Genomic DNA, 280,354 nt, shown 5'->3' with positions numbered 1-280,354 from the left:
TTCTTGATACTGAAACATTGAAGTTTCTTTTAAAGGAGACAAGCTTAAAAGCAGGCCAGTATTCCTGTGGTTTAATTTCAACTTTCTGGACAGTTAAATAGAATTTTGTACTTAAAATATTTTCATATGGCTTTGTTTTAAGAGCAAAAAAAATATGAATTTGCCTTACAAAATGTAAAAGTTTTAAATGCACTTTTTTTCCTCACTTGTCAAAGCAACCTTAAAATTAAACTCAAATGTCCTTATATATGTGTTTATCAACTCCATATAGTAATTTTAGGGTGTACATGGTCTTTCCTAGGTAAAATTTATATCTCCCTGTAAGTGAAACAGTAAATCCTGGACTTTCATATATGGACACTAAGTAATTTGTCAATATACCATCTAGTTCTGAACGCACTAATACGAAGCTTAATTTTGTTCTTTAGTCTTGATGTATTCACTGATAACGGTGGGCAAGACCTCAGCTTGGCAATCTACAGCAAGTTAGGAAAAGATAACATTATTCATACACACATGCTGAGAAAATGACAGAATGTAGGTACTTGAGTGGCCGGTGTCACTGCTGTTTATCTTGTATCAATCGCTCTAGTCCTGAGCTAGAAGTACATTTATAACATAACACTCAGAAGTTCACATTCAAAAGAAAAATGTTAGGGATTTCCCTGGTGGTCCAGTGCTTAAGACTCTGCACTTCCATTGGAGGGGCCCTGGGTTCAAGCCCTGGTTGGGGAACTAAGATCCCACAAGCCACATAGCATGGCCAAAATATATAGTCAAAAAGAAAAAGTTTATAAAAACTTTTTAAATGAAGTGATAACAAGCAGGAAACAGTTTGTGAAGTTGCCATTTGGTTTCCTGATCAGCTACTTTCAAACTCAGCGTTCTGCATCTGCAGTTGGTAATTTTGACTGAGTTCAAGATGATCAAGAATTATAGAACTGTTAACCTCATTTAGTATTTACAAGATGAGAGTTGTAAATAGGTACTACTTGACATCCTCCAGGCCTCTTTGCCGCCTTTGATTACTCTCTATTCCTTGGCAGTGACATTCACTTTATGATTTCAGTTATCATTTCCATATGTGTAGCTATATCTCCAGCCTCACATTTCCCATAAACTGCAACAAAGCTCAGCGTATCCTGCCAGTACATCAGATTCCAAACTGAAGTCATCATTTTCTGTCCTAAATCTTTTCTTTTTCTTTTTTCTTTACATTCTTTTTTAACCCATTATTGAGGGTGTTTTTTTTCTTTTTTTGTCCAGCCACTTGAATCAAAAAAGTGCTTATTATTCTACCATGCCAAGATTTCTCTCACATCCTTCCTCTCTTCTTTTCACCCTGCTACTATCCTATATCACTCAGGTTCTCATTTCCCTTCATATTTGGTCACATGGTTATGTCTCTTCCAAACCAGGACCCTTTTGAATGTAAAGGGACATTATGCAGAATGAAGAAGGCTGTTAATACATACAGTAGGACAACTGTTATACAAACTGTCCTTTGCAAATCTAGGTATATGATCACTGTTAATCTATTTCCTTCCTTCCTGTAACTAATCCATTAGTTTATAGCACTGCCAGATTTATCTTCTTTTTTTTAAATTGATGTATAGTTGACTTACAATATTGCATTAGTTTCAGGTGTATACAATACTGATTTGATTTTTTTTTGCAGATTATGCTGTATTATAGGTTATTACAAAATAATGGGTATAACTCCTATGCTATACAACATATCCTTGTTGCTTATCTTTTTATGTGTAATAGTTTGTATCAGATAATGCCATCACGTTAATTTGCCCCTCCCCTCTTCCCTATCCCCATAACCAAAAGGGACATTTTGGAAAGTGAAGAAGGCTCTTGTAATACTTAAACTAAGACATCTGTTACACACTCAGACTGTCCCTTGCAAACCTGGGACAGTTTTAATCACTGTACTCTGGTTAATCTATTTCCTTCCTTCCTGTAGTTAATCCATCTACTGCTTTGCTACCAGACTTATCTTCTTTTTTTGAATTGATGTATAGTTGTTTGTTTTCCGTGTCTCTGAGTCTGTTTCTGTTTTACATATAATCCATTTGTATTATTTTTTAGGTTCTATATATGAATGATATTATAAAATATTTATCTTTATTCCACTTTATTTCACTGAACTTAATATTCTCTAGATCTATTCACATTGCTGCAATGGCAGTATTTCATTCTTTTAATGGCTGAGTAATATTCCACTGCATATGTGTACCACATTTTTGTAATCTAGTCACCTGTTGATGGGCATGGGGCTTGCTTCCGTATCATGGCTGTACACATGGTGCTGCTATGAGCATTAGGATGTAAACATCTTTTTCAATTAGTGTTTTTGTTTTTCCAGATACATACCCAGGAATGAAATTGTTGGATCATACAGTAGTTCCACTTTTGTTTTTTTAAGTAATCTGCATACTGTTTTCCAAGGTGGCTGCACCAATTTACATTCCCCCCAACAAGATGAGCGTTCCTCATAGCTCAGTTGGTAAAGAATCTGCCTGCAATGCAGGAGACCTGGGTTTGATCCCTGGATTGGTAAGATCCCCTGGAGAAGGAAATGGTAACCACTCCAGTATTCTTGCCTGGAGAATCCCATGGACAGAGGAGCCTGGCAGGTCACAGTCCATGAGGTCACAAGAGCTGGACATGACTTAGCAACTAAATCACCACAGCACTATGTGAGGGTTCCCTTTTCACCACATCCTTTCTAACATTTATTTGTAGACTCACTGCTTTGCATTTCTCTAATAATTGATGATTTTGAGCACTTGTTAGCCATCTGTGTGTTTTGGGGGAAATGTCCAGCTCTTCTGCCTATATTTTGATTGTTTAGTTTTTTGATATTAAATTGTATGAATTGTTTGTCTATTTTGGACATTAACCCCTTGTTGATCACATTGTTTGTAAATATTTTCTCCCATTCTGGAGATTGTCTTTTCATTTTGTTGATGGTTTTCCTTTGCTGTGCAAAAGCTTTTAATTTTAATTAGGTCCTATTTGTTTATTTTTGCTTGTATTTGTTTTGCCTTAGGAGACTGATCCCAGAAACTATTGCTGTGATTTATGTTAAAAAGAGTTCTACTTGTGTTTTCATCTAGGAGTTTTATGGTTTCAGATCTTATATTTAGGTCTTCAAACAATTTTGAGTTTATTTTTTTTATATGCTGTGAGAGAATGTTCTCATTGTTTTACATTTGGCCTTCTAGTTTTCCCAGTACCACTTGTTGAAGAGACTATCTATTCTCCATTTTATAGTCTTACCTCCTTTGATATAGATTAATTGACCATTTTTGTGTAGCTTTATTTTTAAATTTATTTTATTCTGACTTTTCATTATTAGTATATAGAAATACACCAGATTTCTGTATATTAATCTTGTGCCCCACAACCTTGCTGAATTCATTAGTCCTGGAGACTTTAAGTTTTTCTATATAGAGAGTATTATGTCATCTGCAAATAGTGACAGTTGTATCTCTTCCCTTCCAATTTGGATACCTTTTATTTCTTTTTCTTGACTTACTACTGAGGCTAGGACTTCCAATACTGTTATATAGAAGCAACAAAAGTGGCCATTGTTGTTTTGTTCCTGGATTTATATGGAAGGCTTTCAGATTTTCACTGTTATTTTCGTTGTAGGTTTGTCATAAATGACCTTTGTTATGTTGAGATATATTCCCTCTGTACCTACTTTGCTGAGAATTTTTATCATTACTGGATGTTGAATATTGTCAAGTGCTTTTTCTGTCTATTGAGATAACCAAGTAATTTTTTATTTCCTTTGTTAATATGTTGTATCACATTGATTGATTTACATATGTTGAACCATCCTTGTGACCCAGGAATGAATCCAGCTTGATCATAGTATATGATCCTTTTTATCTATTGTTGCCAATATTCTGTAGAGGATTTTTGCCTCTATACTTATCAAAGATATTGGCTAGTAATTTTCTTTTTTGTAGTGTCCTTGGTTTTGGTATCAGGATACTAGTGGCCTCATAGAATGATTTATTTCTCTTTGAATTTTTAGGAATAGTGTGAGAAGGACAGGTGTTAGTTCTTCCTTGTATGTTTGATAGAATTCCCTTATGAAACTGTCTGGCCCTAGACTTTTGTATACAGATTCAACTTCACTTCTAGTGATTGTTGTTGTTCAGTCACTCAGTCATGTCTGACTCTTTTCAACCCCATGGACTGCAGCACGCGAGGCTTCCCTGTCCTTCACCATCTCCCAGAGCTTGCTCAAACTTATGTCCATCAAGTCGGTGATGCCATCCAACCATCTCTTCCTCTGTCATCCCCTTCTCCTCCTGCCTTCAGTCTTTGTGAGCATCAGGGTCTTTTCTAATGAGTCAGCTTTTCATATTAGGTAGCCAAAGTATTGGAGCTTTCATCTTCAGCATCAGTCCTTTCAATGAATCTCAGGATTGGTTTCCTTTAGGATTGACTGGTTTGATCTCCTTGACTCTCAAGTCTTCTCTAACACCACAGTTCAAGAGTATCAATTCTGTGCTTCCTTCTTTATAGTCCAACTCTCACATCCATACAGACAATGGGAAAACCATAGTTTTGACTATATGGACATTTGTTGGCAAAGTAATGTCTCTGTTTTTTATTATGCTGTTAGGTTGGTTATAGCTTTTCTTCCAAGGAGCAAGTGTCTTTTAATTTCATGGCTGCAATCACCATCTGCAGTGATTTTGGAGCCAGAAAAAATAACGTCTGTCACTGTTTCCATTGTTTCCCCATCTATTTGCCATGAAGTGATAGGACTGGATTCCATGATCTTAGTTTTTTGAATGCTGAGTTTTAAGCCAGCTTTTTAACTCTCCTCTTTCACTTTCATCAAGAGGCTCTCTAGTTCCTCTTCACTTTCTGCCAAAAGGGTGGTGTCATCTGCATGTCTGAGGTTATTGATATTTCTCCCAGCAATCTTGGTTCCAGCTTGTGCTTCATCCAGTCCAGCATTTCACATGATGTGCTCTGCATAGAAATTAAGTAAACAGGGCAACAATACACAGCCTTGATGTACTTCTTTCCCAGTTTGAAACCAGTCCATAGTTCCATGTCCAGTTCTAAGTGTTGCTTCTTGGCTTGCTTACAGATTTCTCAGGAGGCAGGTCAAGTGGTCTCGTATTCCTATCTCTTGAAGAATTTTCCAGTTTGTTGTGATCCACACAGTCAAAGGCTTTAGTGTAGTCAATGAAGCAGAAGTAAATGTTTTTCTGAAATTCTCTTGCTTTTTCTATGATTCAACAGATGTTGGCAATTTGATCTCTGGTTCCTCTGCCTTTTCTAAATCCAGCTTGAACATCTGGAAGCTCTTGGTTCACCTACTGTTTAAGCCTAGCTTAGAGAATTTTGAGCATTACTTTGCTAGTATATGAAATGAGTACAGTTGTTTGTAGTTTGAACATTCTTTGACAGTGCCTTTCTTTGTGATTGGAATCAAAACTGACCTTTTCCAGTCCTGTGGCCACTGCTGAGTCTTTTAAATTTGCTGACATATTGACTGCAACACTTTTGCAGTATCATCCTTTAGGATTTGAAATAGCTCAACTGGAATTCCATCACCTCCACTAGCTTTGTAGTGATGCTTCCTAAGGCCCACTTGACTTCACATTCCAGGATGTCTGGCTAGGTGAATGATCACACCATCATGGTTATCTGGATCATGAAGATCTTTTTTGTATAGTTCTTCTGTGTATTTTTGCCACCTCTTCTTAATATCTTCTGTTTCCTTTAGGGCCACACCGTTTCTGTCCTTTATTGTTCCCTTCTTTGCATGAAATGTTCCCTTGATATCTCTAATTTTCTTGAAGAGATATTGAGTCTTTCCCGTTCTATCATTTTCCTCTGTTTCTTTGCATTGATCATATAGGAAGGCTTTCTTATCTCTCCTTGCTATTCTTTGGAACTCTGGATTCAAATGGGTATATCTTTCCTTTTCTCCTTTGCCTTTTGCTTCCAATTTTTCTGTACTCTCACTTTCAGTCTATATGTGTCAGGTTTCTTGTAGGCAGCATATATACGGGTCTTGTTTTTGTATCCATTCAGCCATTCTGTTTCTTCTGGTTGGAGCATTTAATCCATTTATATTTAAAATAATTATTGATATATGTGTTCCTATTGCCATTTTCTTAATTGTTTATGGTTTGTTATTGTAGATCTTTTTCTTCTCTTGTATTTCCTGACTATGTAAGTCCCTTTAACATATGTTGTATATAGCTGGTTTGGTGGTACTGAATTCTCTTAACTTTTGCTTGTCTGTAAAGCTTTTGATTTCTCCATCAATTTTGAATGAGATCCTTGCTGGGTAGAGTAACACTGGTTGTACATTTTTCCCTTTCAATACTTTAAATATATCCTGTCATTCCCTTCTGGCCTGCAGAGTTTCTGCTGAAAGATCAGCTGTTAAAAAATCAGCTTTTAGTTGGATAAGTTAGGTTGTTTGAGATTTCTCTTGTTTCTTGAAGAAAGCCTTTATCACTGTGAAGTTCCCTCTTAAATGTGCTTTTCCTACATCCCATATATTTTGGAAAGTTATGTTTTCAATTTCATCTGTCCCAAAATATTTTCTGATTCTCTCTTTGACTTCATCGTTGATGCACTAGACTTTAGTAGCACATTGTTTAGTCTCCACATGTTTACTCTTCTCCTGCTTTCCTTTCTGTAGTTGATTTCTAGTTCATACTTCATGTGATTTCTATCCTCTTACGTTTGTTGAGACTTTTGTAATCTAGTATATGACCTACCCTGAAGAACATCCCATGTGCACATGAAAAGAATGTGTTTTTGAATGTCATGTCCTGTAGACATCAATTAAGTCCAACGGGTCTATTGTGTCCTTTAAGAACACTTGCCTTATTTTCTGTGTGTATGATCTGTGATTGATATCAGAGGAGCATTAAAGTCTCCAACTATTACTGTATTATTATCAATTTCTCCCTTTATGTCTGTTACTATTTGCTTCATATATTTAGGTGCTCCTGCGTATACATGTTAACAAGTGTAATATTATCTTCCTGTCCTGATCTCTCCTTTATCATTATATAGTGCCCTTCTTTGTCTTTTGTTATAGCACTTGATTTAAAGTCTAATTTGTCTGATATGAGTATTGCTAGCCCCCAGACTTATCTTCCTAAAACATTGTTTTAGTCATGTCTTCCATCTTCATAATTCTTTAGTGGTTCTAAATTATAAATTACCTACCAAATAGAATCTAAATGTTCAGGCATGATCTTCAAAGTTGTCTTTAGTCTAATTTCCGTTTCTCTCTCCTACATTATTTCTTTTACAGTTTTATTGAGATATAATTGACAGACAGCACTATATATGTTAAAGATGTAGAACATAATGACTTACATACGTTGTGAAATGGTTACAATGTTAGTTAACATCTGTCATCTCATTGATATAAAAAAAAAGTGAGGGAAATATTTTTTCATTGTGATGAGAAATCCTAGGATCTACTCTCTTAACAACTTTCAAACATACCATATATCAGTGTTACTGTAGTCATTGTGTCATACATTACAGTACATCCCCAGTACATATTTATCTTGTAACTGGAAATTTGCACCTTTTGACTACCTGTATCCAGTTTTTCCACCTCTGACTCTGGTAACCACAAATTTAATCTCTTTTTCTGTGAGTTTGGGATTTTTATTTATTTTTAGATTCCATTATTTATTTTTTAGCTGGAAAAGGAAATGGCAACCCACTCCAGTATTCCTGCCTGGAAAATCCCATGGACTGAGGAGCCTGGTAGGCTACAGTCCATGGGGTCACAAAGAGTCGGACATGACTGAGCAACTTCACTTTCATTTATTTTTAGAGTCTGTGTATAAGTGAGATCATACAAATATTTGTCTTTCTCTGTCTAACTTATTCCACTTACCATAATGCCCTCAAGGTCCATCCATGTTGCATTGTTATTATTTCCTCAGTCAAGCAACTCACAATGTTAAAACTTAACTTTCCTGATCCTGAGTTATCTCATTAGTAAAACGGAATTAAAATGTCTGTTCCTCACTTATGAAGCTGAAAGTGGTATTATATGTTAGAATGTAGCTTAGTACATAGATAGTACCTACTGCCAAGTACTTGGTACATGCACACTGAGGAACTGGTAACTACTATTACATACTATAATTTTGTATATCTTCTCTACCTTTTTCTGCTCTGTGAAATATTCTCATCCTCTTCTCTAGCCTCTCTATCTCCAAATTCCTTAATCCTTCTTATCCTTGATTATTCCAAAAGTGAATTCCCTTGAAACCACTTTTTTTTTTACATTTTTTTATTGAAGGATAATTGCTTTACAGAATTTTGTTGTTTTCTGTCAAACATCAGCATGAATCAGCCATAGGTATACATATATCCCCTCCCTTTGAACCTCCCTCCCATCTCCCTCCTCATCCACCCACCTAGGTTGATACAAAGGCCCTGTTTGAGTTTCCTTAGCCATACAGCAAATTCCCATTGGCTATCTATTTTATATATGGTAATGTAAGTTTCCATGTTACTCTTTCCATACATCTCGTCCTCTTCTCCCCTCTCCCCGTAAGTCTATTTTCTATGTCTGTTTCACCATTGCTGCCCTGTAAATCAATTCTTCAGAACCATTTTTCTAGATTCTATATATGTACGTTAGATTAGGATATTTATCTTTCTCTTTCTGACTCACTTCACTCTGCATAATAGGTTCTAGGTTCACCCACCTCATCAGAACTGACTCAAATGTGTTCCTTTTTACAGCTGAGTAATATTCCATTGTGTATATGCACCATAACTTCTTTATCCATTCATCTGTCTATGGACATCTAGGTTGCTTTCATGTTTTAGGTATTGTAAATAGTGCTGGAGTGAACAATCGGATGCTGCTGCTGCTGCTGCTGCTGCTAACTCGCTTCAGTCATGTCTGACTCTGTGCGACCCCATAGACGGCAGCCCACCAGGCTCCCCCGTCCCTGGGATTCTCCAGGCAAGAACACTGAAGTGGGTTGCCATTTTCCTTCTCCAATGCATGAAAGTGAAAAGTGAAAGTGAAGTCACTCAGTTGTGTCCTACTCTTCACAACCCCATGGGCTGCAGCCTACCAGGTTCCTCCATCCGTGGGGTTTTCCAGACAAGAGTACACCCGTGGTGGATTCGTGTTGATGTATGGCAAAACCAATACAATATTGTAAAGTAAAAAAAATAAATAAAATGAATGGATTCTCAAGCTACAAAAAATAAAAAAGAGTACAGGAGTGGGTTGCCATTGCCTTCTCCAAACAATGGGATGCATATGTCTTTTTCAATTTTTATTTCTGCAGGGTATATGCCTAGAAGTGGGATTACTAGGTCATGTGGTTGTTTTATTCCTAGTTTTTTAAGGAATCTCCATACTGTCTTTCACAGTGGCTGTATCAATTTACGTTCTCACCAACAGCACAAGAGCGTTCCCACTTCTCCACACCCCCTCCAACATTTATTGTTCGTAGACTTTTTGATGATGGCCATTCTGACCAGAGTGAGGTGATATCTCATTGGAGTTTTGATTTGCATTTCTCTAGTAATGAGCAATGTTGAGCATCTTTTCATGTGTTTGTTAGCCATCTGTATGACTTCTTTGGGGAAATGTCTGTTTAGGTCTTTTTCCCACTTTTTGATTGAGTTGTTTGTTTTCCTGGTATTAGTTATATGAGTTGTTTGTATATTTTGGAAATTAATCCTTTGTCAGTTGGTTCATTTGCTGTTATTTTTCCCCATTCTGAGGGTTGTCCTTTCACCTTGCTTATAGTTTCTTTTGCTGTGCAAAAGCTTTTGAGTTTAATCAGATCCCACTTGTTTACTTTTGTTTTTATTTCTGTTACTCTAGGACGTGGGGCATAGAGGATCCTGCTTTATGTTACCTAGTGTTCTGCCTATGTTTTCTGGTCTTACATTTAGGTCTTTAATCCATTTTGAGTTAATCTTTGTGTATGGTGTTAGGAAGTGTTCTAATTTCATTCTTTTACACATAGCTGTCCAGTTTTCCCAGCACCATTTATTGAAGAGGCTGTCTTTGCTCCATTGTATATTCTTGCCTCCTTTGTTAAAAAATAAGGTACCCATGGGTGCATGGGCTAATTTCTGGGCTTTCTATCTTGTTCCATTTGTCTATATTTCTGTTTTTGTGCCAGTATCATACTGTCTTGATGACTGTAGCTTTGTAGTATAATCTGAAATCCCAAAGGTTGGTTCCTCCAGCTCCATTCTTCTTTCTCAAGAGGGCTTTGGCTATTCAGGGTCTTTTGTGTTTCCATATGAATTGTGAAATTTTTTGTTCTAGTTCTGTGAAAAATGCCATTGGTAACTTGATAGGGATCACATTGAATTTGTAGATTGCATTTGGTATTTTCACAATACCAATTTTTTCATTTCACAATATTGATTCTTTATTTTCACAATATTGATTCTTTCTACCCAGGAACATGGAATATCTCTCCATCTGTTTATGGCATCTTTGATTTCTTTCATTAGTGTCTTATAATTTTCTGTGTACAGTTCTTTTGTCTCCTTTTGCTATTGCTAAGTCACTTCAGTCGTGTCCGACTCTGTGTGACCCCATAGACGGCAGCTCACCAGGCTCCCCTGTCCCTGGGATCCTCCAGGCAAGAACACTGGAGTGGGTTGCCATTTCCTTCTCCAATGCATGAAAGTGAAAAGTGAAAGTGAAGTTGCTCGGTCATGTCCAACTTAGCAACCCCATGGACTGCAGCCCACCAGGCTCCTCCATCCATGGGATTTTCCAGGCAAGAGTACTGGAGTGGGTTGCCATTGCCTTCTCCTTAGGTAAGTTTATTCCTAGATATTTAATTCTGTTTGTTGCAGTGGTGAATGGGATTGATTCCTTAATTGCTCTTTCTGATTTTTCATTGTTAGTATATAAAAATGCAAGTTATTTCTGTGTATTGATTTTATATCCTGCAACTTTGCTAAATTCACTGATTAGCTCTAGTAATTTTCTGATACTATCTTTAGGTTTTTCTATGTACAGTATCATGTCATCTACAAACAGTGAGAGCTTTGCTTCTTTTCCAATCTGAACTTTTTTGTTTCTTTCTTCTCTGATTGCTGTAGCTAGGACTTCCAGAACCATGTTGAATAATAGTGGTAAAAGTGGTCACCCTTGTCTTATTCCTGATCTTAGGGGGAATGCTTTCATTTTCTCACCATTGAGAATAATGTTTGCTGTTGGCTTATCATATACGGCCTTTACTGTGTTGAGGTAGCTTCCTTCTATGCACATTTTTTGAAGAGTTTTGATCATAAATGGGTGCTGAATTTTGTCAGAGGATTTTTATGCATCTATTGAGATTATTATATGGTTTTTATCTTTCAGTTTGTTAATATGGTGTGTCACCTTGATTGATTTGTGTATATTAAAGAATCCTTGCATCCCAGGAATAAACCCAACTTGATCATGGTGTGTGAGCTTTTTGATGTGTTGCTGAATTCTTTTTGCTAAAATTTTGTTAATGATTTTTGCATCCATGTTCATCAGTGATATTGGCCTGTAGTTTTTTTGTGTGTGTGTTGTCTTTGTCTGGTTTTGGTATCAGGGTGATGGTGGCCTAATAGAATGAGCTTGGAAGTGTTCCTTCCTCTGCCAATTTTTGAAAGAGTTTTAGAAGGATAGCGTAGCTCTTCTCTAAATGTTTGATAGAATTCTCCTGTGAAGCTATCTGGTCCTGGGCTTTTCTTTGCAGGGGGTGAGAGGGCAGTAGGGGGGGAGATTTTTGATCACAAAAAAGAATTACAATAGATTTCTCTGGTGAACAAAGGAAATCAAAAATTATGTTTACCAGTTAAGAATAAAACTAACTAAAGCACAAACTGGATAAAAAGCTAAAGCAAAGTGCCAATTGGGGAATAAAGCAATGAAAATAAAATTAACAAATACATTGAGAGGAAAGGAAAGAAAGAACAGATATGCAAAGTTAAATATAGGTAGATTAAAGAACATTTATATATATTAAAGACTAAGTGTAAGGGTAAAAGAACAGTAGGAAAAGCAAACAAAGGAATAAATGTAGAAAGAAGCCACTTTTTAATCCTCCCAACTGAGAGTGTAAAATTCATGTAGTGATTAATATATATGTCATTATACCTTGTCTATTCATGTGTGTATCTTTGCTTCCATAATAGAGTATTGTTTGCTTGAGGAAAGAACCTCTTATCACTCATTATAATGCATTCCCCACACCCTAGTGCTGGACTTTTAGGTAATGAATATTGTTAATTATTAAAATTTTTACAATTAAAGGGCTCATTCTTTTGGACTATGAAGCAACTGAGACCTACAGTACTATGGTTTTCAAATATGATACATTTGTATATGAAATATTATGCAGTTGTTTAAAAGAATGAAGTAGATTTTTCCATGTACTAGCATGAAAAGATAACCATGGTATTCTATTGAGTATTAAGAAAGAAGGCAATTATGAGACTGTTGAAAAGTATATATGTGTGTATGGAGTGGCTGTATCTGTATATTCCTTAAAAAAAAGATTTTAAAACTATATACTTGTTAACAAAAAAAAAAAACTATATACTTGTTAACAGTGTTTGTTGTATTTATGTAGTACATTTATAATTATAGTAGGAAGGGAATATAATTACAGAAAATTTTAACTTTCAGATTTTTTCTTTTTGCAGGTGTGTCAAAAAATAAATAAAAGTAATCCACAAAATACATACATTATATTTACCATTTTTAAGTGTTCTGTAGTGTTAAGTATGTTCACATTATTTTGCAACAGATAATATAAGTGTATTAATACAGTATGTGTATGTGTGATGATTATTTCTTAGCATAATGTTCTCCAGGTCCAGAAGTGGCATTGCTTCCCAGTTCAGTCAATCAGTTCAGTCACTCAGTCATGTCCGACTCTTTGCGACCCCATGAATTGCAGCACACCAGGCCTTCCTGTCCATCACCAACTCCCGGAGTTCACTCAGACTCACGTCCATCAAGTCAGTGATGCCGTTCAATCACCTCATCCTCTGTCGTCCCCTTCTCCTCCTACCCCCAATCCCTCCCAGCATCAGGGTCTTTTCCAATGAGTCAACTCTTCGCATGAGGTGACCAAAGTGTTGGAGTTCCAGCTTCAACTTCAGTCCTTCCAATGAATATTCAGGACTGATTTCCTTTAGGATGGACTGGTTGGATCTCCTTGCAGTCCAAGAGACTCTCAAGAGTCTTCTTCAACCACACAGTTCAAAAGCATGAATTCTTCAGCACGCAGCTTTCTTTACAGTCCAGCTCTCACATCTATACATGACTACTGGAAAAACCATAGCTTTGACTAGACGGACCTTTGCTGGCAACGTAATGTCTTTGCTTTTTAATATGCTGCTGTCTGCTGCTGCTGCTGCTACTAAGTCGCTTCAGTTGTGTCCGACTCTGTGAGATCCCATAGACAGAAGCCCACCAGGCTCCCGTCCCTGGGATTCTCCAGGCAAGAATACTGGAGTGGGTTGCCATTTCCTTCTCCAGTGCATGAAAGTGAAAAGTGAAAGTGAAGTCACTCAGTCATGACCGACTCTTCACGACCCCATGAACTGCAGCCCACCAGGCTCCTCCGTCCATGGGATTGCCCAGGCAAAAGTACTAGAGTGGGTTGCCATTGCCTTCTCCGTCATTTACAAGCTGGTGAAATATAATTTATATCTGAGGGTAGGACTTGAAAATATGCTGTCTAGGTTGGTCATAACTTTTCTTCCAACGAATAAGCATCTTTTAATTTCATGACTGCAGTCACCATCTGCAGTGATTTTGGAGCCCAAGAAAATAAAGTCTCTCACTGTTTCCATTGTTTCCCCAACTATTTGCCATGAAATGATGAGACCAGATGCCATGACCTTAGTTTTCTGAATGTTGAGTTTTAAGCCAAATTTTTCACTCTCCCCTTTCACTTTCATCAAGAAGCTCTTTGGTTCCTCTTCACTTTCTGCCATAAGGGTGATGTCATCTGCGTATCTGAGGTTATGATATTTCTCCTGGCAATCTTGATACTAGCTTGTGCTTCATCCAGCCTGGCATTTCACATAATGTACTCTGCATTGAAGTTAAATAAGCAGGGTGACAATACACAGCCTTGACATGCTCCTTTCCCAATTTGGAATCAGTCTGTTGTTCCATGTCCAATTCTGACTGTTGCTTCTTGACCTGCATACAGATTTCCCAGGAGGCAGGTCAGATGGTCTGGTATTCCCATCTCTTGAAGAATTTTCCACTGTTTGTTGTGATCCACACAGCCAAAGGCTTTAACATAGTCAACAGAGCATTGCTTAATCATATAGCAATTCTATGTTTGTTATATTCTGTTCTTTTGATAGTGATCATGCTAATGGGTGTGAGGTGATATAGTGGTTTTGATTTATATTTCTCTTATGATCATACATATATCTTCTATGGAGAATTGTCTTTTCAAGTTCTTTGCCCACTGTTTAGTCAAATTTTCTGTTTTTTTGTTATTGAGTTACAGAAGTTCCTTATATATTCTGGATATTAGCCTTTTTTCAGATGTGAGATTTGCAAATATTTTCTCCCATTCTGTTAGTTGCCTTTTCACTGTGTTGATTGTTTCCTTTGATGTACAGAATTTTTAAGCTTGATATAGTCTGTTTTGTTTATTTTTGTTTTTGTTGTTTGGGCTTTTGATGTTTATCTGAAAAATCACTGCCAATTCTAACGTCCTAAAGCTTTTCCCTTACCTTTCTCCTAGGAGTTGCAGCTCTAGGCCTATGGTTTAGGTCTTCCATCCATTTTGATGGATGGTCTTTCATCCATTGTTTTTAATATGGTATATGGTAAGTTTCCAAATTCACTTTTGGCATGTGGGTATCCAGTTTTCCCAACACTATTTATGAAGAGACTATTCTTTTCCTTTTGTGAAATCTTGTACAGATTCTATGGCCGTATATGCAAGGGTTTATTTCTGGACTGTCTCTTAGGATCCTTTGGCCTATATAACCTGTCTTTATTTCTGCACCACACCATCTTAATTGGTCATCTCATGTATTCTTCCTAACAACTATGTGAGCCAGGTACTATTATCCCCACATTCTATAAAAGGTAATTGAGTTCTAGAGAGGTTAAGAAAATGCCCCAAGGTCAAATAGCCAGTAAGTGTCAGAAGCAGAATGAAATCTCAGTCGGTTTTAAGGGTATTATTTTATGAATAGTTCTTTGTTCTTAACCTTAGCTAATATACTGTGGGGCTATTGTGATCACCAATCAACATTACTGTGATTTAATTAGAAGAATATCTGAGTCTATTTGACTACTCACTACTGGGCAATGGATTTGCAAGATGAATTAATTGGGCCAAGGCACAGTAGAGCCATTCAGAATGAATACTGAACCCTGGGACCCAAATGATCATGCAGCGATACCAGTGAACTCCTAAAGCAAAAGCTTGGCCATTTAATAAATCTATTTGTTCCATTCCTAGATCTATTCATTCATTCCTTTTCCATGTGACATTTCCCTCATAACAGTTCTTCTAACTATAACTTTTTAATTAGAATGATATGCTCTCATTATATATAGCATTTACTGTATGAAGCTGTTGTGCTTGCTTCACATAAACAACTTGTTGCTATAGAGTAATTCACTTAAAATCATTAGAAGAGAAGGCATCGGTATAGAAACTGACCACTTGGTTACTGTACCTTCTTGGCAATGACTTTAGTTCAGTCAAACATGGAGGGGAAAAGGTAGTCAAATCCCTCTAGCTGTGCCTTTGTTAAGCATCTCAACTTTTTCATTTATTCAACAAACACACAATTACTATGTACAAGCATTACACTAGGTGTTGGGGATATCAGAGGTGGAAACAAAACAAAACCCACCTGTCTTCATGAGGCCCCCATCTAATGAGGAAAATGGGCAAATAAATGGATGATTTTAATACATTAAAATAGAGAAATGTATGTACTCTATGAAAGCACATGAGGGAAGCACTTAGCTCAACAGAGAGGATCAAGAAGTAATCCCACAGATGTCTTCTTATAATAATACTGTAACCTAATCTCAAAGTTCAGAGGTACAGAAATATGAGCAAGCGTGGCTCATAGTTCAGTACAATTGAAACATTAAAAGAGGCATCATAGGAGATTTCTGATTTCATGGTTGAAAGCATTTCAGGCATGTACATGTGTGCCCAGTCATGTCCAACTCTTTGTGACCCTATAGACTGTAGCCCACAAGTTCCTCTGTCCATGGGATTTTCCAGGCAAAAATACTGGAGCAGGTTGCCATTTCCTACTCCAGGGGATCTTCCTGACTCAGGAATCAAATTCACATCTCTTGCCTCTCCTGCATTGACAGGTGAACTCTTTACCACTGGTGCCACCTGGGAAGGCCATTCTAGCAGATGAAGCAAAACTTTGTAGCCCAATTTGCTCAACTTTTGAAGTGTTGGTTGTGCGATGTGCAGTTGGGGGTTGCCGGGGGAGAACTGAGCGCTTTCTGTTGACCAATGCTGGCTGCAGGCATTGCCGTTTTCAGTGCATCTCATCCATTTGCTGAGCATACTTCTCAAATATAATGGTTTCACCAGGATTCAGAAAGCTGTAGTGGATCAGACTGTCAGCAAACCACTGAACAGTGACCATGACGCTTTTTTTGGTACAAGTTTGACTTGGGAAAGTGCTCTGGAGCCTCTTCTCAGTCCAGCGTCTAAGCTGGTAATTGCTGGTTGTTGTATACAATCCGCTTTCCATCTCACATCACAATCCAATTGAGAAATGGCTTGTTTTTGTTGCATAGACTAAGAGAAGATAACACTTCAAAATGACGATTTTTTTGATTTGTGGTTATCTCACGAGACACCCACTTAGCAAGCTTTTTCACCTTTCCAATTTGCTTCAAATGGCAAATGACTGTAGAATGGTCAACACTCAGTTCTTGGGTGTAGTTGTAAGAGAATCCACTTTGATAGTTGCTCTCAATTGGTCGTTGTCAACTTCCAATGGCTGGCCACTATGCTCCTCATCTTGAAGATTCTTGTCTCCTTTGCAAAATTTCTTGAACCACCACTGGCCTGTATGTTCATCAGCAGTTCCTTGGCCCAAATGCATTATTGATGTTGTGATTGTTTCTGCTGCTTTATGACCCATTTTAAATTCCAATAATAAAATCGCTCCAATTTACTTTTTATATAACATCATCCCCATACTCTAAAAGACATATAAAATAGATAGCAAATAATAATTCATTAGCAAAAAAATACTGCAAGAAATGTGCAAAATGATGTATAACATAACCACATTTAAGAATGTATTTCAATATCAAATGGCAAAGTTCAGCAATGCAAATCTGTAATTACTTTTGCACCGATTTAATAGTTTCTATCAACTGTGTAAGTCTTTCAACCATTTTCTTAGTTTTTTCTTTCTGAAAAATAGCAGAATGACATGGAGTTTAATATTTCCTGTAGATTGGAAACTGTTACTATTCATACATTTTGGAGTCCCATGTTTGAACATAAAAAGAAGAAATGTTTCTCTCCTTTTAACACAATTCCATCCTTGGCCCTCATACTTCTGCACAGATCACAAACTGACAAAAGCTGTATATCCCAAAACTGGATAAATAAGAAAGACGGGAATGGAAATTACCGAGAAGTCATGATTCCTTTCTTTTGGGGTCCCTGAAAATTGCCTCATGTCTGAGCACATTCATAGCCTCAGATGCCGCACTCAGTCTCCAGAAACCATATGAGCAAGGCCTGGCTGCCAGCATTAGTAAGGATTTCTTAAATCTGACCCAAAGCAGGTTGAAGAGTACAGAAGTGCAGGCACAAGGGCCCTCTTGGCCTTAGGAGTAAAAATTCATAGCCATTGTGTTATCCCTCTTCCTCCCCCAGCTGAATTGGAGTCTTTTTGCCAAGTGTTTTTTCCATCCATTTATAGACACTAGGGTATATGTGCATTGAAAAGTGTGGCTGATTTGGACTTGGGTAAATTTTTCCTTGGAATCTTTTAATTATATGATACAAATCACTAACAGCTTCCTTTTTATATTAAAGGAAAGCATGATAACACACTGGTGGCCCCAAAGCGGGATTGGCTGCTATTGCAAATTGTTGAGAGAGCAGAAACAAACAAATGTTACATAGATTAAAATATTGTTTAATTGGCACAGTATAAAATGCTCATGGGGATGAGGACATCTTTAACAACAAATGAACTGGACATTGAATCTTAAAGGAAAGTGGATATCAAATTAATACAGCTAGGATATAAAGCATAAACCTTGATAGCTCACCTGTCCCTGACAAAAACCCAAAATGTTTACTTTTATTCACTGGAAGTGTTGGAGAATTTTTGTATTCAGTATCTCAATCCTGGGAGTATATAATATATTCTGGCACAGATTCAAAGAATAAAAATAAAAATAATGTGTGAGATTAATATAGAAAACATTTAAAGAATTAAATGGAGGTTGGTTATGAATAGGATTAAGAACGAATGCCCTGCCTTTATTTCAGTTCTCCTTATTCCATGAAGGAGGTAAGCTGATCAGTCATTTAAATGACTGCTTCATGCCCAGGATATAGCTCATCTCAAATAGCTTTTGCGTTGCTTGGGAACTCACAAAAGAAAAAAAGAAGGATCCCGTGAGTTTTCTAGAGGCTGTGCACTAGTCTGAGTACACCATGCTCTCTTTGTACATAGTATCTGGGACAGTTCAAAGCAAATAGGCACCTAATAAATCATGCTGATGTGAATGGATTAACTAGATTTTTTACTGCAGTTTAAAGTTAATCTCTCTTCGGACAAATATCAGATTATCTTTCTTTAAATGATTCTAATGTAATATAATTTAAATCACAGTGTAAAAGTAAATAATCATAATTTCTTAGCTGTATACTAGCCAAAAAAAATTTGCTCACTGAAAAGCAAATTCAGAGGCACCCTTAAATCAACCCTTGCCCTAGATACTAAATTTCACTGCATCTTGTAAGAACTGATGAGCTAATATATTTTATTTATAGTTGATTCATATCCTCCATCATCAAATGGGTTCCAGGAGATAAGTGAGATGTTGTAACTATGTGTAGTAACATTTTACCATTCTCTAATTCACTTCATGGGAAATAGATGGAGAAACAGTAGAAACAGTGTCAGACTTTATTTTTGGGGGCTCCAAAATCATTGCAGATGATGACTGCAGCCATGAAATTAAAAGACGCTTACTCTTTGGAAGGAAAGTTATGACCAACCTAGATAGCATGTTGAAAAGCAGAGACATTACTTTGCCAACAAAGGTCCGTCTAGTCAAGGCTATGGTTTTTCCAGTGGTCCATGTATGGATGCGAGAGTTGGACTGTAAAGAAAGCTGAACGCCAAAGAATTGATGCTTTTGAACTGTGGTGTTGGAGAAGCCTCTTGAGAGTCCCTTGGACTGCAAGGAGATCCAACCAGTCCATCCTAAAGGAAATCAGTCCTGAATATTCATTGGAAGGACTGATGTTGAAGCTGAAACTCCAATACTTTGGTCACCTCATGTGAAGAGTTGACTCATTGGAAAAGACTCTGATGCTGGGAGGGATTGGGGGCAGGAGGAGAAGGAGACGACAGAGGATGAGATGGCTGGATGGTATCACCAACTCGATGGACATGAGTTTGGGTGAACTCCGGAGATGGTGATGGACAGGGAGGCCTGGCGTGCTGCGATTCATGGGGTTGCAAAGAGTCGGACACGACTGAGCAACTGAACTGAACTGAACTGAATTCATTAGAAGTGCCGATGAGAAATTTCTTTTCTTCCTCGTATTTCTACAAAAGCCTGAGTTGCAAGATTTTAAGCTCAGTGGTAAGAATACAGCTACATATTATCACCCTTGACATTTGCAGACTGAAAAGAATTCTTTTTTCCACTTGGTTTCTGGCTTCCCTCACTGACTCAATAAACAGGACTTATTTACTGGAGAAAGACTTAAAGACCAAACCCAGCATGCTGAAAATGGCAAGAGAATAGATTTTGTAGTAAAATAGCCCTTGTCACAAATCCTGACTATTCCCCTTAATAGCTTGATAATCTTGACCTCTAATCTTCCTCATCTAGAAAATGTGGAGAAAAAGATTTGTCCTGGGGATGCTGAGCTTTTGAAGAAGAAAATGCATGTGAAGCGCTTAACACAAAGCCTGACAGTTTATAACCGTCAGCTCCTTCCCTCTGTTTCTCTTTTCATGTTGTACAACATAACTCCAGAAGAAAAGATTCAGAATACATTTCTTCATCCTTTAAAATATGAACAATAAATTACAATAAAATATACAAATGATGGTGATTTTTATATGTACGTCTTCCAAGTTGTTTGCCACATATTGTAATAAACTTCAAAGGGCATGTTTCCCTCATATAACAGTTCTGGAGGAGGGCCATCATTAGGCCAGGCTTGATCTAGATGCTCAAAGGATGTTATCAAGAATCTGGTTTTGAAGTGTTTACATAATATACAGGCTGCATCCTCCCCTAGTGGCCTTGTTGATGAGGGAGAGAGGGGGGAATTCTTTGAGGGTGATATTGGAGAAAGCAAGAGACAGAGGCACTGAGCAGATTACCTGGTTGAAGGACACTCCAGGCAGCAGGAAATCAAATGCAAAAATAACGGAGAAAGGAGTTAATCAAGGGCCTCCCCGGCCATTGACAGATATATTAGCTTTTGCTCTGAGTAAGATGAATAACCACTGGAGGATTTAGGATGAAGGAGTGACACAATCTGACTTACATTTTAAAAGTTTCACTCTGGTTGCTGTGTTGAACTAGACCGAATGGAAATAAGAGAAAGGCAGGGAGATGGATCAGTAAATTTTCAGCAGGCCAGGTAGATGACTGTACCTTTGTCAAGAATACAGGGATAAGATATGGGGAAAGTTTGGATTCTGAATATATTTTGAAGATAGAACCCTCAGTATTTTCTCATAGACTCAATGAGGAATATGATGGGAAGCAAGCAATGAAGGATGTTAGATAAGTCTACAGGAGCAGGGATTTAAGGGAGAAAAAATGGAAATTTGGTTTTGAACATGTGATGTTTGGGACGCCTAGTAGACAATCAGCATGTTTATAGCTGATTGTTTAAGGTACTTACTGTGTTCTGACAGTTTTAAGCACCTATGCCCATTAATTTATTTAATCCTCATTACAACCGCATGATTTTATTCTTTGAGGCATCCTCAGTTATCAATAATATTTAAAGCCATAAGTCTGGATGAGATCACCAAGAAAGTGGGTGTAGATACAGAGAAGACCAAAGACTGAGCTCAGTGAACTCTAATAATTAGCTTTTAGAGACAGGAGCACCAAAGAATTGATGCTTTTGGACTGTGGTGTTGGAGAAGACTCTTGAGAGTCCCTTGGACTGCAAGGAGATCCAACCAGTCCATTCTGAAGGAGATCAGCCCTGGGATTTCTTTGGAGGGAATGATGCTGTAGCTGAAACTCCAGTACTTTGGCCACCTCATGCGAAAAGTTGACTCATTGGAAAAGACTCTGATGCTGGGAGGGATTGGGGGCAGGAGGAGAAGGGGACGACCCAGGATGAGATGGCTGGATGGATGGCATCACTGGCTCGATGGACATGAGTCTGAGTGAACTCCAAGATTTGGTGATGGACAGGGAGGCCTGGCGGGCTGCGATTTATGGGGTCGCAGAGAGTCGGACACGACTGAGAGACTGAACTGAACTGAACAAAGACAGGAGCTAAATGGGAGGGGCTTCCCAGGTGGCGCTAGTGGTAAAGAACCCGCCTCCCAATGCAAGAGACAGAAAAGGCAGGTTTGATCCCTGGGTCAGGAAGATCCCCTGGAGGAGGGCATGGCAATCACTCCAGTATTCTTGCCTGGAGAATACCACGGACAGAGGAGCCTCGTGGGCTACAGACCTTGGGGTCACAAAGAGTCGGACTCGACGGAAGCAATTTGGCACAAACGCGGAGACATGAGCAGAAACTAGCAAAGGAGATTAAGGAGTGGCCCACGGAGGAGGAGGGGAACATTAAAAATTAGCACCCAGGAAACAAGTAAGCCTGTCAAAAAAGATGAAATGATCACTGTGTCAACAGCTGCTCGTATTTCAGGTAACATGAGGACTGAGAATTGACCACATTTCAGTGGAATGCTGAGGACAAAAGCTTGGTGGGAATAGATCCAAGAGAGACAGGAAGAGGGGAAATAGAGGCAGCTAGTGAGCACAGCCAACACTTTGGAGGAGTTCTTCTCTAAAAGGGACCAGAGAAATAAAGTGGCAGCTGGAAGGCAATGTTAGGTCCAGGAAAGTTTTTTGGTTTTTGATTTGTTTTCAAATTGATTTTCTTTTTAGAGAAATTTTAGTTCAGAGCAAAATTGAGCAGGAGTAGGAAGATTTCACACATACCTACTGAGCACACATGTAGCCTCCCCCCACCCTCAAAATCCCACACTTGAAAGGTGCATTTGTTACAAGCAATGAACCTATATTGATACATCAGTATCACTCAAAGCCCATAGTTAACATTGGGGTTCACTCTTGGTATTGTACGTTCTATGGATTTTGACAAATGTACAATATGCATCCACCACTATAGTATTATACTTAGGAGCTTCACTGCCCTAAAAAGCCTGTACTCCACTTATTCACCACTCTGTCTCCCAGCCCTAGCACCGCTGATCCTATTACTTTCTCCATAGTTTTGCCTTTTCCAGAATCAAATTTTCTAAAAATCCTCAGAGCTCTGCCTATTCATATCCCCACTGCTACCCTACCCTCCAGCAACTGAACTTTTTATATGCTCTCCACAGTTCTGCCTATTCCAGAATGGAATATAGTTAGAATAGTACAATATGTAGCGTTTGGGGATTGGCTTCCTTCACTTAGTAAGTAATATGCATTTAAGAGTCCTCCATGTCTTTTCATGGCTTGATAATTCATCTCTGTTTAGCACAGAAAAATATTCCACTGTCTGAATGTACCACAGTTTATTTATCCATGAACTTACTGAAGGATATCTTGGTTGCTTCCATGTTTCAACAACTATGAATCAAACTGCTAGAAACATCTTTATGTGGAAGTTTTTATGTGGACACAACTTTTCAACTCATTTGAGTAAATACCAAGGAGCACAATTGCTGAATCTTATGGTGAGATATTGGAGAAGGCAATGGCACCCCACTCCAGTACTCTTGCCTGGAAGATCCCATGGACTGAGGAGCCTGGTGGGCTGCAGTCCATGGGGTCGCTGAGAGTCGACACGACTGAGTGACTTCACTTTCACTCTTCACTTTCATGCATTGGAGAAGGAAATGGCAACCCACTCCAGTGTTCTTGCCTGGAGAATCCCAGGGACGGGGGAGCCTGGTGGGCTGCCGTCGATGGGGTCGCACAGAGTCGGACATGACTGAAGCGACTTAGCAGCAGCAGCAGCAGCATGATGAGCTATGTTTAGTTCTGACAGAAATTGCTAAATTGTTTGCCAAAGTGGCTGTATTCTATTGCAGTCCCACCAACAATGACAGTCCTTATTGCTGCACATCTTCACTAGCATTTGGTGTTATTAGAGTTTTGGATTTTGGGCAAAGTGAATAGATACAGTGCTTTCTCATTGATATTTTAATTTGCAGTTTTCTAATGCCATATTATACTGAGCATCTTTTTGTATGCTTATTTGTTGTCTGTATGTATTCTTCGATAGAGTGTGTTCAGGTCTTTGGCTCATTTTAAAATGTAGTTGATTTTCTTATTTTTGAGTTTTAAGAGTTCTGTGTATGTTTTGGAAAACTGTCCTTTATATATAAGTCTTTGGGAAATATTTCCTCCCACTCTGAGGCTTATCTTCTCAGTCTCTTCCTGCTGTCTTTTGCAGAACAGAAGCTCTTAATTTTAATGAACTCTACTTTATAGTTCTTTCTTTCATGGATCATGCCTTTGGTGTTATATCTAAAAAGTAACTGCCATATCAGAGGTCATCTAGGCTTCCTATTATATTATCTTCTAGGAGTTTTATAATTTTGCAGTTTACATTTTGATACGATACATTTTGAGTTAATTTTTGTGAAGATTGTAATTATATTTAAATATTCATGGGATTTGTAGTGATGTACCTTCTTTTAATTCTCTCTTCTCCTCCTGGTATTCCCATTATGTATATGTTACTCCTTTTATCATTGTTCCACAGTTCTTGGATATTTTGTTCTGGGTTGTTTTTTGTTTGTTTTTGAAGTCTTTTTTTCTGTTTCTTTTTCAGTTTTGGAGGCTTCTAATAAGATTCATTTAAGTTCAAATATTCTTTTCTAAACTGTATCCAGTCTACCAACAAGCCCATCAAATGCCTTCCTCATTCCAATTACAGCTTTTTGATCTCTAGTATTTCCATTTTATTCTTTCTTAGAATTTCCATCTCTCTGCCCACACTGCCCATCTGTTCTTGCACACTGCCTGCTTATCTGTTAGGGAGTCCTTAGCATCTGGTCCGATTATTCCAACATCCCTGCAGTACCTGAATCTAGTTCTAGTGCTTGAAAGTGAGAGTGAAAGTCACTCAGTTGTGTTCGATTCTTTGCAACGCCATGGACTATACAGTCCATGGGAATTATCCAGGTCAAAATACTGGAATAGGTAGCTTTTCCTTTCTCCAGGGGATCTTCCCAACCCAGGGATTGAACCCAGGTCTCCCACATTGAAGAAGGATTCTTTACCGTTTGAGCCACAAGAGAAGCCCAAGAACACTGGAATGGATAACCTATCCCTTCTCCAGCGTATCTTCCCAACCCAGGAATCTAACCAGGGTCTCCTGCATTGCAGGCGGATTCTTTACCAGCTGAACTATCGGGGAAGCCCAGTTCTAGCGCTTACTGCCTCTCCAAACTGCATGTTTTGCCTTTTGGTATGCTTTTTAATTTTTTGCTTGACAATCAGGTATAATATATTGGTTAAAAGGCACTGTGGTAAAGACTTTTAGTAATGTGGTAATAAGGCATGAGAGAAGGGAAAGAGTTCTTAGGTCTCAGTCTTTTAGGGAGCATGTGCCTCTGAACTGTGAACTTCCCAAGTGCAACTTGGTATTTGCCCCTCAGGTGGGACAGAATGGATAGAGGAGGCTGGAGTTGGGTGTTTCCTTTCTCTCATATGGAAAGCTAGAGTGGGCTAGACTTGGTATTTCCCTTCTGATTAAAATCTCAATATTTAGGCTCTGTAAAATAGGCTTTCTTATGGACAGGACTTGTTAAGAAAAAAAAAAATGCTCCTACATATTTCAAAGTGATTTCTTTTCTCCTCCCCCTGCCATCAACCCAAGCAAATTTTCCTCTGATATTCATTGTAAGAACTAGGTCAAGCTCCTGGAGATAAAACTCACAAAATTGTGGGGACCTCCTGATAACTGGACCCCTCTAGAGTTTTTAATGCTCAGGCTTGTCCACATTGAGCCTCCAGCAATTTGTCAATTAAAGTTCAGGTTTTCCTACCCTTGCACTGGTTCTCATGAAGGTCTTTGCTCGTGCAAGTTCTGATTCTCTGTATTTACTTGTCTTTCCAAGTTTGGAGACAGTGGTTTGCCTGTGACCTCACTTCTCTGCTGGGTCTTAGAAAAGATGTTGATTTTTCAGTTTGTTCAGTTTTTTACTTGCTGTTAGGACAAAATAACAGTTGCCAAGCTCCTTACATGTGAGATCAGGAACCAGACACATGTTTTTGTTATTAAGATAGGAATATTACCTGACCTGCCTCCTGAGAAGCCTGTATGCAGGTCAAGAAGCAAGTTAGAACTGGACATGGAACTATGGACTGGTTCCAAATTAGGAAAGGAGTATGTCAAGGCTGTATATTGTCACCCTGCTTATTTAACTCATATGCAGAGTACATCATTTGAAATGCCAGGCTGGATGAAGTTCAAGCTGCAATAAAGATTGCCAGGAGAAATATCAAACCTCAGATACGCAGATGACACCACCCTTATGGCAGAAAGCGAAGCAGAACTAAAGACCCTCTGGATGAAGGTAAAAACTCAACGTTCAAAAAAAAAAAACTAAAATCATGGCATCCAGTCCCATCATTCATAGCAAATAGATGAGGAAAAAATGGAAATAGTGACAGATTTTATTTTCTTGGGCTCCAAAATGTCTACAAATGGTGACTACAGCCATGAAATTAAAAGATGCTTGCTCCTTGGAAGGAAAGCTATGACAAACTGAGACAGCATGTTAAAAAGCAGAGACATTATTTTCCCAACAAAGATCCATATAGTCAAAGCTATTTTTTTTTTCTGGTAATCATGTACAGAGGTGAAAGTTGGACCATAAAGAAGGCTGAGTTCTGAAAAATTGATTCTTTTGAACTGTGATGCTAGAAAAGACTCTTGAGAGTTTCTTGGACAGCAAAGAGATGAAATTGTTCAATCCTAAAGGAAATCAACCCTGAATATTCATTGGAAGGACTGTTGCTAAAGCTGAAGCTGCAATACTTTGGCCATCTGATGCGAAGAGCAGACTCATTGGAAAAGACCCTGATGCTGGGAAAGATTGAAGGCAAGAGAAGGAGACGACAGAGGATGAGATGATTAGATGGCCTCACCAATTCAATGCACATGAGTTTGAGCAAGCTCTGAGAGATAGAGAAGGACAGGGATACCAGGCGTGCTGCAGTCCATGGACTTGCAAAGGGTTGGACAAGACTGAGCAACTGAACAACAGCATTACAGAATATCTGTATACTGATGGGAAATGATTTACAAGGGTAGAACAATTGATGATACAGAAGAGAGGATATATTTGGAACAGAGAGATCCTGGAGAAGGTGAGGGAATGAGATCCAGTGGAGCTACTGGATTTAGATCAGCAGATAGACATTCATCCCTGGTGAAAGGTTAGGCAGGGTACATGGGGCCTGACGCAAGAAGGTCAGTAGTTGTGGTGTTAGGAGTATGTGGAAGTTCTCTTCTGACCGCTTCCATTTTCTCAGTGAAATGAGAAACAAGCCATTGGAGAAGTGGCAACAGAAGTCTGAAATGAGACGTGAAATAATTAATAAATGAACTGACTTAGAAAGTAGAGTAGGCTTTCAGGGCTATGCCATGGCATGAATTTGAAGGAAGTATAATCAGCATGGGTATTAGTCTTCAGCTTGTTCAGTTTCCCAAGGACAAGCAGGAGAAGTACAGAATTCAGTTTAACCAGAGAGGAGTTTGGCAGAAGTGCGTAAAGGCAGAGTATAGACTCTGGAGTCAGACTGCTCATATTTAAATCATGGTTCAAGCACTTGGCAACTAGCTGTCTTGAACAAACTGCTTGCTCTCTCTGTGCTTCGGATTCCTCAGCTGTAAAATGAGTCTGTTTCCCATTTACAGAGAAACTAGGACTATTTAGCGGAAATCTTTTAAATGCTTCCACCACCCTGTCTCCCAGCTTACCTGCTTCTGGGCCCATATACTCATAAGGTGTGGTTGAGTGTCTGGGTGGACAGTTCTGAGCACTGAAAAAAGAGGAGGGAAGGGTAAAGGATGGGGGAAGAGGGAAAGGACACATAGAAAGCACAATAGAAGTACTTCATTCTCTTCTAAGAGGGTAAGGTGGAGGAATAAAGTAGCAAGAAAGCTGAAGATGTATACAGTGCAATGATTAAGGTGATGAGTGGTGAGTGAGGAACTGAAATCCTGCTTCTTTAGATCTCAACAGAAGTGCAGGAAACTCCAGTTAACTTTAGGGAAACCCCTTCATCCAAAAGAACACTCTGGAATTTGATTTGAACCTAAATGAAAGTGAGGCAGACTTGAAACTCATGATCTCTCATACAGTTCTATGATAAAAGAAGAAATACATGCCAAGAAAATGACGAATTCTTAATGCAAATCAGAGAAATTCTGCTACTTCGTTGAAAATGGTCTTTCTCTTTCTACTGTAATTATTTTACTGGTGTAGGATTGACTATAATCCCTGCTCAAAAGCAGCCGTAGGGCAGTTTTTACGCCAGTTTCAGAAGTCTAGAGTTACATGTCAGCTTGCTGCATTTCTTAAGTATTTCATGTTCATTGGCCACAAAATTACTTCCATATTCTCATTTGTTTAAGAAAAGGCAGTGCCTTTTCATGTACTTATCCTTACAGAGTTCCACCAGAGTTTCTCTGGATTTCGTGTTAATTTAGTGACTGTATGATGTTTATCATGAGGACCTTTCTTTCCTAATGTATCTCAAGAGACTATTAGAGAAGAAAGAAGAGAACTATTTTAGGAGGTAGCAAGGCATTGGGCAGTCATACAAATGAGCAAGTGATGCCTAAGGCTTGAGAGTGTGGCCTCTGAAGACACATCGCCTGGGACCAGCACCTCCCTTCCTTCACTACTATTATATAGCAGTATATCCTTAGAGATTTCCCTTGGGGTTGTTATTTATAAAATAGGCATCATAATAGGGTTAGGTGTGAAGATTAAATAAGCCACTGTATAAAATGTTCACAATAGTACTTGATGCAGTAGGCACTCAATAAGTATTATATATCTCAACTTAAAAAAAAAATTAGACATGAATAGGTTGTAATTTTCTGTAGTTTTATTCCTAAGTCCCATAGTATGGGATTGAGTATGATGAGACCACATTTGAATACTCCCATCCTTTTTTTTTTTTTGGTTTTGGGTTTTCTTTCTCAAATAACCCTAGGATTGTCCCTACCCACCCCCCGCCCCAAAAAATCTGCTCTCTTAAAGATAGCTTTGTATATGAGGGACAGAAAAAGGCAAAGCAGAGATTTTTCAGGTAGGATCAAGTGTTCATATATCATACCATATACTCATTGGGTTATTGTTGAGTTAGACTTGAGTTAATATGTGTAAAGTGCTTGAAACAATGCCTAGCTCGAGTGTTATCTGCTAAGAAAGAAGAGGAGGAAAGTAGCAAGGAATCTGGAGAACTGGCTCCAGTTAGCCAGATCAATACGAAATCCTGTCTCTTTTCTCTTCACAACCTCAAGGGTTCATCCCCTTGCCTCCAGTTTTCCTGGACACACTGTGCACCCCTGCTGAAGGACCGTGGGAGAGCTAATTGTCCTGCCTGGAATGCTCTTCCCACATTCAACCCACGCCCTCTCTCAGTTTGCAACCTCTCTTCTTCCTTCAGACCTCTGCTCAGCATCTCAGCTCAGATGTTGGTTCTTCCTGGGAGAAGATTTTGTTTTTTGACTTCTCAGTTAGGTCTTGAGTTCTTTTATAAAGACACTTGTCTTCAGCCATAATCATTTGGCAGTCTGTCTACTTGTAGTTAGTAATCTGTGAATATTTATTAAACAATGAAAGAATAGTGCTCCCAGTCTCACACTTGGAAAGTTTTCTCCTCCTTCCTGACTCCTTCACTGTTCATGCCTGGCCTGTGACTTAGAGAAGTAACCAGAGGAGAAAAGGGGCTGGGACTGTATCATCCTGCGGCTGCACGATTGGGGCAAAGGCAAAACAGGCATGAAGCTCTTTAAAAAGTGCAGAGTACAAGAATTGGGAGTACTGGTAAAGACTTTCTAGTCCAGCTTCTTTGGTATTGACAATGCAGGAAAATTCAACATTTAGGGTTTTAGTCAAGGACTTTAGCCAGTTACCTTCCAGACCACAGCTTCATATACAAATAAAACAATGTGTTTGAAACTGTAAGAGCTTAAATGTGACTCATCAACATCTGCTTTCTTTAAGTAGTTTTTTCCTCAGAGACAAAAAACCACTTACAAGGACAGAAAAAATTCCCCCAGCTTAACACATGACAGAAGAAAAGCGTTTTATGCCACTTTTCTTTTTTAATTCCCTCATTTTCCATCTCAAATGACTTGATCATGAGACTCCTGTGAGGAACGTTTGAAAGGATCTATTGAATCATAGCTGTAGAACTCCATATTTAAGTTTCCTTTAATTAAGGGAACAATCAAAGTCACATCTACTTTCAGTAGAAAGTTATGACATTTTGATATTGACCTAAAGAGTAACCCAAATGTTAGAGGACTCTAGCTTCAGGGGAGAAAAGAAAAATCAAAGTTTGTTTTGAGAGTGTTCTCCTTTTGTCTTTCTCCTTTCTTTCTTCCTGACAAAGAGAAAAGTTACCTTGAAGCTACCTCCTTGCTACTCAAAGCCTCTATAATCATTACTCAAGCACATGGGCCATGCACTGTTTCAAACGTTCTTTACTTTGCTTGTACATCTCATTCCTTCTGATAAAAAGAAATGGCAAAACATTTCATCAGAGACCACAATGATTGTTAATAAACCAATGTCCTTTCTCAATGAGGTAATAACATCCTTTACACATTTAAAATCCAAGTTCCCAGAAAGTCCCTTGGGAATGACTCATTTGGGGAATTTCAGCCATGGCATTAGACTCATGGATTGAAATATATTTGAGCAGTTGAGTCTTTCTCTCCTTATTCTTTAAACAATTTTTTTTTTTTAACTGTACGATGTGGTATGTGGAATCTTAGTTCCCCTGACCAAGAATGAAAACTGCACGCCCTGCTGTGGAGGCAGTCTTAAACACTGGACCACCAGGGAAGTCCTGTCTTTCCCTATCCTTATGTTACATTGTGTGGAGGGCTTCCTATAATTGACTTTGGGCAGGGTTGACCCTGGAGAGTAAGTAACTGCCTGGTTACTGTCAGTAACTATGTTACTGCCAGAACAACCTAAGAAACTGACCAGTACAAAAAATTTGTTCAAATTAAAAGTTGCTTCCTATGATAGAAACCTTCAACAAAGCTAAAAGACAGAAGATAGTCAAAAATAGCAATCAAAGAATTGCTAGATAGCATCAAGACTATATGAGGAATTTCAACAAGGTAAAAAAACATGAACAACTCAATAGGAAACCAAGCAAAACTTATGAACAGGAAACTCATAGAAAATTAAGTGTACGTAACCCACAAACGTCCCTCGGACTGCAAGGAGATCCAACCAGTCCATTCTGAGGGAGATCAGCCCTGGGATTTCTTTGGAAGGAATGATGCTAAAGCTGAAAGTCCAGTACTTTGGCCACCTCATGCAAAGAGTTGATTCATTGGAAAAGACTTTGATGCTGGGAGGGGTTGGGGGCAGGAGAGGAAGGGGATGACAGAGGGTGAGATGGCTGGAGGGCATCACTGACTCAATGGATGTGAGTCTGAGTGAACTCCGGGAGTTGGTGATGGACAGGGAGGCCTGGCGTGCTGCGATTCATGGGGTCGCAAAGAGTCGGACACGACTGAGTGACTGAACTGAACTGAACCCACAAACATTTGAGAAACTAGTCAACTTCATTTGTAACCAGGAAAATGCACACTGAAAAAGCAAGGAGATACAGTTTTCATCTGGAAATATTTAAAAGTTTAATCTTACCAAACTTTGGATAAGAAGTAGGGAAATAATAATTTTTTTTTTCTGTACTGCTAATGAGAGTGTAAAGTGGTAATGACAGAATGGTAAGGGTCTGAGACACTTAAAATGAGCCCTCTGTGGAAGCAATCTGACATCTTTCTATTCATCCTGGAAAATACTTCACATATGCATGATGTAGCACAAGGATGCTCACTGTAGTATCATTTGTGTAGCTAAACGTTAGATGGTGTCTTATTCCCTAAACTGCAATCAATAGGTGCTAGTCCCCTCCTACTGTAGAGAGATCCCCTAAGGGTCCCTCAAACTCAGTGTCTAACAGTACCTGCTACGGCAGCCATTCTGTTGGGGCCATGACGATGGGAAATCACACAAGCGGACAAGTCAACAAGTAGAGAAAGCATCTGCATCTTTCAGGATATTGTTAAGCCAATGGCGGTGAACTTAGGAGCAGTTCTACCTGAGGATTTGTTGTTTTGAGGTAGTCAGTATTAAAGGCATTTTTAGCTAGCCTTTCTAACAGTTCTTACCCAATCATCCACTAACCTCTAAAACCGGGTATCTTTTTCATTGAATTCAGTATTCTATCCACTGTCTTCCTCTCCACTTTAAGCCCTGTCATCCTCCTAAGGATAGTCACTAAGGTAGGATTCATGAAAATGCTGAAAGCTAACACTAAATATTAATTTTAAATGTTATGAGCCCTTTTCAAATGTTAAACATGATCTGCTTTACTTATAGTATCCCATTTAGTTGCCCAACAATTCTAAAAGTTGGGAACTAATATGACCTCCCTTTCGCAGATGAGAAAAGAGATGAGGAAACATTTAGGAACTTGCACCGGATCAAGCAAGTCAAGAGTGAGAGAACTGGGGCTTGGAGCCCAGAGCACTCTGACTTACCCACTGGGTCACGTTCCTATGCCACCCTTCTCACAGCTTTCTGGACTTTGGAAGTGGAGTTTCTCTCCACTAGGTGACCCCCTGACAAGGCCTCTCTAGACTTCATCAGTGTTGCTCCATTTCTGAGATCTTAACCCCTGAAAATCCACATTCTAATCTCAGCTTCAAGTCCTTCCATTTCTTTATCATCACTTAACTTATTTTTTGATCCTAATGGTATCAATGTATGTCTTAAACTTTCTCTTTTCTTCAATATATTCTCTCTGTTCTGGGTTCATGTAATATGTAAGTAATATACCAAGCCATGTCAGTAATTTTTCACCACATGGTATCCCTTACCATTTTTTCCCTCCCTCATTTCTGCTTCAACAACATCAAGCTTACTATAACCCCAAATATGCTTTCCCTGCTCTTCCCTGACCATTGATCTTTTCTCGGGAAAGTTGATGGATTGGGTCTACATGATATCATTAAGCCAGTGAGACTAAACTAATTGTCTAATTTCAGCTAAGCTCTCATTATTGCTCCAGAAATTATTGAATTCAGCTACAGTCAATACTGTACAGCAGCCTTTCCATACAGCTCTCCTTATCTCTCAGTTCCCACCCACTCCCAGAAATCTCAGCATATAGTAGTCACTTTCTTATTTACCAGTAAGATCCAAAATACCTGATCAAGACTTCATGCAATTCCATTTGTTCCACCTCAGTATCTCTTGGTAATTTTAATCTGCCCACTCCTTTTGTCTTACTCTGGCCTCCAAGAGAGACCCATGTGCCTGCTTTTATAAAGTTCAACCAAGCCTCTATTCTTGTTCTTACCTATTTGCTCTAAGTTTTTTACCAAGATTTTCTTATTCCACAAAGGACTTCTCTTGATGGTGTTTTCATTTGCCTTCCTTATCTGGAAGAGTCTCTCTCCTTATAATGATCCTTCCCTTGACATTATTACTGCCTTGTTTTCTTGCCTATTCTTTGGAAAATATCTTTTAAAAGCAGGCTACCGTTGTAGCGTTCAATTTTCCTACTACTCAGTTCCTCAGAATCTGAACTCCCCCTTGATTCTCTTTCTGAAACGGTCCTCTAAAGATCATCAATTATCCCATAATTGGTAAAGCCTACAACTGTTCTTGAGTTTTTATGTGTCTTTTAGCAGTGTTGAACATCGCTGTCCTTCCTGCAAGTTTCTCATTCTTGGGACTCTGACAAGTATCATTCTGCTTCTGGATCACTCATCTTTTCTTATGTGTCCCTTCCTGGCCTCTCTTCCTCCTCCCATCTACAATAAACCAACACCCAGTAAGGTTCATCAGCCCTCCTTACTCCCTCAAGGTTCTCCATTATTATCTCTTTGTATATAATATCCTAAATCCATACCATAAGGCCCCAAACCTTATGGTTTTAATACACAGAGCAAACTGCCCTCTAGATATCTTCGATTTATATTTTAAAACATCTATCTATTTTCTTTCCTTAAAAAAATGTCTTTATTTATTTATGACTGTGCTGGGTCTCTGTTGCTGTGCATGGACTTTCTCTAGTTGCAGCGAGTGAGGGGCTACTCCACTGTGGTGCACAGGCTTCTCTTGTGGAGTGTGGGCGCTAGAGTGCAGGCTCCGCAGCTGTGGCACACGAGTGTTGTTACTCTATGACATGCGGAAGCTTCTCAGACCAGGGGTTGAACCTGTGTCCACTGCACTGGCAGGTGGATTCTTAACCACTGGACCACCAGGGAAGTCCTGTTTATCTATTTTCTAAGTGAAAGAGTATTGAGAAAATTCTTTAAAGAACCCACAATTAATAGAGAGGTTGACCACCAAATATCTACTGAATGCATTATAGTAGTAGTAGCAATGTAATTACAATAATAATACCTAACATTTAGAATCTTGGCTTAACATGTTGAATCTTCACAACAGCTCTGTTTTAGAGCTGCAAGTTCTATCCTCTATACATAAATCACCTCATACATCTTTACAACTATAGTTGTAGTTATTCTCATTATTTCCCTTTAAAGATGAGCAAACAAGATTTAAAAAAGATTTAACAATCGCGTAGCAAGTAAATGACTGAGCCAGTATTTGACCCTGACTCTGTAATGGTGATGGTGATGGTGATAGCTATCATTTCTTAGCACCTATTACATGTCAGGACCTGTGCAAGGTAGGTATGTACGCTATCTAATTTAAGAAGTCTATGAGGTTGGTTTTTCTTCTGACATATTAGGAAACTAAGGCTGAGAAAGATTAAGGTAAAAGCCCTAGGGTTACAGGGCTAAAAAACTGTACAGTTGATGTACTACATTCAAAATAGCAACAAATTCGTTGCAGAATTGGAGGTGGAGTCTGTTTCCCTACTAACTGAAGGATAGAATGGAGCCAGAAGTGACTAGAGGTATTCCCTTGAATGTCCCAGTGGCATTGCAAACTCAGTATCAGTTTGTGCTCATTGTCTTTTCCCTCTAACACAAATTTTTTTATATGCTTTCTTCTGATAAGTCAAGGCTTAGAGTCACACAAATAGGGAAGTAAATCTCAGTTTCCTTTCAGTCATTCCCATTCCCTGTTCTCTGAATTGAAATTGCCTTATGTACCATTGCCAGATTCACCTTCATTAAAGTGAGTGTCTTGTTCAAAAATTGTCCATGTGTTACCACAATATGGTGCAAGCACTTCCAGCCTCTTCCCCTGCTTCCTTACTTATTACTCTAAATTTCAGCCAGAATGACTTACTTGTTGGTTCTCTATAGAGGTCTCCTTGCTGCCACTCCCCTCCTGACACACATACTCACACTTTTCTGCCTTCTTGATGTTGTTGTTGTTGTTTTTGTTTAGTCACTAAGTCGTGTCCAACTCTTTTGCTACCCCATGGACTGTAGCCCACCAGGCTCCCCTCTCTATGCGTTTTCCCAGGCAAGAATACTGGAGTGGGTTGCCATTTCCTTCTTCAGGGGATCTTCCTCACCCACTCACTTCCTCACCTCCCTTCCTCACCTGTGTCTCCTGCATTGACAGGCTGATTTTTACCACTGAGCCACCAGGGAAACCCCTTTATGGCATTACTGTGTGTTTTAAATGCTCTCCACCACCCCCATTCAATCTGTCAAAGTAGTAAGTACATTAAATACTGTCTCTTCCATGAGTTTTTTCTTGATGCCTCTGGCGAGAAATGATTTCTCTCTCCTTTGAGTTGCCCATAAAATTTGCTTATTTTAATTATTCATTCTGTGATATGGTTATTTATGAAAAATTATCTCTCAGTTTACTAGATTTCAAGTTCCCTGAGGAAAAGAAGTTTCTTGGTCATTAATGTATCACCTACAGTAAGCTGTGGGCTTCCCTGGTGGTTCAGATGGTAAAGAATCTGCCTGCAATGCAGAATACCTCAGGGTTTGATCCCTGAGTCGGGAAGATCCCCTGGAGAAGGAAATGGCTACCCAGTCCAGTATTCTTGCCTGGAGAATTCCATGGACAGGGGAGCCTGGCTGGCTACAGTCCATGGGGTTGCAAAGGGTCAGACACAACTGAGAGACTAACACATACACACACACACACACACACACACACACACACACACACAAAATAACCTGCAATAACCTTATACACAGTAGGTTTTAAGAATTTGGGGGCCCAATAAATAAAGTATTATTCTCCCTCTGTGTCAAAGCTAACTGAGAAAAGACATCCCACTTGTAAGGTGGAGAACTATAAGCTTTATTACTGATAAAAACTAGATTGGAAAATAGGACCAAATAACTGATATCATAGCTCTAAAATAGTATACTTACCATCCACCTGCTGTGGAAGAGCTAGACAAAGTCAAGTCTTCTCCGCTGGGCCAGGCCTGACACTGGTGGTGGAGAGCCGGATCAGAATGACAGATCCACTGATCACACAACCCAGATTCTTCTCCCAAACCCTCCAAGGTGAGAAGTGAGTGACAAGGCAGAGACCTGGGGTATCTGTCTTGTTGAAGTCCCTCCACATGAAAACCTGAGGACTGGCTTTGATGAAACTGTGAAACCTTAAAGAAGAGTCTGTCTTCAACTAACACACAACCAGGTCAACCAGATTTATAGAACAAAGAATAGAAGAAAAATGATTTAATATAAAGAAATTTAGAGAGGTACATGAAAATAATAATAATGATAGGGCTGGGGCAATATATGATGAATTTTACAATGATTAGGACACTGTTCCAAGCCTTTTCCTTGTATTAACTCAGTTATCATCTCAATAGCTCTAGGAAGCATGTACTAATATTTACTCCCCTTTACAGACAAAGAAACTGGATCTAAAGAGCTTTAAAAATTCATGCAAGCTCACATAGCTAGTAGTGGTAAAGCTGGAATTCAAACAGAGTTTCCCTTTAGAATCCAACTATTTATAAACTGAAAAATATTAATGACCCTTTTCATATTGCTGTACTGCCTAAACTTCCCCAACTCACACTTCACTTTCCTACCCTTAGCAATGTAAATAACTCAGTTTCTCTTTGTCACAATTAGGTTACCATTGGTTTGGTGGTCTGCAAGTGAAGAGTACATGTTATTGTGTGATCAAACCATTGCATCAATAAAGAAACCCTAGATTGCTTTCCCAGAAGCTAGATGTCTTTCTGCAAGGACCAAAGGGCATCCTCCAGTCGTTCCACCTTTTTCTGCCCTGGTTTTTTTCCATCATAAAATGTAGATGAACTCTCTTATCAGGAGATACCTCTTCTTCTCCCTCACTCTCATTTCTCAACACATTCATATATTGAGTTTTTAGAAGTACAGTTTATGACTCAGATACTTTGCTTAGCTAAGAAAATGTGAGAGACTGTGTGGCATGAAGGCATTAGCCTGGGAATGAAAAATTCCTTGCTGATTAACTGCAGACCTGACAGACTAGACTGTCTCTTGGGACATGCTGAGTTAGCACTGCTCAGGATCAATTTGCTACGGAAAGAAGTTGGTGTGCACAGCACCCAGTTACTGAGGACGATTGCCTCCTATGATGCTACCAGCATGAAACTCCAGGAAGACACCGACACACAAGTCTAACACCATTTAACAAACTCTGCCTGGCCTTACTGCAAGCAGGGATGTGATTGCCTCCACTTGAAAGTCCCAGAATACCCTGGGGTGCTTGAGTAGAATGGGATGGGAAGGGGAAGGAGAAGATGAAAAGAACAATACACTTGACTGATTTTTATAGTGCCACAGTCATTCCATTGCCTTTTTTTCTTTAATTTCAGGAATTTACTTTTATTTTATTAGCACTTTATTTGGTTATATTTACTTTTAAATGACAGTATACTCTAAGCCCATAAAATAGAGAATATCCCTGTCTGCTGTATTGAATTTGACAATTCTATACAAATAAACTGGGAAGTATTTTAATACTACTTAACTTACATTCCCCATTTTGAATTGTCAAGGAAAAATTCTCTCTGATTCAAGTCAGCCAAAAATATATCAATCCAGTAATTAGCCCTTTTGTTTTGTTCAGTCACTCAGTCATGTCCAACTCTTTGCGACCCCACGGACTGCAGCATGTCAGGCTTCCCTGTCCTTCTCCATCTCCAGTTTGCTCAAACTTACATCCATTGAGTAGGTGATACCATCCAACCATCTCGTCCCCTTCTCCTTCTACCTTCAATCTTTCTCAGCATCAGGATCTTTTCCAATGAGTTGGTTTTTTGCATCAGGTGGCCAAAGTTCAAGATCCAGGATTAATTTTCTTTAGGATTGACTGGTTTGATCTCCTTGCTGTCCAGGGGACTTTCACAAGTCATCTCCAACACCACAGTCTGAAAGCATCAATTCTCCAGGACTCAGTCCTCTTTATGGTCCAGCTCTCACATCCGTACATGAATGAATGTCTTTGGGTTTCCAGGGGTGGTTCTGCTTCACGTAGTCTGCATCCTCCTCTTGGAGCCAGTAGCTAGTCCGAGTATATTCTTCTCATGGTGATGGCAAGGAGGTAGAGAGACAGCTTGGAATTTAAATCATTTTGGTTTCCCATCACTGTGAAACTTCACCTTTCAGTCTGAGGAACTTATCTCCAAAAAGCTGTCACCCGTCCGTGGTGCAGGTCTCACAAAAAGACAACAGTCCATTTCATTGCATTTTGATGGCTGCTTTAATGAAAAGCAAGGCTTAGGTTATCTTTGAAATGTGGACGCAAACTGGGTAGAAACTGATATGCCCTAACATCCTTAAACTTTTTTTTTTTGCGTTCATGCTCAGTCATGTCTGACTCTTTGCAACCCCATGGACTGTAGCCCACCAAGCTTCTCTGTCCATGGAATTTTCCAGGCAAGAATCCTGTAGTGAGTTGCCATTTTCTCCTCCAGGGGATCTTCCCAACTCAGGGATCAAACCCACGTCTCTTGCATTGGCAGGTGGAATCTTTACCACCGTGCCACCTAGGAAGCCCACATCTTTCAACAGCCCATCCTAAACCATAGTCAAGGCCTTGGACACCCTTTAGGAAGAGTCACAGTTTCACTTAACTACTCAGGGGATGTCTCTGTGTCTGCCTCTGACCCTCCACGCTTTGTACCACTGGCTTTGTTTTGGTCAATATGGTGTCTTTAGTATTCACAATATTTATTGAGCAAAGAAGGCCTCTCCATAAAATAATACAGTCCCTAATTTCATGAATTCATTAGCCTAGAGTAGAGGAGAATTCACATTTCTTTATAAAGTACTTAAAAATTCCTTACCTCATAGTCAGCGCTGTACTGGTATTTATTATTATTTCCAATTGTTCTTGCCTAGTCAGAGAATTCAGCTCTGCTTGTTCCTCTTAGATTCATATCTTGTTTGAACTCTGACTTTGCTTCCTATCACTTACTTATAGCACCCTGAACTCCAGTGTCTCACCATCTCTATCTCTCTGTCTCTCAGATATACACACACACACACACACACGCACACACACACACACACACACACACACACACACACCTCCTTGAGGAGCAGCGCTCAGGTTCAGTGCCTCAGATTTAAATGGATACTTCTCAGCCTTTAGATTGATGAAATTATGCCTTAATTCCAACTGAAAGAGGAAAAAAATGTTCTGTCCTGCCCTGGAAAAATTATCTGTGCTCCAAAGGATAATAGTATGGGGCTATCTGCTAAAAGGGCTTCCCTGGTAGCTCAGCTGATAAAGAATCCATCCACAATGCAAGGGACCGGGGTTCGATTACTGGGTCAAGAAGATCCCCTGGAGACAGGATAGGCTACCCACTCCAGTATTCTTGCCTAGAATCACCAGAGACAGAGGAGCCCGGTGGGCTACAGTCCATGGGGTCACAAAGAGTCGGACACGACTGAGCGACTAAGCACAGCACACAGCATTTGCTTAAAACAGATTGGTAAATGATTAAGACTAATTACTTGAAATTTTATTTCTATGTAAAATGTGAGTGGTGAATGAGCAATTGTTCTGTGGAGGGACTGTATACATCTTTCCAGTCAGCAGGATGTTGTTCAAATGTGTTTCTAAAGAACACGAGTTATAATGATTTCACACTTGCCAAAATGGATTATAATTCCTGTTTTGAAGTCAGTGGAAGCTCAAATGCTTCTGACTGTGTCAGATCTGACTGGAAACAGAGCCCTTAAGTGAATGAATCAGTGAATAAGTCATTTATTGATACTGACATTATGAGAGGCACCCAGCTAGACCCCCGCCTTCTAACAGCTTGCTGGGTAACAGGGAAACAAACTCAGTGATGATGAACATCATTGCCACTAAAAAACAGTCTGAATTATATCCAATGTGTAGGATCACCCAGTACTGCTAGGATTTTCTAAACTGGAATGTGGAACAATTACTGGTGCCCTTTAACCTCCAAGGGAGTTTCGTATCTAATACCAAAGCAAGGGTGTGTGTCTCAGGTTTCCCACTGTGTATAATACGGTAGCATTTAACAGTGCCTGTAACACCTGGCAAGAGAAAATAATGGGGAGTGCAATAATCATTTTTATCCTGGCTATCCACATCTATTTACCCTACTTCTGGTTAACAGCCCACAGTTTATGTTAGGGGATTAACCAGTCCTCCCCTCTTAGTCCATCTGGTTCCTATGGAACTCATTCCACTTTTAACTCTGGAAGGTGTCACATGACCCAGACTTGGCCTGAGCCAAGTGACTAATCCACAAGCAAGTTGGTCATGCTAATGAGCCTCGGGACTTTTGTTGAAGCTACTTTTAGGTGGTAGACTTTTTTCCTGCGGGACTCTAACCAGTAGTGTTGTGAGACTAGGGCTGCTGCAGCTCTCTTGTCACCAAGAGGAGACTTAAAATGAAGTATGAGCATGTAGCACATGAATCTTCATATGGAGAATAAAAAGACAAAAGCCAAGAACTTCCTACCTCCAGTTATGCAAGCCAGTAAATTCCTTTCTTAGTCTTTGAGAGTTTTGTGTGTTTTGGTTTTACCTAATGCAACTGGCAAGCGTGGTTAATTTTATCTTAGGCAAACAGCGGCTGCTTCAGGAGCTAGTCCTTAAGGAAACTCCCTTTGTCTCAAATCCACTGAGTCAGTGCTGTTTCTTCTCCAGAACGCATGACTCACATAGCTGCAGCCAAGGTTGTTGCACCCCATGAGAGGAAATGTTCAAGTCATATTTTCTTTACCACCCGCTTGACCTTGGAAGTTCCCCACAAGCAAGTATGGGTGGCATTCTATCACCTTCTCCCATCACCCCTCCTCATGGTACTGCCCCTCACTGGCTGTGCGACCTTGGAAAACCCTCTCCTTGCTTCCTCCCACCTCTCTTCTCTCACTGCTATGTCTGCTAGGGTCCTTCCTCTCAGCGGTTCTCTAGTGCACCCATCTTTGAGAAAGGGTCTTGCCTCCCCACGAAGAGTGTGAGCATCGTATTCTAACATGCTGTTCTGTGGACAAGCAGTAATTGTTAACATATGTTGAATGCACATCAGAAGTCATTACTGATAAAAGTTTTACTTAGATTATCTCACATACTCATTTCAACAACCCTGACCTGTCAGTTTATTATTTCCACTTTACTGGTTGGTAAATGGAGGCATAGATCAGTTAAATAAATTTCCCAAGGTCACACAGCCAGTAAGTAAGTATAAAATGGGAAGGAATATTACTTGTGATCACAAGAATCACAAGGAATTCTCTTGTGATTCTTGGCAATACCTTTCTGGCCTCCATTCAGATACTGATAATTCATGTATGTACAAGACTCGAAGGAAATGTGGGAGAAGGAGCTCAGGGTAAGGCAGAGACAAGATGATTCAGTTAAGGAAAGATAAAGTAAAAGAATATGTGTAAAAGTCTATCTTGGTGGAAAAGATCAGAATAGTAATGTATGGTTACAAGGAAACTGATGTCTTCCGATTTGTAATTGTTCATAGACTATTCTGGAAAGACGTGATGCCTCACCAATTCATGGATCTTTTATCTTTGAAAGATACCTTTCTAGGAACTTTATCTCATTATGTACTTGATCAGCTTTATTTACCTATCACAATGACCTTACATATTTATTTCAGCTTGGCAAATGTTTATTGATTATTTATTATGCACCATGCTGGGCATGACGATACAAAGCCTGCCAAAAAAAGAGTTAGTGTGCCTGCCTTAATGCAGCTACAGTATCAATCTATGTACTACACACATAGGTATTAGCTTACAGCTGAGGTGAAAGTGAAGTGAAAGTGAAGTCGCTCAGTCGTGTCCGACTCTTTGCGACCCTGTGGACGGTAGCCCACCAGGCTCTTCCGTCCATGGGATTCTCCAGGCAAGAATACTGGAGTGGGTTGCCATTTCCTTCTCCAGGGGATCTTCCCGACCCAGGGATCGAACCCAGGTCTCCCACACTGCAGGCAGATGCTTTAACCTCTGAGCCACCAGGGAAGTCATTTATAACTGAGGTAAGGGCTTCAAAAGAGAGACAGATGGCCACATCTGTGAGAGCCAAGGATGGGAGAAGTGGTCAGTGAAGGAAGCCAAGCAAAAGAGAAAGAAAAAAGATATATGTTTGGAGGACAATTTGTTCAGGCCCTTAGTCCTCAGTTTCAGTTGAGACACTCCCCGCCATGATTTTCTTTCTTATTCTTAACTTCTCAACACTTTTCTGTCCTTTGAACTGAATATCCACACTCTCCCAAAAGCACACTCATAGTGCCTGCTTTTCCATACTCTTTCCCAAGCTTTGAGTCTCCTACCTTGGTCCCAATCAAAATGCATATCTTGATGTCTTTGTCTCATTCCCCAAGGCTTGTTCTATTGTAAAGGCATACAGTTATGTTTTAAAATCACTGTAGAGATGTGGTAAAGACTGTCAACTAGCCAATGTCTGCCAGTCTCTTCTTTAGTACTAGAATTTTGACCTTTTTGATTTATTAATGTGCCTACTTGAAAATACTGCATTTTTCAACCTTCCTTGAAGCTAGATATGGCAAATGAGATATAAGCAGAAACGTTACAAGAAAGCATCCAGAAAACTTCCTGAAACGGCAGCAAATGTTGGGGGACTTCCTTGGCAGTCCAGTAGTTAAGACTCTGCACTTCCACTGCAGGGGCACAGGTTGGATCCCTGATCCAGGGACAAAAATCCCGAATGCCTCCTGCTGCCTGGCCAAAAAATTTTTTAAAAAGCAAAGCAGCAAGTGTGGGCTGTTTGCCTGTCTGTCTTTCATATCCCTTTCTCTCTTCACCAGATTATTGATACATTAAGAAACATTTTTGAAAAAACACACTCCCTATTCTCAATACTACTTAGAACACTTAACGCTTGTAACACCAGATGTGTGGGTTTTTCGCATGCTAAACAGTTCCGTGATACTGTAATGGAGTACTGCCATGTGCAGCCCTTAGCACAGGGCCGTTGCTGTGCACCATCACCCGCCACCCTGTTACTGGGCAACTGTTACCATGGGACCATTAGCGGTCCTGCTCAACCTTTGGTCAGCACTGCAGTGGGCTCCTCCCCCAAGCAAGCAACTCTCAATGAGCAGCAGTTGGTGATCCTGCTCAACCATTGGTTGGCGCCATAGTGGGCCCCTTCCCCAAATAAGCAACTGTCAAGGAGACACCGTTTGTGGCCCATTCAGCCAGCTCTCAGAGGAGTGGTGGTCACCAGGCAGATAATGAGGTAAGAGAGATCCTGGCCTTCTCCCCAGGACCCTCCAGCTGACCTAGCCTCGGGCCAGGGATCCCAGGGAACAGATTGGGGTCTGTGTCCTGCAGGGCTCCACCGCCCTCGCCAAGGCCACCCACTGGACAGGTCCAGGCCTTGAGGCAGAGGTGAACCTCTCCCCCATCCCTGTCTCTGCGACTTCATGACAGCAGCAGTCCACCTGGGTGGCAGTCTGTGGAACCTGCCCCAGATGTTTAGGTGGCCTGAGGAGCCTGCGGGCCAGCTGGGTCCTGGGCACCTGGCTCCTTCAGTGATGATGGCTGGACAGAGTCTGGGGAACTTGCCCTTTCTTATCAGAACAAAATAACATCTGTTTGGGGGAGATTTACAGGAACATCATTACCTGGCCATGACCTGACCTCAAGAACAAAGGATCTGACACTTTGAAGCTTACAACTAACCATGCTCCTTGCTCACATTTCCTAGGAAAGGGCTTTGCTGAGAGCTCTCTAGGAGTTTGGAGCTTTTAAGGGAGGAGCCAACCATCTCCTTGTAAACCTTTCTTCTTAACGGTTGGCCCTCAGTAAACCTTTCTCTGTTCTAAACTCCGATGTTTTGGCATCGCTGGCCTCATTGTGCTATGCGCACGTGGACTTACATTTCAGTAACAATTCCCAGCTGTGTGTCCTAAATGTAGCTCAATTCTGACACTGTCTACATGGAGATAGTGTCACATCCCACAGGTTAAAGGTTCAGTCCCACCAAACTGCTCACCCACTCCCCGTCCCTCCAACACCCCTGCTGCCAGGCAGAAGCCCATTTTGTCACCATCTGTGCTCTGACAGAGGCTATAAGTGACATGTTCCCACAGCTCACTTCATGGGTTCTGTTAATTTCTAGAGTGATTCACAGAAGTCAAACAGTGTACTACTGGATTACCAGTTATTATAAAAGGAAACATCTCAGGAACAGCCAGATGGAAGAGATACACAGAGCAGATATGTGGGAAGAGGGCTTTCATGCCTTCTCTAGAAAACACCTCTGTCCCAGCACCTAGGCAGGGTTGGTTATCCTGGCAACCAGCCTGTATCTTTAGGAGATTTCTGAAGTCACCTTGTTAACAGAAACAGATGTGGTTGAAAGGTGTTTGCTATGAATAACAAAAGATACCTTTATCTCTCTGATCACTTAGGAAATTCCAAAGGTTTAGGGGCTCTGTGCCAGAAACCAGGATGAAGACCAAATATATATACTTCTTATTATGAATCACAGCACCACGTGGTGGTGTAAGCTGGGGCAGCTATTTTGACCCTTGAGGTGATCTTGGAATGGAAGAAACTAAGAGACAGCCAACAAGAAAACAGGAGACTGAATTTTTGAGGCTGCTTTGGAGCAGCGTTGCCATCATGAACTTAGGTTGTGAAGCTCCCTAGGAAAGAACACTTTGCTCTTGTTTAAGTCACTGTTGTTTTACACTTCTGTTAAACTTCTAGCAACACCCCTTCAAAAGAGGACATGTCATTAGCATGCACCTTTCTGCTCTTCTTTACTTTTGCTTCCTGCCTGGGATGTGGACGCCAGAGCCAAAGCATTGGCGACTGTTTTAGCCAACTTTGAAGACGATAAATAGAAAGAGATGGGGGTGCCTGAAATGACTGGATCTGCCTTCCCAGCTCTGGACTTATTTTCTATGAGAAAAATACAAACTTCTCTCTTGCTGGAGCACTAGTATTTCAGTTCTTTGGTACTAGCAGATGAATCCAATTTATAACTGGTAAAATCTGTAATTCTGTAAAGAATCTCCTGTATCCACTTAAGACAGCAAAAGCTTTTTTTTTTTTTTTTTTTGGCAGTTTTATAACTTTATTTTATAGTTGGCTGTTAGTCCTCATCCACACTGGCTGCAGATTTTGGCCGTGGTGATGGGGACATAGGTAACCAACATATACAGCTTGCTTGTTTGGCAAATCTTCATCCTCATTACACTTCTTGGACAACCACACATGGAAACAGTATGGGACATTCCTATTCCTTTGGCTCAGACAGCTTTGTTGAGCCCGGTATGAAAATGCATATCTAGAGTTCCCATCTCCTCATGGCAGACTTCCAGATTTCTTTGAGTTCCTGAGGGCCAGGCTGCTTAGCCCACTTCATGTGTGTGCTGCTGTATGCCCATGATGTATTCTTTGGTCTCCACCTCCTTATGGCAGAACCGCCCTTCCGGCCACCCTTCCTTGCCTGAGCCTTCTCCAGGCCCAGGAGGCGAAGGAACAGTGAGGCATTGTGGGAGAGGGAAAGCAAGATGTCCAAAAGCATTTTTAAGTTACTGAAAACTCATTGTGGTTATCGTTGTTGTGCCAGAATTGTATGTCATCACACAGGTGCAGCGTGGTTTAAACATACAGGGCCCCATTTTCAGATATTCACAACTTTTTCTTTCATTTACTTGCTTTTCTAATCCATACTTAGAATATTTTTTCTATTATTCAAGTATGATTGAAACTCAAAGTTTTCATGTTTTCAGTTGTGTTATACCAGGCTACTTTATGAAGAAATTTAGATTGGGTCTGAATAAATGCAGGGCACTGACAGGTACCCCTCCACACACTGAGGGACGAGAGCTTGGGTAACCTATTAAAGGCAACACCATGCTCCTCCAAGAGCCGCGCAGCTCGTCTTTCCGTGATCTGCACATGTGTGCATTTCAAGGCTTCTGCTCTGGGATTCCCGATACCAGACTTTTTTTTAATATAAATTTATTTATTTTAATTGGAGGCTAATTACTTTACAGTATTGTAGTGGTTTTGCCATACATTGACATGAATCCTCCATGGGTATACATGTGTTCCCCATCCAGGATTTTCATTTTCCTTCAGATGCCATGTCTTTGCTGCATTTCCTATAGCCGGGGTGCCAGTCGCAGCCTGCTCCTGGGTCCAGCATGGGCCTTTCAGGTATAACATGAGGTAATCTCCCTGAGAACTCTTGTAGTATGTTTTACTTAACTTGGATGAATTTTGCTTGAGTGTCTCAGGTACTTGAATTTACCAGACTCTCAGGCCTTTAACTCCAGGCACGATTCCTCTTTTGGGGTGGGTGTCAGTGGTTTCCTATTGGCTGGGGAGATCCATATTCTATTTGTTCTGGTTGCTCGAAGCTACTTTCCTCTTTTCACACTCTGCTTTGCTGTCCTCTTTTCACACTCTGCTTTCCCTTGTTTTACAGATGAAATTTCTAGAATATTTGGACTCTGTATCCTATCTGACCATCGTTTATGCTCTGTACTTTGAACGCTTCATTCCCTCAAATATGACTTGGACTTGGACTTTCTGTAACTGGTTCTCCCCAGACTAAGTTTGCAATATCCGGATTTAGCTCCTGATAGTTGACCCTTGACCCTAGAGACTGAGGGCCTGTCCTAGTTTGCCACCAAATCTTGCTGGCTTCTTACTGATTCTCCTCCTTCCCTTGGGGTTCGCTTTCCTTACTCTGAGTTTGCCATCCTTAGGGAGAGAGAGACTGCTGGATCCTAATCCCCGGGTCTCTTCAGTTTGCTAGGAACCAAGCCTGCCAGCCAGGGCAGCTATTGCGTCTGGTGGGGGAACCCTCGCCAAGGCAACGTGCTGAAGTGCCGTCCCTCTGTCAAGTGGTTGTCCTCATGAAGTGTTAGCAGGCTGGACATCAATCCCTGGCAGCAGCCAGTCGGTAGATGCTTACATCATTCAGATTCTGCTATCGTTGGCTGTCTTCTTCTCCCTAACTATTCCACCAATCCTGACAAAACAGGTGGTTTATAGAGGATTACCACAAACTAAACAACGAAGGCAACTGAGAGTTTGCTCAGGTTTATTGTTCCAGGGGACTGTCAGTAAGCCGATTACAGAAACACTGTGACTCTGTGCCATATCCAGGTCATGGAGCTAGATATTTTCATATCAAGCTTTGCTTAGGAGGTTTGTTGGATTGGACATTTAACAAATACTCCATTGTTTTCCAGTAATACAGTTTCCAGTACAAGGACCTATAAAGGTTATTGTTAATGACAAATTCATTATTTTGCCCTTCTCGTAGATTAGCATTACTTTGCAGGTATTTCTCTCTGCATTCCCAGGATCTCAATGCAGCTATACTCACATTGTTTTTTCCCCACTTTTCGTTATGTCTCATGAAAGCCATTTCACGCATAAAGTGCTTAAAATGATAGTGAACACAAAGAACAGACTAAGAATTACATGGTTGGTGCCAGGTGGTAAACTGTAATGAAATGAACATGCTATATCTGTCCTTCTAACTAATCCTGATTACAGGGCAGATTGTCTCTCCTCTCCTACAGATATGCCAGATTCTTTGAAAAGGTGTTTATAAAATATGAATTATGCAACTGGGGATTTAAGTGATCTTACACAGCTTACAAGGACTGGTCTTGTGTTTTCCGCTTTTTTGTGTTTTCAGTGTGTGATTTGATTTTAGTTTTTGTCAGGCAACCAGAACCTACAAGGTTTAAGGGCACTGACTTAAGCTGGGCTGTCTATTTACTGCAGGACATGCTCAGTAACAGCACTAAGCTGATCATACAGATAAGCAGTTCTGGAAGAGTTTCCGCAGTTAGTCAGCCAACAAAAGAATGCAGTTTGGTCATCCTTTCAGGCCATAATTACATTCTATTCCAGTGACCAGTGGTAATTAATTGTACTTTGTGCCCAGTGTAAAAATAAACACATACAAGGAAAAGCACAGTGTCTGGTAAATGGCCTGGGCATTCTTGGAACTCAGGCTAGTTTTTCTGAATGGTGTAAAGGAAGTGGAAGCCTCATTTTCCTCCCAGAATAGTATCAAGTTGTAACAGGCAGCTGACCTGTAAAGGCTCCCTCCCCCAACCACAAAATGGCCTTCAATTTCTGTAACCTTTGATAACAAAAACAGAAGCTTTGCAAGGTAAAGCATTAACATGGCTTATGTTCTCTCAAAAAAGCATGTGAGGTGTACAGACCTGCACGAAGCTTCCCCAGGATGAGCACTTTGGAAGAAAGGTAAATAAATGTGCAGACCATTTCAGATACATTGTAGAAAGTTAGACTAAAAGAGTTAGAAGAAACAGTTTAATTTGATCTTTTATTTCTTTTTTTTTGAGATTTATTTATTTATTTATTTTTTACTTTATTTTACTTTACAATACTGTATTGGTTTGATCTTTTATTTCTTAATGGAGAAACTGATTTCAAGGACCTGCATAAGGTGAGTGGCAGAGCTTGGACACGAACTGTGCCTTCTGAAAGTTAATCAAGAGCTCTTTATACAGTGGAAAACAGCCTCATAGCAGGGAATGAGGAATAATTACGTTTTCTACAGTCTAGAACTCTAAAATCTGAAACCCAGGGAAATTCAAAAGCAGTTTTCTGTTTTCTTTATAGCTAGACTTTTCATTTCTTCCTTAATTCAGACATTTTCATGCAGCTAATAGAAACAAGACTGCAGAGTTTTTTGGGTTTTTTTCTTGTTGCCTCATTTAAAGTATTCTACTCTTTAGCCTTCAGGGTACATCAAGGCAGCCCAAGGCCTGCCCTTCTTTGTTAAAAAGAAAAATGAATACAAATTAGCACCAATCTAAAACTTCAAATAATCTCTTTAACCACTGGCTCAGTTGGGAGAAAACTAGTACAATGAATGCATTTACTTACTACCATTAATACTTAAAATAAGGGTCCTTTTGTTGTTCAGTCGCCAAGTCATGTCCGATTCTTTGTGATCCCATGGACTGCAGCACTCCGGGCTTCCCTGTCCTTTGCTGTGTACCAAAGTTTGCTCAAATTCATGTTCATTGAGTCAGTGACTGTTTAACCATCTCATCCTCTGCTGCCCTCTTCTCCTTTTGTCTTCTATGATTCCCAGCATCAGTTGCTCACTCGCTCAGTCGTGTCTGACTCCTTGTGACCACATGGACTGCAGCAGGCCAGGTTTCCCTGTCCTTCACTATCTCCCAGAGTTCGCTCACTCATGTCCATCGAATCAGTGATGCCATCCAACCGTCTCATCCTCTGTTGCCTCCTTCTCCTCCTGCCCTCAATCTTTCCCAGCATCAGGGTCTTTTCCAGTGAGTCGGATCTTCGCAACAGGTGGCCAAAGTATTGGAGCTTCAGCTTTAGCATCAATCCTTCCAATGACTATTTACAATTGATTTCTTTCAGCATTGACTGGCTTGATGTCCTTGCAGTCCAAGGGACTCTCGAATGTCTTCCCCAGCATCACAATTGCAAAGCATCAATTCTTTGGTGCTCAGCCTTCTTTATGGTCCAACTCACATATCCATACATAACTACTGGAAAAACTATAGCTTTGACTAGATGGACATTTGTCAGCAAAGTGATGCTTTTGCTTTTTAATATGAAGAAAATACACTGGTCATAGCAAACACCCTCTTCCAACAACACAAGAGAAGACTCTACACATGGACATCACCAGATGGTCAACACCGAAATCAGATTGATTATATTCTTTGCAGCCAAAGATGGAGAAGCTCTATACAGTCAACAAAAACAAGACCAGGAGCTGACTGTGGCTCAGATCATGAACTCCTTATTACCAAATTCAGACTTAAATTGAAGAAAGTATGGAAAACCACTAGACCATTCAGGTATGACCTAAATAAAATCCCTTATGATTATACAGTGGAAGTGAGAAATAGATTTAAGGGTCTAGATCTGATAGATAGAGTGCCTGATGAATTATGGACAGAGGTTCGTGACATTGTATAGGAGACAGGGATCAAGATCATCCCCATGAAAAAGAAATGCAAAAAAGCAAAATGCCTGTCTGAGGAGGCCTTACAAAGAACTGTGAAAAGAAGAGAGGTGAAAAGCAAAGGAGAAAAGGAAAGATATAAGCATCTGAATGCAGAGTTCCAAAGAATAGCAAGAAGAGATAAGAAACCCTTCCTCAGCAATCAATGCAAAGAAATAGAGGAAAACAACAGAATGGGAAAGACTAGAGATCTCTTCAAGAAAATTAGAGATACCAAGGGAACATTTCATGCAAAGATGGGCTCAATAACGTACAGGAATGGTATGACCCTAACAGAAGCAGAAGATATTAAGAAGAGGTGGCAAGAATACACAGAAGAACTGTACAAAAAAGATCTTCCCGACCAAGATAATCTCGATGGTGTGATCACTCACCTAGAGCCAGACATCCTGGAATGTGAAGTCAAGTGGGCCTTAGAAAGCATCACTATGAACAAAGCTAGTGGAGGTGCTGGAATTCCAGTTAAGCTGTTTCAAATCCTGAAAGATGATGCTGTGAAAGTGCTGCACTCAATATGACAGCACATTTGGAAAACTCAGCAGTGGCCACAGGACTGGAAAAGGTCAGTTTTCATTCCAATTCCAAAGAAAGGCAATGCCAAAGAATGCTCAAACTACCGCACAATTGCACTCATCTCACATGGTAGTAAAGTAATGCTCAAAATTCTCCAAGCCAGGCTTCAGCAATACATGAACCGTGAACTTCCAGATGTTCAAACTGGTTTTAGAAAAGGCAGAGGAACCAGAGATTAAATTGCCAACATCCACTGGATCATTGAAAAAGCAAGAGAGTTCCAGAAAAACATCTCTTTCTGCTTTATTGACTATGCCAAAGCCTTTGACTGTGTAGATCACAATAAACTGTGGAAAATTCTGAAAGAGATGGGGATACCAGACCACCTGACTTGCCTCTTGAGAAACTTATATGCAGGTCAGGAAGCAACAGTTAGAACTGGACATGGAACAACAGACTAGTCCCAAATAGGAAAAGGAGTACGTCAAGGCTGTATATTGTCACCCTGCTTACTTAACTTATATGCAGAGTACATCATGAGAAATGCTGGGTTGGATGAAGCACAAGCTGGAATCAAGATTGCTGGGAGAAATATCAGTAACCTCAGATATGCAGATGACACCACCCTTATGGCACAAAGTGAAAAGGAACTAAAGAGCTTCTTGATGAAAGTGAAAGTGGAGAGTGAAAAAGTTGGCGTAAAGCTCGACATTCAGAAAATGAAGATCATGGCATCTGGTCCCATCACTTCATGGGAAATAGATCGGGAACAGTGGAAACAGTGTCAGACTTTATTTTTGGGGGCTCCAAAATCACTGCAGATAGTGACTGCAGCCATGAAATGAAAAGACGCTTACTCCTTGGAAGAAAAGTTATGACCAACCTAGATAGTATATTCAAAAGCAGAGATATTACTTTGCCAACAAAGGTCCGTCTAATCAAGGCTATGGTTTTTCCTGTAGTCATGTATGGATGTGAGAGTTGGACTGTGAAGAAGGCTGAGCACCGAAGAATTGATGCTTTTGAACTGTGGTGTTGGAGAAGACTCTTGAGAGTCCCTTGGACTGCAAGGAGATCCAGCCAGTCTATTCTGAAGGAGATCAGCCCTGGGATTTCTTTGGAAGGAATGATGCTAAAGCTGAAGCTCCAGTACTTTGGCCACCTCATGTGAAGAGTTGACTCATTGGAAAAGACTCTGATGCTGGGAGGGATTAGGGGCAGGAGGAGAAGGGGATGACAGAGGATGAGCTGGCTGGATGGTATCACTGACTTGATAGACGTGAGTCTGAGTGAACTCTGGGATTTGGTGATGGACAGGGAGGCCTGGCGTGCTGCGATTCATGGGGTTGCAAAGAGTCGGACACGACTAAGCGGCTGAAGTGAACTGATGCCGTATAGATTTGTCATAGCTTTCCTCCAAGGAGCAAATGTCTTTTAATTTCATGGTTGCAGTCACTGTCCACAGTGATTTTGAGCCCAAGAAAATAAATTTTGCCAGTATTTCCATTCTTTCCCCATCTGTTTGGCATGAAGTAATGGGACTGGATGCCATGATCTTTGTTTTTTGAATGTTGAGTTTTTAAGGTAGCTTCTTCACTCTCCTCTTTCACCTTCATCAAGAGGCTCTTTAGTTCCTCTTCACTTTTTGTCGAGTGGTATCTGTGTATCTGAGGCTGTTGATATTTCTCCCAGCAGTCTTGACTCCAGCTTATGATTCATCCAGCCCAGCATTTCACATGATGTACTCTGAATAGAAGTTAAACAGGGTGACAATATACAGCCTTGTACTCCTTTCCCAATTTGGAACCAGTCCATTGTTCCATGTCCAGTTCTAACTGTTGCTTCTTGATCTGCATACAGGATTCTCAGGAGGCAGGTAAGGTGATCTGGTATTCCCATCTCTGTAAGAATTTTCCAAGTTTGTTGTGATCCACACATTGAAAGGCTTTAGCGTAGTCAATGAAATAAGCAAATAAACAAATAAAGGGTCCTTTAAGATCCTGTTATTCCCTGCAAGAACTTTCAGAAGCAATATCATATAGTGGAGGCCCGGATGTGTTCAGATGCATGGTAGCTAAGGTACATGCAGGGTTATGCCTTTAACTTGTTTTGTTTGGATTTATATCCTGGCTTTAAAACCAGTTATCTATGTGACGATGGCTACGTCATTGTCCTCGAAGCTGTAGCTTCCTCATCTTCAAAACTGGAGTAGTGGTAGTGCTCGTTAGATGGCTACAAAGATTTAAGGGTTTAATGCACATAAATACATATAGAGAGTGCTTAATAAATATTAGCCTAGTTATTGATTTATCAGATTGTACACTACCCTGCTAAACTACAGGCTCTGTAAGAAAATGTGTATAAACTTTTCATGGCACGTAGAGTAAATAAACTACCATGCTGCTGCTAAGTCACCTCAGTCGTGTCCGACTCCGTGTGACCCCATAGACGGCAGCCCACCATAGTTTAGAACAAAAACATTTTTAGGTAGCGACCTTTTTCGCAGGCCAGATCAGGTTAATTTCCTCCTCTCATGGGAGACATCTGCTGCCTAAGAGTCACTTTCTACTTTTCTCTCCCCTAAGCGGAAGTTCCCCAAAAGGGCACACGGAGAACCCACAGTTAAATGTCTGCACAGCAATTTGCCACCCACCCCTAATGGCTTTGTTTTACCTCTTCTGAGCTAAGATTTCATCTTGGCAGCCTTTCAACCTGCTGATGGGCCCACCCAGGAACAGGGGCATGTGTGTGATGCCTAGCGTTGTTTCCCAGGCGTGGTGACGACTATTGGCGTTGATGAGGGCTGCAGATCAAGTGAAGGTCTGGTCACAGATCCTAGAATGCTCAGGTAAAGAGCTGAGCGGAGCAGTGATGGAGGGTGTAGGCTAAGCATGAACAAGAGAAAATAATGCATGATGAATCAAGTGGACCAAAAAAAAAAAAAAAAAACCACAAAAACCCACTATTCCAAAAGAAAACCAAACAAACAAACAAAGCCACAAGATAAAATTTTAAAAGGGAAAAGATATCTGTGGGTAAAACTTCAGTGTAAGGTACAAGAAACCCAAAAAGCATTCTTCCAGCTAAACAATACTGCAGAAAAGATCGTGATTTAAGAAAGATGGCATAAAAATGGATGATGCTAAAGTGTGACACAATTAGAAGAAAAAAAGAGGAAGGTGTCTGGTTAAAAAGCAAGGCTTTAATAGACGCACTCCACAGTTAACTTTATGCCAGCACGTGTCTGTTTCGTGTAAACGTGTTATATATTAATACATGCAATATTCATGCAATATTCTTTTTTTTTATTGGTGGTTCCTGACTGATTCATGTGAATGTATGGCAAAAACCACTGCAATACTGTAAAGTAATTAGCCTCCAATTAAAATAAATCAATAAAAATATGTATATACATAACAATTTTAAAAAAGCAATAGTCTTATCAGTAGCTTTGAAGGCATGCTTTTATTTTTGTTGACATATCTTTGTGTGAAAAACAACAAGAACTTAAGGTTTGATTTTCTTTCTTAAGTCACATTCCTTGACTCTAGCCAAGCCTCACAAAGAGTAACAGACTATAAATTCCAGTCTTTTCCAAGCCAGACCGACTCTGAGGTGGTGGTTGTTTGGTTTCCATTAGAAACATTAAGAGAAATAAATTATTTTGGACCCATGGAAAAAATGTGTGTTACAGATATAAAATTTCCAAATTTGGAAAATATTTAGTGATCTACCAGTTAAAATAATAAATCTATTATTTTCCTCAATTGCTTAGAAAACGTAATTGAAAGTAGACACATTGAAAAGACCAAGGTGATTGACAAGATCATGGTGATAACCCTTCATACATCAGTCTCTCAAGATTACAATTAATGTGCAATAAAGCACCATGTCCATTTCTTTTTTAAAAAGCTTTGCCTCCCAGGAGCGTGCGTGTGTGTGTGTGCATGTGTAGTGAGTCGTGTCCGCCTCTTTGTGACCTGGTGGAATGTAGTCTGCCAGGTAGATGATAATAAACCTTAACCAGCATCAAAGGGAACTCATCAAAGACAGCAGTTCTCAACACTGGCTATACACTGGAAGCAACTGAGGAGCTTTAAAAAATACTGAATCCTGTCTCCCACCTCTCTGCAGTTCACCTAATTTGAATGGGACACAGTTTGGGCATCAAGAATTTTGAAAACTCCCTGGGTGATTCTAATGTGCAGCAAAGTTTGAGAAACTCTGCAAACGTTGTCACTGAAAAATGTGGTCCAGGGGCCAACAGCACTGGTGTCATCTGGGAACTTGTTAGAAATGCAGAATGTCAGGCCCACCTCAGGCTAGAGTTAGAATCTGAATTTTGCCAAGATCCCCACATGGTCTATATGTACATTAAAGTCTGAGGATTACTGCTCAAAGGAATTCTTGTATTTGATAATTTTTTTCTTTCTATGATGTTAGGTAGTAATCACATGATTAATAAAAGATGAAAGAAAAATAGCTTGACTTTTCTTCTCAAAAACTCAAGAAACAGACTTTCATCTCTCTGACATTCTGCAGATGATATGAAGTGAGATCCATGTTTGTAGGTTTGCCAGATAAAATATACGATGCCTAGTTAATGTGAATTTCAGATAAGCAATGCTTTTTTTTTTTCAAGTGAAAGTAGGTTACGAATATTTCATGGAGCATACATATACTAAAAAAAGTATTCATTGTTTATCTTGAAGTCTAAATTTAACTGAGCATCCTGTATTCTTATTTGCTAAATCTGGTAACCCTACACATATTCCCAGGAGTGTCTCTTTGCTCTCTAGGTTCTCAGTAGTAAAGGGGAAATGATACCATAAATGGCCAAGTGACTGTCTAGACTGATTGACTGTAATGTTGTTTGTCATCCCGCCCAGACAGCCAGGACTGTGACTTCCCTAAGCCGGGCTGATGACTCACCCAACTGGAAGAGTAATGGGAAATTTACTTGCTGATTCAGGGAGACATAAACCTTGGCAAACTTTTCCTCCAGTCTAAACCAGAAGAAAAAAATTTCCAAAGCAAACGTTCAATAGGGCACGATATACAGAACACTTTGCAGCCGACAGATTCGTGGGTTTATAATAGTATGTTTTCCATTCTTTGATTAAAAGACATTTTCATGATTTGTTCTGCCATGGCACTAAGAGGCTGGTATTTTTTCTTAAGAATTACTGCTACTTAAGCCCCCTCAGAGAACACTTTCCAAGAATACATTTTAGATCCGTTTTCTCAATACTGCCTGTAGTTTGCGAATAAAGTAGCACATTTTTGAACAGAGATGTGGGTGTGGATTGCACGGCTGCATTGCCTCTGTCACTGACTCACAACAGGCTTTCAGCTACAGGCAAAGCTGACAGCTCAGTCCTTCCTCCTGGGACGGTCCTTTAATCTTACACCCGATACCTAATTTCTCAGGTTGTCGTCAATCCTTCTGTATTCTGTCCTATAATTTTGTCATTTTTAATTAAGTCTACTTGTTACCAAAATCACTGAAGATTAGCTTTGGTAGAAGAGGAAACTAAATTTACATTACCCAATTCTGACCTTTTTTTTTTTTTTAATTTGGAAAATAACTGATCAGAAAAGTCTGGATAAAATAGCTGTGAAAATATGCAATCTTGTTATAGTAAAAAAAATAAGTCCATAATTGATTTTGAGTAGGTTGAAAATGTGAGTGTAGATACAACTCTTTTTTTGGCAATCTTCGTTTCAGGACCTGAAAGAAAACCAGCTTTTCTCTAGCAAATGAAGGCAGAAACTTCCATTTAAAAGGAAAGCCTATAGGGGCTTCTCTGGTGGCTCAGTGATAAAGAATCTGCCTGCCAATGCAGAAGACACGGGTTCGATCCAACATGGGTTTGGTCCATGATCTGGGAAGATCCCACGTGTCTTGGGGCAACTAAACCCCTGCACCGTAACCACTGAGCCTCTGCTTTAGAGCCCAGGAACCACAACTGCTGAGCCTACGTGTTGCAACGACCGAAGCCCAAGCAGCCTAGAGCGTGTGTTCTGCAAAAAGAGAAGCCACCAGAATGAGAAGCTCATGCATCACAACTAGAGAGTAGCACCTGTTTGCTGCAACTAGAGAAAAGCCTGCAGAGCAATGAAGACCCAGCACAGCTAAAAGTAAATAAACATTAAAAGAAACTCACAAATACCGTATTTCAGAAGTTTCAATTTCCACAGACATGGTGATGAAGGCTGAAAGTATTATACACTATAGTATGTTGGGAAATAAAGCTGTAAACGCTTTGTATCTCTTTCAGTCAAGAAATGGAATCAGTTTCCCATACTTTGAACCTGGTCTGACCTTGTAACTTGCTTTGACTAATAGAATATGGCAGAAATGACGTGTCCATAAAGTCTAGGTCTCCTGAGAGCTTTCGGTTTCCACCTTTGCCCTCTTGGAACATCGCCTTGAGAATGCCACTTGTAAGGAAGCCACCTCTGGTATCAGAGTCAAGTGAAGGATGAGAAACCACAAAAAGAACTGAGGCACCCCACTGACAGCCAGCACCAACTGACAAACATGTGAGTGAGGCCATTTTGGACCTTCTAGTCTAGAAAGATGTTGCAAGAGTGAGCCCAGGAGAAATTGCCAGTCAACCCACCTAGAATCATGTGAAGTAATAAATCATTGCTGGGATTTCCCTGGCAGTCCAGTGGTTAAGACTCCTTGCTTCCACTGCAGGAGGCACGGGTTGGATCCCTGATTGGGGAACTAAGATCCCCATGCTGCTTGGTGTGGCTAAAAAAGAAAAAGAAAATCACTGCTTTAAGCCACTATGTTTGGGGGTGAGGGGAGGATTGTTGTTTATTAACAGGTAACTAAAACTCCCAAAGGAAATCATTAACAAGGCACATGCAAAGTCCCCTCTCCAGAAATTCTGATTTCGTGCCTGGCTTGGGATTCTGATCACACTCTTCACGTGAAGACCCCAGATGAAGTGAACTTCAGACTGTCCTTTGGGAGAATATCCTAGTGAGATTTCCCTCGGCATATAGCAGGCGTGAGGCAGGTGGCCACATAATCTGCATCCCCCTGCAAATGGTGCTCCTGCATCTATGCAATGTACATTTGCATTGCCACGTGCAATGGCCAGGTACAGACAGAAGCTTTTCTTAATGTTTGCATAAAAAGACTAAATATATCTATAGAGAGAGACCATAAAATAGAAATCAAAAAGTTTATTTTGATGCTTCCACATTTGCCTGATAAAACTGATATGGGCTAAAGTCTTGAAATAAGAGGGTAGGTATTTTTTTTAAAGGCTGCAAAACTGAAGCAGAAAGAGAAAAAGAGTGTGCAAGTTTCTTTGAGCATTGTGAAAAGAGAAGGCAGGAAAATAAGAAAGGCAGATGCTCAGGAAGGTTATTTGAATGAAGAACAAGACCAACTACAGGTGAATATCCTGAAGCTCTAGAAAGATGAAATGTCAATCTGCTAGAGAGAAATAGCTGAGTTTTCTACTTATGTATACAACCCTTGATAGGTGTGTCATAAACTTTAACAGGTGTATCTTTAAAGCCATAGCTTTCTTATGTTGTGCTGGATGGTGACGTTCCGAGTGTCTGGGTCCTGCTTTTATCCATCTTGTATTTGTGATTTCTGCTAACCTGTCATTGGAAGAATGGGTTCCACTGCCAGGAAACATTTGAAAACCAAGGAATTAAAGCATGAAAGAAATATTATTTAATTGAAGAGAAAGATTATCACACCACTGATATTTTAGTTTCTGAGATCGCTGCTTTTCAGTGGCAGATGTAGTCAAATTCAGTCTTCTTGTGGTTCCCTTTTGTTCTCAGAAGGTGATGGAAGCCCATAAAGCTTTCAACAAATGCCATCTCCCTGGATCCTTTGGTGAGTCCAACCTGTATTTTCTTTTCCACGTGCTAAGTCTCTTGAGTCATGTCTGATTCTGTGATACCCCGTGGACTGTAGCCTTCCAGGCTCCTCTTCATGGGATTCTCCAGGCAAGAAATGCGAGTGGATTGCCATGCCCTCCTCCAGGGGATCTTCTTGACCCAGGGATCAAACCCACATCTCTTGAGTCTCCTGCACTGGCAGGTGGGTTCTTTATCATTTGTACCACCTGGGAAGCCCCAGTAGATATGAAATAACCTGTGAAAACCCCAACTTCTTATATAGTAATATGACTTATATTCGGAAGTTTCTCTTTTTTAGGAGCTGTTTGTGAAACTTAAATCACTGAAATAGAGTAAGAAAAAAAATCATAGATACCTACAGAAAGTTGGTGTTGATGATTCTTAAGTTTGACGGCTCTCTTGACACTCACCAAATTATGATTTTTCCCCATTTCTCTTGGGAAAAATGTAGACTTAACCGTCACTCTTAGGAAATCACACAGATATATGTATGTTTGCCTAGAACATAAATTATACACATTGTAATAAGGTAAAGTATATAGTGTTTGTCTAATTATAGTAAGAATCTTTTTATTTATAAATTATGCCTTGAAACTTAACACATCCATATTTATCAGGATTGGCTAGGATATATTTCAGATTATATTATACATTTTGTGACCTATCAAATTAGTTCACAAATCTCTGTGACTTAACCTAGGAAAAGCTTGTATTTCACTCTATCGCATGAAGCACATTGAGTAAAAATTCTTGATAACAGCATCAGGTTTTTAATTTCTATATACCTAGGCAACATGAGTAGAAAATAACACAAATTATGCTTTCTAGCCAATAAAATACTTATAAAAATAATAAGTTTTTCTGTCAAGGCTAAAATAGTCTCTAAATATGGTAGCAACCAAAGTGTGATGACGCCAAGACACTGTGTTCAGACTATCACAGCCACATAACTCAGATTAACTGGGGAAATGGCTTGTTAGATTGAGACAGTTTTCACATAAACAAATTTATCATTAATTATACCAGAAAAAGTTTTAAGCCAACATTGCCTTTTGACCACCACAAACATGTTACACCAATGAGCAAACAATTTTCACACGTAGTTTAAAACTAACAAAATCAGGTTTATATAATGGTAATAAAAACTGAAAGGATAGTTAAATTTTATAACTGAGATAACTGATTAATAATAGAAGTAAATATTGGAGGCCTGTGCAAGGGTATTTTCCCCTTTGATGTAATAAATACTAAGATTTACGTGGAACAAACTGCATACATTGTATTTGCATGCTTGGCGGCACCCCTTTCTTTGTACAACTACCAATCCTGCATCCTAAATCATTAAGAACCTCCTTTCTACAACAGCGTTGTGCCATATTCTCGCTGCAGAAGTGATTACCTGACTCAGGCATGGCCAGTCCTAACATCTCACTCCTCTGAACAGAGCGATCGGCTCAGCGGTAAGCAGTTATTACAAACAGAGACAACTCAAACGAATCATTGCCCGGAGTTGCTATAGTGCGATTTTAGCTAGAATGGAATTGCTAAATTCTGACACAGCGCCTGAGCTTACAGGTGGCTATCTTCTCGAGTCAGCTGGGAAACCTAGAACAGGGGAGAGGAGCCAGCTAAAAGCAGGAAGCAGAGCTGGAAGAGGAAGCGGGATCAAGCTATTTGTAGTTACTTTTTAAATCTATACAGCTTTCATTTTTACATGATTTTTCCCCCAGTGTCTGTTATGCCATTTTCTAGTGCTCATGACCTTTTTTCATTGGAGACAGTATTGTGAGTGGTTGTGAGAGTCTCATACTTGTTCACAAAATCTTATCTAACTCATTGTTTATGGCTATAATTTAACGAAAAGATAAATGCTCTTCAAGAGTTTCGCCTTCTAGTCCCCATAATGTCTTTTATTGATTTTAGGACCATGGCCAAGTCTTCTTTGAAGCTATAATAATATACAGTTATATAGTCACATGAAAAAGAGAAAATTTTACTTCAAAATCTGGAAGTAGAATCCTTTTTTTAGGGTAAGAAGTTTTTTTATACTTAGTTTTTTATTTGAAATTTTGAATCTGGCAAATAGGTCCCTGACATCTGGAAAATTAAGGTAGAGCAGAGAACTGTGGTGTTGGAGAAGACTCTTGAGAGTCCCTTGGACTGCAAGGAGATCCAACCAGTCCATTCTGAAGGAGATCAACCCTGGGATTTCTTTGGAAGGAATGATGCTAAAGCTGAAACTCCAGTACTTTGGCCACCTCATGCGAAGAGTTGACTCATTGGAAAAAACTCTGATGCTGGGAAGGATTGGGGGCAGGAGGAGAAGGGGACGACCCAGGCTGAGATGGCTGGATGGCATCACGGACTCGATGGACGTGAGTCTGAGTGTACTCCGGGAGATGGTGATGGACAGGGAGGCCTGGCGTGCTGCGATTCATGGGGTTGCAAAGAGTAGGACACAACTGAGTGACTGAACGAAACTGAACTGACAGATACAGAGTATTTCCATACTTACAGAAAGGTTTATTATATCCCTATCAAATAATCATCCAGCCTTAGCTTAAATTCTTTTCATGAATGTCATTCACTATTGCATTTTGGGTCAGATGTAATTGTTAGGTTGTCCTTGAAGCTTTCTTCCATGTATTTATCCTAGACATTTTACATGTATGAGAATACTTATTCTCTAATGGAAGCATTTTATTACAATCACTGTTCAAAAATGTTTACTTAATGATAAGGACATTCTGAACTGAAATAGAATAACTAACTTGAAATAGTTATAATAAAAAAGTTAATTCTGTTTCTTAGAGCATCTTATTTCTGGCTAAAGAGTAGCATTATTTTAACTATCTCCATAATAGTATTAATTTACTATTAATAATTACATAATAGTGTTTACATTTTCAAAACTCAAAAGAAAAACTATGGAAATGGTGTTCTGCTTCACAAAAATGCTGAATATGTACCAAACCTTTTATTTAATTCTTTTACATTTCTATGAGCTAAACCTAATACAATTGTGTGATTAAGAGCTCTGCATCTAACTCCTTTGTGAATGTAATAATTTCCTATTAAATCCAGGTATTTAACATATCATGAAAATCCCCTGCCATAATGATTGACAGATGGAAAACTTTAATTAATGTTCAAGTTTTAAGAAGTAAGAGTAGAGAGTTTAGAAGAAAAAAACCCTCTAATGACTCATTTAAAAGGAACAAACTAACCCATCTGAGAGTATCACTTCAGTTCAGTTCAGTTCAGTCGCTCAGTCGTGTCCGACTGTTTGCGATCCCATGAATCGCAGCACGCCAGGCCTCCCTGTCCATCACCAACTCCAGAAGTTCACTCAGACTCACGTCCATCAGGTCAGTGATGCCATCCAGCCATCTCATCCTCGGTCGTCCCCTTCTTCTCCTGCTCCCAATCCCTCCCAGCATCAGAGTCTTTTCCAATGAGTCAACTCTTCGCATGAGGTGACCAAAGTGCTGGAGTTTCAGCTCCAGCATCATTCCTTCCAAAGAAATCCCAGGGCTGATCTCCTTCAGAATGGACTGGTTGGATCTCGTTGCAGTCCAAGAGACTCTCAAGAGTCTTCTCCAACACCACAGTTCAAAAGCATCAATTCTTCGCTTAGCAGAACTTAATTCATACCTGGTTTATTTAATGCCAATAGTTGAATGAGCTTCCACAGGGCATATAAAACTCTATTAGGCACTAAAAAGTGGACTGACTCTCCTTTCTATAAATAATAATAAACTTGTATCATCAAGAAAACTGTCAATGCTTTTGTTTTAGCTACTTTAAAAAGTAGGAAGGGTGTTCAGTATATTGAGAAAAATTTCTACCAAAATAGAGTAAGTATACAAATGTTTGGTGCTGAAAACTTAAATCTATTGCTTGAGGAAATAAGGTGGGTATATCAATTAGGATTAGGTTAATCAAGGTATAAGTGAAAACCCTTGTAATATCTACTTAAACAAAGATAGAGGCATATTTTTTCTTTCACATAAGAGAAAAATTTACTAAGACAGAAATAATGGGGCCCTGGTTTGCAGAAGCCCAGACTTTCTGCTCTGTAATTTTATATCATGACCTTCATTACCAAGGATGCCTCCTCATGTTTGCAGTGAGGCTGCTGCAGCTACAACCAGCATATCCATGTTCCCAAGTGTCAGCAGGAAAGAAACTGAGAGGGAAAAAGGACTCCTGATAGTTAAGCTAGCCTTCTTCTAAGAGGTTTCTTAAGTAGCTCCACCTGATAACTTCTGCTGACATCTTCTGGTCATCTATAAGGGAGGTGGCAAATGCAGGGGGTTTTGTTTTTTTCTGGCTAGACACATTATTGGCATCACACAGTGTGGGAGTATTACCAAAGGCGACAATGAATATTTGGTAGGAGGCTAGTAGTCTCTGTCAGAGTACATGGTTTATACCTTCCCTGTGCTATATACTTCCATTGTTGGGTAAGTCACACTGTGTCCAGTAATTTATACAGAAGACAATGCTGTGTTGCAGTAAAGAGCATAGGCTGTATAGAGTGAGTCTATGTCCCAGTTTGCCCTACATAGTTCCAGTATATAGCTGTTGTACCAATATAATTATTATCACTATACCTGTTACTCTCTAAAGTGTCCCAGTTCGACAATAAATTACATGATTAGCTATAGTTGACTGGCTGACACATCTCTTACATTTCCTGGCTCTGTGACCTTAGCAAATTACATATCTGCTCTAAACTCTTTGTCTTAGTTATCTATTGCTGTATATCCCCAAAATGTACTGGCTTAAAGCGACAAATATTTATTATCTAACAATTATACCGTAGCTTAGATGGATAGTTTCTGGCTCAGCGTCTCTCTTCAGATTAGATTTTGGAGGGGGCTGCTAATATCTGAAGGCCTGACTGGGAAGAAGTAGCCACTTTGAAGAGGACTCACTCCCATGGCTGTTGGGAAGAGGACCCAGGTTCTCACCATGTGGACTTCTCCACAGGGCAGCTTGTAAGTTCCCACCTCAAGATATCTGGCCTCCCATCTGGAAGAGCGAAAGGACACCTTTTATGACCTAGACACTTCATGGGAAATAGATGGGCAAACAGTGAAAACAGTGTCAGACTTGGTTTTGGGGGGCTCCAAAATCACTGCAGATGGTGCTGCAGCCATGAAATTAAAAGACGCTTACTCCTTGGAAGAAAAGTTAGGACCAACCTAGATAGCATATTGAAAAGCAGAGACATTACTTTGCCAACAAAGGTCCGTCTGAGGACCTTTGTTTTTTTCCAGGCTATTTTTTTTCCAGTAGTCATATATGGATGTGAGAGTTGGACTGTGAAGAAGGCTGAGCGCCAAAGAATTGATGTGTTTGAACTGTGGTGTTGGAGAAGACTCTTGAGAGTCCCTTGGACTGCAACGAGATCCAACCAGTCCATTCTGAAGGAGATCAACTCTGGGATTTCTTTGGAAGGAATGATGCTAAAGCTGAAACTCCAGCACTTTGGCCACCTCAGGAGAAGAGTTGACTCATTGGAAAAGACTCTGATGCTGGAAGGGATTGGGGGCAGGAAGAGAAGGGGACGACCCAGGCTGAGATGGCTGGATGGCATCACGGACTCGATGGACGTGAGTCTGAGTGTACTCCGGGAGTTGGTGATGGACAAGGAGGCCTGGCGTGCTGCGATTTATGGGGTCACAAACAGCTGGACACGACTAAGTGACTGAACTGAACTGAACTGATGACCTAGTCAACAAAGTTGCACCGTTACATAATTTTTTAATCCTATTCGTTGAAAGCAACTCATGGGATCTAGTCCACACTCAAGGGAAGAGGAATTGGGCTCCACCTCTTGAAGGGAGCATACTTTAACATTTCCAAACTTACTGTTTTCATCTGAAAAATGGGATAAAATTACCCACATGTAGTAACTACATTGTTACAAAGAGGCTGCATCTGTATGACAAATAAATGAATGATTAACATATTCCTTAATAAGACTAGTTAAGTGGAGTGTTTCTGTAAGTAGAAAGAAAATGTAATGTGAATGAATTTATGTTGTATTTGAGTTATATATCAGATTGTTATAGCTGTTTATTTAATAGAACATAAATAAGTTTTATATATTAAAATTTCTTCTGCAAAATTGTGTTTTGTAGACATATGTTTAGCTATGTCTTTTGGGGACATGGAGATAAGTTTTTTCATTTTTTGGAGATAATTTTTTATAAGAAAATACTTTAATAATCATTTAGGTGACATAGTACTAAACAATAGTAAGATTAAATCATGTATCCAAGGAAAAATTTCAGGACCTATACATACATGTGTATTATACAAATGCTGTGTTTTGTCATTAATGACATTTTCTTGCCACTTTTTCCAAGGAAAAAATAAAAATATGCATGATTTTGTAGACTTTATTTTTTAAAAATCATCTGATTATGAGTATTTAAATTTATCATAAAGCTGAAGGAAAAAAGAATTAGAGGTTTTGGGAATTCCCTGGTGGGCTTGGATTTGATCACTCTTGATGAAGGTGAAAGAGGAGAGTGAAAAAGATAGCTTAAAACTCAGCATTCAAAAAATGAAGATCATGACATCTGGTTCCATCACTTCATGGCAAATAGATGGGAGAAAAAAAATGGTAACAATTACAGACTTTATTTTCTTGGGCTCCAAAATACTGTAGATGGTGACTGCAGCCATGAAATCAAGATGCTTACTCCTTAAAAGAAAAGCCATGACAAGCCTAGACAGCATATTAAAAAGCAGAGGCATTTCTTTGCCGACAAAGGTCTGTCTAGTGAAAGCTATGGTTTTCCAGTAGTCATGTATGGATGAGAGAGTTGGACTATAGAGAAATCTGAGTGCTGAAGAATTGATGCTTGATGTTAGATTTTGAGCTGTGATATTAGAGAAGACTCTTAAGAGTCCTTGGACTGCGCGGAGATCAAGCCAGTCCATCCTAAAGGAAATCAATCCTGAATATTCATTGGAAGGACTGATGCTAAAGCTGAAGCTCCAGTACTCTGGCCACCTGATGCAAAGAGCTAACTCACTGGAAAAGACCCTGATGCTGGGAAAGATAGAAGGCAGGAGGAGAAGGGGATGACAGAGGACGGGATGGTTGGATGGCATCACTGAGTCAATAGATCTGAGTTTGGGCAAACTCTGGGAGATGGTGATGGACAGGGAGGCCTGGTATTCTGAAGTTTATGGGGTTGCAAAGAGTTGGACATGATTGAGCAACTGAACAACAACAACTGGAGCCAAGATTCCACAAGCCGTGTGGTGTGACCAAAAAATTAGACGAAAAAGAGAAAGAATTAGAGGTTTTGATTTACAATCTCCAATAAAAGTAAAGCTACATTTATACAAAATGATTAGCAGGAGGAAAAGATTAATAATCATCTATCAAATGCCATAGACATTTAAAGTTATAACACATAATTCCCTTTATAACTCATGACACTAAAAGAATAGTGATTTTTAAAAATTTCTGTTTGTATTATTTTTTAAAGATTTGTTTGCTAATTCTGAATATATTACAGACATTTTGCTCTCTTTATCTAAGCTTCTAATTTGACTTTCCACGGATTAAAGAGTAACTTAGTATTATCCTCTTCCAAACATGGATTTTCTTTTATATATGCTATGTGATCGATCTATTAATATTGAGAAATGTGATCTATTAACATGGTCTATTAATATTTCTTAGTGCACATCAGAGTACACATCAACACTTTAAGCCTTTAAAACAAATTCAATCACCTTAAGTAGTTATATTACGAAAGGAGTCTGTAATATATAATTATTATGAATGGAATAATACATGTGATTTTCCTATTACATTTTAACAACATGTTGATCATTTGAAGGGAAACTCTGAAAACCAGGCATGTCCTTGGAGTAAAGAATGCTTACTGTGAAAGTAAAGTGGTTTTTTTACAATGAGATGTAGAGAATTCCGAGAGTGCACAGACTATTGCTATTCATGATTAATTTTTATCTCCTTCCTAAACTCCAAATCCTTATCCCAAATTGCAACAAGGAATGAAAAACAGGCACTTTTCTAGATGAAGTTAGTAACTTAATCCCATTTCTTTGCTAGTTATAAAATGAACCTATTAAGACATTCTTGAACTTATCTACTTCTTGAAAAGTACATTATTCACTCATTCATATATGAAAGATTATTGATTGAGTTATCATTTTCATGTTCTCAATTTAAGGTCATCAGTTCAGTTCAGTTCAGTCACTCGTGTCCAGCTTTTTTCGACTGACGGACTGCAGCATGCCAGGCCTCCCTGTCCATGGCCAACTCTCTCAGAGTTTACTCAAACTCATGTCCATTGAGTAGTGATGCCATCCAACCATCTCATCCTCTGTCACCCGCTTCTCCTCCTGCTTTCAATCTTTCCCAGCATCTGGGCCTTTTCAAATGAGTCAGTTCTTGGCACAGTCAGCTCTGATAGTCATCTTCAAATTGATCATCAGTGGTCTGACCAGCATCATCTTGATTGTTTTTGATACAGTTAGTCTTCAGTTTCAGGGTCCATTTGTTCCCATGTCTTTGCGGTCAATTCTTGAAATTGTGGCAGCTCATATCTGGGTACAGCCTGGTCATCATGGAGTTAACTTCACCTGGTGTTTTGGTGTCTATAAGACAGCTCACAGGATATGGCTCAGAATATTATCTATAGCCCTCGAGAAAGAGCTAAAGGGCCTTGACTGTGCTTAATGACTACATTATTATGATTTGGTCTCTTTTGACTATCTTTCTTTATTTCAGCATTTCTCACTTCTCTTTGACTAAAGTCTTCCACAGGCAAAAGGCAGACAGAAGACATGGTGGTGGGGCGGGGTGGTGGTTAAGGATCATAGAGTCCTGCTCCGTTTCAGTCAGATTCTATTTTAGTATTCTTTAGGTTTTTATACAAAAGTAATCAATATGGTCTTTTCAGTTTGATCTCCAAAGTCCCATGATATTAAAGAGAAAAGAGGAAAGTTTAAAACCCAGATTGTATAAGTGAGATGAATAAACTAAATGCATGGTGGAGAGAAAAAAAAAATCAGATAGTGAAATGTTACCTATTAATCAAGCCAGAGATAGAAAACTGTACATATTTTATTTGGCTTACCAACATACTCAGTCCTAAGGGGGAAAAATGCAAAGAAGTTTCCTGGATAGTTTTACTCAGCAATAATCCATTTAAGTTAAATCCTTTCAAAAACAGAGTTTAGAGAAGAGTTGCAATTTTGTTTTCGAAACTTAAAAATATTAGTTATCTATGTCTTGTTCTTTAAACAAAGGAATGAAGATATTTACACATTTCCCTGTATTTATCTGAAACAAGTTTGTAACTAACTTTTCCTAGTAAATGGGAAAAGCATCTCTTCTAAATGCTGCAAATAATTGATTTGCTACTGTTATGAAAATATAAATGTGTTACTTATAGATGAGGATGAGAAACATTTCCCTCCCTTGGTATATCCCTTGATATTTATGGATGTGAGCCAATTTCTCCTTAGAAGACATCATTATTCTGCCTAGTGTGGGGACAAGAGATTTGAAAGAGACCAGGTGACATTGTTCCATGGAAACTCGCGACAACCACCCTAGTTACTCTAGGGAGGTCCCTGAGGCCCCAGGTTCTCAGCAGGAGGTCAGAGGACATGAAGAGATTAGAAGATGGAATGTGTGTGTGCATGCTAAATCACTTCAGTTGCATCTGACTCTTTGTGACTGCAGCCCACCAGTCTCCTCTGTCCATGGGATTCTCCAAATAAGAATACTGGAGTGGGTAGCCATTCTCTTCTCAGTGGGTCTTCCCGACCCGGGGATCAAACCCTGATCTGCATTGCAGGTAAATTCTATACCATCTGAGCCAGAGAAACCCTTTTTCTGAGACAAACCTTACCAATTTAGTGATGAATACAAGCAATAATGAAGTTTGATTAAAATATTTTATTGGTAAAAAATTCAGATGGATTAAGATTAAAGGTAATTTAAGTAAATTTTCAGATCATTTTGAATATATTACTTGTTTATTTTAGCCTTGTATTGTTACATTATGTATGTTTATACTGTAAGAGGTAACTAGTGATAGTGGGTGTGAGCTTGCAGTTGGACAAACATGCATTTAAAATCTGTCTGAACACACTACTTTTGTGGACCTGGAAAAATGCAATCTAAGAATCAGTTTCTTCATCTTTCAGTTGGGCATACTAATAGAACCTATCTGATAGGAGTTTAGCACAGTGCCCAGCACATACTGAATATACTTAATAAAAACATTATTAATAAATATCTGCACAATGGAATAAATTCCATTTTTGTCCTCAGTATTGAGCTCTGCTGCTGCTAGTTCACTTCAGTCGTGTCTGACTCTGTGCAACCCCATAGATGGCAGCCCACCAGGCTCCTCTGTCCCTGGGATTCTCCAGGCAAGAACACTGGAGTGGGTTGCCATTTCCTTCTCCAATGCATGACAGTGAAAAGTGAAAGTGAAGTCGCTCAGTCGTGTCCGACTCTTAGCGACCCCATGGACTGCAGCCTACCAGGCTTCTTCATCCATTTCCAAGCAAGAGCGGGGTGCCATTGCCTTCTCCAGTACTGAGCTCAGAGGATACAAAAACAAAAGTCATGGTTCCTGATAGAAGGCTTCCTGAGAACATGATGATGACTGATACACATCTTGAAAGAGGTAGGAAACAGCCAGAGAGACGTTGTGTAGGCTGCAGTTGCAGAAGGATATAGGCTGGTTGATGAGGAGATCTATATGTTTTCTAGGAAGACAGAGACCCTGTGAACAAAGATGGCGCTTTGGGGACACTATGAGTAATTGATTTAATATAGCTAAAGCTACTTTGTGAGGTGTGGAGTGGTAAGATCATGACGAGTAAGATAATGTTAGCGATGTGTAGAATGAGAAACGCAGTGAATCAGAGACCTGGACAACCCTAACCCTGAGGGAGCAGATTAGGAAAGAAAGCCCAGAAAAACAAGTGTTTTGCCTTCCTTCTCTTCCACACACCCAAGTGCTAGCTGGGGATCGTTTGTGATACAGATAGGAAAAGGCAATTCTGTGGGGTATATAGGAGTAGAAATGTAATGTTGTACCCATAAAACTTGTATAATGTAATAAGCCGTTATCTCAATAAAAACAAATATGAAAAGAAATGAATGCCTTCACCCAGAAGGGAGTGAAGCTGGAAAGGCCAAGGCCAAGTTGATCTCCCTAATAAATAGCTGGAAAGCAATAGCAACAAACATTGTAGAGTTGGGTTTAGTGGATTAAGGGCTTGCGAAATGGAGGGCGGAAAAGGAGGATTTCGAAAGGGTTTCTGTGGATTATGAACTAAATCCTTCTTGATGTTGGTTGAAAGATAAAAATTTGAAATTCCTCTTATTTTATGGTAACAGAACTGAGCTTTCTTTGAAAAGAAAACTGAGGCACATAATGATTGGAGTGATTTGCCCAGCATCACACAACTAACTAGTATTTGGTGAAGCGAGGAGTTGAACTCAGGCACTTGAATTTACAGAAATCAGTGGACTCAGGATTTTAAGCATAGGACAAAGCAGTATGGGGTAAATTAAAAGTAAATATATTTTTACTATTTAATTTTCTTGATTTAAAAATGATTATACTTAATGTTGATATAGTTCTCTTAAGTTGGAAAATTGTTATTATGTAGTTTTAAAGAATGCCATGGGAATGGGGAATAGCACAGTTTTTCTTTGTAGCATAAAATATGCTCTTGCCCTCTCCTATGCACACAATACCTGGCACATTGTGGATTCTGAATAAGCATGGGCTGAATTGGTATACACACTTCTCAGGTGGTGCTAGTGGTCAAGAACCCCCTTGCCAATGCAGGTAGACGTTAGGAGACACAGGTTCGATCCCTGGGTTGGGATTCTCCTGGAGGAGGGCATGGCAACCCACTCCAGTGTTCTTGCCTGGAGAATCCCATGGACCGCCCGTGGGGTCGGAAAGTGTGAGACATGACTAAAGCAACTTAGTTGCTTCATTCACATAATAAACTTCCTCAGTCTGCAAGGTGCTGGATAGATCACTGGTCAAGCCTGACTACTCTGTAGTAAACATGTCTGCATTCACAACCCTGGGGGTTAAGGTACTGGCTTACCCTGTTTGTCCCCTCATAGAAATGTGGTCTTCATTCACTCAAGTTTCAGCTTCTCTCCCTATCTCGGTAGATTTCCAAGGGAACTGATTCACAGGCTTTTAAGGCATAGATGACCCTTTGGGTTTGTGTGTTATACATACCCATGGCCTGTTTTGTGTACCAGAGAACACGGCAAGGAAAAAGGTACATTTATATTTATGTACAAGTATGCAACACAACCATGTTTTATAACGTATGGTCCAACATTCGCCTAAAGGAAATTACTATGTGAGATTTCCTTTAGGCGAGTGTTGGACCATGCGTGATGAAACATGCCTAAGGTTGTGTTGCATAACTATTAGTCACATTTAAAAATCAAAGTATATGATGCAATTAAGTACTATACATTCAAATTAGATATTTCAGTTTACATACAGATCCCTGCACAGGATTAAGAGCTGTTAGGTTCAAATTCAAAATTACTGTTTTAATACTTTTAAAACTGTTTTAAAAATCCAAACAATGCATTTATACTCTTGTCTTGTGCACTAAATTCTTTAGCACTTGATACACAATATGAGGAAGTCATGTCTCTGGGCAAAGTTTGCTCTTGATTTCATCTCATCTCATTCATTGCTTCAACATTTTATTGATTGCTTACTAACTGCCTGGCAAGGTGCTAGGAGTTGTGAATACAAAAGAAAAGGTCAAGGTTCAGTCCTCAGTCCAGCTCCAGGGTCTGGGCGAGGTGGAAAACACCTGTAGGAAGCTAGCCCCAAGGGATCTCAGGTGCATATTCCTTCTTCCAAATCTAAAATCCTTCAGTTCAGTTCAGTTGCTCAGTAATGTCTGGCTATTTGCGACCCCATGAACAGCAGCACGCCAGGCCTCCCTGTCCATCACCAGCTCCTGGAGTCCACCCAAAGCCATGTCCATTGTGTCGGTGATGCCATCTAACCATCTCATCCTCTGTAATCCCCTTCTCCTCCTGCCCTCCATCTTTCCCAGCATCAGGGTCTTTCAAATGAGTCAGCTCTCTGCATCCGGTGGCCAAAGTATTGGAGTTTCAGCTTCAACATCAGTTCCTCTAATGAACACCCAGGACTGATCTCCTTTAGGATGGACTGGTTGGATCTCCTTCAAGTCCACGCACCACCATCAATTCTTCGGCGCTCAGCTTTCTTTATAGTCCCAACTCTCACATCCATACATGACTACTGGAAAAACCACAGCCTTGACTAGACGGACCTTTGTTGGCAAACTAATGTCTCCGCTTTTTAATATGCTGTCTCGGTTGGTGATAACTTGCCTTCCAAGGAGCAAGCGTCTTTTAATTTCATGGCTGCAATCACCATCCGCGGTGATTTTTGGAGCCCACAAAAATAAAGTCAGCCACTGTTTCCACTGTTTCCCCATCTATTTCCCATGAAGTGATGGGACTGGATGCCATGATCTTCGTTTTCTGAATGTTGAGCTTTAAGCCAACTTTTTCACTCTCCTCTTCACTTTCATCAAAAGGCTCTTTAGTTCTTCTTCACTTTCTGCCATAAAGGTGGTGTCATCTGCATATCTGAGGTTATTGATATTTCTCCTGGCAATCTTGATTCCAGCTTGTGCTTCCTCCAGCCCAGCGTTTCTCATGATGTACTCTGCATATAAATTAAATAAGCAGGGTGACAATATACAGCCTTGACGTACTCCTTTTCCTATTTGGAACCAGTCTGTTGTTCCATGTCCAGTTCTAACTGTTGCTTCCTGACCTGCATACAGGGTTCTCAAGAGGCAGATCAGGTGGTCTGGTATTCCCATCTCTTTCAGAATTTTCCACAGTTTATTGCGATCCACACAGTCAAAGGCTCTGACATAGTCAATAGCAGAAATAGATGTTTTTTTTTTGAACTCTCTTGCTTTTTCGATGATCCAGTGGATGTTGGCAATTTGATCTCTGGTTTCTCTGCCTTTTCTAAAACCAGCTTGAATATCTGGAAGTTCACGGTTCACGTATTGCTGAAGCCTGACTTGGAGAATTTTGAGCATTACTTTACTATCGTGTGAGATGAGTGCAATTGTGCGGTAGTTTGAGCATTCTTTGGCATTGCCTTTCTTTGGGATTGGAATGAAAACGGACCTTTTCCAGTCCTGTGGCCACTGCTGAGTTTTCCAAATTTGCTGGCATAATGAGTGCAGCACTTTCACAGCATCATCTTTTAGGATTTGAAACAGCTCAACTGGAATTCCATCACCTCCACTAGCGTTGTTCATAGTGATGCTTCCTAAGACCCACCTGACTTCACATTCCAGGATGTCTGGCTCTAGGTGAGTGAGAGATCACACCTTCGTACTTCTACACTAATAAACTAGGAATAAGATTTTGACTAATCGGACGTAATTTAAAACGATTATTGCGGTTCTTTGCCCTGCCCATCCTTTCGTGGTCGGCTGAAGATCAGTTTTAATACGACTCGCCTGCAAGAGGCTGTGCTAGCATTCTGAAAGTTTATAATTAAGTTCAGCGTTTGAGTGTGGGCTAGAATTGGGGAGAACGACCATTAATTAGAGTTTCGTCTGTGAGTGCCTGAGGGCTTTAAAGTGCCAGAAACACGAGACACGGACAAAGCTTTACTCATTTTTAAGTAAAAGTCGCACAAGAGTTGCCGGGGGAATCCGGCTGCCCTGGGCACTCCGTAGGGCGCGGGCGGGTTGGGACGCTCGAGCATCTCCTCCACCGACCATCGTTCACCCCCCACCCCCACTCCGGTTCTGGGTTTGAGGCCCTAGTCTAGGAGCGCTGCCGGTGACCCGGGCTCTGAGGGTCTGGGGCCTCGATCCTCGACCCCGTTCTTGGGACAGGGGGTGATAGCCAGCGCGCACGGAAGTGTGCTCGGCTCGTCCCAGTCCGAGGCTGACTCTCCTCCCCCACTTCCTCCTGCGAATTGGCTCAGCCTCTAGGGCGGCTCCTCCTCCTGCTCTGCCTCCTCCCACTTGGCCGAGGCAGGACCCGGGTCGGGGGTGCGGCGCCCGTCCCGGCAGTCCCGAGCCCGAGGCGCGACGCTGAGCGGCCGAGCGGGAGAGAGGCGGGGGCCGCCCGCGCTGCTGTCCCCGCCCCGCGCGCCCTGCGCCCCACTTCCCGGGCGGCCGCTCCGCAGCTCGGCCCTCCTTCCTCCCCCAGCGCTGTCCGGGACTCGCGGGGAAGCGAGCAGCTGGCAAGTTTCGGCGCGCGCAGGCGGCGGGCCGCGGGCTCCGTGCGCTCCGGGCCGGGTGGCCGCGGCTCCGGGCTCGGCGCCCCGCGCGCACTTCGACGATGGCTTCTCTGCCGCGGCGGCGACTGCGCCTTCGCCCCCGTCGCCTCCTGCTCCTTCTCCCCGGAATCCTGCTGCCTCTTTGCGGCGCCTTCAATCTAGATGTGGAGAGTCCTGCGGAGTACTCCGGCCCAGAGGGAAGTTACTTCGGCTTCGCGGTGGACTTCTTCGTGCCCAGCGCGTCTTCGTAAGTGGCCACACTTGGAAGGGGAGTTGGTCCCCTCCGCCATCAAGCGCACCCACCCTGTGATTTCCCACAGGGAGCGACCTCTGCAAAAGATCCCGGCGCCTATCCGTTCCTTCTAACCTTCCCTCCCCCTCACTGGGCGAGTTAGATTCTGGGTGGATGAAATACTTGGGGGAGGTGAGCCCCCGCACTGCTCATCACCCAGTCCCCCCTGCTCCCTTCTTCATAGGGAGCGCTTTGAAGCAGACCTGTGCTTAAAATTAGGGGAAAGAGGGAAATCAACAAAGGCTAGTCCGGCGGAACGCCGCGCAGCCTCTGCGGGCGCCCGGGACGTGGTCAGTTTCATCTCCGAACTTTTTTCTCTCCAATACCAGTTAGAGTTAGCCTTTCCTTTAGTCGCCTTTTTTGCTTCATAGCCTTACTTAAACACCCGTGTTTTTCGCTCTCCCCAAAGCCCTCCCTCATTCTTTACGCCTCTCAGTCTCATTCTGTCCCTCCTCGTCTGCTCCTTTTCCAGACATTCTGATGACTAAAATGACCATTCTGTTGTAGGAGATTCATTGTCTTACCTCTGAGACTGTCAAACCTGTGCACATTGGAGGCTGAACAGATGAATTGGATGTGTCATCTGTTCTTTTTATAGTGATCCATTATTTGGGTCATTGTTCAGAAAGAACAAGGGTGTTTGCTGAGTTTTCACTCACTACAGGTCGTTTCAGTTATGTTTCAAATTGCCAACGTTTCGCGTTGCACAGTATTTGGAACAGAGTTATTGTCATTATTGGATTAAAAGTTGTCTCTCACGTCACCAAACCGCTGACATCATTCTCACCACCTACCACCTTTTTTAGCGTTAGAAATACTGATTTAATCAGTGTTCACTGGCTGTCTTTTGATGTTTAAATCTTGTTTCCAACAGGGAGAACTGTTCTTAGCTCTTATAAATAGTAGCAAGATATTTTTGTGTTTTTTTTTTTTCCTGTATTTTAAAGTATTGCTTTTTGGGAAGGGGAGGAGGATAATTTTAATGGTCAGTGCTTTTTAGAACCATTTTTTCCTATTCATACATACCTAATTTGAGGATGATTAAGTATTTTTCCTTGACTCTTAATAATATTCATCAGGATTTATTCTTTCTGGGAGTTGTTGATTATCATTCATTTTAGTGACAACCTTTGCAGCAGTAAATCTGTTGGAAGCAGTTGGTGGAAACTAGACCTCGATCTCTGTAGTGAACTCAATTTTGCTTTCTCCAGTGTCATTGCTTTTTATGAGACCTGAGCACAGATTTTTCCAAAGTGATAAAAATAATCGTTAACTTCAGGAAGCATTTACTGCCTTCTCATTTGATGTAATCATATTTTCAGCCTTTTTTGTTATTTAAATTTCTTTTTGTCTCCAGATAGTTTTAAGTGTATGCCATTATATTCCAGAGGATTTTAGTTGCTCTCAGAGTGCTCTTGATAATTCTAATAATTTTGAAAATGCATGTTGTCTTTTGTCAAGAGTTACAGAAACAAGAATTAGCATTTAAATGCTTTCAGGTTGATGGAGTGTTTTGCAAATGTTGCTCTTAACTCTGTGGCAACCCTCTGAGCATAGTGGTGTAAAGATATGTGACAAAATGATAAACTTTAAGTGTTTTTACCATGGAAAATGCAGTAATGTTGACTGTTGGCATGACATATTTCCTATTTTTTGGTTGTGAGGCTGGATGTCTACTTGTGACTAGCCATTGTAGTTGTTGAATACACTGTGACCTCATGGGTTTACATGATCTCCCACTTGGGCCTTTAGTGGTAAGGTAAAATTGAAGTTGATTTGGTTTCATATAATAATTTGAAACTTTCTTCACTAACTTTGTTACTAATAGACTAGTGAGCTCTAGAAATAGCCTAACTTAAAAAAATATAAAATCATCTTTGAGATTAAAAAAACCCAAAATATATATAAACAAAGGTGTCTACTTCTGAGCATTTCAGATTTAAAAAAGATTGATGCAAACTTATGCTTTCCTGGTGGCTCAGTGGTAAAGAATCCGCTGCCAGTGCAGGAGATTGGGGTTCCATCCCTGGCTTGGAAAGATCTCCTGGAGAAGGGAATGGCAACCCGCTCCAGCATTCTTGCCTGGACAATCCCATGGACAGAGGAACCTGGTGGCTACAGTCCATGGGGTTGCAAAGAGTCAGACAGGACTGAAATGACTAAACAACAACAATGTGCTTAATTTTGTAGAAAGGTACTTTTAAAGTTTAACAAGCATTGGAATCCCAGATGCGTGAGAATGCCATTTACAGTATCAACAGCTGCATTTATTGTTGTCATTTGGTGTGATAATAAACATCTAGAGGGAAATAAAATTCATGTTAAAAAAAGTGCTAATTAAAAATTCCTTTCTTCTGAAGGAAGAGTGCCTGGATTAATGAGGAAGCAGTGAGGTCTCCTCCTGCTGCTTCTGGTTTCTGAAGGTGTCTAAATAACTTTGGCAGCTGAAGGACTGTTTTATGTCTCATTTTTCTTGTTACAGAAAACTGTTACCAAATTATATCCATACCCTAATGAAAACTAATGAATCAGTGTTCATAATAAGCAAAAATATTAGAGTGACTTCAGTAAAACTTCTCCAGAAATGTCTTAGGTTTAAAGTGAAAAGTCAGAAAAATTGTGATTTGAAAATTATGAAAAATATAGAAAACAAACTTACGATTACCAAAGGGGAAAGATTGTAGGGGAGAAGGATAAACTAGGAGTTTGAGATTAGCAGATGCAAATTACTATATATAAAATAAAGCAACAAGGATTTACTATATAGAACAGGGAACTATAGTCAATGTCTTGTAATAAGTTGTAATAAGCTATAATGGAAAAGAATAGATTACACACGCATACATATATAAAACTGAATCACTTTGCTGTACAGCAGAAACTAACACAGCATTGTAAATTAGCTATGATTCAGAAGAAAAGGAAAAGTAATTATGAAAAAATAAAACATTGGCACTCCTATTTTTTTTCCTGTATGCATTAATTTATGGTGACTATATTGCCAAACTTACTTAAAGTGTAAATAGTGTACACAGGCCAAGAGGCAAAGGCGTGTTTTTCTTATGGAGAGTAATCGAAGGAGTTAAAAATTACACCCTAGGCTTAGTTATAATAATGGTATTTTACATTGGTTGACCTATTTTGTGATTTACAAAGCACTTTTGCTGTGATTTCTCATTTTGCTCTACACCACAGACCCCTAGGGGAAGAAGGGAAGCAGATAAACTCATTGTTACAGATGAGGGAACTGAGGCCAGAAGCATTTGCAGCCTTTAGTTGTTTGAGTGGGATGCTGTAGGGTAAAATGATGGGGACAAAAGGCAAAACAAATGAAATTCAAATTCCATTTAATTTTTGTGTTCAAATTTTAAGAAGAAAATGAACAGTTTTCTTATTCTTAAGGTATGTTATACAATTCTCATTTTACATATATTTTGAAATAATGCTGTAATGAGCAACGCTAGATTATAAGGCTTGCTTTTCCCCCCATTAAACATGATTGGAGCCTTGCAGTTACTTCTTGTCCTGTGACCCCAAAGACAAGGTTTGGGTGAGTGTGCTGTCCTGCAAAATGATTCTCAGTCCTGACTTCCTGTTTGCAACACCTGGAGAGCTTTTAAAACCATACTGCTTCCCTGTCTGCATCTTCTATCTCAAAGCAGAGCTCAAGCTTTATATTCAACAGCCTCTGGATCATTTCTCCTTGACTAGACTGTCTTACCTCAATTTGACAAAAAAGAAAAGGAACTTTTTCACTAAGTGATGCCAGTAGCACCTGTTTCTATTATGGTACCTTCCTTCTCTCTGTCGCTCTGGAAAAAATTTCATATTCCTCCCTCTCATTTTCTATTTTTCTTTATCTCTCCTACTGCACACCCCTAATATTAGTCAGTGATTAGTCACCAGGCAGAAGGTCCTAGAAGTTTTTCTTGCATCCGTCCCTGCTTTCCGCTTGTACTTTGACGAGCTGTCACAAGCGTGGTCAGTGGTACTCAGGTCATCACCCTTTTGCTCATCATTTAGCTCTTAGACCTGCAAAACATCTTACGTGTTTCTAATAGTTTTCTCTTTCTGAAGCATCTTTTGATCCTGGTATTCTGCTGTTTAAATTTCCTCAGCAGTGTTCTCATGACCAGAGATGAAGTCCAAACTGCGTAACCTGGATGAAGGCCCCTTTCAGTCTGTCCCAGTCTGCATCTACATTTAAAAGCTTACATCCTATTTCTCCCTCATCTTTGTAACCATCTTCACAATCTTTTTGGAGAAGGCAATCGCACCCCACTCCTGTACTCTTCCCTGGAAAATCCCATGGACGAAGGAGCCTGGTAGGCTGCAGTCCATTGCGTTGCTAGGAGTCGGACACGACTGAGCGACTTCACAACCCTTTACCAAATAACACAGGTTATTTTCATGAACTGAATGTAGTGTGGCTCGGCTATATTGGTTCTTTTTTCTTATCATAAATAATATACATGCACAGATTCTGTCATTTTTATTTGGAAAGCAAGTCCTATGTTGATCTCTCCTGATGAAGGCCCAAAGTTTATAGGATAGATATTATGAAGGAAAAGAGCAAATACATAGAATTTATAGTTAATGCATCTGTTTTACATCATATAAATGTTGACTGTAACTGCTTTTTTTTTTTAAATGAAAAGCAAATGAGACTAGAATTATAGCTCTGAAATAACATTCAGACACTGTTATACACATTTCTTTCTGTATATGTATATGATCATTTTTCGGAAGTTCCTTTTGGTGAAACCTCACTGGTCAGCCAGAGTCAGCCAAAATATATTCAACATGCTTTATCATGGAGAAGTCAATGCCGAAAGCAGCCAAATAACTTAGTTCATTTGGAGAGTTTGAAAAGTGTTCTTGTCGTTGTTGGCTGGTTGTCTCTCGTGGGTGGTCAAGGTCCCAGTCCCTGAAGCAACTGCCCCTAAGGTATACTTTGGGTTAGAAGTGCATCCACAGGGCATCTTCCTGCTTGTCTGCTCACATCCTCTTGTCTCTCTCTCACATCCTCTTCCCCTCCCTCCCTCCTTCCCTTCCCTTTTTTAAGTCCCTCCCTGCCCCCCCAACGCGCTGCCTCCTCTCTTCCCTTCATCCTGTCCCTCCCTTTCTCCCTGCTCCTTTCCTGTCTGCTGGCCCTCCCTCTTGCTGCTTCACCTGCTTCCCCGGAACACACACTCTACTCTTTGTATTTTAGAATTTCTTGGCATGATATTAATAGCCTGCTCATATATGTAAACCTTAATTTTAAAGCCATTTAATGAAAATAAGTCATTGAGTGAAAATGGGGATTCTGATACTGTTTTGGGGCAAACTTTCTGGTGGGAGATGGATTCTGTCAGGAAATTGCAAGCATGTGAAACTAAGTTGCTCAAGTTCACATTTTTGCTGCTTATCAGAGAAATCTCTGTCAGCCTCAACTAACTCTGTGTATCTTCCCCAACTGTCCACCATTGTCAGGAAATGTTGCAAGCCAACTATTTTCTACCTTCTTTTTTACCTCTCTCCCGAGAGCTTGCCTTTGGGTTAATTAATGACCCTTTGAGAAAACTGAGGAAAGAAAAAGCTCTTTTAAAAAGAGATTTTAACTTTTTATTTCTTGTTTTATTAGGGAATAATTTTATTAATAGTTGTTTTCAGTTCTGATGTCATCATCTTGTATTTTTATGAAGTGGTCACATTTTCTAAGTTTGCTTTTATCTGTACACATTCAGAAAATTGCGCTTTTAAGTAATTGTGCTGGGCATTACTATTTCCATACAGTGTAAGTGGAAACTGAGACTGAGAGATTTACAGTGACTTTCTTGAATGATGTATATGGTGATTAGAACCTTTAGTCCCAAACTGCCCATTAGACAGTGCTGCTTACATCACACTTTTTTTTTTCTGGTCTGTCACTTCTTTTACTTTAATTAAGCTGTTGTAGACATTCATTAGATATTCCTAGATGAACTTAAGTAAAAATGATTTAATTATTTACAAGGTGTTTTATTAACAGGCTGTTTTTTGTTACTGGGGCAGAAAGACACATGACATAAACTTGTCCTCCCAGCACACTAGCGGGCTTTTCCTCTCTGTGATATGTGTTGCTCTTATAGTCTTAATTTTCTCATATAGTATCTTTTGTCATGCTGTCCTCTTTGTTCTCTACAAATGCTTAATTTTTTTCTCTCCCTTTTAGGACTTCACATTTGTCTAAGGCAGTCTTACTGTTTTTATCTCTCCATTTTTCTCTTTTAAAACTTTCTCTAACACTCTTACAAGTAACGCAAATATCATGTTGACACTTTGCACAAAGAACTGTATTTCTCAGCTTTTCTTCCCTCCCAGTCCTCCCGTTAACCTAGCACTTAGAAGCTGAGAATGCTCACGCATTCCTTTCACATTAGTCTACCGTTTCTGTGGCATTTCACCAGTGTGCAAGACTGCGCATGAAGGTATGCTTAGGAAAACTTGATGAACACCCTGGTTAGCACATCTAATTACTGTCATTTCATGCCCATAATGTGCAAATGGTCTGATGAAAAGCAGCAGCCTTGTTTCTGGTCTTATCCAAGGAACTCGAGCTCGGTGCTACCAAGAGTGAGTGCAGTTTCCATTCAGAACTCTCCTACAGTGCCCTTTTTTCTGTCTTTGCTGAAGCCTGTTTCCCCTATCAACTTCCCAGCCCTCAAATATCTGAAATCCAAGATTAAGAAGCGATATGTTACAGAAAGAAATTATATGAGGATAACTTAAATAATCAGATGTTTATTGGAGGATGATTTCTGCATTCTGCAGGGGTTGGTGATAGTGGAGGTGGCTTTTTATGTATGGCTGTTAAAACTGAGACTTGTAACTATCAAATTACTTGCCACTCAGTTGTCAATTTAAAAAGCTTTTTAAAGCGCTTATTATGTGGCAGTGCAAAGATGAATGAGGGTATCCTTCATTCATGGAAGCAGTTTATTATAAGGTAGGAAGAAGTGCTTTGCCAAAAAATTATTAAAGATACTGTAGTGTGCTGTGTGAGGACAGTTCAGAAATGAGTTTGCTTGTAGGTTTTTAGATAGATTCTGAGAACCGGCTCTTCTGTCCTGATGTCCTGGAACCTGTCCTTTATCCACAACACAAAAATCATAGCACAGCTTGTATTACCCTTATTAGGGCTACTGCAGGAATGATCCTATGCTTTTTTAGGTACAGATCTGAAAAGTATACTTCTCAGAAATACTTTTTTTCCCCCCTATCTTGTACTCAAGAATCATTTAATTCAGATGAGGAGGGGCAGTTTTATAATTTTGTAGCCAAATTTTTGACCTGTTGAAAGGCAGATTTCATATATATGTGTGTGTGTATGTGTGTGTAATTTAACTGTTAACCAGCTTTGCTGTAGAAAAGGAGGGTAGGATGATAACTGAGCTGCTCTCTTATTCATGGGGGTTAAAGGTTCTCTTACTCAGCTTTTTTTTTTTTTCCTTGCTGAATGAAAACTTAGCTGGCTGTGAGGACAAAGAGCCAGCATTGGTGTTCTACTGATGCCAAATATGACCGCATAAAACTTTATTCAGCAGGGTGTGGCTTGGTTGGGAATTTTGTCTTTTGAGTGTGGAGTTTTAAGATGAGTATCTGAAAGCAAGATTCAAGTAATTCATGCAGCCAGCTCTTGATTGATCTAAATAGGATTTGGCAGATACCATCCAGAAGAAACGAAATTGATAAATAAAAGTTAAAATCAAAGCATTCCAGTTCTTCTGCCAAATCAGTTTTATCACTTTTCCTTTGATGCCATGATTACCTTACAACCTTACAATAAAAATCTTTTAGCTCAAAAAAAAAAAAAAAGAAATCAGAGCATTCTATATTTAAGATGTAGTTTTGTTCATAATTTCACAAAAAAGTGAAAAGCAATTGTGAGTATTTTCTTTGTTGGAAGAATGTTTAAATGGCTTAGTGTGTAATAAGGAGATGAAATAATAGCGGTGGTACCATTTATCGAGGGCCTTCTGTGCTTGACTCTGTCCTGCTCAGCCTCTTTTACCCTGTCCTCTTTCTCTGCCTCCTAAGTGTTGTTGCTTCCTCTCTTTGGTCCTCCTCTCTGTGTGAAACTCTGCATTCCTAGTTGACATTCTCACCATGTTATCTCTAAGACAGAACTCTACTTAGAGCCACAGATCACCAAGTAGGTGTCTCACAGGTGTTGCAGGCTAACATGTTGGGAACTGAATTCTTGGTTTTCCTGGAAAATACTCAGTCTGCCTTTTGCTTCCCTGATCTCTCTGCTTTTCCAGCACAGTGTATGGTTCTCCCACTCCTGCGCTCCAGAAGGAAACTGAGGTATTATTCTTTCATCTCATCTTCTCTTTCTACCTTAGTCAAGCCATGCGCTCTTCCTGTTCATTCTACTCCAGATATTTTCCAAATCTGCCCATCCGTCTCTTTCTCCATCTACGCTCCCAATCTCAGTTACTGTCACCTCCTCCCTCCGCTGCTGAAAGTCTCTCACTTTTCTTGTTCCATTTTTGCCCCCCTCCCTCTTTATTTGTTTCCCCTAAGGCACCAAATTTCATTTTCTTTATTAGATTATGTCTTTCTATTGGTTTAAAAAAGAAACATTCAGAAGCTTCACATGGACCTCAGGAGAAAATCCGGAAGTTTTGCTCTGGCTGAAGGACCCTGCGTGATTTAGCTTTGGCCAAGCGCCCTTCACTTCACGAGCACCCTCCTTTTGTTTTGTGCCTTTTTCAGCTTGCTCTCCTTCAGCCGCTCCTCTTTCTAAGCTCTTTCCTGCCTTGTGTCTTTGTACCTCTGCCTGGGATGTTCCCTTCCACCTCTCCATTGTTGTTGTTCAGTCACAAAGTCGTGTCTGACTCTTGGTGACCTCATGGACTGCAGCACTCCAGGCTACTCTGTCCTCCACTGTCTCCTAGAGTTTACTCAAATTCATGTCCATTGAGTTGGTCATGCTATCTAACCATCTCTTCTTATGCCGCCCCCTTCTCTTTTTGCCTTCAGTCTTTCCCAGCATCAGGGTCTTTTCTACTGAGTTGGCTGTTCAGCAGAGCCACTCATCAGGTGGCCAAAGTATTGGAGGTTCAGCTTCAGCATCAGTCCGTCCAGTGAATATTCAGGGTTGATTTCTTTTAGGACTGACTGACTTGTTCAACCTCTGCATCTCACTCCCTTATTCCCAATACACAAGACACTGTTTGGCAACTTCCTTCTCATCATGTACACTTCAGTGTACTTAGAGGTAAATCCATTTGTGACTTTACCTACAAGAAGTCTTTTCTCCTAGTTCTGTTAAGATAACTTCCTTAGATATCCCTTTATCTGAAGAAAATCTCTCCCCTGCATTCCTTAGAGATAACTTTCCTTTATCTAAAAAAGGTGTCCTCTCCCCATACCCAAATAATGTCTCTCAGCCAATTGTTGGTTTCTTTCCTAGCACTTGTAACAGCTACTAATTTTCTTTGCTAGTTTCTTGATTTCCCCCCGAGGGAATGTAAGCTCCACTGAGAGCAGGAATCAGGATGGTTTTATTCACCTTGGTTTCTCTAGTGCCCAGATCTGTGCCTTAGTAGTGGAGACACTCAATCTGTCTTTTTCTGAATGAATAGAAAAACAGCTAAAGAAAAGACCTCTTTTACTTAAAAATCTGATTCCTGATTATTTTTATCTTTTGCTAATTTTACCCTTTTAGGAAATTGAATAGTGGTTTTGTTCTTTGACCAGAGGTTGATTAGATTAATCCAGTGAAAAGAGAAATTTATTAGTCGCTATAAAAAAAATTGAAGTATGTAGTTTTAAGACAAGATAAGTTTTCCCAGTGGAGAAATGATAATATTTAGATTTATCATACGTTAGAAATCATTTATTTTTTTTGAACATTTAGGATATAGAATGTATAAAGTAAATCATTTAAAAAAAACCCAAAACCCACAAATTAAAACAAAATGTCCCTGTCTTCAGCCAGCATATATTTTTAACAAATTTATTGAGTTATAATTGACATGATAAACTGTACCTATCTAAAGTGACAGTTTGGCTGGCATAAATTTTTAGTTGATATAACTTTGCCGACAAAGGTCCTATAGTCAAAGCTGTGGTTTTTCCAGTAGTCATGTACAGATGTGAGCGCTGGACCATGAAGAAGGCTGAGCGCCAAAGAACTGATGCTGAAGCTGAAGCTCCAGTCCTTTGGCCACCTGAGGCAGAGTCGACTCACTGGAAAAGACCCTGCTGCTGGGAAAGGTTGAGGGTAGGAGGGGAAGGGGCAGTAGAGGATGAGATGGTTGAATGGCAACACCGACTCATGGACATGCGTTTGAGCAAGATCTGGGAGATGGTGAGGGACAGGGAGGCCTGGCATGTTGCAGTCCATGGCATCGCAGCAGAGTCTGATACGACTTAGTGACTGAACAACAACAGCGACAACAAGCCTGAAGTTGCCCTGTAATGTGTTACTGGATTGAATAAACCGTACTGAATAATGTATGTATGTAAAAGAGCACCGAATGAATAAGGAAGATGGATTATGCTCTCGCTGAGTGGTTTTTAAAAAATATTTATGGATAAAATAAGGAGAATGATTGCTTTTCCTAAATCATAAGAGATGGGTTATGCTTTGTGTAACTTAAAGTCTTTGTCTTCCCATTTGTATTTTAGCAGGATGTTTCTTCTGGTGGGAGCGCCCAAAGCAAACACTACCCAGCCTGGGATTGTGGAAGGAGGGCAAGTCCTTAAGTGTGACTGGTCTTCTCACCGCAGGTGCCAGCCAATTGAGTTTGATGCCACAGGTAAGCATTTATATGGTGGCCCCTTTTCTTAATTTCTGTTATTTATATTTCCCTCTATCTTTTCCCCCTCTCCATTTGACATATTTTAAAACATTTAATTTTTGAAAATACTTGCATTAGCTTAAATGTAACAATTTAATGACGTATATAAGTACTTCAGATCCCCAGAGAGTTAAAGACAAATGACTTATTATATGATTTTTTTTTTGTACGGTTTTGTGGCATGTAAAAGCCTTAATACATTATGTTTCTATTGCTTTAGATGTCTCCAACTTTTACTGATAATGTTAACCTGCAGAAGCCTGGGGAAATCTATTAAAATTTTTTGCCAACAGAGAAAGGACAAAAAGCTTTCTCTGAAGAGGTGCAAAAAATTTTATCAAAAACCAGTTGAGGAATCTTTGTATTCAAGTAGATTCGGTTGACTTAAATTCTTTTCTAGAATTTATTGGGAAAATAATATGTTATGATTCTGATAACATTAAAGTTTTCTCTACAGGGACAATTCCACTGTGGTGGTAAGGAGAAAAATAGGATAAGATGAGAAATAAATAATTTTAAGTTTTTCACTTACATAGGTAAAATAAAATATGCGTGAAAGTGGTTGCTCAGTCGTGTTCGACTCTTTGCGACCCCATGGACTGTAGCCTATCAGGCTCCTCCATCCATGGGATTTTCCAGGCAAGAGTGCTGGTGTGGGGTGCCATTTCCTTCTCCAGGGGATCTTCCCGACCCAGGAATCGAACCTGGTCTCCTGCATTGCGGGCAGACGCTTTACCGTCTGAGCCACCAGGGAAGCCCAAAATTTGCATAATCCTATATATATTTGTGTTGGTATATTTATCTACATTTGTGAAAGCTTAGAGAAATAGTTTGACATTCTTCAGGTACAATAGTTTGCATACTTTTTTTAACAGTGTTGATTTGTTGGCTTTGACAGAATATTTTAAGATAAGCCTGAAAAAAATTAATGTTTTTTTCTATATTGTTATTTACTGCTAGTTCTAAAATATTCATTCTGGGAATTATACTATCAGTGAAACAGAAATCATGATATGGACTGTTCCCTTTGATATCATGATCAGTGCCAAAATGAATGTCAGTAAGCCAGTTCTTTATAGGAATCAGGTCACGTTTGCTTTTTTCCATTTGAAACCATCTGCATTAAACCTTGTTTTTTCCCCATAAATATGGCATTTGGAAAACTCTAGGAGTATGTAAAAGGTTCAGTGTTACCACAAATAGAGAAATATGTCTGAGGTTCAGGGTAGTATTGGTCAGAGCTTCTGTGTCTTCTAACAAAATATGCATGTTAATGAATAAAACTTGAACTGTTCAGATATAGTTCTGTATTCAACACCATAGGTTTTGTGCAGTGCAAGGTAATTTATTAACTGGTCTTTATTGAAATTTGTTTATTGAAAAAATTTCAAACAGTTTAAAAGAGTAGGCAGTGAAAAATAGATTTGCTCACATCAGCCTGCTTAGAGGCTACCACTTTAAACAATTTCTTTTATCTTCTTCTTAGAATTTTCTTATTCTTACATATCTATATATCCTTAAAAAAAAAAAGTAACTCTCGAAATAGTCTTCTATATATTACTAAGGTACCTGGGTCAACCCCCTCCACCTCCCAATATAATCTCTTATAGACATATATAGATTTACCTCATTCTTTGCCAATCATGGCGATTATTCAGTTTTACGTACATACAGTCCATATTGTTTATCTCGTGCCAGCAGGCAGGGCGGTCCATGCCCCAGTCAGCATCCTAGGCATCCACACAGTAGGGTGGGGAACGGTGGAGAGGAGGCCTGGAGGGGCAGATGGAAAAGAGCCAGCACCACCCTCAGCAGCTCTCTGCGCTTCTGCCCCTGGTACCTCCTGCTGTTTGCTCTCTAGAGCAGCCAGAGTGATTCTTTTAAAATAATATTCAGATTGTAACATTCCCATTCAGATTCCACTGAGTGGACAGATTCCACTTCCATCTGTCTCACAGTAGCTGAGAGGACTCTTGAGTATTCCCGCCCACCATTTCTGTCTTTACCTTCATGCTCTTCCAGCCTCACTGGGTCTCTCTGCAGAGGTTTGTAAACAGTAGGCACATTCTCACCTCATCTTTCCCTGGACTATTTCCACTGCCTGAAACATTGATTCCCCACATGTACATTGGGTGCCCCTCCATCACCTCCTCTAGGAATTCCTCAAATGTCATTTTCTCAGTTATCCACTGACCTTCTTATTTAAAATTCCAATTCCCCCCTTCCCACTTTGTGCTCCCATCATCTTCTCTGCTTTATTTTTTTCCTTAGTACTCACATTGCTGTACAATTTATTTTTAGTTAATTTGTTTTAGTTATCCTTTCCTTCAATTAGGATATGTATTCCATGGGGATTGTTTTTATCTGTTTTGTTCACTGCTGCAATCCCAGGGCCTAAAACAGTGCCTGGCACAAGTGGTACCCAATAAATTAAATAGATGAATGAATGAGTCGTAAGAAGTTTTCCTATAGTGAGGAAATTGCTAAAGTCCTTCAGTTGTACATTGACATGTATGGACTTTTTCTATTCTTTTTGTCCTTGGTTATGATAGTTCTCTAATCATTTTGTACAGCCTCTTAGACTTCTCTTATGAAAAAAATATACAAATTGCATTTTTTCCATTATAATTTTTATCCAAATAGTGTTTGAATTTAAGAAAACAGGACAATATGGTTTTCAGTAATCTAGTCATAAACATGGATGTCTATCTGGAACTAGCAGAGTGTATCTTGACTACGGAAGAAATGCTGACAACTTACAGCATCCTCCTGAACTTTCCTCACACCTCTGTCCCATCCTAGCCCAAATACATCACATCTCTGTACCATTGATGTGTTTTATCTTTTTCATTATCTCAAGAGAGATAGTGGCATTTCTGTTTCCCTCATCCTCAGTCTTGAGTCAGGGGAGAGAGTAGCTGAGAGGATAAATGTGATTTCTGGAAGCAAATCGCCTGGGGCTTAACCCAGCCCTGTCATTTACTGCTCCGCTTTTCAGAGTTTACTAACAGGTTACCACCCTCTCCCTGACACACTGCAGGAATGTGTTAAAAGGAATGAGTTGATTCCTATGGAGTTAAATGGAATGTTAAAACATGGGACCTGCTTAGTGCAGGGCCAGGCCTACTACAGTCACTCACTTAGTATCTGTTGTTGTTCTGTGGCTCAGCTGTTTCCAGCTCTGCGACTTGGTGGACTGCAGCACGCCAGGCTTCCTTGTCCTTCACCATCTCCTGGAGTTTGCTCAAACTCATGTCAGTTGAGTCGGTGATGCCATCTAACAGTCTTGTCCTCTGTCCGCCCCTTCACGTTGCTTTATATTGTTAATACTTCTCCCTTCTCAGGGACCCTGCTTACTTTCATTTGTCTCTATGATCCTGCCCTTCCCCCGTACTCCTTTTTTAAATTTTTTTTTTAAAAAGAAAACAACTTTCAAACATGCTTTACTTTTTCCTGCCTGAAAAATTAATCGAAACAGCTTTCCCTTGAGCTTGTGTCTTCTGTTAGCCATTTTCCTTTCTCCTTTTCTTCACAAGCAGGATATTGAACACTCTGCCTCCCTTTATCACCTCCCATGCTCAGCTACTTCAGTCTGGTGGCTCCCTGAACCTAACCTAGCATTGCCCAAACTGAAATCACTGGTGGCAGCTCTGCCTCAGTGGACACTTAATCCCTCGTCCACCACTGTCTTATTTAAAGTTGCCACTTTTTGCCTGTCTGAAACTATCTTGTCCTCTTATTTCTCCTGACCTTAAAGAAAAAAATTATTGAAGTGTAGTCGATTTATAATGTGTTAATTTCTTCTGTACGGCAGAGTGACTCAGTTATATATGTATTCTTTTCATTTCTTTTCTATCATGCTTTGTCATAGGACATTGAATATAGTTCCCTGCCTCCTAACCTTCTTGGTACTCTTGTGGAGTTTGCCCTTTGACTCTTCTTTCTTCACTCTCTCCATCTATATTTGCTGTGCATCATTGTGTCATGAAAAGGAAATAGACCGTGGAGTCACACAGACCTGTGTTCAAATCCAGGCTCTGCCATTTTTTCCAGTGTTGTTGTTGTCTAGTTGCTCAGGCATGTCCGACTCTTTGTGACCCCATGTACTGTAGCCAGCCAGGCTCCTCTGTTCATGGGGTTCCCCAGGCAAGAATATTGGAGTGGGTTGCCATTCCCTTTTCCAGGAGTTCCCATTGTTAACTTTGGGAAGATTGCCTACCTTTCCACAGCTGTACTATATTCCGGGGCTGATCATGAAACGTTTCAGTTACTTAATTTATTTTCTCTGCTTTATTGTGTTTCTGAGTCCAGAGGAGACTTCAGTGCTTTAAAGGGCTCCATCCTCATTTTTTTTTGAATATTTGGGAAATAAAATTTATTGTTGTTCAGTCACTAAGTTGTGTCCAGCTCTTTGCGACACCATATACCAGGCTTCCCTGTCCTCCACTGTGTCCTGGAGTTTGCTCAAATTCATGTCCATTGAGTTTGTGGTAGTATCTAATCGTTTCTTCTGCCGCCTTCTCCTTTTGCCTTCAATCTTTCCTAGCATCAAGGTCTTTCCCACTGAGGTGGCTCGTAGCATCAGGTGGCCAAATAATTGAAACTTCAACTTTAGCTTTAGTCCTTCCAGAGAATATTCAGGGTTGATTTCCTTTAGGATTGACTGACTTGATCTCCTTGCAGTCCAAGGGACTCTCAAGAGTCTTCTCAGTACCATAGTTTGAAAGCATCAGTTCTTTGGCGCTTAGCCTTCTTTATGGTCCAGCTCTCATAGCTACACATGACTCTTGGAAAAACCATAGCTTTGACTATATAGACCTTTTTTTTTTTGAAGTGAAAAGAAATCATTCTAGTATACACACTTTCACTTCAGTTAACTCAACAATGATTTCTGGTAGGCATGTTTATCATTTAGTTTTGCTTCAAGTTTATTTTTCAACATAGAACAACCTTCCTAATGAGATAGTTGAGTTGAACTATTTATTTTTAAAGAATACAATGTACCTTGTCTTCAAAGAGTTTTATCAACTTTAACATTTTCAGAGAGCCCTATGAGGCCGCTCATTATGGTGGTTTCCTCCTGAAACTTCCCATTTGGAAGACTGCAAAACAGACTAGGATCTTCCCCAGTCTATTGGTTGCTTATATACATAGCACATCCCAGGTGGGTAAGAGGTAGAGATTGAATGATATATAGATCATCTCCAATCCCAGCTGGGTGAGAAAGCTTCATTTTTAGAAAGGAAACCAAATCATGAAAACTTTCCTAATGGTGTGATTTATTCCAGGATTCTTTCGAACTTAAGAAGGGAATTTAATCCTTGTACACAGTACTACTCTTCTTTATGGCTTTCTCGCGTTTTCTTCTCCAGCCATCATTCTCTAGCCAGGTGACTGATTATACTTGCTGTAGAACTGAAAGCGTGAAGTCTCTTTCTCCTTTCATAATTAAAGGTGGTGATAGTCTTCTCATTTCCCACCAAACGGATCCAACCACGCTTTCAGCCATGGTGGCTTCTTAAACAATACCGGTTCGATTTGTGGCTTGTTGCTTCTGTTACTCCTACAGTTGCGTTAGGATCTGGAAGTAGATGAGGTAGAGGGGGCCACCAATCAGGGAGATGAAGCTCCCGAAAGTGAGAGCAGTGTGCAGATTCTGGGACACAGCTGTAGCTGGGGGCGGCCTGGATTTCTATATAGACCTTTGTTGGCAAACAGTCTCTGCTGTTTAGTATGCTGTCTATGTTTATCATAGCTTTCCTTTCAAGGAGTAAGCATCTTTTAGTTTCATGGCTGCAGTCACCATCTGCAGTGATTTTGGAACCCAGGAAAATAAAGTCAGCCACTGCTTCCACTTTTTCCCCTTCTATATGCCATGAAGTGATGGGACTGGATGCCCTTATCTTAATTTTTTGAATGTTGAGTTTTAAGCCAGCTTTTCGCTCTCCTCTTTCACCCTGTTTAGTTCCTCTTCACTTTCTGCCATTAGAGCGGTATCATCTGCATATCTGAGGTTGTTGATATTTTTCCCAGCTGTCTGGCTTCCAGCTTGTGCTTCATCCAGCCCAGCATTTCACTTTATGTACTCTGCATAAAAGTTAGATAAGCAAGGTGACAGTATATAGCTATGTTGTAGTCCTTTCCCAATTTGGAACCCTTTTGCCTTCTTGCGTTTCATTTTCTTTGGGATGTTTTGGTCACTGCCTCTTGTATAGTGTAGAACCTCTGTCCATAGTTCTTCAGGCACTCTGTCTACCAGATGTAATCCTTTGAATCTATTCATCACCTCTACTGTATAATCTTAGGGATTTTTTATTTAGGTCATGCCTGAATGGCCTAGTGGTTTTCCCTACTTCCTTCAGTTTAAGCCTGAATTTTGTAATAAGGAGCTCATGATCTGAGCCGCAGTCAGCTCCCGGTCTTTTTTTTGCAGACTGTATAGAGCTTCTTCATCTTTAGCTGCAAAGAATATAATCAATCTGATTTCTGTACTGACCATCTGGTGATGTCCATGTGTAGAGTCATCTCTTGTGTTATTGGGAAAGGGTGTTTGCTATGACCAGTGTGTTCTCTTGACAAAACTCTGTTCAAGGCTGCTTCATTTTGTCCTTGGAGGCCAAACTTGCCTGTTACTCCAGGTATCTCTTGACTTCTACGTTTGTACTTCAATCCCCTGTGATGAAAAGGACCGTCATAGAACTGGTCAGCTTCAGCTTCTTCAACATCAGTGATTGGGGCATAGGCTTGGATTATTGTTATGTTAAATGGTTGAATTTATAAAATTACTATGATGTTGAATTTATAAAATTATTTTATTACATTAGCTCTGAGATGATATATAGTAGATATTACAACTAGTGATTAGTATCATATTTCTAAAACTTCTAGGGATGCCCCTGCATTAGGTAAGCCCTTGTGACTTTTGCTAGCCAGTGAAACATGAGCAGCAGTGTAGGTGGAAGGGTTTAGGAGTTGGGACATTGTTCTTCTCCACCTCTTGCCAGACGGCACAGTGAGTGGTGATAGTTTAAATGATAGAGGCTCCCTCAGCATAGGTTCCTGAGTGAGGATGATGTGAAGCTTAGGCTCTTAATGACCCACAGTGTATGTATATAGAATAATTTTTTGTTATTTTTGACTAATAGATATTGGGGATGCTTGTTACTTTAGCATAATGCAGCCTAACTGAATAATACATGTAGGGATATTAAAACTAAGTAATATTATCAGTAGTCAGCTTTTGGAAAATGGTTATTAAAACCCTTTCCTACTCTGCATGCCAACCCGAGTTCCTGTTAAGTTTTCTTGTTCTATTTTATTGGGTCCTGAGTGGCTAAGTAAATAGATGTCGTTGCTTTGCTAAGAATGGCCCCTGGTTGGTAAATTGAATTTAGTTTAGGAGAAACTATAGACTGTTAGCAGCTGATGGGGAAGCCATAGCGTCAGCGTTCCCTGAGTGCATTGACTCTCATAACTGGCATGTCCTTTGTGGGAAGTCTGAAAGTGCTGGCTGTGGGGTTTTTATAGGAGATACTATTCCCATGGGGCCTGAGACCTGACACACTGGTAGCTGCTTTATCCACCAGATCTCATTCATGTCTGAGCTGTCTCCTGGTGAGGCAAAGAGAAGGGCTCTGGACAGCTGTGTGTACTGCTGCGCAGGAAAGTTCATGTGAGGACTCTCTTAGGGAGGTATGTCCGGTTCTGTTCTAAAGCCTCGAAATAGACTGGTGCTGAGTGTGGCCTCTGGTGGTTTTGTGAGTCTGACCATTAAACTGAATCCTGAGAATCCCTCCTGATAGTTGTATCAACATTTGAAGTTTTAACTGTATGAAGTACTTGCTTTAGGCTCATTTATTTCTTGGGCTGTTTCTCTTTAAAAACAGAATAGTGACTTATCCCTTTTTGTAATAAGAACAGACATCAGCTAGTTGCAGAATCACAATAATGTTTTTTACAGTAAGGTGCTTTTTGGAGGAAATACTTGGTGTTAGTGTATTATCAATGTCCTTTCCCAGTTCCCTTTGTCTGCTTTTTAGATCAGCTTCTGCTGTGCAGGCTGTCAATGCAGTAAGTACAGCTCTTTTTCTTTATTTAGCTAAAATTTACACTTCTTTTCTTTCTGGTTGTCTTATGATGTGTTTGTTTTCCAGACTAGGCTGTAAATTCTCCAGACAAATTTGTTTGTGCTCACCATTGCGTGCTAGTGAATAGAGAAGTGCTTGGCATATGGTTAGGCTGTGTGTGTGTATTTATTGCCTGCAGGTGTTGGGTTCTTCATGTAAAGCAATAAAAACTGACTTTGGCTAAATTTTGCTGAATAGGAATTTACTGGCAGAATATTGGTAACTCGATAGTTTTCTGAATAATGCGTAAGAGAAGCTAACAGGAACTAGTAGTGTAGGTAGGGTTTTATTGCTATTGGAATTGCTGTTACTGGCTATGGGACAGTACCATGAAGAATACCTTCTTACCCATCTCTGGCTTTTTGCATCACTTGCTAGAGATTCAAAGCTTTCATGGTAGTATCTGACTGAGTCTAAGACATATGCCTATGCCTATGTCAGAAAATCTGTCTTACTGGCACAGCTAAGAAATGATAGATTATGAGCTTGTTTAGAGAACTAAAACTTACAGTTCTTCAAGCGAAGAAAAAGAATAGCAGTAAGAGAGTACCTTTTTCTCTTTTGGGTTGGAAAACAAGGTCATAGCAAGAAAACATCCTTTACAAATCCAGTGTGTATCTGTGGTGGTTGTTCAGTTGCTAAGTCATGTCCAGCTCGTTGCAGCCCCATTGGCTGGAGCATGCCAGGCTTCCCTGTCCTCCACTATCTCCGGAGTTTGCTCAAGTTATTGTGTGTTTGTCGGGAAGATCCCCTGGAGAAGGAAATGGCAATCCACTCCAGCATTCTTGCCTGTAAAATCCCATGGATGGAGGAGCCTGATAGGTTACAGTCCATGGGGTCGCAAAGAGTCGGACACGACTGAGCGACTTCACTTTCACTTTCTCTTACTGATCAATAATTCATGAACTAATTTTATTTTCTGTTTACCAAAGATATACCTAGATATTAAACAGTGTATAATTTGTAGGCCATTTTAGTGTGACTTGTCACGTGCATTAAGACATGTAGCAGTAGCTAAGAAAGAAAATCTGGAGTTTGGTATTAGAATAGCGTAACACTTAGTTTCTTAGCTCTTAAAGGGGAAAGATGAATACTTGCAGTGTGCTTTTTTCTTATCTCAGGGCATGATTTTTGGTAGTGGAAGAGGAAGAAAGATTTTAAAAATTATGGTGGGAAGACCTGTCTAAACTTATGTCACTTTATGTCTGAGCAGTAGACACAAGTAGATTTATACTGAAATAAAGGAGGCAGACCCAGAAAGTCTTAACACTGCTTGAGGCCTTGGAGAAAAGCTTCCCAGATCAGTTTCTGGTATTTTAGGTAGCTAATAAGAGATAAGGTAGAATTCACCAGAGGCAAGAGACAGTTCCAGGGCAGAGGAAACAAAATATGCATAGATTGCTGCTAAGTCACTTCAGTCGTGTCCGACTCTGTGCGACCCCATAGACAGCAGCCCACCAGGCTCCGTCATCCCTGGGATTCTCCAGGCAAGGACACTGGAGTGGGTTGTCATTTCCTTCTCCAAAGCATGAAAGAGAAAAGTGAAAGAAGTTGCTCAGTCGTGTCCGACTGTTAGCGACCCCATGGACTGCAGCCTACCAGGCTCCTCCATCCATGGGATTTTCCAGGCAAGAGTACTGGAGTGGGGTGCCATTGCCTTCTCCATGCATAGATTAGTAAAAGTGTATTTCAAGGAAAATCAAATAATTCTATGTGACCTGCATGTGTACATTTTTCTATAAGATTTATATGCATAAGGTGAGTGTGTTGAGGGCATGTTGAGAAATTAAGCTGGAAGTAAATGGAGGGAGGATCTAAATGAACTTTAAAAAGATACTTCAAGCCAGCAGTCTAACCAAATAAATTCACCATTGAGCCTAACACACATAGAGCATTGTATGAAAAATAAAAGGATCTAGAACCCAGTGGGTAGAGCGCTTGGTTCTTTGCCATGCTAAGTAGATTTGATGTGAACTTTACAGAGAAAGTAATATTTTCAGTACCCATTCTATTAATTTTCTTAGTCATTATTTTTGGTAGAATTATACAGGTTACATGAAATGATGAATATTATATGGATAGCTCCAAAATATTGTAGACGTGTCTTTTAAACAAGGGACATGTAGGGTTCTGTGATGAAAAGTTTAATTTAGTAGAAAATTCAGTCTGAGATGGTAAGCTTATTTACTGCTTTGATTTTTGAATGATATTTGTGCATTACTGATCCTGCAGGAACAAAAAAAACCTCATTCTAAACTTTCTTATTTCATGGATTTGTGAAACTTAGTTCCTAAACATGCTCTCTTAATTTTCTTTTAAGCTTTTGACTTTTGCTTGTCTTCTTTGTTTTCTTTTGTTAACTTCTAAGCAAAACTGTATTATGTTTCTAGTTGTGTCCTTTTGTGTGATTTGTCTTCTTTTTCTTTTTCCTGCTGATTCCCTTGATGTAATATGTAAATAAAACCACAACTAGTATGTAAAAAGGAAAACCTCGTGTTTTATTTTACATACCTGTTCAGTGATTTCATCTACTTTGAAATGGTAGTTACCCACTTAGATTTTTAAACCCCTTCATCTAGTGACTCAGCAAAATTGGTAGGTTTTAACCAAGGTTTGCATAATGGTTGAAAACTGATTTTTCCCTAAATTGATAGAATAATCTGAACTTTGAGACATGGGTTGAATTACTGAAATTTAAAAGGTCATTTTGGGGTATGATTTGTTTGTTTTCTACTAACATGATTTTTTTAAAAAATTTTGAGATATAATTGATTTACAATATTTTATACATTTCAGGTGTACAACACAATGATTCACAATTTTTAAAGATTATGCTCCATTTATAGTTATTATAAAATAGTGCCTATATTTTCTGTGCTATACAGTATACCCTTGGAGATTGTTTATTTATACACAGTAGTTTGTTATCTCTTATTCCCCTACTTCTAAAAAAACAAAATGATTGTTATGTAGAAAACCCAATTTATCTGAATGTAGTTGGCAACCCGCTTGTATTCTTGCCTGGAGAATCCCATGGACAGAGGAGCCTGGCGGGCTGTATAGTCCATGGGGCCGCAAAGAGTCTGACACTGCAGCACACAGCACACAGATGTGGAAAAGTAGAACTTAAGCAAGTCTGCTTTAGTGTAAGGACTAATGATCTGTGTATTTTAAGAAGTAAAAATGTTCTAAAATTGTATTATGTTGGTATGCAAAACATTATCAAGAATATTTATGTAGCAAGATAGGGTTAATCTGTTATCTCAGTTTTGTCTTCATGCCTGATTAGTTTCTTATTTTTTTTTATCACAAGTTACTATAAATACATTTGGAGGCTTAAAAACAGCTCAAATTTGTTATCTTCAGTTTCAAAGGTCTGATGTCTCATTGGATCCAAATCAAGTGCTGTATTCCGCTTGGGGGCTCCAAGGAAGAAGCCATTTTCAGGCCTTTTCTAACTTGAAAAGGCCACTCATCTTCCCTGGCTTGTAGCCCCCTCCTCTGTTTTAAAAGCCAGGATTGACTGGTTGGCTCTTACTCAGGCTACATCACTGATACTGACTCTTCAGCCTCCCTGCTGTGACTACATCAGGCCTACTGAGATAATCCTGAGTAACTTTCCATTGCAAGGCCCTTAACTGAATCACACCTGCTAGGTTCCTTTTGCTGTGTAATGTCCTATATCCAGGTGTGACATTTCACCTGGTGTGAAGTTTCCAGGGATTAGGATTTGAATGCCTTTGGTGGTGGGGTGGGGTAGTGGGGATTATTCTGTTGTCACAGTGCCCTTTTAAATATTTTGTTTGATATTGGGTTGGGGCTTCCCTGGTGGCTCAGTGGTAAGCAATCTGCCTGGAATGCAGGAGACATAGATTTGATCTCTGAGTCAAAGATCCAGACATGGCAAGACATGGAAACATACTCCAGGATTCTTTTCTGTAGAATCCCATGGGCTGAGGAGCCTGGTGGGCTACAGTCCATAGGGTGGCAACGAGTTGCACACGACTGAAGCAACTGAACACGCATGCACACCTGTACTATAAGCTACTTTAAGGGCACAACCATGATTGTATAAGTCGGCCTTGTTTTCTCTTTCCTTGTTTTTGCTTTGGCTCTGTTGTTATGGAGAATGCAAACTAGAAGGTGAAGGCTCAAATTCCTGTCCTGACACTGACTAGATGTGACCTTGGGCAAGTGATTCAAGTTTGCCAGCCTCAAATTTTCCCATTTATCAAATAAGCATAAGACCTACGCCTCAAACTTGCATGTGGATCAAATGAGATAATGTCTGTGAAGAATGTCTTCATCCTTCTTCATAAATGATGAAGCAGTATACAAATGGAGAAAGAATAGTTGACATCATGCTCATACTGCAGCTGTGGGGAAGTGAGTGGTTATGGAAAAGGAATAAAATAAAGATAACTGGATATCCTTAACTGGATTATATCTTGGTCTGTGTTGTAATCTCTTACGATAACATTTAGGAAAATCTTTTCGCAACATGCTTTCCTTTTTCAGGAAGCAGATGTTACTGACAGATTGACCATTGCCCAGTTTTCTTAATAGTAAATCTTTCCTGAGAAGTTAAACAGATGATGATCACTGACAGAGGAGAACATGTAGCACCTGGCACTGTTGAAGTCTCTGTTTAGAAATGTGGACTTGGCTGCATGATTTGTTAAATACATCTCTTATAAAGGAGAAGCACCTACATTTATGTCCCACATTCAGTGAATTGGTGGCACCTCTCACCAACAATGTCTGTCCTAGAGAACATCATAAGGTCATTGCCCTCCACCCAAGTGACTTGCTGAAACACTTACCACCTGTTCCCAGAAGGGCTTGGCTGTGTAGACTGTGGGCAGACCCTGGCTATGCCATTTTTCCAGTCAAGAAAACTGCTGTGGAGTTTTTCTGAAAATTGCTATGCTTTGTATTTAATAGCAAATAGAAAACTGAGCTGCTCTCTGGCCTCTGTCATTCAGTTGCCAACTCACTGCAATTAAAACAATCAGGCTGACTCAGAAACGGCCTGAGTTTGCCTTTGTCCTCCTGGTGGATTTTCTGTCTCTCAGAGTGGTGTCGAGATACCTGTCCAGGTGCAAATTAGAAAGTTAAAAAACACAGAGAAAATAGTCTCCCTTCCCTTGTTAATACAAAATAAGTTTATACTAAAGAATTACATATATGTGTGTTTTTTCACTTTTTATTTAGCGTGTCTGTGTTGATTCACATATGTTGTTTTTTAATGAAACTGTTTCTCCTAATATACTCTCTTGTTCCCCAGTAGAGAATTACACAATTGAAGAACTGGCAGACAACCTAGAAATCAGTTAATCCAATTCTTTTATTACTAGCTGACTACCACTCATGCAGTTAGTTCATATTTTAACACTTTAAATATTTTACTGAAGCTGAGCACATGTAGTCCTTTAAAGACCATCCTCTTCCCAGCCCGTTTGGACCTGACTCGTCCCCATTATTTTAAGACTTAACGGTGACTTTTTAAATCTTTTTAATCTTTTTTTTAATCTTTGGTAAAGAGTTTTTGTTTTAAAATGTTAGACGCTTTCAGGATCATTTCCTTCTCATCTCTAGGAGGAAACAAACCAGCATTGATAGAGCACTGGGTGTTTTCAAAGGGCCTGTATTCTTTGTGCTGGCTCCGTCAGAAGCATCAGAATTGCTCATGGAAGGAGAGGGAGATTTTGATTCTCTGTTCCCTGTGATGGTAATAAATCAGTCAGTAAATAAATACCAATCCCCAGTGAAATGAGCTTTATCATATTTTCTTCTGGCTCTATTTTTCTGACACTTGTTTGCTTTTGAGAAGCAGCTGTACCTAATATATATAAAAGATATTCTTGGATAGCTCTGTGTAAATTAGTAACACTTGCTCGTGTTCATAGACTATGATTTATTTTTACATTCACAAGTGATTAGTTTTTCAGTAGTCTGTGGCCAAACACTGGATTTAGAGATCTTTATCTCTTGTCATTTTAAAGTCAGTACAATTACACTTTTAGAGACATTTAAAGACACTTTAAAGTTTATAAAGCAAATCATTCTTTCACTAATACTAAAGTATAACCATTGCATGTTGTCTTCCAGAGTTTCTTATATTAAGAAACTGTGTTTTCTTACTCAGTCACAGAAGTTTATTAGCCTCCATTTCGGTCATCAGTAATATCTGGAATTTTGTTTTTTTTAAATGAATTATTTTTCACAGCATTCTACTCCAGTAGTTTGAGTACTAGGAAATATAATGTTTAATGACTATATGAAGAATAATGCTTATATAAAAATTGCTAGGAGAGCATGTACAACTTAAATATTCTTGAATTTCATGAGCTGAAACTCTGTGTGTGGAAGATGAAAATGTAAACCTTAAGTTAATTAAAAGGGGATATATAAGCTCCTAACAGAGCTTTTGTAAATGAAGGTTTTTGAATACATACCCATGCTACTTTTTTTTTTTCACTTTTTGAAACATACAAACAATACATATTCATTGATTGAGAAAAATGAGAAAACTCCAAAGGGCAAAAAAGAAAAGAAAAATCTCCCAAATCCCACCACTGAGGAAATCGATAGCTATAGGATATGTTTGGTTGTGTGTGTATAACATGTTTGTGTATGTACCATGTGGCCTTTGTATATATACTGTGTGTGTGTGTGTGCGCGCAACTGTGTACATATAAATATGTAAAATTATAGTGCCAGGGTCCAGCCCCAGTGGATCCAGGGAATTCGAAGCAGAGATGGCGTTGGCGAGAAGAAACTTATTTATTTAGAAATATAAAGAGAGACTAGGAAAGAATAGTGTAGTAGGAAAATCAGTGGAGAAAAGAGGCTGAATAACTTAGTTTCTGTGGAAAACCAATAAAGTTCCAAGACAAGGAACTTGCACTGTCTACGTAGGCCACCGGCGCCTGCTTGCATAGCGGAGGGTGCCCCGCCTTGGGCTCCCTCTCACGTGGGTCTTAGAAGCCAGGGCAAATAAGTAGACTCGGTGAGCCTCCATGCTCCAAATGGGAATTCAGTCAGAAAAACGAGAAAAGAATGACATGGGGGAGCCAAGCATCGGTGCCAGACCCAAGACTTTATTTTCAAAAGCAGCTTATATATCCTAAGTTATACATAAAGAAATAATGGAATATGCAGAGTTATGCAGGGGCAGCAGTCCTGACCCTTATTGAGACCAGGCTTTCTTTTTGCATACCTTTTCGTATACAAAAGGTCTCAGGTAGCTTACATTATCTTCTGGCCAAGAGGCCTGTTAACATTTTTATGGCTGTCTTCCTAGATAAATGTCTATCAACCAGAAAACTCTTTTTCCCTTGAAGTGTTTTTTCTTTAATCTGCATCACCCTCAAAGTACTAAATAAAGTTACATTCCTGTAGAACAAAGGTACAGTGGGTTATAGCAAAGAAAGTACTTAACCCAAAGATCTAATGTTGCTAATGCCAGGGCTACCACCTGTTTTTTCTATATACCAACTATATCAACAAAAGATATGAAAACTTGGCAGCAAGTATTGGCTCAACAAATGAAACCCTTAATCAGTCCTATTCTAATGATTTTGACTCCTCGGAAGCCCCTGCATTCCTAGGATGTTTTAAGCTTCCTGTGCCTCTCGCGGTCGGGAGGCCACAAACAATCATATGCGCAGCTGTAAGAGTCTGACAGGCAGGCTAGAAAGCCATCAGAGGGGTTTTTGAATTGAAACACTCTTATTATGCCCAGGAGATTTATTATCTAAAAGCTCTAAATTAACTTTTTCCAGAAAAAGGTGGTGGGGAGCAGCCCCCTGTTAATGTCAGAAGAGTAGGTGGAAAGCATAACACAGTAAAGCAGGCAGACTCTGGTTTTTTGGGGTAGATGATCGGGAACCGGGAGGGGGGCTGGTCTCCTGAGGCTCAAACTCGCCTTTGCGTATGCCGAGCCTCCTTCCTCATGACCTTTGCCACGGGCAGAGTTCCTCATGCTGGCTCCTGGCATTAGAGCTTACTCAATTTACTCCTATTGTAGATAGGTTTTTTAGCTTTTTTTAAACTATTACAACAATGCTTTGAACATGTTTATTGTGTTTTTGTTCTTTTAAATTATTTATTTAGGGCTAATTTCTAAAAATGAAATTTGGAAATCAGAGGGATGTGTGTTTTTAACACTTGTTGTTATTTAGCCGCTAAGTCATGTCCAACTCTTTTGTGACCCCATGGACTGTAGCCCGCCAGGCTCCTCTGTCCATGGGATTTCCCAGGCAAGAAAACTGGAGTGGGTGGCCATTTCCTTCTGCAGGAGGACTTTCCCGAACCGGTGATTGAATCCGTGTTTCCTGCTTGTCAGACGGGTTCTTTACCAGGGAGCCACCAGGGAAGCTCCCTTTAACACATAACTTGATACATATTTGTGAAGTAGGAAAACATTCATAAAACTTGTCTCTAAACCAAATCTTTCTTAGTCTGGCAGATGAAGCAAATTGTTTTAATTTGCATTTCTTGTTTCTAGGGAGGTTACGTCTTTTCTCATGAAAAGAGGTTAGGTGAGGTTAGCTTCTAGTGAGGGTAAGGCTTTTCTCACTTTTCTAGTGAGATGGCAGCAAACAAAACCATCCCAAAGAGAAAGAAATGAAGGAAGGCAAAGTGGTTGTCTGAGGACGCTTTACAAAGAGCTGAGGAAAGAAGACTGTCTTTTCACCTTGCTTATAGTTTTAATTAGATCCCGTTTGTTTATTTTTGCTTTTATTTCCAATATTCTGGGAGGTGGATCATAGAGGATTCTGCTGTGATTTATGTTGGAGAGTGTTTTGCCTATGTTCTTCTCTAGGAGTTTTACAGTTTCTGGTCTTACGTTTAGATCTTTAATCCATTTTGAGTTTATTTTTGTGTATGGTGTTAGAAAGTGTTCTCGTTTCATTCTTTTACAAGTGGTTGACCAGTTTTCCCAACACAACTAATCTCAAAAATATACAAGCAACTAATGCACCTCAATTCCAGAAAAATAAATGACCCAATCAAAAAATGGGCCAAAGAACTAAGTAGACATTTCTCCAAAGAAGACATACAGATGGCTAACAAACACATGAAAAGATGCTCAACATTACTCATTATCAGAGAAATGCAAACCAAGACCACAATGAGATACCATTTCACGCCAGTCAGAATGGCTGCAATCCAAAAGTCTACAAGCAATAAATGCTGGAGAGGGTGTGGAGAAAAGGGAACCAACCCTCTTACACTGTTGGTGGGGATGCAAACTAGTACAGCCACTATGGAGAACAGTGTGGCGATTCCTTAAAGAACTGGAAATTGAACTGCCTTATAACCCAGCAATCCCACTGCTGGGCATACGCACTGAGGAAACCAGAATTGAAAGAGACACGTGTACCCCAGTGTTCATCACAGCACTGTTTATAATAGCCAGGACATGGAAGCAACCTAGATGTCCATCAGCAGATGAATGGATAAGAAAGCTGTGGTACATATATACACAATATACTCAGCCATTAAAAAGAATACATTTGAATCCATTCTAATGAGGTGGATAAAACTGGAGCCAATTATACAGAGTGAAGTAAGCCAGAAAGAAAAACACCAATACAGTATACTAACACATATATATGGAATTTAGAAAGATGGTAATGATAACCCTGTATGCGAGACAGCAAAGGAGACACAGATGTATAGAACAGTCTTTTGGATTCTGAGGGAGAGGGAGAGGGTGGGATGATTTGGGAGAATGGCATTGAAACATGTATACTATCATGTAAGAAACGAATCACCAGTCTAGGTTCGATACAGGATACAGGATGCTTGGGGCTGGTGCACTGGGATGACCCAGAGTTATGATATGGAGAGAGAGGAGGGAAGGGGAGTTCAGGATTGGGAACTCAAGTACACTCATCGTGGATTCATGTCAGTGTATGGCAAAACCGATACAGTATTGTAAAGTAAAATAAAAAATAAATAAATTAAAAAAAGAGAGAAGTGAAAAGCAAGGGAGAAAGGGAAAGGCACACTCAACTTCCCAGGTGGTGACAGTGGTAAAGAACTCACCTGCCAGTAAAGGAGACTTAAGAGACTCGGATTCAATCCCTGGGTTGGGGAGATCTCCTGGATATGGGCATTGCAACCCACTCTAGTATTCTTGCCTGGAGAATATCATGGACAGAGGAGCCTGGCAGGCTACATATCCATAGGGTCACAGAGCACTGGACATGACTGAAGCAGCTTAGCACAGCACACACCCAACTAAATGCAGAGTTCCAGAGGATAGCAAGGAGAGATAAGAAGGCCTTCTTCCATGAACAGTGCAAAGAAATAGAGGAAAACAACAGAAAGGCTAAGACTAGAGATCTCTTCAAGTAAATTTGAAATATCAAAGGAATATTTCATTCAAAGATGGGCACAATAAAGGACAGAAATGGTAAAGACCTTATACAAGCAGACAAGATCAAGAAGAGATGGAAAGAATACACAGAAGGACTATACAAAAAATATCCTTAATGACCCAGATAACCACGATGGTGTAGGTTCTAACTCAGAGCCAGACATTCTGGACTGTGAAGTCAAGTGGGCCTTAGGAAGCACTGCTTCCAGTTAAGCTAGTGGAGGTGATGGAATTCTAGCAGAGCTATTTAAAATCCTGAAAGATGATGCTACTAAAGTGCTGTACTCAATATGTCAGCAAATTTGGAAAACCCAGCAGTGGCCACAGGACTGGAAAAGGCCAGTCATCATCCCAGTTCCCAAGAAGGGCAGTACTAAAGAATGTTCAAACCACCAGACAATTGCACTCATCTTCCATGCTAGTAAGGCTTTGCTCAAAACCCTCCAAGCCAGGCTTCAACATTGCGTGAACTGAGAATGTCCAGATGTTTAAGCTAGGTTTAAAAAGGCAGGGGAAGCAGAGATCAAATTGCCAACATTCGCTGGTTCATAGACAAAGCAAAGGAATTCCAGAAAAACATCTACCTCTGTTTCATTGACTGTGCTAAAGCCTTTGACTGTGTGGATCATAACAAACTGTGGAAAACTCTTAAAGAGATGGAAATACCAGACCATCTTACGTGTCTCCAGAGAAACCTGTATGTAGATTAAGAGCCAAAAGTTAGAACACTGTATGGAACAACTGATGGGTTCAGGATTGACAAAGGAGTACAAGACTGTTTATTGTCACCTTGTTTATTTAACTTATACACAGAGCACACCGTGAGAAATGCCAGGCTGGATGAGTTACAAGCTGGAATCAAGATTGCCAGGAGAAATATCAACCACCTCAGATACGCGGATGATACTACTCTAAAGCAGTATGGCAGAAAGCAAAGAGAAATTAAAGAGAGTCTTGATGAGGCTGAAGGAGGAGAGTGAAAAATCCAGCTTAAAACTCATTGTTAAAAAAACTATGGTCATGGCATCTGGTCCCATCACTTCATGGCAAATAGAAGGGGAAAAGGTGGAAGCAGTGACAGATTTCCTCTTCTTGGGCTCTAAAATCACTGTGGATGGTGACTGCAGCCATGAAATTAGAAGGCGGTTGCTTCTTGGCAGGAAAGCTATGACAAACCTAGACAGTGTGTTAGAAAGCAAAGGCATCACTTGGCTGACAAAGGTCCATATAGTCAAGGCTATGATCTTTCCAGTAGTCATGTACGGATGTGAGAGCTAGACAAGAAATAAAGCAGAGTGCTGAAGAATTGATGCTTTCAAATTGTGGTGCTGAAGAAGACTCTTGAGAGTCCCTTGAAAAGCAAGGAGATCAGACCAGTCAGTCTTAAAAGGAAATCAACCCTGAATACTCTTTGGAAGGAATGATGCTGAAGCTCCAGTACTTTGGCCACTGATATGAATAGCTGACTCATTGGAAATGACTCTGAAGCTGGTTAAGATTGAAAGCAGGAGGAGAAGAGGGTGACAGAGGTTGAGATGGTTGGATGGCATCACTGATTCAATGGACATGAACTTGAGCAAACTCCGGGAGATGGTGAGGGACAGGGGCGCCTGACAGGCTGCAGTCCATGGGGTGGCAAAGAGTTGGACACGACTTGGTGACTGAACAACACCAACAGTTTGTGTTTCTGGTTTCTAGCAAGGTTAAGTCATATTAGGTTAAGCTAATGTGTTTATTAGCTCTTTCCGTGTTTTTGTTTTCTATTGTCTATTTGTATTCTTGGTCTGTTTCCCTGCTGATACATCTGGTTTTTTTTTGTTGATTTTGAAAAGTCTTTATTATACATACACATTTCTGTTGTGTGGCAGCTAATTTTCTGCCTGACAAGTTTGTCATTTTTTTAGGAACAATATTGAGATATAATTTTACATATTTATAGTGTTTTGCAGAAATTATTAAAATTGAATTCCAGAGCATTTCTATCACCCTTTATAAAGAAACATCATGTTCATTATCAGTCACTGCCCATTTGCACCCCCTTGATATTAAAATGTGCTCATTAGGTACTATTAAAAAATGCTGCTAATTATGTCACCATTGACTGTAATATACATTCATATTTCAAAGATGTTGATATCTGAATATTTGCAACTCTGAATCAATAAAATACATTATTTCCCAATAGTATTATCTTACTTATACAATATACAGTCAGTCAGTAGCTGTCTGATTACTTCATTTTCTTTCATATTCTTTTATAGTATTTGTAACTGTCTGAAAATATCTTATGTAATTGGTTATTATTTCTCTCCTTTGAAAGCAGGGATCTTATCTGCTCATTTAACTGTTACACTCCATGCATTTAGATGTAGGAATTGCCCATGATTTATTTATTTAACTGAATGATCAAAGAGATTTCTTTCTCTATCCTGTTGATTTCCACATAAATAAGCAAGCCATATTGGGAGATTTTTCTTTCAGGTAGATTTGTTACAGGAAACATGACTGAACAAAAGTAATATTTGAGGTAAAAAGCTACTTAAGAAAGACTCCAAATTGTCTCATTAAACAGTGAATATGAAGTGGCATTATTGTTTTTAATTGAGAAATAATTGACATATTAGTTTCAGGTGTACAATATAATGATTTGATATTTGTGTATATTGCAAAATGTTGACCATAATGTCTAATTAACATCCATTATCATATACAGTTACAAAATATTTTTTTCTTGTAGTGAGAACTTTTGAGATTTACCCTTTTAGCAACTTTCAAATATGCAGTATGTTACTATTGACTGTAATAAAGTCACTATGCTGTACATTATATTGTTTTAATAGCCACTTTTTAAGGGCAAAATGTAAACTCTGAGGACCCACATCATTTCATTATTTGTAAAGTAATGGAAACTAAATGACTAAATACACAGGTAACTTCGAAATAGGACTTCATTGGTTTGCTTTTCTAATGCTTTGGCATTCTTTTTGGCTTTGGCCTTTTCAGAAAAGGTGACATAATCTTTTTGTTCCCAAGGATATTCTTTAGGCATGAAAAGAAGAAACAAAATGTAGTTTCAGGGTGATAAGGTGACTGTCTTAAAAATAATCCTGATTCTCCTGAAGTTGAACAGTGTCTTTTCAAACACTTGGAGGAAATGAGAAAAAAAAAACCTGTTGGTTACTATAATCAGCAGGCCAACTCTAAAGCTATGATAGTTTGTGTTGTTCAGTATGCTTCTGTGCTGAAGTCCTCAATCATGGAAATCTGATAAAGTGCAATGGCAAGTTCAAAAGCCAACCAAAATAGACAGTAAATTTTCAAGTCTTAGGGGATGTACTTGCTAATTAACTTCAGGACTCTCTAGCAACATTTTCCTCTATGCATTTTTGAAAGTGACAGTGTAGAGTCTTAATTTACATAATATGGGGCAGTTTTTTCTCACTTTTGCCATTGCATGAGATTTTCGTTTTCCTTTTAATTTACTTGGGAGATCAGAGCTGATATTCCAAGGGGTTTTACAGAACTGTGGACAGAAATCGTTGTTCTTTCTTGACTGTTGCCTGAGGGAGCATTCCCTCCAGCACTGGAATTTCTGCAGTTTGTCTGTATTAGATTTCCCTTTCAAGGTTGGTGGCATGGTCCAAGCAGCCTGGGGAGTTCCGGCATCACTCGAAATGGTGACTCAGGGCCATGACTCAAAATATTTACTTCCCTCATGCGCCCTGGATTAGCTGCCAATTTCAGCCAGGTCATGAATGAACTTCTTGTCAGTGAGTTTAGAGAGCAGGCTTTCCTTTTCTTTCTCCCCACCCAATTCTATTCACTCTTCATCTGAGTTAAACTTCTGCCTGAGATTGAATTGCGTATTTTAAGAATTCGTCTCTGAAAAAAAAAAAAAAGTTCTGATTGGTAAAGACCTACTTCCCATTGAGCAAACTTCTTAAAGAAATGGTGATTTGAGGTTGTGAACCTGTTGAAGCTGGAGGCATTCAAAGCAGTGTGTGACATTAATACATATTTTTTGGAAAACTGTTGACTTAAGTTTTAGATGTTAATGCATGCTGATACATTATAGCCAAATATACTTGATTTCTTTTTTGTGGTAATATGATTGAAAACACAGTTGATAACTTGATGCCTTAAGATGTAATTATTGTCTTGGGGGAATATCTAAGTTTTAAATAAGCTCCAGGCTTTTCAAATGTGCTTTTTAATTTAAAAAATAAAAAGCCATATTGCCTGATGCTTTTTTACCTTTGACTAGTGTTTCTTACTTTTTTTAAAATCCTGTGGGCAAATTGCTTGCCAAATTGGAAAAAACTGTGGATTTTTATGTAGCATAATACTTGATGATAGAAATAAAATTGAAGTATATGTAATACTTATTTTCTTGGACATTTTTTAGCTTAAGCTTAATCTGGTGTCCACAAAAGCAGATATCCATAATCATAATGGTAGGGGTGCTATAGGAACTTTTTAAAAAAAAAAACAGGACACAGAACATGGTAGCAATGAGAAGTACATATTACTTAACAGTGCATTGCAGTGTCCTATGCTACCACTTATAAATTAAGAGAAAAGTCCATTGTTTAGGGAAAAAAATATATATGGAGGCAGTTTTTCAAAGTAGTAGGAAAAGAATTGGTATCATTTTACAAAGAAAACTTCTCTTCTATCTTTCAGGAGTATAATTGAAGAAAAATTGCTTAGCACAGTACGCAATTGAAAAATGCCATGCTCATTCTTAGCATTGTGTGAAAGCTCTTGACCACCTAGAGACCCTTTTCTCTAGTCACAGTGAACAACTTACGAGTCTCTAAAAATCCAAGAATACCCATTGCTCTCTTTGTTTGCACAGGGTTTTCTCTTGACCCAGAAGCATACCCTTCCCCTGTGCACTGCACCCTTTCCCCAGTGCTCTTTCTACGCCTCTGCCATCCCTCCACTGTAATTACTTGTTCCCATGGCTGGGCCTTGTGTGTCAGATATTTCCTGCAGCAAAGACTACCATTTCATCATATGTTAGAGTCATGGACAGTTTCAACTGAATTTTCAGTTAGGGTTAGGATCAAGCACGGAAGGAGTAAAGTATTCCAGGTCAGAGGGCCTTGGGTAAAAAGGCCTACAGGTGGGAATGAGTGGAGTTTGTATAAGGGACTAGAGGCTCGGAGTAAGGGAACTCTTACGTATAAGAATAAGTTTATCTGGGAAACTTAATAAAAATTTATCCATTAGAATAATATTCTATATTACATTCCATTTTCCAGAAGGATTCAGTTCAGTTCAGTTCAGTTCAGTTAAGTCGCTCAGTCGTGTCTGACTCTTTGCGACCCCATGAATCGCAGCACGCCAGGCCTCCCTGTCCATCACCATCTCCCGGAGTTCACTCAGACTCACGTCCATCGAGTCGGTGATGCCATCCAGCCATCTCATCCTCTGTTGTCCCCTTTTCCTCCTGCCCCCAATCCCACCCAGCATCAAAGTCTTTTCCAACGAGTCAACTCTTTGCATGAGGTGGCCAAAGTGCTGGAGTTTCAGCTTTAGCATCATTCCTTCCAAAGAACACCCAGGGATGATCTCCTTTAGAATGGACTGGTTGGATCTCCTTGCAGGAACCTTCATTTAGGAATGATCTTCACATAGGAATGAGGTCATGGTCAGTTAGCTTATGCTGAGCTTCTTGAAATTCAAGAGGAAGTGGATGTGACTTTGAGAGAATATGTAAGTCTCTTAAAATACAGATGTTACTGAACATGAAACTAAAGGAGATGTAGGGGGTGGATTAAATAAACTGCTGTGCAGCTGTATGATGTATTACACAACAATGAAAATGGTGCTATAGGTCTACTTTTATTGACATGTTGTGACATGGAAAAAAGTATATACATTTATATAGAATAATAGAATGTTTTTTCTTAACCTTTTATTTTTTTAATTGAAGGATAATTGCTTTATAGAGTTTTGCTGTTTTCTGTCAAACCTCAACATGAATCAGCCATCAGTTCAGTTCAGTCACTCAGTCATGTCCGACTCTTTGCGACCCCATGAATCACAGCGCGCCAGGCCTCCCTGTCCATCACCAACTCCCGGAGTTCACTCAGATTCGTGTCCATCGAGTCAGTGATGCCATCCAGCCATCTCATCCTCTATCGTTGCCTTTTCCTCCTCCCCCCAATCCCTCCCAACATCAGAATCTTTTTCCAATGAGTCAACTCTTCGCATGAGGTAGCCAAAGTACTGGAGTTTCAGCTTAAGCATCATTCCTTCCAAAGAAATCCCAGGGTTGATCTCCTTCAGAATGGACTGGTTGGATCTCCTTGCAGTCCAAAGGACTCTCAAGAGGCTTCTCCAACACCACAGTTCAAAAGCATCAATTCTTCGGCGTTCAGCCTTCTCCACAGTTCAACTCTCACATCCATACATGACTACTGGAAAAACCATAGCCTTGACTAGATGGACCTTAGTTGGCAAAGTAATGTCTCTGCTTTTGAATATGCTATCTAGGTTGGTCATAACTTTTCTTCCAAGGAGTAAGCATCTTTTAATTTCATGGCTGCAGTCATCATCTACAGTGATTTTGGAGCCCCCCAAAATAAAGTCTGACACTCTTTCCACTGTTTCCCCATCTATTTCCCATATACATATATCCCCTCCCTTTTGAACCTCCCTCCCATCTCCTGCCCCATCCCACCCCTCTAGGCTGATACAGAACCTTGTTTTGAGTTTCCTGAGCCACACAGCAAATTCCCGTTGGCTATCTGTTTTACATATGGTAATGTAAGTTTCCATGTTACTCTTTCCATACATCTCATTCTCTCCTCCCCTCACCCCATGTCATAAGTCTGTTCTGTTTCTCTATTGCTGCCCTGTAAATAAATTCTTCAGTACCATTTTTCTAGATTCCGTATATGTGCGTTAAAACACGATATTTATCTTTCTCTTTCTGAGTTACTTCACTCTGTGTAATAGATTCTAGGTTCATCCACCTCATTAGAACTGACTCAAATGTGTTCCTTTTTATGGCTGAGTAATATTCCACTGTGTATATGCACCACAACTTCTTTATCCATTCATCTCTCAATGGACACCTAGGTTGCTTCCATGTTCTAGCTATTGTAAATAGTGCTGGCGTGAACAATGGGATACATGTGTCTTTTTCAATTTTTATTTCCTCAGGGTATATGCCTAGGAGTGGGATTGCTGGGTCATATGGTGGTTTTATTCCTAGTTTTTAAAGGAATACCCATACCATCTTTCATAGGGGCTGTACTCTATCAGTTTACATTCCCACCAACAGTGCAAGAGTGTTCCCTTTTTTCCACACCCTCTCCAGTATTTATTGTTTCTAGACTTTTTGATGATGGCCATTCTGACTGGTGTGAGGTGATCCCTCATTGTAGTTTTGATTTGCATTTTTCTCATAATGAGCAGTGTTGAGCATCTTTTCATGTGTTTGTTAGCCATCTGTATGTCTTCTTTGAAGAAATGTCTGTTTAGGTCTCTTTTCTACTTTTTGATTGGGTTGTTTGTTTTCCTGATGTTGAGTTGTATGAGTTGCTTGTATATTTTGGAAGTTAATCCTTTGTCAGTTGTTTCATTTGCTAGTCTCCCATTCTGAGGGTTGTCTTTTCCCCTTGCTTTATAGTTTTCCTTTGTTGTGCAAAAGCTTTTAAGTTTAATCGGATCCCACTTGTTTAGTTTTGTTTTTATTTCTGTTACTCTAGGACGTGGGGCATAGAGGATCTTGCTTTGATTTATGTCATTGAGTATTCTGCCTATGTTTTCCTCTAAGAGTTTTATAGTTTCTGGTCTTATATTTAGGTCTTTAATCCATTTTGAGTTTATCTTTGTGTATGGTGTTAGAAAGTGTTCTAATTTCATTCTTTTACACATAGCCGTCCAGTTTTCCCAGCACCGTTTATTGAAGAGGCTGTCTTTGCCCCATTGTATATTCTTGCCTCCTTTGTCTATTCTTGCCTCCTTTGTCAAAAATAAGGTACCCATAGGTGCATGGGTTTATTTCTGGGCTTTCTGTTTTGTTCCATTGGTCTATATTTCTGTTTTTGTGCTGGTACCATATCGTCTTGATGACTGTAGCTTTGTAGTATAATCTGAAATCCTGAAGGTTGATTCCGCCAGCTCCATTCTCCTTTTTCAAGAGTGCTTTGGCTATTCGGGGTCCTTTGTGTTTCCATATGAATTGTGAATTTTTTTGTTCTAGTTCTGTGAAAAATGCTATTGGTAACTTGATAGGGATCACATTGAATTTGTAGATTGCATTTGGTAGTATAGTCATTTTCACAATATTGATTCTTCCTACCCAGGAACATGGCATATGTCTCCATCAGTTTATGTTGTCTTTGATTTCTTTCATTAGTATCGTATAATTTTCTGGGTAGAGTTCTTTTGTCTCCTTAGGTAAGTTTATTCCTAGATATTTAATTCTGTTTGTTGCAATGGTTAATGGGATTGATTCCTTAATTTCTCTTCTGATTTTTCATTATTAGTATATAGAAATGCAAGTGATTTCTGTGTAATAATTTTGTATCCTGCAACTTTGCTAAATTCACTGATTAGCTCTAGTAATTTTCTGATACTGTCTTTAGGGTTTTCTATGTACAGTATCATGTCATCTACAGTGAGAGCTTTACTTCTTTTCCAGTCTGGATTCCTTTTATTTCTTTTTCTTCTCTGATTCCTGTAGCTAGGACTTCCAGAACTATGTTGAATAATAGTGGTGAAAGTGAACACCCCTGTCTTGTTCCTGATCTTAGGGGGAATGCTTTCAGTTTTTCACCATTGAGAATAATGTTTGCTGGAGGCTCATCATATATGACCTGTACTATGTTGAGGTAGGTTCCTTCTGTGCACATTTTTTGAAGAGTTTTGGTCATAAATGGGTGCTGAATTTTGTCAAAGGCTTTTTCTGCATCTGTTGAGATTATCATATGGTTTTTATCTTTCAGTTTGTTAATATGGTATATCACCTTGGTTGATTTGCATATATTGAAGAATCATTGTATCCCAGGAATAAACCCAACTTGATCATGGTGTATGAGCTTTTTGATGTGTTGTTGAATTCTGTTTGCTAAAATTTTGTTGAGGATTTGTGCATCTTTGTTCATCAGTGATATTGGCCTGTAGTTTTCTTTTTTTGTGTTGTCTTTGTCTGGTTTTGGTATCAGGGTGATGGTGGCCTCGTAGAATGAGTTTGGAAATGTTCCTTCCTCTGCAATGTTTTGAAAGAGTTTTGGAAGGATAAGCATTAGCTCTTCTCTAAATGTTTCATAGAATACTCCTATGACGCCATCTGGTCCTGGGCTTTTTTTTGTGGGGGGAGATTTTTGATCACAGCTTCAATTTCAGTGCTTGTAATTGGGGTTGTTCATAATTTCTGTTTCTTCCTGGTTCAGTCATGAAAGATTGAACTTTTTTAAGAATCTGTCTCTTTCTTCCAGGTTATCCGTTGTATTGGCATATGGTTGTTCATAATAGTCTCTTATAATCCTTTGTATTTCTGCATTGTCTATTGTAATCTCTCCTTTTTTATTTCTAATTTTGTTGATTTGATTCTCCTCTCTTTTTTTCTTGATGAGTCTGGCTAAATGCTTGTCAATTTTGTTTTCTCAAAGAACCAGCTTTTAGTTTTATTAATCTTTACTATTGTTTCTTTCATTTCTTTTTCATTTATTTCTGCTCGGATGTTTATGATTTCTTTCCTTCTACAAATTTTGGGGTTTTTTTTTTGTTCTTCTTATAGTTGTTTCAGGTGTAAAGTTTGGTTGTCTATTTGATGTTTTTGTTTCTTGAGGTAGGGTTGTATTGCTGTAAACTGTCTACATAGAACCACTTTTGCTGCATCCCATAGGTTTTGAGTTGTATTTTCATTGTCATTTGTTTCTAGAGATTTTTTGATTTCCCCTTTAATGTCTTCAGTAACCTGTCGGTTATTTAGAAGTGTGTCTTTTAATCTGCATGTGTTTGTGTTTCTTGCAGTTTTTTTCTTATAGTTGATATCTAGTTGTGGTCAGAGAAGATACTTGATATGATCTCAATTTTCTTAAATTTACTGAGATTTGATTTGTGACCCAAGATGTGGCTTATCCTGGAGAATGTTCCATGTGCACTTGAGAAGAAGGTGTATTCTTCTGCATTTGAATGGAAATGTCCTGAAGATATCAATGAGATCCATCTCATCTAATATCATTTAAGACTTGTGTTTCCTTATTAATTTTCTGTTTTGATGATCTGTCCATTGTGAGAGTGGGGTATTAAAGTCTCCTACCATTAATGTGTTACTGTCAATTTCTCCTTTTATGTCTTGTGTGTCTTATATGTTTGTCTTATGTACTGAGGTGCTCCAGTGTTGGATGCATAGATATTTACAATTGTTATGTCTTCCTCTTGGATTGATCCCTTCATCATTATGTAGTGTCCTTCCTTATCTCTTGTAATCTTCTTTATTTTAAGGTCTGTTTTGTCTGATATGAGGATTGCTACTCCAGCTTTTTTTTGCTTCCCATTTGTATGGAATATATTTTTCCATCCTCTCACTTTCAGTCTATATGTGTCTTTAGGTCTGAAGTGAGTTTCTTGTAGACAGCACATATATGGGTCTTGTTTTTTGTATCCATTCAGCCAGTCTGTGTCCTTTGGTTGGAACATTGAATCCATTTACATTTAAAGTAAGTATTGATATATATGTTCCTATTGTCATTTTCTTAGTTATTTGGGGTTGGATTTGTAGATCTTTTTTCTTCTCTTGTATTTCTTGACTGTGTAAGTCCCTTTAACATTTGTTGTAAAGCTGGTTTTGTGGTATTGAACTCTTAACTTTTGCTGGTCTGAAAAGATTTTAATTTCTCCATCAATTTTGAATGAGATCCTTGCTGGGTAGAGTGATCTTGGTTGTAGATTTTTCCCTTTCAGTGCTTTAAGTATATCCTGCCATTCCCTTTTGGCCTGCAGAGTTTCTGCTGAAAGATCAGCCGTTAAGTGTATGTGGTTTCCCTTGTATGTTACTTGTCACTTTTCCCTTGCTGCTCTTAATATTCTTTCTCTGTGTTTAGTCTTTGTTAGTTTGATTAGTATGTGTCTTGGCATGTTTCTCCTTGGGTTTAACCTGTATGGGACTATTTGTGCCTCTTGGACTTGATTGACTATTTCCTTTTCCATGTTGGGGAAATTTTCACCTCTTCAAAAATTTTCTCATACCTTTTCTTTTTCTCTTCTTTTTCTGGGACCCCTATAATTCGAATGTTGGTGCGTTTGATATTGTCCCAGAGGTCTCTGAGACTATCCTCAGTTATTTTCCTTCTTTTGACTTTATTCTGCTCTTCAGAAGTTATTTCTACCATTTTATCTTCCAGCTCACTTATTCATTCTTCTGCTTCAGATATTCTGATTTTGATTCCTTCTAGAGTATTTTTGATTTCAATAATTGTGTTGTCTCTAAATGTTTATTTGTTAATAATTCTAGGTCTTTGTTAATTGATTCTTGCATTTTCTCCATTTTGTTTTCGAGGTTTTTGATTATCTTTACTATCATTATCCTGAATTCTTTTTCAGGAAGTTTGCTTATTTTCTCTTCATTTATTCGGACTTCTGGGTGTCTAGTTTGTTCCTTCATTTGTGTGGTATTTCTCTACTTTTTCATTATTTTTTTTTTTAACTTATTGTGTTTGAAGTCTCCTTCTCCCAGGCTTCAAGGTTGAATTCTTTCTTCATTTTGGTTTCTGTCCTCCTGGGCTTCCCTGGTAGCTAAATTGGTAAAGAATCCGCCTGCAATGTGGGAGGCCTGGGTTCGATCCCTGGGTTGGGAAGATCCCCTGGAGAAGGGCACGACAACCCACTCCAGTATTCTTGCCTGGAGAATCCCCAAGGACAGAGGAAGTTGGTAGACTGCAGTCCATGAGATTGCAGAGTCGGACACGACTGAGCGACCAAGCGCACATGCAAGTTTGGCCCAGTGGTTTGTGTCAGCTTTGTATAGGGTGAGATTTGTGCTGAGTTTTTGTTTGTTTTTCCTCTGATGGGCAAGACTGAGTGAGGTGGTAATCCTGTCTGCTGATGATTGGGTTTGTATTTTTGCTTTGTTTGTTTAGATTAGCATCCTGCACAGGGTCCTGCTGGTGGGTGGATGATGCCCGGTGTTGTATTCAAGTGGTTTCCTTTGTGTGAGTTCTCACTATTTGATACTCCCTAGCGTTTGCAGTTCTCTGGTAGTCTAGGGTCTTGGAGTCAGTGCTCCCACTCCAAAAGCTCAAGGCTTGATCTCTGGTCAGGAACAAAGATTCCACAAGTGGTTTGTTACATCACTGAGTGAGATTAAAACAAATACCCCAAGTGAGAAACCAAAGATGAACCCAGACAAATGGCAGTTACAAAATCAGGCAAATAATAATTAAAATAATGAGATATACACATGTACATATACACCCATGAGCAAAGTCAAAACAGCCCAACAAAAATGAAGTACAGTTGATTGCTCCAGCGAACAAAGGAAATAAGAAATTATGTTTACCAGTTAAGAACAAAACTAGCTAAAGCACAAAGTGGAAAGCAAAATTAAAGTAAGGTGCCAAGTGGGGAATAAAGCAATGAAAAAAAACTAACAAATATGTTGAGAGGAACTTAAAGAGAAGAAAGAATATATATGCAAAGTTAAATAGAGGTATATGAAGAAGATTTATATACATTAAAGATTAACTGCAAGGGGAAGAGAACAGTAGATAGGCAAACAAAGAAATAAATGTAGAAAAAAGGAAATAAGTTAAAAAAATTAAAATTACAAAAAAGAGAAAAAAAAAACTGAAGAAGAAAGAAAAAAAAAAAAAGGAAAACTCCACAGAATTGCAAAAGCCCAACGCAGAGGTAGAGGTTTATAACAATAATAACAAATGTGACTGAATATATACATATATATATCCACCCATAAGCAAAATCAAAACAGTCCAACAAAAATAAAGTACAGTAGATTGGCCTGGTGAACAAAAAGTTTCTCTACCAGGACAAAATTAACTGAAAAGCATAAATTGGATAACAAAACTAAAGCAAGGTGCCAACTGGGAAATAAAGCAATGAAAATAAAACTAACAAATATGTTGAGAGGAAAAGAAAAAAAGAAAAGAAAGAAAGAATAGATATGCAAAGTAAAGAAGATTTATTTTCGTTAAAGATTAAGTGCAAGGGGAAAAGAAGAGTAGGAAAAGCAAACGAGAATAAATTTAGAAAAAGTGTACTGGAGTGGGTTGCCATTTCCTTCTACAGAATAATAGGTTTAAAAAATTAAAATTTAAAATTAAAAAGAAAAGAAAAATTTGACTGACCTGATATCTGATTATCTTGAACTAGCAAGCAGAGCTTTGAGGTTAGTAACATGACTTTTTGCAACACATTTGAGAGCAAACATTGACATTTATATTGTTGATGTTAGAAAAAAAAAGAAACTGCATCTTTCAACTACTAACTAGGTCAAGCTTTGGCAATTTAACTTCTGTGAAACAGCATCTTTTATAACAGTGTATTAGTGTTCTAAATTTGAATTCTATTTTTCCTAATGTTTAATTTGTGCATTTATTGAGTTTTATAGCCATAAGAACTATAGTTTTATTGCCTAGTTAAATAATGTTATAATGAAAGTAGAGGCTTCCCCAGTGCTCAGTGCTAAAGAATCCTCCTATAATGCAGGAGCCACACAGACCTGAGTTCAATCCCTGGGTTGAAAAGATGTCCTGAAGGAGGGCATGGCAACCCACTCCAGTATTCTTGCCTGGAATTAAAATAGGTTTAATTAAAAAAAAAAAAAAAGAGAGAGAGAGAGAAAAGAAAAAAAGGGAAACCCCCCTCAGAACCACAAAACCCCAATGCAAAGGCAGAGGCTTATCACAACAATAAAAAATGTGACTGAGGGGGAAAAAAGCTCAGAAGCTTAATTACATAGTGCCAATAAAGTTGACAAGTACAACAGAGGGAGGGAAAAAAAATATTCAAAACAGTCTATAGAACAAGTCGAAACATAAGAATAATCAATGTTTTTCTTGAGTCACTGCTGTCAGCGTCCTTTCCCTTGCTGGGAGTCATAGTCCACCTTACTTCCCTAGGATGCCTTCCAACACTGTGCTGATCTCTGGACCTGTTGTAGGGGCAGCTTAGATTCTAATCTGGTCCTCATCCTCTGTGTTCTTGCCCCCAGTGTCCACAGCTATCAGAACTAGTGCATTTTCTTTTGTGGGAGCTCTCAAATGACCTTTTATATATTGCATAGACACAGAGCCTGCTTAGTTGATTGAGTCGATTTAATCTGCAACTTGTACAGCTGGTGGGAAGGTTTTGGGTCTTCTTCCTCAGTCACACTGCCCCTGGGTTTCAATTGTGGTTTTATTTCCACCTCTGCATGTGGGTGGTCCATTGGGGTTTGCTCCTGTGGCTGCCCTGGAAGGTCTTGGATTTGCCCCTGTGAGGGCCAGGTGTGGAGGTGGTGCAGCTGCTTGGGTGTCGAGTTCTGGCATCACCAAGTACTCAGGGGAGTTGGTGGCGAGGGCAGCTGGAAATATGGCGCTCTAGAAGGGTATGGCAACCAGTTTTGGCCAATACGCTCCAATATTCTTGCCTGGAGAACCCCCCTCCCTGACGGAGAAGCCTGGCACGCTGCAGTCCACAGGGTCACAAAGAGTTGGATAATACCAGAGTGACCCTGTGAGAACAGATGCAAGACTTTTTTCCTGTGGCAGCTCTGCCCCAGTGAGAGTTGAGTGAGAAGGTGGCGTAGCTGCTTGGCTTGCAGGGACCCTGGTGGTACCAAGTGTGCAGGGACAGGGACTGCCTCCACTGCAGGAGTTATGGCCCTGTCAGAGTCTTTTTTTCAAGCCTCTTGTAGCTGGCAGTCAGAAGTCCTCTTTGGCCAGTTTTTTCCCTTGCTCTGCCTGTTCAGGCAAGGCTCCCTTGCCTGGGGTCCTCTGTTCTGCACGTCAGGCACATAGAAGGGCCCCCCCGACTGGGGTCCTACCCTGTAGATCCATGGGTCAGGCACTTAAAGGGGCACCCCGGATGGGGTCCTGTGCTGTAGTTCTGTTTATCAGGCATTTGATGGGGCAGTCTCTGTATTGTTCAGCTGCTCATGCTGGTGTGTGGGGGGAAAGAGGCTATGGTGATGGCTCCATTCCCTACATGTGACTCAGCAGTATCACCTTGCTTCCATGGCTGCCTGGCTTTCTTCCACAGGCATTTCCCACCACGATCTCCTCCCTAGCATCCCCTCAATCCATCTCTCTGCAGTCAATGACAGCCCTTGCCCTGGGATTGCTCTGCAATCCCTAAACTCCAGCTGCCAGCCACTGCACCTTCGAGGGGATATATGTCCTTGTCTGGGGTATGTATGGCTGTGGCAAGGACTGTCTGATGCTCATTCCATTTAAGCTGCAGCGGATCAGCTGTTTCACTCTCAGCCTTAAATGTTTCTCCTCTGACTTAGACAGTTGCCATGATGTGGGGATCAGAGCCCTGCTTCCTTTCCCCTCCCCGCCGAGGGCAGGTCCAGTCCTACTAACCCTCCTGTTTCCCCCTAGTTCCTTCATCCTCCTGAGTTTTGCCTGGGTCTATGTATTCTTTTCCACTGGTCAGGCACTGCTGTCCACTCTCAGCTGATGTTCTGCATACACTTCTGTGTCTGAACGTGTATCCTGATGTATCCATGGAGAGAGATGAACTCCATGTCCACCTACTCCTCTGCCATCTTGTTCTCTGAGTGTTTTTTTAATACTGGCTTAAAATATCCATTTTACATAAAAGGATATGCATGTATTCCTAAAACAGATGTTTAGGAAAGATACCAAAATGTGCACAGAGGCTGTTTTGTTTCTTCGTGGTAGGATTGTAGTCTTTAGATTGGTCTTTGCATATGGCTTTATTTCGTATTTATTTTTTTCATTTGTTTTATAATACTTTTAATGGTGTTATTATAGTAAATGTGTGTGTGTGTTTGTGTGTGTGTGTATGTGTCTGCTTGGTCATGTCCAATTCTTTGCGAGTCCATGAACTGTAGCCTATCAGGCTCTTCTGTCCATGGAGTTTTCCAGGCAAGAACACTGGAGTGGGTTGCCATTTCCTCCTGCAGGGGATATTCGTTCAGAGATTGAACCTGCATCTCCTGTATTGGCGTGTGGATTCCTTACCATTAGCACCACCTGGGAAGCCCAGAGTAAATATGATAAAGAGAGGAAATAAAGAGAAATAAAAGATATTGTTGTTGGCCTATAGTACAAACAATTTGTATTTGCTAACTGCTGTACTTTTATTTTGCAAAATTTTAAACTTACAGAAAATTTGAAACTGTAATGTAATGAACAGTATCCCCTTCACCTAGATTCAAGTATTCTTGCAGACATTGTGAAACTTTACCCCCAGAATACTTCCCATAGCAGATAGTTCCCCATAACTAGGGCCTTCCCTTATATAACCAAAGCACTGTCATCATCACAGACTAGAAATGTGTCATTATTACAATATGGTTATCTAATAAAGTCCTATGTAACTTGAAAAATTTCTTCACACAAAAGAGTCAGTCAAGGATCATATCTTGCACTGGGTTGCCATGTCTCATTGTTCTCTTTTAATCTTTAATCTTACTGTTTTTCTTTTGTTTTTTATGACATTGACATTTTTGAGGAAGCTATACCAGATGTCTTTAGGCAGGAATACTTGTATTTGCAAGAATATAGTGATGTTGGGTCTGCATTTTTTTTAATTGAAGTTTTATTAAGGTATGAGGAACTATATAGAGCCATAATTTGAATTAATTTGAGTTACACCTCTCCAATGTGGTACTTTCGTTCATGAAAGAACAAAATACAGAAATACAGAAAAGTTGTGCTTCTGCTTAGATATCTTTAGGGTCTTGCTGAAAAGGCTATTTTAAATGAAAGCAGAAGTAGAAGGCAGCAATTGTGATAATGCCGTACCTTCTGTTCAGATACATAAATTCATAAAGTCAGTTCCCTCAGGCTAAGCTTACCTGAGTTGATCGTGATTCTTTTGGTGTCAAGTGATAGTGACTGGAAGTGTATCCCTCCAAGCACCAGCTGTTTCAGGTTCATACTATATTTCTCATTAATGTTAGGGGAGGGGCGATGCCTTTATTTCCTTCTCAGAAAAGAATAGAAAGCCAGTGAGAGAACTCAGCTTGCAGTGGAATTTTTAAAAATCCTATTATATAGCTTGTAATCATACATTTTATGGCTAAAATCCTAGAAAAAACTGTTAATTGAATCTAATTCTTCCAAGGGCAAAGCCTCTTTGCAGTTGTAGGTCAGGCCATTTTTAGCGTTTTGTTTTTAAAATATATGTTGCTCAAACTGTGGTAGGCTCTACTGCAGTAACAACATTTTTTTTTTCCCTTAAAACAAATACCCAGATCTTACTCACTTAAAAAAAGGATAATTTCTTGCTCATGTCATCATCTTGTATTGATCATTTGGCTGTTTTTGATGGTTTGGAAACTTGAACTACAGCTTCTTTTGTTAAGGAATTCCACACCATTTATTCTTTTCAGTTTCATAAATGGGACAAAGAAAACATGGAGAATTTATATCCACTGTTTTTGTTTTGCTTTGTTTTTTTAACATGAAATGACAATTTGAGATTTCACATATAAGTGATACAATGAAGCATTTGTTTTTCTGTGTCTGGCTTATTTCTCTTAAGATAATGCCTTCTAGATCTAACCATATTGGTGGACATGGCAGGATTTTTTTTTCTTAAGGTTGAATAATATTCCATTTTAATTATAGACTGTATTTTCTTTTTTTTAAAATTCATTCAACCATAGACATTTAAGTTGCTTCTATGTCTCGACTGTTGTTAATGATACTTCAGTGAACAAGGGAGTACAGATATTACCTTAAGATAGTGGTATATTTCCTTAAGGTGTATACCTAGAGTGGAATTGCCAGATCATACAATAATAGTCCTATCTTTAATTTCTTATGTATCGTCCATACCATTTTCCATAATGGCTGCACCAATTTACCTTGCCAGCCAGCAGTGTATCAGGGTTCCCTTTTCTCCACATCTGATAATAATAGCCTTCTTAACTGGTGTGAGATGACATCTTATTGTAGTTTTGATTTGTGTTTACTTGATGACTACTGAACTCATATCCACTCTTAACTGACTTGAGCTAGAAGGAACACATGCCACTTCTGCACTTAACTTATTGATTAAAATGAGTTGTATGGCTTTAACCTAACTGGGAGGATGGGAAATGTAAGGGAGCACATGGACTGTTGGGGGACCTTTAGGTCACTGATGTGTCTTGTTCCCAGTGAGGTCGGCATGTGAACATCGGCATCAAAGGCAAGCCAACCTCTGTTGGGAAACCTTGATTTACTTGGTAAAAGGCATATATTGGTTAGTTCATTCATCCTTCCTCCCTCCCTTTACCAATAAAAAGGTGCTTTGTGATCACTGACAAAAGTGAGTGGTGTTTAGACTACAGATAGAGGACTTTGGAGAGTGACAATTCAAATTATTTATTTTTTTTTTTGCAAAAACAACAAAAAAGTTCAAAGAATTGTACAGCTAATATGTCCTTCATCTTGCCTATGAAATGTCTGGCATTATTGAAATGATCATTAATTATTTATAATTCTTCAGTTGATCTTTAAAGTCCTCAGAATGGAATTGAATAACCAACCATAAGCACTGTCTTAGAAGGTTGAGATTTAGAGAATAGATTTAATCAAACCTTTTGATGATATTTACATATTGGCTGACATTCTTAAAGCTGACCCTGGTCTGTATATTGCTCCAGTATAGTTATTTAAATATATGTTTATAAGGAATGATTATTATAAGTAGATCTTAAGAGGAACAAACTAGTCTTTAAGAATAGTCTCTCTTGATACTTTATGAATTTATTTCTGTAATTTTTTTTTCATTGAGCCAATTAAGAACTTTCTTGTAGAAAAGATTTTTATCTTTTTCTTTTAAAATCTATAGTGCTTTACGAGTACTTGGTATACTGGAAATAATTTTTTCAATAATGTAGGCTGAAAAATAAATGTTTGCATATAGTGTGCCAACTCTAATTCTTTTTCCTACCAGCCAAATAATGTCTCCTGGATTCTGACTCGTGGTGTAACGTCATTCGCAGGATCTTAGTCTTTTACTTTAGTCTTTAACTGCTGGTGTTCTGTAAAGGAGTTTCATAGCCTTCTATTTTCAGAAATATCTTTATGCTACAGAAAGAACTTTGGGGAATACAGAAAGTATTTAATAGTTAATTATCATAATTTAGCAACTGGAAAATTTCACTTATTGTGACTTTTACACATCTGTATTATGGTCATTGATAAGACAAGTAACAAATCTGAGACACTTTCAAGTCATCTTGCATTTTATTTTTCTGATCAGTTGAAAGTATAAAGTATATAATGTTTTAAAGTGTATGAAATAAGTAGGCAAATTTGATTAATCAGAGGCATGCTATTTGTAAACCTGCGTTGAAATAAACTCTGTTATACAAATAAAGCATATTTTGATTCTCACCCTCATGCTTTTAAAAAATGTTTTAAATTTTATTTTATTTTATTTTAGGCAACAGAGATTATGCCAAAGATGATCCATTGGAGTTTAAGTCTCATCAGTGGTTTGGAGCATCTGTGAGGTCAAAACAGGATAAAATTTTGGTAAGTTTTGCGTATTTACTCACAGGTTAAATTTAGTCAATTTATGTGAAAACACAGAAAGTTTTCTCTTGGAAAGCTGATAGTAAAATTCAGTGTGCTCAGGGGCACAGAGTATTCCGATAACATAGCTCTAATTACTTTGTCCACAAAGGTCCGTCTAGTCAAGGCTATGGTTTTTCCAGCAATGTATGGATGTGAGAGTTGGGCTATAAAGAAAGCTTAGCACTGAAGAATTGATGCTTTTGAACTGTGGTGTTGGAGAAAACTCTTGAGAGTTCCTTGGACTGCAAGGAGATCCAGCCAATCCATCCTAAAGGAGATCAGTCCTGAGTGTTTGTTGGAAGGACTGATGTTGAAGCTGAAACTCCAATACTTTTGGCCACCTGATGTGAAGAACTGACTCATTGGAAAAGACCCTGATTCTGGGGAAGATTGAGGGCAGGAGGCAAAGGGGACGACAGAGGATGAGATGGCTGGATGGCATCACTGACTTGATGGACATGGGTTTGGGTGGACTCTGGGAGTTGGTGATGGACAGGGAGGCCTGGCGTGCTGCGGTTCATGTGGTCGCAGAGTCGGACACGACTGAGCGACTGAACTGAACTGAACCCCTTCTAAGGATACCTTCTCTTTCACCCTTCTTAGATTGGGCTTTTGCTACTTTCACTGTTATTCCTACATTGGACATTTTTTCTGCCCCACTTGGTAGTTCCCCGGGAGTTTGTTTCTCTCCAGCAAGGTTTAGGAATAATGTGGCTTTGATTACTCGAATGCCCTAGTACCTCCTTTCCTTAGAATAAAACACCCTCACCTTTGCCTCATCTTCTGCTTTGCTACAGTCTCCTTCCTTTGCTCATCTTTTCGAAGACTTGTTGAAATGTTTTCTGTAGTAACTGTCTCCACTCTCTCACTTTCTTTCCTCTTCCCAGCCCTTCCTGTCTGGCCCAGGTAGGCATGGGCAAGGTCACTTTTGACTTTCAGGTCAAGAATATTTTTCTTGGCCCCTCAACACTATTCAGCAAGGTCACTGGAGCCATACTTTTCTGAAATACTTTTCCTTGGCTCCTGGGACTGTATTCTTCCAGTTTCCCCTCTCACCGCTTGCTCCTTATGCCATCACCTTTAGTAGCTCTACTGCTTATTTTCTAAATGTTGGGGTGTCTGAGCTTTGGTCTGGGCTCCTGTTTTCTTGAACTGTACCTTTTATCTAGCAGTTCCTAACCTATCCTGTGACTATGAATACGATCTGTATATCATAATCCGCAAATCTACATCTCTAGCTCTTCAATTGTTCTTGTATCTTTCAAGTTGTATTTCCAAACTGCCAATTTGGCATTTTCATTGGGATATCTCATTATTACTCAAGATAAATGTGAACCGAAATAGAACTGTTACCCTCCATCATAAAGGAAAAACCGGGAAAGTAACTATTTCCATATAAAACATCCTCATCTTATAAGCATGACTCTACCCCGTTCCCCAGCAACCCCAGTCAGTTCTGCCTTCATCTTCCAGGATTCCACCCCTCAATAAATCATCATCTCCACTATTTCTGTCCTGTGCCAAGCCACCATCATTACTCTCCTGGGCCAGTGTAGTAGCCCCTCTCACTTCTCTGCTTCGTCTCTTGCCCTAGCTACAATGCATTCTTTATAGAGGGACCAGACTGAACCAGAGCATTTCACTTTCCTGATTCAAACAATTAAGCAGCTTTTCATCACTCTCAGAAAAAATATCTCCTGTTCATCCTGGCTTTCATCAGCATCTTCATAGTCCAGTCACTGGCTGCTGTCTCTTTGCCATCATCTCACTCCGTCTTACGTGTGGAGCTACACTAATTTTTTGATGCCTTCCACACCAAGTCATTTCAGTTAGTTTCTTAGTGTTTGTTCCCTCCGCTTATGTGTAACTTACTGCTTTTCGCTTGAGCTGGCTCCTTGTCAGTCTGATTTCAGCTCTACTTTCATTTCCTCAGAGAGCCCTTCCCTGTTTTAATTGGCGGTGTAGTATTTATTGTTTTCTTTCTTTCCCATTGGATTGTGGGGCATCCAGGAAGGGTTTATTTAGGAAGTAATAGTTCAGTGGCACTTAGGAATGTGTCAAATCACAGTTAAAGGTGAGGGGAGGAGTTGAGAGTAGTGGCATTCTAGGCAGAAAGAGATAGAGGGAAGAAGCAAAAGTACGCAGAAGTGGCAAATACTCCACCCTGGAAATCAGATACATGTAGAGAAGTAGTAGCAGTTGCTTACTTTCAGTTTTTTGGGTAAATATAGCCCAGTATTGTTTGCGGTGTTTGTTTTAAAATGTTTTGCTTCAAAGGATACAGCAAATTTATTGATTTTTTTTTTTTCCCAGCAAATTGAATTGTTATACTTTGGTAGATTACTATGCTATTAAAACATGCATTCTACCACTTTACATAGTGTTGAAATCTATAGCCCTGAAAGCAAAAAGGTTGTAGTTTATTTGAAAAGTAAATAAAATAAGTGCTTCAAATTCTTTTACTCCCTTCTTATTTGATAAATTATTTGTTTCATAGCTTAGAGATATGTTATTTAGTTTAAGTATTGAGTTGGTCTGTGACCTTCAGTTTAGTACCTAAAATCAAAAAAATACTGCATGAAATAATGATGTTGCTAACTATATTGGGAAAAACCCCCCCACAAAACCTAGACTACATATACGGCCTTTAGAAGCATGTGAGAAGAGTACTTATAAAAATCTTTATCTACTACTTTGATAAGGAATTTAAGAGTATAGGTTTGATTAATTTTTGTTAATGCTTATAAAAGAATGTTATATATTGTCTGAAACACTAATTTTTTTCAGAAAATGTTTATGCATGGACTCCCCTATTTGATTCCAGGCCTGTGCCCCACTGTATCACTGGAGGACTGAAATGAAGCAGGAAAGAGAGCCCGTGGGAACATGCTTCCTTCAGGATGGAACAAAGACTGTTGAGTATGCTCCATGCAGATCAAGTATGTGTTGGAAGTTGTACTAGCTTTTACCGAGAGGATTGGGAAGCCTAGGCTGTTAAAAATGTGTGTGTATGTATGTGTTAAAATTTGTAGACATACCATGATGTTTGAGAGGGCAAAATGAAAGCAGTTTTATTAATGTAAAGAAATGTCAAATATATAGTCAACAGGCTTATCTTTTCTTCCTAAGAACTGTTGTTTTGCTTTTCTTTGGTCAGTAACAATTAACATTTGATTTTGGAAACCTGCATTTTTAGTCACTATTAGTCAAAAGGTGCTCCCTTAAACTTCTCTATCAGAGATGCAGGCCCCACAGCTAACAATTCTGATTCAGCAGGTCTAGATCAGGCCTGGCTACCTGCATTTTTAACAAACTCTACGAGGTAATTCTGATGGAAACCAGAGTTTGAGAACTTACACCTTTGTATTAATAATGATGTTAAAAGTAAAAAAAAAAAAATTATATCTTAAGAAGCCAGATTTTTTATAGGAAGATAGAACACTGGGCTCAAGAGTCAGAGTCTGAATGTCCTTGCTTTAATCAGTCTCTGTCAGTCTGTTAACTAGACTAACTCCTCTTGATGATCTAAAAGACCTCACCCTGTTCTCTAATATTATTTGAAATTTCCAGTGAAATTTATATTGTGACTAAAGATGAGTTTGAGCGTTTATAATTTTAATGATGCTTTCCAAACACTGTATGTTTTTTCCTTCTTGGAGATTGCAATGCTTTTGGTTCTTCACCATCATTGAGTTGGCCACCACCCCAGATCTTCACATCAGAAACATAAAAATATCTTACTGAAATGCAGTATGGTGTTTATACCTGGAGCACTTTTTAGGCCTTTACTCTTTCTGCTTCACTGGTGACTAGGTAGTGTAGTAGAGAGAATTAATAACAAAAGCACATGTAAGATTCTTACTGCTAGACTCTTTTTTTCCCTTGTCAGGTGATTTCTGACATCTGGTCAAAGGATCAACTTAGTCTTCAAAATTCTAAGCAGTTGAACCTCTGAGAAGCTGCAAATCATTTTACTAAATGCTTGTTTTCTTGGCCTACTGCCTTGGTCCCACTTTTGTAAGTGGGAGGTAAACATGAGAAGAATGATATGTATCCAGAGCCACGCTGTTTATTATGGGAGGGCAGGAGGCACACAGTGCGTGGGATGGAGGGAATGGGCAGCTTTATCCTCACCTCCTGACACCATCTGCGTCACCACCTTTTGTTGGTGTTTTGGTCATGGTGCTGATTATCTGGTGGTGTGTGGAAAATGTGAGGACTAAATTTGTGTTTTTAATTTTTGTATTGCAAAAATATTCCTATTATGAAAAGATAATTTTGTTGCTCTCAAGGATGAACTAACCATTGTGTGCCATACTTGTAACTTACTGTTGTGTGTGAGCACACCTGTAAAATCATCCTTATTCTCCTCTGATACATGTGGAAACTGAGATCTAGACAATTGAAGTCACAGTTTTTTCCTGCATGTTATGATGCTGAGTGATCTAATGATGATATAAACCCAGGTCCATCTTATTCCAAAGGAACCTTTTCCCTGTATTATTAGCAATAGGAAATGTTTTCCATTTCAATTGCCTTTGTACGAAGCACAGCTTTTCTATAGAGAGTACATTCTGCTTTCACAAGTGCAAGTTTGGATTAATTCCTGATGTAAGAGGACAAGAAACCTTCTGAAAACAAGCATTCTAATGATGATGGTCCCTTGAGGATATACTGCGATGTTTGGCTAGTATTTTTCGTCATTTTGCCTCTTCGCTAATGACCAGTTCTTTTCTTAACATGTATTTAAAGGATTAAGACTGTTTGCATGATGTAGCTGCTGCATAGTGCCTTCACTTATTTGGTTTAAACACAGACATTTTAAACTTATTTTCCAAAGCATATAACATCCAAATCAGGTCAGCAAACTATGACTTGTGAGCCTGTTTTTGTAAATAAAGTTTGACTAGAACATAACCACACCCATTTGTTCACATGCTATTAATATCTACAATGGGAGAGTTGAATTCTTGCCACAGAGGCTGTCTAGCCCCTAAGCCCGAAACATTTATTACCTGGCCCTTTACCGATAATAATACAAGTATGAGAAAAAGCAGAGAAAAATCTCAAAAAAAAAAAAAAAATCAAAGTGAATGCCTTCTTCCTAGTAAGTCTGGCTTTCAGTATCTCTTGATCATTGTATGTACTTTTGGGCTCAACCTTTGAAATATTAAGCTACATGTAGGCCTAAAGTACAAAAGGCAAACTGCCCAGAGGAACACACTCAAGAGTGGGAATCTGAGAACTTGGGTTGTATTCTTATCTGCTTATCTACAGTCGTGGGTAATTGATCATTGATAAAACACTGATTTAGACAAAAGACTTCAGAGGCAATTTTTGTAGTTTATGGCTTCTTCATACTTCAATAAATTATGTAACCTAGCCCCATGACTGCTTTTACATGGGAATGCCAGTTTTGTAAGGCTACACTGCCACCTTCTTGATAACTGCTTGTCTTGGTGTGGTGGTAGTTTGTGGGTTTGTTGTTGTTGTTGGTCATTTGTTTGTTTATTTACTTTCGTTTTTATTGTGACCTGTGTGAATTTATGGAACCTTACTCTCTGTAAAAATTTACCTTATTACTGATTATGTTTGTTTTTGGCTTTTCATTATTACATCTATGACCATTCTTGGGCATTGCACAAAAGGCTGAATGTCTTTCTGTTCTAAAAGTGCCTGAACCACAAATCATATGATTTAAATAGTCTTTCAGCTTCATGCTCAGACTGAGTCTTTGTTCGTTCTACTTTCTGATGATAATATTATTTGCACATAGATTTTTCTCAGGTATCATTTCTAGTTTTCTTTTTCTTCCCCTTGATGGTTGCTCGGGAACACTGCTGGTTCGAGATACTGTAGCCTAATGGTATAGACACTCTTCACCTCAGATCCACTCTCTTTTATTTACTAGCAGGTTTGCCATGGTTAAATTCCTTAATTTCTGTGAGCCTTAGTTTCCTTAGATGTAAGTTGTGAATAATAATAGTATCTCTCATAGAGTAGGGCTACTGTTATTCGCATAGAATTTTGCTGTGTAAATTAGAAAAGAATTTAAATGCTTTAGTACAGTACTGGACTCACACTAAGGGCTTAATAAACATTAGCTGCTCTTACTATCATGATCAGTAACATTAAATATAATATTGTCAGGCTTAACAATTAGGAAAACTATTAACTGTCCATACAAATAAAAACAAAAGCCTTCCCTGAAATAGATTATAGTCAACAGAAAATTCTTTACATTTGCACTATTTAACATGTACCTGTTAAATTTTTAAAGGACAGTAATGTTTTCTAGTTAGATGTTCTGGGAAACCAAATAAAGTAGATAACTGTACAGTAAGATAATCGAAAAAGGATGTCTTTATAAATAGCTTAAAAGAGTTCCCCAGATGCAACTCGAATAAAGGAAATAAAAGGCTGACTTGAGGTCAGAGCAGAATTCCTTACTATGATTCACTAGATGCTGGAAACCCCAGCCTTACATTTTCCCATTCCCTCCTGGTTAGAAAAATTTTACATTGGGGGAGCATTATACTCTTGAGGCTATTTTCTGAAAAAATTTCTAAATTTAGATAGTAAGTGTGTAATCTTAGGGCAGTTCCCAGGTTTTAAAAATGGGTTCAAAAATTTTGATGGGAGTATTTGACAAAAATTCTTGCAAGCTGTCCTTATGACTAAAAGTAGATATTTTTGGTTACTGTATTTGGGTGGCAAATACAGGAATATTATATCATAATTATTTAGATATTGTGGCATTGACTACAATAATTCCTTGATGACTAAAGAGTAGTTGTATTTCATTGCTCTTACTGTCCTCAAAATAAAACAAGGAAAAGACTTGCTCACTGTTACCTCTGTTCTAGGTACAGTATTAGTCGTGATTAGAACTAATAAAAATTAATTGGCTAATTGTTCGCTTTTGTGAGAACTTTAGGAAAAGGGGTAATTGTAAAAGAGTAAAACAGTTGAGTCTGTCATCATTTGGAAAATACTTGAAAGTGTCACGTTTTTAAAAGTTGGCTTTCTAAATGTGTTTTAAGGGTATATTTTGCTCTTTGCAGAAAATTCAACTAGGTCATCTCCCAAAATTCTGAACTATGTTTTTTTCAGATTTGTTGTTGGCTATAAATGTATTGGAATGCAGGTATCTGCTTATTAGTCTTCATAATAACTTAGCAAAGAGCTAGCAACTGTAGGGGAATAATAGTAAGAATTAGAAATTTCAGATAGGAGTTTTTAACTCAAGGATGATGACTCATCATTGTTAAATGAAATCAAAGAATGGGCCATAACCAGTTTTTTAAAAGATGGAATGAAATACAATGTGTGTATATTGGGTTGTGTGAGCTATGATATAAACTATAATCTTTCTGTATAAAAATAAAGTTTGAAATCCACTATCTTAGGTGATCTTTCTGCCCCTTGCTGACTGGTCTAGTTACTTTCATCTCTCTGTGTTGCCATTTCTGATGAATGGGTGTTGATAAACATGAATACTAACTTTTTAAGAATGTGTTAATAACCCATTAAAAGCCTGAATGAATGAACACTCTCAGAGACTAGTACGTTATCTTACAGTGATATCAGATTTTTCTCATGTTTTGTTTTGTGTTATTTGTTTGTTTTTGGGTTTGTGTATATTTCCAATCTTTTTATTTTAGAAAATATTGATGCTGATGGACAGGGATTTTGTCAAGGAGGATTCAGCATTGATTTTACTAAAGTAAGTTCTCATTTAAGACTGAATGAGATTCAGATCTACCCTGTTATCTAAACCGTGGTTAAAAATTAATGGATAATACTTCACATTCTTTGTAACTGTTTTATGGAAACATCTAATAAAAATTACCCATGCATTTGATATCCTCTGCTTGATACTGTTCTCTCCCTAGGAAACATTGCTTATTTGAAATATTCATCAAAATGGGAATGGAAAATAGTAGAAAATCTCTGTAGCAGAAGACAGCTATTATGACTTAATATTAAAATTTCCAGTTGGATAGATTTACAGACTGTTTTTTTTAAAGCTTTCTATTTTTGCCTGAAATTGAGTTTTCATAAAAGCTATGAATGGGCACTTTTTACAAATCAGGGTTTAGTTACAAAAAAAGTTGAAAAACATGCATGTTTGTCATCTATTATATGCCTATGGGCAATAAATAAAGATGAAGCAGTTTAATTACTGTAAGAAATCTCATATATAGGGCTTTATGTATTTTTAACTAGGTTGATATGCTCTCTAGAGTTGATAATTTTTCATCATTTTTTAAAAAATAAGAATTCCATGTATATTTTCAAAGGAAATTTTTCTTAAATATTTTATATAATTTACTTTTGTCTTTGTGTGGTTTTTTGTGGGATATATGAACATTTTGAATAACAAATTGAGAAAATCTAATTACTCCTAGAGAAGTCTCAAAAACACATTGCTTGATTAAAAGTAGAGCTTTCCTAGAAAACTTAATATGACTTAGAAAATGCAAGCAAAAGTGCCTTAAATTTACTAAAAGCACAGAAACTAAAATCATGATTCAGAGAAACTAATAAAGCATTTTCTTATTTTTGTAAATTTATATTTTTAATCTTAAAATTAGGTACTAATAATTTTAGTTAACTCTCTTTATCAAGCAGTTAATTTTAATTCACTCAATTTGAAATTCATAATTCAAAATTTATTCATAATTACTCATAATTTAAAATTTAAGGAAGCAAAATAGAGGTAAAGTATATTAACACATAAAAGGTTTCAACTTGGATGATGTATTTTTAAATAAATGTATTAAAAACAAGAAGTGTTCACATTTTCTGTACTTAACACCAATACAACTATAACCCCAGAAATATTCCCATACCATGAATAGTCATTGCTAAATTAATTGATCTCTTCAACTCATTTCTGAAAAGTGGTGTCATTTTAAAGCAGACAACTTAGAAATATCTTTTACATAGCCAAGGCAGGAGATTGTTGAAAGCTTCAAAGCTATATTTGTATTTGGAGAGAGAAAGTTTTTCTCTTTTCTCCAGTGAGAAGAAATTTTAAAAATATGCTCAAAACACTAACTACCTTGAATGAGATACTTATAATTTGTTACAGATGTAAGAAATGCTAGTCAAGTGTAATTTGTATACATAAGATACCTGAAAAATGTACCCTCAAACCTCACTCCTGTTTAAATCTACATGACACTAAAAATTTTGCTTTAGCTTGAAAAGAATTTAATGATTATTAGAAAGGAAATTTGTCAGTGTAGTCACAAATGTAATAAAATTAAGGAGTGACTTTTCTTCTTACTGTAACTAATAATACTTTGCTGACAGTACTTCATACCAAGTGTGTGAAGCAAGCCAAGATCTACAGAATCTGTATGTGTATGTGTATATATATATATATTTTTTCATATATTAAATGAATATAGGCTTCCTTTTTGATACTTATTGTATTGTGTTTTAGAAAATGTACAGTTAAAAATATGGAATCAGCTGGGTTTCAGATTTATGATTTTGTTTGCTTTAATGTATATGCATATGGATATCATACATACATGAATATGTAGCTTTTACGTTTATTACATTGTTCTCAGTTTTTAAAGCTATCTGTTTTAAAATATATATATTTTTGTTTGATTTAATCTAGGCTGACAGAGTACTTCTTGGTGGTCCTGGTAGTTTTTATTGGCAAGGTAGGTTAATCTTTTTAAAATTACCCAATAATGACTTCAGACTCATCTGGCTTATCATGTACCTTTGAGACTTTTCAAATTATTTAAAAGAAAGAAATGAAAAAATTAAATTTAAATGTATAACCACTATCTATATATAATTTTTTTAAAAAGGACTGTAGCATCATATATAATAAGGTATATGTAAAGTATATAACATAATATATAACATATGCATTTCTAGTAGAAAATAAACTAAATATTTTAAAAGTAAATTATAAAGTAATTTAAAGTAATTAATTTTTATTGCTTAATACTTCATCTCTGTACTTTAGAGGAAATGATATAATTAATCATTAGGAAGTATGAGGAGCTGTAGGTAAATTGTGACCTTCCAAAAGCTCATGGTTTTAAAATTAATTTGCACATTAGAATATTGATGTGGTTATTTTCTCATTAATCACTGACATCAAGAATGATTTCTTTGTATTTAGGAAGTTGTAAAAATAGAGGATCTTATTAAGTTTCAAAAGAATATATTAAATTAGCATCAGTGATTGAAGTAAAAATCTGCATTTAGTCATTTCCAGAGGATTAATAAAATTACCATTTGAACAAATGTAAAATAGATCATTATTTTCTTATACTTTGAAAATTGGTAACTATATCTGCTTATTTGATTTATGTTTCATTTATAATTAGAAACATAATTATTTATTTAGTCAATATATTCATATGTTTATCTTCTGCTAGAAAGTACCATTTACCAAATCAAGGCTTTTTTGTTTATTGGTATTCTGTTATTCAAGCATTCAGTATTTGGAAGATCTGGAAAATCTCTGACTATATTGATTTGCAAGTACTTTCTGATTCTGAATTTTACTTCTGTATTCTGCACTGTGCTTTCTTTACTTGTTTCCTTGTGGGAAAACCTGTGCTTTTGCTTTATAGAAAAGGAACTAAAGAAAGAGATTTGCTGAAGAAAAACAAGGTGGAAGGAAAACAAGGAATGAAGAGTGGGAATAAGTGAGAAATTGGAAGGGATGGCAAAGGAGAAAAAGAAAAATCAGGCAAAGAGGATCAGTATGAGACATATTAACTAAAACTGAAAAATTTGAATTTCTGTGAATTATACCTCTATTGGAAGATGAAATGATGTAGGAAAATTATACTTGAGTTTTGCAGCCTTACAATAAAAATGAAAATAGCAGTTCTAATTATATGTAAGAAAATAGATATTAATGCTTTCTAGTTCGCTATAACACATGGGTTTATGTTCCTCTTTGCTGCTAGGTATATCATTCAGTGGAAGAGAAGGAAGTATCTCGTGGGCATGTGTGGGAACCAAAGATGGATTTTGTGATTCTCAGTCAGGACTCTTTAACTCTGCCTTTTTAAGAGACACAATTGTGAACATATTTAAGTTACTTGTTCTTTTAATACTTTGAGTATTGCATAATGCAGGCATTCCTGTTTACTATAAATTAGCACAGGTACAGATACTATTGATTTATTATAAATGGTATATAATATGTTACTAAAAACTCAGTGACTGGGCAGAGGATATTTTGTTTTAGTAAGATTAAAATCAACATGTTTCACTGGGGATACATAAGATGTTAGGATGAATTTTCCCATAAATCTTAGAATTGTCTCTATAAGAATAGAGAAAATGATAATGATGTTTTATTCCAAAGACATGATAAATTTTCCTGTGTTCTTTGATTCAACAAATATTTAAGGAATCCCTCCTATGTGTTAGATACCATTTAGGCAAGTGACTTCCCTGGTGGCTCAGACGGTAAAGCGTCTGTCTACAATGCGGGAAACCCGGGTTCGAACCCTGGTTTGGGAAGATCTCCTGGAGAAGGAACTGGCAATCCACTCCAGTACTATTGCCTGAAAAATTTCATGGACAGAGGAGCCTGGCAGGCTGCAGTCTATGGGGTTGCAAAGAGTTGGACACGTCTGAGCGACTTCACTTCAGGCAAGACGATAGGATTCCCCAATTGCTCAAGCAGTAAAGAATCCACCTGCAATGCAGGAGATGTGGGTTTGATTCCTGGGTTGAGAATATTCCCTGGAGAAGGAAATGGCAACCCACTCGAGTGTTCTTGCCTGGAAAACCCCATGGATAGAGGAGTCTGGTGGGCTGCAGTCCATGGGGTCACAAAGAGTCAAGACACAACTAAACACACACACACGCAGTCAAAGATAATAAATTAGTGATCCAGACAGAAAGTGTTCTGCCCTACAAATTCTGCGTATGTGACGGGAAAAATTGGAACCAGATTGATAATCTTTAGCTATTATGATTTTCTTTCTGAAATAGCAGAAATGAAGAGATTGTTTTCCATATGTTACAGAGATGGCATTTGATAAATCAAACAGCCTTTCCTTGGGGACAAGGAGGCAGTCTGATTTTTACGTAGGTATCTGGCTTTCTTGTGTACTCGATAACTTAAGGTTGTGAAGAAAATGCAATCTTCATAAAGGTGTCCAAATAGCTCATTAAGAAAAATGAGTTTAACCAATTATTATTAGAGTAAAAATAATTTCAGTAGATTTTTCAAGTTCTAATTTGAAATTTGGTTGGGAAACAATCCTTGGTTTTATGATTCTATTTATTTAATATTGACTTGTTAGTGAATTAAAACAAATTCTGCATTTATAAATCTTTGCTTTTTAGCAGAGACTAACTTTAAGTACTAGCCTTGAATAGAAATAATTGTGACTTAAAAATCAAATTTCAGATTTAGGATTATGAAGAGGTATTTAAGGCTAATAAGCAGAAAGATTTATGTCTAATCTATTTTCTTTCATGCAGGTGCTATCCATCATCTGCATCATAAGGTTCTGCTAGAAAATTGTCAATTATTTTATATATTGTTTTCAAGGCAGCTCATTTTAAATTATAATTTATTTTATGTATTTCTTTCAGGTCAACTCATTTCCGATCAAGTAGCAGAAATTGTATCTAAATATGACCCCAAAGTTTACAGCATCAAGTATAATAACCAGTTAGCAACTCGCACTGCACAGGCTATTTTTGATGACAGTTATTTGGGTAGGTAAAACCGAAATATGGATTCACTTTCTGGTATTGTAGTAGATTTGTCCTATATTTGCATATGCTGCTTTTAGTAGAAAAATCTTTTATGTGAAACAGATTAAGATTTTCTTAAAATATAAGGAACATATAATTTCAGATTGTTATTGAGTACCTAGATTATGTTGTATTTCAGTAGCTGAAATGTAAGAGCATGATTATTTACACAGTGATATTAATAATGGATAGTCTTTAAGATGTGCTTGCTGCATTCTGGATGTTGTTCTAAGAGCTTTATCTGTAATAACTCATTTGATCCTCACAAGTCTCTGACAGTGTACTGTTATTACTCCCATTTTATAGATAAAGATTCTGAGGCACAGAGAGGCAAAATAAAGTCTGAAGTCTTTGCCTAAAGTCCTTCACTTAACGACTTTGCTTTTTTCTCCGATTCCAACCCAAGCAGTCTGGTTATTGAACTTCTGTTCACTATGTTAAACTACAGTTTTGGTTTAGGATTTATTAACTTTTGTTCTAAGTTTCTCTTATTCATTAAACCAAGTATACATGACAGAAATAGTATTTTGCTGATTGAGAAAATCTGTTGTTTGTTACTCCTTTACGACAGATTGCAAATTTGCCCTGTTTTTAAATGACTCCTTTGTAAAGTCGATAAAACAGTCTTACATTTCTAACAGAGATATACTATTTGAGTGTTTAGCACCATTATTTTCTTCAAGTTTCATTTATCATACACATGTGAACCCATTTCTCCTAGAGGACAAAATATTACATAATTAAAGGAATTAGTTGAAGCTATTTTCCAGGAAAGCTTAATCTGCAAATAAGTTGAAGATAATCCGTTCTGCCCTGATGGCATTTTACCTTTGGTTCCTCTTTAGGTTACTCAGTGGCCGTCGGAGATTTCAACGGTGATGGCATAGATGGTATGATGTGCTTGAACTAGATTTAATCCTCTTTAAAAGATTTAGACTAAGCATTTGAAACAGGTGGCGCAGAAAAATTTCAGCAATTAAAGAGTTTTGAAACTGAACTTGGTCCATGGTAAACTTCTTTTAGCCAGCCAAGGGAGCTGAGAGCCTCAGTGACCTCTGTCTGCTCTCACTTCCAGCTGTTTCTTCACCTCTTTCATTCTTATGTGCGGTGGGTTCAGTTCTCTTGGGGAGGCACAGTTTAATAGTTTCTGCTTTCTTTGGACACATCATCTGTAACTTTCTGAGCTCTGTCTATAGCCCATCTTCTCTTTGTCTGTCTTCAGAGCTCAGTCTTGGGAGCCTAGACTAGGCCTGATTTGATCATGTTTCTGAATCATTGCAGCCTCAGCCCTGTTTCACTTGGCTCTGGATTTTTTTTATTACTGTATGTACAGCTTTTCTTCATCCTTAAGCCCTTTTCTCTTGCCTGCTCTCTTTTACAAGATTATAAATACCTTGAGGGCACACATGCATTTATTTGAAGTCTTCAAGAATCTTTCCATATTTTGTAAAGATTTGATTTTGTGGTTAAAATCAGTGCTTGGGTCATTTATTATGGAATCCCAAGTTTTTAAGATCTCATACTGTCTACTGAAATAACAAAACTTAAAGCTGTTTGACATAGCCACTTACTGTTGGAGTTGCCAGTATTGGTCTTAAAAATAAGTAATTTTTTTCTTTTCAGACTTTGTTTCAGGAGTTCCAAGAGCAGCGAGGACTTTGGGAATGGTAGGAAACTTAAAAGGTGTTTTCTAAAAAATCTCCGGGTTATTTCATATTTTACTCTATTTCATATGCTTTTGTTTTTCTTGCACAGGTTTATATTTATGATGGGAAAAACATGTCCTCCTTACACAATTTTACTGGTGAACAGGTATGCTTTGAAGTGTTGTGGGTTTTTTTTTTCCCCCACTTAACATTTTGACACCAACACTTCCTACTGTCTTTAACAACTTTTCTTGGTAATATTCTGATGGTTTAATATTCAATATATAGTAACTATTGGTTTAATAGTGGATATTGTAAATATATGAAATAGGCTTTAAATATTTCACCTTTGTTTTAACCAGAGTAATTTATTTAAGCAAAGCCTTTTGTAATTGTTGTAATAGTTTTTTATTTTTATTTTTTTTTAATTTTAATTTTAATTTTTTTTAGTTTTTTATTTTTTAAATTTTAAAATCTTTAATTCTTACATGCATTCCCAAACATGAACCCCCCTCCCACCTCCCTCCCCATAACATCTTTCTGGGTCATCCCCATGCACCAGCCCCAAAAAAGGAAATATAAAATCAAATTGAACACATACAAAACTAAAAAATTTCCTTTTTATTTGCTAATAACATTAAATTCCCTTTTAAAGAATGATCTATGCTTCTTTTTTAAAGAATGATCTCTCTAAAGAATGACTTTTTAATTTTATTAGATGTAAAACAAAGCATGGCCAAGATGTGTTTACTATATAAATTACAAGTAAACTTCATTTGTACTACATGAACTACAACATTCTTCAATTACTAATTAGTACTTTTAAGTACTAGACATTCTCTATAATTATGGGCATTTTACAATATTCTGTATTATTGTACGTCTCAAAGAATGAAATGGTAAGTTAGTATAGGTATACCATGTTTTACTGCATTTCATTATTAATACATTTCATAGTTTCTGCTTGTTTTTTTTACAAACTGAAAGTTTGTGACAACCCTGAGTTGTCAGATGATGGTTAGTATTTTTTAGTGATAAAGTGTTTCAAAATGAAGATATATACCTTGTTTTTTTTAGACATAATGATATTGCACACTTACAGACTATAGTAACGTATAAATGTTATATGTACGGGAAACCAAAAAATTTGTGTGACTCACTTTATTGCGCTGTTCAACCTGCTGCAGTGTTCTGGTCTGGAACTGAACTTGTAGCATCTCCGAGGTGTACCTGTAACGATAAAGGAAAACCTAATCAGTAGTAGAAAAAAGCATCTCCTAGTTTGCACATCTAGGATTCAAGCTCACTTGTTGTTCAGTTGAGACTGTTTGGCTTTGTGAGAGGATTGATAGGCTGGGAAACTAGACTCGAGGTCCCCAGGAACGTCCCGTTTGTGTGGCCGTCAGGGTTGACATGTGCGGTTGTCAGCTGTTAGGGCTGTGGCAGGGGCGGCCCTCCCTTCGTGCTATTGTGGCTTCTTGTCCTCAAGCAGCTTCTGCTGTTGGGTGCCCGTGTGTGTTTCTGGGTCTTGTACTTGGTCCTTGATGCTTTCTCTTTGTCCTCAGCTCTTTTGTGGAGAAAAGCAGGGTTTGCATTAGGACTGACCCGGGCTCTCACTGCTCAGTCTTATTGCATTGGATCTGGTGTTTACCATTGTCAATCTGACGGCTTATGTATAAAGATAAGGATCCTGGTAGCTTCCTTATGGGGACGTGGTGAAAATCCAAGGGAAACACTTCAGTGATGATAACGTAGGACAAGATTTTCTCAGTCAGTGACATCCTTTCTTTGCAGTTTCAGGCCCAGTAACCTGAGCGACCACAATCCAAGAGTAGTATTCTGTTAAATTCCAGCTAGCACTTTGTCACAGTACCCCTAATACAGTGCACTTTATTACACATGTTCTGACCTTGTGATTCAACACAGACTTTGTCTTTCATTTTCTCAGTTACACTGTATAAATTCGAAATAGATTAACCTGGGAATCTCCCATACTGTTCCCTCCTGATAGCTTAGCTAATCGAATTTTGGAAGATTTACTAACTTTACGGTTTTTGGTTTGTTGACTCATCTTTCACTTTGGTTCATCTTTAGTCTGTCCCCACTCCTGGTTTTGTTTTGTATGTTGGACTCTCTTTAGAACTGTTTTTTTTCGCATGTATTTCCAGCCAGACTGCTCTGTCTGTGATGGCCAGCAGTCTCCTGTGGTGAGGAGAGGACATTCCTTCTCTGCAAAACAAGCCCATGATAAACCCAAGCACATTTGTACTATGTGCAATTTAAAAGCAAAACCACTGGCACATAATTGATTGAGATGTGAAACAAAAAGGAACTCCATTCTGTGTCTTTCTTTCGAGTTGTAGTGGTTTCACATAGGAAGAACCACTTATGACCTATTAAAAAGTAGTATTTATTATTTCTACTGCGTCGGCATCATTTATAACTTCTTGTGAACAGTTGAAATGTCTTGCCTGTCTTTCTGGTAGTGTGTCTGGTGTCTTTGGGTAAGTAGAGAGGGCAGGAGATAGGAGGTGGAGCCTCAGGAGGAGCCTTGATTGTACTTGTGAATGGCATGTGTTGAAGACACTGAAATGTCTTGCAAGACACATTGCTGTCTTGCCAGTAAATCTAGGAAAGGACTGACGGTTATTGTTTTGGTAGAATAAACAAAAGAAGAAACTTAGATTGAAGCACTATATGCAGAGAAAAAAGTAATCCTTTCTATTTGGTAAATACACAACAAATATTAATTTTCTAAATTAGTTGAATGAAATGTAAACATTTCATTTTCATCTCATTATCCAGATGGCTGCATATTTTGGATTTTCTGTCGCTGCCACTGACATTAATGGGGATGAGTAAGTTTTAAAAAATGTTTCCAGAAACAGTTTTCCTCTCGTGTTTATGAATGCTTTACTAAAACTAAACATTTTTCCTTCTGTTTCTCTGTCTCCTTCCCGCTAATCTTCCTATTTAAGGAACCAATTTGATGCAACCTTAATCACGAATACTAGAAAACCTTTATGTTGTTAATAATTCCTTTCAATAGCTTTTATAGTATGAAGGAATAAAATAATCGTATAAATTACTCATAGTTTCTTAAAAGAACTGAAGGAAGGTTTGAATTAGAAATGGTCATTTCAAATGTGGCCTTAAGAGAGGCAGAAAGAGGAAAACTTGAGTTTCAACTAATAAAATGATTATTAATAGTCACATGCTGTTTGATCTTGCTCTTCGTGAAAACGGTTCTGTTCTTTTAGTTATGCAGATGTCTTTATCGGAGCGCCTCTCTACATGGATCGCGGTTCTGATGGCAAACTCCAGGAGGTGGGGCAGGTCTCGGTGGCTCTGCAGAAAGCTTCGGGAGACTTCCAGACCATCAAGCTGAATGGTTTTGAGGTCTTTGCAAGGTTCGGCAGCGCCATAGCCCCTTTGGGAGATCTAGACCAGGATGGCTTCAATGGTAAGGAGTGTGAGGAGCCGAAGATCCCTGATTTTCTGTGGCCACCTGAAAAAGTCCTATACCCTACTTAGAGAAGCTCACACGAGCAAACCTCTTTCCTGGAAGGAGGGATTTGAGGGACACGCTAGGTTCAGCGACAGGTTATTCATTTCCCTTAAAAATCAGAGGGGAATTTTCAAAAACTGACTCTCATGAGTTATTACACATGCAGCTCAAATTAGAGCATCAGAGTGGTTAATTTTTGAAAGGCACTTGCATTCCCAGGGAGCCCAGTGTGAGCTGGTGATTTTTTGCGTCTATGTCCTGCTTAGCGGCAGTGCCCTCTGCTGTCCATTTGGATACAAGTGTAAAAAATGCTCCCAGACCTATTGTCAAGGCAGTGCTGACTCTAATGCCTCCTTCAAAGGTATGATTTGATACTAATATTTTTAAAGCCATAATTTTGTTGTAGCTATCCAGAATATTCTGAGGGAGGTTGTATCTCCCTGCACAGGGACAGATAAAAAGATATACATTCACTTTTATAACAGTCCTACTTAATAATTTAACTAATAGCTAGCTGTTGATATCTTTAAAAATCAAAGTTGGCTTCTGCTATAGAGTGAAATGTAGATTACAGATTACCAAGAATTTTTTAAAAAAGGAGTGATACTAACAATCTTCCTGGAGGTCACAAAATGGAGAGTTGAACTATGGGTTTGTTGGTATAATCAGCAGCATAGAGGGATATCCCCCTGAAAATGACAAGAAAGTTATAAATTAAGATGAAAACCCCAAAAAAGACAGATGACTCTCAAATCTCCCAATTAGTAGTAGAAAAGGAAAATGTTTGGCCTCAAGACTCCATTCCTGCCACGTGGGTAGTGTTATTTCACGTGCTGACAGTGTCATCTCTCACCCTAGAAGTTTTCATTGTTAGTGGAAAAACTACTCAAGGGCACATTTTGCTTCCTAAAATAGTCTTAAAGGTTATTTTTTACTACCAGGGGAACATAAGTAGAATTCTAGTATAAAATTCAATATAGAACTTGAGAATAATACTATAGAACAGATCAAATCATTACTTTTTGATAACAGAAACTACCTAGAAAACAGGGCCAGATTCGAAGTTCTACCCTGAGTGAATTTAACAGGTTCTTTGCTGTGGATGGGCCTGTCTCCAGGCATTTTGGGAAAACCTGGACAGGTTTGTCTTCACCTTGTTTTGAGAATATTCCAGCCACTTTAAAGAATGTTTCCTTAATATCATACAGATAGCGTCTCATCCTGCTTTTCCTATTCTTATTAAAATGTACTTACTGTGAACACAAAAATTATAAGCAGTGATACCTAAAAAATATCAAAGTTTTATAACAGTTTTATAAGGAGATTTTACTTTTAGAGCTAGATACCATTGAGGATGATTTTTTTTTTTTTTTTTTTTGCTCCCAAAGTATCTCCTGAGGTCTTATTGTCCCATATAGTCTGTATGTGTATGTGTGTATTAGTTATAAGCTAGATCTTTTCCTTATTCAGACCTGATGACATTGACTCTTTTTTTATGTCTTTGCTCCTATTTTCCTCCCTTTCCACTTAACACCCACTGGGAAAACCCTAGGTATGATCAAGAGGGATACTGAAAACAAAATAGTAAAATTATGTTCCACAATTACGTGGAGTTTTTGTCAATACTTCCCCAGAAAGGCAGAGAGGGAAAGGCACAGAAAAAGAAAGTAAAATGATCAAAGGAGCAGATTGATTGCATGAAAAAGGAGGGCTCTCCAGACTAGACAGATACCAGCTAAGAGAAGATGTGATTAGAATATATAAAATAACAAAGGTTTAGGAAAGGTAAGGAGAATTTTTTTAAAACCATCTCTCATCTTCTGTTGGAAAATTGTATTTTAATAAAACTTCCTTAGTGTATATGTCAATTTAGAAGTTATATTTATCTTTTAAAACTTAAAGAAGGATTAAGAAGAACTTTTACCTAATTTAAAAACTACTTTTTATTTAAGGATAACAAATTCTTAGTTGGTGCTTATTGCAGGCTAAGCACTGTTGTAAGTGCTAAAAATGAGAGGATGAATTAGAGCCCATCCATGTCCTTAAGGAATTTAGCATCAATAGGAGCAAGTTTAATGTGAACAAGTAAACCCTAGAAAGTAGTCATCACAGTGTTTGAGATATTCCTGGGTATAACCATCTTAAAAAATGAGTGACGAGGTGTCTTTGATGTCTCGGGAGGTTACGTTGAAGGGGGTGAAACCGCTTTAGGTATATTAAGAAAATTGAGGCAGTTTATAATGGCTGGTATTTAAGGGCTGTTATAAGCAAGATGAACACATCTTTGTTCTTAGGAAATTTATGTTTTGTAGAGGAGCAATAGAGAAAACACATAAAGGGGAAATTCAGGCAGTGAGAAAGGCTGTGGGTTTAGACAAACAAAAGGCAAGGTGATTTGATAGAAAGTTCCTAGATAGGGGAAGGAGAGGGTATTACTCCACAGAAGAGCTAGGGAAGAACGCTCTGACAGTTTGGACAGTCAGAAAAGCTCTGGAGCAAGAGCCTATAAAGCAGAAGGCACAGCAAGTATAAATCCAGAGATGGGAGCTAACCTGGTGAGTTTAAGAAACAGAAAAGGCCAGGATTGGTAGGAAGATTTGGGATTGGGTTAGAGGTGGGGTGATGAATGGGCAAACTAGGTGGCATTTGAATACTTTGGGAAATAATTGAAGGATTTCTAAGAAGGAAGGTGACATGATATTAACATTTAGCAGTCTTGAGGAGAATGGATTACAGGGACAAGAGTAGAAGTGGGAGGCACTTAGACTCCTTTAGGGGTCCAGGCAAAGGATGAGAATGGCTTGTCCAGCGTGGGGCCAGCAAAGATAGAGGGAAGTGGACATAGTATTCATAATATATTCTGGAGTTAAGAAAGGTTATAGTCACCATTTAGTTGTTTTTTGTTGTTGTTCTATTTAAGAATTTCAAACTTTTAAAAAATTTGGTATAAATTGATTAAGATAGAGATGAAATCATAGCGTTCATGTCTCTGAACCAGATGGACTTCTCAAAAAAACAAAACAAAAAGCAACCTCCAAACCATGCCCAATTAAATTGACAAGAATTTTGAGAGCTAGAATGAACCTTAGATGATTTGGACATGTCCCCTCCTCTCTGTTTTAAGGATGAGTCATTTGAGGTCAAGAAAGGTTAAATGATTTGTCCAAGATCAGACCCAGAATATATGGCTTCAAGTTAATGTCATTTCCATACTGTTTGCTTGAATCTCCTTGAATTTGGTTTTTGCTTTTGAGTTAAGAGTACCCTACTGAAGTTTGATATTTATCATGGTATCAATACATGGATTCTAAAGATGTTAGGATCTTCTCCACGGAAATAATGATGAGTACTATGACTTATTTTCTCCATCTGTTTCCACCTCCCTCCCACTCTCATTTCCTCTTCACCTTCCCTACACCCCTTTCCCCCCTCCTTACTCTCCCCATCTTCCTTTTCCCCCTCAGATATTGCAATTGCTGCTCCATATGGGGGTGAAGATAAAAAAGGAATTGTTTATATTTTCAATGGAAGACCCACAGGCTTGAATGCAGTACCGTCTCAGATCCTTGAAGGGAAGTGGGCAGCTCGGAGCATGCCACCAAGCTTCGGCTATTCCATGAAAGGAGCCACGGATATAGACAAGAATGGATATCCAGGTGCTTCCTAGAAATAAACAGTGCATCTTAGATTTTTCAGTCCTAACAGCCAGTAGTAGTATGTTGGTGCAAATGTAATTGCAGTTTCAAACCGTGGACTTTAAATCATTATAACTAGGCTCAAACACATCTTTGTTAATCAAAATCAGAACCATTACAATAAACACATTTTTTGCCAGTGAGAAATAAATTTGTTTAATCCTGTAGTGTAAAAATCTGTGCTTCAGGATTTGATGAAGCTCTCGGAAAGCATTTTCTGCCTCCTGCTGGTTGTGGAATCATTTCGCTGCATTAAGTAGTCAAGATGCTTGAAGAGGTGGTAGTCAGTTGCTCAGGTGAATGTGGAAGATGAGGGAAAACTTGAAGCCCAATTTGTTCAACTTTAGAAGCGTTGATTGTGCAACATACAGTCAGGAGTTGTTGTGAAGAAGAATGGGGCCCTTTCTGTTGAGCAGTGCCTGCTGCAGGTGATGTAGTTCTCCATACATCTCATTGATTTGCTGAGCATGCTTCTCAGATATAATGGTTTCACTGGGATTTAGAAAGCTATAGTGGATCAGACCAGCAGCAGACCGCCAAATAGTGACCATAATCTTTTTTGGTGCAAATTCGGCTTTGGAAAGTGATTTGACGTTTCTTCTTAGTCTAACCACGGAGCTGGTCGTCACCAGTTTTGTATAAAATCCACTTTCTATCACAGGTCACAATATGATTAAGCAATGGTTCATTGTTGTTGCATAGAATAAGAGAAGATGATGCTTCAAAAGGACTATTATTTTGATTTTTGGTCAGCTCATGAGGCACGTACTTACCTAGCTTTTTCACCTTTCCAATTTGCTTCAAATGCCAGACAAGTATAGAATGGTCAGCGTTGAGTTCTTCAACTTCTTGTGTGGTTGTAAGAGGATCCGCTTTGATGATCCTTTCAGTTGGTGGTTGTCAACTTCTGATGGCCGGCCACTACGCTCCTCATCTTTAAGGCTCTCATCTCATTTTCAAAACTTCTTGAATTACCAACAGCCTGTATGTTCATCAGCAGTTCCTTGGCCAAATGCTTTGTTGATGTTGTGAATTGTCTCTGCTGCTGTCTGTGACCTACTTTGAACTTGAATAAGAAAGTCACTCAGTTTTGCTTTTTGTCTAACATGATTTCCATAGTCTAAAATAAATATAAAATACACAGCAAGTATTAAGTCATTAGCAAAAAAACGTAAAGCGAGAAATGCACATTGAAATGATGTATAACATAACTCCATTTATTTAAGGATGTATTCCAGTATCAAATGGCACCACCCTAATATTAATTACTTTTACACCAACCTAATATTAATTACTGCTCTATTGATTTTATGTTATAAGTCAGTTTAATTCAGTATTTCAGCTGCTGTTCAAGCCCTGCCATTGTTCAAGGCAGGTGGTCATCACTGAGGGGATACAAAGCACAGACAGCCCTGTTCCCTGTCATGTTTTCTTTGAGGGCATAAAAAAGTTCCTAATTCTTTTGTGATCCATTGTACCTGTCTGTATGGTTTCTCATGCAATTTTCTGCTTAGAAAGAGCTTTGTCAAATTAAGCCTGGGTAAGCCTATTGGGCTATAGTCCATGGGATCACAAAGTCAGACACAACTGAAGTGACTTAGCACAAACGCACGCATATAATATGAGATAGAGTTCTGATTTCATTTTTCCTGATTGTGAACCAGTGGTACCAGCTACGTGTGAAGACTAATGCATTCTGTTCTTGTTGATTTGGATGCTATCTGCTGTCATTCTAAGGATTCTAGGTACAGTTGATCCTTGGACAGTATATTAAGAGTGCTGACCCTCTGCACACTCAAAACTTCATCTATAACTAATTACACTTGACCTCTGTATCAACAGTTCTGGTTGTGAACCAACCTCAGGTTGTGTAGTGCTATAGTACTTTCTGTGGGGGAAAAAAAATCCATGTATAAGTAGATTTGCACAGTTCAAACCCATGTTGTTCAAGAGTCAACTGTGTTTGTATTTTGGTTTTGTTTCAAAAACAGAAAAAAGTGTTTTTTTTTTAGAGCACAAAATTCAAAAATTTTTTTGTTTCAGAAAAAGAGAAATTTAAAGGTCCACAGGCAACTGTATCCCTATGGCTGATTCATGTTGATATATGGCAGAAACGAACACAATATTATAGTTATCCTTCAATTAAGAATAAATAAATTTTAGAAAACTAAAAAAAAATCCACAGGCATCTATAAAGCTTTTACCTTTGGGAATGTGTGTTTGGGTGGTGTAGCCTTCTTCATTGGTGCTGATTTTTACTCAGTATTCATTCAGAAGATTCTTATCTACCTGGATGGATGAAAAAATTAGTGTTATGAAAGTGTTTGTCATTGATAATAGGGTAAAGTTTTCATATAAATTTTAGCCTTTTAGATGTTGTCTTAAAATCACTGGTGAAGAACTTTCAGTCTATGTCTAAATCTAATCCTTATTATGTACATGGAGAGCTTTATAGAATGGTATTTGAATTTTAAAAAACTATTACTATTAACATAGTTTTTCTATTCTCTTTTAAGACTTAATTGTAGGAGCTTTTGGTGTAGATAGAGCTGTATTATACAGGTAAGACTTTCCATATCTGTTAATACAGGAATGTTATGAATTATATGAAAGTTTTATAGTTAAGTACCAGTGCTTAAATTTCATTTTAATTTTCTTGAAGTAATGATAAAATTTGTTCTTTCTATTCAAGATTCACTTCAGGCAAGGAGTAGTGATACAAGGAGATCCTCAGAATAGAGAAAGCAGTAGATTTTTTTTTATTAGAAAAGCATTAAGAATTTTCCATCTTTGTTCTTTAAATTTGTTCAAAGATGTTCTCCTATGTTTATCGATTTTATGAATTTAAAAGTATACGAGTTACATTTAAAAGTATAAAAGTTACATTTTCCTCTAAGGGACAAGAAATTAACTTGGTATTTGTGCCACAGTATTCTGAGACCACCGGGGAAGGATGTAATGACTCCCAAAATAAACGTTTTTATCAGAGTAATGTGTGTAAATCTACATATCTCTAGTTCCCAGCTTCGTACGTATTTCCAATAATTCTCTGTGTTTCATCAGTTCCCCATGCCTTACGGTATCATCTGGCATCACAAGTAGATTAAGATGTTTACACTTCTATGGACTGTGTTTATACATGGTAGGAAAACTAACGCTCTTGCATAGTATAGGTCAACTTGATTGTGCCTCTCAGAGCAGCTTGGGACCATACAGATTCTAGGATTTGTCATGATTAGAAAAGCACACTGACCTGAGCCTGCTATATATTTTTACAGAGCATAAACATGTACATCTGAACTTTGGAAAACTATATTTATTTTAATTTATTGTTTAGTTTTAAAAATTGCTATTATAGTAATAGCAGTAATACAGGCAAATGGTAAAATGTCAAGCAATATAAAAAGGGCATACAATAAAAAATACATACTTCCTCTCACACCAGTTACTAGTTCATTAGTATATCCTACCAGAAACATTCTGTGCATTACAAAATTGTGTGTGTGTATGTGTGCATGCATGCTTTCACATTTTTTTTTTCTATCATAATAAAATTCTCTCCTGGCTCATATCATCCCATATTAGTGCAGATGGCTTTACAGCACTCATCTCCCTCTTGTATTGCAACTGCATTAGGTAGCTATCCCCCGACTTGTATAACCATCCTGCTTTAATGGGCTGTGTTTAGACAGGCTGTGACCAGTGGTCCTGCTTTGCTTGGAATTGAGGGGGCTTTACCAGGTCATGGAACTTTCACTGATAAAATCAAGACAGTCTGGGGATATTTGGTCTTTCTAAGTTTGATTGTTTCTGTTCTTTTTTCTGTTACAAACACTGCTTTAGTGAATATTGCACTGTATACACCATGAATGTGAACCTAAAGTACTTAGATCAATGTAACATTTTAAATAACTTTTTTCTTTTTTTTTTTGAAAACCAGGGCCAGACCAGTTATCACTGTAAATGCTGGCCTTGAAGTGTACCCTAGCATTTTAAATCAAGAAAATAAAACCTGCCCTCTGCCTGGGACAGATCTCAAAGTTTCCTGGTAAGGGTTTTTGTTTAATAATAGTTATAATTATTGGTTCAATCATCATAAAAATAATTGAAAATGGGGGAGTGGGCTGAAATATTACTAAAACAGTTTCTATGGATATACTCTATTTTCTTGTCATAGATTGAATTTACAAATATTGTTCCAAAGAGGGTACATATAAGCCTCTAGAAATATTCTATGAACTAGTATAAAACTAATTTTTGAAAAATGAATATATCAAAAGTAAAAAAGCCAGTGAACATTTTGATTTTGATTTTTAAAAGCTAATGATGTTTTTCAGATTTAGTATCTGTGACTAATTGTATGAAAATAATTATTTTGCTTGAAGGTATTGGTCTTCTGTTCTTTTACTAATTTCTGAAGAAAAATGTAACTTTTTTGGTAAGCTTAATGTCTGAAATTTTTCTCTATTTCTCAAGTTTCCATTTTTTATTACTTTTCACTATATTGTGTGATTTTTTTTTTGCTATTTTTTATTCTATTTGTATTTATAATTTTCTTAAGATTTTTTCCTTTAAACTGACTGATGTTTTACTTTAAAACATTAAAATAAAATGGAGAAACCAGTCTTTCTCATACATGTCAACATAAATATAAAATTAATAATGAAAAGTCCTGATTCATATAAACTGACTGTAAGTACCAAACTTTGGGAAACAATGCTCATGTTTCTTACTTACACAGAAAAATCAAAGAGAACTTATATATGAAAGGTAGAATGATTGGAAGCTGGGAAGATTTTACTTCAAATGATCTAATGGAAAGATATTTTTCCTGATTTTGTTTTTGAAGTATTTATTGTTGTTATTTTTCAAAATTTTGTTTATAATATATATATTAAACAAACATGTAGATAATAAAAATTTTATTTCTTTCATCAGAGTGCATTAAAATTTCAATAATATTTGGTCTTCATTTTCATTGATTGGCAGTGACATTTTCAAGGTTTTTGCTTATTCTGGTAACAATGTGAAGGCTTTGAATATGTTAACTAGAGCAGTAGCTTTCATGTGTTTTTGATTATAGGATGAAATACATTTTACATCATAATCCAGTAAACATACATTTTTAAAACTTAAGTTTCATGAAATCTTACCCTTGAAACTTACGTCAATTTTACACATATATTTTTTTAAAGATGCTGGCCACAACCCAGTAAACTGATGTCATGACCTAGTAATAAGCTGTGAAAAATGCTGTTCTAGAGGAGCTCACTAATTAAAGGGAGCTTTGTGGGGCTTTTAAATAAGTGAGATATTTATTTTAAATCTGGACTGTCATTTTCCTCATTTAGATTTATCAAAGAGATTCTATAAACTTCAGAGGTGGTTAGGAATTTTTTTTTCTTTTTTGTCTCATTAAAGTATCATGAGTGCCTAAATTACTTAAGAATAAGTTAAAATATTCTGTTTAGTTTCATATATAATAGTAATATTGATATAAAGAAAAATACAAGGCTTCATAATATAAGCCAAGTATTAGAAATGTAAGATTTAAAAAAGAAGAAATGTGAGATTTAGGTTATATTAAAAAATATTTAAACGATTATGGGATTTGTATGTATTTTTTATTTTTTTACAGTTTTAATGTCAGGTTTTGCTTAAAGGCAGATGGCAAAGGAGCACTTCCTACAAAGCTTGGTAAGTATTTTATGGAAAAATTATGTATAATGGTGCTGCATACGCGGCACTTAAAAAACGTTTTAGGATATTTGAATAACTATTCAGATAGTTGTTATTTTTTTTTAATTTGAATGTTTATGTTAAAGACGTTTAAAATTACAACAAAATTATTTTGTTTGGCAGCTGTTAAGCCAGTTCAGAGATAATACATTTACTTATTGGCATTCTGAAAAATCAGTGATAAGGCCTTGAGAAAGTTAAAGTTACCCATGTGAGAAAAATGAACTTCAGGAAAAATTAATCTCATTGTTTATAAAGTCAGTTACCTACTGAGAAGTTTATATTTTATGTGTTGGAGAAACCCTGGTAATTTCAGGAGTAGAGGTGATTTAGAAAGAGAGAAGGAGAAAAAGTTTTGACCACTAAATTTAACCCACAGAGAAAATACTAACTTCACTCTTTTTTTCCAAAAAATTGTTTATGTGATTCTGAAAGCAAGGTAGGAGAATTCAGTAACTGTTGTGGAGATTTGTCGGTGTAAATGCCAAGAAAGAACAGTGAAGCTCTTACTAGAGGACTGAGTCTGTTGGGAGGTGTGTTTGTCTGAAGTTCACACAGGGTAGCAAGGAAGGTAATTTTTCAGTTAAGACCTGAAGGAAATGAAGGAGCTACGGGATACCTGGACAAGAATTTTGCAGAGGAAATGGCAGTTTCAAGAGGCTAGAGGCAGGCGCTTGCTGTCTCTCAAAGAGCGGATGGAACAGAACTGGAAGCAAAATAATCCTGGGTTTTCACTCAGATTTGTTATGAAGTTCAGCATTTAGGGGACCTTGAAAGGAGACTTGTGGTTTTAAAGATCTGCATTCTTATCTCCTTTGAAGAACCTATTTAAGAAGAACTGAATCTTAAAAGCTAGTAATCTAGCAACTGTGCTTGATTCTTGGCTGCACATTCTTTTTAAGACGATTCCTGACCTAGTCAGCTTTGTTTAGGCATTTGCTTCACGAGAGACATATTTACCTGATAGTTTGATATGGGAGCTTCATTAGAAATAGGAGTTGGCAATTGATACAAACTGCTCATTCATCACGGTAGCGAATGTATGGGTGCAGATTAGTAAACATTTCTTACTCACAATCAGCAGGAATGCTGCTACCTGCATTAGTGGTGGAAGTCTTAATTATTCACATATCTCATTTCTGAACTTCCTCCTCTCAGCTTAAGTTAAAAGAAAAAAAGTTTCCTTCTGTCTGCTAGTTGTTTTATCATTATCTAGTGTCTGAATTATTAGATGATATTAAGTTGGGAATGGTTAGATTAATTATTAAATATTTATTCAGAATTAATATGTTGTGGTCTCACTATACCATATAGACTTTTTAAGAATGAATTAGAAGCAAGTTACTTCTTAAGAAATGTCTGTGTATCTGTCTTTACATGAAAACTTGAGATGTTTAGGACAGGTAGGTGTCCATAAAGATTATGTTGGTTATAAATCCTTTGGTTTGTATAGACTTCCAGGTGGAGCTTCTTTTGGATAAACTCAAGCAGAAAGGAGCAATTCGACGAGCACTCTTTCTCCATAACAGGTCCCCGGGTCACTCCAAGAACATGACCATCTCAAGGGGGGGACAGATGCAGTGTGAGGAGCTGATCGCATATCTGCGGGTAAGACATACTTTTATGTTCCTTATCTTTCTATGTATTATTTTTTCATCTGAATGATTTTTCCTTTCTGTAAAATGTTTTTGGTGGTGAATAAACAAGAAAACAGAAAAATGCAGTTGAGGAAACTGGGCTTTTTAAAGAGTCAGACTTGAGTAATGGACATTGACTCTTGTCAGACTGGATATCACACGTGGCCTTATTAAATTATGACATACGTATTACGGGACTCTCAAGACCATAAAAGAAATCCACGCCTACCCAATTAATCAATTAAAAACTCCATTGGCTAAACCTGACTTGTGAGTTGTAAGCAAGTGTGTGAGTCAGGGTAGCTAGGTGGGGAGGCATGGAATCTGGGGACGGGGGGTGGGGCGGCAATACTTGCAGACACCAGTATGGGGTTTCAGACTCACCCGGGGCCTGCTGCAAGCTAGGGGTCTGACCTGAACCTCCTGTATTAGGTCTAGATTTTTCCACAGGGCTAAAGTGTCCCCAAAACAAAGATGACCCTGACTCTTGCAAGAGTAAGTGCAAGTTTTCACCAGAACAATCTAGTACAGGTCGCACAGGTTAAGTTCAAATCAAATAGGAATTCATTTCTAAAGTACTAAAGAAACAGAAAGTAAGCCATTAGAAGACACAGCAAACAAATCTTAGTCCTAGAAAAGTGAAGTCAAAGTCGCTCATTTGTGTGTGCCGCTTTGCCACCCCATGGAAAGACTTGAGATTTAGAATTATCAGTTACAAAGTATAAATGTATATAAAATATTGAAAGAAATAAAGGGTGAAATTTGATTTAAAAGATAAAGGTATCAGTAAATATATAGAAGACTCAACATAATTAATAAACTCTATATAGAACTTGGCATCCAACATTTACAGAATATAAAAGTTCCCCATATACATATAGGAAGTCTGAACAAATTTGAGAAAATTGAAATCACAGAATATATTCTATTTGATTATAGTGCAATTTTAAGAAATCAGTAACAAATTTAAATTGAGAATTAGGAATTGTGATTTTAAGCAACTTATAGAAAAAAAAATCATACTAGAAATTTACTTAGAAGTGAATTATAATGAAAATATCAGTATATGTAGGATATCCCAAAAGCATAATGTAGAGGTAAATGTATGTAGCCTTAAATACTATTTAATTTAAATGAAAGCTTGAGGGAAAAAATGAAGGGGAAAATAAACCCAAAAAAACCTCCACAAAATTAAAAATTTAAAAAGGACATTCCTGGTGACTCAGCAGTAAAGAATCTGCCTAGAGTGTGGGAGACCCCGGGTTCAATCCCTGGGTTGGGAAGATGCTCAGGAGAAGAGAATGGCTACCCACTCTGGTATTCTTGCCTGGGAAATCCCATGAACAGAGGAATTTGGAGAGGTAGCAAATGGGGTAGCAAAGAGTTGGACATGACTGAAGCAACTTGGCTCGCAGGCACATAGATAATGGAGGAATTAAAATAATAGAATATTATGAACAACCTTGTACCAAGAAAACAAAAACATTCTTAGAAAAACATAACACAATTGTTACTTGAAGAAATAGAAAACCCAAACAATCCACTTAACCATATAAACCATTCTGAAAATTGAACTGGCAGTTTAAAAGTCTTTACAACAAACAGATCACAAGACCTAAATAGTTTTATAGGCAATATTGTCTAAGCTGTCAGGAATGAGACATTCCAATATTAAGCTCTTTAGAAAAACAAGATGCATTTCCAGTTTATTCTCTGAAGCTAATGTAATTGATACCTAGACTGGCCAAGGATAGTATAAACAAGAAGAATTCATGAGTCTTACACAAAGACAGAGATATAGAATTACTAACCAAATATAAGCAAACTCAATCCAAGCTGTTTATAAAGAAGATTAAAAAACATACCAGCTTACATGTATCCTAGAGTGGGTTAACATTAAAAGTATAGTGTAACTTCACACATGAGTAGACTGAAAACATGGCCATGTTACTTGAAGTGCAAGACAGGTTTTTGATTAGATAACTGTTCATGATATTTGCAAACAAGACAAATACCTCAAGCTTCAACTATGAAGAAATACCATTTTATACTCAAAGTCTACCAGTACCTATTGCTTGGTCCAGATGTGAATTAATGAGAATTCTTATGTGTTGCTGATGGCAGTGTAAATGCTGTAAAGATTTTGGAAGATAATACGATATTATCTTAGCTGACAAATCTCCTTTCCGCTGTGTAGAATGATACATTTTTTTTTGTAATAGCAAAAATAAACCAAAACCGCAAAGAAATCCAAAAAAGAATTGATAAACTGTGGATTTATTATAAATATTACTCAACATGGGCTTCCCTAATAGCTCAGTTGGTAAAGAATCTGCCTGCAACGCAGGAGACCCTGGTTCATTTCCTGGGTCGGGAAGATCCCCTGAGAAAGGGATGGGCCACCCCACTCCAGTATTCTTGGGTTTCCCTTGTGGCTCAGCTGGTAAAGAACCCTGCTGCAATGTGGGAGATCTGGCTTTGATCCTGGGTTGGGGAAATCCCTTTGAGAAGGGAAGGGCTACCCACTCCAGTTACTCAGCAATAAAAATTAACCTTGCTACATGCAATAATGCAAATGAATCTTCTAAAAAAGTGTTGAAGCAAATAACAGAAGAATACATATGATCTCATTTTAAAATAAACAGGAAAAGTAATCTGAAGAACGTGCTGTTATAGAGACATACACTAGAGTAAAACTACTGTGAGCAAGCTAATGGAATGATTACCTCTGGAAGGAAGACAAAGGGATGAAAAGAGCGTGTAGGTAGCTTAAGCAATATAGGTAATGTCCTGGTTATTATTTATATTGGGTGTGCGTTGGAGTCCTCATTTTATTAACAGGTCTCATATATTTTTGTGTGAATGAAATATTACATTGCAAAACAAAGTTGGTTAAGGATTCTCAGTGGATAATGATAGTCTTCTTTATGGATATCCTATTCTTATGTAAGTGTAGTTTTACAGAGAGTTTTGGTAGAATTGGATCAAGGGGTGAGTACAGCTGGCTTTGTATTGTGTGCTTACGGATTTCTATAGATAGCTTGATGTCTTAGGTTGATGTCATAATTAATTCAAAGCTTTTCCATTTTTAGGATGAATCTGAATTTAGAGATAAACTCACTCCAATTACTATTTTTATGGAGTATTGGTTGGATTATCGAACAGCTGCTGATGCAACAGGGTTGCAACCTATTCTTAACCAGTTTACCCCTGCCAATGTTAGTCGACAGGTACTGTACCTTATTATTTTGTTCTTTTATCTTTCTTTTTAACTTTACAATACTGTATTGGCTTGCCATACATCAACATGAATCAGCCACGGGTGTACATAAGTTCCCACTCCTGAATCCTCCTCCCACCTCCCTCCCCATACCATCCCTCTGGGTTATCCCAGTGCACCAACCCCAAGCATCCTGTATCCTGCATTGAACCTAGACTGGCGATTGGTTTCTTATATGATCTTATACATGTTTCAATGCCATTCTCCCAAATCATCCTGCCCTCTTCCTCTCCCACAGAGTCAAAAAGTCTGTTCTGTAATTCATTTTTTAATTAGCATAAAGGATTGCTTTTATTTTATATTTTTAATCTTTTTTACATTGGAGTATAGCAGATTAACAATGTTCAGATAGTTTCAGGTGCACAGCAAAGGGACTCAGCCGTACAAGGATTGCTTCTATAATGTTGCATTTTTAGTCAGAGAAGTCAGAGGGGAAGAGACATTCAAAGCCACTCAACTTATACGCAGAGGAAGACAGGTCACATTTTGAATACATAAAACAACAAAGTAATTCAAGGAAAACAACAAAATGCCAAGCAATATATAGAATTTTAGTATTTTGCTAAACAAGTTTATGTTATCTTTGATTTATATTTTAAAAACTAGTGTATATACACACATATACATATATAGTATATAAATCATTCTTTAGATAAAATCAAATACAGCGACAGAATTTTATAAGGAATATATTTTATATATGTTAGCTATATTTTATAGTTTTAATTTTATAATTTATAACTATCTTATATTTATTTTGCATGTAAATAGTATAGATGGTGCTTTCCACTACCCATTAGTATAGAACTTACAAACATTGTTCTTAGTTCATATTTTTTATAATTTATATTTTTAGGGGATGCACGGTCTTACTTTGATTAATAATGAACATATGAGCCTCTTATAGTCTGTTGTTCAGTTTTACAGTTTTTTCAAAAGTTAATTGTTACTTTTACATTATACATTTTGATATAGGAGTTATGATTATTTTCTGTTTATAATTCTGGAATTTTTTGGAGACTATTTATTAGTGTTAACATTAGTTTACTGGGATCACCAATCTCTTCAATACCAATATAATTTAAAGGCAGCTTATCAAATTGGCTAACTTTGGAACTGATTTGAGGGAAATAATAACTTTAATATTTGACTTTCTTCCCTTTCTCCACCTCCCCTTCTTCATCATTTGAGTCTTTGTTTCCTTTGTGTTCTACTTTTGTTTCAACAAGGACATTGTCTACTCTTAGGCATCTTTCTTTCTGTATTCTTAGTTTTATTATGGACTCTCATTTCTGTGTTAATTATCTACCCTAACATGCTTATTTACTTGTCTCTAAAATGGCGCTTTATTTCCCTGGTCATATTACTCACTTTTTTTTACTGTACACTCTTTAAAGTATTGCTTTCTAATAGAAATATAATGTGAGACACATTCGTAATTTAAATTTACTGATCAGTAACATTAAAAAAAATAGAAAACTGGTGACTGTAATTTTAATAATATATCTGTGTTAGTTTGCTAGGACTGCTGTTACAAAGTGCCACAGAATGGGTGGTGAAATAATAGAAATTTATCTTCTCACAATTCTGGAGGCTTAAAGTCGGAGATCAAAGTGTGGGCAGTATTGGTTTTCTCTGAAGCTTTTCCCACTGGCTTGTAGTGGTCACTTTCTCCCTGTGTCTTTATGTGATCTCCCTTCTGTGTCTGTGTTCTAATCTCCTTATAAAGTACCAGTCGTATTGGATTAGGGCTTCCCTCATAGCTCAGTCGGTAAAGAATCTGCTTGCAATGCAGGAGACCTGGGTTCGATCCTGGATTGGGAAGATCCCATGGAGAAGGCAATGGCATCCCACTCCAGTACTCTTGCCTGGAAAATCCCATGGATGGAGGAGCCTGGTAGGCTGCAGTCCATGGGGTCACAAAGAGTCGGACACGACTGAGCGACTTCACTTTCACTTTCATGCATTGGAGAAGGAAATGGCAACCCACTCCAGTGTTCTTGCCTGGAGAATCCCAGGGATGGGGGAGCCTGGTGGGCTGCCGTCTATGGGGTTGCACAGAGTCGGACACGACTGAAGCGACTTAGCAGCAGCAGCAGCATGCCCCACCCCCGCCTCCTGGTTGTTCATTGAAATGTGTATTAAGTTCTTACTCTGTAAGATACTAAGTATATAACTGTAGAGATTTAGTTCTCTGTGAATGAAAGATAGTGTTCTTTGTCCATTTCTGAAGCTATTCTTTCCTGAGAGTGTATTTTAATGCTGTAGTTGCACCAATGCCAGCTTAATCCTTTTTCTTCAGTGTAGAGTGGTAGTTAGTCAAATATCCCTCTATTGTAGTTTATTAATATTCATAATACTTCTCATTTCAAACTTCAGATACTCATCATTCTAGCTGGGACTTTTAATACACACCATATCACATATCATTAAATCCACTCTTAGTTCATGAACTAAGTTGGTAGTTGATTGTCTTTGGTATGACTTGTATAGTTACGTCAAAGTTCTTCTAATAATCCTGACCTTTTCCCCCCAACTTCTTGAAGCACATAGCAGCTGTTTACATCTAGGTCAGTGAATTAGTTAACGTGTATTGTTGGGTTTCATCCCAATTACATTGTCAGTTCAGATCTCTATCATTTAATTTTATTCTGGGAAGCCATATATCCCTGTAACTTGAAAGCATACAGTTTTGTTGTTATTGTTTTCAAGAAAGCCTGTCACTATTTTTCCCCTTTGAATCTTTTTCTTCTCTGTTTGCCTTAGGACCTGAAGCCCTTTGGATGTTAACAATAGACAAACCAATAATGGCTTAATCATTTTTTTCTTTCCTCTTTTATTAATTTTTAGGTTTCTTATTTCATATCCTGCCCAACTTCTGCTTCCTCCACTATGTCTTTCTGTTGGATTTTCCACAGTGTTCCGGCTGACACATCATATGGTTATATCTGGAGGGAGAAAGTGTTGAGGTCTTGCTTATTGTATCTGTCTTGGATCTGCTGACCTAATGCTTCTGGTTCCTTTTTCTTTCTCTCTTTCCAGATGGCCATGCCAATGCGGAACTCCTTGCATCCAATTTCTGTTCCGTTTGGTCTGTCTGTCTGAATTGCTGCTATGTATCCACAGGTCCTTATTCTGTGCTTCAGAGGCATAGTCTGTAATGAGAAATTCTGTAAAGGAGCTTCTTTGGCCCAAGATCACACAACTTAGCAGTAGCAGATTAAAGCCGAACTCTAATTTCAGTTTTATTTTCTATTCTACACTTCATTCCAAAGTGGTAACAGCTTAATTCGAGATAGACCTAAAAGGTTCCATCTAATTGTATTATATCCTATGAATCTTTCCCTTCCTTTTCATTCTTACTAGCTAACACTGACCTGTTTAAAAACAGGCAGCCATGATCCCTTTTGCATTCAAGTATATATATAAGTTGAGTGTATGTAAATATATACATGTATATTCATATACATCCATGTATATATTAATATACACTGTATGTGTGACCTGTATTGGTATCTATTCATGTAGAAAAAAATAAAAACTTTTTTCTAGGCTCATATTCTACTTGACTGTGGTGAAGACAATGTCTGTAAACCCAAACTGGAGGTTTCTGTAGATAGGTAAGTTTTGCTCCAAATAATAGACTGTATAATAAGAAATTGAAATGAAAGAGCACATTTTTCTATTAAAGTAATAGCAATGAGAATTAGTTAAGTTGGAGGATAATGCATGATTTTCAGTAAAGGAGTGAATATTGAGCTTTAGAAAAATAGGCTGTATGTTTCACCAGCTGCCTAGGTTAACAGATCTGTTTTCCTCAGTATGGAGTAGTGTCACAAAGTAGCATTGTATTCTCTTAAAGATTGTCTCTTAACTAAAGGATATATTACCATTTTATATGATGTATAAATTATAGCAAATATTGGAAGTATCATGACCAGGGGATTAGTTCAACTTTTAGAAAAAATCAGGAAATTAATAAGTACAAAGGGATATAAAATTATTTCCATAATAGATTTGAGTGATAGTGATAGGAGAAAGGCATCGGTATTTTCTTTTATTGGGAGAAACGTTGAGTTTGCACCCAGTGTGCTGTTTCCAGTTTGGTGTTGATCTGTGCAGTGGTCTCAAAATATCCTGAGACGCTGCTGAACATGTCAGTGCTTTGAACAGTCATGCTCTTGCTGCGTAGTCTTTCTTCATTGACTAGATGTATATTAACTTGTAGTGATCAAAAGAAGATCTATATTGGGGACGACAACCCTCTGACCTTGATTGTTAAAGCTCAGAATCAGGGAGAAGGTGCCTATGAAGCCGAGCTCATCGTTTCCATCCCACTGCAGGCTGATTTCATCGGTGTTGTCCGTAACAGTGAAGTAAGCAAGCTGCCTCTTTAAAAATCGAAATGCTCTCATGGTTCACATTAACATTAATGAGCAGCTACCCTATTTATTATACTACAGCTTAGCTGTTCTACCTAAGGCTAAATTGCTAGACAATAGAGTGCCTGTCTTACATAATTCTTTTCAAGCCTAGTACTTTGCATAATGCATTGATATGACGTTTTAAAAATTGCTAGCTAAGTGCCTGACACAAGGTCAGATGGATAAAGTGTCTAAGCCTGGCCATCCAGTAATTTGTCAGAAATAATATGGTATGTTTCTAAGTCCTCTAGGGATCATTCATAAACAATTTTGCATGTATTTGTGGCAACTGAACACAGTTCTGGTTCCCCCATATCCCTCATTACTCAAGTAGATCTGTTTGCTTTGTAAAACAAGAAACCCAAACATCCAACTGTATGATATTGTCTAGAAACTTTACAGTTTTAGTATGGCTTCTGCTTTTTTTTTTTTTTTTTAGTGATTAATTTATTTTCCCTTCAATACTCTTTCTTCATCTGTCAAAGGCCTTAGCAAGACTTTCCTGTGCGTTTAAGACAGAAAACCAAACCCGCCAGGTGGTTTGTGACCTTGGAAACCCAATGAAGGCTGGAACTCAAGTAAGACATTTTAATTAAATGGGTCTCTTTTGTTCTTTCATAGAGATTAGCATATTTTTCGGTGGGTTTGTCCACAGTCATTTGTTTGATTATTTTTAATTTATGTTTTGATTATGGTGGGTCTCTGTTGCTGCATGTGAGCCCTCTCCAGTTGTGAACAGAGGCCACTCCTTTCTGTGGTGCTCGGACTTCTTGCTGTGGTGGCTTCTGTCACGGACACGGGCTCCAGTAGTTGCAGCACGTGGGAGAAATAGTTGTGGCTCGTGGGCTCTGGAGCATGGGCTCAGCAGGTGGTGCCTAGGTCTAGCTTTGTAGCATATGGGATCTTTGGGACCTGGGATTGAACCGGTATCCCCTGCATTGCAAGGCAGAGTCTCAACCAGTGGACCACCAGGGAAGTCCCATAGTAATTTTTTTTTTTAATAAAAACTTCAAAATAGTTTTCCAGTTGCTTTTGATTTAGAATGTAACGATTATTAGAGCTTAGTTTTGATTAAGATACCAAAGTAGTGAGTTTTGCTATTACCTGTATTCAGTAAGCTGCTCTTTGCCTTCACTTTGGTGAATGGATCAGAGCATGGTTTAAGCTAAGGACTGAGATCGTAACTTTGATATTTTAAACTGATGCTTTAATGCATCCTCAAAGCTACTCTGACAAATACCGAGACTGTTGTTATTAGGTGAGTTAGAGTGATCTCATTAATTGGGGTTCCCTGGTGGCTCAGACTATAAAGAACCTGCCTGCAATGCATGAAGGCCCAAGTCCTTTCCCTGGGTTGGGAAGATCCCCTGGAGAAGGGAATGGCTACCCACGCCAGTATTCTTGCTTGCAGAATTCCATGGACAGAGGAGCCTGGTGAGCTACAGTACGTAGGGTTGCAAAGAGTCAGACACGACTGAATGACTAACACTTTCACTTCACACTTTATTAACGTGAAACCTGTAAGGTCATCCCATTAGGATCAAACTGCACATTGGTTGGATCAGACTCCTCTTTAGGTGGTGGAGAAGGGAGCTCAGAAGCTTGAGAAGAAGCACTCAGTGGATTGCTTCCCAAATCTTCTAAAAGAGGAGACAAAATATATCTTTTTGAATTGCTAGTATCAAGGGGGAAAAAAGCAGCAGCATATTTCTTGTTACCTTTTCAATAGAATTTAATTTATTAATAATGACACATCAGTTCAGTTCAGTTGCTCAGTCGTGTCCGACTCTTTGCGACCCCATGAATCACAGCATGCCAGGCCTCCCTGTCCATCACCAACTCCCGGAGTTCACCCATACTCATGTGTATTGAGTTGGTGATGCCATCCAGCCATCTCATCCTCTGTCATCCTGTTCTCTCCCTGCCCCCAATTCCTCCCAGGATCAGAGTCTTTTCCAATGAGTCAACTCTTCGCACGAGGTGGCCAAAGTATTGGAGTTTCAGCCTCAGCATCAGTCCTTCCAATGAATACCCAGGACTGATCTCCTTTCGGATGGACTGGTTGGATCTCCTTGCAGTCCAAGGGACTCTCAAGAGTCTTCTCCAACACCACAGTTCAAAAGCATCAATTCTTTGGTGCTCAGCTTTTTTCACAGTCCAACTCTCACATCCATACATGACCACAGGAAAAACCATAGCCTTGACTAGACAGACCTCTGTTTGGCAAAGTAATATCTCTGCTTTTTAATATGCAGTCTAGGTTCGTCATAACTTTCCTTCCAAGGAGCAAGCGTCTTTTAATTTCATGGCTGCAGTCATCATCTGCAGTGATTTTGGAGCCCCCAAAAATAAAGTCTGACACTGTTTCCACTGTTTCCCCATCTATTTCCCATGAAGTGATGGGACCAGATGCCATGATCTTAGTTTTCTGAATGTTGAGCTTTAAGCCAACTTTTTCACTCTCCTCTTTTACTTTCATCAAGAGGCTTTTTAGCTCCTCTTCACTTTCTGCCATAAGGGTGGTGTCATCTGCATATCTGAGGTTATTGATGTTTCTCCTGGCAATCTTGATTCCAGCTTGTGCTTCATCCAGCCCAGCATTTCTCATAATGTACTCTGCATATAAGTTAAATAAGCAGGGTGACAATATACAGCCTTGACGTACTCCTTTTCCTATTTGAAACAGTCTGTTGTTCCATGTCCAGTTCTAATTGTTGCTTCCTGACCTGCATATAGGTTTCTCAAGAGGCAGGTCAGGTGGTCTGGTATGCCCATCTCTTTCATAATTTTCTACAGTTTATTGTGATCCACACAGTCAAAGGCTTTGGCATAGTCAATAAAGCAGAAATAGATGTTTTTCTGGAACTCTCTTAGAAGATCTGTGATAATTGTTATTCAGTCACTCAGTCGTATCTGACTCTTTGCTACCCCATGGACTGCAGCATGCCGGGCTTCCCTGTCCTTCACTATCTCCTGGAGTTTACTCAAACTCATGTCCATTGAGTCACTGATGCCATCCAACCATCTTGTCCTCTGTCGTCCCCTTTTTCTCCTGCCTTAAGCCTTTCCCAGCATCATGGTCTTTTCCAGTGAGTTGGCCCTTCACATCAGGTGGCCAAAGTATTAGAGCTTTAGCTTCAGCATCAGTCCTTCCAATGAATATTCAGGGTTGATTTCCTTTAGGATTAACTGGTTTGGTCTCCTTGCTGTCCAAGGGACTCTCAAATCTTCTCCAGCACCACAGTTCAAAAGTAGCAATTCTTAGGTACTCAGCCGCCTTCATGGCCCAACTCTCGCATCCGTACACGACTCCTGGAAAAACTATAGCTTTGACAATAGGGACCTTTGTTGGCAAAGTGATGTGCCTGCTTTTTTAACATGCTTTCTAGGTTTGTTATAGCTTTTCTTCCAAGAAGCAAGTGTCTTAATTTCATGGTTACAGTCATTGTCTGAGTTGATTTTGGCACCGAAGGAAATAAAGTCTGTTACTGTTTCCATTTTTTTCTCATCTGTTCGCCGTGAAGTGGTAGGACTGGATGCGATCTTGATTCCTATTTGAGCTTCATCCAGCCTGGCATTATCTGTGAAAATACGGGACTATAAATTCCATATCTACCCTTATAGATAGTGTCCTATTAGATGTTATTTAAGGGTACAGACTTTCAATGACTAGTGAGTAAGTCTTAGAGAGCTAATGTGCAGTGTAATGATCACAGACAACAGTATGTGACAGAGTTGCCATTATTGCTGCAGTGGTAATCATGTAATGGTGCATGATTACATGCAGTGGTAATCATGTAATGTATGAAATCAACATGTTGTATACCTTAACTTTACACAGTGTTGTGTGTGAAATATTAATATATTTCAATAAAAAATAAATATTCCATATTTCTTTAAATATATCTCCCCTTAAAAGTCATAATTATTTCTAGATATATGGTCTCTTGGGGAAGATGGCTTGAACAGAGTCCTCAAAGTTACATTTGTCACTTGTATTTAATGCAGTGTTTTATTAAGGAGTGAACGTGCCTTTTATTTTCTCATACACTCATTCTCTCTAACTTTCTTACTCACTGTGTATTCAGGAAAGATAATTCCAGGTTAATTCTTACGGCTGGCTCCAGGCTGTGTAAAGTTAGAGGTGGTTTGATGAAGTCCCCTGGAAGGGCCATTTTTAGATGTCTTTTATATGACTTCCAAGAAGCCTGCTTTCTCTAACTTTGTAGCTCAGTTGTTTTCTTTAAAATAATTTTCTGCCTGCAGAAGTTAAGCTGTTTGTTGTTGATGGACTTGTGGGTGGCGTAGAGAAATTCTGCGTCTGGCCCTACTTCTTTTTAGTCAGGCTCTCTCAGTCTTGTAAACCGTCTGTTTCCTCCTGCTCTATTAACACAGGTTCAGGTGTTAGCTTCCTGTCAGTAAATCTTGTGCATAACTACTGTACTTTCATTGGATCAGTGGTTTCTCTTGCATTTTTCAGAAAGTTAATATTAGTTGACATTCTAAGGAGATAATAAGTTAATATTATAAGTAGATATGGTAATCACTGTTGTTAAACAGGCTCCATTATGGATTGGCCTGAGTATCTTAATTAATAGGGATTTGATAGAAGATCAGACTTAGGGCCTCCCTGGTGGCTCACTGGTAAAGAATCTGCCTGTAATGCAGGAGGCACAGACGCGGGTTCGATTCCTGGGTCAAGAAGATCCTATGGAGAAGGGCATGGCAACTCACTCCAGTATTCTTGCCTGGAGAATTCCACAGACATAGGACCCTGGCATGCTACAGCCCATGGGGTTGCAAAGGGTCGGACATGACTGACGTGACTGAACAGCAGCAGCAGCAGCAGGCTTTGTTATTTTTGCTAGAGTACTTTCAGTTTTAAGTTCAGAAATACCCTGTTTTAGAGCATTCTTTTTTCTTTGGAGATTGCATTTGAAATTTCCCTTGTTTGACATGTTCCTAACTAACATTAACCCTCTTTTTCTCCTTTAGCTCTTAGCTGGTCTCCGTTTCAGTGTGCACCAGCAATCAGAGATGGATACGTCTGTGAAATTTGATTTACAAATTCAAAGGTGTGAAGACAACTTTTTTTCTGTCTGTAATAACTTTTGAGGAAATAGTGTTTGTTATAAATATATTTTGCAGTATACTTCAGTATTATGGAATAGGATAGACTAAAATTTTAGTACTTAGTTATCAAATTTTAAGACCAATATTTACATGATAAGCATAATTTTATTATTTTGAATTTTAAGACAAAAATAAAAGTTAAATAAAAATCATCTTCTTAGAATGAAATGCTAATGAAATAACTATTTTGTGCAGTTTGTCATTTCTTTATTGCTTTTCATTTGTTCACTTTTAGTTTCACTGCATTTGCTTCTGTATGATTTTGATGATAATTGTGCTCATCAAATTCAGTCCTAAATTTATTTTTTTCTTTTTCAGCTCCAATCTTTTTGATAAAGTAAGCCCGGTTGTATCTTACAAAGTTGACCTTGCTGTTGTAGCTGCTGTTGAGATAAGAGGGTCAGTATGATTACCCAGTTGAGTATCTTATTTTCATGATTTAAACTACTTTGAAAAGTAGTTGCTTCTTTTTTTACATTAAAAAAATTTATTTATTTTTTAATTGAAGGATAATTACTTTACAGAATTTTGTGGTTTTCTGCCAAATATCAACATGAATCAGCCATAGGCATAGATGTGTCCAGGGCTTCCCTGGTGGCTCAGACAGTAAAGAATCCATCTGCAATATGGGAGACCTGGGTTCAATCCCTGGGTTGGGAAGGATCCCCCGGAGGAGGACATGGCAACCCACTCTAGTGTTCTTGCCTGGAGAATCTCCATGGACAGAGGAGCCTGGCAGGTTATAGTGGGTCAGACATGACTGAGCGACTAAGCACAGCACATAACATATGTCCAAGTCTTAGGCCCCTAACTTCTTTTGGATAGTATATGTTTCATGGTGATTTTACCAGAACTATAGCTTCTGTAGGAATAAGAAGACTCTGGGTGTATTCCAAAGCCCCAAATATTTATTTGCTAATTCTCTGGTAATAAACCAGACATGGCAAAAGCAGCATAAAATAAATTTATTGAACTCTTATGCAGAAATGTTTGCCTATTACCAATTCATCTGTTACGCTGGATTCAGTAAAGAAGAGTTTGTATGTCCAGCTATGCGTGTATACATAGAAGTATAATTTTTTTGGCTTTGGTGCTTTTTTAAAAATTCTGATTTTATTCATTTGGATACTGGATACTTTTGAAAAGGAGCTGACCATATCATTTTGATATTCATGGTAGGTTTTCTTTGCTCATTGTTTAGAGTCTCAAGTCCTGATCATATCTTTCTTCCGATTCCAAATTGGAAGTACAAAGAGAACCCTGAGACTGAAGAAGATGTTGGGCCAGTTGTTCAGCACATCTATGAGGTTTGCAGTTGGATTTAATTGATAACCTGGTAGAGAGACAAAGAGGGAGGAACAGATAGGCTGCTTTTAAAAAACAAGCCAAAAAAACAAAAAGAAAACAAATCTATGTAATCTGTATGTAAACTTTGCACAGTTTAATTTTGTACCAGAGATTTCTTAGAATTTTTTCCCCATTCTTAAGCTCATTTCCATTAGATGACTAACTTCAAGTGGTAAAAGAAAGCTGTTTATGCAAACTGTTGTTTAAAACCAATTAGTTATACTTGGATAAAAGGAATAGGTCATTGAGTAAAATTTTGGTTCTGTAGGAAGAAAATTTTCTATGCCACTTATCAGTAACTGTTTCATGTTTTCCTCTTTTGTTTATATTTTTACCCTGACACACACTGCCCTATTCGGAGGCATATGTTGAGTTTGATTCTTTTGCATACTAATGATCATGATTAGAGTCACTATGGAAACTCCGCTGTTATTCAAATGCTGTTGCTTCAGGATTCCTAAAGATGATGTAGGGGACGGATTATAGATTTTTGCCCAAAGTATTTACATTTTCTTTTCCTTGTTAGCTGAGAAACAATGGTCCGAGTTCATTCAGCAAGGCAATGCTACATCTTCAGTGGCCTTACAAATATAACAATAACACCTTGTTGTACATCCTTCAATATGATATTGATGGACCAATGAACTGCACTTCAGATATGGAGATTAACCCTTTGAGAATTAAGGTAATATGCTTCATAGCAGCGGTTTATTATGCTGATGTTTTATTGCTTTTCTTTCTAAATCTATAAAAGAAATGCATAAAATAAAGCAATTATTTTAGTAATAAATCCATTCTGCAAATATATTTTAGTTCATAACCAGTATGCTATGGATTAGATTCTTTATTTGTGTAATGAGTAAGGATGAATTCTATGACGTTCTGCTGAACCATTTATTTATGTAGCATTTAGTGAGCCTCTGGAGATATTCTTAAGTGATCCAGTTTGACTTTGGTTTCCTCGCATAGTGGTTTTATCCACATGTGATATTATATCAAGGGTGTTTGGATGTCCAAATTTTTGTCTTTGGGGTAAGATGTAACATTTTACTCTTGACTTTTTTGACTTGACCTAGAAAATATCATTTTGTGGAACTCTATTTACGTTTAGATATACTCCTCTCCATCCTAGCCTGTATCTTTGGCTAAGAAGCTGTTGCAGTTTAGAAAAAAGGAGGGTTAAGAAAACAAAAAATGTATACTCATGACACACATCACAAATGTACACTGTGAAATTTCAGACTGTTTTGTATATTTTATCAATTTCTCCTCTCACTATGCAAGGGGAGAAAATGATGGCTAGGCAGAGGTAATTTTTTCCCACATATTAAGGACTCATCTTTATTTTCTGTGCTTAGTTTTAGCCATAGAGTAAGTGGTGAATTTTCTATCATACCACATTTTTAGTGGCTGTATTTTAATTACATATAACAGGTTATGCCAAAATGTTTATGCAGAATGTTTTCCATTGTTATTTACCATCAGTTATTAATGTAATCCTAGATCTCAAATTCACAAACAAGTGAAAAGAATGATACAATTGGTGGGCAAGGTGACCGGAACCATCTCATCACGAAGCGGGATCTCACCCTCAGTGAAGGAGATGTTCACACTTTGGTAAGTGCCATTCCAACAACAGCACTTTAAATGTTTTAAAATATGTGATTATAGAACTGATGCCAAAGAACATTTCAAAAATAACAACAGCTGTGCTGGAAAGAGCTATATGTTTTAATATCATTCACTCCTCTTACTTTCCTCTTCCTAACTGGATTAATACCACGTTTTATTCAAAGGATCTATCTTTATAGATTGCTAATAAAAATGTTTTATATTTTAACTTATTTTTCTGACTGTGCTTATTTAACTGATCTCTTTCTTGGTCTCACTCTAATCTTTGCAACTTATGTGCAGTACTGTAGAAAAAACCTGGAAGGCCTCAACAAAAAATGTGAGAATAATTAACATTATGATCATCTTTTGTTGAGTCAGCCTGTCTAATGACTATAATATTATTAGAGAGGTTTGTCACTCCAGTTCTTAAAATTTAACATGTTAAAAGATGTTAAAATTTAACATCTGCAAACCACAGCTAGCAGAGTACCTGGTGTAGTGTTTCTGTTCACTAGCAGTCACCGGTTCCCTTCATATCTCCTTCCGTGGTTCTTCTTAGCTCTCTTTCAGTTTAAGTGCTCGGTGACTTTGGGCACATTAAGCACTTCCTCCGCAATGAAACATTCCTGTCTTACTTCTAGGACACTGCTCACTTGGTTGTCCTCTTACCACAACTCTCGACTGCTTACTCTCCATTTCTAGGCTTTTAAGCTCCAGAGAGGATTTTCAGGGCTCAGATTTCTTCTTGCTCCACTTCCAGTCATTCATTAGATCTGTGTGGTCCAGTTTTGTAAATAGCAGCCACATTTCAGGTATTCATTAGCCACGTGTGGCTCGTGGCTACCACTTAGAGAGTGCAGGTATATCCACACTGATGATTTCTGTGCAGATATATCCCACAGTTTGTGTGAGATGACCTTAATCATTCTCAGGGCTGGTAAGTACTGTTTCTGTGTACATGACTTTGATTTATATTTCCAACCCAATCCTCTGCATTGAACTCCAGACTCTCATTATCCAGCTATCTACTGGAACTCCTCTTAAATAGGAATCTTACACTTAATGCTAAGAACATACCCTTGAGTTTTCCTGATGCTAATCTTTCTGTGGTGTCCCATATTGTAGTAAATACCAACCCGTTTTTCTGTCCAAAACATGGGTGTTGTGCTTGACTCTTCTCAAACTTCATATCCAACATATCAGCAGATTCTGTCATTATCTACTTTCACAACACACAGAAAGTGACCCCTTGTTGCCATCTGTATCACTGCCACAATCTAACCCAGGCCACCTTCCTCTTGCACTTGAACTATTGCCAAACCTCCAGTTAGACTCCATGGTTCTGCCCATGACAGTGTATTTCCCACATAGAAGCCATGGTGACTCTTTTTAAAAATCGGTCAAGTCATATCACTCCTATAGCTCAGACAGTAAAAAAATCTCCCTGCAGTGCAGGAGACCCAGGTTTGATCCCTGGGAATCCACTCCAGTGTCCTTGCCTGGAGAATGCCATGGACAGAGGAGCCTGGTGGGCTACAGGCTGTGGGATCGCAAAGAGACACGACTGAGCAATGAACACTGCTACTGTGCCACTCCCGTGTCTTCCCATCTAACTCAGGAGAAAACCAGAGCCTAAAAAGCCTTCGAGGCAAACAGGATCTGGGCCCGTCCGCCTTGCTGCCTGCGTTTCCTCTCCTTACTCTGCTCTTCCCATTTTGGTCACCCTGCTTTTCATTGAACAGACAGCCCTAAGCCTGTTTCTACCTCCTAATTTTGAAAATTGCTCTCTCCCTAAAATGCTCTTTGCCCAACTATCCCTGTGGCTTACTCCCCCATCCCCTTCTGCTGTTTTAAGTGGCAGATTGGACTTCCCTGACCAACCCATGTGAATACGAAGTTACTGTCTACCTTCATCCCGGTTTTGATCCTGTTCTTTCTGGCCTCATACAGAATCACAGTTTTAAAATATTTGAGATAAAAGTTACATAAAATTTGCCGTTTTACCCATTGTAAAATACACGATTTAGTAATCTCTAGTATATTCACAACATTGTACATTATCTAACTCCAAAACGTTTTCATCACTTCAAAAAGAAGCGCTGCACTAAGCAGCCACTGCCTTCTGCCTGCCACCCGTCTCTGGAGACCACTAATCTGCTTTCTGGCTCTACGGATTCATCCGTTTTGAACATTTCCTATCAACGAAATCATATAAAATGTGGCCTTTTGTGTTTGGCTTCTTTGACTTAGCATAGTGTTTTTGAGGTTCATCCTGAAGCATGCATTAGTACTTCATTTTGTGGCTGGATAATATTCCATTCTGTGGATAATACCGCATTTTGTTTATGCATTCATCAGTTAATGAGTGTTTGTGTTGTTTCTGCTTTTTGCCTGTTTTGAATAGTGCCACTGTAAACGTGTGTGTGAACATATATTTTAATTTTTTTGAGAATAAATCTAGGGGTCCAGTTGCTGTGTCATATGGTCATACGGCCAAACTTGATTTAACTTTCGAAGAACTGCAAAATTGTTTTCCATTTTACATTCCCAACCAGCAGTATAAGAGGGTCCCAATTTTTCCACAGTCTTGCTTTCACTTGCTATTTACCTTCAAAGAAAATTTTTTTAATAGTCATCCTTATTGGAGTGAAGTAGTACCTCATTGTAGTTTTATTTGGATTTCCCTAATGGCTAATGATCTAGTGGTTTTCCCTACCTTTTTCAATTTAAGTCTGAATTTGGCAATAAGGAGTTCATGATCTCAGCCACAGTCAGCTCCTGGTCTTGTTTTTGCTGACTGTATAGAGCTTCTCCATCTTTGGCTGCAAAGAATATAATCAATCTGATTTCAGTATTGACCATCTGGTGATATCCATGTGTAGAGTCTTCTCTTGTGTTATTGGAGGAGGGTGTTTGCTATGACCAGTGCATTTTCTTGGCAAAACTCTATTAGTCTTTGCCCTGCTTCATTCCATATTCCAATGCCAAATTTGCCTGTTACTCCAGGTGTTTCTTGACTTTCTACTTTTGCATTCCAGTCCCCTATAATGAAAAGGACATCTTTTGTGGGTATTAGTTCTAAAAGTTCTTGTAGGTCTTCATAGAACCATTCAACTTCAGCTTCTTCAGTGGTACTGGTTGGGGCATAGACTTGGATTACCGTGATATTGAATGGTTTACCTTCAGTTGAACCAGATGTTCAAGCTGGTTTTAGAAAAGGCAGAGGAACCAGAGATCAAATTGCCAACATCCGCTGGATCATGGAAAAAGTAAGAGAGTTCCAGAAACACATCTATTTCTGCTTTATTGATTATGCCAAAGCCTTTGACTGTGTGGATCACAATAAACTGTGGAAAATTCTGAAAGAGATGGGAATACCAGACCACCTGACCTGCTTCTTGAGAAACCTATAAGCAGGTCAGGAAGCAACAGTTAGAACTGGACATGGAACAACAGACTGGTTCCAAATAGGAAAAGGAGTACATCAAGGCTATATATTGTCACCCTGCTTATTTAACTTATATGCAGAGTACATCATGAGAAACGCTGGGCTGGATGAAGCACAAGCTGGAATCAAGATTCCTGGGAGAAATATCAATAACTTCAGATACGCAGATGACACCACCCTTATGGCAGAAAGTGAAGAGGAGAGTGAAAAAGTTGGCTTAAAGCTTAACATTCAGAAAATGAAGATCATGGCATCTGGTCCCATCACTTCATGGGAAATAGATCAGGAAACAGTGGAAACAGTGTCAGACTTTATTTTTTGGGGCTCCAAAATCACTGTAGATGGTGATTGCAGCCATGAAATGAAAAGATGCTTACTCCTTTGAAGAAAAGTTATGACCAACCTAGATAGCATGTTGAAAAGCAGAAACATTACTTTGCCAACAAAGGCCTGTCTAGTCAAGGCTATGGTTTTTCCTGTGGTCATGTATGGATGTGAGAGTTGGACTGTGAAGAAAGCTGATCACCGAAGAATTGATGCCTTTGAACTGTGGTGTTGGAGAAGACTCTTGAGAGTCCCTTGGACTGCAAGGAGATCCAACCAGTCCATTCTGAAGATCAGCCCTGGGATTTCTTTGGAAGGAATGATGCTAAAGCTGAAACTCCAGTACTTTGGCCACCTCATGTGAAGAGTTGACTCATTGGAAAAGACTCTGATACTGGGAGGGATTAGGGGCAGGAGGAGAAGGGTACCACAGAGGATGAGATGGCTGGATGGCATCACTGACTCGATAGACGTGAATTTGAGTGAACTCCGGGAGTTGGTGATGGACAGGGAGGCCTGGCGTGCTGTGATTCATGGGGTTGCAAAGAGTCGGACACGACTGAGTGACTGAACTGAACTGAACTGAATGCCTAATGGTGCTGAGCATTTTTTCATTTCTGTATCTTCTTTCAAGGAATCTCTATTCAAACCGCTTGCCCATATTTAAATTGGGTTGTTTGCTTTTTGTTGTTGAGTCGTGAAGTGTTCTAGATGCTACCCTGCACATGTTTTCTCTCATTCTGTAAGTTGTCTTTTTAAACTTTCTTGATAGTATCCTTTAATGCAAAAAAGCTTTTAAATCTGAAGAAGTCCAAATTTCTCAAGTATATATTTTTTTGTGTTGCTTATATTTTTACTGTCATATTTTAAAAACCATTGTCTACCCCAGAGTCCTGGAGATTTACACCTAATTTTTCTGAGTTTTATAATCTTAGCTCTTACTTTCATATCTCTGATCCATACAGAGTTAATTTTTGTATATGGTGTGAAATAGAAGCCCAGGTTCATTCTTTTGCATGTGGTTTTCCAGTTCTTGCAACATCATTTGTTGGAAAGACCTAGCTCTTCCCTTTAAATGGGCCTGACTCCCTTGTTCAAAATGAGTTGACTGTGAATATATGGGTTTATTTCTTAACTCTTAGTATTGTCCCATTGATTTGTGCATGTATCCTAATTCCAGTATCAAAATTTATTGATTATTGTTTTTCTGCAGTAAGTTTTGAAGTTGAGGGGTGTGAGTACCCCCTGCCCAGTGTTTCTTCTTTTTCAAGAGTGTTGTGGCTGGTGGTTGGTGGTTGTTGGTGGTTGTTGGTGGTGGTGTAGTTGCTAAATCATGTCCGACTCTTGCGACCCCATGGACTATAGCCTGCCAGGCTTCTCTGTCCATGGGATTCTCCAGGCAAGAATACTAGAGTGGGTTGCCATTTCTTCCTCCAGGGATTCTTCTCAACCCAGGAATTGAGCCCAGGTCTCCTGCATTGCAGGCAGATTCTTTACTGACTGAGCTACAAGGAAAGCCCTGGCTAGTTGGGGTTCCTGGCAGTTCCATGTGAATTTTAGGACCAGCTTGTCCATTTCTACAAAAATTCTTGTTGAAATTTTGATAGCAGTTTTATTAGCTCTATCACTTTGAGAGCATTGCTATTTTGATGTTAAGTCTTTCAGTTCTTGAATATGAGCTATTTTCTTTATTTAAGTCTTCTTTATTCCAAAAATATTTTGTAGTTTTCAGTGTACAAGTCTTACACTTCCTTGGTTAAGTAACTTCTATATATTTTATTCTTTTTGAATTCTGTTTAAAATAGAATTTAAAAATTTTTTCATTTTCTTGTTTTTCATTGACAGTTTATATAAAAATAATTCACATTTGTATACTGATCTGTGTGTATACTGTACCTTTTCTATACTTGTTTATTAGCTTTAGTAGTTTTATTTTGGATTCTTTAAAGTTTTCTGTAAGTATTCTATCATCTGAATAGAGATAGTTTTACTTTTTTCTTTCTGATCTGGATACCTTTTATTTACTTATTTTTTTTCTTGCTTAATTGCACTGGCGAGAACCTTCTGAACAGTGTAGAGTAGAAGTATCCTGAATGGACATTGTCATACAGTTCCTAATCTTATGGGAAAAGCATCCATTCTTTCACCAGTAAGTATGGTATTAGCTGTGCGCTCTCTATAGATGCCTTTTATCAGGTCAGAGGAGTTTGCTTCTATTTCTAGTCATCAACTGGAGGTGTCAGTTACTGGATAGCACTGTTGTGAGGTTTATGCATATGACGTTACAGTTTATGTCTAATGCAGGTTGACCAGCATATAAAAGGTGGTGAATATTTGTTACTTCTGTCTGCCTTCAAGTTACCATTAAAAACACTGACTGTGGCAAAGACCTTCAGCTTGCCACTTGATTTCTACAGGTCTGACATGGAATAACTATTAAAGATTCACTTCGTTTCTCTTTCTTTTCCACAGGCATATTGTGATCTGATTTTCATGTCTTACTAAAATCACCATGCTCTGGGTTTGCCTCAAGAATGTTAAATTCTAGCTAAAAAAGTAATATTTTAATATTATAAAGTTTATCCTTCCATAACAAATCACAGTAAAACCAATCCCTTCATAACAAGAAACATTCATAGGTTCAGCTGTTAGCCTACTCATTTTAAACGTTATGCTGTAAGGCAAAAAATATAGAGCTCTTTAGCTTTCATATAAAACAAGTCAAATGTCTCACTTTCATATGTTGAAGAGATGATAGAGTGATCTTTTCTTTTAAGTAAGTAATTTTTTGGCAGGGTTGTGGAATTGCTGAATGCTTGAAGATTGTCTGCCAGGTGGGGCGACTAGACAGAGGAAAGAGTGCAATCCTGTATGTAAGGTCTCTCCTGTGGACCGAGACCTTTATGAATGTAAGTGGGGAGAGGCGGCATTCAGCAAAGTTATCCACTTTTTCAAAGAAATAACAAAGGCCTGACATCTGGAAAATCATCTTATTGTTATTCCCATATAGAAGGAAAACCAGAATCATTCATATTCTTTGAAGTCGTCTGCTTCATTTAATGTCATAGAGTTTCCTTATAAAAACCTTCCAATTGAGGACATCTTCAACTCCACATTGGTAAGTCACTGATTTTGGGAAATGAAATAAGTGCATTCAGTTAAATACTGTAGTTGTTCTTATTTTAAATATTAGCAGTTAACTATTTTCATAATTTAAAGTAATTTAGTTACTTGAATGGATTATAACCTAGTTTAATACTATTTTACTCCCCCATCCCAGAATTATTAAAGGTAGACCTTTTACTTTAGCATCTTAGTGTGGGTAATATACTTAGCATATACTGAATTTCATGTGGGAAAATTTGGGGAATCTCTCCCCACAAAGTTAGAAAGTTGGAAGTTAACTGCAGTAAGTGAGGGCATTTTATAAACCTTTAATTTGAGGATTAAAATGAAACCAATGAAACCAATAAAGTTGGTGGTCAGATTATTTAAAAAATCATTTCAGAGACCGTCAGAAGTTAACCTGAAGTTGAGAGTTTCATGTGTGTATATGCTATTGATGCCAGATGTGTAATGATAACTTATCATATACTAGAAAATAATGTCAGTAACATTAACTTAAAATATAGTATATATTCAGATATTTGTTGAATAACTCAGTGAACTGTTTTTAAGACTCAAGAATTTTTTTCTCCCCAACAGGTTACCACAAATGTCACCTGGGGCATTCAGCCAGCACCCATGCCTGTACCTGTGTGGGTGATCATTTTAGCAGTTCTAGCAGGATTGTTGTTACTGGCTGTTTTAGTTTTCGTAATGTACAGGGTAAGTGATGGACTTAGGAAGAGAGGGAGGAAGGGGAAGCAGAAGAAAAGAAGAGGGAGAGAAGAAAAAAGGGAGGGACAGAGGAGTTGGACCTTTAATGATGATATATGATGAGCACTGCTTATCATTTGAAGGAAGAAAAGTTGAACTTGGTACCATTTTAAATTTTCTTGGCCTTATTATGGTCACTCAGAATACTTTCTGTATTCTTCATTGATGTAGCAGTGATGTTAGTTTTATTTTTTTTTCAACTGACAGATGGGCTTTTTTAAGCGTGTACGGCCACCTCAAGAAGAGCAAGAAAGGGAACAGCTTCAGCCTCATGAAAATGGTGAAGGAAACTCAGAAACTTAACTGTAATTTTTAGGTTATGCTACATCCTGATCCATTAGAAGTTCCAACTTTAGTTGAGATTTTAATTTCCTTCCTGAGGAATAAAATTCCAAGACTGTACTGCTGATGGTGCCCATTGGTGTTAACCACAAAGTGAGAGCAATATTTGTCATCCTTTTCATCCTGATTAAGTTCAGACATACATTTAATACACCTACTGACTTGTGTTTTTAGGTATTTAAATAATAACATTTCAAGTGATAGGTCTTCTTCAGTGTACATAAGATAGTGCCTGAGTTACCACTTTATCTAAAATAGTACCTCCTACAATTACTGTTTCTGATTTTGTATGTTGGATTTCGTTTGTCGTTGTTTTTGTTGTTTTAAAGCAATCCAAATTTGGACCTTAGGATCCACATCTTTTGTGCAGATACATAATGTTAATACACATTACACTACACTTGAGTTTTCAAGCTTACTTAATAGCTGTATAAACTTGGATTTTAATATTACCTATGTGGTAGGACTTTAAAAAAAGAACAAAGCATGATCCCATCAAAACTCTTTCTTGTAACTGCAAAGGTACAGATTTTTGTTTTAATGTGAAAATTGAGTACATGCTATTAAACTTTTATTTATATTTTTATCCACAGTCCATTTGATTACATTTTATTTTGTGTAAGTTTAAATTCTATTTCAAATCCTTTAAGTCAACTTATACTAAAAAATTAGTTTTTCCTGGTAGCTCAGCAGTAAAGAATCTACCTGCAATGCAGGAGATGTGGGTTCCAACCCTGGGTCAAGATTCCCTGGAGAAGGGCATGGCAACCCACTCCAGTATTGGAGTTCTCTTGCCTGAAAAATTCCATGGATAGAGGAGTCTGGCAGGCTACAGTCCATGGCGTCACATAGAATTGGACTTGACTGAGCGACTAATAAACACACAAGTTATATTTCAAATCCTTTAAGTCAACTTATACTAAAAATTAGTTTTATAATCAAAATTGCCTCTTTTGTGTAATTGTTTAATTTCTGCTAAACATCATGATGCTTGAAGCTATATGGAATTAGAAATTGTTTCCAAAGTATATTCTATTGCATTAGTATGGCTGTAGACAATACCAGAAAAAAAAAGCATTTAAATTAAAAGGCTATGTAGTTCTTTGACAGAGTTGCTTATTGAATAGTTTGTTCTTAGATTAGGGCAAGAGTTTTTAGTTGGGATTAATTTATTTTCCTCCTATATATGTATTTTTCCTTATATTTTCAAAACTGTTATTGAGAATGTGTCAAGATCAATGAGAAAACTTTACAATTTATAAGAATGTGCACTCAACCTCTGAATCCCACGAGAGATGCATGGAATTGAAATTCTTAAGGTAGCTCACTGGTTTACTTCTAGCAATAGCATGATGCTACTCACATGGATATTACCTCAGTTGAAACCAGGTATAACATGTAAAACCAGTCTCAGCTATCATAATAACTTCTTAGAGGTTATTTTATAGGCAATTCAAGTTATTTGGAAACCTTTTAAAATTTTTTTAGTTTTACTAATATAAACTACTTTTCTAGGATTTTTAAAGAAAACCTGTACAGGTGGCAAGTTGTAGTTTTTTAAGTGTGTAGGGTGATGAATCTTCTATAAGATTATGTGAATTATTCACAGTTCCTCCAGGCCTGGGGATAACTGTTAATTATACCTATTTTTGTATAATTACATCATGTTGTGCATTAGAAATTGAGAGTTCAATAGCTTTTTAACTACTGCCTTCATTAGGCGATGATAAATATTTCCCTTAGATAATTGAATATTTTTCCATGTTTTAAAAATAATTGAAATTTTCTTGCCATGGCTTGTGTTATAACTCCCTACACAAGTGGCTAAACTAGAATACATTCATAAAATAGAGGCATATGTAGGTGAGTTGTACAAGTTAGAACATTGACAAGACCCTATATTTAGCTTTAGTGATTTTGAAAATTAATCGGTGTTGTAATATAGATTTTACTAGTAGCTTAAAACATCGTAGGTAGTCATACACAATAAGTATTTTTGTTACCAATAAATTTGAAGTTTTTTAAGTAAAACATTTTTTATCCTAGTGCCTGCCCCAAGACAGTTGCTAAGTTGGTCTAGAACAGCATTTCCCTCCCCTTTTTCCCATCTAATAGCGGTCATTCCTGAAAATACCTGTTGGATAGAAAGTCACTCTTGCGAAAAGTTAAATGTTCCTGTTTGCTTTTGCACAGTCTGTTCCTTTTATGGCCTCTTCTCTCAAGATAGAATCTTTTATGAGATTGAAGGAGGAGCCAAGAGAGCTCAGTTGGGAGAGCATTAGACTGGAGGAGACTTGGGGTCCTGTCATGAAAATTAACATGTTGTTTTAAATTGTTCTTGTGAACTGTAGTTTAAAGCAATAGTGTTTTCTTTTAAAAAAAAATTATCTCTACAAAAATATGGTAGTCTAGTCTTTGAAGACTAAAAACCTAGCCTTTGAAGAAAATATTTGGCAAAATGTTGGGATTAAAGTAACATAAATGTTTTGGTTAAAATGTCAAGAAATAATCACTGCTGTATTTGATTTATTGAGAACTGAAAGCTACTTTGACTGTAAAATTCTTATAATCTGATTCAGTTTAAGAAATCACATATCGTTGGAGTTGGGAATATCATAAAACATTTGATATTGGTAAGAAATTGATTATGTTGTTGATTTCTTATGTAGGCATTTATTTCAGACTTAATATTTTGAGAAACGTGTGTGAGGGATGCTCTTTCCTTTTCTTCCCTTTACCTTTCTGTTGTAATTAGTGATTATTGTAATTCTGATTAAGTTCTTAATACTGAGTTGTAAAACAGTTAATCAAAATATTAGTGCCACAATTCTACCTGTTTTGAAACTAATTATTCATAGTAAATTTTCATTAATACTTTATATAAAGAGAAAATTCAAGTGTTAGAGGCTATACTGACTTCTTTAAGAGGATGTGAAAGATTTCTGATAGTGAATCATAACCCTAAGAGAGATTTATGTGGCAAAAGTATAGTGTATAAGATCAGCAGGTTTTTTATAAAGGGTACAGTCTGTAAATTGATAGATGTTCCTGTGTTACAGAATGTAGTGTTGAGCTTGCAAAGAATAAGCCATTCTTGGAATATTTGTGTACAACTGTTACTTATCTCAGTATCACTGTGTTACTGCTCTTGGATAGCTTATATATGTGATAGTTGGATTAATAAGAAAAATGCAATATTTGAAAATTGAATATAAGATCAAAAATAGAGAATGAAATGATGTAATGCTTAGTGTTGTAGAGAATATTTCTTTTAACTTGTTGGTAGGCTAGTTTGGACAGTGAACGTATCATGTAGCATGCATGTATGCTTGTATTTCATTGTAATTTCTCACACATAATGAATTTCTTGGCAGAGGTACTGAATCTTTGATTTTTTCGCTGTCGTTCTTCTCAAGTGCAATATAACAATGTAACCAAACCTAGATATTTCAAAGTCTAATTTAGTAAACCTAATCTAAAAGAATTTATTAGTATTTTTGTTAGCAGGAAGGAGGGATTCTGAGATGGATATATGAATGAAGTTATTTGCCCCTAAAAGGTCCTTCTACCCTTTATTCATCCTACAATTTATTTCAGGCTGGACATGAACTGTTCCCTGGTAGTTTTGAAACACTTTGCAGTATCTTAAAGTTACTTGGAAGTTGTGTATATCAATTAATTTCCTACCTAGGTAACATAGAAAGTCATTTTCTTTCTTTAGCTCTCTTGTGATCACCCACATTGGGTGAGGCATAAAATGAGTGTGTTCTAAAATTTGTGATTTGCTAACTTGATTTGAGTTAGTGAAAACTGGTACAGTGTTCTTCTTATTAGTTTCCAATGTGTAACTTGTGTCTGTTCAATAAACTTGAGCATGTGGTGCCACTTTTGTGCGTGGATGTTATATTTTCCTTCTGTGATGTTGTTTTTTTAATCACAGGAGCCAGCAACAATGCACTAAACGGATGACCTCAAAGAGGTGGCACGCCTCTTTAAAAGTCCCAATTCTTAGGAGTGTTAGTTGGGAGGTGGAGGTTGACATATACACACTATTGACACTGTGTATAAAATAGATCACTAATGAGAACCTACTGTATAGCTTAGAGAACTCTAACTCAGTGCTCTGTGGTGACGTAAATGGGGAGGAAATCCAAAAAACGAGGGGTATATGTAACAGGTTTCTGTACAGCAGAAACTAACACAACATTGTAAAGTAACTATATTCCAATAAAAATTCATAAAAAATTGAAATCTATCTATGTGCCTATCAACTTTCTGTAATAAACATAGATGCTCAAGTAAGAAAAATTTTGATTTATTGATTTAATCAACCAAGTTATCAAACAATCGGTGTTGGGCCTTGTGGCAGGAACTGGAGATAAAGCTGTGAACATGATGGCCCTGGTCTTTGTGGAACCTACACTAGTGAGGATACAAGCAAGAAAATATCCATTTTATGTAATAAGAGTCCTAAGGGGAAAGAAGAGGTGTTGTGAAAGTTCGTAGCAGGGGTTCCTAATCAAAGCTAAGGATATTAGGCAAAGTAGCCTCAGGAAGGTAATATATAAGCTAACCTTCAGTGTCTGTGGGGGCTTGTCATTTAAAGACATGAGGGAGTAGAGGTCCAGGCAGAGGAAATAAGTATCTGCAACCCAAATAATTCAGTTCTAGCTCAAGGGAATAAAATACACCCTTCCCTTCCCTTCTCTCTTCTCAAGAACCCCCATCTCTGTATTTATATAGGAAATAATCAAAAGATGAGCCTGCATAGTCAAAGGATATATTGTAAAGGGCTTTGTCAGTTTGTTGGGGATTTTGGATGTTTTGCTAAGAGCAATAGTGAAGTACCAGGAGATCTTAAGCAGGGAAGAATTATTATATAGATACATATGGTATTATACTCTGCTTTCTGACGGCTCCTGCAGTATATTAATAAAAACAAAGTTCTAACATTAGTGATTACATTATATGTGAGAGTTGGACCATAAAGAAGGCTGAGCATTGGAGAAGTGATGCTTTTGAATTGTACTGGAGAAGACTCCTGAGAGTCCCTTGGACTGCAAGGAGATCAAACCAGTCAATCCTAAAGGAAATCAGTCCTGAATATTCATTGAAGGACTGTTGCTGAAGCTCCAATACTTTGGCCACCTGATGCAAAGAGCCAACTCTGGAAAAGACCCTGATGCTGGGAAAGATTGAAGGCAAAGGAAGAAGGGGGTGGCAGAGGATGAGCTGGTTCGATAGCATCACTGACTCAACGGACATGAATTTGAGCAAACTCTGAGAGAAAGGAAGACACAGGAGCCTGGTGTGCTGTAGTCTATGGGGTCACAGAGTCAGACATGACTTAGCGACTGAATAACACCATAAACTTGAATGGTATTATGGATTAAGAACTGAAAATAATTTCCTAGATTAACTAGCATCTTCCATTCCTTTGTAAAACACACTGGCTGACAGGTAAAGTACATGCAATTGGCAGGACACCCCTTCGTCAACATCCGCTTGGTTTTGTCTCCATCAGTTGGCCTGTATCTATGATGAAGGTCAGTTATGTTTGTTTACACAATTGTTTTTTTGGCAGTTCTATGTGTTAGAAGGAATGGATGAAATATAAATTTAAATAAAATATTTTTCTATAAAAAAAAAGTGGGTGAGGAAATTGTAAAATTGGAGAGAAATTACAAATAGAAGAAGTTGCCATTCAAATTGCTTGACAAGAGTTTTTAAGAACCTCCACTTTACCGAAAACTTCAAGTAATAGCCATGCATTGTAATTGTGGTTTACTACTTCAAACCCTTGGGGTTTGGTTAAAAAACAATTATTAACCCTACATCAAAAGGTTGATAAGTGAATATATATCTGCTTCTTTTAAAATATGTTTACATTGATTTTGTCCCTTGACCTACTTTTTTGATTCACCAACTACTAGCCCTGATTGCGTCAAATAATATGGCTTTTGTATATTGCACAAAAATAAAGCATAAGCTATGCATAATGGAACATTTAAAAGTCATTTAAAAACCATCTTGATTAATCTTATTTCTTCAAATAGTCTGTATTATTGACGGGTTTCACACCCTTCCTCCTCCATTGGTAGCTGTGAAATCAGCAACTTTGCCTCTGGAAGGTCAGTCTCTAATATATTAAAGATGACTTGGCCACCATAAGGCAGGATGACAAAATTCTGGCAATATTCCTTTCCTTCTGATGTGCTAGTCAGGATTCTGGAGCCATTTCCATTTTCTCCCTTTTTTCTCTCCAAGAGCAGAGGTAAGTTGGAAAGAAAATGCAACACAAACAGCCTGATTAATTAAAGACTGCATTCAAGCCTCACCTCACCCCCCAGTAGCTCCTGCTTTTACAGGTGAGGCAAAGCCATGATGGAATAGTGGTATTTAGTGTGAGGGCTCTCATTTTGGCATTTCTCTTCCAAAAATTGTAGGCCATCGAGTTTATTTTTGTCTAAAAATCACTAAGAAACAATGTAAGCTCATTTGAAGTTTCAAGCATTGTGGAAAGGTAAAGGCACATATTAGTATAGCCTTGGGCAAGACAGTTGCTGCTCTGATCTTCAGTGTTTCCATTTACTAAACAGGATGCTGTTCATCACTAAGTTATGTCCGACTTTTTGCAACCTCATGGACTGCAGCATGCCAGGCTCCTCTGACCTCCACTGTTTCCTGGAGTTTGCTCAAACTTGAGTCCATTGAGTCACTGATACCATCCAACTGTCTAATCTTCGGTCACCCCCTTCTCTCCTTGCCCTCCATCCTTCCCAGCATCAGTCTTTTCCAAAAGAAAAGGAAAACGAGAGCTAATTTGTAGAATGCGATAACGTGTGTACAATGCCTGTTATTTTTTATGGAACCAGTTTCATATCTTTGACCAAATAATTTTCCACTAGTGAGAAATTTGTTCTTTTCCAGCATGTTGGGAAAATTGGGAGGAACACAAAAGAGTGGTGAGTGTGGAAAGGGACTGTCCAGTCAGCCAGATCAGCTGAATCTAGTATGAAGGTAAAGGAAGTGATGTCATAGATCGCATTCACATTATATGATGACATGTCCCAGAGGTACTCCAAATGCAGAGACTACAGCTAACCAAGCCATGGTTTACCACGATTCTGTAGTCAGTAGTACCAGCTAATCTTGAAAAAGCCAAAATCTGTTTGGCCATGTGAATCATACTGCACATACCTCACTTCTCCATACCAATAAACCATGTCTGCTGATCTAGCCCTACGTACGGAATCTCCCACTCTTTTTTTCTACACCTTTCCTCTCCTTTCCAATCTCACTAGCCTGGTATTTTCTCACTGGCTTTCACAAACACCACTACACCAGCCTCCTCTCTGCCAATCTACCCCTCTAAAATCCATCTTCCATACTGATAGCATAGTGATCCTTTGAAACAGACTGGCAGCAAGTCCCTTCCCTGATTAATTTCTTTCACTATTTCATAATCACTTGCAGTGTAAATTTTAGTTTCCTTAAGTAACATTCAAGGTTAATGTTCAGTCACTAAGTCATGTCTGACTCTGTGACCCCATGAACTGCACACACCAGGCTTCACTACCTCTGAGTTTGCTCAAACTCACGTCCTTTGAGTTAGTGATGGCCATTCAGCCATCTCATCTTCTGTTGCCCCCCTCTCCACTTGCCCTCAATTTTCCCCAGCATCACAGTCTTTGCAGAGTTGACTTTGCATCAGGTGGCCAGCGTATTGGAGCTTCAACTTCAGCATCAGTCCTTCCAGTGAATCCATGGTTGATTTCCTTTAGGATTGACTAGTTTGATTTCCTTGCTGTGCAAAGGACTCAAGAGTCTTCACCAGTACCGCAGTTCAAAAGCATCAATTCATCGTGTTCAGCCTTCTTTAAGGTTAATGTAAAGAGTTAATGTGTATAAGGTGCCTGAACAGTGCCTCCACACTATGTACTATACAAGTTTGCTTTTTTTTTTTAATGACCTGATCTCCACTGTCCTGTTTCAATCTAAAACACTGTCACTCTATGACAATCATTGTTTACAATTTTCCAAGCACACTGCACTGTTACCTCTAGGTGTATGTGCACACTCTCGCACACACACACACACACATCTCCACCTTTTGGATGACCTGGTTGCCCCCACCTATGTGTGGAACTCGTAATCTTTAAACTCCACCTCTCCTATTGTTTCATAGCCCCCTTCCATATACCACATTGTTAATTTCTTCCAATTTGATGTAATTTCTGCGTGTTGTATGTAGTGTTTCTTCATCACCTTGGGTTATAATTTGCTTTTATATTCCTCTGCCCTAACAGCTAGTGAGCTCATAGAACGCAGGGATTCTATCTTGCTTATTCAAATCCTGATCAAAATACTGGAACGCACGCGGTAAGCACCTCGTAAGCATTTAGAAAAACATTGAGCAAATGAAAACTGTAGACTATAACTAGACAAAATGTAATTAAGGACATTTTATGATACGGAAAGAAAATTCAACTTGGGAAGAAAAAGTAAGTTTAATCAAAATCTGGAGAACTGTAGTTTAATTTCGAGCTAACCAATGATGGCCGCGGTGCCCCAAAGCCCATATGGTTAAGAGACCTGGCTTTTGGATTCGTTGGTGCAGCCTCGCGTGTTGTAGGAGGGTAATCAATATGTTAATATCACCTGCTCTTCTTTGCGGTCAGGTGAAGGGAATTTTATTCCACTTTCTGCAAAATTTCTGTGTCTCGGTAGGGGCTGGAGGACCTGGTCTGCCAGTCCCCTGAAAGGCTCTCCTTTTCCGTTTACCCTCGGAGGCCACCAGTCGCACCGAGCCCCAGCACCCCGCCGCGTGCGCGCCCTTGGAGCAGCCCAGCCCCGGGTTGACCGCGGAGCCGCGGTCCCTGGCGCCGGGTTCGTCCCGCCTCCCGCATCACGTGCGCGAGGATGCTAGCTTCCCCCTCCTCCTCCCGCGGCGTCCCCTCCGCCTCTGCGGCCTCCTCCTGCTGAGCGTGTGCGAGGCAGACTGCGCGAGGGGGCGCGAGCGGGCGGGCGCAGCCGGAGCCCGCAGCCCTGGCGCCCGCTGCCGCGCGCAGCTCCGCAATATGCCGCCGCGGCCCTCTGGCTCTCGGCCATGGCGAGGCTCAGCCGGCGCGTCCCCTGCACCCTGCTCCTCGGCCTGGCCGCGGTGCTGCTGAAGGCGAGGCTGGTCCCCGCGGCCGCCAGAGCCGAGCTCAGCCGCTCCGACCTCAGCCTCATCCAGCAGCAGCAACGGCAGCGGGAGGAAGCTGAGGAAGAGAGGCCGGAGGTGCCCGGGGCATCCTCTACAGCCGCTGCTCCAGGTAGGTCCCAGGAGCCCGGCCCTGCCTTTCCATCTCCACCGGCGACTGTTTCTGATTTCGCTGGCCGCCTCGCGCAATCCCTAGCCAGATGGTTTTCCATCGCCTGTCTCTACCCACCCCCCATCTCCCCAGCCTGCCTGCCCCAGGACTGAGGCTTTGCTTTGGTTTCGGGAATCTGCCCTTTGGGTGATGAGCTTTTTGGTAAGCGCAGAGCACTGCAGTGGGGTGGGGAGGGGTCGGGAGGGATGGGATTGAGAGACTGCCTCGATTGATCCTTTTCTTCTCCCTTCCTGAATTTTCCCTCTGCCCTGGGGATGATTGTGTGTACACACACACACACACACACACACACGGTTCTCAAATCCTTTTAGCCTGGGAATGAGTTACACACATACACACACACACACGCACACACACACGGTTCTCAAATCCTTTTAGCCTGGGAATGAGTTACACACACACAGACACACACACACACACACACACACACACACACACGGTTCTCACATCCCTTTAGCCTTCTGTTCTGTAACGTTTTCTCTCCTGGAGACTGAAAAATTTTGCGATAGACACCCACACACCCCTTTTCATCATCTGGCTCCGCCTGTATATTTAAATTTGGCTCTAGAGAAAAATCTTGATTTAGTTTATTATTTATTTCTATCTCTTCTTATGCTGGGAATGGTTTTAAGGCAGTTTGCAAGAACGTCTTCTGTTTAATAAAAATGAAACAAACCAAAAATGAAATGGGAGTTTGTGATTGAAGGAAAGGGAAAAGGAGAGAGGGGGTGGTTGAGATCAAGTCTGTAGTGGATGTTGGTATAGCAAAGCCTGCCCCCAGAGAGGGGAATCTCCTTCCTTGTTAGTAGGAGGTAATGAGGCAGATTCTCCGCACTATTCAGTGAGGGTGAGGAAGTCCCTTTCAGTATCTGTAGCTGTAACAGTCCCTCCGTTCCTGCCTGGTTCCCCTCCATTAAGTCTCCACCGGTAAGCAAAAAGCGGGATTGTCCATTTTAATAGCTTCTCCCCACCCCCCACCCCAGTTCCCTTCCCTACTGTAGAAGCTGCCTGCTATTTGGAAAGAAAAAAAGCCATCAGTTTTTTTGGCAAGTGGACTTAGGTTTCTGCAAAACCAAAGTGAATTGTAACATTTAATTTTGCTTTAAAATCCTAACTAGTAACATCATACAAGATGCTGAAAATGAGATTTTTGAAGAGTAGGGTTCAGTATCTTATTTTTTTACTGCTTGTTCATCCTCAAAGAGCAGTACTCTGGCAACACCAGCTGCGATTCCTGACACAGCCAGGATGATTTAATTTATCAGAGTGCTCTGAGCAAAGGATGAAATCACCACAGTGTGGAGGAAAGCATGTATTCCTGACACCCTTTTAAACCAATTAATAACACTTGAGCATGGCTGAGAGTCCTGAAAGGTGTGCAGAGGGTGGTGGTTTTCCTTCCTGGCTTTTTATAACGGGCATTGCTAACCACAGGGCTTCAGTGAGGCAGCTGTTAGACACAATGTTCGCTGAATTTAAGGAAATGAGAGATAGGAGAGTGACTGAGAGCCTGTCTTCATGATTTCATAAATTACGGAACAGAAGTCTGAGAGTAGAGATGAACTATGGTTTACAGTATATTTTTATTTGGATTTATCTTTCAGAAATATTTGTAACATGGGTTTTGACTACTGCCGTTGTGAAATAATATGAGAAACTTCTGTATTCTGCATGCATGTGAAAATATTTGCTTTCTGGTATTTGGGATAGAATATTTTTGAAAAGGATTATTTGGAGGGAAATGCAGTTTAGGAGCATATTTACCTGTTAGACTAATGGAGATAAAGGAACCACTAGCCAACAGATCAGACTAGAGCCTGAAAAGTAATATGACTCTTGCATTTCCCTCAAAAACTCTACCTCTCTAAGGCAGTGCCAACTAGGAGAGCAATTCAGTTGATTGCTGTTTTAGTTAGAGATATTGGGTTGCATCTCTGGAGAAGGGAACGGCAATCCACTCCAGTATTCTTGCCTGGAGAATCTCAGGGACAGAGAAGCCTGGCGGGCTACAGTCCGTGGGGTCACAGGGAGTCGGGCAGAACTGAGCGACTAACACACACATTGGGCTGCCGAATGAAACACAACCTGTACACAAAGAAGGTAAAATATTCCTCTGAGCACATTGTGATCTAGATTGAAATGGTCTTCCTGCTTCAACCTTTGTTCCTCTGCTCTCTGTTCTCCTCACACAGTTAGTAATCTTTTAAAAAATATTAAGTAGGACCATTTCAGCTCACAGTCCCACAGTGGCTTCCCATGGCTCTCAGACTAGATGCCCAGACCCTGAAAATGGCCTTCAAAGGCCTGCATCCTCTATGTCCGCCTCCTTCCTGTGTCCCTTGGCTGTCTCCCTAACTGAGTGCTGGGGCCACACTCTCTCTCTGCTTCTTCCGTTGGCAAGTGGGCTCTGGTGTGGGACCTTTGTGCTTTTCATTTTCTCTGCCTGGAATTCTGGACCTTCACATCATCAGATTTGCTCAGATATCACTCGAACAGAGAAGCTTTTCTGACCGTTATATTAAATAGCAATCTGCATGGTCTTTTCCGAATGATTCTCCTCCACAGCATTTAATATCCTCAGCCCTTCTTGTAAACCTGTCTCCTCTTACTAGACTGTAAGCTCTCTGAGGGCATGAACTTTGCTTTGTTCATTATTACAGAGAATTATTACATATCTTTCTAGCACCTAGAAGGGCATATGTGACTCATAGGCCCACATTAAGTTTTTTGAATGAATAAACTAATGTTGGCATTGGGCATCTCTTTTACTTTGAGTTTATGTTATTTAACATCTTGTGAAATTCTTCACTGAAATTTAGCAGGGGCATATAAAAATAAATGGTAGGTAGAAATATTTATAGGAGGAGGTTATAAAGTACATTTATCTTGGACTTTTAATTTTAGCTAATTTCACTGTTTATCTTGACTGCAGACAACTTCTAGAACAATACTTAAGTCCACTTTTTAGGTTCTGTCAAGATTCTTTACCCCAGGGCACTTATAATTCTCTTATGACCTAGGAGGGTATTATATACCTTTAAATAGCTCTGACTGAGCCTGGCAGATTTTTCTTTGACTCTGTATGGTGCTTCTGATTTTTCAGACATTTGCCCTTCTCAGGCAAAATGTAGAAAACTAATAAGACATGTTTAGTGACGCGTATATGATTGAGCTTCATAAGTCCATACAGAAAAACTGACTGTTGACTTTTACTTCAGATTTTATTATTTTCAAAAGTTTTGTCTCTTTATATAGCTGAGAAATAAGAAAGTGACGTTAAAGAAGTTGAATATGAGATTTATAAAATCAAGGTATAAAAACAAATCTGTTATCTCATTAACTTCTAAAACATCATCCTCAGAGTAGCAAGAAAAAAGACGAAAGTTGAGATCTATTTTCTCTAGTGTCAGAGCAGCAGCTCTGATTTCTCCTCCTCCACCAGTAATTGTTAGAAATAAATATTTGAGGGATGAGGGAAGAATTAATTTGAGGGTTGGTAGTAATTGAAACAATAATATCATATCTAGTCTGGTGGCCTATTAGATGGGAGGCATACTGGAGGTTGGGGTGAGCAGAGCTGGAGAAAATGGTGAGCTCCATTTCAGGTTCTCCACCTGAAGTGCAACCACAGGGAACCTCCATGGATTTTTATAAAAGTCTTCTACATACAATGAAAGCTTGTTGAGGGGTGTGTTGTCACAGTATAAATGTGTCTTTATACTAATATACTGTGTATATCAGTGATTGTGTGTTTCACTGATTCAGTTCATTCACTCAGTCATGTCTGACTCTTTACGACCCCATGGACTGCAGCACACTAGGCCTCCCTGTCCATCACCATCTCCCAGAGCTTGCTCAAACTCATGTCCCTTGAGTCAGTGATGCCATCCAACCGTCTTACCCTCTGTCATCCCCTTCTCTCCTCACCTTCACTCTCTCCCAACATCAGAGTCTTTTCTAATGAGTTGACTCTTTGCATCAGGTGGCCAAAGTATTGGAGCTTCAGCATCAGTCCTTCAATGAATATTCAGGACTGATTTCCTTTAGGATTGACTGATTTGATTTCCTTGCAGTCCAAGGGACTCTCAAGAGTCTCCTCCAATGTCACGGTTCAAAAATATCAATTTGTTGGTGCTCACCTTTCTTTATGGTCCTACTCTCATATCCGTACATGATTACTAGAAAAACCATAGCTTTGACTATGTGGTTCTTTGTTGGCAAAGTAATGTCTCTGCTTTTTAATATGCTGTCTAGGTTGGTCATAGCTTTTCTTCCAAGGAGCAAGTGTCTTTTAATTTCATGGCTGCAGTCAGCATCTGCAGTGGTTTTGGAGCCCAAGAAAATAAAGTCTGTCACCGTTTCCATTGTTTCCCCATATATTTGCCATCATATGATTGGACTGGAGTCCATGATCTTCGTTTTTTCAATGTTGAGTTTTAAGCTAACTTTTTCACTCTTCTCTTTAACTTCCATCGAGAGGCTCTTTAGTTCCTCTTCATTTTCTGCCATAAGGGTGGTGTCATCTGCATATCGGAGGTTATTGATATTTCTCCTCACAATCTTGGTTCCAGCTTGTGCTTCCTCCAGCCCAGCATTTCTCATGATGTACTCTGCATATAAGTTAAATAAGCAGGGTGACAATATATAGTCTTGATGTACTCCTTTCCCGATTTGGAACCAGTCTAGTTTCATGTCCAGTTCTAACTATTGCTTCTTGACGTGCATACAGATTTCTCAGGAGGCAGGTCAGGTGGTCTGGTATTCGCATCTCTTGAAGAATTTTCCAAAGTTTGTTGTGATCCACACTGTCAAAGGCTTTGGCACAGTCAGTGAAGCAGATGTTTTTCTGGAACTCTCTTGCTTTTTCCATGATCCACCAGATGTTGGCAATTTGCTCTTTGGTTCCTCTGCCTTTTCTAAATCCAGCTTGAACATCTGAAATTCTCAATTCATGCACTGTTGAAGACTTGCTTGGAGAATTTTGAGCATTGCTTTGCTAGTGTGTGAGATGAGTGCAGTTGTGCAGTAGTTTGAACATTCTTTGGCATTGCCTCTCTGAGATTGGGATGAAAACTGACCTTTTCCAGTCCTGTGGCCACCGCTGAGATTTCCAAATTTGCTGGCCTTTTGAGCATAGCACTTTGACAGCATCATCTTTTAGGACTTGAAATAGCTCAGCTGGAATTCCATCACCTCCATTAACTTTGTTCATAATGATGCTTCGTAAGGCCCACTTCACTTTGCACTCCAGGATATCTGGCTGTAGGTTAGTGATCACACCATCATGGTTCTCTATGTCATTAAGATCTTTATTGTATATAGTTCGTCTGTGTATTCTTGCCACCTCTTCTTAGTATCTTCTGCTTCTCTTAAGGCCATACCATTTCACTGATAAGTAGTTTTAAACCTTTTAGCTTGGAAAATGTCAATTGCATAGAAAGTAAACAGGATAGTATTCATAAAGTCATACCCATCACCCAGCTTTAACAGTGATCAAATTCTGCTGTCCCTGTTTCCTTCACAGTTCCTTTCATTTCTACTATGTGGGATTTAGGGGAAGTGGAGCGGTAAAATGTATTTATATTAAAATGGACATATCTAAACTACACTTTTTAAACAATAAGCTAGTTTATTAGGTGGGGAAAGTGGTGCTTGATTTAGAGTAGCAACATTTTATATATATATTTTATATATATATATATATAAAACGCTGGACTGGAAGAAACACAAGCTGGAATCAAGATTGCCGGGAGAAACATCAATAACATCAGCTATGCAGATGACACCACCCTTACGGCAGAAAAGTGAAGAGGAGCTAAAAAGCCTCTTGATGAAAGTGAAAGAGGAGAGTGAAAAAGTTGGCTTAAAGCTCAACATTCAGAAAATGAAGATCATGGCATCTGGTCCCATCACTTCATGGGAAATAGATGGGGAAACAGTGGAAACAGTGTCAGACTTTATTTTGGGGGGCTCCAAAATCACTGCAGATGGTGACTGCAGCCATGAAATGAAAAGACGCTTACTCCTTGGAAGAAAAGTTATGACCAACCTAGATAGCATATTCAAAAGCAGAGACATTACTTTGCCGACTAAGGTCCGTCTAGTCAAGGCTATGGTTTTTGCAGTGGTCATGTATGGATGTGAGAGTTGAACTGTGAAGAAGGCTGAGCGCCGAAGAATTGATGCTTTTGAACTGTGGTGTTGGAGAAGACTCTTGAGAGTCCCTTGGACTGCAAGGAGATCCAACCAGTCCATTCTGAAGGAGATCAGCCTTGGGATTTCTTTGGAAGGAATGATGCTAAAGCTGAAACTCCAGTACTTTGGTCACCTCATGCGAAGAGTTGACTCATTGGAAAAGACTCTGATGCTGGGAGGGATTGGGGGCAGGAGGAGAAGGGGATGACCAAGGATGAGATGGCTGGATGGCATCACGGACTCGATGGATGTGAGTCTGAGTGAACGCCGGGAGATGGTGATGGACAGGGAGGCCTGGCGTGCTTCGATTCATGGGTTCGCAAAGAGTTGGACACGACTGAGCGACTGAACTGAAACTGACATTAAAATTTTATTATCACTCTAGTTTTGTCTTGCAAAAAATTCAAAAGTCATTTTCAAGTTAGCTTATGATTATATATTTTGTAAATATTAGTTTAAAAATATCAAAAGTCATAAAATGACTTATAAAATGACATGAAAAAAAAAAAGAACTATAGGAGCTACTTAATGGACCTCCATACTTCAGATTCAGGTAGTTGCATAAACTGTAGTCTCTTGACAAATGGATACATCCCTGTATCACCCCTATTAAGACAGAAAATATTTATATCGCCTTAGAAAGTTCCCTCATGCCCCCTTCTCAGGCAGTCTTTGACCGTGACGCGTTGACAACTGTTTCGATTGTTTTTGTCATTTTGTGTTTTCTAGACCATGAAATAGAAGCATATATCGTGTACTTCTTTGTCTAGCTTCTTTAGCTAAGTCTAATTTCCAATGGTTTCATCGATGTTGTTGCTTGTTCAGTAGTTTATTCCTTTATACTGCTGAGTAGTATTCCATGGTATGAATTATTGCAGTTTGATTTATCACTTCTATTGAAGGAGGTTTGGGTTATTTCAGTTTTAGCCATTATAAATGAAGCTGCTACATTCTTGTACTTTTGAAGTTAAAACCTTTTTAATATTCTGTATAGCTGGGGCCTATTTAACTTAATAAAATTTGAAAATAGTGAAATTCAGTATAGAATATTACTGTATACTTTTTATTACGTTCAAAAAACTTGATTAAACTTCTTGATTTAAGCAAACCTGTTTGAAATCTCCCATCCATGAAGGCATTTGCTTAGTGTTTTTTTCTGTTCAAGGAATTTGAAAATCAGTAGAAGTAGGACTAGACATTGACTGTTTTAGCTAAGGTACTCATGCTTTGAAGGCCATAATCCCAGATGGAGTAATTATGATTTCTTTCCAGGATTTTAATCACCAAAGGGAGCTGTTTCTTGGTGTTGATTACAGGTTGAAAAACTCATGCCATTGTGTTGAATTTCAGTCCAGTTTGTTTCAGTGGTGGTTTTCCATTGTTCTTACTGTGCCTGAGCAGAAACTATGAAATATTTTTTGGAAACAAAACTCTTCCACCTAAGTATATAAATGTTGAACTTGAGTCTCGTGCCTCGGTCTGTTTGACTAGGTTAGTGGCAGTATTGTCATTCATTGACTTGGTTTAATGTAATGTGTCCTAATTTTTTTTTCCTAGCCAAGTTGCCTTGGCTAGGAAATCGATACAAGATTTTCCATCTGCTGCTGGTAAAAAAAAAAAAAAGTATGCTTTGGAGTAGTTACCTGGAAAATTTTAAAACTATGAAAGCTGTGCGCATTTTAGTGAAATATATAATAATCTTAAGAAAACAGCTTCTGTTTGCTTTGAAGATTCTGTTTGGAGATGTCTCTGTAATTGCCCTTTTGTGTAAGCACAATATGTCCAAGACATACCAGATTCTCTGCCTCTTACTTTTTTGTGGCTGGGTTATAAGGACTAGGCAGCATTCTCAACTACTTGTTGATGATGTCTGTGAGTGTAAAGGCCAGTTCCTTTGGACCTGAAATGAGAAGTGATTTTGGGGTGCCGTTTCATGTACAGTAGAGGGTGTCAGTGAAGTGAAGCAAAAGTGGCTCAGTCCTGTCCTGATTCTTTGTGCCAGGCTCCGCTGTCCATGGAATTCTCTAGGCAAGAATACTGGAGAGGGTAGCCGTTCCCTTCTCCAGGGCATCTTCCCGACCCAGGGATTGAACCCAGGTCTCCCTCACTGCAGGCAGATTCTTTACCAGCTGAGCCACCAAGGAAGCCCAGAGGGTGTCAAAGAAATAGCAATGCTTGTTTCAGATCTGCCTCAATAACCTCGTGCATCGCGACTGTAGAGTGTCTCAGCAGTGCCTTGGGCTTCTCTGAAGCCTTGAGTTGATAATACCTGTTAATCTCTCCATGTTAAGCTTCTCTGTCTTGCTTGGAAACTAAGATTTTAAATTAATTTTATTTATATGTGACCGAGATTTCAATTGCTATTTACTGTGCTTTTTTTTTTTTTTTCTCAACTAGGTTTCTATATCATAACGCTTGAGGGGCTAATTTAAAATTAAACATTTGCCAGTTATCATCAGTTATTGTACCTAGTTTACTTTTGTTTCTGTTCAGTAGAGAAATAGCATTTATAAATTATAACTTTTAATTCACTCGTTAGCTGTGCTGAAATTTAGAACACTCATATAGCTAAGCCAATGGCAGTTCTTATTTGTGGACTAGCTGGGCTTTCATTGACCACTTGACTAGTTGGAAGCTGGTTGAAATATCCAGCCTCAACCCAAGGCTTGTACCGTGAGGCCTTTGGGTTACCTCGGTGGTAAGTGACCCAGGGATGTTGTAGAATTTCATATCCAATGTCTTAATGCCAGTGTCCCTGGTTTTATTCATACCTACCTATTCCAATTCTTTTTTGTAACAGAAATATGATACAACAGAAACAGAATGGGAGATGGATGATTTGTTTTTTCTGATGGGTTAACTGTAACCAGGAATTCAAGCTACAGGGGTCCTGGATTTGGTGACCCATTCCACCCTTGCCTGTCTCCCCACCCTGCCCCCCACCAGCAGTATTTTTAGAAATGATAGAAATTAATCTGCCTGCAGTGTGGGAGACCCAGGTTTATCCATGGATCAGGAAGATCCCCTGGAGAAGGGAATGGCTACCCATTCCAGTATTCTTTCCTGAAAGATTCCATGGCGGGCTACAATCCATGGGGTCGCAGAGAGTCAGACATGACTGAGTGACTAACCCTAGGTTAAAGCTGTCAAAATATGGCTGTATATAGTTAAACCTTAAGTCTTGAAATTGTTGGCTCTTAAAACTGGGATGAGGTAGAAATGGCCTTCTCTTAAGTGCTTTGCTTTAGCTGTGTTTGAAAAGTATATGACATAAGCTGGAACACTTTAAAAGAAAAATCTGGTAATCTGTAAATCTTTTTTTAAAAAAGACAGTTATTTTTTAATTGAAATATCATTGATTTACAATATTATATGTTTCAGGTGTACAACTATAGTGATTCACAATTCTTAAAGGTTAATACTCCATTTATAGTTATTATATTCTCTGTGCTGTATAATACATCCTTCTAGCTTATTTATCTAATACACAGTAGTTTTTGCTCTTAAATCCCTACCCCTGTCTTCCCTCTGCCCCCATAACCATTAGTTTCTTCTCTGTATCTGAAATAGTTTGTTTTTATTTATTCTTAAATTTTTATTGACGTATAGCTGCTTTATAATATTATTAGTTTTTGGTGTACAGCAAAGTGATTCAGTTTTATATATACATATATCTGTACACACACATGGGGCTCAGACAGTAAAGAATCTGCAATGTGGGGGACCCAGGTTCGATTCCTAGGTCAGGAAGATCCCCCAGAAAAGGGCGTGGCTACTCACGCCAGTATTCTTGCCTGGAGAATTCCATGGATAGAGAGGAGTCTGGCTGACTACAGTCCATGGGGTTGCAAATAGTTAGACACGACTGAGCACCTAACTTTTTCACATACATACAGATATCCATATCCATATATATATATATATATATATATATATATATATATTTTACGTGTGTGTGTGCTAAGTCACTCCAGTCGTGTCTGACTCTTTGCGACCCTGTGGACTGTAGTCTGCCACTCTCCTCTGTCCATGGGATTCTCCAGGCAAGAATACTAGAGTAGGTTGCCATTTCCTCCTCCAGGGGATCTTCCTGACCCAGGGATCAAACCGCATGACCTGCGGCTTCTTCATTGCAGGTGGATTCTATACCATCTGAGCCACCAGGGAAGGCTGTATATACACACACATATATTATATGTTCTTTTTTCAGGTTTTTTTCCATTATAGATCATTAGCAAGATATTGAATATGGTTCTTGTGCTATGCAGTAGGTCCTTATGTTTATCTGTTTTATATATAATAGTGTGTATATGTTACTTCCAAATTCCTATTTTATCCCTTCTCACCGTCTTTCCCTTTTTTAACTATAAGTTTTTTTTTCTCTATCTGTTTCTGTTTTATAAATAGGCTCATTTGCATTATTCTTTTCAGATTCCACATATAAGTGATCCCATGATATTTTTCTTTCTCTGATTTACTTCACTTCATATGGTAATCTCCAGGTCCCACATCCACATCTTAAAAGAAATTGTGGTACCACCTAGCAGATACAAAGCCTGATAAAACTGTTACCTAAGAATAATTTGATTTTCTTTACAGCATATATGACTAAGATAGGTGAGCTCTTTCCCTACCAATGAATTCAGTTTTGTGAATTAAGAGTTAAAAAAATGTATTTTTAAATTGCGTCTATGCCATGGTATTTCAAATAGGAAAAAAGTTGTGTGAATCAGTACAGCTTGGTGAATCTTCTTCTCCCCTGGTCTGTGTAGAGGGACTCACTGTACCTTGTACTTATATGGCAGAGGTTCTAGGGAACCAGTGCAGCGTATAATGAGCACCCTGCAATTAATTACACAGTCAGCAGTTACCAGTGTTGAGATCAGCTGTAAGATTTTCAAAGGAATCCTTGACCCCCAAAAGGTTAAGAAAACCTGCCTTGGTTAATTACGCCTTTGCAAGTGGACTCAATAAGAACAAAGGTAACATTCAGACTCAGCTAACATTTTTCTGTTTCTTTTTGAATATGTAAAGTTCGTGTTATTGTGTGTCTGTAATGGGTAAAACTAGCGTTTCAGTGACATAACCGATCCTGCCAGAAGGCCTTAACCCTTAAAGGAACTGACTGCTTGGGATGCATGTACCTTGGCTGATTCTTTCAACCTTTGGCTTTTCCTTTCTGTTTATAGAATGGCTACCAAAATGCAGCAGTTATCTTTTTAAAAAAATTTTAATTTATTTTTGTTTACACTGAGTCTTCACCCCTCTGCTCAGGCTTTGTCTCACTGCAGCGAGTGGGAGCTCCTCGCTAGTTGTGGCGCACAGACTTATCAAACAGCGGCTTCCCTTGTTGCACAGCACAGTTTCTAGGCAGGGGGGCTTCAGAAGTCATGGTGCATGGGCTCAGTTGCTCCGCAGCATGTGGAGTCTTCCTGGACCAGGGATCGAACCCATGTCCGTTACACTGGCAGGCGGATGTACCGATACAGGGGCAGTATCCACTGTACCACCAGGGAAGTCCCAGGTTTATCTTTTGATAAACCACGTGACTTTGAACTGTTTTGCATCCAGGTTTCATTATATAATAACCTGGTGGGATATCTTATACCTGAAAAAAAGCCCTCTGTTCAGAATTTTTTGGCAGTCAACCCAGAAACTCTGCATTTTGGCTCTTGGCTCTTGCACTGAAGGATAGAGTCACAAAGGTTAAGTTAATAGTCTTAACAAGGGCTCTGATGACTTTGTGATTCATCCAATCCCTCAGGCCTGATTAAAACTTCAATCAGTTTTAGCAGATGAGGGCCTGCCCTGGTTGTTATTAGTTTACAGAGAAGGCGTTTATAAAAACATAAACTCTTTCCTACCTGCTGAAATAAGTATTAATCTTTGGTTTTAAAACAGTTTCTGGGTCAAAATAGTAATTTCAGCCTAGTGTGGTTTACGTTTGTGGTTTGAACTTGCTCTTTTTATCACCAGTGCTGTACTAGGCTTTCAGAATTAATATCATCTCTAAACTTATTGAGACTCATGTTTTCCTTACTGTTTTTGATTTACACCTCTCCTAGTTTCAGTAATAACTGACTGCATTGGAAAAGCTAGATGCTACAAAGAGTGATTCCTTGTTTTGAGAAGTGGCTTAATATTGCAATTTTTTTTTTCTTTCATTTGAAAGTCCAAATGGAAAAATTTATGTTACAACACATTCTGCTGTTCCAAAGATAAATAATAGCATGTGTTGAGACTTGGAAAGCTGAAGCTTCAGAAAACAGTATGAGTGCACAGGCAGGGAGGTAAAAACAATGTAAGCTCCCCTGACAAATCTGGGATTTTCTGTGGCCATTGTGTATCCTGTATGTAAGGATTGGCTCACAGACTAGAGCGCTAAGCAGGGTCTACGTGTGGGACCCTTTATGGATCCAGCAGCTTAGAGATCTGACAAAGAAAGAGGAAAATATGGTGACCCGAATTTACCCCCCTTTCTTTGTATCAGTATTCTTTGCAGTGAAGTCTGAAGTTTGTAACTTTTGAATAATTTGCTATGTAGTAGTTACATGATATTATGCTGCTGCTGCTAAGTCGCTTCAGTCGTGTCCGACTCTGTGCGACCCCATAGATGGCAGCCCACCAGGCTCCCCCGTCCCTGGGATTCTCCAGGCAAGAAGACTGGAATGGGTTGCCATTTCCTTCTCCAGTGCATGAAAGTGAGAAGTGAAGTCACTCAGTCGTGTCCGACTTCTCCTGCACCCCACTCCAGCACTCTTGCCTGGAAAATCCCATGGACGGAGGATCCTGGTGGGCTGCAGTCCATGGGGTCGTTGAGGGTCAGACACGACTGAGCGACTTCACTTTCACTTTTCTCTTTCATGCATTGGAGAAGGAAATAGCAACCCACCCCAGTGTTCTTGCCTGGAGAATCCCTGGACGGCAGAGCCTGGTGGGCTGCCGTCTATGGGGTCGCACAGAGTCGGACACGACTGAAGTGACTTAGCCATAAAATATTTGATACTATAACATGTAGATAATTAAAATGTCTTTATGTTCTAAAACGTAAAAGTAGAAAAAGATTTTTTTCATTTAACATTCTCTCTTCTCACTCTGCCTTCTCACAAGGTGCTTTAAATACCATCTATAGGCTAAGACTCCCCAGAGTGTACTTCTGAATATATCCACCAATTATTTTGACATCTTTATCTGGATAGATTTCAAGATTTTCTGTTAAACCATGCCTAAGTCTGGATTCTTCATTTCTTACCACACCATCCAGAATTTTAAAAAAATCCTCTCCTGGCTTTTTTTTTTTTTTAACTGCAGTCCTCATGCTATACAGTACCTTCCAGAACTTAATGTTGTTAACTAGCAGTTTTCACCTTTCAACTACCTTCATCAGTCGTCCTTGTTGTTAACTAAAAACTTCACTGTTACTAAAGTGCCCCTGTGACCAATAAGGAGAACTGAGGATGCTGTCCTTGGCACTTCCTTCTTCTCCTGGCCCATCACCAACCCATCAAGGCTGTTTCCTAAGTATTTCTCATCTGTTAACTTCTCTCATCTTCACTGCCCCTCCGCCAGCCCAGGTTACTCATAATGCTCTAGTTGGGTTTGCATATTGACTGTCCTCCCTCTGTCCATTCTTGGTGCTGTGAAATCTATGCCCCAGAGCAACGATGGAGACCATAGCGGTTATTTTAAGTACAGACCTGATTGGGCTTCCAAGACATTGAGAACCAATGATCTGTGCGTACGAGTCTGCGTGCTTTCCTACCCAGTCTCAGCTCCAGCTTCTCTCCCGCTTCATCACTACACTCCTGCTCTCTGTGCCTTGAGTGTGACAGGTTTTGTTCCTCGGCACCTTTGCAGGTTGTTTCCCTGCTTGCAGTACTTCCCTGCTTCAGCGTGCACACACATTCTCCCCCCGCCCCTCCCTCCCCTGACTAATTTCATCCAAACTTCCAGTATTAGCTTAAGTGCTACTTCGTTGGATTTTCTTTGGCTTTCCAGTCTGAACTAGGTTCCTCTGCTATTCTGTCCTCTCATAAGCATTTTGTAATTGCTCAGGGTCTGTAGTTGAGCTGTAACTAGGCACCTTAATTCCTAGCTAGGCATCTTGTTCCATAATTCCATATTTGTCTTCACCTCTATATTGGAAGCCAGGTGAGGCCAGCTGTAATAATTGTTTTGGTTGGGGCCATATCTTGTATAAATAGTCATTGAGTGAAAAAAATAATAACTCCATGTGGATAAATATGTGCAGTTGAGTATCTTCTTTCATTCCCTAGCTTGAGTGGGCTTCTCTAGAGAGTGTATATATATATATATATATATATATATATATATATATATATATGAAAAGAACATTATATAGGGAAAAGGCTGTAGTCTTGCAGAATGAAGTGGCCAAAGTATGCAGGTTTTGGATCAAGAGCAATGTTGGCTTTGAAAAAAAATATTGAAAGAGGAACTGATACTTATTTGGATTTAAGTCTGCATATGTTAGTTTATATATGGTGCTACAGATCACATAGGAGAAGGCAATGGCACCCCACTCCAGTACTCTTGCCTGGAAAATCCCATGGATGGAGGAGCCTGGTAAGCTGCAGTCCATGGGGTTGCTGAGAGTTGGACACGACTGAGTGACTTCACTTTCACTTTTCACTTTCATGCATTGGAGAAGGAAATGGCAACCCACTCCAGTGTTCTTGCCTGGAAAATCCCAGGGACGGCGGAGCCTGGTGGGCTGCCATCTATGGGGTCGCACAGAGTCGGACACGACTGAAGCGACTTAGCAGCAGTAGCGCAGATAACATACAAGATTCCTACAGTAACTGATTTCATTCATTTTTTTTTCTCCTTTCTTAAACAAAACTCTCATTGCAGAGAACACTTGGTGGGGACATAGAAAGACCACAAACGCTAAGAGTATGATCAATGCTGTATTAGAGGGATATATAGGAGACTGTGGGAACGCAGGTTTGGGGGAAATGATTTGGCCTGTTTCCTGGAAGAAAGAACACTTAAAGTGAATCCAAAGTGATAAAAGCAGAAAGAAATATTTTTTAAGTCATTTTATTGATTTATTTTCAGCTATCCTGGCTCTTTGTTGCTACACGGGCTTTTCTCTAGTTGCGGCGAGCACAGGCTCCTCTCGAGTTGCAGTGCAAAGGCTTCTCAATGCTGTAGCTTCTCTTGCTGCAGAGCACAGGCTCTAGGGCACGCAGGCTTCAGTGTCTGCAGCACGCGGGCTCAGGAGTTGTGGTTCCTCGGCTCTGGAGCACAGACTCAATAGTTGCGGTGCACGGGCTTAGTTGTTCCACATATATGGGATCCTCCCGTGTCAGGGATCAATACTCATGCCTCCTGCATTGGCAGGCAGGTTCTTTACCACTGAGCCACTAGGGAAACCCAGAAATAATTTATTTTTGATTTATGTCTATTTTTTCATTTCTTTGTGATTAACAGTATGATAGTTCTGTTTCCTTTAATATCTAATATTCTCTAGAATTCTTTTTATTTCCTTTAATTCCTCTTTATTTCGTATTCCCAGTGGGCTCACCATTGCATACTGTTACGACGAACAAGACCATAGTTCTTCCACTGCGCACACATTTCTTGAAGACCAGACTGATGTGCACACTTCTTTCTAAATAAAGGCATTGAATTCAGGATTCACACGTAAGCCCCATTTCTATCAGTTTAGGTCTGCTGTAACCTAGCAGAGACTTCGTCTTGCCTCTGCACTGATATATAGCCGAAACGCTTTCCCCTGCAGTTAGCAGTGAGCTATCGCCACCTTTCTCCACATGAGCACAACACCGAGAGCTGTGTCTTGACGTCTCTTGTAACTTCCCTCTCCCATCTGGGCCCAAACTGTTGGCTGTCTCCCCAGTGTGTCTCGGAAACAGCCTGGCTTCTCTTCTTTTCTCTTCCCAAATTTCATTTCCACCCCCCACCACAAGGCAGTGAAAGTGAAGTCGCTCAGTCGTGTCCGACTCTTTGCGACCCCGTGGACTGTGGCTCTCCAGGCTCCTCCGTCCATGGGATTCTCCAGGCAAGAATACTGGAGTGGGTTGCCATTTCCTTCTCCAGGGGATCTTCCCGACCCAGGGATCGAACCCAGGTCTCCCGCATTGCAGGCAGACGCTTTAACCTCTGAGCCACCAGGGAAGCAGTTTTGAGTGATTCAAAATTTGTTAACGATTGTGGTTGTACCATCTGAACTGTACTTGCAGTTGCCTGGTTTTCTCCTAATGAGAACGTTTAAGAAAACCTAGTAGATAGGAGTTTTATGTATTCATAAACTTTTTCTCCATTAAGATACTCTAGAGGTGTCTTCATAGTAAGAGGCCATTTAACTGACATTATCTAAGGATGAGAAAAGTTCTCACACTTGTGTGTAAGTCACTTCACTTGTGTCCAACTCTTTGCAACCCTATGGACTGTAGCCCACTCATGGGGTTCCTCTGTCCCTAGGATTCTCCAGACAAGATTACTGGAGTGGGTTGCCATGCCTTCCTCCAGGGGGTCTTCCCCACCCAGCGATTGAACCCACATCTCTTCCATCTCCTGCGTTAGCTGGCAGGTTCCTAGCAAGCCCTCTCACATTTACGTGAAGCTGTATGCTTTGATGTGTCTTTGTGGATCAAGTTCAGGTTTGCTCTTACGCTTTAAAGCACCCTATCATGCAGTTTTTGCATTTTTAAAAACCCCTTAAATTTTGTACGTCTTCCCGGCTAGGGGAGCTGAGACGCTGAGACAGGTGGCTTGCCGGGGAGAGCATATGGGCTGACGCACGCTGTTCCCCCTCGGGCTCCAGCCCAGTGTGTCTGCTGCTCTTGCTCTGAGGGTGATGGTGTGCTGTGCTGTCTTTTGGGCTTTCAGAGACTGAGGAGGAGATGATATCACATACACCACCATTCAGCATGGTGCTTACATGATTCACGTGGGAGAGGCAATATATTAATTGTGCTTATATGATTCTCATGGAAGAGGCAATATATTAACCTGTTTAATGAAAGACATTGTCTTAGCCCAGCTGATCTGCTCCCTGCTTTAGATCTGTTTCTCTCCCCTCTCTATTTATTTGACCTTGGGAATCAGGATTCATCGATTCTGTCCTCTCCCCCACACTCACCTAGCACTCACTGGTTTCTGTTAAGTATTCATCACAGTGTCCTTCTGGTTCATTCCTTCTGTTTCATTCTCTCGGCCACTCGCTCATCTAGCCCATCCCCCTCTCCATCTGCTTGGACGCTGACAGTAATCTCCTAGGTCTCCCTATTTTTTTCTTGCTTCTCACTCAAACCATAGCCTTACTCCATGCGTCTTCCTGAAACACCATTTTCATTTTTAAGCTTTCATTGTGTTTTCGTTTAAAATGTGAAGCTGTCTGTCAAGCTTCTACTTCTCTTCAAATTTTTATAATGAATACTTTAAGGTACTGTATACCAAAAAATTGAATTATTGTAACAGGTATCCATATATCCTCCAAGATGCAACAGTTACTATAAATTTTGGTATTTTTATTTTGTCTCTTTTATTATCTACACACACGCACACACACACACACACACACACACGGTATAGCAGAACCAGTTGAAACTTTGATTTACACACACACACACGCACACACACATGGTATAGCAGAACCAGTTGAAACTTAGATTTATATATCCTGACTTCTCATGTCTAAAACCTTCAGCATGCCTCTTTTAAGATCTGGGGAAACCTTCAGTGGGTAGGTAATACATTTTTTTGAAATGATAATTTTTTGAAGTGGTAAAACAATTATTAAAGACTTATAATTGAACTGTATAAAAATGATTGAAGGAAAGGTATAGAGCTTCAGGTAAAGGATGAATGAATAAATGAATCTTGCAGATTGTGCAATATAGGGTTCACTTTGATTGGTTTGTTAATATTTGTACAAATAACATGTTACAAATCCACTTTCAGTTCAGTTCAGTCGCTCAGTCGTGTCCGACTCTTTGCGACCCCATGAACCACAGTGCAGCAGGCCTCCCTGTCCATCACCAACTCCTGGAGAAAAGATCCACTAGGTTGTGATAAGACCAAGTTTTGTATTGTTGTTCTTACTAAGTCATGTCCGACTCTCTGCTATACCGTGGACTGCATAAAGGTAGCATTTTAGCTTCATGATGCTCCAAGATGGGAGGTTCTGCCAGGCTTTCAATTTATTTTGTCTTTTGGTCATTTCCTCCCAGTCTAAGATCAATTCCCATTAATCAGCTTTTCAAGTGTATCTTTGATGGTGGACATATATAGAACCATGTCTGTCTGGTACCTCTCTTCTCCTTTCTTCTGCTTACGCTCCCCTCATCCATCCGCATTTGATGGTCAAAATGGTAAGATGTAAAACCTGAGAGTTGTCATCAGTCATGTTCCCCACCGTGTGGAGAAAGCGAGTCAGCCTGTGGCTGAAAAGGATGAAGCCGATACACAGAGATGGAGCTCCTGGTTACAGTCATTCTTCAGATTAACTGGATAATTGCCATCCCTGTGGTTTGCTTGTAATTTTTCTTGCATCCATCAATTGATAAGTTTCCCTTTTGCCTCAGGAAATTCTGGTTGATTTCTGTAACTTTAATCCAAAACGTTATAACTAGATTAATATGTTATTTCCAGGCGTAAGTCCTAACTCCAAGCAGATTTTAAACTCAGTGATTCTTCCCTCCTTCCCTATTGTATGTGCTCAGTCATGCCTGACTCTTCGTGACCCTATAGACTGTAGCCCACCAAGCTGCTCTGTCCATGGATTTCCCAGGCAAGAATACTGGAGTGGGTTGCCATTCCCTTCTTCAGGGGATCTTCCTGACCCAGGGATCGAACCCACGTCTCATATGTCTCCTGCATTGGCAGGAGGGTTCTTTACTATTAGTACCACCTGGGAAGCCCCTCTCCGTTGGCATTGCCCTAACTCTGTTTTATCCCTGACTCCATCAGAAACCAACTTAACTCTAAACTTTTCATGAAGGTTTTTCAGTTCTCAATTATTTTTCTCTTGCTGCATCACTTGGTGATCTCTCTTTGGTGATTCAGTACTTGATAACATGCTGTTTTGAATTAGTCCCTAATTGTTTCTGGTGGGTGTGTCTCTTCTGAATTCCTTTAGAGCATAGATATACTTTTTAGTCCATTTTTACCTTCCAGAATGCCTGACACTCAGTAAGTGCTCAATAAAAGCATGGCATGGTGATTGCTAACATGCTGTGATACTGTATGTTAAGACAGATAGCCAAGGTCTTTTGTTAGGCACGTTATTCATTTACTCTTCATGCCTCCTACAGTGCTAGAAAAATGGTAGGTGTGCCTAAATTCATGTTAATTATAATATTCTTATATTTATGAGTTTGTAGTAAATACTGATATTAAATGAATTTGAAGATGATGAATATTGTATGATGCTCTAAGGTTGAGAGCTGTCAGTTGTGTGCATTTCTTACACCTGGACTATTTTGTCCGAGACAGTTTCTTCCCTTTTCTATATTTTTGTTCCCTTTTATTTCCACTTTTATTTTTTTTCCTCTCATTAGCACTCAGTTTTATCACTTTTTGGTCCGTGATGAAAGCCTCATGCCTTTCACTCCCTCTCCCTCTTTTTTCTCACTCACTTTCCCCCCACTTCACTTCACAGGACCAATTTAGATGTCCTCAGGATTCCAGACTGAAATCTTTTTTTCTCCTCCAAATACTGCTAGAGCCTCTGACTTACATAAACAGATCTCAAAATCTACATTGCAAACAAGTGCATTTAGTTAATCGGTCCTCAAAAATTATCAAATGAAAGTTCTTTTTCACAAAACTCATAACAAATGAGGGCAGTCATGAAAGACTTCATGGCACTTTTAAAAACTGCCTGACTAGCTGTTTATGGTTCTTGATTGTAATGCTGAAGCCACAGAAGAAGGCCCATGAGGCGTGGCTGCCCTGAGGGGAGTGAGGTGAGAAGGTGGTGGGATGGGTGGTGAAGGCCAGCAGGACTCGCGTGTGGTCATGGCAGCTCATTGGGTTCTGTGCGCTCACTTGCTTCTGTGTCTTTGTCAGAAGAGGAAGTGTTCTCGGCCTCTGTAGTTTGGTGGCTGTTCCATGGGCTTTGGAACTTGGACAGCTAGAATTCGAAATCTGCTCTGCTCCTTCTTAGGCCTGCTCTTGGGCCAACTAAACTTCCTCTGAGATAAAGATACTGAGACTTATTGTTGAAGCATTGTCAAGTATTAGAGTTGTTGTGAAACACCTAGAACTTAACACCTAGAACTAATAACTGCTGTAATGAGAGATGATTTTTAGTATTATTATTATATTAAGTATTTCAGAACTATGAGTGTTCTGTCTTGGTGTCTGATGGTAAGGATTGAATAAGTAGACAGAAATGATTATGTGTCGATTTTTACCACTTTCTAGTAAATGAGGCTGGATTTCTTTCCATTGCTGTAATGCGTTTCCTATAAGTTAGTTCTAAAGAGAATGTTTCGTTAATAAGAAGTTTTAAAGCATATTGTGGAATAAAGTTTCTGTTTTTCTTTTCAGACAACCTAGAAATGACATTGTCTTTGGAACCTTACCTCAAGCAAGCATGCAAAATATATTTGAAAGCCAAAAATTCATCTGTGAGCTTCATGCTTTCACTATTATAGTGATTCCTTTTGTTTTGCTGAAAATAACAACTTGGTTCTTAAGAAAGGCTGAATTCAAACAATAGTTTTTATTATTCTTTTTTTTTTCTGTCCAGAAAATCTTAAAATGATCTAGAATATTCTCAGCATACAAATAAGCCGATGAATACTGGCTGTGGTCCTTGGAAAACTATGTATTGAAAAGATAATGTTTCTTTGTGGAACAAACAGGAATATTTTACAATTCAACTCCTGTCTTTTTGCTAGCCTTGGATTGTGCTGGGGAGAAGGATCTGTCCATGAAAATGATGTGTCTGGAAGCATTCTTGTTAGAAAAGAATTCTGCAAAGCAGATGAAATCTTATTTTATTTTTGAATACAACATATCTCAGAGGAGTAGTAAATTATGTTTCTCTCTAGTATTGTGGTTCCTACCGCAGCAGAGAAGGGCATTAACATCCTAATGGAGGCAGCTGATTGATTAACATATTGATTAGATCTAGAAGGTTGTGTTCTGTGAATTTGGCAGGGCAGTTGCATCTGACTAGTTTAAAATTTTCTAATGTTAACAATATTCACAAGTAAAAAAGATTCTAAGGTGTTTTCATTAAAAGTTGAGATGGAAGAATGAAATAGAATTATTATAAACTACACATTAAGTAGGAAGCAAGAGGAAGTCGTGAATTGTAAAGGCCAAATAAGATTCATCAGGAGTTTACTGAAAATTCCTAGTCATGATGATATAGTTGTGTTCAAATTAAAGTAATAAACAAGATGAAGGTTTATAAAGCTAGTAGGACAAAAATAAATGAGAACTCATAGTTTAGGAGTTATTTTTAGTCCACTTTGAATGTACACAGAAACAAAGGATTCAGTGTTAGTGATTTGTTGTTGTTGTTGTTGTTTTTTTTTTTTGGCTCTGTACTTAACAGAGCCTGGCAATTGGCAGGAAGGAAATTATCAACCCTGAGCTTGTGTTGGGTTCACAGTAACAACTTCCTGGGTGGTTGGTTCAGTGGATATATGTTTGCTTCTTGATTGGTTGGGTGGAATTGATTGACAGCTTGGGCAGAGGCTAATAAGTCGGCTGTGTCTAAATTGATGGCTGGCTAAATATAAGATTTGATCTTGTTCAATTCTTAGCATAAAGCAGCTTATGCTGTCCTCTCAGGTTTTGTCTTAAGAGAACGAACTAGAAACACTTAGTTTAAAGGTGGTAGCTTCCTATGGCTGATTCATGTTGATGTTTGGCAGCAACCAACATGAAACTGGAAAGCCGTTATCCTTCAATTAAAAATAAATAAATTTAAGAAATTTATCTCTATTTTTAAAAAGGTGATAGTTTCTTAGTCTGTTAAACCCAACAATTAAAAATTAAATGTGATATACTGATATTCTAAGATGGAAAATAATCCAGTGAAATAGAGAGATGGACATAGACAGTAACACTCAAATTCAGTATAGCAACATTTACAACATTTACAAACTCTGACTTTTTGAAGGAACTTTGAAGAGCAAGTTTTTTGCTCTCAAGATACTTAACATTAAATTGATTAAGAGGGCTTAAACAGATGTAAATATAATTTAATGTAAGATGCCATAATATGCCCCCTTAGAGTTTAAAAGTGCTGTGGGAACCTGAGGGAAGGAGAAAGACTTTCAGTTTTTAAGGGATTAATTTCCCAACTGCTATGGCTTAATTACCTGCTTTATTGTTACCACAGTTTTAGAGCCTACATTAAAGGGAGTGGCTGGAAACGAGTAAGGAGAATTTTTTTTTTTAATTGTCTCTCATTAGAAGGTTAGCTGTTAGAAGGAGAGAATAGAAACTAAGATTTTGGTTTGTGTTTTTATATTCACTCACCTATTCACTGTAGGAATTCATTTTCCCACTTCTGTTTTTATTTCAAAAATGTCATGTTATTATGAAAGATTCCAAACAATTAGAAATGTAGTCTGTATGTCTACATAAGTTTCATCAGTGAAATTAGTCAAATATTACCTTTTTGCTATTTGCTTCAGATTTCTTCAAGAAGCAAAAATTAAACTTAGACTCAAGCTCCACTCTCCACTCTGAATTGATAATCACTGTCCTGAAATTGGGGTTAATCTTTCTGTTTAAAAAACTGTAATAGATATATATAGGTACGTGTTGGTGGTGGTCTGCCGCAGGGACAGGGGCTTGGGGTGCAGCAGACTTGGGTGTGGCATAAGCCCTCTTGGAGAACTGACTGAGTTCTGACAGAATGTGGCCCACTGGAGAAGGGAATGGCAAACCACTCCAGTATTCTTGCCTAGAGAACCCCATGAATAGTATGAAAAGGCAAAATGATAGGATACTGAAAGATGAACTCCCCAGGTTGGTAGGTGCCCAATATGCTACTGGAGATCAGTGGAGAAATAACTCCAGAAAGAATGAGGAGATGGAGCCAAAGCAAAAACAATACCCAGTTGTGGATGTGACTGGTGATGGAAGCAAGGTCTGATGCTGTAAAGAGCAATATTGCATAGGAACCTGGAATGTTAGGTCCATGAATCAAGGCCAAGTGGAAGTGGTCAAACAGGAGATGGCAAGAGTGAGCGTCGACATTTTAGGAATCAGCAAACTAAAATGGACTGGAATGGGTGAATTTAACTCAGATGACCATTATATCTACTACTGTGGGCAAGAATCCTCTAGAAGAAATGGAGTGGCCATCATAGTCAACAAAAGAGCCCAAAATGCAGTACTTGGATGCAATCTCAAAAACGGAAAAGAATGATCTCTCTTTGTTTCCAAGGCAAACCATTCAACATCAGGGTAATCCAAGTCTATTCCCTGACTAGTAATGCTGAAGAAGCTGAAGTTCAAAGGTTCTATGAAGACCTACAAGACCTTCTGGAGAAGGCAATGGCAAGACACTCCAGTAATCTTGCCTGGAAAATCCCATGGACGGAGGAGCCTGGTAGGCTGCAGTCCATGGGGTCGCTAAGAGTCGGATACGAATGAGTGTCTTCACTTTCAGTTTTCACTTTCATGCATTGGAGAAGGAAATGGCAACACACTCCATTGTCCTTGCCTGGAGAATATCAGGGATGGGAGAGCCTGGTTGGCTGCCATCTATGGGGTCGCACAGAGTCAGACACGACTGAAGCAACTTGGCAGCAGCAGCAAGACCTTCTAGAACTAACACCCCAAAAAGATGCCCTTTCATTATAGGGGACTGGAATGCAAAAGTAGGAAGTCAAGAAACACCTGGAGTAATAGACAAATTTGGATTTGGAGTACAGAATGAAGCAGGGCAAAGGCTAATTAGGGTTTGCCAAGAGAATGCACTGGTCATAGCAAACGCTCTCTTCCAACAACACAAGAGAAGACTCTACACATGGACATTACCAGATGGTCAACACCAAAATCAAATTGATTATATTCTTTGCAGCCAAAGATGGAGAAGTTCTATAGAGTCAGCAAAAACAAGACAGGGAGCTGACTGTGGCTCAGATCATGAACTCCTTACTGCCAAATTCAGACTTAAATTGAAGAAAAGTAGGGAAAGTCACTAGACTATTCAGTCTTGACCGAAATCAAATCCTTAACGATTATACAGTGGAAGTGAGAGATAGATTTAAGGGATTAGATCTGATAGACAGAGTGCCTGATGAACTATGGGCAGAGGTTTGTGACACTGTACAGGAAACAGGGATCAAGACATGTCAATGTATGGCAGAAACCACTACAATATTGTAAAGTAATAAGCCTCCAATTAAAATAAATTTTAAAAAGAAATGCAAAAAAGCAAAATGGCTGTTTGAAGAGGCCTTACAAATAACTGTGAAAAGAAGAGAAGTGAAAAGCAAAGGAGAAAAGGAAAGATTTACCCATTAGAATGCAGAGTTCCAAAGAACAGCAAGGAGAGATAAGAAAGCCTTCCTCGGTGGTCAGTGCAAAGAAATAGAGGAAAACAGTAGAGTGGGAAAGACTAGAGATCTCTTCAAGAAAATTAGAGATACCAAGGGAACATTTCATGCAAAGATGGGGTCAATAAAGGAGAGAAATGGTATGGACCAAACAGAAGCAGAAGATATTAAGAGGAAGTGGCAAGAATAGACAGAAGAACTATACAAAAAAGATCTTTACAACCAAGATAATCACGATGGTGGGATCACTCACCTAGAGCCAGACATCTTGGAATGTGAAGTCAGGTGGGCCTTAGGAAGCATCACTATGAATAAAGCTAGTGCTGCTGCTGCTAAGTTGCTTCAGTCGAGTCTGAGCCCATAGACAGCAGCCCACCAGGCTTCCGCGTCCCTGGGATTCTCCAGGCAAGAACACTGGAATGGGTTGCAATTTCCTTCTCCAGTGCGTGAAAGTGAAAAATGAAAGTGAAGTCGCTCAGTCGTGTCTGATTTGTAGCAACCCCATGGACTGCAGCCCACCAGGCTCCTCCATCCACGGGATTTTTCAGGCAAGAGTATGGGAGTTGGTTGCCATTTCCTTCTCCGAAAGCTAGTGGAAGTGATGGAATTCCAGTTCAGTTCAGTTCAGTCGCTCACTCGTGTCTGACTGTTTGCGACCCCATGAATTGCAGCACGCCAGGCCGCCCTGTCCATCACCAACTCCCGGAGTTCACTCAGACTCACGTCCATCAAGTCCGTGATGCCATCCAGCCATCTCATCCTCTGTGGTACCCTTCTCCTCCTGCCCCCAATCCCTCCCAGCATCAGAGTCTTTTCCAATGAGTCAACTCTTCACATGAGTTGGCCAAAGTACTGGAGCTTCAGCTTTAGCATCATTCCTTCTAAAGAAATCCCAGGGCTGATCTCCTTTAGAATGGACTGGTTGGATCTCCTTGCAATCCAAGGGACCCTTAAGAGTCTTCTCCAACACCACAGTTGAAAAGCATCAATTCTTCAGCGCTCAGCCTTCTTCACAGTCCAACCCTCACATCCATACATGACCACTGCAAAAACCATAGCCTTGACTAGAGGGACCTTAGTTGGCAAAGTAATGTCTCTGCTTTTTAATATGCTGTCTAGGTTGGTCATAACTTTGCTTCCAAGGAGTAAGTGTCTTTTAATTTCATGGCTGCAGTCACCATCTGCAGTGATTTTGGAGCCCCCAAAAATAAAGTCTGACGCTGTTTCCACTGTTTCCGCATCTATTTCCCATGGAGTGATGGGACCGGATGCCACGATCTTAGTTTTCTGAATGTTGAGCTTTAAGCCAACTTTTTCACTCTCCACTTTCACTTTCATCAAGAGGCTCTTTAGCTCCTCTTCACTTTCTGCCATAAGGGTGGTGTCATCTGCATATCTGAGGTTATTGATATTTCTCCCGACAATCTTGATATCAGCTTGTTTCTTCCAGTCCAGCATTTCTCATGATGTACTCTGCATAGATGTTAAATAAGCAGGGTGACAATATACAGCCTTGATGTACTCCTTTTCCTATTTGAACCAGTCCGTTTTTCCATGTCCAGTTCTAACTGTTGATTCCTGACCTGCGTACAGATTTCTCAAGAGGCAGGTCAGGTGGTCTGGTATTCCCATCTCTTTCAGAATTTTCCACAGCTTATTGTGATCCGCATAGTCAATAAAGCAGAACTAGATGATTTTCTGGAACTCTCTTGCTTTTCCCATGATCCAGCAGATGTTGGCAATTTGATCTCTGGTTCCTCTGCCTTTTCTAAAACCAACTTGAACATCAGGAAGTTCACGGTTCACGTATTGCTGAAGCCTGGCTTGGAGAATTTTGAACATTACTTCACTAGCATGTGAGATGAGTGCAATTGTGTGGTAGTGGGAGCATTCTTTGGCATTACCTTTCTTTGGAATTGGAATGAAAACTGACCTTTTCCAGTCCTGTGGCCACTGCTGAGTTTTCCAAATTTGCTGGCATATTGAGTGCAGCACTTTCACAGCATCATCTTTCAGGATTTGAAACAGCTCAAGTGGAATTCCATCACCTCCACTAGCTTTGTTCGTAGTGATGCTTTCCAAGGCCCACTTGACTTCACATTCCAGGATGTCAGGCTCTAGATGAGTGATCACACCATCATGATTATCTGGGTCGTCAAGATCTTTTTTGTACAGTTCTTCTGTGTATTCTTGCCACCTCTTCTTAATATCTTCTGCTTCTGTTAGGTCCAGACCATTTCTGTCCTTTATCGAGCCCATCTTTGCATGAAATGTTCCCTTGGTATCTCTAATTTTCTTGAAAAGATCTCTTGAAGAGAGTCTTTCCCATTCTGTTCTTTTCCTCTATTTCTTTGCATTGATCACTGAAGGCTTTCTTATCTCTTCTTGCTATTCTCTGGAACTCTTCATTCAGATGCTTATATCTTTCCTTTTCTCCTTTGATTTTCGCCTCTCTTCTTTTCACAGCTATTTGTAAGGCCTCCCCAGACAGCCATTTTGCTTTTTTGCATTTCTTTTCCATGGGGATGGTCTTGATCCCTGTCTCCTGTACAGTGTCACGAACCTCATTCCATAGTTCATCAGGCACTCTATCTGTCAGATCTAGGCTCTTAAATCTATTTCTCACTTCCACTGTATAATCATAAGGGATTTGATTTAGGTCATACCTGAATGGTCTAGTGGTTTTCCCTCCTTTCTTCAATTTGAGTCTGAATTTGGTAATAAGGAGCTCATGATCTGAGCCACAGTCAGCTCCTGGTCTTGTTTTTGTTGACTGTTTAGAGCTTCTCCATCTTTGGCTGCAAAGAATATAATCAATCTGATTTTGGTGTTGACCATCTGGTGATGTCCATGTGTAGAGTCTTCTCTTGTGTTGTTGGAAGAGGGTGTTTGCTATGACCAGTGCATTTTCTTGGCGTAACACTATTAGTCTTTGCTGTGCTTCATTCCACAGTCCAAGGCCAAATTTGCCTGTTACTCCAGGTATTTCTTGACTTCCTACTTTTGCATTCCAGTCCCCTATAATGAAAAGGACACCTTTTTTGTGACTGTTGATAGCAGCAAGGTCTGATGCTGTAAAGAGCAGTATTGTGTAGGAACCTAGAATGTCAGGTCCATGAGTCAAGGCAAACTGGAAGTGGTCAAACAAGAGATGGCAAGAGTGAACGTCGACATTCTAGGAATCAGTGAACTAAAATGGACTGGAATGGGTGAATTTAACTCAGAAGACCATTATATCTACTACTGCGGGCAGGAATCCCTCAGAAGAAATGGAATAGCCATCATGGTCAACAAAAGAGTCCTAAATGCAGTACTTGGATGCAATCTCAAAAACGGCAGAATGAAACTTTTGAGCTATTTCAAATCCTAAAAGATGATGCTTTGAAAGTGCTGCACTCAATATGCCAGCAAATTTGGAAAACCCAGCAGTGGCCACAGGACTGGAAAAGATCGGTTTTCATTCTGACCCCTAAGAAAGGCAGTGCCAAAGAATGCTCCAACTACCACACAATTGCACTCCTATCACATGCTAGTAAAGTAATGCTCAGAATTCTCCAAGCCAGCCTTCAGCAATACGTGAACTGTGAAATTCCAGATGTTCAAGCTGCATTCAGGAAAGGCAGAGGAACTAGATAGAGGTCAAATTGCCAACATTCTCTGGATCATGGAAAAAGCAAAAGAGTTCCAGAGAAACATCTATTTCTGCTTTATTGACCATGCCAAAGCCTTTTACTGTGTCGACCACAGTAAACTTTGGAAAATTGTAAAGAGATGTGAATACCAGACCATCTGACCTGCCTCTTGAGAAATCTGTATGCAGGTCAGGAAGCAACAGTCAGAACTGGAAATGTGACAACAGATTGGTTCCAAACAGGAAAAGGAGTACGTCAAGGCTGTATATTGTCACCCTGCTTATTTAACTTATATGCAGAGTACATTAAGAGCCTCTTGATGAAAGTGAAAGAGAAGAATTAAAAGTTGACTTAAAGCTCAACATTCAGAAAAGAAAGATCATGGCATCTGGTCCCATCACTTCATGGCAAATAGATGGGGAAACTGTGGAAACAGTGTCAGACTTTATTTTTTTGGGCTACAAAATCACTGCAGATGGTGACTGCAGCCATGAAATTAAAAGACGTTTGCTCCTTGAAAGAAATGTTATGACCAACCTAGACAGTATATTCAAAGGCAGAGACATTACTTTGCAAATAAAGATCCGTCTAGTCAAGGCTATGGTTTTTCCAGTAGTCATGTATGGATGTGAGAGTTGCACTATAAAGAAAACTGAGTGCTGAAGAACTCTTGAGAGTCCCTTGGACTGCAAGGAGATCCAACCAGTCCATCCTAAAGGAAATCAGTCCTGAATATTCATTGAAAGGACTGATGTTGAAGCTGAAAGTCTAATACTTTGGCCACCTGATGCGAACAGCTGACTCATTGGAAAAGACCCCGATGCTGGGAAGGATTGAAGCCGGGAGGAGAAGAGGATGACAGAGGATGAGATGATTGGATGGCATCACCAACTCAATGGACATGCTGCTGCTAAGTCACTTCTGTCTGACTCGGTGCGACCCTATAGTTGGCAGACCACCAGACTCCTCTGTCCCTGGGATTCTCAGTGAAGATTATGGAGTGGGTTGCCATTTCCTTCTCCATCAATGGACATGAGTTTGGGTAATCTCAGGGACTTGGTGATGAACAGGGAGGCCTGGTGTGCTTCAGTCCATGGAGTTGCAAAGAGTCAGACACAACTGAGTGACTGAACTGAATATATATATACATATTATACATATCTTTTAGCATTTTATTTTTCACTCAGTATCCTGTTTGGGGAACTTAATTCTTGATAGATTAACATTACTTCAGTCATTACTTCAGTTTAATTGCTACATAATAGCCCATTGTATAAAAAAACCTCACTGGGCAGTTAGATTTTATCTAGTGCTTTTTCAGTTCAGAAGCTTTGAGAAATATGAGAATTTTAAAAGAAGCTATATGTTATATTCCAGAGAAGGCAATGGCAACCCACTTCAGTGCTCTTGCCTGGAAAATCCCATTGACGGTGGAGCCTGGTGAGCTGCAGTCCATGGGGTCCCGAAGAGTCGGAGAAGACCGAGTGTCTTCACTTTTACTTTTCACTTTCAAACGTTGGAGAAGGAAATGGCAACCCACTCCAGTGTTCTTGCCTGGAGAATCCCAGGGATGGGGAAACCTGGTGGGCTGCTGTCTATGGGGTTGCACAGAGTCAGACACGACTGAAGTGACTTAGCAGCAGCAGCATACGTTATATTCAGTATATACAGTTATTTGTATTTGTATCATATTTATTTAATATAAATAAAGAACTCTTTAGGAAATAATAATTCCCTTTATTTATGAAGTAATACTGCTTTCAAAGCACTCAAAATGAAAGCAATTCATAAGAAATGATTCATGTTGGACCCAGTGTTGGTGTGAAGAATGCGATACTAGGCTTTGAAGGGTGTTAGCAAAATTATTTTTTAATGTGAAAAGTATTGTTTTCAGTGTCTGTTTAGGCCTGAAATAGCATGCTTTATGTCAAAGGACGAAACCACCAGTTGATACCTGAAGCAAAAGCAAAATGCTGAATTTGTTGCATACTTGATGGAGAGAGCTATATGGTCAGGCAGTTTTTCTCAGCAGAGCAGGAAAGTGGCCTTATGTGAAGGTGTTTGAGTAGTGTTGAGTTCTGGGATTGGCGGACTTCCAGGAGTGCTAGTGGGAAGACAGTGGCAGTGGAAACTGGCTTCTCAGGTGAAGCTTTTGCTGTCTGGATGGCAGGACAGAGGCACCATCCATGAGTATTTCTGCTCCCGATTGGCTGATGCTTAGGACTGTTGGTCACTGATTGGTTGCCTTATAGAGGCGCCTTCACTGTGGCAACTTGTCAATCATTGGTGAAAGGAGTTTCAAACCAATTCTCTGGTTTAAAGGCGATATAGAGCTGTGATATAAGCATTAAGTATGTTTAAAGCCTGTTCTTGTGCCTACCTATTGCCATGGTTACAGAAGAGTCTTTTTTAGGAGTGTGGAACTTTTATTCTTGCATGAATAATTTATTTTCAGAGTTGACTGCTTCAGAAATTGGATTATTATATAACTTCTTCGGAGAAACTTGTATTCAGATTTGAAGGTAGAAAAAAGCAACTTATCTCGTTTTGTAGTAAATTTGCCTTTGCACCAGTTTTGGTATTGCTTGAGATTGGGAAAGGAATTGTATACAAGTCCAGCTGATGCTGTGGAATCTTCATATAATGGCTGATGTCACACTACTGGATGCTTCAGTTTTCTTCTTGGGGAAGAATAATGTCTGTAATTGAGCAGTATACTGTCTTCAGTCCTCCTTGAGTACTTCACTGCTCAAGCAATGAGACCCTGAGCAGTTCTTTTTTGAATCCTGTTTCCTCACTTTTAAAGTGTGAAGGGTAATGCTTAAAATGGGTTCGTGAGACTTGAGATGAGTTCATGTATACAAGATACTAAGAACACTGTAACTCAGAAGGCAAAACTGTTGTTATCCATCCTGGTCTCACTGTTTTTTGCTTAGTAAATGTTTGTTGAATACATGAAGTTTCTTATTTGAACTAGACTTCCTTTTCTATACAGTTTATTCCAGATCAGTTAAATGAAAGCTACAATGTACGATTAATATCTTTGCCTAACAGAAATAATAAAAACAATATTTTCTAATTGGTAACTCACCTGTGTGGATCATTTGTCAAGATTTGCCCTAAGACTTTTTAGTAATTTAAGTATCCATATATATATATACACATATATATATATAGTGTTTCATAAAAGAATATTTTATTGAAGTTAATTATTTTCAAAGAAATAAACAGCCCCCCCTTTTTTAGCAGCCTTTTTTTCTTTTCTTTTCTTTTTTTAACCACACTGCTCAGCATGCAAGATCTTAGTTCCCTGACTGGGGATGAAACCTGTGCCCCTGTGCTGGAACCACTGAGACACCAGGGAAGTCCCAACAGCCTTCTTATACAAATATTAAAGTGAAGAAAAAAGTTCCAGAAAGGCCAAATTATACAAACCGAAATGTATATTAAATCTGTGCTGGTTTTTCTGAGGAAGATCTTGGTAAAGTGAGAGTGATTCTTTAAAAATAACAGAGGAGACTTATGTTCAGAAGCTAAGGAACTATTTACAAATATGAAATAATAGTACCAAATGCTAGGAATACTCAGGGCCAGGAGCTGTTCTGAGCATTGTTTAATAGTTCATTTAATCCCCCATTAACTTTATGATATATAGCTATTACTTGGGTCCTGTTATTCTCATTTCATAGATGAAATTCAGGCACAGATTAGCTATGTAAACTTGCCACAGTCACATAAATAGTAAGAGATAGAGCTGGAATTGAACTGTGGCTGTTTGGCTCTTAAAATAGACTGTATCGGCCTCTTGGAAAATGACCTATGTTTATCTATAAAATGACACATTTTTGAAATTAAGATAATGATAGTTAAAATCTTGTTTTTAAAAAAGGTGAAGCAGGGAATATGCTGATATCCTCAGCAGTTTAGAAACCCTCGTTTATGGGAATGTTTGAGCCCAGTGAGAGTACATGCAAAATTGTTGTGCACTTTCTTTCTTGTGGGGTGGAGATGAAGAGAGACCATGGACCTTCTCAGATTCTTGAAGGGATTGAAGTATCACTGGCATGAAGGAGGCAGACCTTTTCCATGGAGTTATACCATAGAATCACTAGGCTGGGCAACCTATGAAAGTTCATTCACATTTCTTTCCAGAAGGACAGTAGCTGAATCTACTATAATGGATGCTTCTGTTCAGATGCCTCTTGCTCGTCAGTCTTCTCCCTGACATTCTGGGCTCTAGGCAGGCTTTCCTGTCTCCTGCCTTATACTACCTCTGCATTTTGCTTCACTCTTCTGCCTAGATCACTGTCTGGAGAGCTTCTTCTCATTAAGGTAGAAGAGCTTCCTAGTGTCAGCTTACCTGTCACCTTTATTAGGGACTGTTCTAGCTCCTCCAGGTCTGGCTTGGTGTCCCTGCTCTGGGTTCCATGTCATTTGACATCTTGAAGCACTCTTGGTTCTCCGTGGAAATGGCCTTTGATTTGTCTGTGTCTTCCCATTAGACGTTTCTGTCCACAGAGTACAGAGTATCTTGTTCTGTTCGGCTGACCATCAGTTCAGGTCAGTTCAGTCACTGAGCCATGTCCGACTGTTTGCGACCCCATGAATCGCAGCACGCCAGGCCTCCCTGTCGATCACCAACTCCCAGAGTTTACTCAAACTCATGTCCATTGAGTCGATGATGCCATCCAGCCATCTCATCCTCTGTCGTCCCCTTCTCCTCCTGCCCCCAATCCCTCCCAGCATCAGTCTTTTCCAATGAGTCAACTTTTCACTTGAGGTAGCCAAAGTATTGGAGTTTCAGCTTTAGCATCAGTCGTTCCAATGAACACCCAGGACTGATCTCCTTTAGGGTGGACTGGTTGGATCTCCTTGCAGTCCAAGGGACTCTCAAGAGTCTTCTCCAACACCACAGTTCAAAAGCATCAATTCTTCGGTGCTCAGCTTTCTTCACAGTCCAACTCTCACATCCATACATGACCACTGGAAAAACCATAGCCTTGACTAGACAGACCTTTATTGGCAAAGTATGTCTCTGCTTTTGAATATGCTATCTAGGTTTCAGACCCTTTTAAAAAGCTACTCTTAAGCATGTATCTGGAAAGTTCTAAATAAGTTCTATTTTCTTTTTATTTATTGAAACATACTTTGCATGTAGAAAGAACAAGGAGAGAACAAAAAGCCTTTGGAAAATGGGAAAATAGATGTTTTAAATTTGGAAAACTCAGCAGTGGCCACAGGACTGGAAATGGTCAGTTTTCATTCCAATCCCAAAGAAAGGCAATGCCAAAGAATGCTCAAACTACCGCACAATTGCACTCATCTCACATGCTAGTAAAGGAATGCTCAAAATTCTCCAAGCCAGGCTTCAGCAGTACATGAACCGTGAACTCCCTGATGTTCAAGCTGGTTTTAGAAAAGGCAGAGGAACCAGAGATCAAATTGCCAACATCCGCTGGATCATGGAAAAAGCAAGAGAGTTCCAGAAAAACATTTAGTTCTGCTTTATTGACTATGCCAAAGCCTTTGACAGTGTGGATCACAATAAACTCTGGAAAATTCTGAAAGAGATGGGAATATCAGACCACCTGACCTGCCTCCTGAGAAATCTGTATGCAGGCCAGGAAGCAATAGTTAGAACTGGACATGGAACAACAGACTGGTTCCAAATAGGAAAAGGAGTACGTCAAGGCTGTATATTGTCACCCTGCTTATTTAACTTATATGCAGAGTACATCATGAGAAACGCTGGACTGGAAGAAACACAAGCTGGAATCAAGATTGCCGGGAGAAATATCAATAACCTCAGATATGCAGATGACACCACCCTTATGGCAGAAAGTGAAGAGGCGCTAAAAAGCCTCTTGATGAAAGTGAAAGAGGAGAGTGAAAAAGTTGACTTACAGCTCAGCATTCAGAAAACGAAGATCATGGTATTTGGTCCCATCACTCCATGGGAAATAGATGCGGAAACAGTGGAAACAGTGTCAGACTTTATTTTTTTGGGCTCCAAAATCACTGCAGATAGTGACTGCAGCCATGAAATTAAAAGACGCTTACTCCTTGGAAGCAAAGTTATGACCAACCTAGACAGCATATTAAAAAGCAGAGACATTATTTTGCCGACTAAGGTCCGTCTAGTCAAGGCTATGGTTTTTCTAGTAGCCATGTATGGATGTGGGAGTCAGACTGTGAAGAAGGCTGAGCACCGAAGAATTGATGCGTTTGAATTGTGGTGTTGGAGAAGACTCTTGAGAGTCCCTTGGACTGCGAGGAGATCCAACCAGTCCATCCTAAAGGAGATCAGCCCCTGGGATTTCTTTGGAAGGAATGATGCTGAAGCTGAAGCTCCAGTACTTTGGCCACCTCATGTGAAGAGTTGACTCATTGGAAAAGACTCTGATGCTGGGAGGGATTGGGGGCAGGAGGAGAAGGGGACAACAGAGGATGAGATGGCTGGATGGCATCACGGACTCAATGGACATGAGTCTGAGTGAACTCCAGGAGTTGGTGATGGACAGGGAGGCCTGGCGTGCTGCGATTCATGGGGTCGCAAAGAGTCGGACACGACTGAGCGACTGAACTGAACTGAAGTCCTTTCCATCTCATTTTACTGTGAATTAAGTCTATAAGTTCAACAGTGCCATCCCCAAACAACAACATAGGCAGTACATGTTGGCTCTTTGTCAGGCTATTTCTTATTTAATTTTGTTTATAAGAAGGCTGCTGTCAGCCTCTCAGGAGGGTATGAAAAGAAAAATAACAAAAGACATAAAATGAATAAAAGGTAAAGTAAAAGGAAATTAGAAGAAAACGTGGAATAAATAATTTCAAAACTTTAGTATTTTTCATGGTAAATCCCTGGAGAGACAGAAGCAGGCACATTGATATACTGACTACAACAAAATAAAGTATGAATACTCTTCTATTCCAAATTCACATCACATTCTGGAAAGCAATTGAATAACTGCATATCAAGACCCTTTTTTTAAAAACAGGAACCTTTAAAGAGTTTATACCTTTGGGCCTATTATTTTTCCTCCCTGTAAAATAGTTAAAGATTCAGATGAAGATATTTGTACATGGATTTTAATTAAAGCATTGTTTGCAAATGTAAAAAGTTAGAAATGACTAAACATACACTAATGAGAGAAGTATTAGGTGTATAAACAACCCATAGAATATTCTTCACTGATGAAATATGGTAATTTTGAAAAATACTTAATAGCATAGATATGCGTTCACAGTATAATCTTAACAAAAAACACAATGTATAATATTCTTTATTTTTTATTTTTATTCTTCCCACCTCTAATGCATTCTCACTGTAGTAAGTCACATCACATGATAGCAAGTCAAATGGTATCTTCCCATGGCCCAAATAATATAGTCAATATTAACAGTTTGGTCAGTTTTTTAATCTCATGTTTACATAAACACACACAATTATATGTATGTATACAATATGCTTTTAATTTTGTTAGTCTGTTGTTTTAGTATGCTTTAAAAAGTACTGGATGGAATCCAAATTATTTCTGAGAAATTGGACTAGGAAATTTTATTTTTCCATATTTTCCAAATTATCTATATAGAACATTTATAAGACATTGTGTGGAGCTGTATCTGAGTTAACCAGGTGTTTTTAATGTGAGAAGGACACAGAAATAAATGATTAGAAAATGGGAAATATCAGATTAAAAAGAAAAAAAAAACAGCTAACAATAAGTGTTAGTAGACAGCCACCAAGGTTAGCTTTCTTTCATGTCAGTATCCTACATCTCTGATTCTCTGAGGTCTTGTGCAAGCCTTGGAATAAATAAATCTCATTTCAAAGATAAGTTTGTATTTTTTTTATAGTAAAAGAAACCAAACAATTGAAGAGGCTGACTTTAGGTCATGTCCCTATCCCCTAGGAATATCCTGTTTTTTATGTCAGTCGTTCTCAACCGTGGCTGTACTTTTGAAAACTTGATTCCCTGGACCCCATCTGCAGTGATGCTGACTTAACTGGAGTGAGGTTGGGCCTGGGAATATAGTAAAGGTTTCCAGGCAATTTTGATGTCTACACGGGGTTGAGAACTACTGTCCTAGGCCAAGAGAGCTGTACATACTAGAAAGGGTAACAATAGTAAACACATCATTTACAAGTTGATAATTTTGAGATTTTGTAAGACTTTCATTTAATATATCATGTACTTTTTATTCAGTCAATCACACATTCAGAAAATAATTGAGTAAATGCATGTGTTTATAATTCTAAATGTGTTTTTTTCCCCCAAAGAACAGTTGTTTCCTGAAATGTTCTTACTAACACAAAGTGAACTGGCACTTTTAAAAAGATAGAGGCTATGAGTTCACATGTTGCTCATTTCTTGTTTTAATACTGCTAACCAGAATAATTTAATCATACAATTCTCTTAACTCTTAAATATCTTGTGTGTGCTTTTTTGGGACTCTCTTTATTTGACTCTGTCATGTACATATTTGAAGGCAGCTGACTCAGTGATGAAGAATCGCCTGTGATGCAGAAGCCTCAGGAGACATAGCTTCGACCCCTGGGTCAGGATCATCCCCTGGAGAAGGAAAGGGTCACCCACTCCAGTATTCTTGCCTGGAAAATCCCATGGACAGAGGAGTCTGGTGGGCTACAGTCCATGGAGTCCAATGAGTAGGACACAACTGAAACGACATAGCACACAATTTCTTTGTGTCTCTCACAGTGACTAGTACAGATCATGCATATAGTAGGTGCTTAATAAAAGTGTGTAGCATAAAATGACTGCTCAGACCCAGACTCTGAAACTTTCTTGGTTCATGCTCGCTTTAGTAGCTCAGTAATTTTTCTTGTGGCCACACAGCAACTTCTAACAAAGTAGAAGTCATTTGAAGATAATAATACATATTTGCTATTTACTTAGTGGAATGTAGTTGTCTGTTAGACACTGTACAATTTCTCAGACCTTGGAGTGAAACTAAATACTGCCGTGCTTATTTCCTGTTCAGCATTGGTTTTCATGCAGTGTTTACTTTTTAACAGAATAATCACTGAAGATTCAGCTACACAAAGATCTCATGTCATTCCTTTGAGTATAGAATGTTGAATTAGGAACTCTCTGGAGTTGGTTTGCTTTCATGAAAGTTTAAAATATCTTCTGGCACCTCTGTGAGATTGTTGTATAACCTTTGGTGGCTTCAAGCATAGTTTAGGAACTGTGGCCCCAAATCTCTGGCTTTGGTATTTTTCTGTTTTGGGCATGACAGAGGATTTGTCTGTTAAGGGTTTGTTGATTGTTTTGTTAGCTTTTGATATCCAGTTGCTAAGCCTAACTAATTTATCTGTATCATTGAGATGTGGGACCACTAAAAATGATTACTTTAAAAAAAAAAAGCACTTCACTGAATTCAAGGCACTGTACTAGTAACTACTTTATAGTACCATATTCTTTGATGTTTTTGAAATTGGAACACATTTCACAAACCGTGGTAAAGAAAACCATCCTGCTTCAAAAGAAAGAGTAGGAGATTGTTTTGTAGCGTGGGGCTTGGAGGTGGCAGTCTTCAGGCTGTTCACTAGGCAAGCGTTTGAAGCTGCTGGCCATTCCAGTTGGTATGGACTGTGACCCTAGCTCATTATGGAGAAAAGTGCTAGTGTGGGCTCCAGGGATGAGTTCTGTCTTGTACTAGGTCCCCTGGCTTAGAGTTGCACAGCTCAAAATAGTGATCACACTTTACAGTTATTTGCTCTTTGAGTGTTACATCCTTAGTGGAGGCTTGGTGGGGAATATTTTGGGGAGATCATTTAGGGAAGAAAGTTTAGTAAACTAAATCCTTTTCAGGATATTAATTGTATAAATAGCAGTCGCTTAATTCTTTTGGCCTGGATGACATAGTCCTTTCCAAACTTCATCCATCAATTATACTAAATTAGGTATGCTTAGTCAAAGCTATGGTTTTTCCCATAGTCATGTATGGATGTGAGAGTTGGACTATAAAGAAAGGTGAGAGCCAAAAAATTAATGCTTTTGAAATGTGGTGTTGGAGTAGACTCTTGAGAGTCCCTTGGATTGCAAGGAGAGCCAACCAGTCAATCCTAAAGGAAATCAGTCCTGAATAATTGAAAGGACTGATGCTGAAACTGAAATTCCAGTCCTCTGGCCAACTGATGCAAAAAGCTGACTCATTGGAAAAGACCCTGATGCTGGGAATGATTGAAGGCAGGAGAAGGGGACGACAGGATGAAATAATTGGATGCATCACTGACTTCATGCACATGAGTTTGAGTAAACTCTGGGAGTTGGTAATGGACAGGGAAGCCTGGCGTGCTGCAGTCCATGGGGTCGCAAAGAGTCGGACACAACTGAGCAACTGAACTGAAGAACATTGACTGGTTAAGTTTCAAAGGAGGCTAGAGTACCCTGTGTTCAAGTAGTTCATACTTAATTCTTCCCCAAGCAGATATTGTACCTCAGCTAACACATCTAACCTGATTTCCATTGTTACTTTCATGGGAGGGAGCAATCAGTGACTGTTGGTTCTCTAAAGGTCTTCTCTCCTTTATACCATCATTAATACATCTGAAATACCTAGGGGAAAAACATTTACTACTCAACCGATTTCTAATGGATTGTTCCTATTAAGTAGCAGTTTCCTAAGAAACCTAAATCTATGTGAAATAGATTTTGTAACAACTTTTTATTTTAAAATTCTTTAATTATTTTCCCAGATGAGGGTTCCCCACCCCTTATAGCAGTCTCTTGTTTTCACTCATATTACTTGTTTCCCTTTTTATTGCCAACTTCAATTTTGGTTCCTTGATGATATCCTAAAGAGATTTTTTTCCAATTAATTATTTAGAATTGGGTAATAATTGGTAGAACTTAATCTTCATTTAATTGCTTTTCTAAGAAAAAGCCACAATGGTTGCCCTAATCTTGTTTTTAAAAGTTCTTTCTCAACATCACAAGAATGAACATATCTGTTGAAGAAATTATTAAAGGAAGAACTGGTAAGGAATCAGAGAATCTGTACTTTGCTTAAAGTATATAACTTAACGAATATTCTATGCACAGAAGTGGTTGCTTACACATTATCTCCTTGTCCTAGATGCCACTGCAAGGCTTATCTACCTCATTTCACATGTTTGCATCCTCCCTTGTAGTTACTGCTTCCCTGGCGGCTCAGATGGTCAAGAATCTGCCTGCAATGCAGGAGACCTGGGTTCAGTCCCTGGGTTGGGAAGATCCCGTGGAGGAGGGCATGGTAATCCACTCCAGTATTCTTAGCTGGAGAATCCCCATGGACGGAGGAGCCTGGTGGGCTATAGTCGATGGGATTGTAGAGTTGTACACAACTGAGTGACTAAGCACAGCACACTTGGAGAAGTGGTTCGGAGCCTGTAGTCTCAGTTTGTGATTTCAGAGTAAGGAATTCATTCATTAATTCGATCATTTATTTGATCATTAATTCCAAAATAAGGATTGATAGTTTAGGATATAGCAGTAAATAAAATGAAAAATCTCAACATCTCAGAGCTAATGGGGAAACAGAAAATGAACCTTGTGAGTAAATTAAACAGTATGTAAAGATGGTAGTATGGAAAAAATAGGGTGTAAGAAAAGTGATAACAGAGCAGGTGTAGTTGCTCAACCCTTGCATGTCTCCAGCAGAGCCTGGAACCATGGCTGTTCCTTGGCCAGTTCCTGAGACTAGGCTCTTGGAATGTTCTTTCTGTTACTAACGGATGATGATGTTTTTTATGCACAGAGCAATGGGGTGTACTATTCCAGCTTGTCAAGACTTCTCAGGATTATTTAGGAGGCTTACCATATACACCCGGTATCTTTGCTTGGGTTCTGTGTTTCAGCATCCATAAGTGTGGCTAGATGACCCGTGTCCCCATGGCAGGCTCTGACCCTAAGATTCCATGCAGGGAAGCCCCCTGCAGACACATTGCATGTGTGCCTGCAGTGCACAGCTAGAGGAGAATTGTGTCTTGTGTAAACTGAGCAGGAGAAGGACTTGAAAGCCCATGCCTGACCTCTCTGGGCGTGGCTGATGTGTTTACTTTTCCTGTTGTTTTTACTTTTTATCCTTGACTGTTACAAATCTTAGTTTTGAGTATGACCTCCTGTTAAGTGGTGTGAGTCCTTCTGATAAGTCACTGAACTGGAAGTGGTCTTGGGACTCCTGAAACGAAGAGTAAGAAGGACTGGGAGAGTATAGAGTCATGAGAAGTGTAATTTTGACAAAGACTTTAAGGAGGTGAGAGTAAGCTGTTCGTTTATGGGGGTAGGGTGGGAGGTAGGGAGAGAATTCTAGGCAGAAGGGACAGCCTGTGCAAAGACCCAGAGGTGGGAACTTGCCTGGCTCCAGAAAGTGCTGGAGCCCAGGTGGGTCAGAGGACTGAGGATGGAGCGGGGAGGATTAAGCTCAGAGACTCGGGGGCACATCTTCAGGCAAGGACCTTCTTGAGGGAAGAGGGTGATGTCTCTCAGTGCATGTTTGTGGGGTGGGTCACTAAATTCCCATCTTTCCTCTGAGGAGGAATACCTGCTTCTCACGTTTTCTTAGCTCAGTCGTTTCTGGTTTTGGCAGTTCAGTTTAGTTCAGTTCAGTCGCTCAGTCGTGTCCGACTCGTTGTGACCCCATGAATCGCAGCATGCCAGGCCTCCCTGTCCATCACCATCTCCCGGAGTTCACTCAGACTCATGTCCATCGAGTCCATGATGCCATCCAGCCATCTCATCCTCTGTTGTCCACTTCTCCTCCTGCCCCCAATCGCTCCCAGCATCAAAGTCTTTCCAATGAGTCAACTCTTCACATGAGGTGGCCAAAGTACTGGAGTTTCAGCTTTAGCATCATTCCTTCCAAAGAAATCCCAGGGCTGATCTCCTTTAGAATGGACTGGTTGGATCTTCTTGCGGTCCAAGGGAAAGAGAGTCTTCTCCAACACCACAGTTGAAAAGCATCAATTCTTCAGCGCTCAGCCTTCTTCACAGTCCAACTCTCACATCCATACATGACCACTGCAAAAACCATAGCCTTGACTAGACGGACCTTAGTCGGCAAAGTAATGTCTCTGCTTTTTAATATGCTGTCTAGGTTGGTCCTAACTTTTCTTCCAAGAACTAAGCGTCTTTTAATTTCATGGCTGCAGTCACCATCTGCAGTGATTTTGGAGCCCAAAAAATTAAAGTCTGACACTGTTTCCAGTTTCCCCGTCTATTTCCCATGAAGTGATGGGACCAGATGCCATGATCTTTGTTTTCTGAATGTTGAGCTTTAAGCCAACTTTTTCACTCTCCTCTTTCACTTTCATCAAGAGGCCTTTTAGCTCCTCTTCACTTTCTGCCATAAGGGTGGTGTCATTGCATATCTGAGGTTATTGATATTTCTCCCGGCAATCTTGATTCCAGCTTGTGTTTCTTCCAGTCCAGCGTTTCTCATGATGTACTCTGCATAGAAGTTAAATAAGCAGGGTGACAATATAGAGCCTTGACGTACTCCTTTTCCTATTTGGAACCAGTCTGTTGTTCCATGTCCAGTTCTAACTGTTGTTTCCTGACCTGCATACAGATTTCTCAAGAGGCAAGTTAGGTGGTCTGGTATTCCCATCTCTTTCAGAATTGTCCACAGTTTATTGTGATCCACACAGTCAAAGGCTTTGTGATCCACATAGTCAATAAAGCAGAACTAGATGTTTTTCTGGAACTCTCTTGCTTTTTCCATGATCCAGCGGATGTTGGCAATTTGATCTCTGGTTCCTCTGCCTTTTCTAAATCCAGCTTGAACATCAGGGAGTTCACGGTTCACTTATTGCTGAAGCCTGGCTTGGAGAATTTTTGAGCATTACTTTACCAGCATGTGAGATGAGTGCAATTGTGTAGTAGTTGGAACATTCTTTGGCATTGCCTTTCTTTGGGATTGGAATGAAAACTGACCTTTTCCAATCCTGTGGCCACTGCTGAGTTTTCCAAATTTGCTGGCATATTGAGTGCAGCACTTTGACAGCATCATCTTTCAGGATTTGAAATAGCTCAAGTGGAGTTCCATCACCTCCACTAGCTTTGTTTGTAGTGATGCTTTCTAAGGCCCACTTGACTTCACATTCCAAGATGTCTGGCTCTAGATTAGTGATCACATCATCATGATTATCTGGGTCATGAAGATCTTTTTTGTACAGTTCTTCTGTGTATTCTTGCCACCTCTTCTTAATATCTTCTGCTTCTGTTAGGTCCATAACATTTCTGTCCTTTGTCGAGCCCATCTTTGCATGAAATGTTCCCTTGCTATCTCTAATTTTCTTGAAGAGCTCTCTAGTCTTTCCCATTCTGTTCCTTTCCTCTATTTCTTTGCATTGATTGCTGAAGAAGGCTTTCTTATCTCTTCTTGCTATTCTTTGGAACTCTGCATTCAGATGCTTATATCTTTCCTTTTCTCCTTTGCTTTTCACCTCTCTTCCTTTCACAGCTATTTGTAAGGCCTCCCCAGACAGCCATTTTGCTTTTTTGCATTTCTTTTCCATGGGGATGGTCTTGATCCCTGTCTCCTGTACAATGTCACGAACCTCATTCCATAGTTCATCAGGCACTCTATCTATCAGATCTAGGCCCTTAAATCTATTTCTCACTTTCACTGTATAATAGGGATTTGATTTAGGTCATACCTGAATGGTCTAGCGGTTTTCCCTACTTTCTTCAATTTGAGTCTGAATTTGGTAATAAGGAGTTCATGATCTGAGCCACAGTCAGCTCCTGGTCTTGTTTTTGCTGACTGTATAGAGCTTCTCCATCTTTGGCTACAAAGAATATAATCAATCTGATTTCTGTGTTGACCATCTGGTGATGTCCATGTGTAGAGTCTTCTCTTGTGTTGTTGGAAGAGGGTGTTTGCTATGACCAGTGTATTTTCTTGGCAAAACTCTATTAATCTTTGCCCTGCTTCATTCCGCACTCCAAGGGCAAATTTGCCTGTTAACTCCAGGTGTTTCTTGACTTTCTACTTTTGCATTCCAGTCCCCTATAATGAAAAGGACATCTTTTTTGGGTGTTAGTTCTAAAAGGTCTTGTAGGTCTTCATAAAACCATTCAACTTCAGTTTCTTCAGCATTACTGGTTGGGGCATAGACTTGGAAAACTGTGATAATGAATTGGAGACGAACAGAGACCCTTCTATCATTTTTGAGATTGCATCCAAATACTGCATTTTTGCACTCTTTTGTTGACCATGATGGCTACTCCATTTCTCCTGAGGGATTCCTGCCCGCAGTAGTAGATATAATGGCCATCTGAGTTAAATTCACCCATTCGAGTCCATTTTAGTTCGTTGATTCCTAGAATGTCGATGTTCACCCTTGCCATCTCTTGTTTTAGCTCTTCCAATTTGCCTTGATTCATGGACCTGACATTCCAGGTTCCTATGCAATATTGCTCTTTACAGCATCGGATCTTGCTTCTATCACCAGTCACATCCACAACTGGGTAAGTATTTGCTTTGGCTTCATCCCTTCATTCTTTCTGGAGTTAGTTCTCCACTGATCTCCAGTAGCATATTGGGCACCTACTGACCTGGGAGTTCCTCTTTCAGTATCCTGTCATTTTGCCTTTTCATACTGTTCATGGGGTTCTCAAGGCAAGAATACTGAAGTGGCTTGCCATTCCCTTCTCCAGTGGACCACATTCTGTCAGTACTCTCCACCATGACCCACTCGTCTTGGGTGGCCCCATGGACATGGCTTGGTTTCTTTGAGTTAGACAAGGCTGTGGTCCTAGTGTGATTAGATTGACTAGTTTTCTGTGATTATGGTTTCAGTGTGTCTGCCCTCTGATGCCCTCTTGCAACACCTACCATCTTACTTGGGTTTCTCTTACCTTGGCCGTGTGGTACCTCTTCACGCCTGCTCCAGCAAAGCACAGCCGCTGCTCCTTACCTTGGACAAGGCATATCTCCTTACTGCTGCCGTTCCTGACCTTCAGCATGGAATTGCTCCTCTAGGCCCTCCTGTGCCTGCTCAGCCACCGCTCCTCGGGTTGCTCCTCCTGGCCGCCGGCCCTGTTCTCAGTTTTGGCAGAGACGTAACATATTCTTTTTAACCTCATTTTTTCTTTCCTCGGTCCTTAATTTTTTTTTTTTTTTTTTTGCTGATTTTTAACAGGAAAATAAGTCTCACCTGTTTTTTTTCTTTCAGCCGTTTCATCTGTGATGCCGCTGGGCTATTGGTTCTTCCATCACTCCATACTTGGTGCCGCCATATATAGTGAACCCAATTCATGTGTGTTGGGTGAATGTGTGAGTGAGTGAATGATTGTGATCCTGAGGCAGGATGAAAAATTACCAAGAAAAAAAGAGAAATGCCTGTGGAGTTTGATTTATTTATCAGACTGAATTATTTCCACTGAGGGCAAGGGCTCTTTGGGTAGGCAAGAATGAACTGAGTCCCACTGCAAATGGCTCACTTTCTTGCTGATTCCCTGTTGAGTCCTCTGCAATGTGCTTGTTCTTAAGTTATAAGGACTCTTTTATGTTACTCATCTCATTAGTTTTGGCAAATCACACTCAAGTTTCTGGCCCTAATGAAGACAACGTGCATTTTACTTGCTTCTTACCATTTTTCACTTTTGGAGATCGTGTCCTCATTCCAGCTCCATAATTTCTTCTGCAATTTAACATTTTTCTGTAATAAATATTAGTGCAGTAAATTTGTTTTTGCTTCAAACAGGTACAGACTTTTTTTTCCCCCTTAAACTCTAAAGCCTGTAAGAATTTTGGATCCAATATGGTGCTTAAGCAATGAAGAGAAGGCTTTTCTGATTTGTTGAACTCTTTCTTTAATTCAGCTCCCTTTTGTTCCTTTAAAAGAAGGAGGCTGTGTGTCCATGTTTGAAATGCTGTAAAGCTTAGACTGTTGAAATCCTTTCCATTCTGCTTTATAGAATGTGGAATAATATGGTCCTTTCTCTCATAAACTCCTTCATTGTCCTTGTTCTTTCCTAAACTTTCAGTCCTCCTTCCAATTAAGTAAGGAAGTTGGGCTGGCACCCCGGGAGAAAGAATTGTAAACCTACTTTGTTGGTATTATTTTGTAATAGTGAAAATAACTTAGATTTAATCTAGTTGCATTATATTTACTTAGCAAATTTTGCTACTTATGGGGTTTTTTTAGTAAAAATTTCCAAGTTAAATTTTCTTATAAGAAGGAGACATTAATTTCCAAAAAGAATGGACTCTTAATATTTGTTTTTGTAATTATTGTTCAGTTCAGTCGCTCAGTCGTGTCCAACTCTTTGCGAACCCATGAATCGCAGCACGCCAGGCCTCCCTGTCCATCACCATCTCCCGGAGTTCACTCAGACTCACATCCATCGAGTCCGTGATGCCATCCAGCCATCTCATCCTCGGTTGTCCCCTTCTCCTCCTGCCCCCAATCTCTCCCAGCATCAGAGTCTTTTCCAATGAGTCAACGCTTCGCATGAGGTGGCCAAAGTACTAGAGCTTCAGCTTTAGCATCATTCCTTCTAAAGAAATCCCAGGGTTGATCTCCTTCAGAATGGACTGGTTGGATCTCCTTGCAGTCCAAGGGACCCTCAAGAGTCTTCTCCAACACCACAGTTCAAACACATCAATTCTTTGGCACTCAGCTTTCTTCACAGTCCAACTCTCACATCCATACATGACCACTGCAAAAACCATAGCCTTGACTAGATGGACCTTAGTCAACAAAGTGATGTCTCTGCTTTTGATTATACTATCTAGGTTGGTCCTAGCTTTTCTTCCAAGGAGTAAGCATCTTTTAATTTCATGGCTGCAGTCACCATCTGCAGTGATTTTGGAGCCCCCCAAAATAAAGTCTGACACTGTTTCCAGTGTTTCCCCATCTATTTCCCATGAAGTGATGGGACCAGATGTCATGATCTTCGTTTTCTGAATGTTGAGTTTTAAGCCAACTTTTTCACTCTCCTCTTTCACTTTCATCAAGAGGCTTTTTAGTTCCTCTTCACTTTCTACCATAAGGGTGGTGTCATCTGCATATCTGAGTTTGAGTCATAGCATCTTTGGGCTTATTGATATTTCTCCTGGCAATCTTGATTCCAGCTTGTGTTTCTTCCAGTCCAGCGTTTCTCATGATGTACTCTGCATATAAGTTATAATAATGTGAAATATTTGCCACCAGCAACTATGGGATCAAGCTCAAAACTTCACCAATCCTAGGACTGGAAAGCTGGCTATAATTTCAAGTGACTTCTGTGGATATCCAACAATCATCATTCTTTATCCTGGTGCTTGGTCACTTCTGATTGTCTCTATCTTCCTTCCTTTTCTTCTTCATTTCTTTTCTTTTTCCTACTTTTCTCATCTTTCGGCTCTTCCTTCCTCTCCCTGTTCCATTCATCTTGAAGCTACATGCTAACTACCCTTAGTAAACCCTGGCAAAACACTAGGCTGAGTTTGAAACAGCACTGACTGTCAAGAAGCTTGTTCTCGCAGAGGTCAATACACAGAGAATAAAGACATGCACCACAATATATCATTTGCCATCAGATGAGTCAGTACAGGAGAGGGCGGCCCATCTAACTGGGATAAGTACAAATTTATCCCAGCACAAATTTATGAAGAGGGTTGTTTGTCCTAAACTTTGAAGGATAGGTTAGGGGTTTTGATGGGTAGAGATTAAGATTTTTTTCAGATAGAAGGAAGGATGTAGCAGTAGAGGGGGTTGGTCTGGGATAGTGACTAGTGACCCATTTATGTTGTGGTCATTGGAAAAGACCCTGATGCTGGGAAAGATTGACAGCAGGAGGAGGAGGGGACCACAGAGGATGAGATGGTTGGATGGCATCACCGCCTCAAGGGACATGAGTTTGAGTAAACTCTGGGAGTTGGTGATGGACAGGGAGGCCTGGTGTGCTATATTGCATGGGGTCACAGAATTGGACACAACTGAGCAACTGAACTGAACTGATAGAACAGACTTCTGCAGACGTTTTCTGTACAGTGCCAGAGAGTAAATAATTTCTTTGCAGACCATGTGGCCTTTGCTGTTGAAGGAGAAGCAACCGTAGGCAATCCATAAATGAATACACTGGCAGTGTTCCAATAAAACTTTTATTTACAAAATGGGCTGCAGGTCTGAGTTTGCCCGGGGGCTATCGTCTGCTAATCCCTGATAAAACAGTGGTGTTAGTGGGAAATAAATACGCTGTGCTTAGTAGTCAGTTGTGTGCAACTCATTGCAAACCTTTGTACTGTAGCCCACCAGGCTTCCTGTCCATGGGGATTTTCCAGGCAAGAATACTGGAGTGGATTGCCATTTCCTTCTCTAGTGGGAAATAAGGCTAGAATGGGAGGTGATGGCCAGATGTCAGCTTTTGAATGCTAAGCTAAAGACGTGGAAATTAATTGTACTCTCTTTAGTAAAACCATGACCATGTCTCTACTAAAGACTTTAAATACCTTGACATTTAAATATGGAACCAGATGTTTTTTATTTACATCCTTTAGATATCTGTATAGCTAGCTCAATACTAAGATTTCTCTGACTAATATTTAGTATAAAAATAGTGGGTGGAGAACAAACTAGGCCTTTGAATGCCCCCCAGTAAAGTTTGAGTCATAGCATCTTTGGGCTTCTCACCATAAAGTCTTCACTGAAATGGACCAAAAAAATCAGAGCTCAGAAAGTGGGAGAGAATTAATGGGTGGGCCTTTGGAGATCTGAACTCAAAATGTCCACATTTTTCCCTGTTCAAAAACTGATAGTGTGAACTTGATTCCAAAGTAGATATAAGATCCACAATGTTTGATACTTACTCTTTAAAAGCCATTTTTTGGGCAAGATTGACATGTAAAGGCTATAGATATGTCACATATATAACTTAATGAGTTCGGGGATAAATGTACACCTGTGAAACCATCGCCACCATCAAAGCCATAGACATACGCATCACCTCCCAAAGTTCCTTCCTGCTCCTATTATTATTATCTTGCGGTAAGAACACTGAAAGTAAGATCAGCCCTCTTAGGAAGTATGAAATATGCAGTGTTGTTGGCAGTAGGCACTGTTGTACACTAAATCTCTAGTACTTATTTATCTTGTGTAACTGAAACTTCACACCCTTTTACCCCCACGTCTCCTCCTCCTTTGCCCCATTAGAATGGAAACTCCATTCTTATCTTTGACTGTTTCGTGTTATTGTTCAGTCAGTAAGTCATGTCCAACTCTTTGCAACCCCATGGACTGCACCCTGCCAGGCTTCCCCATCCTTCTCTGTCTCCCAGAGTTTGCTCAAATTCATGTCAATTGAGTTAATTCTTTTAGATTCCACGCATAAATGAGAGCATACATTATTATCTTTGTGCATCTGGCTTATTTGACTTAACATAATCTTCTAGCTCTATCCATCTTGTTGCAAATGGCAAATTTCTTTTTTTTTAAATTTTTTAAGACTGAATCATATTCCATTGTACGTATATACCAGTTTCCTTTATTCATCTGGTGATGGACATTTCATTTTTTCCGTGTCTTGGCTGTTGGGAATAATGCTGCCTTGAACGTGGGAGTATAAGCCTCTCTCTTCGAGACTGATACACGAATAGTTACACCTGTTGATTCTAAAATTCTACATAATTTCATAGAAGATTGTATTAGGTACTATAGACAGTTCTTCTCTTGTCTCTGGTTCATTTCCTTTTTAAAACTTCCTCTATGGTAATATCAGATAATTCTGCAGTACTGTTTCTCATGTCTTTCCTCAGAATCTTCCTCAAGGTAAGGATGTATACCTTATTAATGTTTGCAGCCCTATTATCTCCTGGTGCAGATCTGGCCAAAGCAGACTATCAGTAAACATTTGTTAACTGAATGAATGTAGGTAAACATTTCTAATTGTTCCCAACAAGTTCTTTCACTATATTTTGTGTTTTGCATTTTTTTAGAATGCATAAACCTCAAAGTTTAAAAGTCTTCATTGTTAAAATACTAAATTTCATCTGTGATCTGTTTACAGAAACTTTGTATACTTAGTGTATTTTTAGCATTATATTCCTAGAGAGAAAAAAAATTGTATATTAAATGAAATTATTGTAGATGCTTTATACATAGTTGAAAAGAAGTAGCTAGTTTTTGTACCAGAGAAATCTGAAAATAAAGTTTCTCCATAGGTACATTTGTAACGTACATAATAGTAACAACATAATAAGATGTCAGATTCTCTTGGAAAGAAGTGGGGTTGTAATTTCTCAGCCCACCCTACTCCAGATGTTGCCAGATAAATGGCTAGCAGTACCTTTTGTTTTAGTCCTTTCTGGATTTTGAGTTTTACCTGTCTATACCCTATAGTCGGAGAAGGCAATGGCACCCCACTCCAGTACTCTTTCCTGGAAAATCCCATGGACGGAGGAGCCTGCTAGGCTGCAGTCCATGGGGTCACCAAGAGTCGGACATGATTGAGCGACTTGACTTTCACTTTTTACTTTCATGCATTGGAGAAGGAAAAGGCAACCCACCCCAGTGTTCTTACCTGGAGAATCCCAGGGATGGGGAAGCCTGGTGGGCTGCCATCTATGGGGTCACACAGGGTCGGACACGACTAAAGTGACTTAGCAGCATACCCTATAGCAAAACCATAATACAGTGTTGATTCTAATAAGCTTTTTAAAGACCATTTCTTTATACCTACTTAGCAGTCTTTTGAATTTTAGTGTTTCTCATTACTTAATGCTTCTAATCACGTGCTAAATGGTTAAATCTTTGCCAGCAACCTTAGGGTCTTGCTCATGCATGTATATTTTATTTTTACTTGTTTCTTTCAGTGTTTAGATTATATGTTTTCTAAGGGTGCAGTTGAAATCATTTGATATTGAACCATTCTTAAACCAGTGCTGACATATTGAAAAGAAGATTGTGTGGGCAAGACATAATGATTATAATTAAGTGACAGAGAAAATAATAATGGGCATGGAGAGCTGAAAAATACAATGGAGAACAGTAGGTAGATTATCGGAGAAGCTCTGGTGGAAAATCATATATTTAACCACACAATCTGCCCAGTCTAAATGCCAGAGTGCTTTTGTTGGAGGAGAAAGCTAGTGAGGGGGATTATGATGGCTATATATTACTTCTGCCTACCAGTGCCATTTGCCTGATCAAACTGTTGACATCACAGAAGTCAGAAGCATCCTGTTTTTTAAGTCATGGCAGACAATTCTTTATAATTTTTATTTGAAGGAAAAAGAGTTGTTTGTGCCTCTTTAACTTCTAGAACTAGGCTTTCAGCCAATATTTTGTTTTAGGTTTTGGTTTTTTTTTTTTTAAATGCTGTTTTTTGCTGCTGCTTATGCTGGGGCCAGAAAAACCAAGCTGAAGGAGGTGGTGGGTGGCTCAGAGGGTCAGCAAATGAGGACTTCCTTCTCTGGTTGGGAGGAAATAAGCTAGTGCATATTTTGTTGTTTTTCAGTTGCCAAGTCATGTCCGACTCTTTGCAATCCCATGCACTGCAGCACTCCAGGCCTCCTGGTCTTTGCCCAAGTTTGCCCAAGTTTATGTCTATTGAATTGGTGATGCCATCCAACCATCTCATCCTCTGTCACCCCCTTCTCCTTCTGCCTTCAATCTTTCTCAGAGAGCATCAATGGCTTTTCCAGTGAGTCGGCTCTTCCCATCAGGTGGCCAAAATGCTGAAGCTTTAGTTTGTGCATCAGTCCTTCCAATGAGTATTCAGGGTTGATTTCCTTTAGGATTGACTGGTTTGATCTCTTTGATGTCCAAGGGACTCTGAAAGCAGAAACTAGTAAATATGGTGGAACCAAATTCCTAAGGCTTTTTGGTGAGAGAGAAAGTACAGTAAACACGTGGAACTTGGAGTAAACTGAACCTGTTAATCCTGCCTGTGCTCTGTTAGCTGCTCAGTGTTTGCCTCAGTTTTCTTGCCTTAAAATGGGGGAAGTCTTAAGATGAAATTGGATAACGTATAAAGTTTCTAGTACTGGGCCTGGGGGAAGAGAGAGAGAGAGAGAGAGAGAGTGAGTGTGTGTCTGTGTCTGTGTGTGTGTGTCTGTGTGTGTGTGTTATGCAAATGTATGTGTGTCTGTGTGTGTGTGTGTGTGTGTGTGTCTGTGTGTCTGTGTGTTACGCAAATACTAATTTTTTCCCATTTGAGCTAGAAAGACACTTTTGGTCAGGCCTACATTATATCCTAAGTCTGTCAGGCAAACTAAGGTATAGATATAGGAGATTTCCTCAGAGAGAGAGAGGCTGTGATTTTGATAGCAAAGATTTGACCTTTGCAAGTTGTTTTTTTTTTTTTTTTTGAATTTGATACTCATTTCTCATCAGATTTATTAACATTATTAGTACGTGTGAAAAAAATAAAATCATCCATTCTGGATTGGAAGACATTTTGTGAATCAAACCCAGTTTCAGAACGCCAGGAGGTTTTTGAATGTCTTATTTTGGCAACTGTACTTTTACAAAGATGGAACAGATGGAATATGCAGAGTTTTTAATTAATTTAGTTTAGAATCTTACTACACTTGGACTTTGCCCGTAAATCCAAAGGCTCTGAGAATTTCTGAAACTAATCTTTGGCGCAAACAAATTAATAAAAATTACCTATTGGGTCCCATTCCTGAAAATGCTGTTGAAGGAACCATTGTAGTACATTTGGTTTGAATAAGGCCCATCACCAAATTTTAAAAGCTTTTAAAATTATTAGTTTCCTTATCTTCGAGTTCAGTTCAGTTCAGTTGCTCAGTCGTGTCCAACTCTTTGCGACCCCATGAACCGCAGCACGCCAGGCCTCTCTGTCCATCACCAACTCCCGGAGTCCACCCAAACCCATGTCCATTGAGTCAGTGAGGCCATCCAACCATCTCATCCTCTGCTGTCCCCTTCTTCTCCTGCCCTCAATCTTTCCCAGTATCACAGTCTTTTCAATGAGTCAGTTCTTCACATCAGGTGGCCAAAGTATTAGAGTTTCAGCTTCAGCATCAGTCCCTCCAGTGAACACCCAGGACTGATTTCCTTTAGGATGGACTGGTTGGATCTCCTTGCAGTCCAAGGGACTCTCAAGAGTCTTCTCCAACACCACAGCATCAATTCTTTGGCGCTTAGCTTTCTTTCCAGTCCGACTCTCACATCCATACATGACCACTGGAAAAACTATAGTAATGTGCAGTATTCTTCTTATATGGTTTATCTGATTTTGGTACATTATCCTTCCCTCCTTCTCTTTCTCTTATGGAAGATAGGGTGAAAAGTGAAAAAAGTGAAAGGGTTAGTTGCTCAGTCGTGTCTGACTCTTTGTGACCCCATGGACTGTAGTCTGCCATGCTCCTCTGTCCATGGAATTCTCCAGGTAAGAATATTTGAGCGGGTAGCCATTCCCTTTTCCTAGGGATCTTCCCAACCCAGGGATTGAACCCAGGTCTCTTGCATTACAGTCAGATTCTTTACCATCTGAGGAATAAAATATTCTGTACTTACAGTTGTGTCCTATGTCATTTAAGCTACTTGCTTTGGAAACAAGCAATAGAACCCAACTCGTGCTATAAGATTTGGGGGAGTTTGATACAGCTCACAGATCATCAGGAGGGGCTGTACAACCCATCTTCTTGAAGGAGAGGGAAGCACAGAGTGGGGGAGCTTATAGACTCCCAGAGATGATTCGGCTTCAGCAACTGTTAGCCTCTGTGTATCTTTAATCAACATTTCAAGGGCCTGACAGACTGTCTGGCCTGCGGTTTTGTTGTTGTTCAGTCACTAAGTTGTGTTTGACTCTTTGTGAACCCATGGACTGCAGCCTACCAGGCTCCTCTGTCCTCCTCTGTCTCCTGGAGTTTGCATTATTTCGATGCTTTATGCCAGTGGCTCAGTCAGTTTTGTCTCGGGGTTTAGGGGCAGGTGGCTGGGGTATTTACTTTAGATTGAGCAGCAGCTACTTGTCCTTTATGCCTAGTTTATTGTACTAGGTGCACCTATACAAAGACATCTGGTTCAGAAGCTCATCGTGCCATTTTTATTGCAACCTTTTATTATTTTGCCAAGAGTTGTATTTCCCACTTGAATTTGCAGCCATGGTCTGGCACCGGCATGTGTTTGTGATTACTTTTTTATTTTTAATTAACGTTATATAAGAATTTAATGGTTCTATTTTTGACAATTCTGTTTTGATCTAAATGCCTTTGTTATGATCCAAAAGCAATTTAAAGTCTCGATTATTTTAACAAAGAATAGATAAGTAAAATTTTTTGTAACTTAAGGTGGAGCTAGGGGTAAGTGTACCTGCCAGTGCAGGAGACTTCAGAGATGTGGGTTAGATCCTTGGGTCAGGAAGACCTCCTGGAGGAGGGCATGACAACTCACTCCGGTATTCTTGCCTGGGGAATCCTGTGGACAGAGGAGCCTGATGGGCTACAGTCCATAGGGTCGCAAAGAGTTGGCCATGACTGAAGCAACTTAGCACACCCACATAGTTGATCTACAGTATTAGTTTCAGCAATATAGCCTAGTGATTCAGTATTTTTGTAGATTTTATTCCGTTATAGGTTATTACAAGATAATGGCTGTAATTCCTTGTGCAATACAACACATTCTTGTTGCTTATCTATTTTATGAATAGTAGTTTGTTAACCCCATACCTCTAATTTGTACCCTCAGCTTCCCTCTCACCATTGGTTATCTTATTTTCTGTGTCTGTGAGTTTGCTTCTTTGGGGTCTATGTTCATTTGTAGTATTATTTAGATTTTGTGTATAAGTAATATTATAGTATTTATATATCACTGACTTATTTCACTAAAGATAATATTCTCTAGGTCCATTTGAGATTTTGGTTTGATATTTTGTAATTTGGAACTAAAACACATCCTCTGCTTTCCAGACAACAGAGCAAAATAAAAGAGCTATCCGTGCACTAATGGGTTTGGTGAATAGCATTTTATTCTAAGACCTTTGACTGTATTTTATTAGTATTAAATCTGTGTAACTTGATAATATTAGAAATTAGTCATAAAAAGTAAAAATTTTCCTAAAGCCAGAAGCTGTCTTTGCATTATTTACTATTCTCACTTTCCATTATTCACTATTGTCCCTTCTTTTCCTTTTAACTGGCAGAGAAAATAGTGATAACACTATACCGTATTAATAATATTCAATTTAATCAGTTTTAGGAAGGATGAATTTGGTGGAATGTTTAACACCTTTCTATCCACCCATATGTGTGTATCTTCTAAGTTTTTCAGCAGTTTTGCATTGTTCAGCTGTTTTAAATGACATTTTACAGTATAGTGACATGCTTTCCAGGATTTAATGTGCTGTGATTTTCTGTCTTTTCTAGTGTCTGTATTTATGCTGAAAGTCCAGGTGAATGACATCGTCAGTCGTCAGTACCTGAGTCAAGCAGTTGTAGAAGTGTTTGTAAACTACACAAAGACAAATTCCACAGTAACGAGAAACAATGGAGCAGTGTTGATAAGAGTACCCTACAAGTTAGGACTCAGCTTAACCATTATTGCTTACAAAGATGGCTACGTGTTGACGCCTCTACCTTGGAAGACCAGAAGAATGCCAAGTAAGCACTTAAATAGTGTTTTGCCTTCACTAAATGTAAATGATTTTTTACTCTTTGAGAAGTGCTTGTTCTGGTAAACTGAAAATATGACTGTCTATGTGAAGCCAGTATAAGGAGATTAGAAAGGCGTGCCAGTTTGAAGAAAACATGAAGGCCTTTTTCCTTCTGCAGAGGCCTGAAGGAATCCTGAGAAACAGCTCTGCTCTGGTACAAAACTTGTCTGCAGGTGTGTGTGGGGGTAGGGGGTGTGGCATGCCTACAGGATTAGGAAGGGCCAAAGTATTGATGAAGGGACCTTCTCAAAAGGTAGATGAACAGTTTAGATTTACATGATGACTAATAAAGCCATTCTTATAGATTCTTGAACACATGAATTTAAGTTGTTTAGAAACTTGAGTTTACAGTGCATAGGGAATAGGTCAACAGCAGGGCTAAAATAGATTCAGGGTTATCTCGCTATGAAACTGGCTGTGCTGAGGGACTATAAGGGTAGCCTGATGTAAGAAAGGAGATGAAAGGAGAGGTAAGCATATAAGAGGCGTACTAGAGAAAGAATCAGTATTTATTAAGGTAATCACTTTATAATATATACACATATCATATCATTGTATACCTTAAGGTTCTATGATGTTAGGTGTCAGTTATGTCTCAATAAAGCTGGAAAAAATTGGTAGGACTTAGTATCACTAATTTGGAGAAGGAAATGGCAGCCCACTCCAGTATTCTTGCTTGGAGAATCCCATGGACAGAGGAGCCTGGTGGGCTACAGTCCGTGGGTCGCAAAGAGTCGGACACTACTGAGTGACTACCACAGTATAACTAACTGCATATTGAGGGGGAAATGGTCAACCAGTTTCCAGAATACAAGTCTGATTGGAAGGATGATCCATTAGGCAATCAGTCGTTTCAAAAATTTTATATTTTAATGTTCTTGTTAAATTTTAGATATTATAGTTTCGTATTGGAAACATTTGAATTATTGAACTATTTAAAATTAGATTGAGAAAGAAATGAAAAATTAGATAATTTAATAAGATTCACATGAGTAAAATTCTAGAAAATAATGACTAGAAAATCTGTATAGGGATATGGTTGAGATAAATTCATGGTCTCAAATGATTTAGCACAACTATTCATTCAGCAAAAGTGAGGAAAACAATGAAAGGAGAAACCAACTATTGGGAAAGGAAATAATAAAAATAGAAGTATATTGGCATATGATAGAAAAATATAAAGAAATAGTTGACAAAAATATGTAAAAGCTTTAAAAATCATATAAGTTATCAATAACAAATTTGACAGCAAATGTCTTAAAAATCCAATAAAACGAACAGTTTTGTTATAATGTAAATGATTATTGCTTTTAGATGAGGTAAATTAGTCATGTGTAAAATGTCCTAGATGAAAATAACTTCTAAGGCTATAAGGAAAAGTACCGCAGGTCATTCTACCATATCAATCAGTACAGCCTTGATCCTGAGACCTAACAAAGGTAATGTAAAATTAAATGCCCTCTTGTGAGCATACTCTTTCTCATTTACACACCCCTCTATAGGTCAATCTTACCTGTAGCTTGAAATGCAAAAATCCTAAGCAGAATAGTGAAAAAGAATTTCACCATTATTTAAATATAGCATACTGTCCAGACCAAGTAGAATTTTTCTTCTTTGCAGGACTATACAGATGTCAGACTTTATTAACTTTATATATCATACTATTAGAACAAGCTGGAATCAAGATTGCCAGGAGAACTATCAATAACCTCAGATGTGCAGATGACACCACTGTTATGGCAGAAAGTGAAGAGGAACTAAAGAGCCTCTTGATGAAGGTGAAAGAGGAGAGTAAAAGTCAAGTGTTAGTTGCTCAGTTGTGTCCAACTCTTTGTGACCCCATGGACTTAGCCCCGGAGAAGGCAATGGCACCCCACTCCAGTACTCTTGCCTGGAAAATCCCATGGGTGGAGAAGCCTGGTAGGCTGCAGTCAATGGGGTCGCTAAGAGTCGGACATGACTGAGCAACTTCACTTTCACTTTTCACTTTCATGCATTGGAGAAGGAAATGGCAACCCACTCCAGTGTTCTTGCCTGGAGAATCCCAGGAACGGGGGAGCCTGGTGGGCTGCCATCTATGGGGTCACACAGAGTCGGGCACGACTGAAGTGACTTAGCAGCAGCAGCAGGACTTAGCCCACCAGGCTCCTCTGTCCATGGAATTCTCCAGGCAAGAATACTGGATTGGATTACCATTCCTTTCTCCAGGGGATCTTCCCAACCCAGGGATCAAATGTATATCTTCTGCATTACAGACAGATTCTTTTATTGTATGAACCACCAGGGAACATTCAAAAAAAATAAAGATCATGGCATCTAGTCCCATCACTTCATGGCAAATAGATGGGGAAACAATGGAAACAGACAGATTTTATTTTCTTGGGCTCCAAAATCACTGTGGATGGTGACTACAGCCATGAAATTAAAAGACGCTTGCTCCTTGGAAGAAAAGCTATGAAAAACCTAGAGAGCATGTTAAAAAGCAGAGTCAGCAATGGTTTTTCTAGTAGTTGTGTATGGATGTGAGAGTTGGACCATGAAGAAAGCTGAGTGCTGAAGAATTCATACTTTTGAACTGTGGTGTTGGAGAAGACTCTTGAGAGTCCCTTGGACAACAAGGAGATCAAGCCAGTCCATCCTAAAGGAAATCAATCCTGAATTTTCACTGGAGGGACTGATGCTGAAACTGAAGCTCCAGTATTTTGGCCACCTGATGCAAAGAGCCGACTCATTAGGAAAGACGCTGATGCTGGGAAAGATTGAGGGTGGGAGGAGAAGGGGACAACAGAGAGTGAGATGGTTGGATGGCATCACTGGCTTAATGGACACGAGTTTGAGCAAGCTCTGGGAGATGATGAAGGACAGGAGAGCCTGGTGTGCTGCAGTCCATTGGGTCTCAAAGAGTCAGACACGACTGAGCGACTGAACAACAACAATTAGAACAAATCAGAACACTTATGTGATAATAACAAATGCCTGAAATGTATTTTGTAAGTTCACCATTCATGCGTAACCAAGAATAAACTCTTTAAAAACTAGGACCACAAAGATATACTTAGATATCTTAAAGTCATACTAAGCATAAAATATTAGAGGTGATCCTACTAAAGTAAGAAACTAAATACAGATATCTATATTATTTTACATTGTAGTAGAAGTTCTCATCAGAACAAAAAGATATTAACAGGTAAAAAAGAGGAGAGCTATTAGGAAGAATCAAAGCCATTATTTGTGGTTATGATCATATCCTTGGAAAACTGAAAGTTAGCACTGGTAAAAATCAATAGATGTTCTGGTATGTTTAACATACTAGAGGTGATAACCAATTAGGAAAAAGGAAAATAAATGCTTCTCAGAACAATATGAGAAGGGAAACCTACAAAAAAAGTGAAGTAACTGTGGGGAGGAAAATTACCAAATGTTACTGATAGAACTAGAAAAAAAAATCAACTAAAACACCAGATAACTGGAAAAATATTTTTCTTACCCTGGATATTGTGAAGATTTTAATTCTTCCCATATTAATTTACAGATTTAATGCATTAGCAAAATACTTGGCAAAATAATTCTTGAAGAATAAATGTGTAAAAATACCTGAAGTTTTAAGAGATTTACTAGAGGCAGTTTGAAATTCCAGATAACTAAAATATCTATCTACAGATTTACTGTGATATTTTACTATGATTTGTACTATAATACAAATCAGATACTAGTAGGTATAAAAAATATAATCTACGGGAGTTCAGTTCAGTTGCTCAGTTGTGTCTGACTCTTTGCGACCCCATGAATCGCAGCACGCCAGGCCTCCCTGTCCATCACCATCTCCCGGAGTTCACTCAGACTCACGTCCATTGAGTTCGTGATGCCATCCAGCCATCTCATCCTCGGTCATCCGCTTCTCCTCCTGCCCCTAATCCCTCCCAGCATCAGAGTCTTTTCCAATTAGGCAACTCTTCACATGAGGTGGCCAAAGTACTGGAGTTTCAGCTTTAGCATCATTCCTTCCAAAGAAATCCCAGGGTTGATCTCCTTCAGAATGGACTGGTTGGATCTCCTCGCAGTCCAAGGGACTCTCAAGAGTCTTCCCCAACACCACAGTTCAAAAGCATCAATTCTTCAGCACTCAGCCTTCTTCACAGTCCAACTCTCACATCCATACACAACCACAGGAAAAACCATAGCCTTGACTAGACGGATCTTAGTCAGCAAAGTAATGTCTCTGCTTTTGAATATATAATCTATGGTAAGGAACCATTATAAATCATTGAGGGAAAAGCTGCATATTCAATAAGTAATACTGGAATATTTTGCTAACCATTTGCAGTAAATTAATTTGAATCCATATTCCAAAATATATTGCTCAAAGAGTTCAAATGTGGAAAATTATATTTAATATAATAAACTAAACTTTTTTTAGGATGGTCTTTTTAAACTGAAAAGCAATGAATGATGTCGTAAAAGATAAATTTCACCATAATTTTTAAAAGTAGGAAAAATATGTAAAGTAATAAGGAATGATACCTTTTATGTGCTAAGAATTCATTCATGTCAGTAAAAGACACCAGGGCTTTTACTGAAAAAGCTGTCAGGGTAGCCCCTTTCAACACCTGGGACTAAGAAAGCATCCATGTCTGGGATCCAGTCATCTCAAGGTCCAAGCTATTATCCTACCACCTCCTCTCCAATCTTGGAACTCCAACAATCTGTCTAAATATTAATAATTTCTGGATTAAAATTACTTTCATTGGTAGTCTTCCTTTTCTATTTAAGAAAAAAATTTGCTTTACATCCACCCATAATTTTTGTATAGTTTTATATTTTATCCTCTTTTTCATATTTCCTTTAAGAGTAAGCTGTAATTAAAAGTATTCCCAGGCAAGTGTATTTTATCTTTTCTTAAGTGATTTAGGGGTATTGTATAGTTTCTGTTGATATTTAAATACACTGCTTGGAGGAGAGAGATCCATGAGAACTTGTACTTTAGGTAATGCCTCAAAACATTTTTCTTTTGCAGGATTGGTAAGCTTATCTGACTTGTTCTTGCTTATAAAATGATGGTCTTTTATCCCTGCCTCTTGCTCCTCATCTGGAAAGAATTGTTACCTTTCAGGGATCTGCACTTACTCATCCCACCCGTCATTTCAGATGGCTACTCTTGTAGACAGGTTCGGCCTCATCCTGCCTGCTACCAAAGGTTGCCTGTGGATCACGTGTATGTTAAACTGTTTCATCCTTTGCCAACTCAGTCTTTGGTGAACCACATGGTGAAGAAGAACATTGAACCTTTGTGTGGGAAGTTAAAAAAGAATGGATGTACTCCCCTTAAAGAACCTAAAATCATGGAGCCCGGAAAAAAGGTTTTAAAAGTTATAAGAAGGAAATAAGTAATGATTGTATAGAGAAAAGAGCAGAGGGTTGGTTAAGCATTGAGCTTGACCACACACATATATACATATATATGGGGTTAGAGAACATCATTAGTCATCTTGGTACAAAGTATTGTATGAAATTTAAAAAGAATTAGTAGTGATGCCCAATCTTCTCACTGTATTATGTTCCTTGTTCCCTCTATATTTTACATTTATTCTTGCTTTGTTTTGAATTGCTTTTCCCATCACACAGTTTGTTTTTCCTACATTTTTAGGGCCTGCTGGAGCAGAACTATCTTTGTCCCTGTTTTACCTCCATATCTAATAAAATATTCTAATTGTGCTATATTTCACAGTATATTCATCAGTTACACTTTCATTGTTCCCACAAAACCAAGCAAATATATGGCTATTTGAAGACACTATTTTAATTACTGGAAAATTAGCTGGTAAGTACTCGACTTCTTCTTAACTAGTAAGGAAACACTTGAAAGTGACTGTATTGTATAACTGTACTACTTCACCAATGGATCAGTGTTGATTATAAGGTGGGGAAAATTTAAATTGAACTGGGATGACTGGTATTGACTCTAAGTTGATCTGAACTGATTCTTATTTCACTATCAAGCTATAGCATGCATATTTTTTTGTGTGTAATGGGAATCATTCTCTTTTATCATTTGAGCCACCCTCAATAGAATATTTGATTTTCAGAAATACTGGAAAGAGTCTCTGAACTTCTTCCCAAATCACAGCTCTTGGTGGGCTTTGGTGGTTGGTAAAATTGGGGAAAGGACTCAGGCCTTTGGGGGCATTCTCGTCAGCAGCTCACCTTCATTCTTGCCTCTGACATTAATCTTGCTGCCTGTGAAGGAAAGGTCTGAGGCTGGGAAATCCAGTATCTACTGAGCAGACATGATTTGTCCCACTCACATGTCCCAAGGGCAGGAATACAGGAAGCCTGATTTGGGGTGTGATTCAAACTGTGTTTTCCAACTCTGCTTAGCAACCTCGAAGATGCTAGCTTTCATCCTCACCTACCTCCTCCCCTCCCTTAACTAGTCCTTAGGGGAAATCCCAGCATTTTGCAACTCTTACTGCATATTATGTAAAACCTCTGTCAATGACAATAATTCACGTATTTCTTTTGGGAAATCAATGTTTAGAACCAAAGCATAATAGGAATGACTGGTAAAGGCAGAAAACCTTAGAGTCCAAGACAAGAGCCATGGTAAAAAAACAGTTTTTGAAATTCTTCATTTTTAGGAGCTATCTTATTTAGTCCTAATGTATTAAACAAAACCTAATACTATCATTTGGAAAAAACTGGGGCTTGATTCATCTTGGAGAAATTTACTGAACAAGGTAGTAGAATCTCTCACTCTTGCACTGATTTTGCTGGTGCACAGCAGGATGGATGCAGAGCTGTGTATGAAGGGTAAAAAGTAAATGGGACCTGCATGTGTGCAGAGAAAGGCCATTATCTTGACATAGTCCTACTCCTTACTGGCCTCTTCAAACTCTTTCCATTTTTCAGCTTTCTGCCCCTTATTGTCTATTTTCAAATGAGTTCTCATTTCTGGTCACAAAATGGCTTTTGCGACTCCTGGACATACCTGCTTACATTAAATCTAGTAGGGAAGAGCATGTCTTTGCCCCTAGAAGTCCAAGCAAAACTCACATTGTCTGTGCTCAGACGCTTAGTTGTGTCCTACTCTTTGTGATCCCATAGACTGTAGCCCACCAGGCTCCTCTGTCCATGGGAATCTCCTGGCAAGATTACTGGAGTGGGTTGCCATTTCCTACTCCAGGGGATCTTCCCAACCCAAGGATCGAACCCATTCTCTTGCATCTTCTGCATTGGCAGGTGGATTCTTTATGCTGTTGCTGCCTGGGAAGCCCAAAATCCATGTTGCATCTCATTAACTGTGGTTGGCACAGGTTCCATCACTCAGCAAGTCACTGTGGTCAAGAGGACAATGAGATGCTGTGGATTGCTCTCAGCCCACTCTAGCATGCTCCAGTACCTCTACTCTTGTTGCAGAAATGAAACCCCAGATGTGCCACATGGGTCAACGTGTGGTTCCCCAGAGTGAAACTCAAAGGTGAATAAACTCTGGGCAGATGAATCAAGCTCAAGCAGGCTCTAGGCTAAAGGTGCCTTGTGTGATCTAAGTTCAGTTGCTCAGTCGTGTCCGACTCTTTGCTCATGGACTGCAGCACTCTAGGCTTCCCTGTCCGTCACCAACTCCCGGAGCTTACTTTAACTCATGTCTATCAAGTCGGTGATGCCATCCAACCATCTCATCCTCTGTCATCCCCTTCTCCTCCCACCTTCAATATTTCCCAACATCAGAGTCTTTTCAGTGAGTCAGTTCTTCACATCAGGTGGACAAAGTATTGGAGTTGCAGCTTCAGCATCAGTCCTTCCAATGAATTTTCAGGACTGATTTCCCTTAGGATTGACTGGTTTGATCTCCTTGCAGCCCAAGGGACTCTCAAGAGTTTTCTCCAACACCACAGTTTCAAAGCATCAATTCTTCAGCACTCAGCTTTCTTTATAGTCCAACTCTCACATCCATACATGACCACTGGAAAAACCATAGCTTTGACTAGAAGGACGTTTGTTGGCAGAGTTATGTCTCTGCTTTTTAATATGCTGTCTAGGTGGTCATAACTTTTCTTCCAGGGAGCAAGGGTGTTAATTTCATGGCTTCAGTAACCATCTGCAGTGATTTTGGAGCCCCAAAAAATAAAGTCAGCCACCATTTCCACTGTTTCCCCATCTATTTGCCATGAAGTGATGGGACCAGATGCTCTGATCTTAGTTTTCTGAATGTTGAGTGTTAAGCCAACTTTTTCACTCTCGTCTTTCACTCTCATCAAGAGGCTCTTTAGTTCTTCTTCACTTTCTGCCATAAGGGTGGTGCCATCTGCATATCTGAGATTATTGATATTTGTCCCAGCAATCTTGATTCCAGCTTGTGCTTCTTCCAGCCCAGCATTTCTCATGATGTACTCTGCATATAAGTTAAATAAGCAGGGTGACAATATACAGTCTTGACGTCCTCCTTTCCCGATTTGCAACCAGTCTGTTGTTCCATGTCCTATTCTAACTATTGCTTCCTGACCTGCATACAGATTTCTCAGAAGGCAGGTCAGGTGATCTGGTATCCCATCTATTGAAGAATTTTCCACAGTTTGTGATCCACATGGTCAGAGGCTTTGGCATAGTCAATAAAGCAGAAATAAATGTTTTTCTGGAACTCTCTTGCTTTTCTGATGATCCAGCGGATGTAGGCAATTTGATCTCTGGTTCCTCTGCCTTTTCTAAAACTAGCTTGAACATCTGGAAGTTCTCAGTTCATGTACTGTTGAAGCCTGGCCTGGAGAGTTTTGAGCATTACTTTGCTATCGTGTGAGAGTAATGCAATTGTGTGGTAGTTTGAACATCTTTGGCATTGCCTTTCTTTGGGATTGGAATGAAAGATGACCTTTTCCAGTCCTGTGGCCACTGCTGAGTTTTCCAAATTTGCTGGCATTTTGAGTGCAGGACTTTGAGTTAAAGAAAAGGGCATTTCTTGTTTATTCAGATCTGAATATAAATAATCATTATAATAAGATGTTAGTAATGTTTTAGAAATAACTGGTTCACTTAGAGTAACATGTCCTGAGCAGTAGTGCTGTGCTTACTGTGCATCTGTTTTAGTTGCTAATAAGGTTTTCTTTTTCCAGATGCCAAATCTCAACCAAGTGTTCAGTTTTCAAAAGCCTTAATTAAACTACCCAACAACCATCAGATTAGCAATGTTACAGGCTACCTTACAGTTCTACAACAGTTTTTGAAAGTGGATAATTTTCTCTATACAACCGGCATTACTCTCAATAAGTCAGGTATTTCCTCATTTTTATATAATCTCTTTATAAAAACAGTACATATTCAAATTCTATTTATTTAGATGTCTGATATTAATTTACACTTTGGAGGAGACATCACTTTTGAAACATAAACATAGTTATTAAAGTGTTTATAGGCAGTCCTTTTATTCTAGTACATTATGAAAGAGATATCAGAACCTTATGCATAAATTACAAGTTAATGGGGAATGTAATTTACAGGGTATTTTTATTCAAAGGAGGTAAACAAGCTATAGAAAATAGTAATGTCTACTGTAAAATTTTGCAACTTAAAAAATGCATTTAAAAGTGGAAATTTGATTAAGAAGTTTAGACATATGATTTGACCAATCATTCTCAAACTGATCAGAAGTGTCAATAATTGTTGGAAACAAAAAAAGGTTGTAGATTGGAGTGAGCAATTAGAAATTTTGAAATATTTGAAAACTTTGAGTAAGAGTAAATATTGAAAAAATATATTTTTCAGATTCAACAGTAGTAATATATAAGGCTGTCATGACCTAAGTTAAGGAGGTGATAGGATTTTACATTTTATTTAACAATTTACTTATGAATGACCCCTGTAAAAGCTGTATCTTTCCTCTGTACATCCACGCTTGTTCCACCATTTCTACCACTTGTTGCCAGTAAGAAATGCCACAGTTTTTAAAGTCACCTCAGACAATCTGTAATTTTTATGGTTTCACATGAGTCAAATTTTTGGTCCATATCATTTGGGGACTAGTCAGAAATTAGAGTAATCAGCAAATAGGTGTTACGGTTAGATAGGCATTTTTTCTACCTGCTGTAGCTGATGTTATTGATACCCCAGGCAGATGACCCTCTCTTCTGTTACAAGCCTAAATGTTTCCTACTGCATGTATCTGTGACTCTGCATAAGGGCATTCCCTGGCCCAGGAAGCAGACGTGGCCCTCACAAGAGGCAGGCTCTCAACCAGTGACAGAAAAGAGTACATAAAGTGTACACACCTCTTCATGAACACATCCTGTGTTGGCTTCCTTCCTTCTTCTGTGTCCTCCTCCATTCCCTCAGTGGTGGGTGCTTCCTTCCTTCCAAAGTGTTATTTCAGGGTCTGCTGCTTGAGGAAGCCAAGCTCAGACACCTGCCAAATTTTTCCAGGTATAAATTATAGGATGCTAAAAGTATTACATGCGTGGTAACCAATATACACTATCACAAATGAAGCTCATATTGCCCTGGAGGGGTTTTATGAACAAGACTCATTAGATTCAGTGGGAAGAAGTTATGTTCTGCCCTTCATCGTTTCTCTACCACCTGCTTTGGAGATTGTTCGTTAGACGTTTCAATTGTCCTGACGCTGCTAACATTTTAAAAGTCCTAGAGCCATGGTGTCAGATGAGAATGTTCTGTCCTGCCCAATATGGTAGCAGTTAGCCATAGGTGGCAGTTGAACTCTTGAGATATAACCAGTGCACTGAGGAACTAAATTGATGATTTCATTTAAATTGAAATTGCCACATGTTGCTCATGGCTAATATACTGATTACACAGTTCTAGAGTTCTATGAATATGAAAATGCTTTTTAAAAGTCTCCTCATTGTCTTTCAGACTCTTTTTTCCTTTTCTTCTAGTTGGCCTCATCCCAAATGATAGGGTGATGACCTCATCAGTTTCAGATGCATTCAGTATATGAAGCCACTTACTTCACAGAACCGAGGGGTGGAGTTAAAGCCAGCTGGTTTTACAGTTTGATATGAGATATTATAATTACTTACATAGTACTTTTTATAGTACATTACTTACCAGTGCAACTAGTCTACAGAATATATATGGCACTATTTTGCTTATCTTATGGATAGAATTTTAGGATATTTACAAAGGTTAAATCTCTTATATTTAACAGAAGATCTCCGATAAGCCAGGGGTTGCCCTGTCTGATAACTGGAGATATATTACCAGGTTCGGCGGCAGCGATAATTAGAATTCCTTTCCGTAGCCTGATGCTGTTTCCATCTCGCTGTGCGCTCTCATCTTCCTTCTTACACATGCCAAGATCACTTCTGATGTGGGGTTTGCCCTGGTTTCTTCTGCCTGGAAGGCTCTTCTCTGAGGTCCCTGCATGGATGGCACCTGTCATTTGGCCACTGCTCAAATGTCTCCTTCTCAGAGAGGCAGCCTTCCTGATGGTTTTGTAGGTTTTTAAAAACATCAAATTATTGAAATGGATAACCAACAAAGGCCCTACTGGATAGCACAGGGATCCTGCTCAATATTAGATAACAACCTAAATGGGAAAAGAATTAGAAAATTAATAGATACATGTATATGTATAACTGAATCACTTTGCTGTACACCTGAAACTATCACAGCATTTTTAACCAACTATACTCCAGTGTAAAATAGAAAGTTAAAAACAACAAAAAAAACTGCCGTTTAGATTCCAGTGACATTAAATCAGAGGAGTCTGAGAGAATTAGATCATTAGGCTCATAACATGATGTCTCAGTATTACTTAAATATAGCATTTACTTATGATACATTTTGTAGTTTAAAAATCTTTAAATAGAACCTAGTATCTATTTGGTATTACACTGGATAACTCTGGTTGAAATAGAGGAACTAGATATTTTAGGCCAATATTAGTTTGTTGTTAATATATAACTAGAGTCTGTGCTTTACATATGATTTTAATGAACTGTCTTCTGTTTTTAGGTTTTGAAAGCATTGAGTTAACTCCTCTTGCTGCAATATGTGTGAAAATATATTCTGGAGGAAAAGAAGTAAAGGTGGATGGCTCTATTGAAATTTCTCTTCCTCTTCTACATACAAATGATGTAAGTGCAGGGGATCACATACCTGCCTGGACATTTGATATGAACACAGGTATGTGAACAATAGGAAAAGGTTCTGAATACTTTGAATTTTTTGAATATTTGAATGTTTATCTTATACAGTATTGTAAAGTAAAATAAAGTAAAAATAAAAATTAAAAAAAAATTAAATGAAAAAAAGAAATAGGTTGCTATTGTTATTTTAAAATTTCAGCTTTATTAAGGTATAATTAACAAATTTCTATTTTGCATAGAATATTAAATTTTAATATACCTTATTATTTAAACATTAATATTTATATATGAATGTTTTATCTTTAGTAGAGCACTAAATCAGTAATATGATTTTAAGCACTTTATCAGTGACCAAAAGTGGCCCCACTTTGATTAATATAATAAAATTGTAGGGAAAATGATATCACTATTATTTTAAAATAGCATTATTTACTCACATTCCCATGTTTTATATTTTGAGGCTCTTATGTGTTTTTGTTACGATAGTGCTAATGCTTAGTGGCTCAGTTGTGTCGAATTCTTTGTGACCCCATGGACTGTAGCATGCCAGGCTCCTCTGTCCATGGGGATTCTCCTGGCAAGAATATTGGAGTGGGTTGCCATGCTCTCCACCAGGGGATGGTCCCCACACCAGCGATCCTACCCAGGCCTCCCATATTGCAGGTGGATTCTTTACCATCTGAGCCACCAGCAAAGCCCAAGAATACTGAGCTTATCCCTTCTCCAGGGGATCTTCCTGACCCATGAAGCAAATTGGGGTCTCCTGCATTGCAGGTGGATTCATAGGCAATATAAACTTATATCTAAAAGCTTGGCTAAAGCAATTAATAAACTATGCAAATTTCATGAAAATAAATAACATTGTATTCTCTGTGTCTCTCTATATATATGAAGGTAGAAAGAGTGATTGATTATCTTCCAAAAAAAAACACTTTGGTACCAATTTTGTTTCTTGAGATTAGCCTCCTAAATAGCAACTGGATGCATTTTTCTCTTCTGCTTCTCTTGGTTTTGTTTTTCCATGTAAATAAAGTGAGAGTCCTTATCAAAAAACAAAAAAAGATGATCAGTCCCCGACAACTGAAAAGCCCAGGGGTAGAACTGTGTTGGATTAAGTCACAATGCACAGACTAGACTGGTTTGTAGGACTTGATTTCTCTCTCATCTGTTTCCTGTGTTAATAACCTTTCTGAAATAGGATTTCCCTTTGGAGTGGCAGGAAGGCTGTAGGTGCTTTCACTTTATACTAGCCAGGTTAAAGTCCAAAAGGTAGAGAAATTCTTTTCCTAGTAGCTAGTACACAGGCCCTTAACTGCATTTCTAGGAGGAGGTTTGCATGCCTATCTCAGAACAAATGTCTGTGGCCTGCAAATAGATTTCATAGATTTATTTAGGCTTCGTCATGTGTTGGCGCTGGAACTGGAGCCCTAAACTAATCATGCAGACTAAGAAGAGGGAGCCGTGTATTCTCAAAGAGGCTTTTAATTGAAGTTTCATTGTAACTGAAAAGGTAGGTAGTGAGGTACAAACACGTTCACTACAGAAGATAAAAACAGATATATTATTTTAAAAAGACTGGAAATTATGTACATAACAAAGGTAGTTGTAAGGGACAAACTCTTCTTTCAACTCTATTCTGCACTCAAAAGTTTCATTTCTGGTCACCAAATGTGAGGGTATTTTTCTTGTACCCTCCAACATGAGCTAAGTGTCCTAAAATTGCCTTCAGTGGTCCGTCTAGTCAAAGCTGTGGTTTTTCCAGTAGTCATGTATGGATGTGAGAGTTGGACCATAAAGAACGCTGAGTGCCAAAGAATTGATGCTTCTGAACTGTGGTGTTGGAGAAGACTCTTGAGAGTCCCTTGGACTGCAAGGAGATCCAACCAGTCCATTCTAAAGGAGATCAGTCCTGGGTGTTCATTGGAAGGACTGATGCTGAAGCTGAAACACCAGTACTTTGGCCACCCAATGCGAAGAACTGACTCATTTGAAAAGACTCTGATGCTGGGAAAGATTGAAGGTGGGAGGAGAAGGGGATGTCAGAGGATGAGACGGTTGAATGGCATCACCAACTCAATGGACATGAGTTTGAGTAAACTCGGGGAGCTGGTCATGGACAGGAAGGCCTGGTGTGCTGCAGTTCATGGGGTCACAAAGAGTTGGACTGCAGATGGTGATTTCAGCCATGAAATTAAAAGACATTTACTCCTTGGAAGGAAAGTTATGACCAACCTAGATAGCATATTGAAAAGCAGAGATATTACTTTCCCAACAAAGATCCTTCTAGTCAAGGCTATGGTTTTTCCAGTGGTCATGTATGGATGTGAGAGTTGGACTGTGAAGAAGGCTGAGTGCCTAAGAATTGATGCTTTTGAACTGTGGTGTTGGAGAAGACTCTTGAGAGTCCCTTGGACTGCAAGGAGATCCAACCAGTCCATCCTAAAGGATCAGTCCTGGGTGTTCATTGGAAGGATTGATGCTGAGGCTGAAACTCCAATACTTTGGCCACCTCATGCGAAGAGTTGACTCATTGGAAAAGACTCTGATGCTGGGAAGGATTGGGGGCAGGAGGAGAAGGGGATGACAGAGGATGAGATGGCTGGATGGCATCACCAACTCGATGGACATGAGTTTGAGTAAACTCCAGGAGTTGGTGATGGACAGGGAGGCCTGGAGTACTGTGATTCATGGGGTCGCAAAGAGTCGGACACGACCGAGTGACTGAACTGAACTGACTGAGTGACTGAAGTGAACTGAGTGAGACCCTATCTACCTGAAGTTAGTGTCAGATCCCACAGGTTAAAGGCTTGGTCCCACAGCCTGCAACTCAAGAGGCCAACTGCAAGTCCAGCTTATCAGCCATGCTCCTGCTGTGATTGGCTATAAAGTGGAGGCTTCCATGACCCTCTCTTCATTTGGTAACTTGCTAGAACAGCTCACAGGAAGACAGTTTACTAGCTAGGTTATCGGTTTCCTATAGAAGGATACACTTTGGTAACAGCCAGATCAGAGAGATACACAGCGTAAGGGGTTTGGAGCTTCAGTGCTCTCTCCTTGGGTGCATCACCTTCCTAGCACCTCCACGTGTTCACCAGCTCTGCTCTTTGAACGCTGCAGTTTAGGGGCTTTTGTGGAGGCCACAGTATGTAGCCACGCTTGATTAAATCTTTGAACACTGACGATTGAATTCAAGCTCCAGCACCTCTCCCTTCTCCAGAGGGGTATGTGGGGGTGGGGATGAAAGGTACATGCAGTTGGATCCCCTGGCAACCAGCCCCCATCCACTGGGACTTTCCAAAATTCACCTCATTAACATAAACTCAGACATGGTTGAAATTGGCTTGTTGTCAACAAGAAAAGACACTCTTTCCACCTTTATGGATCTTATCACATAGGGAATTACAAGGTTTTTAGGAGCTCTATGCCAGGACTGGGGATTTAAGACCATATATATAAATTTCTTATTGTAAGTCACAGTGTTGCAGTGGTATAGTTCTGTAAAACAGTGGATTAAAAGCTGTAAGACCTGGATTCTGGTCCATTTACCAGCAATATGACGTTGAACAAGTCACTTGACTTATTCTGGCCTCAATCCCCTGATTGTTGAATGAGAGAATTGTTTCAAGACACTTTAAAGAAGAATATCTGCTTTGGGTTCTGTTTTCTGTTTCTCCTGAAAAAAGCCTGTGTTTCTCATGTACCTTCCAGTGGCAAAATTTTTGAATTGATTCATCACATGTACTGCTTAAGTATAACATGACTATTCAAAAAGCAGGTTGACTCACTCCCATAATTTCAAGTTTGTCTATATACATCATTACAATGAATCAGTAAACCAAATACATAGACCAAACTTATAAACAAGCTTTGTAATGCTGGACTTCATAAAAGATATTGGTTTTACTGAATTCTTTCTTCTGTGGTTGATATTTAAATGAATCAGAATAGTACTTTTTTAAATTTTTAAGACATTTAGTTCTAAAAGAACCATGCCAGCAGTACTAGAACAAAACAGCATTTAATAAAAATATTAATAAGGTCATAAAACACATACTACAAGCATTTAATCAGAACCCCAGAGTAGGTAACAACCATCTGTTGATAATTTTGGATTTAATTACATTCTTACTAAGACATATCTCAATATACACAATTTAGACATTATTTGGAAAGTATGGTTTCCCTAAGTAGATACCCTTTTTATATTTATATAAAATTTATATTGATTTTATATATGATATAAAGTTTACTTATATTGATTTTATATCCTTTGGTCATAACAAATCAAATTATTCTATTTAACATAATATATATTATGATATATATTACCCCATGAAAATATATTGTCACAGTTTTCATCTTTGAAAATATCCTACAAAGTATTCTGTACATGACTATCAGCAAACTCCTGTTAGCATTCAAGGTATATAAGGTAACTGATTATTACTTTTTATTTGCCTTCCTTTTTAGGTGCGTGGGTAAATCATGGCCAGGGAATGGTCAAGGAATATAACAGTCATTTAATATGGACATATGATGCACCACATTTGGGCTACTGGATAGCAGCTCCACTTCCAGGAACTAGAGGTATGGTAAAAATGAAACAAAATATAAACTTTAAAAAATCCAAATAGTCATGCTAAAACTGATATTAGTTTCCCATTTTATTCTAAGCATTGCTACTTACTGTATTACACTGGAAAAAGCTTCTAGTCTTTTGATCTCAGCTTTATTTTACTTTTTCCAGATATATAGGGAAAGATTAAGTTCCATGAACTCTAGGGTCATTTACAACTGTAATATCTGATGAATCTGAAGTGCAAAGTTTATTCAAATCAAGAATTTTCTTAGTTTGCTTTTTATGAATGAATTCTACCCAGATCAGTTAAGAGCTTTTGACTGCCAACACCAGGAGCAGATTTTGGATAATTAGAAACATATAGTAGGATGTCAGGAGTTTGCAGGATCCTAGGGAAGGCTGAAAGAGCAGACTGTAAAAGGCAGGAATGGTAGAGGACCCAGTTAGCAGACCTGCGCCACTGTCTTTGGAAGATTGCTGCTTCAAGACAGCTGATCCTAACCCTTTGCAGTCTTTTCCTCACACTGTTCCTGATCTTTCTAGGGATAAAAAATTTTCAGACTTAGATCATCATTGGTGGGGGTGTGGTGGGGACGAGGGACTGTTGAATAATAGTGTCTGTCCCCAGTGTTCATAGGATAAGACAGGTGATGGCCCAAATGAAGATTGGCTTGACATGTGAACAGAAGGTGGGCGAAAACCAAGAGCTGTGTGCTAGGAATGGTCTTATTCATATTTTAGGAGAAATAAGTCTTTTATTTTTCTTGGATTAAACTGGTATCAAATTAACATGGTATCAATCTATCTATGTACTTTGTACTTAGAAATCCTACATCTTGAGTTGTGTAAATATCTCAAAATTCTCAAACTTTGCATATCTCATCCATTAAGTCATCTTAAAAAAATAAATACTCTAATCAGCTATCATGTAGACTGGCTGCACCGTGGGCCGGCAACCACTCATTAGGCCTCCTGGGTGTTCGCTGGTATAAGTTGAGTTGCTTCTTGGTTTTCCCTGCTGCGCGCTCTAAGTCAGCTTTCCACCTGTCAGCATCTTGTTGCTCCGGTCTTTGATCTCATTTTCCTTTAACCTGTGGACCTGTGTATTTATAAAAACAAGATAGAGCAAAACTTTCAGTGTCATTTTTGTAAAGTTTAGGGAAAGTGTAAAAGCTGAATGCATATGTCCCTCCTTCATCTTTAATCGTGTCAGAAGTAATTCTTTTGGTTTAGCTAGTGTCTTGGCTTCCAGCTGAAAGGCAGCTGCAACCTGGCTATTTCATGCTGTTCGGGAATAGTCCCGGTGCATCCCCTGATCCAGGATACGGATAACATTTTACATTCATTTCTCAGTAGCAGTGTATCAGCTAACTTTGTTATGGCTGCCTAGTTTTTTCGAAACTATTTATATAGTTTATTTTCATTTTACATTTGACAGCCTTCCATTTTTAAACCATGCAAGGTAATAAGACTTTGTTTCAAAAATGAAGCCAAGAGTATTTCAGTAGAAGAAATATGAGCTATTAACCATTATAATCGTGAGGAATGTTCTGTTTTTGTTTCAATGTAGTGCTTATGAGTTTATTTATCCAGAAACCAGAGGGTGATTGCTTTTGTTGTTTGTGGTGCAAAATATCATGCAGTCTTGCCAGCTGTCTGATCTTATCCTATTCTAAATTTGCAACTATAAAATATTGATGAAAAAGAACAATTAATATTTAATACTTCAACTCAACTAAATCCAAGTTATTTCATTTCTGATAAAAATGACTATAGGAGCACTTGAGTTTTACAGAGAAATGTGGTTTCCACTAAAAATATACCATTTATGCAAGATGACTGAATTATAAAAGCTGAAATAATTTTCTTAAATAGAAGTTTTGTTTTGGCTTTTATGTTGGGAACAATTTTGTGTGAATCAGAGTACTAACAGAAATGTAGGATTATTAGATAATTTCTAGTTATGCTTTTGAAAGGTCCATATGAGAAATATGGATAACTTTAATTTGATTGTAGTTCTGGCTCTGACAGTAATCAACAGGGTGAGCTTGAAATAGGTACTTACCCATCTGAGTATTAGTTTTCCTTTTCCTAAATTGCAGGAGTTGAATATGAGGATCACTCAGGTCCCTAAACAGTTTAGGATGAAAATGTTACTGTACAATCAAACTGGTTTTGTGATGGGCTAGTGTCCGGTGTGCTGAAGCTATAATTTGGTTAATAATATTACTAAATATGTTTTTTAAATAAATCTTAAACCAATTTCTAGAAAAAATATTAAGTGCAAAAAATCAAAATCAATTAGTTTTTCATATATTATTATAGGTAAGTACGTAGCTGAGTATAGAATTAAACAAGTACCATTTATTTTCAAATGTCACAATGAAAATGTATTGTAATTTTCTAACTTTGTAACCTCTCTTGGGCATGTGCATACACACACACACACACACACACACACATGCAGTTGTATGCTTTTCTGCTGTTGTCATACACTTAAGATTTGGGACAGATGTAACAGTGTCAGCCTCTTAATTCCAAAGGTGAGTTCTGTTGGAATTCTGTGGAGTGAAAATTGCTTACATTACTCAATTGTGAAAACGTATATGCAGATATTCTTTGGAGAAGAACTTGAATTTCACCCAATTATAGTCTAACTCTTTACTCTGTTGCAGCTCTGGATCATAAATAGTTATCTACAGATAGAGTTGTTGCTCTTATCTTTTTTCTTTGAAGAAATTTCATATTGTGTAATGCTGTGCTTGGTTGCCTACTCAATATGATAAACATTTTATTATCAGTTATCAGTTAAAAGAGTATTCAGTACTGGAATGCCCCTTCTTCTATAATCTTGACATTTCATTTAACAACAGTGGTATAATATAGCCAGCACTTACTGAGTGCTTATCATGTGCTAAACACTGTTCTCAATGTTTTATTTAATCATTGTAACAGGTATGACAGCTGTGCAGTGAGACATAAGTGAATGAAGCTTGCCCAACACCACACAGAAAGGGTGAGGCCAGGATTCCAGTTCAGGCACTCTGGCTTCGAAGTCTGAATGCATAAACAAAACACTGCTTCTCCAAATCCTTTAATGTCACTATACCTTGGTCAACTTAGATGATGTAAAAGTTAAAGGGTCTAAGTCTTTATGTGTCCTTAGTCTTTCCAGCGTCCTTGGTGAAGTTGAAAGCCTCATGCTGGACTTTTTCTTATGGTTGAGATGAGTGGAAAATCAGGTGTCTCATCACCCCCAATACACATTAGAATCCAGTTGATACTAATCAGTAGACTTGTATACATTTCTGAGCAAATGAAGTCCTAGTGATGTTGAAACATTACCTCAAGGTAAGTTGCGTCTACTTTCATGCAGGATATTCAGAACCTCCACTGATCATCCCCATGCTTAGTCTGCTTTTACTGCAGTTAAGCTAATTCCAGGGGCTTCCTTGGTGGCCCCACGGTAAACAATCTGCTTGGCAATGGAGGAGACGCAGGTGTGATCCCGGGGTTAGGAAGATCCTCTGGAGAAGGAAATGGCAACTGGCTCAAGTATTCTTGCCTGGAATATCCCATGGACAGAGGAGCCTGGCGGGCTACAGTCCATGGGGTTGCAAAAGAGTCAGACATGACTTAGCAACTGTACAAAAACAACAAAGTAATTACCACAACATTGTATATATGTGTTCTCATAAAGAGTAATGGGTCACCGTCTTCTGCTGGGCTTAGCTTGTGGGGATCATGGCGCCATGTTATTCTAGAGTCCTGTCTGAAGGAGTTACAACTTTTGATTCTTCAGGGCCCCCAATTTTTGCATTTTCATTGGTCTTTTCATCCCTGTTTACTTTAGCAAATTCTTTTTAAAGAATTTTAAAGAATTCTTTCTATCTTTACATTTTCTTTTTAAATTGAATGCAGCTAATATCAACGCTCACTATATTCTATCTCAAAACCTCTTTGCACAAAGCTCTCATTAGAAATACTTTTGTTCCAGCAAACATTTTGCTACCACATAACTTTGGTCACTATTTTTACTACCTCCTGCAACAATTTCCTTACTGCTTGACTTGGAAGCCAGTGTCACATATTTTAAGTTTTATAACAGCAGGACTTTAGCATCTTGGTCCATTTTCTGTAACATTCAGCCATCAGTAACAAATAAGCCTGCTCTCTATTTGTTGCTTTCATTTTGTGACTGTTGGGCTTGACTTGGTTCAGTTTTAAGATTTTTCTCATTCCAGAACCTAGATTAAAAGAATAGCAAAACTTTAGGATATACTTTTCACTTAGTAGAAGACCTTAGCAGAGGACAGGCAATTTATACAGCCTCATTTAAGGTGCTCATACTTCACTGGGCACAGCAAATCAACTGATTAAGCCTAACGGGGGTGGGGAAAATATTTTCCATCCCCAGAGAAGCCTGCCATGGGAGGGGAACAAATTAATAGACCTGTGTACACATCTTTAATCTGCCTCACCCAGGATAGGACACAGTTGAAATTCTGACCTAAAGTAATATATTTTCTCTTTGTTTATTTTGAACTATTTAGGGTCAGGTATGAATGGAGATTCCAAGGACATAACTGCCTACCACACAGTATTTCTTACCGCCATATTAGGAGGAACAATAGTCATTGTCATTGGGTTTTTTGCTGTACTTCTTTGTTATTGCAGGTAAGAACAATAGTAATGTGTATGAACACAAACTGTCTAATTTTAGTGTCATGTAAATTCTATGTATTACAAAGTTTGTAGAAAGCAATGGTTTGATGTTTAAAATATAGATTAAAATAAAAACGGATATATTCTAACAGTAGCATTATATATATATATATTTATAAAATAAACATGAGATCTTTTTGTTAATGAAACCTTCTAGATAAGTTCAAAACTTTTTTTTTTTTTGCCTTCTCTTCTACTCTAGGGATAAGTGTGGTACTCCACAGAAAAGAGAAAGAAATACCACTAAACTTGAGGTCCTCAAGAGAGACCAGACAACTTCAACAACTCACATAAATCACATCAGTTCAGTCAAAGTTGCATTAAAAACCGAGGACAAATCACAGTTATTCAATGCCAAAAGCTCCTCGTACAGCCCTCAGAAAAAGGAATCATCCAAGGTGGAAGCAGAAGAAAGAGTTTCCATGGTGAAAACTCGGGACAATTTGAAAATCTACAATGAAGAAGTTTCGTTTCTGTCAGTCAATCAAAATAATTACTCCAGAAACCCAGCACAGTCTTTGGAGCCCAATGTAGGGTCCAAACAACTTAAACATGTTAACAACAATGTGTCTTCATCTCTAGGTGATACGCAAGAGGAAAAGAGGTATCTCACAGGTAAGGAAGAGGCATATGGCCATTCCCACATTCCAGAACAGATCATGCACATATACAGCCAGCCCATAGCCATCCTTCAGACATCTGACCTCTTCCCCACTCCAGAGCAGTTGCATCCTGCTAAGTCGGCTACTCTGCCAAGAAAGGGACAGTTAGTCTATGGCCAACTGATGGAGCCAGTAAATAGAGAGAACTTTACACAGACATTACCGAAAATGCCAATGCATTCTCATGCCCAGCCCCCAGATGCCAGGGAAGAGAACATCCCCCTGGAAGGTCAACAGAGTTTGCCCTCCCAAACTTCAGATTGGAGCCGGTATTCAAATAGCCTCCTGGAATCTGTTTCTGTTCCTGGAACACTAAATGAAGCTGTTGTAATGACTCCCTTTTCATCGGAGCTTCAAGGAATTTCAGAACAGACCCTCCTAGAACTGTCCAAAGGAAAGCCATCCCCCCACCCCAGAGCCTGGTTTGTGTCTCTTGATGGAAAGCCGGTTGCACAGGTGAGGCACTCCTTCATAGACCTGAAAAAGGGCAAGAGAGCCCAGAGCAATGACACGAGTCTGGACTCTGGGGTGGACATGAATGAGCACCACTCAAGTAGAAAACTGGAGAGGGAGAAAACGTTCATCAAAAGCATGCATCAGCCTAAGATGCTCTACTTAGAAGACTTAGACCTGAGCAGCAGTGAGAGCGGAACCACTGTCTGCTCTCCAGAGGACCCAGCTTTAAGGCACATCCTAGATGGAGGCAGTGGGGCCATCATGGAGCACCCTGGGGAAGAGTCCCCAGGAAGAAGAAGCACCGCGGAAGATTTTGAAGCCAATATATCCCCCACTAAGAAAAGGGGCAGAGCACCACCACTCGCCAAGAGAGAGAGCAAAACTAACATCTGGAAGAAGCGAGAGGAACGCCCACTGATTCCCATAAACTAATACCAAGAGTGGCTGTGTCTCTGTCGTCTCGTGCTCTTTATTCTTGCTTTTGTTGTAAATTGCTGTGTGAACTTCTGAAGAAGCTGAGACTGAGCAATCTCATGGTCCCTGGACATGTCTCAAGCAGAGTAAATAGTCAAATGGTAATTCAGTAGTGAGAAAGCGACCAAGAAATGCTTTTTTCTGGCCTATGCTTTTTATTTATTTTGGGGTGATGAATTTGAAGTATCTGAGGGTGCAGAATGTAAAATAGTATCTGAAATTGTTGCTCAGTCATCAAGTTGAGCCCTGACTCTGAAGAATAACAGTGAAAAGTATACCCCTAAAGTTGCTTTCGAAAATATTGCTTCTGCTTTGACGACCCCTGTGAAACATTTAGAAACGAAACTGTATTACTCTTGTGAAATGTTACTATTATATTCTCCACTGCATATACTTGAAAATAATTGGATAAATGTTCTGGATTGATGTTATTCTAGAGTTCAAAGGCCAAACCACATTTTCTTTCATTTTTAAACAGCATGTATATTGTATCAACCCAAAATAAATTCCATACTCACCTAAGATGGGCAAGAAGCTACTTGGTTGTTAGAGAGGGAAATGTCAGCTCTTTGGTTGTTTTTGAATAAAACTTCACAGAATAAACAGGTGTTAGTTTATCTAGAAATCTGAGAAATGAATGTTCTGATACTGAATTTTTATTTAAAAATTTCTTGCCCCCTTCCCCATCACCAAAAGGGGAAGTGAGCTTAGCTGTCAAGAAAATTTTTTACTAGTCTTTAAAAAAAAAGTCATTCCTCCCACTCCCCAATCTTTAAGGCTCACTGATACATAGAGACTGAAATCAGTTTTAAGATATTTTTTCTATTCAAAAAAGTCACTTAAACTATTAAACTTGACTTTTAAAAATCTATGAATTGAAAGTTTCTTATAAACATCCAAACTTAAAATATGTGGAGCTAAAGGAAATAAACATTTCAATTTTTTTCTGAAATGTCAACCAGAAAAAACGTGCCATTTCTCTTGAGATTCAAGAATACCTTTAGGATCCCAGGTATACATCCAGATTTTGTTGTTGCTGACATTCTAAAAAGTGTTTGGGAACAACAGTTTCAATTTCACAGGAAAAGTAAAAGATTTTTATTAAATCACGTAAATGCTTTTAAGTTACATAACACTTTTTTCCAGGTTTGGAAGTAATATATTCTTTTCATCATAGCAGAGAATTAGTGTGAACACATTCAACACCCGTTTTTAATTTTAAGTGCTTTCAACTCTGAATTATCATTCATGTCCTAAAAATGAAACTTTAATTAAAATCAACTCATCTCATTTTTCTTAAAATTTCCATAAAGGCAAATGTCTGAAGCAGCTTACCCTTTTCCTTGGGGCGGGGAGGGGGGAGGAATGAAACTAATTGCTTTATTTCTCATGCACTGCTAATTCAGACGGGAGCAACACAGAGACCCAAGGCACATAAACAAGTTGTAAGAACTAAAATTAACCACATTAGCTTCAGTCAAACTGTAGATAGATACACAGCAGAAGAAAACAGCTTTTCCCCCCAAGACAGTAGACTTCAGCCAGGTTTTTCCTGTAACCATTTCTGAAGCATATAACCTGTCAGATAACATTCCTTTCTGTATTAACCCAAAGAATTTAAAGATCTAGGTAAAAGTTTGCTATATTCTGCCCCAATCCATAGAAGAGAGAAATGTTTTGGTTAATACCTGCATTTACTTTTTTGAGGGAGGGGTGATAAGGTCCAAAATTAGAGGCAGTTTCTTACTGGTTCTACACAGAAAGATGTATTTAAGGTGACATAAATGAAAATGATTTGGAAAAGGTTAAGGAGTTAGTGCTCTGCTGAAGTGCCTTTGATATAGACTTGCTTTATTAGAAGGATATGATAACATCTTTCTTAAATGTGCATTTTCTTTCTGTTAGCCAAATTAAACAGATGTGCAGTTTTTATTAAAAATATAGACCTAGTGTTTCACGTTGGAACAATGAATTTTGCATGCCAGTAACATCTCTCTGTGTATTTAATTCTTTTTTCAGTCTAGTTTATATTGATAACATTATGTTGGAATGAAGTTAGAAACTATATAGTAATATACTGACTTTGACATTTTAAGTGTATATTTTTCCCACCCTTAAAAAATGTTCAATCTATCATCTTGGTAATGGAATACACACTTTGATATAAGGGTATGCCATTAAGGTATGCCACTTACTCATTCTTGTGTAAAGGAAATGAGAAGATGTATCCCCAAGGGCTTTTCTAGAGATACTTTTGTTGGTTTCAGAATAAAATCTTATTTTTTTATACACTGCACATTCTGTTCTCAATTGGGAAGTATAGGTAATTTATCTTTTTCTAATGATCCAAAATGTGTAACTTCTCATTTGTGAGTAGTTCACAAATTTCCTGTTAAAGAGCTGAAGCCATCTACTTTTTCTTAACCCAAGTGATAATAAACTGGGAATATTCACAACTTTCTTAAAATTTTTAAATTGAAAACCACCACAGTTTTTTGCAAATGAAAACCTTGAGAATTTTAGTCACAAATTGTTAACATTTGTGGATCCTTTGTATATACTTTGGATATAACTTAAAAGCAAAATTATCCCTCAAGGAACTGATGGATTCATTTACTAAAGCACAGCTATATGTATTTTTGAATACATATGATATTGAATTTGTAAAATCCATTTGTATGACATTTATGCAATTGTATAGGGATTACACCCTTTTATAATACACAGTATACCACAAAGGTCACAAATGTTGAGGAATAAAAACACTGCTTTGCTTTGGCAGTCATTTTCAGATTACTTTCTGTATGTATAAATCCTCTGGCATCAATACATAGTATAAAGTTTTGGGGATCTTTGGATCAAATGATGTCCCTCAAAACTTCCAGGAAGGTGAAGCTCAAAGTTACGTATTCATTTATAGGGAATGAGTTACTCATTTCTCCGTGTACTAGAATTGTAAAGAATTTAACTATGTTAATTTCCATGTCAGAACTAGAGTTGACATTTTGCCCTCTGTTTCCAGGTGTTTCTATCTTTTGTATTCTCTCATCAGAGGAATCTCACATTTCAGTGTATTTATGCCATCACTACTATATTTACTGCTGGAAACTTAAAAATCTGATGATTTGTAAAAATGTTAAACAGTTCATTAAAGATAATAAAATCTAAAAATATGTCTGATGCATTGTTTTATTTTGGGTAAACTATGAAACATTACTTCCTAAATTGTTATTTAATCTGGTAGATGAATATTCAATTATTCTCTTGATTACACTCCCTATACTAAAATAAATATTTGAATACCCTATGTTTATATAACGAACTTGATTTCTCTTTGTATTTCATGTTTTCCAAAGTTCACATTTTGACTGTTAAAGCTGAATATAGACAAATCATTTTCCATTCAATGAGAAGACTTTACAAGACAATGAAAATGAAACTGTTAGTCTCTCAGTCATATCCAACTCTGTAATCCCATGAATTGCAGCCTACCACACCCCACTCCAGTACTCTTGCCTGGAAAATCCCAGGGATGGAGGAGCCTGGTGGGCTGCAGTCCATGGGGTCTCGAAGAGTCGGACACAACTGAGCGACTTCCCTTTCACTTTTCACTTTCATACATTGGAGAAGGAAATGGCAACCCACTCCAGTGTTCTTGCCTGGAGAATCCCAGGGATGGGGAGCCTGGTGGGCTGCCGTCTATGGGGTCACACAGAGTCGGACACGACTGAAGTGACTTAGCAGCAGCAGCAGCAGCAGCAGGAGCAGACTCCTCTTTCCATGGGATTCTCCAGGCAAGAATACCGGAGTGGGCAGCCATTCCTTTCTCCAGGGGATCTTCCTGAATTACAGATTGAACCCTGGTCTCCTGTACTGCGGGCAGATTCTTTACCATCTGAGCCACCAGGGAAGCCCAGAAAATATGACAAATATTTTGGGAGTCACAGTTTTTATATTCTGAGTAAGAAACAATAGAGTACACCCTCCCATATCCCGTTTAAAAAAAAAAATTCTTTTAGCTTCAAACCTAAGACTAATGATAACACTAAGGCTGTTTGCTCAGTTAATTGAACAGTGCTTAGGTTCATGTATTGGGTTGGCCAAAAAGTTCATTTGGGTCTTTCCAGATCATAGAAAAAAACAAGAGGATTCCAGAAGAACATCTACATTAGCTTCATTGTCTAGGCTAAAACCTTTGACTATGTGGATCACAACAAACTATAGAAAATTCTTAAAGAGATGAGAGTATCGGACCACCTTACCTGCCTCCTGAGAAATCTATATGCAGGACAAAAAGCACCAGTTAGAACTGGACATGGAACAATGGACTGGTTCAGCATTGGGGAAAGTGTACATCAAGGCTGTATATCATCATCCTCTTATTTAATTTAAATGCAGAGTTCAGTTGCTCAGTCATCTCCGACTCTTTGTGACCCCATGAATCGCAGCACGCCAGGCTAGGCCAGGCCTCCCTGTCCATCACCAACTCCTGGAGTTCAGTCAGACTCCCGTCCATCAAGTCAGTGATGCTATCCAGCCATCTCATCCTCTGTCATCCCCTTCTCCTCCTGCCCCCAATCCCTCCCAGCATCAGAGTCTTTTCCAATGAGTCAACTCTTCGCATGAGGTGGCCAAAGTACTGGAGTTTCAGCTTCAGCATCATTCCCTCCAAAGAAATCCCAGGGCTGATCTTCAGAATGGTTTGGTTGGATCTCCTTGCAGTCCAAGGAACTCTCAAGAGGCTTCTCCAACACCACAGTTGAAAAGCATCAATTCTTCAGCGCTCAGCCTTCTTCACAGTCCAACTCTCACATCCATACGTGACCATTGGAAAAACCATAGCCTTGACTAGATGGACCTTTGTTGGCAAAGTAGTATCTCTGATTTTCAATATCCTATCTAGGTTGGTCATAACTTTTCTTCCAAGGAGTAAGCATCTTTTAATTTCATGGCTGCAGTCACCATCTGCAGTGATTTTGGAGCCCCCAAAAATAAAGTCTGACACTGTTTCCACTGTTTCCCCATCTATTTCCCATGAAGTGATGGGACCAGATGCCATGATCTTCGTTTTCTGAATGTTGAGCTTTAAGCCAACTTATTCACTCTCCACTTTCACTTTCATCAAGAGGCTTTTTAGTTCCTTTTGACTTTTTGGCATAAGGGTGGTGTCATCTGCATGTCTGAGGTTACTGATATTTCTCCTGGCAATCTTGATTCCAGCTTGTGCTTCCTCCAGCCCAGCGTTTCTCATGATGTACTCTGCATATAAGTTAAATAAGCAGGGTGACAATATACAGCCTTGACGTACTCCTTTTCCTATTTGGAACCAGTCTGTTGTTTCATGTCCAGTTCTAACTGTTGCTTCCTGACCTGCATTTAGGTTTCTCAAGAGGCAGGTCAGGTGGTCTGATATTCCCATCTCTTTCAGAATTTCCCACAGTTTATTGTGATCCACACAGTCAAAGGCTTTGGCATAGTCACAATAAAGCAGAAATAGATGTTTTTCTGAAACTCTTACTTTTTCCATGCAAAGTACATCATGTGAAATGCTGGGCTGGATGAAGCTCAAGCTGGAATCGAGATTACAAGGAGAAATATCAACAACCTCACGTGGCAGAAAGTAAAGAGGACTAAAGAGCCTCTTGGTGAGGGAGAAAGAGTGAAAAATCTGGCTTGAAAGTCAACATTCAGAAAACTAAAATCATGGCATCCAGTTCCATCACGTCGTGGCAAATAGATGGGGAGAAAAGTGGAAGCAGTCACAGATTTTTTTTCCTCGGGCTCCAAAATCACTGCAGATGGTGACTGAAGCCATGAAATTAAAAGAGACTTGCACCTTGGAAGAAAAGCTATGACTAACCTAGACAGCATAGTAAAAAGCAGAGACATTACTTTGTCGAAAAAGTCCCTCTAGTCAAAGCTATATTTTTTCCAATAGTCATGTATGGATGTGAGAGTTGGACCATAAGGCTGAGTGCTGAAGAATTGACACTTTTGAATTGTGGTGTTGGAGAAGACTCTTGAGAGTCCCTTGGACAGCAAAGAGATCAAACCTAAAGGAAGTCAGTTAAGGAGTCAATCCTAAAGGAAATCAACCCTGAATATTCATTGGAAGGACTGATGCTTCAATACCATTGACCACCTGATATGAAGAGCTGACTCATTAGAAAAGACCCTGATGCTGGGAAAGATTGAGGGCAGGAGGAGAAGGGGACAACAGAGGATGAGATCGTTAGATGGCATCATCGACTCAATGAGTCTGAGCAAACTCCGGGAGATGGTGAAGGACAGGGAAACCTGGCGTGCTGCAGTCCATGGGGTCGCAAAAAGTTGGACACGACTGAGCAACCGAATAACAACAAAACCTGACTTCCATGATTTTAGGCATTTTGTACAACTTATATAAATAAATATGGTACCAGAAATAACTTTGGTCAATTCTAATGGGAATTGTACTCTGAACCCTCTCACAAATGCAATGGAGATTATAACCCTCAACACTGGAGTTGAAATAGACACTTCAGTTTGGACCCCTCCCAAGGGCAAACCAGGCCATAGCCACCTTTGTCAGGGCCTGGTCCCCATCTAGGAGAATATGGAGTCTTAACAGAAATGATGCAGCCCCTGGAAGAGTCATGCAAAACTCAAACTCACATGGAATTGGTTGTAATAGAAAATAAGATTTCATAAATCATAATGAGAAATTTAGCTGCCAAAGAGATTGAAGTTCACATTCTCAAGGGAAATTAATGTGTAGGCACTATAGGAAAGGAAAGGGATGGAGTTAGGAGGTATTTGACAACTTATCAGGGATCCTTCTGGAGAAGGCAATGACACCCCACTCCAGTACTCTTGCCTGGAGGATCCCATGGGTGGAGGAGCCTGGTGGGCTGCAGTCCATAGGGTCACTGGGAGTTGGGCATGACTGAGCGACTTCACTTTCACTTTTCACTTTCATGCATTGGAGAAGGAAACGGCAACCCACTCTGGTATTCTTGCCTGGAGAGTCCCAGGGACAGAGGAGCCTGGTGGGCTGCCATCTATGGGGTCACGCCTGAAGTGACTTAGCAGCAGAACCAGCAGCAGGGATCCTTCAACTACATGCTGGAAAAATGTTAAACTATATGGCAGTGCTTCTTTATCTACACTTCATAAAATCACCCTTTAGCTTTCTTGTTATAGATGGATTTCTTTATCCTAATATATATGCAGTGAAACAGCTTAATTCCAACAGTAAGCTCTCTAAACCAATTGTGGGGTTAATTTCTTTTGTCTTTGGTTTTGATGTTCTCTCTATCAAAATAAATATTTTTCCTTTGACTTGTTTTCTTTTTCCCTTTATTTTGAGCCTCTGTTTAATTTGGAACTGTGGACCTGGAACTGGACTCTGTCCAGTGAGTTTACTTTTTTTGATAAAAGCATTCTCAGTTTGACTAGAGAAAAACTGATTTCTAGACAATCACAATTTATAATGTTAAGTACCAAAAAGTTAGTATTAATAAAACCAATTATAAATGATGGAGAAACATTATCATTAGATACACATGGAAAGTTTCTTAGGGGAAAAGTAACTATTTTCTTTCTAAGATAGCTAAGCTTAAAGATCACATTTTAAAATTATCTGTGGTGTTTATCAAAACATTGTAATAAAGTTTTTCTCCACATTGCTATAGTAGATGACTATCTGTCTATTTCTGTTGGGAAAGTTTACATGTTGAGAAGTAAATGGTTTTTTGGGGGGTTTTTTTGGTGCCATGACTCGTAAATGGTATTTTTTAAACCTTTGGTGGCAAAATCTCTCTTGATTGTACCCTATATTTCCTGTTTTTCAAACCTACATTTGCTATGGTTGTAAATATTCTACAGTCCTGTAGGGATATTCAAATTTCCCACATGATTCAGTCTTTTATTTTTCCTTCTTATGTTCTTCTGGTTGACTAGAAGTTTCATAATTCATATATTTACTAGTTCTAATCCCTGTAGACCTTATTAAAATACTAGACTAACTCTAGACAGTTTGATTCAAAACAAACCAGATAATTACATTCCCAGGAGTCTGTGGGCTTATTATATTTTAACATCTTAGTTAAGAACATTTCCTAAATACTGTAATGAAAGGTAGAATTGTAGCTATTAAACAATGTGCATTGCATATCAAAATAATTTTTATTTATATATCCCCATATTTCAGTCTGGAAAATAAAGATTTGTTTTATGTAGAAAATATTTTAAAGTGAATTTATTCAGTTTAAATTTTTCTCTAATATCCAGCATTTTGAAATAAATACTACCTTGAAACCCTGATTTCTAACTTCAGTCAGTTCAGTCGCTCAGTTGTGTCTGACTCTTTGTGACCCCATGGACTGCAGCACACCAGGCCTCCCTGTCCATCACCAACTCCCAGAGTTCACTCATACTCATGTCCATTGAGTCTGTGATGCCATCCAGTCATCTCATTTTCTGTCACCCTCCTCTCCTTCTGCCCTCAATCTTTCCCAACATCAGGTTCTTTTCCAGTGAAACAGCCCTTTGCATCAGGTGGGCAAAGTATTGGAGTTTCAGCTTCAGCATCAATCCTTCCAATGAACACTCAGGACCAATCACCTTTAAGATGGACTGGTCGGATCTCCTTGCAGTCCAAGGGACTCTCAAGAGTCTTCTCCAACACCACAGTTCAAAAGCATCAATTCTTTAGTGCTCAGCTTTCTTTATAGTCCAACTCTTACATCCATACATGGCTACTGGAAAAACCATAGCCTTGACTACACAGACCTTTGTTGACAAAGTAATGTCTCTGCTTTTCAATATGCTGTCTAGGTTGGTCATAACTTTCCTTCCAAGGAGTAAGCATCTTTCAATTTCATGGCTTCAGCTACCATCCACAGTGATTTTGTAGCCCCCCCCAAATAAAGTCGACCACTGTTTCCACTGTTTCCTCATCTGTTTGCCATGAAGTGATGGGACCAGATGCTGTGATCTTAGTTTTCTGAATGTTGAGTGTTAAGCCAACTTTTTCACTCTCCTCTTTCCCTTTCGTCAAGAGGCTATTTAGTTCTTCTTCACTTTCTACCATAAGGGTGGGAGATGGAAATGGCAACCTACTCCAGTATTCTTGCCTGGAGAACCCCATGGACAGAGGAGCCTGGTAGGCTGCTTGCTGTCCATGGAGTCACACAGAGTCGGACACAACTGAAGCAACTTAGCAGCAGCATCTGCATATTTGAGGTTATTGATATTTCTCCCGGCAATCTTCATTCCAGCTTGTGCTTCATCCAGCCCAGCATTTCTGATGATATACTCTGCATCTAACTTAAAAAAGCAGGGTGACAATATACAGCCTTGATGTACTCCTTTCCTGATTTGGAACAAGTCTTGTTCCATGTCTGGTTCTAACTGTTGCTTCTTGAACTGCATACTGATTTCTCAGGAGGCAGGCCAGATGGTCTGGTATTCCCATCTCTTAGAGAATTTTCCTCAGTTTGTGTGATCCACACAGTCAAAGGCTTTGGCATAGTCAATAAAGCAGAAGTAGATGTTTTTCTGGAACTCTCTTGCTTTTTTGATGATCCAGCAGATGTTGGCAATTTGATCTCTGGTTCCTCTCCCTTTTCTAAAACCAGCTTGAACATCTGGAAGTTCACAGTTCACACATTCTTGAAGCCTGGCTTGGAGAATTTTGAGCACTGTTTCACTAGCATGTGAGTGCAATTGTGCAGTAGTTTGAGCATTCTTTGGCATTGCCTTTCTTAGGGATTTGAATAAACACTGATCTTTTCCAGTCCTGTGGCGACTACTGAGTTTCCCAAATTTTCTGGCATATTGAGTGCAGCACTTTCACAGCATCATCTTTTAGGATTTGAAATAGCTCAACTGAAATTCCATTGCCTCCACTAGCTTTGTTCATAGTGATGCTTCCTTAGGCCCATTTGACTTCATATTCCAGGATGTCTGGCTCTAGGTGACTGATCACACCATCGTGATTATCTGGGTCATGAAGATCTTTTTTGTATAGTTCTGTGTACTCTTGCCACCTCTTAATATCTTCTGTTTCTGTTAGGTCTATACCATTTCTGTCCTTTATTGACCCCTTCTTTGCATGAAATGTTCCCTTGGTATCTCTAATTTTCTTGAAGAGATCCCTAGTCTTTCCCATTCTACTGTTTTCCTCTATTTCTTTGCACTGAGCACTGAGGAAGGCTTTCTTATCTCTCCTTGCTATTCTTTAGAAATCTGCATTCAAATGGGTATCAGTTCAGTTCAGTCGCTCAGTCCTGTCCAACTCTTTGCGACCCCATGAATCGCAGCACGCCAGGCCTCCCTGTCCATCACCAATTCCCGGAGTTCACTCAGACTCACGTCCATTGAGTCAGTGATGCCATCCAACAATCTCATCCGTTGTCGTCCTCTTCTCCTCCTGCCCCCAATCCCTCCCAGCATCAGAGTCTTTTCCAATGAGTCAACGCTTCGTATGAGGGGGCCAAAGTACTGGAGCTTCAGCTTCAGCATCATTCCCTCCAAAGAAATCCCAGGGCTGATCTCCTTCAGAATGGACAGGTTGGATCTCCTTGCAGTCCAAGGGACTCTCAAGAGGCTTCTCCAATACCACAGTTCAAAAGCATCAATTCTTCGGCACTCAGCCTTCTTCACAGTCTAACTCTCACATCCATACATGACCACAGGAAAAACCATAGCCTTGACTAGACAGACCTTAGTCGTCAAAGTAATGTCCTGCTTTTGAATATACTATCTAGGTTGGTCATAACTTTTCGTCCAAGGAGTAAGTGTCTTTTAATTTCATGGCTGCAGTCACCATCTGCAGTGATTTAGGAGCCCCCCAAAATAAAGTCTGACACTGTTTCCACTGTTTCCCCATCTATTTCCCATGAAGTGATGTGACCGGATGTCATGATCTTCGTTTTCTGAATGTTGAGCTTTGAGCCAACTTATTCACTCTCCCCTTTCACTTTCATCAAGAGGCTTTTTAGCTCCTCTTCACTTTCTGCCATAAGGGTGGTGTCATCTGCATATCTGAGGTTATTGATATTTCTCCCACAATCTTGATTCCAGCTTGTGTTTCTCCCAGTCCAGCGTTTCTCATGATGTACTCTGCACATAGGTTAAATAAGCAGGGTGACAATATACAGCCTTGACATACTCCTTTTCCTATTTGGAACCAGTCTGTTATTCCATGTCCAGTTCTAACTGTTGCTTCCTGACCTGCATGCAGATTTCTCAAGAGGCAGGTTAGGTGGTCTGGTATTCCCATCTCTTTCAGAATTTTCCACAGTGTATTGTGATCCACACAGTCAAAGCCTTTGGCATAGTCCATAAAGCAGAAATAGATGTTTTTCTGGAATTCTCTTGCTTTTTCCATGATCCAGCAGATGTTGGCAATTTGATCACTGGTTCCTCTGCCTTTTCTAAAACCAGCTTTCCAGAAGGGAAAGGGAAAAATATTAATGGCACAAAAATTGACCGATGATAAAAAGGAAATTCTACAGGATTTGGATGGGGATGACCTGACCCCTCCTCCATACTGGATAATGATGCGCCTTCCTCCCAGTGCCCGACCAATACTGGAGACCCCCTTACTGCCCAATCCAGGGCCAGATGAAGTCCTTCAGTAGCTGCTGCTTCTCCGCCAGCTCTTGCCAAGGTTGTAGAGCTGCCACCTCGGCAGTCTCTGATCCCGGTGACAGAGGCCTCTGGCCAGCACTTCCAGGATCTGGCTCCAGTCGAACCACCCAAGGTATACCTGCCTCTCCCAGTGAGTATTGACAAGAAGGGGAGGGAGATGTAGGGGACTGGAATGCAAAAGTAGGAAGTCAAGAAACACCTGGAGTAACAGGCAAATTTGGCCTTGGAGTGCGGAATGAAGCAGGGCAAAGACTAATAGAGTTTTGCCAAGAAAATGCACTGGTCATAGCAAATACCCTCTTCCAACAACACAAGAGAAGACTCTACACATGGACATCACCAGATGGTCAACAGCGAAATCAGATTGATTATATTCTTTGCAGCCAAAGATGGAGAAGCTCTATACAGTCAACAAAAGCAAGACCAGGAGCTGACTGTGGCTCAGATCATGAACTCCTTATTACCAAATTCAGACTCCAATTGAAGAAAGGAGGGAAAACCACTAGACCATTCAGGTATGACCTAAATCAAATCCCTTATGATTATACAGTGGAAGTGAGAAATAGATTTTAAGGGCCTAGATCTGATAGATAGAGTGCCTGATGAACTATGGACTGAGGTTTGTGACATTGTACAGGAGAGAGGGATCCAGACCATCCCCATGGAAAAGAAATGCAAAAAACAAAATGGCTGTCTGGGGAGGCCTTACAAATAGCTGTGAAAAGAAGAGAGGTGAAAAGCAAAGGAGAAAAGGAAAGATATAAGCATCTGAATGCAGAGTTCCAAAGAACAGCAAGAAGAGATAAGAAAGCCTTCTTCAGCGATCAGTGCAAAGAAATAGAGGAAAAGAACAGAATGGGAAAAACTAGAGATCTCTTCAAGAAAATTAGAGATACCAAGGGAACATTTCATGCAAAGATGGGCTCGATAAAGGACAGAAATGGTGTGGACCTAACAGAAGCAGAAGATATTAAGAAGAGGTGGCAATTAAAAAAAAAAAAAAAAAGAAGAAGAAGAGGTGGCAAGAATACATAGAAGAACTGTACAAAAAAGATCTTCATGACCCAGATAATCACCATGGTGTGATCACTCACCTAGAGCCAGACATCCTGGAATGTGAAGTCAAGTAGGCCTAGAAAGCATCGCTACTAACAAAGCTAGTGGAGGTGATGGAATTCCAGTTGAGCTATTTGAAATCCTGAAAGATGATGCTGTGAAAGTTATGCATTCAATATGCCAGCAAATTTGGAAAACTCAGCAGTGGCCACAGGACTGGAAAATATCAGTTTTCATTCCAATCCCAAAGACAGGCAATGCCAAAGAATGCTCAAACTACCGCACAATTTCACTCATCTCACATGCTAGTAAAGTAATGCTCAAAATTCTGCAAGCCAGGCTTCAGCAATACATGAACCGTGAACTTCCTGATGTTCAAGCTGGTTTTAGAAAAGGCAGAGGAACCAGAGATCAAATTGTCAACTTCCACTGGATCATGGAAAAAGCAAGAGAGTTCCAGAAAAACATCTCTTTCTGCTTTATTGATTATGCCCAAGCCTTTAACTGTGTGGATTGCAATAAACTGTGGAAAATTCTTCAAGAGGTGGGAATACCAGACCACCTGACCTGCCTCTTGAGAAATCTGCATGCAGGTCAGGAAGCAACAGTTAGAACTGGACATGGAATAACAGACTGGTTCCAAATAGGAAAAGGAGTATGTCAAGGCTGTATATTGTCACCTGCTTATTTAACTTATATGCAGAGTACATCATGAGAAATGCTGGGCTGGAAGAAACACAAGCTGGAATCAAGATTGCTGGTAGAAATATCAATAACCTCAGATATGCAGATGACACCACCCTTATGGCAGAAAGTCAAGAGGAACTAAAATGCCTCTTGATGAAAGTGAAAGGGGAGAGTGAAAAAGTTGGCTTAAAGCTCAACACTCAGAAAACGAAGATCATGACATCCGGTCCCATCACTTCATGGGAAATAAATGGGGAAACAGTGGAAACAGTGTCAGACTTTATTTTCTGGGGCTCCAAAAATCACTGCAGATGGTGATTGCAGCCATAAAATTAAAAGACGCTTACTCCTTGGAAGAAAAGTTATGACCAACCTAGATAGCGTATTCAAAAGCAGAGACATTACTTTGTCGACTAAGATCCGTCTAGTCAGGGCTATGGTTTTTCCTGTGGTCATGTATGGATGTGAGAGTTGGACTGTGAAGAAGGCTGAGTGCCGAAGAATTGATGCTTTTGAACTGTGGTGTTGGAGAAGACTCTTGAGAGTCCCTTGGACTGCAAGAAGATCCAACCTGTCCATTCTGAAGGAGATCAGCCCTGGGATTTCTTTGGAAGGAATGATCCTAAAGCTGAAACTCCAGTACTTTGGCCACTTCATGGGAAGCGTTGACTCATTGGAAAAGACTCTGATGCTGGGAGGGATTGGGGGCAGGAGGAGAAGAGGACGGCAGAGGATGAGATTGTTGGATGGCCTCACTGACTCGATGGACGTGAGTCTGAGTGAACGCTGGGAGTTGGTGATGGACCAGGAGGCCTGGCATGCTGCGATTCATGGGGTCGCAAAGAGTCGGACACAACTGAGCGATTGAACTGAACTGCACTCTGCCAGAGAGCCTGAGGGAATGAAAGAGAACAGATAAGAGATTTGCAATGCTAGCTACTACTCTGGGAAAGTCTATCTCGGGCCCTCTGGAAAACCTCCTCTGCCCCAGGGACAGGACAGTCCTTCAACCAGTCCCAATGGAGGCCCCGGGCCCCGTTACAGCCAAACCTGTGTGCCTGGTGCCAAGCTTTTGGCCACTGGCAGAATGAATGCCCTAAGGCAAGGAAGGAAGAGTAAGCTCCCGCAGTTGTGGGTTTGCTGACTTGGAAATTAAATAGGGCTGTGAGGAGCCTGGTGGGCTGCCATCTATGGGGTTGCACAGAGTGGGACACAACTGAAGTGACTTAGCAGCAGCAGCAGCAGCCTGGGCTCAGAGATATCAGATCCCAGAGAACCCATGTTAACGTTAAAAGTGGGGGACCAAAACATTGACCTCATGGTGGATACAGGAGCAGAACTGTTGGCAGTAACAAATCCTATGGCACCACTGTCCAAAAAGACTACCGCTGTAACTGAGGTATCGGGAGAGGAGATGATTAAATTGTTTTGCCAGCCCAGAAAATGTCAGGTGGGAGGGTACCAAGTGATTCATGAATTCCTCTACATTCTTGAGTGCCCAGTACCCCTGTTGGGAAGAGACTTGCTCTCCAAACTAGGAGCACGAGTGACTTTCCCCCCTGGGGAGAGGCCCACCTTCCAGATGGACACTATGACTTATTTGCTCTCTCTCTCTCAAGACCCCCCCAAGATCAGTGGAGATTGCATGAGCCTCTGAAGGCAGAACCGGGTGGGCTGGAAGAGCTAACTCAATTATTCCCTGAGGTCTGGGCGGAAGACAACCCTCCCTCCCCCCAGGCTGGCTAAACATCAAGCCCCAGTGATAACAGAACTCAAACCAGGCACCATCCCGGTTAGAAAGCCTCACATCAATAGATTGAAACAAGCAGGCATTCTAGTGGAGTGCTAGTCAGCTTGGAATACGCCAATCCTGCCAGTCAAAAAGGAAGGAGGACAGGACTAAAGGCCTGTACAGGATCTCAGGCTAGTCAACCAGGCTACTGTGACTTTACACCCCACTGTTCCAAACCCCTATACCTTACTTAGCCTCCTCCCGCCGAGGACCAAAGTTTATACTCGCCTAGATATCAAAGATGCCTTCTTCTGCGTACGCCTCACCCCAGCGTCACAGCCCATCTTTGCCTTTGAATGGGAAGATCCAGTCGGGGGCACCAAGCAACAGCTCATCTGGACTCCCCCACAAGGGTTTAAGAACTCCCCAGCCATTTTTGGAGAAGCCTTGGCTTCTGACCTGGACTCTTTCCATCCGGAAGAGTGTGGATATTGGCTCCTACAATATGGGGATGACCTGCTGCTGGCCGCTGAGACCAAGGAAAAATGCTGGGAAGGGACAAAAGCACTGCTCCAGCTGCTGACAGAAGCAGGTTACCGGGTGTTGAAGAAGGAGGCACAGATCTGCAAGGAGGAGGCAAGGTATCTGGGGTTTGTTTTAAAGAAGGACACAAGGTTCCAAACCCTAGTTGGGTCCTATATACTGATGGCACCAGCCTGATAAAACAAGGACAACAGCTGTCAGGTTAGCCAAAGCGGAAGGGGCCATCAAGACTGAAAAGGATGGTGGGAATTGCCAAGTGGCAAATTATTGGTACCAGAGGAGCTGGCACACACTCTGGTAAGCTAAACACACCAAACGACACACCTAGGCCATGCTGCCTGCTCACAGGTTAATGCTGCCTCTCGGTATTCAGACAAAAACCTTCGGGTATTCAGCTGAAGGGCACGCTGCCTTTTGAACACCTGGGAGTGGACTTCACTGAAATGAAACCTCACCAACACTACTGTTACCTGCTGATTATGGTATGTATGTTCTCAGGATGGGTAGAAGCTTTTCCTACCTGGACTGAAGGAGCATCAGAAGTAGCCCGGTGCTTGCTTAGGAAATAGTTCCCAGATTTGGACTTCCTACCAGCATTGGTTCAGACAATGACCCGGCTTTTGTAGCTGATTTAGTACAACAAGTAAGCAAAACTTTAAACATCAAAAGGAAACTGCAAACTGCATATAGGCCCAGAGTTCTGAGATGGTGGAGTGAACCAACCGGACATTAAAGAGACTCTCCAAGTGCTCCTCAGTGGACTTGCTTCCGATGGTTCTGCTCAGACTCAGGATGACCCCACAGTCCCAAGGCTATTCTCCATACGAAATTGTGAATGGGAGGCCCCTTCCCATAATAAACCAGGTGTCAACAAATTTGCCTCAGGTCAGGGGGAATAGGATTTCACAGCAGATGGAACTGGGTAAGGTAATAAATCGGGTAGCTAAGTTTGTACAAGAAAGGGTGCCGTTCCCCCTTGGGGAACAGATTCATGAGTTTATGCTTGGTGACCAAGTATGGGTCAAAGATTGGAAACTTGATTTGCTAGCCCCTTGGTGAAAGGCCCTTATGTTATTCTAACTACCCCTACTGCAGTTAAAGTGGCAGGTGTTGTCCCTTGGCTCCATCATACGAGGGTGAAGAGAACATACCATGCAGACCCAAAAAACGCTGAGTGGACTGCACAGAGGGACCCCGCTGACCCTCGAGAGACTAAGACCACCCTTAAGAAGAGGGAA

At 39.2% G+C, this 280,354-nt stretch overlaps 2 protein-coding genes across 3 annotated transcripts; both read left to right on the top strand.

The window, feature by feature from the left end:
- The first annotated feature begins 73,703 nt into the window (after positions 1-73,703).
- On the top strand, positions 73,704-180,012 carry ITGAV (integrin subunit alpha V). Of its 2 annotated transcripts, none has more exons than XM_069577033.1 (30): positions 73,704-74,217; positions 84,925-85,055; positions 123,210-123,301; positions 126,168-126,282; positions 131,008-131,069; positions 132,981-133,026; positions 135,947-136,072; positions 136,957-137,001; positions 137,735-137,778; positions 137,867-137,923; positions 140,563-140,615; positions 141,018-141,220; positions 144,730-144,921; positions 147,477-147,522; positions 148,901-149,008; positions 150,599-150,657; positions 152,153-152,307; positions 155,429-155,566; positions 159,169-159,236; positions 159,845-159,992; positions 160,526-160,618; positions 165,036-165,115; positions 165,492-165,572; positions 166,375-166,480; positions 167,047-167,205; positions 168,024-168,137; positions 174,702-174,815; positions 174,917-175,024; positions 175,612-175,734; positions 175,993-180,012. In XM_069577033.1, exons 1-30 carry the CDS (start codon positions 74,033-74,035, stop codon positions 176,086-176,088), a joined length of 3,147 nt encoding a protein of 1,048 aa, XP_069433134.1. In that variant the 5' UTR covers positions 73,704-74,032; the 3' UTR covers positions 176,089-180,012. The 2 variants fall into 2 exon arrangements, with proteins under 2 accessions (XP_069433134.1, XP_069433135.1); XM_069577034.1 differs by having other exon boundaries at positions 73,716-74,217; positions 84,928-85,055.
- Positions 180,013-185,045: 5,033 nt separating this feature from the next.
- Positions 185,046-266,632, top strand: FAM171B (family with sequence similarity 171 member B). The gene is made up of 8 exons (XM_069577035.1): positions 185,046-185,444; positions 240,184-240,417; positions 246,196-246,288; positions 249,575-249,733; positions 252,432-252,602; positions 257,036-257,152; positions 261,698-261,821; positions 262,072-266,632. The coding sequence occupies exons 1-8, from the start codon at positions 185,237-185,239 to the stop codon at positions 263,417-263,419; spliced, it is 2,454 nt and encodes an 817-aa protein (XP_069433136.1). The 5' UTR covers positions 185,046-185,236; the 3' UTR covers positions 263,420-266,632.
- The last annotated feature ends 13,722 nt before the right edge of the window (positions 266,633-280,354 follow it).

Source organism: Ovis canadensis, chromosome 2 (genome assembly GCF_042477335.2).
Source record: "Ovis canadensis isolate MfBH-ARS-UI-01 breed Bighorn chromosome 2, ARS-UI_OviCan_v2, whole genome shotgun sequence".
Classification (NCBI taxonomy): domain Eukaryota; kingdom Metazoa; phylum Chordata; class Mammalia; order Artiodactyla; family Bovidae; genus Ovis; species Ovis canadensis.
The sequence above is the reverse complement of the archived record's forward strand: the minus strand, read 5'-3'. Positions and strand labels throughout refer to the sequence as shown.

Coding starts and splice junctions, on each gene's coding strand:
- ITGAV (XM_069577033.1), top strand. CDS start 74,033: ATGGCTTCTCTGCCGCGGCGGCGACTGCGCCTTCGCCCCCGTCGCCTC. Junction 137,779..137,866: donor CAGCGAGGACTTTGGGAATG/GTAGGAAACTTA, acceptor TTTCTTGCACAG/GTTTATATTTATGATGGGAA. Junction 165,116..165,491: donor TTTGATTTACAAATTCAAAG/GTGTGAAGACAA, acceptor TTTCTTTTTCAG/CTCCAATCTTTTTGATAAAG.
- FAM171B (XM_069577035.1), top strand. CDS start 185,237: ATGGCGAGGCTCAGCCGGCGCGTCCCCTGCACCCTGCTCCTCGGCCTG. Junction 252,603..257,035: donor GACATTTGATATGAACACAG/GTATGTGAACAA, acceptor CTTCCTTTTTAG/GTGCGTGGGTAAATCATGGC. Junction 261,822..262,071: donor GTACTTCTTTGTTATTGCAG/GTAAGAACAATA, acceptor CTTCTACTCTAG/GGATAAGTGTGGTACTCCAC.